Genomic DNA, 278,770 nt, shown 5'->3' on the forward strand with positions numbered 1-278,770 from the left:
CCCAGCCCTGAAAGCTCTTGCTGCTCTTCACGGTGCCTTGGCGCCCTATCTATAGGCACAACAGCAGTGGGGATCTGTGCTTTCCCAGAGACGCAACATCTCATGGCGCTCGGCCGTGGCAGAGCCTCTTGCCTAAAAGGCAAATGTCCGGCTCCTTGTCCCACAAGGAAGGGCCCAGCCCTGAAAGCTCTTGCTGCTCTTCACGGTGCCTTGACGCCCTATTTACAGGCACAACAGCACTGGGGATCTGTGCTTTCCCAGAGACGCAACATCTCATGGCGCTCGGCCGCGGCAGAGCCTCTTGCCTAAAAGGCAAACGTCCAGCTCCTTCTCCCACAAGGAAGGGCCCAGCCCTGAAAGCTCTTGCTGCTCTTCACGGTGCCTTGGCACCCTATCTACAGGCAGAAGAGCACTGAAGATCTGTGCTTTCCCAGAGACGCAACATGTCATGGGGTTCGGACGCGCCAGAGCCTCTTGCCAAAAAGGCAAATGTCCGGCTCCTTGTCCCACAAGGAAGGGCCCAGCCCTCAAAGCTGTTGCTGCTCTTCACGGTGCCTTGACGCCCTATCTACAGGCACAACAGCAGTGGGGATGTGTGCTTTCCCAGAGACGCAACATCTCATGGCGCTCGGACGCGGCAGAGCCTCTTGCCTAAAAGGCAAACGTCCAGCTCCTTCTCCCACAAGGAAGGGCCCAGCCCTGAAAGCTCTTGCTGCTCTTCACGGTGCCTTGGCACCCTATCTACAGGCAGAAGAGCACTGAAGATCTGTGCTTTCCCAGAGACGCAACATCTCATGGTGCTCGGACGTGGCAGAGCCTCTTGCCGAAAAGGCAAACGTCCGGCTCGTTGTCCCACAAGGAAGGGCCCAGCCCTGAAAGCTGTTGCTGCTCTTCACGGTGCCTTGGCGCCCTATCTAGAGGCACAACAGCACTGGGAATCTGTGCTTTCCTGGAGACAGAACATCTCATGGTGCTCGGCCGCGGCAGAGCCTCGTGCCGAAAAGGCAAACGTCCGGCTCCTCTTCCCACAAGGAAGGGCCCAGCCCTGAAAGCTCTTGCTGCTCTTCACCTATGCTTGGAGCCCTATCTACAGGCACAACAGCACTGGGGATCTGTGCTTTCCCAGAGACGCAACATCTCATGACGCTCGGCCGCGGCAGAGCCTCTTGCCGAAAAGGCAAACGTCCGGCTCCTTGTCCCACAAGGAAGGGCCCAGCCCTGAAAGCTCTTGCTGCTCTTCATGGTGCCTTGGCGCCCTATCTATAGGCACAACAGCAGTGGGGATCTGTGCTTTCCCAGGGACGCAACATCTCATGGCGCTTGGCCGCGGCAGAGCCTCTTGCCGAAAAGGCAAACGTCCGGCTCCTTGTCCCACAAGGAAGGGCCCAGCCCTGAAAGCTCTTGCTGCTCTTCATGGTGCCTTGGCGCCCTATCTATAGGCACAACAGCAGTGGGGATCTGTGCTTTCCCAGAGACGCAACATCTCATGGCGCTCGGCCGCGGCAGAGCCTCTTGCCTAAAAGGCAAATGTGCGGCTCCTTGTCCCACAAGGAAGGGCCCAGCCCTCAAAGCTCTTGCTGCTCTTCACGGTGCCTTGACGCCCTATTTACAGGCACAACAGCAGTGGGGATGTGTGCTTTCCCAGAGACGGAACATCTCATGGTGCTCGTCCGCGGCAGAGCCTCGTGCCGAAAAGGCAAACGTCCGGCTCCTCTTCCCACAAGGAAGGGCCCAGCCCTGAAAGCTCTTGCTGCTCTTCACCTATGCTTGGCGCCCTATCTACAGGCACAACAGCAGTGTGGATCTGTGCTTTCCCAGAGACGCAACATCTCATGGCGCTCGGCCGCGGCAGAGCCTCTTGCCGAAAAGGCAAACGTCTGGCTCCTTGTCCCACAAGGAAGGGCCCAGCCATGAAAGCTCTTGCTGCACTTCATGGTGCCTTGGCGCCCTATCTATAGGCACAACAGCAGTGGGGATCTGTGCTTTCCCAGGGACGCAACATCTCATGGCGCTCGGCCGCGGCAGAGCCTCTTGCTGATAAGGCAAACGTCCGGCTCCTTGTCCCACAAGGAAGGGCCCAGCCCTCAAAGCTGTTGCTGCTCTTCACGGTCCCTTGGCACCATATCTACAGGCACAACAGCACTGGGGATCTGTGCTTTCCCAGAGACGCAACATCTCATGGGTTTCAGCCGCGGCAGAGCCTCTTGCCGAAAAGGCAAACGTCCGGCTCCTTGTCCCACAAGGAAGGGCCCAGCCCTGAAAGATGTTGCTGCTCTTCACCTATGCTTGGCGCCCTATTTACAGGCACAACAGCACTGGGGATCTGTGCTTTCCCAGAGACGCAACATCTCATGGGTCTCAGCCGGAGTCTCTTGCCGAAAAGGCAAACGTCCGGCTCCTTCTCCCACAAGGAAGGGCCCAGCCCTCAAAGCTCTTGCTGCTCTTCACCTATGCTTGGCGCCCTATTTACAGGCACAACAGCACTGGGGATCTGTGCTTTCCCGGAGACGCAACATCTCATGGCGCTCGGCCGCGGCAGAGCCTCTTGCCGAAAAGGCAAACATCCGGCTCCTTGTCCCACAAGGAAGGGCCCAGCCCTGAAAGCTCTTGCTGCTCTTCACGGTGCCTTGGCGCCCTATCTATAGGCACAACAGCAGTGGGGATCTGTGCTTTCCCAGAGACGCAACATCTCATGGCGCTCGGCCGCGGCAGAGCCTCTTGCCTAAAAGGCAAACGTCCAGCTCCTTCTCCCACAAGGAAGGGCCCAGCCCTGAAAGCTCTTGCTGCTCTTCACGGTGCCTTGGCACCCTATCTACAGGCAGAAGAGCACTGAAGATCTGTGCTTTCCCAGAGACGCAACATGTCATGGGGTTCGGACGCGCCAGAGCCTCTTGCCAAAAAGGCAAATGTCCGGCTCCTTGTCCCACAAGGAAGGGCCCAGCCCTCAAAGCTGTTGCTGCTCTTCACGGTGCCTTGACGCCCTATCTACAGGCACAACAGCACTGGGGATCTGTGCTTTCCCAGAGACGCAACATCTCATGGCGCTCGGCAGCGGCAGAGCCCCTTGACGAAAAGGCAAACGTCCGGCTCCTTCTCCCACAAGGAAGGGCCCAGCCCTCAAAGCTGTTACTGCTCTTCACGGTGCCTTGGCACCCTATCTACAGGCACAAGAGCACTGAAGATCTGTGCTTTCCCAGAGACGCAACATCTCATGGTGCTCGGACGTGGCAGAGCCTCTTGCCGAAAAGGAAAACGTCCGGCTCGTTGTCCCACAAGGAAGGGCCCAGCCCTGAAAGCTGTTGCTGCTCTTCACGGTGCCTTGGCGCCCTATCTAGAGGCACAACAGCACTGGGAATCTGTGCTTTCCTGGAGACAGAACATCTCATGGTGCTCGGCCGCGGCAGAGCCTCGTGCCGAAAAGGCAAACGTCCGGCTCCTCTTCCCACAAGGAAGGGCCCAGCCCTGAAAGCTCTTGCTGCTCTTCACCTATGCTTGGATCCCTATCTACAGGCACAACAGCACTGGGGATCTGTGCTTTCCCAGAGACGCAACATCTCATGACGCTCGGCCGCGGCAGAGCCTCTTGCCGAAAAGGCAAACGTCCGGCTCCTTGTCCCACAAGGAAGGGCCCAGCCCTGAAAGCTCTTGCTGCTCTTCATGGTGCCTTGGCGCCCTATCTATAGGCACAACAGCAGTGGGGATCTGTGCTTTCCCAGGGACGCAACATCTCATGGTGCTTGGCCGCGGCAGAGCCTCTTGCCGAAAAGGCAAACGTCCGGCTCCTTGTCCCACAAGGAAGGGCCCAGCCCTGAAAGCTCTTGCTGCTCTTCATGGTGCCTTGGCGCCCTATCTATAGGCACAACAGCAGTGGGGATCTGTGCTTTCCCAGGGACGCAACATCTCATGGCGCTTGGCCGCGGCAGAGCCTCTTGCCGAAAAGGCAAACGTCCGGCTCCTTGTCCCACAAGGAAGGGCCCAGCCCTGAAAGCTCTTGCTGCTCTTCACCTATGCTTGGCGCCCTATCTATAGGCACAACAGCAGTGGGGATCTGTGCTTTCCCAGAGACGCAACATCTCATGGCGCTCGGCCGCGGCAGAGCCTCTTGCCTAAAAGGCAAATGTGCGGCTCCTTGTCCCACAAGGAAGGGCCCAGCCCTCAAAGCTGTTGCTGCTCTTCACGGTGCCTTGACGCCCTATTTACAGGCACAACAGCAGTGGGGATGTGTGCTTTCCCAGAGACGGAACATCTCATGGTGCTCGTCCGCGGCAGAGCCTCGTGCCGAAAAGGCAAACGTCCGGCTCCTCTTCCCACAAGGAAGGGCCCAGCCCTCAAAGCTCTTGCTGCTCTTCACCTATGCTTGGCGCCCTATCTACAGGCACAACAGCAGTGTGGATCTGTGCTTTCCCAGAGACGCAACATCTCATGGCGCTCGGCCGCGGCAGAGCCTCTTGCCGAAAAGGCAAACGTCTGGCTCCTTGTCCCACAAGGAAGGGCCCAGCCCTGAAAGCTCTTGCTGCACTTCATGGTGCCTTGGCGCCCTATCTATAGGCACAACAGCAGTGGGGATCTGTGCTTTCCCAGGGACGCAACATCTCATGGCGCTCGGCCGCGGCAGAGCCTCTTGCTGATAAGGCAAACGTCCGGCTCCTTCTCCCACAAGGAAGGGCCCAGCCCTCAAAGCTGTTGCTGCTCTTCACGGTCCCTTGGCACCATATCTACAGGCACAACAGCACTGGGGATCTGTGCTTTCCCAGAGACGCAACATCTCATGGGTTTCAGCCGCGGCAGAGCCTCTTGCCGAAAAGGCAAACGTCCGGCTCCTTGTCCCACAAGGAAGGGCCCAGCCCTGAAAGATGTTGCTGCTCTTCACCTATGCTTGGCGCCCTATTTACAGGCACAACAGCACTGGGGATCTGTGCTTTCCCAGAGACGCAACATCTCATGGGTCTCAGCCGGAGTCTCTTGCCGAAAAGGCAAACGTCCGGCTCCTTCTCCCACAAGGAAGGGCCCAGCCCTCAAAGCTCTTGCTGCTCTTCACCTATGCTTGGCGCCCTATTTACAGGCACAACAGCACTGGGGATCTGTGCTTTCCTGGAGACGCAACATCTCATGGCGCTCGGCCGCGGCAGTGCCTCTTGCCGAAAAGGCAAACATCCGGCTCCTCTTCCCACAAGGAAGGGCCCAGCCCTGAAAGCTCTTGCTGCTCTTCACGGTGCCTTGGCGCCCTATCTATAGGCACAACAGCAGTGGGGATCTGTGCTTTCCCAGTGACGCAACATCTCATGGCGCTCGGCCGCGGCAGAGCCTCTTGCCTAAAAGGCAAACGTCCGGCTCCTTCTCCCACAAGGAAGGGCCCAGCCCTCAAAGCTGTTACTGCTCTTCACGGTGCCTTGGCACCCTATCTACAGGCACAAGAGCACTGAAGATCTGTGCTTTCCCAGAGACGCAACATCTCATGGTGCTCGGACGTGGCAGAGCCTCTTGCCGAAAAGGCAAACGTCCGGCTCGTTGTCCCACAAGGAAGGGCCCAGCCCTGAAAGCTCTTGCTGCTCTTCACGGTGCCTTGGCGCCCTATCTAGAGGCACAACAGCACTGGGAATCTGTGCTTTCCTGGAGACAGAACATCTCATGGTGCTCGGCCGCGGCAGAGCCTCGTGCCGAAAAGGCAAACGTCCGGCTCCTCTTCCCACAAGGAAGGGCCCAGCCCTGAAAGCTCTTGCTGCTCTTCACCTATGCTTGGAGCCCTATCTACAGGCACAACAGCACTGGGGATCTGTGCTTTCCCAGAGACGCAACATCTCATGACGCTCGGCCGCGGCAGAGCCTCTTGCCGAAAAGGCAAACGTCCGGCTCCTTGTCCCACAAGGAAGGGCCCAGCCCTGAAAGCTCTTGCTGCTCTTCATGGTGCCTTGGCGCCCTATCTATAGGCACAACAGCAGTGGGGATCTGTGCTTTCCCAGGGACGCAACATCTCATGGTGCTTGGCCGCGGCAGAGCCTCTTGCCGAAAAGGCAAACGTCCGGCTCCTTGTCCCACAAGGAAGGGCCCAGCTCTGAAAGCTCTTGCTGCTCTTCACCTACGCATGGCGCCCTATCTACAGGCACAACAGCACTGGGGATCTGTGCTTTCCCAGAGACGCAACATCTCATGACGCTCGGCCGCGGCAGAGCCTCTTGCCGAAAAGGCAAACGTCCGGCTCCTTCTCCCACAAGGAAGGGCCCAGCCCTCAAAGCTGTTGCTGCTCTTCACCTATGCTTGGAGCCCTATCTACAGGCACAACAGCAGTATGGATCTGTGCTTTCCCAGGGACGCAACATCGCATGGCGCTCGGCAGCGGCAGAGCCTCTTGCCGAAAAGGCAAATGTCCGGCTCCTTCTCCCACAAGGAAGGGCCCAGCCCTGAAAGATGTTGTTGCTCTTCACGGTCCCTTGGCACCATATCTACAGGCACAACAGCACTGGGGATCTGTGCATTCACAGAGACGCAACATCTCATGGGTCTCAGCCGCGGCAGAGCCTCTTGCCGAAAAGGCAAATGTCCGGCTCCTTGTCCCACAAGGAAGGGCCCAGCCCTCAAAGCTGTTGCTGCTCTTCACCTATGCTTGGCGCCCTATCTACAGGCACAGCAGCAGTGGGGATCTGTGCTTTCCCAGAGACGCAACATCTCATGGCGCAAGGCTGCGGCAGAGCCTCTTGCCGAAAAGGCAAACGTCCGGCTCCTTGTCCCACAAGGAAGGGCCCAGCCCTGAAAGCTCTTGCTGCTCTTCATGGTGCCTTGGCGCCCTATCTATAGGCACAACAGCAGTGGGGATCTGTGCTTTCCCAGGGACGCAACATCTCATGGCGCTCGGCCGCGGCAGAGCCTCTTGCCGAAAAGGCAAACGTCCGGCTCCTCTTCCCACAAGGAAGGGCCCAGCTCTGAAAGCTCTTGCTGCTCTTCACCTACGCATGGCGCCCTATCTACAGGCAAAACAGCAGTGTGGATCTGTGCTTTCCCAGAGACGCAACATCTCATGGCGCTCGGCCGCGGCAGAGCCTCTTGCTGATAAGGCAAACGTCCGGCTCCTTGTCCCACAAGGAAGGGCCCAGCCCTCAAAGCTGTTGCTGTTCTTCACGGTCCCTTGGCACCATATCTACAGGCACAACAGCAGTGGGGATCTGTGCTTTCCCAGAGACGCAACATCGCCTGGCGCTCGGCCGCGGCAGAGCCTCTTGCCGAAAAGGCAAATGTCCGGCTCCTTGTCCCACAAGGAAGGGCCCAGCCCTCAAAGCTGTTGCTGCTCTTCACCTATGCTTGGCGCTCTATTTACAGGCACAACAGCACTGGGGATCTGTGCTTTCCCAGAGACGCAACATCTCATGGGTTTCAGCCGCGGCAGAGCCTCTTGCCGAAAAGGCAAACGTCCGGCTCCTTGTCCCACAAGGAAGGGCCCAGCCCTGAAAGATGTTGCTGCTCTTCACCTATGCTTGGCGCCCTATTTACAGGCACAACAGCACTGGGGATCTGTGTTTTCCCAGAGACGCAACATCTCATGGGTCTCAGCCGCGGCAGAGTCTCTTGCCGAAAAGGCAAACGTCCGGCTCCTTCTCCCACAAGGAAGGGCCCAGCCCTCAAAGCTCTTGCTGCTCTTCACCTATGCTTGGCGCCCTATTTACAGGCACAACAGCACTGGGAATCTGTGCTTTCCCGGAGACGCAACATCTCATGGCGCTCGGCCGCGGCAGAGCCTCTTGCCGAAAAGGCAAACATCCGGCTCCTTGTCCCACAAGGAAGGGCCCAGCCCTGAAAGCTCTTGCTGCTCTTCACGGTGCCTTTGCGCCCTATCTATAGGCACAACAGCAGTGGGGATCTGTGCTTTCCCAGAGACGCAACATCTCATGGCGCTCGGCCGTGGCAGAGCCTCTTGCCTAAAAGGCAAATGTCCGGCTCCTTGTCCCACAAGGAAGGGCCCAGCCCTGAAAGCTCTTGCTGCTCTTCACGGTGCCTTGACGCCCTATTTACAGGCACAACAGCAGTGGGGATGTGTGCTTTCCCAGAGACGGAACATCTCATGGTGCTCGTCCGCGGCAGAGCCTCGTGCCGAAAAGGCAAACGTCCGGCTCCTCTTCCCACAAGGAAGGGCCCAGCCCTGAAAGCTCTTGCTGCTCTTCACCTATGCTTGGCGCCCTATCTACAGGCACAACAGCACTGGGGATCTGTTCTTTCCCAGAGACGCAACATCTCATGGGTCTCAGCCGCGGCAGAGCCTCTTGCCGAAAAGACAAACGTCCAGCTCCTTCTCCCACAAGGAAGGGCCCAGCCCTGAAAGATGTTGCTGCTCTTCACGGTGCCTTGGCACCCTATCTACAGGCAGAAGAGCACTGAAGATCTGTGCTTTCCCAGAGACGCAACATGTCATGGGGTTCGGACGCGGCAGAGCCTCTTGCCAAAAAGGGAAATGTCCGGCTCCTTGTCCCACAAGGAAGGGCCCAGCCCTCAAAGCTGTTGCTGCTCTTCACGGTGCCTTGACGCCCTATCTACAGGCACAACAGCACTGGGGATCTGTGCTTTCCCAGAGACGCAACATCTCATGGCGCTCGGCAGCGGCAGAGCCTCTTGCCGAAAAGGCAAACGTCCGGCTCCTTGTCCCACAAGGAAGGGCCCAGCCCTCAAAGCTGTTGCTGCTCTTCACGGTGCCTTGGCACCCTATCTACAGGCACAAGAGCACTGAAGATCTGTGCTTTCCCAGAGACGCAACATCTCATGGTGCTCGGACGTGGCAGAGCCTCTTGCCGAAAAGGCAAACGTCCGGCTCGTTGTCCCACAAGGAAGGGCCCAGCCCTGAAAGCTGTTGCTGCTCTTCACGGTCCCTTGGCACCATACCTACAGGCACAACAGCTGTGTGGATCTGTGCTTTCCCAGAGACGCAACATCTCATGGGTCTCAGCCGCGGCAGAGCCTCTTGCCGAAAAGGCAAACGTCCGGCTCCTTGTCCCACAAGGAAGGGCCCAGCCCTGAAAGATGTTGCTGCTCTTCACCTATGCTTGGCGACCTATTTACAGGCACAACAGCAGTGGGGATCTGTGCTTTCCCAGAGACGCAACATGTCATGGGTCTCAGCCGCGGCAGTGTCTCTTGCCAAAAAGGCAAACGTCCGGCTCCTTGTCCCACAAGGAAGGGCCCAGCCCTGAAAGCTCTTGCTGCTCTTCACCTGTGCTTGGCACCCTATTTACAGGCACAACAGCACTGGGGATCTGTGCTTTCCCAGAGACGCAACATCTCATGGCGCTCGGCCGCGGCAGAGCCTCTTGCCGAAAAGGCAAACGTCCGGCTCCTTCTCCCACAAGGAAGGGCCCAGCCCTGAAAGCTCTTGCTGCTCTTCACGGTGCATTGGCGCCCTATCTATAGGCACAACAGCACTGGGGATCTGTGCTTTCCCAGGGACGCAACATCTCATGGCGCTCGGCCGCGGCAGAGCCTCTTGCCAAAAAGGCAAACGTCCGGCTCCTTGTCCCACAAGGAAGGGCCCAGCCCTGAAAGCTCTTGCTGCTCTTCACCTATGCTTGGCGCCCTATCTACAGGCACAACAGCAGTGTGGATCTGTGCTTTCCCAGAGACGCAACATCTCATGGCGCAAGGCTGCGGCAGAGTCTCTTGCCGAAAAGGCAAACGTCCGGCTCCTTGTCCCACAAGGAAGGGCCCAGCCCTCAAAGCTGTTGCTACTCTTCACGGTGCCTTGGCACCCTATGTACAGGCACAAGAGCACTGAAGATCTGTGCTTTCCCAGAGACGCAACATCTCATGGCGCTCGGCCGCGGCAGAGCCTCTTGCCGAAAAGGCAAACGTCCGGCTCCTTGACCCACAAGGAAGGGCCCAGCCCTGAAAGCTGTTGCTGCTCTTCACGGTGCCTTGGCGCCCTATCTACAGGCACAACAGCACTGGGAATCTGTGCTTTCCTGGAGACGGAACATCTCATGGTGCTCGGCCGCGGCAGAGCCTCGTGCCGAAAAGGCAAATGTCCGGCTCCTCTTCCCACAAGGAAGGGCCCAGCCCTCAAAGCTGTTGCTGCTCTTCACGGTGCCTTGGCGCCCTATCTACAGGCACAACAGCACTGGGGATCTGTGCTTTCCCAGGGACGCAACATCGCATGGCGCTCGGCCGCGGCAGAGTCTCTTGCCGAAAAGGCAAACGTCCGGCTCCTTCTCCCACAAGGAAGGGCCCAGCCCTCAAAGCTGTTGCTGCTCTTCACCTATGCTTGGAGCCCTATCTACAGGCACAACAGCAGTATGGATCTGTGCTTTCCCAGAGACGCAACATTTTATGGCGCTCGGCAGCGGCAGAGCCTCTTGCCGAAAATGCAAATGTCCGGCTCCTTCTCCCACAAGGAAGGGCCCAGCCCTCAAAGCTGTTGCTGCTCTTCACGGTGCCTTGGCACCATATCTACAGGCACAACAGCACTGGGGATCTCTGCATTCACAGAGACGCAACATCTCATGGGTCTCAGCCGCGGCAGAGCCTCTTGCCGAAAAGGCAAATGTCCGGCTCCTTCTACCACAAGGAAGGGCCCAGCCCTGAAAGATGTTGCTGCTCTTCACGGTCCCTTGGCACCATATCTACGGGCACAACAGCACTGGGGATCTGTGCATTCACAGGGACGCAACATCTCATGGGTCTCAGCCGCGGCAGAGCCTCTTGCCGAAAAGGCAAACGTTTGGCTCCTTGTCCCACAAGGAAGGGCCCAGCCCTCAAAGCTCTTGCTGCTCTTCATGGTGCCTTGGCGCCCTATCTATAGGCACAACAGCAGTGGGGATCTGTGCTTTCCCAGGGACGCAACATCTCATGGCGCTTGGCTGCGGCAGAGCCTCTTGCCGAAAAGGCAAACGTCCGGCTCCTTCTCCCACAAGGAAGGGCCCAGCCCTCAAAGCTGTTGCTGCTCTTCACCTACGCATGGAGCCCTATCTACAGGCACAACAGCACTGGGGATCTGTGCTTTCCCAGAGACGCAACATCTCATGACGCTCGGCCGCGGCAGAGCCTCTTGCCGAAAAGGCAAACGTCCGGCTCCTTGTCCCACAAGGAAGGGCCCAGCCCTCAAAGCTATTGCTGCTCTTCACCTATGCTTGGAGCCCTATCTACAGGCACAACAGCAGTATGGATCTGTGCTTTCCCAGAGACGCAACATTTCATGGCGCTCGGCAGCGGCAGAGCCTCTTGCCGAAAAGGCAAATGTCCGGCTCCTTCTCCCACAAGGAAGGGCCCAGCCCTGAAAGATGTTGTTGCTCTTCACGGTCCCTTGGCACCATATCTACAGGCACAACAGCACTGGGGATCTGTGCATTCACAGAGACGCAACATCTCATGGGTCTCAGCCGCGGCAGAGCCTCTTGCCGAAAAGGCAAACGTCCGGCTCCTTCTCCCACAAGGAAGGGCCCAGCCCTCAAAGCTCTTGCTGCTCTTCACCTATGCTTGGCGCCCTATTTACAGGCACAACAGCACTGGGAATCTGTGCTTTCCCGGAGACGCAACATCTCATGGCGCTCGGCCGCGGCAGAGCCTCTTGCCGAAAAGGCAAACATCCGGCTCCTTGTCCCACAAGGAAGGGCCCAGCCCTGAAAGCTCTTGCTGCTCTTCACGGTGCCTTTGCGCCCTATCTATAGGCACAACAGCAGTGGGGATCTGTGCTTTCCCAGAGACGCAACATCTCATGGCGCTCGGCCGTGGCAGAGCCTCTTGCCTAAAAGGCAAATGTCCGGCTCCTTGTCCCACAAGGAAGGGCCCAGCCCTGAAAGCTCTTGCTGCTCTTCACGGTGCCTTGACGCCCTATTTACAGGCACAACAGCAGTGGGGATGTGTGCTTTCCCAGAGACGGAACATCTCATGGTGCTCGTCCGCGGCAGAGCCTCGTGCCGAAAAGGCAAACGTCCGGCTCCTCTTCCCACAAGGAAGGGCCCAGCCCTGAAAGCTCTTGCTGCTCTTCACCTATGCTTGGCGCCCTATCTACAGGCACAACAGCACTGGGGATCTGTTCTTTCCCAGAGACGCAACATCTCATGGGTCTCAGCCGCGGCAGAGCCTCTTGCCGAAAAGACAAACGTCCAGCTCCTTCTCCCACAAGGAAGGGCCCAGCCCTGAAAGATGTTGCTGCTCTTCACGGTGCCTTGGCACCCTATCTACAGGCAGAAGAGCACTGAAGATCTGTGCTTTCCCAGAGACGCAACATGTCATGGGGTTCGGACGCGGCAGAGCCTCTTGCCAAAAAGGGAAATGTCCGGCTCCTTGTCCCACAAGGAAGGGCCCAGCCCTCAAAGCTGTTGCTGCTCTTCACGGTGCCTTGACGCCCTATCTACAGGCACAACAGCACTGGGGATCTGTGCTTTCCCAGAGACGCAACATCTCATGGCGCTCGGCAGCGGCAGAGCCTCTTGCCGAAAAGGCAAACGTCCGGCTCCTTCTCCCACAAGGAAGGGCCCAGCCCTCAAAGCTGTTGCTGCTCTTCACGGTGCCTTGGCACCCTATCTACAGGCACAAGAGCACTGAAGATCTGTGCTTTCCCAGAGACGCAACATCTCATGGTGCTCGGACGTGGCAGAGCCTCTTGCCGAAAAGGCAAACGTCCGGCTCGTTGTCCCACAAGGAAGGGCCCAGCCCTGAAAGCTGTTGCTGCTCTTCACGGTCCCTTGGCACCATACCTACAGGCACAACAGCTGTGTGGATCTGTGCTTTCCCAGAGACGCAACATCTCATGGGTCTCAGCCGCGGCAGAGCCTCTTGCCGAAAAGGCAAACGTCCGGCTCCTTGTCCCACAAGGAAGGGCCCAGCCCTGAAAGATGTTGCTGCTCTTCACCTATGCTTGGCGACCTATTTACAGGCACAACAGCAGTGGGGATCTGTGCTTTCCCAGAGACGCAACATGTCATGGGTCTCAGCCGCGGCAGTGTCTCTTGCCAAAAAGGCAAACGTCCGGCTCCTTGTCCCACAAGGAAGGGCCCAGCCCTGAAAGCTCTTGCTGCTCTTCACCTGTGCTTGGCACCCTATTTACAGGCACAACAGCACTGGGGATCTGTGCTTTCCCAGAGACGCAACATCTCATGGCGCTCGGCCGCGGCAGAGCCTCTTGCCGAAAAGGCAAACGTCCGGCTCCTTCTCCCACAAGGAAGGGCCCAGCCCTGAAAGCTCTTGCTGCTCTTCACGGTGCATTGGCGCCCTATCTATAGGCACAACAGCACTGGGGATCTGTGCTTTCCCAGGGACGCAACATCTCATGGCGCTCGGCCGCGGCAGAGCCTCTTGCCAAAAAGGCAAACGTCCGGCTCCTTGTCCCACAAGGAAGGGCCCAGCCCTGAAAGCTCTTGCTGCTCTTCACCTATGCTTGGCGCCCTATCTACAGGCACAACAGCAGTGTGGATCTGTGCTTTCCCAGAGACGCAACATCTCATGGCGCAAGGCTGCGGCAGAGTCTCTTGCCGAAAAGGCAAACGTCCGGCTCCTTGTCCCACAAGGAAGGGCCCAGCCCTCAAAGCTGTTGCTACTCTTCACGGTGCCTTGGCACCCTATGTACAGGCACAAGAGCACTGAAGATCTGTGCTTTCCCAGAGACGCAACATCTCATGGCGCTCGGCCGCGGCAGAGCCTCTTGCCGAAAAGGCAAACGTCCGGCTCCTTGACCCACAAGGAAGGGCCCAGCCCTGAAAGCTGTTGCTGCTCTTCACGGTGCCTTGGCGCCCTATCTACAGGCACAACAGCACTGGGAATCTGTGCTTTCCTGGAGACGGAACATCTCATGGTGCTCGGCCGCGGCAGAGCCTCGTGCCGAAAAGGCAAATGTCCGGCTCCTCTTCCCACAAGGAAGGGCCCAGCCCTCAAAGCTGTTGCTGCTCTTCACGGTGCCTTGGCGCCCTATCTACAGGCACAAGAGCACTGGGGATCTGTGCTTTCCCAGGGACGCAACATCGCATGGCGCTCGGCCGCGGCAGAGTCTCTTGCCGAAAAGGCAAACGTCCGGCTCCTTCTCCCACAAGGAAGGGCCCAGCCCTCAAAGCTGTTGCTGCTCTTCACCTATGCTTGGAGCCCTATCTACAGGCACAACAGCAGTATGGATCTGTGCTTTCCCAGAGACGCAACATTTTATGGCGCTCGGCAGCGGCAGAGCCTCTTGCCGAAAATGCAAATGTCCGGCTCCTTCTCCCACAAGGAAGGGCCCAGCCCTCAAAGCTGTTGCTGCTCTTCACGGTGCCTTGGCACCATATCTACAGGCACAACAGCACTGGGGATCTCTGCATTCACAGAGACGCAACATCTCATGGGTCTCAGCCGCGGCAGAGCCTCTTGCCGAAAAGGCAAATGTCCGGCTCCTTCTACCACAAGGAAGGGCCCAGCCCTGAAAGATGTTGCTGCTCTTCACGGTCCCTTGGCACCATATCTACGGGCACAACAGCACTGGGGATCTGTGCATTCACAGAGACGCAACATCTCATGGGTCTCAGCCGCGGCAGAGCCTCTTGCCGAAAAGGCAAACGTTTGGCTCCTTGTCCCACAAGGAAGGGCCCAGCCCTCAAAGCTCTTGCTGCTCTTCATGGTGCCTTGGCGCCCTATCTATAGGCACAACAGCAGTGGGGATCTGTGCTTTCCCAGGGACGCAACATCTCATGGCGCTTGGCTGCGGCAGAGCCTCTTGCCGAAAAGGCAAACGTCCGGCTCCTTGTCCCACAAGGAAGGGCCCAGCTCTGAAAGCTCTTGCTGCTCTTCACCTACGCATGGAGCCCTATCTACAGGCACAACAGCACTGGGGATCTGTGCTTTCCCAGAGACGCAACATCTCATGACGCTCGGCCGCGGCAGAGCCTCTTGCCGAAAAGGCAAACGTCCGGCTCCTTGTCCCACAAGGAAGGGCCCAGCCCTCAAAGCTATTGCTGCTCTTCACCTATGCTTGGAGCCCTATCTACAGGCACAACAGCAGTATGGATCTGTGCTTTCCCAGAGACGCAACATTTCATGGCGCTCGGCAGCGGCAGAGCCTCTTGCCGAAAAGGCAAATGTCCGGCTCCTTCTCCCACAAGGAAGGGCCCAGCCCTGAAAGATGTTGTTGCTCTTCACGGTCCCTTGGCACCATATCTACAGGCACAACAGCACTGGGGATCTGTGCATTCACAGAGACGCAACATCTCATGGGTCTCAGCCGCGGCAGAGCCTCTTGCCGAAAAGGCAAACGTCCGGCTCCTTGTCCCACAAGGAAGGGCCCAGCCCTGAAAGCTGTTGCTGCTCTTCACCTATGCTTGGCGCCCTATCTACAGGCACAGCAGCAGTGGGGATCTGTGCTTTCCCAGAGACGCAACATCTCATGGCGCTCGGCTGCGGCAGAGCCTCTTGCCGAAAAGGCAAACGTCCGGCTCCTTGTCCCACAAGGAAGGGCCCAGCCCTCAAAGCTGTTGCTACTCTTCACGGTGCCTTGGCACCCTATCTACAGGCACAAGAGCACTGAAGATCTGTGCTTTCCCAGAGACGCAACATGTCATGGAGCTCGGACGCGGCAGAGCCTCTTGCCGAAAAGGCAAACGTCCGGCTCCTTGTCCCACAAGGAAGGGCCCAGCCCTGAAAGCTCTTGCTGCTCTTCACGGTGCCTTGGCGCCCTATCTACAGGCACAACAGCAGTGGGGATCTGTGCTTTCCCAGAGACGCAACATCGCATGGCGCTCGGCCGCGGCAGAGCCTCTTGCCGAAAAGGCAAACGTCCGGCTCCTTCTCCCACAAGGAAGGGCCCAGCCCTGAAAGCTCTTGCAGCTCTTCACGGTGCCTTGGTGCCCTATCTACAGGCACAGCAGCAGTGGGGATCTGTGCTTTCCCAGAGACGCAACATCTCATGGCGCTCGGCCGCGGCAGAGCCTCTTGCTGATAAGGCAAACGTCCGGCTCCTTCTCCCACAAGGAAGGGCCCAGCCCTCAAAGCTGTTGCTGCTCTTCACCTATGCTTGGCGACCTATTTACAGGCACAACAGCAGTGGGGATCTGTGCTTTCCCAGAGACGCAACATGTCATGGGTCTCAGCCGCGGCAGTGTCTCTTGCCAAAAAGGCAAACGTCCGGCTCCTTGTCCCACAAGGAAGGGCCCAGCCCTGAAAGCTCTTGCTGCTCTTCACCTGTGCTTGGCACCCTATTTACAGGCACAACAGCACTGGGGATCTGTGCTTTCCCAGAGACGCAACATCTCATGGCGCTCGGCCGCGGCAGAGCCTCTTGCCGAAAAGGCAAACGTCCGGCTCCTTGTCCCACAAGGAAGGGCCCAGCCCTGAAAGCTGTTGCTGCTCTTCACGGTGCATTGGCGCCCTATCTATAGGCACAACAGCACTGGGGATCTGTGCTTTCCCAGGGACGCAACATCTCATGGCGCTCGGCCGCGGCAGAGCCTCTTGCCAAAAAGGCAAACGTCCGGCTCCTTGTCCCACAAGGAAGGGCCCAGCCCTCAAAGCTCTTGCTGCTCTTCACGGTGCCTTGGCGCCCTATCTATAGGCACAACAGCAGTGGGGATCTGTGCTTTCCCAGAGACGCAACATCTCATGGCGCTCGGCCGCGGCAGAGCCTCTTGCCGAAAAGGCAAACGTCCGGCTCCTCTTCGCACAAGGATGGCCCCAGCCCTGAAAGCTGTTGCTGCTCTTCACGGTGCCTTGACGCCCTATTTACAGGCACAACAGCAGTGGGGATGTGTGCTTTCCCAGAGACGCAACATCTCATGGCGCTCGGCAGCGGCAGAGCCTCTTGCCGAAAAGGCAAACGTCCGGCTCCTTCTCCCACAAGGAAGGGCCCAGCCCGCAAAGCTGTTGCTGCTCTTCACGGTGCCTTGGCGCCCTATCTACAGGCACAACAGCACTGGGAATCTGTGCTTTCCTGGAGACGGAACATCTCATGGCGCTCGGCCGCGGCAGAGCCTCGTGCCGAAAAGGCAAACATCCGGCTCCTCTTCCCACAAGGAAGGGCCCAGCTCTGAAAGCTCTTGCAGCTCTTCACGGTGCCTTGGCGCCCTATCTGCAGGCACAAGAGCAGTGGGGATGTGTGCTTTCCCAGAGACGGAACATCTCATGGTGCTCGTCCGCGGCAGAGCCTCGTGCCGAAAAGGCAAACGTCCGGCCCCTCTTCCCACAAGGAAGGGCCCAGCCCTGAAAGCTCTTGCTGCTCTTCACCTATGCTTGGCGCCCTATCTACAGGCACAACAGCACTGGGGATCTGTTCTTTCCCAGAGACGCAACATCTCATGGGTCTCAGCCGCGGCAGAGCCTCTTGCCGAAAAGACAAACGTCCAGCTCCTTCTCCCACAAGGAAGGGCCCAGCCCTGAAAGCTGTTGCTGCTCTTCACGGTGCCTTGGCACCCTATCTACAGGCAGAAGAGCACTGAAGATCTGTGCTTTCCCAGAGACGCAACATGTCATGGGGTTCGGACGCGCCAGAGCCTCTTGCCAAAAAGGCAAATGTCCGGCTCCTTCTCCCACAAGGAAGGGCCCAGCCCTCAAAGCTGTTGCTGCTCTTCACGGTGCCTTGACGCCCTATCTACAGGCACAACAGCACTGGGGATCTGTGCTTTCCCAGAGACGCAACATCTCATGGCGCTCGGCAGCGGCAGAGCCTCTTGCCGAAAAGGCAAACGTCCGGCTCCTTCTCCCACAAGGAAGGGCCCAGCCCTCAAAGCTGTTGCTGCTCTTCACGGTGCCTTGGCACCCTATCTACAGGCACAAGAGCACTGAAGATCTGTGCTTTCCCAGAGACGCAACATCTCATGGTGCTCGGACGTGGCAGAGCCTCTTGCCGAAAAGGCAAACGTCCGGCTCGTTGTCCCACAAGGAAGGGCCCAGCCCTGAAAGCTGTTGCTGCTCTTCACGGTGCCTTGGCGCCCTATCTAGAGGCACAACAGCACTGGGAATCTGTGCTTTCCTGGAGACAGAACATCTCATGGTGCTCGGCCGCGGCAGAGCCTCTTGCCGAAAAGGCAAACGTCCGGCTCCTTGTCCCACAAGGAAGGGCCCAGCCCTCAAAGCTCTTGCTGCTCTTCATGGTGCCTTGGCGCCCTATCTATAGGCACAACAGCAGTGGGAATCTGTGCTTTCCCAGAGACGCAACATCTCATGGGTCTCAGCCGCGGCAGAGCCTCTTGCCGAAAAGGCAAACGTCCGGCTCCTTGTCCCACAAGGAAGGGCCCAGCCCTGAAAGATGTTGCTGCTCTTCACCTATGCTTGGCGACCTATTTACAGGCACAACAGCAGTGGGGATCTGTGCTTTCCCAGAGACGCAACATCTCATGACGCTTGGCCGCGGCAGAGCCTCTTGCCGAAAAGGCAAACGTCCGGCTCCTTGTCCCACAAGGAAGGGCCCAGCCCTCAAAGCTGTTGCTGCTCTTCACCTATGCTTGGAGCCCTATCTACAGGCAGAACAGCAGGATGGATCTGTACTTTCCCAGAGACGCAAGATCTCATGGCGCTCGGCAGCGGCAGAGCCTCTTGCCGAAAAGGCAAATGTCCGGCTCCTTCTCCCACAAGGAAGGGCCCAGCCCTGAAAGATGTTGCTGCTCTTCACGGTCCCTTGGCACCATATCTACGGGCACAACAGCACTGGGGATCTGTGCATTCACAGAGACGCAACATCTCATGGGTCTCAGCCGCGGCAGAGCCTCTTGCCGAAAAGGCAAATGTCCGGCTCCTTCTACCACAAGGAAGGGCCCAGCCCTGAAAGATGTTGCTGCTCTTCACGGTCCCTTGGCACCATATCTACGGGCACAACAGCACTGGGGATCTGTGCTTTCCTAGGGACGCAACATCTCATGGCGCTCGGCCGCGGCAGAGCCTCTTGCCGAAAAGGCAAACGTCCGGCTCCTTGTCCCACAAGGAAGGGCCCAGCCCTGAAAGCTCTTGCTGCTCTTCACGGTGCATTGGCGCCCTATCTATAGGCACAACAGCACTGGGGATCTGTGCTTTCCCAGGGACGCAACATCTCATGGCGCTCGGCCGCGGCAGAGCCTCTTTCCAAAAAGGCAAACGTCCGGCTCCTTGTCCCACAAGGAAGGGCCCAGCCCTGAAAGCTGTTGCTGCTCTTCACGGTGCCTTGGCGCCCTATCTACAGGCACAACAGCACTGGGAATCTGTGCTTTCCTGGAGACGGAACATCTCATGGTGCTCGGCCGCGGCAGAGCCTCGTGCCGAAAAGGCAAATGTCCGGCTCCTCTTCCCACAAGAAAGGGCCCAGCCCTCAAAGCTGTTGCTGCTCTTCACGGTGCCTTGGCGCCCTATCTACAGGCACAAGAGCACTGGGGATCTGTGCTTTCCCAGGGACGCAACATCGCATGGCGCTCGGCCGCGGCAGAGTCTCTTGCCGAAAAGGCAAACGTCCGGCTCCTTCTCCCACAAGGAAGGGCCAAGCCCTCAAAGCTCTTGCTGCTCTTCACCTATGCTTGGCGCCCTATTTACAGGCACAACAGCACTGGGGATCTGTGCTTTCCCAGAGACGCAACATCTCATGGCGCTCGGCCGCGGCAGAGCCTCTTGCCGAAAAGGCAAACATCCGGCTTCTTGTCCCACAAGGAAGGGCCCAGCCCTGAAAGCTCTTGCTGCTCTTCACGGTGCCTTGGCGCCCTATCTATAGGCACAACAGCAGTGGGGATCTGTGCTTTCCCGGAGACGCAACATCTCATGGCGATCGTCCGCGGCAGAGCCTCTTGCCGAAAAGGCAAACGTCCGGCTCCTTGTCCCACAAGGAAGGGCCCAGCCCTGAAAGCTCTTGCTGCTCTTCACCTATGCTTGGCGCCCTATTTACAGGCACAACAGCACTGGGGATCTGTGCTTTCCCAGAGACGCAACATCTCATGGCGCTCGGCCGCGGCAGAGCCTCTTGCCAAAAAGGCAAACGTCCGGCTCCTTGTCCCACAAGGAAGGGCCCAGCCCTCAAAGCTCTTGCTGCTCTTCACGGTGCCTTGGCGCCCTATCTATAGGCACAACAGCAGTGGGGATCTGTGCTTTCCCAGAGACGCAACATCTCATGGCGCTCGGCCGCCGCATAGCCTCTTGCCGAAAAGGCAAACGTCCGGCTCCTCTTCGCACAAGGAAGGCCCCAGCCCTGAAAGCTGTTGCTGCTCTTCACGGTGCCTTGACGCCCTATTTACAGGCACAACAGAAGTGGGGATGTGTGCTTTCCCAGAGACGCAACATCTCATGGCGCTCGGCAGCGGCAGAGCCTCTTGCCGAAAAGGCAAACGTTTGGCTCCTTGTCCCACAAGGAAGGGCCCAGCCCTCAAAGCTCTTGCTGCTCTTCACGGTGCATTGGCGCCCTATCTATAGGCACAACAGCAGTGGGGATCTGTGCTTTCCCAGGGACGCAACATCTCATGGCGCTTGGCTGCGGCAGAGCCTCTTGCCGAAAAGGCAAACGTCCGGCTCCTTGTCCCACAAGGAAGGGCCCAGCTCTGAAAGCTCTTGCTGCTCTTCACCTACGCATGGAGCCCTATCTACAGGCACAACAGCACTGGGGATCTGTGCTTTCCCAGAGACGCAACATCTCATGACGCTCGGCCGCGGCAGAGCCTCTTGCCGAAAAGGCAAACGTCCGGCTCCTTCTCCCACAAGGAAGGGCCCAGCCCTCAAAGCTATTGCTGCTCTTCACCTATGCTTGGAGCCCTATCTACAGGCACAACAGCAGTATGGATCTGTGCTTTCCCAGAGACGCAACATTTCATGGCGCTCGGCAGCGGAAGAGCCTCTTGCCGAAAAGGCAAATGTCCGGCTCCTTCTCCCACAAGGAAGGGCCCAGCCCTGAAAGATGTTGTGGCTCTTCACGGTCCCTTGGCACCATATCTACAGGCACAACAGCACTGGGGATCTGTGCATTCACAGAGACGCAACATCTCATGGAGCTCGGACGCGGCAGAGCCTCTTGCCGAAAAGGCAAACGTCCGGCTCCTTGTCCCACAAGGAAGGGCCCAGCCCTCAAAGCTGTTGCTGCTCTTCACGGTGCCTTGGCGCCCTATCTACAGGCACAAGAGCACTGGGGATCTGTGCTTTCCCAGAGACGCAACATCTCATGGCGCTCGGCCGCGGCAGAGCCTCTTGCCGAAAAGGCAAACGTCCGGCTCCTTCTCCCACAAGGAAGGGCCCAGCCCTCAAAGCTCTTGCAGCTCTTCACGGTGCCTTGGCGCCCTATCTACAGGCACAGCAGCAGTGGGGATCTGTGCTTTCCCAGAGACGCAACATCTCATGGCGCTCGGCCGCGGCAGAGCCTCTTGCTGATAAGGCAAACGTCCGGCTCCTTCTCCCACAAGGAAGGGCCCAGCCCTCAAAGCTGTTGCTGCTCTTCACGGTCCCTTGGCACCATACCTACAGGCAAAACAGCTGTGTGGATCTGTGCTTTCCCAGAGACGCAACATCTCATGGCGCTCGGCCGCGGCAGAGCCTCTTGCCGAAAAGGCAAACGTCCGGCTCCTTGTCCCACAAGGAAGGGCCCAGCCCTGAAAGCTCTTGCTGCTCTTCACGGTGCATTGGCGCCCTATCTATAGGCACAACAGCACTGGGGATCTGTGCTTTCCCAGGGACGCAACATCTCATGGCGCTCGGCCGCGGCAGAGCCTCTTGCCAAAAAGGCAAACGTCCGGCTCCTTGTCCCACAAGGAAGGGCCCAGCCCTCAAAGCTGTTGCTGCTCTTCACGGTGCCTTGGCGCCCTATCTACAGGCACAACAGCACTGGGAATCTGTGCTTTCCTGGAGACGGAACATCTCATGGTGCTCGGCCGCGGCAGAGCCTCGTGCCGAAAAGGCAAATGTCCGGCTCCTCTTCCCACAAGGAAGGGCCCAGCCCTCAAAGCTGTTGCTGCTCTTCACGGTGCCTTGGCACCCTATCTACAGGCACAAGAGCACTGGGGATCTGTGCTTTCCCAGGGACGCAACATCGCATGGCGCTCGGCCGCGGCAGAGTCTCTTGCCGAAAAGGCAAACGTCCGGCTCCTTCTCCCACAAGGAAGGGCCCAGCCCTCAAAGCTCTTGCTGCTCTTCACCTATGCTTGGCGCCCTATATACAGGCACAACAGCACTGGGGATCTGTGCTTTCCCAGAGACGCAACATCTCATGGCGCTCGGCCGCGGCAGAGCCTCTTGCCGAAAAGGCAAACGTCCGGCTCCTCTTCGCACAAGGAAGGCCCCAGCCCTCAGAGCTCTTGCTGCTCTTCACGGTGCCTTGGCGCCCTATCTATAGGCACAACAGCAGTGGGGATCTGTGCTTTCCCGGAGACGCAACATCTCATGGCGATCGTCCGCGGCAGAGCCTCTTGCCGAAAAGGCAAACGTCCGGCTCCTTGTCCCACAAGGAAGGGCCCAGCCCTGAAAGCTCTTGCTGCTCTTCACCTATGCTTGGCGCCCTATTTACAGGCACAACAGCAGTGGGGATCTGTGCTTTCCCAGGGACGCAACATCGCATGGCGCTCGGCCGCGGCAGAGCCTCTTGCCAAAAAGGCAAACGTCCGGCTCCTTGTCCCACAAGGAAGGGCCCAGCCCTCAAAGCTGTTGCTGCTCTTCACGGTGCCTTGGCGCCCTATCTATAGGCACAACAGCAGTGGGGATCTGTGCTTTCCCAGAGACGCAACATCTCATGGCGCTCGGCCGCGGCATAGCCTCTTGCCGAAAAGGCAAACGTCCGGCTCCTCTTCGCACAAGGAAGGCCCCAGCCCTGAAAGCTGTTGCTGCTCTTCACGGTGCCTTGACGCCCTATTTACAGGCACAACAGAAGTGGGGATGTGTGCTTTCCCAGAGACGCAACATCTCATGGCGCTCTGCAGCGGCAGAGCCTCTTGCCGAAAAGGCAAACGTCCGGCTCCTTCTCCCACAAGGAAGGGCCCAGCCCGCAAAGCTGTTGCTGCTCTTCACGGTGCCTTGGCGCCCTATCTATAGGCACAACAGCACTGGGAATCTGTGCTTTCCTGGAGACGGAACATCTCATGGCGCTCGGCCGCGGCAGAGCCTCGTGCCGAAAAGGCAAACGTCAGGCTCCTCTTCCCACAAGGAAGGGCCCAGCTCTGAAAGCTCTTGCAGCTCTTCACGGTGCCTTGGCGCCCTATCTGCAGGCACAAGAGCAGTGGGGATGTGTGCTTTCCCAGAGACGGAACATCTCATGGTGCTCGTCCGCGGCAGAGCCTCGTGCCGAAAAGGCAAACGTCCGGCTCCTCTTCCCACAAGGAAGGGCCCAGCCCTGAAAGCTCTTGCTGCTCTTCACCTATGCTTGGCGCCCTATCTACAGGCACAACAGCACTGGGGATCTGTTCTTTCCAGGAGACGCAACATCTCATGGGTCTCAGCCGCGGCAGAGCCTCTTGCCGAAAAGACAAACGTCCAGCTCCTTCTCCCACAAGGAAGGGCCCAGCCCTGAAAGCTGTTGCTGCTCTTCACGGTGCCTTGGCACCCTATCTACAGGCAGAAGAGCACTGAAGATCTGTGCTTTCCCAGAGACACAACATGTCATGGGGTTCGGACGCGCCAGAGCCTCTTGCCAAAAAGGCAAATGTCCGGCTCCTCTTCCCACAAGGAAGGGCCCAGCCCTCAAAGCTGTTGCTGCTCTTCACGGTGCCTTGGCGCCCTATCTGCAGGCACAAGAGCAGTGGGGATGTGTGCTTTCCCAGAGACGGAACATCTCATGGTGCTCGTCCGCGGCAGAGCCTCGTGCCGAAAAGGCAAACGTCCGGCTCCTCTTCCCACAAGGAAGGGCCCAGCCCTCAAAGCTCTTGCAGCTCTTCACGGTGCCTTGGCGCCCTATCTACAGGCACAGCAGCAGTGGGGATCTGTGCTTTCCCAGAGACGCAACATCTCATGGCGCTCGGCCGCGGCAGAGCCTCTTGCTGATAAGGCAAACGTCCGGCTCCTTCTCCCACAAGGAAGGGCCCAGCCCTCAAAGCTGTTGCTGCTCTTCACGGTCCCTTGGCACCATACCTACAGGCACAACAGCTGTGTGGATCTGTGCTTTCCCAGAGACGCAACATCTCATGGGTCTCAGCCGCGGCAGAGCCTCTTGCCGAAAAGGCAAACGTCCGGCTCCTTGTCCCACAAGGAAGGGCCCAGCCCTGAAAGATGTTGCTGCTCTTCACCTATGCTTGGCGACCTATTTACAGGCACAACAGCAGTGGGGATCTGTGCTTTCCCAGAGACGCAACATGTCATGGGTCTCAGCCGCGGCAGTGTCTCTTGCCAAAAAGGCAAACGTCCGGCTCCTTGTCCCACAAGGAAGGGCCCAGCCCTGAAAGCTCTTGCTGCTCTTCACCTGTGCTTGGCACCCTATTTACAGGCACAACAGCACTGGGGATCTGTGCTTTCCCAGAGACGCAACATCTCATGGCGCTCGGCCGCGGCAGAGCCTCTTGCCGAAAAGGCAAACGTCCGGCTCCTTGTCCCACAAGGAAGGGCCCAGCCCTGAAAGCTCTTGCTGCTCTTCACGGTGCATTGGCGCCCTATCTATAGGCACAACAGCACTGGGGATCTGTGCTTTCCCAGGGACGCAACATCTCATGGCGCTCGGCCGCGGCAGAGCCTCTTGCCAAAAAGGCAAACGTCCGGCTCCTTGTCCCACAAGGAAGGGCCCAGCCCTGAAAGCTGTTGCTGCTCTTCACGGTGCCTTGGCGCCCTATCTACAGGCACAACAGCACTGGGAATCTGTGCTTTCCTGGAGACGGAACATCTCATGGTGCTCGGCCGCGGCAGAGCCTCGTGCCGAAAAGGCAAATGTCCGGCTCCTCTTCCCACAAGGAAGGGCCCAGCCCTCAAAGCTGTTGCTGCTCTTCACGGTGCCTTGGCGCCCTATCTACAGGCACAAGAGCAGTGGGGATCTGTGCTTTCCCAGGGACGCAACATCGCATGGCGCTCGGCCGCGGCAGAGTCTCTTGCCGAAAAGGCAAACGTCCGGCTCCTTCTCCCACAAGGAAGGGCCCAGCCCTCAAAGCTCTTGCTGCTCTTCACCTATGCTTGGCGCCCTATATACAGGCACAACAGCACTGGGGATCTGTGCTTTCCCAGAGACGCAACATCTCATGGCGCTCGGCCGCGGCAGAGCCTCTTGCCGAAAAGGCAAACGTCCGGCTCCTCTTCGCACAAGGAAGGCCCCAGCCCTCAGAGCTCTTGCTGCTCTTCACGGTGCCTTGGCGCCCTATCTATAGGCACAACAGCAGTGGGGATCTGTGCTTTCCCGGAGACGCAACATCTCATGGCGATCGTCCGCGGCAGAGCCTCTTGCCGAAAAGGCAAACGTCCGGCTCCTTGTCCCACAAGGAAGGGCCCAGCCCTGAAAGCTCTTGCTGCTCTTCACCTATGCTTGGCGCCCTATTTACAGGCACAACAGCACTGGGGATCTGTGCTTTCCCAGGGACGCAACATCGCATGGCGCTCGGCCGCGGCAGAGCCTCTTGCCAAAAAGGCAAACGTCCGGCTCCTTGTCCCACAAGGAAGGGCCCAGCCCTCAAAGCTCTTGCTGCTCTTCACGGTGCCTTGGCGCCCTATCTATAGGCACAACAGCAGTGGGGATCTGTGCTTTCCCAGAGACGCAACATCTCATGGCGCTCGGCCGCGGCATAGCCTCTTGCCGAAAAGGCAAACGTCCGGCTCCTCTTCGCACAAGGAAGGCCCCAGCCCTGAAAGCTGTTGCTGCTCTTCACGGTGCCTTGACGCCCTATTTACAGGCACAACAGAAGTGGGGATGTGTGCTTTCCCAGAGACGCAACATCTCATGGCGCTCGGCAGCGGCAGAGCCTCTTGCCGAAAAGGCAAACGTCCGGCTCCTTCTCCCACAAGGAAGGGCCCAGCCCGCAAAGCTGTTGCTGCTCTTCACGGTGCCTTGGCGCCCTATCTATAGGCACAACAGCACTGGGAATCTGTGCTTTCCTGGAGACGGAACATCTCATGGCGCTCGGCCGCGGCAGAGCCTCGTGCCGAAAAGGCAAACGTCCGGCTCCTCTTCCCACAAGGAAGGGCCCAGCTCTGAAAGCTCTTGCAGCTCTTCACGGTGCCTTGGCGCCCTATCTGCAGGCACAGCAGCAGTGGGGATCTGTGCTTTCCCAGAGACGCAACATCTCATGGTGCTCGTCCGCGGCAGAGCCTCGTGCCGAAAAGGCAAACGTCCGGCTCCTCTTCCCACAAGGAAGGGCCCAGCCCTGAAAGCTCTTGCTGCTCTTCACCTATGCTTGGCGCCCTATCTACAGGCACAACAGCACTGGGGATCTGTTCTTTCCAGGAGACGCAACATCTCATGGGTCTCAGCCGCGGCAGAGCCTCTTGCCGAAAAGACAAACGTCCAGCTCCTTCTCCCACAAGGAAGGGCCCAGCCCTGAAAGCTGTTGCTGCTCTTCACGGTGCCTTGGCACCCTATCTACAGGCAGAAGAGCACTGAAGATCTGTGCTTTCCCAGAGACACAACATGTCATGGGGTTCGGACGCGCCAGAGCCTCTTGCCAAAAAGGCAAATGTCCGGCTCCTTCTCCCACAAGGAAGGGCCCAGCCCTGAAAGATGTTGTTGCTCTTCACGGTCCCTTGGCACCATATCTACAGGCACAACAGCACTGGGGATCTGTGCATTCACAGAGACGCAACATCTCATGGGTCTCAGCCGCGGCAGAGCCTCTTGCCGAAAAGGCAAACGTCCGGCTCCTTGTCCCACAAGGAAGGGCCCAGCCCTGAAAGCTGTTGCTGCTCTTCACCTATGCTTGGCGCCCTATCTACAGGCACAGCAGCAGTGGGGATCTGTGCTTTCCCAGAGACGCAACATCTCATGGCGCTCGGCTGCGGCAGAGCCTCTTGCCGAAAAGGCAAACGTCCGGCTCCTTGTCCCACAAGGAAGGGCCCAGCCCTCAAAGCTGCTGCTACTCTTCACGGTGCCTTGGCACCCTATCTACAGGCACAAGAGCACTGAAGATCTGTGCTTTCCCAGAGACGCAACATGTCATGGAGCTCGGACGCGGCAGAGCCTCTTGCCGAAAAGGCAAACGTCAGGCTCCTTGTCCCACAAGGAAGGGCCCAGCCCTGAAAGCTGTTGCTGCTCTTCACGGTGCCTTGGCGCCCTATCTACAGGCACAAGAGCACTGGGGATCTGTGCTTTCCCAGAGACGCAACATCGCATGGCGCTCGGCCGCGGCAGAGCCTCTTGCCGAAAAGGCAAACGTCCGGCTCCTTCTCCCACAAGGAAGGGCCCAGCCCTGAAAGCTCTTGCAGCTCTTCACGGTGCCTTGGCGCCCTATCTACAGGCACAGCAGCAGTGGGGATCTGTGCTTTCCCAGAGACGCAACATCTCATGGCGCTTGGCCGCGGCAGAGCCTCTTGCCGAATAGTCAAACGTCCGGCTCCTTCTCCCACAAGGAAGGGCCCAGCCCTCAAAGCTGTTGCTGCTCTTCACCTACACTTGGCGCCCTATCTACAGGCACAAAAGCACTGGGGATCTGTGCTTTCCCAGAGACACAACATCTCATGACTCTCGGCCGCGGCAGAGCCTCTTGCCGAAAAGGCAAACGTCCGGCTCCTTGTCCCACAAGGAAGGGCCCAGCCCTGAAAGATGTTGCTGCTCTTCACCTATGCTTGGCGACCTATTTACAGGCACAACAGCAGTGGGGATCTGTGCTTTCCCAGAGACGCAACATGTCATGGGTCTCAGCCGCGGCAGTGTCTCTTGCCAAAAAGGCAAACGTCCGGCTCCTTGTCCCACAAGGAAGGGCCCAGCCCTGAAAGCTCTTGCTGCTCTTCACCTGTGCTTGGCACCCTATTTACAGGCACAACAGCACTGGGGATCTGTGCTTTCCCAGAGACGCAACATCTCATGGCGCTCGGCCGCGGCAGAGCCTCTTGCCGAAAAGGCAAACGTCCGGCTCCTTGTCCCACAAGGAAGGGCCCAGCCCTGAAAGCTCTTGCTGCTCTTCACGGTGCATTGGCGCCCTATCTACAGGCACAACAGCACTGGGGATCTGTGCTTTCCCAGGGACGCAACATCTCATGGCGCTCGGCCGCGGCAGAGCCTCTTGCCAAAAAGGCAAACGTCCGGCTCCTTGTCCCACAAGGAAGGGCCCAGCCCTGAAAGCTGTTGCTGCTCTTCACGGTGCCTTGGCGCCCTATCTACAGGCACAACAGCACTGGGAATCTGTGCTTTCCTGGAGACGGATCATCTCATGGTGCTCGGCCGCGGCAGAGCCTCGTGCCGAAAAGGCAAATGTCCGGCTCCTCTTCCCACAAGGAAGGGCCCAGCCCTCAAAGCTGTTGCTGCTCTTCACGGTGCCTTGGCGCCCTATCTACAGGCACAAGAGCACTGGGGATCTGTGCTTTCCCAGGGACGCAACATCGCATGGCACTCGGCCGCGGCAGAGTCTCTTGCCGAAAAGGCAAACGTCCGGCTCCTTCTCCCACAAGGAAGGGCCCAGCCCTCAAAGCTCTTGCTGCTCTTCACCTATGCTTGGCGCCCTATTTACAGGCACAACAGCACTGGGGATCTGTGCTTTCCCAGAGACGCAACATCTCATGGCGCTCGGCCGCGGCAGAGCCTCTTGCCGAAAGGGCAAACATCCGGCTTCTTGTCCCACAAGGAAGGGCCCAGCCCTGAAAGCTCTTGCTGCTCTTCACGGTGCCTTGGCGCCCTATCTATAGGCACAACAGCAGTGGGGATCTGTGCTTTCCCGGAGACGCAACATCTCATGGCGATCGTCCGCGGCAGAGCCTCTTGCCGAAAAGGCAAACGTCCGGCTCCTTGTCCCACAAGGAAGGGCCCAGCCCTGAAAGCTCTTGCTGCTCTTCACCTATGCTTGGCGCCCTATTTACAGGCACAACAGCACTGGGGATCTGTGCTTTCCCAGAGACGCAACATCTCATGGCGCTCGGCCGCGGCAGAGCCTCTTGCCAAAAAGGCAAACGTCCGGCTCCTTGTCCCACAAGGAAGGGCCCAGCCCTCAAAGCTCTTGCTGCTCTTCACGGTGCCTTGGCGCCCTATCTATAGGCACAACAGCAGTGGGGATGTGTGCTTTCCCAGAGACGCAACATCTCATGGCGCTCGGCCGCGGCATAGCCTCTTGCCGAAAAGGCAAACGTCCGGCTCCTCTTCGCACAAGGAAGGCCCCAGCCCTGAAAGCTGTTGCTGCTCTTCACGGTGCCTTGACGCCCTATTTACAGGCACAACAGAAGTGGGGATGTGTGCTTTCCCAGAGACGCAACATCTCATGGCGCTCGGCAGCGGCAGAGCCTCTTGCCGAAAAGGCAAACGTCCGGCTCCTTCTCCCACAAGGAAGGGCCCAGCCCGCAAAGCTGTTGCTGCTCTTCACGGTGCCTTGGCGCCCTATCTATAGGCACAACAGCACTGGGAATCTGTGCTTTCCTGGAGACGGAACATCTCATGGCGCTCGGCCGCGGCAGAGCCTCGTGCCGAAAAGGCAAACGTCCGGCTCCTCTTCCCACAAGGAAGGGCCCAGCTCTGAAAGCTCTTGCAGCTCTTCACGGTGCCTTGGCGCCCTATCTGCAGGCACAAGAGCAGTGGGGATGTGTGCTTTCCCAGAGACGGAACATCTCATGGTGCTCATCCGCGGCAGAGCCTTGTGCCGAAAAGGCAAACGTCCGGCTCCTCTTCCCACAAGGAAGGGCCCAGCCCTGAAAGCTCTTGCTGCTCTTCACGGTGCCTTGGCACCCTATCTACAGGCAGAAGAGCACTGAAGATCTGTGCTTTCCCAGAGACACAACATGTCATGGGGTTCGGACGCGCCAGAGCCTCTTGCCAAAAAGGCAAATGTCCGGCTCCTTCTCCCACAAGGAAGGGCCCAGCCCTCAAAGCTGTTGCTGCTCTTCACGGTGCCTTGACGTCCTATCTACAGGCACAACAGCACTGGGGATCTGTACTTTCCCAGAGACGCAACATCTCATGGCGCTCGGCAGCGGCAGAGCCTCTTGCCGAAAAGGCAAACGTCCGGCTCCTTGTCCCACAAGGAAGGGCCCAGCCCTCAAAGCTGTTGCTGCTCTTCACGGTGCCTTGGCACCCTATCTACAGGCACAAGAGCACTGAAGATCTGTGCTTTCCCAGAGACGCAACATCTCATGGTGCTCGGACGTGGCAGAGCCTCTTGCCGAAAAGGCAAACGTCCGGCTCGTTGTCCCACAAGGAAGGGCCCAGCCCTGAAAGCTGTTGCTGCTCTTCACGGTGCCTTGGCGCCCTATCTAGAGGCACAACAGCACTGGGAATCTGTGCTTTCCTGGAGACAGAACATCTCATGGTGCTCGGCCGCGGCAGAGCCTCGTGCCGAAAAGGCAAACGTCCGGCTCCTCTTCCCACATGGAAGGGCCCAGCCCTGAAAGCTCTTGCTGCTCTTCACCTATGCTTGGAGCCCTATCTACAGGCACAACAGCACTGGGGATCTGTGCTTTCCCAGAGACGCAACATCTCATGACGCTCGGCCGCGGCAGAGCCTCTTGCCGAAAAGGCAAACGTCCGGCTCCTTGTCCCACAAGGAAGGGCCCAGCCCTCAAAGCTCTTGCTGCTCTTCATGGTGCCTTGGCGCCCTATCTATAGGCACAACAGCAGTGGGAATCTGTGCTTTCCCAGAGACGCAACATCTCATGGCGCTTGGCCGCGGCAGAGCCTCTTGCCGAAAAGGCAAACGTCCGGCTCCTTGTCCCACAAGGAAGGGCCCAGCTCTGAAAGCTCTTGCTGCTCTTCACCTACGCATCGCGCCCTATCTACAGGCACAACAGCAGTGGGGATCTGTGCTTTCCCAGAGACGCAACATCTCATGACGCTCGGCCGCGGCAGAGCCTCTTGCCGAAAAGGCAAACGTCCGGCTCCTTGTCCCACAAGGAAGGGCCCAGCCCTCAAAGCTGTTGCTGCTCTTCACCTATGCTTGGAGCCCTATCTACAGGCACAACAGCAGTATGGATCTGTGCTTTCCCAGAGACGCAACATTTTATGGCGCTCGGCAGCGGCAGAGCCTCTTGCCGAAAATGCAAATGTCCGGCTGCTTCTCCCACAAGGAAGGGCCCAGACCTGAAAGATGTTGTTGCTCTTCACGGTCCCTTGGCACCATATCTACAGGCACAACAGCACTGGGGATCTCTGCATTCACAGAGACGCAACATCTCATGGGTCTCAGCCGCGGCAGAGCCTCTTGCCGAAAAGGCAAACGTCCGGCTCCTTGTCCCACAAGGAAGGGCCCAGCCCTGAAAGCTCTTGCTGCTCTTCATGGTGCCTTGGCGCCCTATCTATAGGCACAACAGCAGTGGGGATGTGTGCTTTCCCAGAGACGCAACATCTCATGGCGCTCGACCGCGGCAGAGCCTCTTGCCGAAAAGGCAAACGTCCGGCACCTCTTCCCACAAGGAAGGGCCCAGCTCTGAAAGCTCTTGCTGCTCTTCACCTACGCATGGCGCCCTATCTACAGGCACAACAGCACTGGGGATCTGTGCTTTCCCAGAGACGCAACATCTCATGACGCTTGGCCGCGGCAGAGCCTCTTGCCGAAAAGGCAAACGTCCGGCTCCTTGTCCCACAAGGAAGGGCCCAGCCCTGAAAGCTGTTGCTGCTCTTCACCTATGCTTGGAGCCCTATCTACAGGCAGAACAGCAGGATGGATCTGTGCTTTCCCAGAGACGCAAGATCTCATGGCGCTCGGCCGCGGCAGAGCCTCTTGCCGAAAAGGCAAATGTCCGGCTCCTTCTCCCACAAGGAAGGGCCCAGCCCTGAAAGATGTTGCTGCTCTTCACGGTCCCTTGGCACCATATCTACGGGCACAACAGCACTGGGGATCTGTGCATTCACAGAGACGCAACATCTCATGGGTCTCAGCCGCGGCAGAGCCTCTTGCCAAAAAGGCAAATGTCCGGCTCCTTCTACCACAAGGAAGGGCCCAGCCCTGAAAGATGTTGCTGCTCTTCACCTATGCTTGGCGCCCTATCTACAGGCACAGCAGCAGTGGGGATCTGTGCTTTCCCAGAGACGCAACATCTCATGGCGCTCGGCTGCGGCAGAGTCTCTTGCCGAAAAGGCAAACGTCCGGCTCCTTGTCCCACAAGGAAGGGCCCAGCCCTCAAAGCTGTTGCTACTCTTCACGGTGCCTTGGCACCCTATCTACAGGCACAAGAGCACTGAAGATCTGTGCTTTCCCAGAGACGCAACATGTCATGGAGCTCGGACGCGGCAGAGCCTCTTGCCGAAAAGGCAAACGTCTGGCTCCTTGTCCCACAAGGAAGGGCCCAGCCCTGAAAGCTGTTGCTGCTCTTCACGGTGCCTTGGCGCCCTATCTAGAGGCACAACAGCACTGGGAATCTGTGCTTTCCTGGAGACGGAACATCTCATAGTGCTCGGCCGCGGCAGAGCCTCGTGCCGAAAAGGCAAACGTCCGGCTCCTTCTCCCACAAGGAAGGGCCCAGCCCTCAAAGCTGTTGCTGCTCTTCACGGTGCCTTGGCGCCCTATCTACAGGCACAACAGCACTGGGGATCTGTGCTTTCCCAGAGACGCAACATCGCATGGCGCTCGGCCGCGGCAGAGCCTCTTGCCGAAAAGGCAAACGTCCGGCTCCTTCTCCCACAAGGAAGGGCCCTGCCCTGAAAGGTCTTGCAGCTCTTCACGGTGCCTTGGCGCCCTATCTACAGGCACAGCAGCAGTGGGGATCTGTGCTTTCCCAGAGACGCAACATCTCATGGCGCTCGGCCGCGGCAGAGCCTCTTGCTGATAAGGCAAACTTCCAGCTCCTTCTCCCACAAGGAAGGGCCCAGCCCTCAAAGCTCTTGCTGCTCTTCACGGTCCCTTGGCACCATATCTACAGGTACAACAGCAGTGTGGATCTGTGCTTTCACAGAGACGCAACATCTCATGGGTCTCAGCCGCGGCAGAGCCTCTTGCCGAAAAGGCAAACGTCCGGCTCCTTGTCCCACAAGGAAGGGCCCAGCCCTGAAAGATGTTGCTGCTCTTCACCTATGCTTGGCGACCTATTTACAGGCACAACAGCAGTGGGGATCTGTGCTTTCCCAGAGACGCAACATGTCATGGGTCTCAGCCGCGGCAGTGTCTCTTGCCGAAAAGGCAAACGTCCGGCTCCTTGTCCCACAAGGAAGGGCCCAGCCCTCAAAGCTCTTGCTGCTCTTCACCTGTGCTTGGCACCCTATTTACAGGCACAACAGCACTGGGGATCTGTGCTTTCCCAGAGACGCAACATCTCATGGCGCTCGGCCGCGGCAGAGCCTCTTGCCGAAAAGGCAAACGTCCGGCTCCTTGTCCCACAAGGAAGGGCCCAGCCCTGAAAGCTCTTGCTGCTCTTCACGGTGCATTGGCGCCCTATCTATAGGCACAACAGCACTGGGGATCTGTGCTTTCCCAGGGACGCAACATCTCATGGCGCTCGGCCGCGGCAGAGCCTCTTGCCAAAAAGGCAAACGTCCGGCTCCTTCTCCCACAAGGAAGGGCCCAGCCCTGAAAGCTCTTGCTGCTCTTCACCTATGCTTGGCGCCCTATCTACAGGCACAACAGCAGTGGGGATCTGTGCTTTCCCAGAGACGCAACAACTCATGGCGCAAGGCTGCGGCAGAGTCTCTTGCCGAAAAGGCAAACGTCCGGCTCCTTGTCCCACAAGGAAGGGCCCAGCCCTGAAACCTCTTGCTGCTCTTCACGGTGCCTTGGCGCCCTATCTATAGGCACAACAGCAGTGGGGATCTGTGCTTTCCCAGAGACGCAACATCTCATGGCGATCGTCCGCGGCAGAGCCTCTTGCCGAAAAGGCAAACGTCCGGCTCCTTGTCCCACAAGGAAGGGCCCAGCCCTGAAAGGTGTTGCTGCTCTTCACCTATGCTTGGCGCCCTATTTACAGGCACAACAGCACTGGGGATCTGTGCTTTCCCAGAGACGCAACATCTCATGGCGCTCGGCTGCGGCAGAGCCTCTTGCCGAAAAGGCAAACGTCCGGCTCCTTGTCCCACAAGGAAGGGCCCAGCCCTCAGAAACGTTGCTGCTCTTCACCTGTGCTTGGTGCCCTATCTACAGGCACAACAGCACTGGGGATCTGTGCTTTCCCGGAGACGCAACATCTCATGGCGCTCGGCCGCGGCATAGCCTCTTGCCGAAAAGGCAAACGTCCGGCTCCTTCTCCCACAAGGAAGGGCCCAGCCCTCAAAGCTCTTGCTGCTCTTCACGGTGCCTTGGCGCCCTATCTATAGGCACAACAGCAGTGGGGATGTGTGCTTTCCCAGAGACGCAACATCTCATGGCGCTCGGCCGCGGCATAGCCTCTTGCCGAAAAGGCAAACGTCCGGCTCCTCTTCGCACAAGGAAGGCCCCAGCCCTGAAAGCTGTTGCTGCTCTTCACGGTGCCTTGACGCCCTATTTACAGGCACAACAGAAGTGGGGATGTGTGCTTTCCCAGAGACGCAACATCTCATGGCGCTCGGCAGCGGCAGAGCCTCTTGCCGAAAAGGCAAACGTCCGGCTCCTTCTCCCACAAGGAAGGGCCCAGCCCGCAAAGCTGTTGCTGCTCTTCACGGTGCCTTGGCGCCCTATCTATAGGCACAACAGCACTGGGAATCTGTGCTTTCCTGGAGACGGAACATCTCATGGCGCTCGGCCGCGGCAGAGCCTCGTGCCGAAAAGGCAAACGTCCGGCTCCTCTTCCCACAAGGAAGGGCCCAGCTCTGAAAGCTCTTGCAGCTCTTCACGGTGCCTTGGCGCCCTATCTGCAGGCACAAGAGCAGTGGGGATGTGTGCTTTCCCAGAGACGGAACATCTCATGGTGCTCATCCGCGGCAGAGCCTTGTGCCGAAAAGGCAAACGTCCGGCTCCTCTTCCCACAAGGAAGGGCCCAGCCCTGAAAGCTCTTGCTGCTCTTCACGGTGCCTTGGCACCCTATCTACAGGCAGAAGAGCACTGAAGATCTGTGCTTTCCCAGAGACACAACATGTCATGGGGTTCGGACGCGCCAGAGCCTCTTGCCAAAAAGGCAAATGTCCGGCTCCTTCTCCCACAAGGAAGGGCCCAGCCCTCAAAGCTGTTGCTGCTCTTCACGGTGCCTTGACGTCCTATCTACAGGCACAACAGCACTGGGGATCTGTGCTTTCCCAGAGACGCAACATCTCATGGCGCTCGGCAGCGGCAGAGCCTCTTGCCGAAAAGGCAAACGTCCGGCTCCTTGTCCCACAAGGAAGGGCCCAGCCCTCAAAGCTCTTGCTGCTCTTCACGGTGCCTTGGCACCCTATCTACAGGCACAAGAGCACTGAAGATCTGTGCTTTCCCAGAGACGCAACATCTCATGGTGCTCGGACGTGGCAGAGCCTCTTGCCGAAAAGGCAAACGTCCGGCTCGTTGTCCCACAAGGAAGGGCCCAGCCCTGAAAGCTGTTGCTGCTCTTCACGGTGCCTTGGCGCCCTATCTAGAGGCACAACAGCACTGGGAATCTGTGCTTTCCTGGAGACAGAACATCTCATGGTGCTCGGCCGCGGCAGAGCCTCTTGCCGAAAAGGCAAACGTCCGGCTCCTCTTCCCACATGGAAGGGCCCAGCCCTGAAAGCTCTTGCTGCTCTTCACCTATGCTTGGAGCCCTATCTACAGGCACAACAGCACTGGGGATCTGTGCTTTCCCAGAGACGCAACATCTCATGACGCTCGGCCGCGGCAGAGCCTCTTGCCGAAAAGGCAAACGTCCGGCTCCTTGTCCCACAAGGAAGGGCCCAGCCCTCAAAGCTCTTGCTGCTCTTCATGGTGCCTTGGCGCCCTATCTATAGGCACAACAGCAGTGGGAATCTGTGCTTTCCCAGAGACGCAACATCTCATGGCGCTTGGCCGCGGCAGAGCCTCTTGCCGAAAAGGCAAACGTCCGGCTCCTTGTCCCACAAGGAAGGGCCCAGCTCTGAAAGCTCTTGCTGCTCTTCACCTACGCATCGCGCCCTATCTACAGGCACAACAGCAGTGGGGATCTGTGCTTTCCCAGAGACGCAACATCTCATGACGCTCGGCCGCGGCAGAGCCTCTTGCCGAAAAGGCAAACGTCCGGCTCCTTGTCCCACAAGGAAGGGCCCAGCCCTCAAAGCTGTTGCTGCTCTTCACCTATGCTTGGAGCCCTATCTACAGGCACAACAGCAGTATGGATCTGTGCTTTCCCAGAGACGCAACATTTTATGGCGCTCGGCAGCGGCAGAGCCTCTTGCCGAAAATGCAAATGTCCGGCTCCTTGTCCCACAAGGAAGGGCCCAGCCCTGAAAGCTGTTGCTGCTCTTCACCTATGCTTGGAGCCCTATCTACAGGCAGAACAGCAGGATGGATCTGTGCTTTCCCAGAGACGCAAGATCTCATGGCGCTCGGCCGCGGCAGAGCCTCTTGCCGAAAAGGCAAATGTCCGGCTCCTTCTCCCACAAGGAAGGGCCCAGCCCTGAAAGATGTTGCTGCTCTTCACGGTCCCTTGGCACCATATCTACGGGCACAACAGCACTGGGGATCTGTGCATTCACAGAGACGCAACATCTCATGGGTCTCAGCCGCGGCAGAGCCTCTTGCCAAAAAGGCAAATGTCCGGCTCCTTCTACCACAAGGAAGGGCCCAGCCCTGAAAGATGTTGCTGCTCTTCACCTATGCTTGGCGCCCTATCTACAGGCACAGCAGCAGTGGGGATCTGTGCTTTCCCAGAGACGCAACATCTCATGGCGCTCGGCTGCGGCAGAGTCTCTTGCCGAAAAGGCAAACGTCCGGCTCCTTGTCCCACAAGGAAGGGCCCAGCCCTCAAAGCTGTTGCTACTCTTCACGGTGCCTTGGCACCCTATCTACAGGCACAAGAGCACTGAAGATCTGTGCTTTCCCAGAGACGCAACATGTCATGGAGCTCGGACGCGGCAGAGCCTCTTGCCGAAAAGGCAAACGTCCGGCTCCTTGTCCCACAAGGAAGGGCCCAGCCCTGAAAGCTGTTGCTGCTCTTCACGGTGCCTTGGCGCCCTATCTAGAGGCACAACAGCACTGGGAATCTGTGCTTTCCTGGAGACGGAACATCTCATAGTGCTCGGCCGCGGCAGAGCCTCGTGCCGAAAAGGCAAACGTCCGGCTCCTTCTCCCACAAGGAAGGGCCCAGCCCTCAAAGCTGTTGCTGCTCTTCACGGTGCCTTGGCGCCCTATCTACAGGCACAACAGCACTGGGGATCTGTGCTTTCCCAGAGACGCAACATCGCATGGCGCTCGGCCGCGGCAGAGCCTCTTGCCGAAAAGGCAAACGTCCGGCTCCTTCTCCCACAAGGAAGGGCCCTGCCCTGAAAGGTCTTGCAGCTCTTCACGGTGCCTTGGCGCCCTATCTACAGGCACAGCAGCAGTGGGGATCTGTGCTTTCCCAGAGACGCAACATCTCATGGCGCTCGGCCGCGGCAGAGCCTCTTGCTGATAAGGCAAACTTCCAGCTCCTTCTCCCACAAGGAAGGGCCCAGCCCTCAAAGCTCTTGCTGCTCTTCACGGTCCCTTGGCACCATATCTACAGGCACAACAGCAGTGTGGATCTGTGCTTTCACAGAGACGCAACATCTCATGGGTCTCAGCCGCGGCAGAGCCTCTTGCCGAAAAGGCAAACGTCCGGCTCCTTGTCCCACAAGGAAGGGCCCAGCCCTGAAAGATGTTGCTGCTCTTCACCTATGCTTGGCGACCTATTTACAGGCACAACAGCAGTGGGGATCTGTGCTTTCCCAGAGACGCAACATGTCATGGGTCTCAGCCGCGGCAGTGTCTCTTGCCGAAAAGGCAAACGTCCGGCTCCTTGTCCCACAAGGAAGGGCCCAGCCCTCAAAGCTCTTGCTGCTCTTCACCTGTGCTTGGCACCCTATTTACAGGCACAACAGCACTGGGGATCTGTGCTTTCCCAGAGACGCAACATCTCATGGCGCTCGGCCGCGGCAGAGCCTCTTGCCGAAAAGGCAAACGTCCGGCTCCTTGTCCCACAAGGAAGGGCCCAGCCCTGAAAGCTCTTGCTGCTCTTCACGGTGCATTGGCGCCCTATCTATAGGCACAACAGCACTGGGGATCTGTGCTTTCCCAGGGACGCAACATCTCATGGCGCTCGGCCGCGGCAGAGCCTCTTGCCAAAAAGGCAAACGTCCGGCTCCTTCTCCCACAAGGAAGGGCCCAGCCCTGAAAGCTCTTGCTGCTCTTCACCTATGCTTGGCGCCCTATCTACAGGCACAACAGCAGTGGGGATCTGTGCTTTCCCAGAGACGCAACAACTCATGGCGCAAGGCTGCGGCAGAGTCTCTTGCCGAAAAGGCAAACGTCCGGCTCCTTGTCCCACAAGGAAGGGCCCAGCCCTGAAACCTCTTGCTGCTCTTCACGGTGCCTTGGCGCCCTATCTATAGGCACAACAGCAGTGGGGATCTGTGCTTTCCCAGAGACGCAACATCTCATGGCGATCGTCCGCGGCAGAGCCTCTTGCCGAAAAGGCAAACGTCCGGCTCCTTGTCCCACAAGGAAGGGCCCAGCCCTGAAAGGTGTTGCTGCTCTTCACCTATGCTTGGCGCCCTATTTACAGGCACAACAGCACTGGGGATCTGTGCTTTCCCAGAGACGCAACATCTCATGGCGCTCGGCTGCGGCAGAGCCTCTTGCCGAAAAGGCAAACGTCCGGCTCCTTGTCCCACAAGGAAGGGCCCAGCCCTCAGAAACGTTGCTGCTCTTCACCTGTGCTTGGTGCCCTATCTACAGGCACAACAGCACTGGGGATCTGTGCTTTCCCGGAGACGCAACATCTCATGGCGCTCGGCCGCGGCATAGCCTCTTGCCGAAAAGGCAAACGTCCGGCTCCTTCTCCCACAAGGAAGGGCCCAGCCCTCAAGGCTGTTGCTGCTCTTCACAGTGCCTTGGTGCCCTATCTACAGGCACAACAACACTGGGGATCTGTGCTTTCCCAGAGACGCAACATCTCATGGGTCTCAGCCGCGGCAGAGCCTCTTGCCGAAAAGGCAAACGTCCGGCTCCTTCTCCCACAAGGAAGGGCCCAGCCCTCAAGGCTGTTGCTGCTCTTCACAGTGCCTTGGTGCCCTATCTACAGGCACAACAACACTGGGGATCTGTGCTTTCCCAGAGACGCAACATCTCATGGCGCTCGGCCGCGGCAGAGCCTCTTGCCGAAAAGGCAAATGTCCGGCTCCTTGTCCCACAAGGAAGGGCCCAGCCCTCAAAGCTCTTGCTGCTCTTCACGGTGCCTTGGCGCCCTATCTACAGGCACAACAGCACTGGGAATCTGTGCTTTCCTGGAGACGGAACATCTCATGGCGCTCGCCCGCGGCAGAGCCTCGTGCCGAAAAGGCAAACGTCCGGCTCGTCTTCCCACAAGGAAGGGCCCAGCCCTGAAAGCTCTTGCTCCTCTTCACCTATGCTTGGAGCCCTATCTACAGGCACAACAGCACTGGGGATCTGTGCTTTCCCAGAGACGCAACATCTCATGGCGCTCGGCCGCGGCAGAGCCTCTTGCCGAAAAGGCAAACGTCCGGCTCGTTGTCCCACAAGGAAGGGCCCAGCCCTGAAAGCTCTTGCAGCTCTTCACGGTGCCTTGGCGCCCTATCTGCAGGCACAAGAGCAGTGGGGATCTGTGCTTTCCCAGAGACGCAACATCTCATGGCGCTCGGCCGCGGCAGAGTCTCTTGCTGATAAGGCAAACGTCCGGCTCCTTCTCCCACAAGGAAGGGCCCAGCCCTCAAAGCTGTTGCTGCTCTTCACGGTGCCTTGGCACCCTATCTACAGGCACAAGAGCACTGAAGATCTGTGCTTTCCCAGAGATGCAACATGTCATGGAGCTCGGACGCGGCAGAGCCTCTTGCCGAAAAGGCAAACGTCCGGCTCCTTGTCCCACAAGGAAGGGCCCAGCCCTGAAAGCTGTTGCTGCTCTTCACGGTGCCTTGGCGCCCTATCTACAGGCACAACAGCACTGGGAATCTGTGCTTTCCTGGAGACGGAACATCTCATGGTGCTCGGCCGCGGCAGAGCCTCTTGCCGAAAAGGCAAACGTCCGGCTCCTTCTCCCACAAGGAAGGGCCCAGCCCTCAAAGCTGTTGCTGCTCTTCACGGTGCCTTGGCGCCCTATCTACAGGCACAACAGCACTGGGGATCTGTGCTTTCCCAGAGACGCAACATCGCATGGCGCTCGGCCGCGGCAGAGCCTCTTGCCGACAAGGCAAACGTCCGGCTCCTTCTCCCACAAGGAAGGGCCCTGCCCTGAAAGGTCTTGCAGCTCTTCACGGTGCCTTGGCGCCCTATCTACAGGCACAACAGCAGTGGGGATCTGTGCTTTCCCAGAGACGCAACATCTCATGGCGCTCGGCCGCGGCAGAGCCTCTTGCTGATAAGGCAAACGTCCGGCTCCTTCTCCCACAAGGAAGGGCCCAGCCCTGAAAGATGTTGCTGCTCTTCACCTATGCTTGGCGACCTATTTACAGGCACAACAGCAGTGGGGATCTGTGCTTTCCCAGAGACGCAACATCTCATGGCGCTCGGCCGCGGCAGAGCCTCTTGCCGAAAAGGCAAACGTCCGGCTCCTTGTCCCACAAGGAAGGGCCCAGCCCTGAAAGCTCTTGCTGCTCTTCACGGTGCCTTGGCACCATATCTACAGGCACAACAGCACTGGGGATCTGTGCTTTCCCAGAGACGCAACATCTCATGGGTCTCAGCCGCGGCAGAGCCTCTTGCCAAAAAGGCAAACGTCCGGCTCCTTGTCCCACAAGGAAGGGCCCAGCCCTGAAAGATGTTGCTGCTCTTCACCTATGCTTGGCGCCCTATTTACAGGCACAACAGCACTGGGGATCTGTGTTTTACCAGAGACGCAACATCTCATGGGTCTCAGCCGCGGCAGAGTCTCTTGCCGAAAAGGCAAACGTCCGGCTCCTTCTCCCACAAGGAAGGGCCCAGCCCTGAAAGCTCTTGCTGCTCTTCACCTATGCTTGACGCCCTATTTACAGGCACAACAGCACTGGGGATCTGTGCTTTTCTGGAGACGCAACATCTCATGGCGCTCGGCCGCGGCAGAGCCTCTTGCCGAAAAGTCAAACGTCCTGCTCCTCTTCCAACAAGGAAGGGCCCAGCCCTGAAAGATGTTGCTGCTCTTCACCTATGCTTGGCGCCCTATCTACAGGCACAACAGCAGTGTGGATCTGTGCTTTCCCAGAGACGCAACATCTCATGGCGCTCGGCCGCGGCAGAGCCTCTTGCCGAAAAGGCAAACGTCCGGCTCGTTGTCCCACAAGGAAGGGCCCAGCCCTGAAAGCTCTTGCAGCTCTTCACGGTGCCTTGGCGCCCTATCTGCAGGCACAAGAGCAGTGGGGATCTGTGCTTTCCCAGAGACGCAACATCTCATGGCGCTCGGCCGCGGCAGAGTCTCTTGCTGATGAGGCAAACGTCCGGCTCCTTCTCCCACAAGGAAGGGCCCAGCCCTCAAAGCTGTTGCTGCTCTTCACGGTGCCTTGGCACCCTATCTACAGGCACAAGAGCACTGAAGATCTGTGCTTTCCCAGAGACGCAACATGTCATGGAGCTCGGACGCGGCAGAGCCTCTTGCCGAAAAGGCAAACGTCCGGCTCCTTGTCCCACAAGGAAGGGCCCAGCCCTGAAAGCTGTTGCTGCTCTTCACGGTGCCTTGGCGCCCTATCTACAGGCACAACAGCACTGGGAATCTGTGCTTTCCTGGAGACGGAACATCTCATGGTGCTCGGCCGCGGCAGAGCCTCTTGCCGAAAAGGCAAACGTCCGGCTCCTTCTCCCACAAGGAAGGGCCCAGCCCTCAAAGCTGTTGCTGCTCTTCACGGTGCCTTGGCGCCCTATCTACAGGCACAACAGCACTGGGGATCTGTGCTTTCCCAGAGACGCAACATCGCATGGCGCTCGGCCGCGGCAGAGCCTCTTGCCGACAAGGCAAACGTCCGGCTCCTTCTCCCACAAGGAAGGGCCCTGCCCTGAAAGGTCTTGCAGCTCTTCACGGTGCCTTGGCGCCCTATCTACAGGCACAACAGCAGTGGGGATCTGTGCTTTCCCAGAGACGCAACATCTCATGGCGCTCGGCCGCGGCAGAGCCTCTTGCTGATAAGGCAAACGTCCGGCTCCTTCTCCCACAAGGAAGGGCCCAGCCCTGAAAGATGTTGCTGCTCTTCACCTATGCTTGGCGACCTATTTACAGGCACAACAGCAGTGGGGATCTGTGCTTTCCCAGAGACGCAACATCTCATGGGTCTCAGCCGCGGCAGAGCCTCTTGCCGAAAAGGCAAACGTCCGGCTCCTTGTCCCACAAGGAAGGGCCCAGCCCTGAAAGATGTTGCTGCTCTTCACCTATGCTTGGCGCCCTATTTACAGGCACAACAGCACTGGGGATCTGTGTTTTACCAGAGACGCAACATCTCATGGGTCTCAGCCGCGGCAGAGTCTCTTGCCGAAAAGGCAAACGTCCGGCTCCTTGTCCCACAAGGAAGGGCCCAGCCCTGAAAGCTCTTGCTGCTCTTCACCTATGCTTGACGCCCTATTTACAGGCACAACAGCACTGGGGATCTGTGCTTTTCCGGAGACGCAACATCTCATGGCGCTCGGCCGCGGCAGAGCCTCTTGCCGAAAAGTCAAACGTCCTGCTCCTCTTCCAACAAGGAAGGGCCCAGCCCTGAAAGATGTTGCTGCTCTTCACCTATGCTTGGCGCCCTATCTACAGGCACAACAGCAGTGTGGATCTGTGCTTTCCCAGAGACGCAACATCTCATGGCGCTCGGCCGCGGCAGAGCCTCTTGCTGATAAGGCAAACGTCCGGCTCCTTCTCCCACAAGGAAGGGCCCAGCCCTGAAAGATTTTGCTGCTCTTCACGGTCCCTTGGCACCATATCAACAGGCACAACAGCAGTGGGGATCTGTGCATTCCCAGAGACGCAACATCTCATGGGTCTCAGCCGCGGCAGAGTCTCTTGCCGAAAAGGCAAACGTCCGGCTCCTTCTACCACAAGGAAGGGCCCAGCCCTGAAAGCTCTTGCTGCTCTTCACCTATGCTTGGAGCCCTATCTACAGGCACAACAGCACTGGGGATCTGTGCTTTCCCAGAGACGCAACATCTCATGGCGCTCGGCCGCGGCAGAGCCTCTTGCCGAAAAGGCAAACGTCCGGCTCCTTGTCCCACAAGGAAGGGCCCAGCCCTCAGAAACGTTGCTGCTCTTCACCTGTGCTTGGTGCCCTATCTACAGGCACAACAGCACTGGGGATCTGTGCTTTCCCGGAGACGCAACATCTCATGGCGCTCGGCCGCGGCATAGCCTCTTGCCGAAAAGGCAAACGTCCGGCTCCTTCTCCCACAAGGAAGGGCCCAGCCCTCAAGGCTGTTGCTGCTCTTCACAGTGCCTTGGTGCCCTATCTACAGGCGCAACAACACTGGGGATCTGTGCTTTCCCAGAGACGCAACATCTCATGGGTCTCAGCCGCGGCAGAGCCTCTTGCCGAAAAGGCAAACGTCCGGCTCCTTCTCCCACAAGGAAGGGCCCAGCCCTCAAGGCTGTTGCTGCTCTTCACAGTGCCTTGGTGCCCTATCTACAGGCACAACAACACTGGGGATCTGTGCTTTCCCAGAGACGCAACATCTCATGGCGCTCGGCCGCGGCAGAGCCTCTTGCCGAAAAGGCAAATGTCCGGCTCCTTGTCCCACAAGGAAGGGCCCAGCCCTCAAAGCTCTTGCTGCTCTTCACGGTGCCTTGGCGCCCTATCTACAGGCACAACAGCACTGGGAATCTGTGCTTTCCTGGAGACGGAACATCTCATGGCGCTCGCCCGCGGCAGAGCCTCGTGCCGAAAAGGCAAACGTCCGGCTCCTCTTCCCACAAGGAAGGGCCCAGCCCTGAAAGCTCTTGCTGCTCTTCACCTATGCTTGGAGCCCTATCTACAGGCACAACAGCACTGGGGATCTGTGCTTTCCCAGAGACGCAACATCTCATGGCGCTCGGCCGCGGCAGAGCCTCTTGCCGAAAAGGCAAACGTCCGGCTCGTTGTCCCACAAGGAAGGGCCCAGCCCTGAAAGCTCTTGCAGCTCTTCACGGTGCCTTGGCGCCCTATCTGCAGGCACAAGAGCAGTGGGGATCTGTGCTTTCCCAGAGACGCAACATCTCATGGCGCTCGGCCGCGGCAGAGTCTCTTGCTGATAAGGCAAACGTCCGGCTCCTTCTCCCACAAGGAAGGGCCCAGCCCTCAAAGCTGTTGCTGCTCTTCACGGTCCCTTGGCACCATATCTACAGGCACAACAGCAGTGGGGATCTGTGCTTTCCCGGAGACGCAACATCTCATGGCGCTCGGCCGCGGCATAGCCTCTTGCCGAAAAGGTAAACGTCCGGCTCCTTCTCCCACGAGGAAGGGCCCAGCCCTCAAGGCTGTTGCTGCTCTTCACAGTGCCTTGGTGCCCTATCTACAGGCACAAGAACACTGGGGATCTGTGCTTTCCCAGAGACGCAACATCTCATGGGTCTTAGCCGCGGCAGAGCCTCTTGCCGAAACGGCAAACGTTTGGCTCCTTCTCCCACAAGGAAGGGCGCAGTCCGGAAAGCTCTTGCTGCTGTTCACCTACGCTTGGCACCCTATCTACAGGCACAACAGCAGTGGGGATCTGTGCTTTCCCAGAGACGCAACATCTCATGGCGCTCGGCCGCGGCAGAGCCTCTTGCCGAAAAGTCAAACGTCCTGCTCCTCTTCCAACAAGGAAGGGCCCAGCCCTGAAAGATGTTGCTGCTCTTCACCTATGCTTGGCGCCCTATCTACAGGCACAACAGCAGTGTGGATCTGTGCTTTCCCAGAGACGCAACATGTTATGGCGCTCGGCCGCGGCAGAGCCTCTTGCTGATAAGGCAAACGTCCGGCTCCTTCTCACACAAGGAAGGGCCCAGCCCTGAAAGATGTTTCTGCTCTTCACGGTCCCTTGGCACCATATCTACAGGCACAACAGCAGTGTGGATCTGTGCTTTCCCAGAGACGCAACATCTCATGGCGCTCGGCCGCGGCAGAGCCTCTTGCTGATAAGGCAAACGTCCGGCTCCTTCTCCCACAAGGAAGGGCCCAGCCCTGAAAGATGTTGCTGCTCTTCACGGTCCCTTGGCACCATATCTACAGGCACAACAGCACTGGGGATCTGTGCATTCCCAGAGACGCAACATCTCATGGGTCTCAGCCGCGGCAGAGCCTCTTGCCGAAAAGGCAAACGTCCGGCTCCTTCTCCCACAAGGAAGGGCCCAGCCCTCAAAGCTGTTGCTGCTCTTCACCTATGCTTGGCGCCCTATCTACAGGCACAGCAGCAGTGGGGATCTGTGCTTTCCCAGAGACGCAACATCTCATGGCGCTCAGCAGCGGCAGAGCCTCTTGCCGAAAAGGCAAACGTCCGGCTCCTTGTCCCACAAGGAAGGGCCCAGCCCTCAAAGCTGTTGCTGCTCTTCACGGTGCCTTGGCACCATATCTACAGGCACAACAGCACTGGGGATCTGTGCTTTCCCAGAGACGCAACATCTCATGGGTCTCAGCCGCGGCAGAGCCTCTTGCCGAAAAGGCAAACGTCCGGCTCCTTCTCCCACAAGGAAGGGCCCAGCCCTGAAAGCTGTTGCTGCTCTTCACGGTGCCTTGGCGCCCTATCTATAGGCACAACAGCAGTGGGGATCTGTGCTTTCCCAGAGACGCAACATCTCATGGCGCTCGGCCGCGGCAGAGCCTCTTGCCGAAAAGGCAAACGTCCGGCTCCTTCTCCCACAAGGAAGGGCCCAGCCCTGAAAGCTGTTGCTGCTCTTCACGGTGCCTTGACGCCCTATTTACAGGCACAACAGCAGTGGGGATGTGTGCTTTCCCAGAGACGCAACATCTCATGGCGCTCGGCAGCGGCAGAGCCTCTTGCCGAAAAGGCAAACGTCCGGCTCCTTGTCCCACAAGGAAGGGCCCAGCCCTCAAAGCTGTTGCTGCTCTTCACAGTGCCTTGGCACCCTATCTACAGGCACAATAGCAGTGGGGATCTGTTCTTTCCCAGAGACGCAACATCTCATGGCGCTCGGCCGCGGCAGAGCCTCTTGCCGAAAAGACAAACGTCCGGCTCCTTGTCCCACAAGGAAGGGCCCAGCCCTGAAAGCTCTTGCTGCTCTTCACCTATGCTTGGCGCCCTATCTACAGGCACAGCAGCAGTGGGGATCTGTGCTTTCCCAGAGACGCAACATCTCATGGCGCTCGGCCGCGGCAGAGCCTCTTGCTGATAAGGCAAACGTCCGGCTCCTTCTCCCACAAGGAAGGGCCCAGCCCTCAAAGCTGTTGCTGCTCTTCACGGTCCCTTGGCACCATATCTACAGGCACAACAGCAGTGGGGATCTGTGCTTTCCCAGAGACGCAACATCTCATGGGTCTCAGCCGCGGCAGAGCCTCTTGCCGAAAAGGCAAACGTCCGGCTCCTTGTCCCACAAGGAAGGGCCCAGCCCTGAAAGATGTTGCTGCTCTTCACCTATGCTTGGCGCCCTATTTACAGGCACAACAGCACTGGGGATCTGTGCTTTCCCGGAGACGCAACATCTCATGGCGCTCGGCCGCGGCAGAGCCTCTTGCCGAAAAGGCAAACGTCCGGCTCCTTGTCCCACAAGGAAGGGCCCAGCCCTGAAAGCTCTTGCTGCTCTTCACGGTGCCTTGGCGCCCTATCTATAGGCACATCAGCACTGGGGATGTGTGCTTTCCCAGAGACGCAACATCTCATGGCGCTCGGCCCGCGGCAGAGCCTCTTGCCGAAAAGGCAAACGTCCGGCTCCTTGTCCCACAAGGAAGGGCCCAGCCCTCAAAGCTGTTGCTGCTCTTCACGGTGCCTTGACACCCTATTTACAGGCACAACAGCAGTGGGGATGTGTGCTTTCCCAGAGACGCAACATCTCATGGTGCTCGTCCACGGCAGAGCCTCGTGCCGAAAATGCAAATGTCCGGCTCCTCTTCCCACAAGGAAGGGCCCAGCCCTGAAAGCTCTTGCTGCTCTTCACGTTTGCTTGGCGCCCTATCTACAGGCACAAGAGCAGTGGGGATCTGTTCTTTCCCAGAGACGCAACATCTCATGGCGCTCGGCCGCGGCAGAGCCTCTTGCCGAAAAGACAAACGTCCAGCTCCTTCTCCCACAAGGAAGGGCCCAGCCCTGAAAGCTCTTGCTGCTCTTCACGGTGCCTTGGCGCACTATCTATAGGCACATCAGCACTGGGGATGTGTGCTTTCTCAGAGACGCAACATCTCATGGTTCTCGTCCGCGGCAGAGCCTCGTGCCGAAAAGGCAAACGTCCGGCTCCTCTTCCCACAAGGAAGGGCCCAGCCCTGAAAGCTCTTGCTGCTCTTCACCTATGCTTGGCGCCCTATCTACAGGCACAACAGCAGTGGGGATCTGTGCTTTCCCAGAGACGCAACATCTCATGGCGCTCGGCCGCGGCAGAGCCTCTTGCCGAAAAGAGAAACGTCCAGCTCCTTCTCCCACAAGGAAGGGCCCAGCCCTGAAAGCTCTTGCTGCTCTTCACGGTGCCTTGGCGCCCTATCTATAGGCACATCAGCACTGGGGATGTGTGCTTTCCCAGAGACGCAACATCTCATGGCGATCGTCCGCGGCAGAGCCTCTTGCCGAAAAGGCAAACGTCCGGCTCCTTGTCCCACAAGGAAGGGCCCAGCCCTGAAAGGTGTTGCTGCTCTTCACCTGTGCTTGGTGCCCTATCTACAGGCACAACAGCACTGGGGATCTGTGCTTTCCCGGAGACGCAACATCTCATGGCGCTCGGCCGCGGCATAGCCTCTTGCCGAAAAGGCAAACGTCCGGCTCCTTCTCCCACAAGGAAGGGCCCAGCCCTCAAGGCTGTTGCTGCTCTTCACCTATGCTTGGCGCCCTATTTACAGGCACAACAACACTGGGGATCTATGCTTTCCCAGAGACGCAACATCTCATGGGTCTCAGCCGCTGCAGAGCCTCTTGCCGAAAAGGCAAACGTTTGGCTCCTTCTCCCACAAGGAAGGGCGCAGTCCGGAAATCTCTTGCTGCTCTTCACGGTGCCTTGGCACCCTATCTACAGGCACAACAGCAGTGGGGATCTGTGCTTTCCCAGAGACGCAACATCTCATGGGTCTCAGCCGCGGCAGAGTCTCTTGCCGAAAAGGCAAACGTCCGGCTACTTGTCCCACAAGGAAGGGCCCAGCCCTGAAAGCTGTTGCTGCTCTTCACGGTGCCTTGGCGCCCTATCTATAGGCACAACAGCAGTGGGGATCTGTGCTTTCCCAGAGACGCAACATCTCATGGCGCTCGGCCGCGGCAGAGCCTCTTGCCGAAAAGGCAAATGTCCGGCTCCTTGTCCCACAAGGAAGGGCCCAGCCCTGAAAGCTGTTGCTGCTATTCACGGTGCCTTGACGCCCTATTTACAGGCACAACAGCAGTGGGGATGTGTGCTTTCCCAGAGACGCAACATCTCATGGCGCTCGGCCGCGGCAGAGCCTCATGCCGAAAAGGCAAACGTCCGGCTCCTTCTCCCACAAGGAAGGGCCCAGCCCTCAAGGCTGTTGCTGCTCTTCACAGTGCCTTGGTGCCCTATCTACAGGCACAACAACACTGGGGATCTGTGCTTTCCCAGAGACGCAACATCTCATGGGTCTCAGCCGCGGCAGAGCCTCTTGCCGAAAAGGCAAACGTTTGGCTCCTTCTCCCACAAGGAAGGGCGCAGTCTGGAAAGCTCTTGCTGCTGTTCACCTACGCTTGGCACCCTATCTACAGGCACAACAGCAGTGGGGATCTGTGCTTTCCCAGAGACGCAACATCTCATGGCGCTCGGCCGCGGCATAGCCTCTTGCCGAAAAGGCAAACGTCCGGCTCCTTCTCCCACAATGAAGGGCCCAGCCCTCAAGGCTGTTGCTGCTCTTCACAGTGCCTTGGTGCCCTATCTACAGGCACAACAACACTGGGGATCTGTGCTTTCCCAGAGACGCAAGATCTCATGGGTCTCAGCCGCGTCAGAGCCTCTTGCCGAAAAGGCAAACGTTTGGCTCCTTCTCCCACAAGGAAGGGCGCAGTCCGGAAAGCTCTTGCTGCTGTTCACCTACGCTTGGCACCCTATCTACAGGCACAACAGCAGTGGGGATCTGTGCTTTCCCAGAGACGCAAGATCTCCTGGCGCTCGGCCGCGGCAGAGCCTCTTGCCGAAAAGACAAACGTCCGGCTCCTTGTCCCACAAGGAAGGGCCCAGCCCTCAAAGCTCTTGCTGCTCTTCACCTATGCTTGGCGCCCTATTTACAGGCACAACAGCACTGGGGATCTGTGCTTTCCCGGAGACGCAACATCTCATGGCGCTCGGCCGCGGCAGAGCCTCTTGCCGAAAAGGCAAACATCCGGCTCCTTCTCCCACAAGGAAGGGCCCAGCCCTGAAATCTGTTGCTGCTCTTCACGGTGCCTTGGCGCCCTATCTATAGGCACAACAGCAGTGGGGATCTGTGCTTTCCCAGAGACGCAACATCTCATGGTGCTCGTCCACGGCAGAGCCTCGTGCCGAAAAGGCAAACGTCCGGCTCCTCTTCCCACAAGGAAGGGCCCAGCCCTGAAAGCTCTTGCTGCTCTTCACGTTTGCTTGGCGCCCTATCTACAGGCACAAGAGCAGTGGGGATCTGTTCTTTCCCAGAGACGCAACATCTCATGGCGCTCGGCCGCGGCAGAGCCTCTTGCCGAAAAGACAAACGTCCAGCTCCTTCTCCCACAAGGAAGGGCCCAGCCCTGAAAGCTCTTGCTGCTCTTCACGGTGCCTTGGCGCACTATCTATAGGCACATCAGCACTGGGGATGTGTGCTTTCCCAGAGACGCAACATCTCATGGTGCTCGGCCGCGGCAGAGCCTCGTGCCGAAAAGGCAAACGTCCGGCTCCTCTTCCCACAAGGAAGGGCCCAGCCCTGAAAGCTCTTGCTGCTCTTCATGTATGCTTGGCGCCCTATCTACAGGCACAAGAGCAGTGGGGATCTGTTCTTTCCCAGAGACGCAACATCTCATGGTGCTCGGCCGCGGCAGAGCCTCTTGCCGAAAAGGCAAACGTCCGGCTCCTTCTCCCACAAGGAAGGGCCCAGCCCTGAAAGCTCTTGCTGCTCTTCACGGTGCCTTGGCGCCCTATCTATAGGCACATCAGCACTGGGGATGTGTGCTTTCCCAGAGACGCAACATCTCATGGCGATCGTCCGCGGCAGAGCCTCTTGCCGAAAAGGCAAACGTCCGGCTCCTTGTCCCACAAGGAAGGGCCCAGCCCTGAAAGGTGTTGCTGCTCTTCACCTGTGCTTGGTGCCCTATCTACAGGCACAACAGCACTGGGGATCTGTGCTTTCCCGGAGACGCAACATCTCATGGCGCTCGGCCGCGGCAGAGCCTCTTGCCGAAAAGGCAAACGTCCGGCTCCTTCTCCCACAAGGAAGGGCCCAGCCCTCAAGGCTGTTGCTGCTCTTCACCTATGCTTGGCGCCCTATCTACAGGCACAACAACACTGGGGATCTGTGCTTTCCCAGAGACGCAACATCTCATGGGTCTCAGCCGGTGCAGAGCCTCTTGCCGAAAAGGCAAATGTCCGGCTCCTTGTCCCACAAGGAAGGGCCCAGCCCTGAAAGCTGTTGCTGCTCTTCACGGTGCCTTGACGCCCTATTTACAGGCACAACAGCAGTGGGGATGTGTGCTTTCCCAGAGACGCAACATCTCATGGCGCTCGGCCGCGGCAGAGCCTCATGCCGAAAAGGCAAACGTCCGGCTCCTTCTCCCACAAGGAAGGGCCCAGCCCTCAAGGCTGTTGCTGCTCTTCACAGTGCCTTGGTGCCCTATCTACAGGCACAACAACACTGGGGATCTGTGCTTTCCCAGAGACGCAACATCTCATGGGTCTCAGCCGCGGCAGAGCCTCTTGCCGAAAAGGCAAACGTTTGGCTCCTTCTCCCACAAGGAAGGGCGCAGTCTGGAAAGCTCTTGCTGCTGTTCACCTACGCTTGGCACCCTATCTACAGGCACAACAGCAGTGGGGATCTGTGCTTTCCCAGAGACGCAACATCTCATGGCGCTCGGCCGCGGCATAGCCTCTTGCCGAAAAGGCAAACGTCCGGCTCCTTCTCCCACAAGGAAGGGCCCAGCCCTCAAGGCTGTTGCTGCTCTTCACAGTGCCTTGGTGCCCTATCTACAGGCACAACAACACTGGGGATCTGTGCTTTCCCAGAGACGCAAGATCTCATGGGTCTCAGCCGCGTCAGAGCCTCTTGCCGAAAAGGCAAACGTTTGGCTCCTTCTCCCACAAGGAAGGGCGCAGTCCGGAAAGCTCTTGCTGCTGTTCACCTACGCTTGGCACCCTATCTACAGGCACAACAGCAGTGGGGATCTGTGCTTTCCCAGAGACGCAAGATCTCCTGGCGCTCGGCCGCGGCAGAGCCTCGTGCCGAAAAGACAAACGTCCGGCTCCTTGTCCCACAAGGAAGGGCCCAGCCCTCAAAGCTCTTGCTGCTCTTCACCTATGATTGGCGCCCTATTTACAGGCACAACAGCACTGGGGATCTGTGCTTTCCCGGAGACGCAACATCTCATGGCGCTCGGCCGCGGCAGAGCCTCTTGCCGAAAAGGCAAACGTCCGGCTCCTTCTCCCACAAGGAAGGGCCCAGCCCTCAAAGCTCTTGCTGCTCTTCACGGTGCCTTGACGCCCTATTTACAGGCACAACAGCAATGGGGATCTGTGCTTTCCCAGAGACGCAACATCTCATGGCGCTCGGCCGCGGCAGAGCCTCTTGCCGAAAAGGCAAATGTCCGGCTCCTTGTCCCACAAGGAAGGGCCCAGCCCTCAAAGCTGTTGCTGCTCTTCACGGTGCCTTGACGCCCTATTCACAGGCACAACAGCAGTGGGGATGTGTGCTTTCCCAGAGACGCAACATCTCATGGCGCTCGGCCGCGGCAGAGCCTCATGCCGAAAAGGCAAACGTCCGGCTCCTTCTCCCACAAGGAAGGGCCCAGCCCTCAAGGCTGTTGCTGCTCTTCACAGTGCCTTGGTGCCCTATCTACAGGCACAACAACACTGGGGATCTGTGCTTTCCCAGAGACGCAACATCTCATGGGTCTCAGCCGCGGCAGAGCCTCTTGCCGAAAAGGCAAACGTTTGGCTCCTTCTCCCACAAGGAAGGGCGCAGTCTGGAAAGCTCTTGCTGCTGTTCACCTACGCTTGGCACCCTATCTACAGGCACAACAGCAGTGGGGATCTGTGCTTTCCCAGAGACGCAACATCTCATGGCGCTCGGCCGCGGCATAGCCTCTTGCCGAAAAGGCAAACGTCCGGCTCCTTCTCCCACAGTGAAGGGCCCAGCCCTCAAGGCTGTTGCTGCTCTTCACAGTGCCTTGGTGCCCTATCTACAGGCACAACAACACTGGGGATCTGTGCTTTCCCAGAGACGCAACATCTCATGGGTCTCAGCCGCGTCAGAGCCTCTTGCCGAAAAGGCAAACGTTTGGCTCCTTCTCCCACAAGGAAGGGCGCAGTCCGGAAAGCTCTTGCTGCTGTTCACCTACGCTTGGCACCCTATCTACAGGCACAAAAGCAGTGGGGATCTGTGCTTTCCCAGAGACGCAAGATCTCCTGGCGCTCGGCCGCGGCAGAGCCTCTTGCCGAAAAGACAAACGTCCGGCTCCTTGTCCCACAAGGAAGGGCCCAGCCCTCAAAGCTCTTGCTGCTCTTCACCTATGCTTGGCGCCCTATTTACAGGCACAACAGCACTGGGGATCTGTGCTTTCCCGGAGACGCAACATCTCATGGCGCTCGGCCGCGGCAGAGCCTCTTGCCGAAAAGGCAAACGTTTGGCTCCTTCTCCCACAAGGAAGGGCCCAGCCCTGAAAGCTGTTGCTGCTCTTCACGGTGCCTTGGCGCCCTATCTATAGGCACAACCGCAGTGGGGATCTGTGCTTTCCCAGAGACGCAACATCTCATGGTGCTCGTCCACGGCAGAGCCTCGTGCCGAAAAGGCAAACGTCCGGCTCCTCTTCCCACAAGGAAGGGCCCAGCCCTGAAAGCTCTTGCTGCTCTTCACGTTTGCTTGGCGCCCTATCTACAGGCACAAGAGCAGTGGGGATCTGTTCTTTCCCAGAGACGCAACATCTCATGGCGCTCGGCCGCGGCAGAGCCTCTTGCCGAAAAGACAAACGTCCAGCTCCTTCTCCCACAAGGAAGGGCCCAGCCCTGAAAGCTCTTGCTGCTCTTCACGGTGCCTTGGCGCACTATCTATAGGCACATCAGCACTGGGGATGTGTGCTTTCCCAGAGACGCAACATCTCATGGCGCTCGGCCGCGGCAGAGCCTCTTGCCGAAAAGGCAAACGTCCGGCTCCTTCTCCCACAAGGAAGGGCCCAGCCCTGAAAGCTCTTGCTGCTCTTCACGGTGCCTTGGCGCCCTATCTACAGGCACAACAGCACTGGGGATGTGTGCTTTCCCAGAGACGCAACATCTCATGGCGATCGTCCGCGGCAGAGCCTCTTGCCGAAAAGGCAAACGTCCGGCTCCTTGTCCCACAAGGAAGGGCCCAGCCCTGAAAGGTGTTGCTGCTCTTCACCTGTGCTTGGTGCCCTATCTACAGGCACAACAGCACTGGGGATCTGTGCTTTCCCGGAGACGCAACATCTCATGGCTCTCGGCCGCGGCAGAGCCTCTTGCCGAAAAGGCAAACGTCCGGCTCCTTCTCCCACAAGGAAGGGCCCAGCCCTCAAGGCTGTTGCTGCTCTTCACCTATGCTTGGCGCCCTATCTACAGGCACAACAACACTGGGGATCTGTGCTTTCCCAGAGTCGCAACATCTCATGGGTCTCAGCCGCTGCAGAGCCTCTTGCCGAAAAGGCAAATGTCCGGCTCCTTGTCCCACAAGGAAGGGCCCAGCCCTGAAAGCTGTTGCTGCTCTTCACGGTGCCTTGACGCCCTATTTACAGGCACAACAGCAGTGGGGATGTGTGCTTTCCCAGAGACGCAACATCTCATGGCGCTCGGCCGCGGCAGAGCCTCATGCCGAAAAGGCAAACGTCCGGCTCCTTCTCCCACAAGGAAGGGCCCAGCCCTCAAGGCTGTTGCTGCTCTTCACAGTGCCTTGGTGCCCTATCTACAGGCACAACAACACTGGGGATCTGTGCTTTCCCAGAGACGCAACATCTCATGGGTCTCAGCCGCGGCAGAGCCTCTTGCCGAAAAGGCAAACATTTGGCTCCTTCTCCCACAAGGAAGGGCGCAGTCTGGAAAGCTCTTGCTGCTGTTCACCTACGCTTTGCACCCTATCTACAGGCACAACAGCAGTGGGGATCTGTGCTTTCCCAGAGACGCAACATCTCATGGCGCTCGGCCGCGGCATAGCCTCTTGCCGAAAAGGCAAACGTCCGGCTCCTTCTCCCACAAGGAAGGGCCCAGCCCTCAAGGCTGTTGCTGCTCTTCACAGTGCCTTGGTGCCCTATCTACAGGCACAACAACACTGGGGATCTGTGCTTTCCCAGAGACGCAAGATCTCATGGGTCTCAGCCGCGTCAGAGCCTCTTGCCGAAAAGGCAAACGTTTGGCTCCTTCTCCCACAAGGAAGGGCGCAGTCCGGAAAGCTCTTGCTGCTGTTCACCTACGCTTGGCACCCTATCTACAGGCACAACAGCAGTGGGGATCCGTGCTTTCCCAGAGACGCAAGATCTCCTGGCGCTCGGCCGCGGCAGAGCCTCTTGCCGAAAAGACAAACGTCCGGCTCCTTGTCCCACAAGGAAGGGCCCAGCCCTCAAAGCTCTTGCTGCTCTTCACCTATGCTTGGCGCCCTATTTACAGGCACAACAGCACTGGGGATCTGTGCTTTCCCGGAGACGCAACATCTCATGGCGCTCGGCCGCGGCAGAGCCTCTTGCCGAAAAGGCAAACGTCCGGCTCCTTCTCCCACAAGGAAGGGCCCAGCCCTCAAAGCTCTTGCTGCTCTTCACGGTGCCTTGGCGCCCTATCTATAGGCACAACAGCAGTGGGGATCTGTGCTTTCCCAGAGACGCAACATCTCATGGTGCTCGTCCACGGCAGAGCCTCGTGCCGAAAAGGCAAACGTCCGGCTCCTCTTCCCACAAGGAAGGGCCCAGCCCTGAAAGCTCTTGCTGCTCTTCACGTTTGCTTGGCGCCCTATCTACAGGCACAAGAGCAGTGGGGATCTGTTCTTTCCCAGAGACGCAACATCTCATGGCGCTCGGCCGCGGCAGAGCCTCTTGCCGAAAAGACAAACGTCCAGCTCCTTCTCCCACAAGGAAGGGCCCAGCCCTGAAAGCTCTTGCTGCTCTTCACGGTGCCTTGGCGCACTATCTATAGGCACATCAGCACTGGGGATGTGTGCTTTCCCAGAGACGCAACATCTCATGGTGCTCGGCCGCGGCAGAGCCTCGTGCCGAAAAGGCAAACGTCCGGCTGCTCTTCCCACAAGGAAGGGCCCAGCCCTGAAAGCTCTTGCTGCTCTTCACGTATGCTTGGCGCCCTATCTACAGGCACAAGAGCAGTGGGGATCTGTTCTTTCCCAGAGACGCAACATCTCATGGCGCTCGGCCGCGGCAGAGCCTCTTGCCGAAAAGAGAAACGTCCAGCTCCTTCTCCCACAAGGAAGGGCCCAGCCCTGAAAGCTCTTTCTGCTCTTCACGGTGCCTTGGCGCCCTATCTATAGGCACATCAGCACTGGGGATGTGTGCTTTCCCAGAGACGCAACATCTCATGGCGATCGTCCGCGGCAGAGCCTCTTGCCGAAAAGGCAAACGTCCGGCTCCTTGTCCCACAAGGAAGGGCCCAGCCCTGAAAGGTGTTGCTGCTCTTCACCTGTGCTTGGTGCCCTATCTACAGGCACAACAGCACTGGGGATCTGTGCTTTCCCGGAGACGCAACATCTCATGGCGCTCGGCCGCGGCAGAGCCTCTTGCCGAAAAGGCAAACGTCCGGCTCCTTCTCCCACAAGGAAGGGCCCAGCCCTCAAAGCTGTTGCTGCTCTTCACGGTCCCTTGGCACCATATCTACAGGCACAAGAGCAGTGGGGATCTGTTCTTTCCCAGAGACGCAACATCTCATGGCGCTCGGCCGCGGCAGAGCCTCTTGCCGAAAAGACAAACGTCCAGCTCCTTCTCCCACAAGGAAGGGTCCAGCCCTGAAAGCTCTTGCTGCTCTTCACGGTGCCTTGGCGCACTATCTATAGGCACATCAGCACTGGGGATGTGTGCTTTCCCAGAGACGCAACATCTCATGGTGCTCGGCCGCGGCAGAGCCTCGTGCCGAAAAGGCAAACGTCCGGCTCCTCTTCCCACAAGGAAGGGCCCAGCCCTGAAAGCTCTTGCTGCTCTTCACGTATGCTTGGCGCCCTATCTACAGGCACAAGAGCAGTGGGGATCTGTTCTTTCCCAGAGACGCAACATCTCATGGCGCTCGGCCGCGGCAGAGCCTCTTGCCGAAAAGAGAAACGTCCAGCTCCTTCTCCCACAAGGAAGGGCCCAGCCCTGAAAGCTCTTGCTGCTCTTCACGGTGCCTTGGCGCCCTATCTATAGGCACATCAGCACTGGGGATGTGTGCTTTCCCAGAGACGCAACATCTCATGGCGATCGTCCGCGGCAGAGCCTCTTGCCGAAAAGGCAAACGTCCGGCTCCTTGTCCCACAAGGAAGGGCCCAGCCCTGAAAGGTGTTGCTGCTCTTCACCTGTGCTTGGTGCCCTATCTACAGGCACAACAGCACTGGGGATCTGTGCTTTCCCGGAGACGCAACATCTCATGGCGCTCGGCCGCGGCAGAGCCTCTTGCCGAAAAGGCAAACGTCCGGCTCCTTCTCCCACAAGGAAGGGCCCAGCCCTCAAGGCTGTTGCTGCTCTTCACCTATGCTTGGCGCCCTATCTACAGGCACAACAACACTGGGGATCTGTGCTTTCCCAGAGACGCAGCATCTCATGGGTCTCAGCCGCTGCAGAGCCTCTTGCCGAAAAGGCAAACGTTTGGCTCCTTCTCCCACAAGGAAGGGCGCAGTCCGGAAAGCTCTTGCTGCTGTTCACCTACGCTTGGCACCCTATCTACAGGCACAACAGCAGTGGGGATCTGTGCTTTCCCAGAGACGCAACATCTCATGGCGCTCGGCCGCGGCAGAGCCTCTTGCCGAAAAGGCAAACGTCCGGCTACTTGTCCCACAAGGAACGGCCCAGCCCTGAAAGCTCTTGCTGCTCTTCACGGTGCCTTGGTGCCCTATCTATAGGCACAACAGCACTGGGGATCTGTGCTTTCCCAGAGACGCAACATCTCATGGCGCTCGGCCGCGGCAGAGCCTCTTGCCGAAAAGGCAAATGTCCGGCTCCTTGTCCCACAAGGAAGGGCCCAGCCCTGAAAGCTGTTGCTGCTCTTCACGGTGCCTTGACGCCCTATTTACAGGCACAACAGCAGTGGGGATGTGTGCTTTCCCAGAGACGCAACATCTCATGGCGCTCGGCCGCGGCAGAGCCTCTTGCCGAAAAGGCAAACGTCCGGCTCCTTCTCCCACAAGGAAGGGCCCAGCCCTCAAGGCTGTTGCTGCTCTTCACAGTGCCTTGGTGCCCTATCTACAGGCACAACAACACTGGGGATCTGTGCTTTCCCAGAGACGCAAGATCTCATGGGTCTCAGCCGCGTCAGAGCCTCTTGCCGAAAAGGCAAACGTTTGGCTCCTTCTCCCACAAGGAAGGGCGCAGTCCGGAAAGCTCTTGCTGCTGTTCACCTACGCTTGGCACCCTATCTACAGGCACAACAGCAGTGGGGATCTGTGCTTTCCCAGAGACGCAAGATCTCCTGGCGCTCGGCCGCGGCAGAGCCTCTTGCCGAAAAGACAAACGTCCGGCTCCTTGTCCCACAAGGAAGGGCCCAGCCCTCAAAGCTCTTGCTGCTCTTCACCTATGCTTGGCGCCCTATTTACAGGCACAACAGCACTGGGGATCTGTGCTTTCCCGGAGACGCAACATCTCATGGCGCTCGGCCGCGGCAGAGCCTCTTGCCGAAAAGGCAAACGTCCGGCTCCTTCTCCCACAAGGAAGGGCCCAGCCCTGAAAGCTGTTGCTGCTCTTCACGGTGCCTTGGCGCCCTATCTATAGGCACAACAGCAGTGGGGATCTGTGCTTTCCCAGAGACGCAACATCTCATGGCGCTCGGCCGCGGCAGAGCCTCTTGCCGAAAAGGCAAATGTCCGGCTCCTTGTCCCACAAGGAAGGGCCCAGCCCTGAAAGCTGTTGCTGCTCTTCACGGTGCCTTGACGCCCTATTTACAGGCACAACAGCAGTGGGGATCTGTGCTTTCCCAGAGACGCAACATCTCATGGCGCTCGGCCGCGGCAGAGCCTCTTGCCGAAAAGGCAAACGTACGGCTCCTTCTCCCACAAGGAAGGGCCCAGCCCTCAAGGCTGTTGCTGCTCTTCACAGTGACTTGGTGCCCTATCTACAGGCACAACAACACTGGGGATCTGTGCTTTTCCAGAGACGCAACATCTCATGGGTCTCAGCCGCGGCAGAGCCTCTTGCCGAAAAGGCAAACGTTTTGCTCCTTCTCCCACAAGGAAGGGCGCAGTCTGGAAAGCTTTTGCTGCTGTTCACCTACGCTTGGCACCCTATCTACAGGCACAACAGCAGTGGGGATCTGTGCTTTCCCAGAGACGCAACATCTCATGGCGCTCGGCCGCGGCAGAGCCTCTTGCCGAAAAGTCAAACGTCCTGCTCCTCTTCCAACAAGGAAGGGCCCAGCCCTGAAAGATGTTGCTGCTCTTCACCTATGCTTGGCGCCCTATCTACAGGCACAACAGCAGTGTGGATCTGTGCTTTCCCAGAGACGCAACATGTCATGGCGCTCGGCCGCGGCAGAGCCTCTTGCTGATAAGGCAAACGTCCGGCTCCTTCTCCCACAAGGAAGGGCCCAGCCCTGAAAGATGTTGCTGCTCTTCACTGTCCCTTGGCACCATATCTACAGGCACAACAGCAGTGGGGATCTGTGCATTCCCAGAGACGCAACATCTCATGGGTCTCAGCCGCGGCAGAGCCTCTTGCCGAAAAGGCAAACGTCCGGCTCCTTCTCCCACAAGGAAGGGCCCAGCCCTCAAAGCTCTTGCTGCTCTTCACCTATGCTTGGCGCCCTATTTACAGGCACAACAGCACTGGGGATCTGTGCTTTCCCGGAGACGCAACATCTCATGGCGCTCGGCCGCGGCAGAGCCTCTTGCCGAAAAGGCAAACGTCCGGCTCCTTGTCCCACAAGGAAGGGCCCAGCCCTGAAAGCTCTTGCTGCTCTTCACGGTGCCTTGGCGCCCTATCTATAGGCACAACAGCAGTGGGGATCTGTGCTTTCCCAGAGACGCAACATCTCATGGCGCTCGGCTGCGGCAGAGCCTCTTGCCGAAAAGGCAAACATCCGGCTCCTTCTCCCACAAGGAAGGGCCCAGCCCTGAAAGCTCTTGCTGCTCTTCACGGTGCCTTGACGCCCTATTTACAGGCACAACAGCAGTGGGGATGTGTGCTTTCCCAGAGACGCAACATCTCATGGCGCTCGGCAGCGGCAGAGCCTCTTGCCGAAAAGGCAAACGTCCGGCTCCTTGTCCCACAAGGAAGGGCCCAGCCCTCAAAGCTGTTGCTGCTCTTCACGGTGCCTTGGCACCCTATCTACAGGCACAATAGCAGTGGGGATCTGTTCTTTCCCAGAGACGCAACATCTCATGGCGCTCGGCCGCGGCAGAGCCTCTTGCCGAAAAGGCAAACGTCCGGCTCCTTCTCCCACAAGGAAGAGCCCAGCCCTGAAAGCTCTTGCTGCTCTTCACCTATGATTGGCGCCCTATCTACAGGCACAGCAGCAGTGGGGATCTGTGCTTTCCCAGAGACGCAACATCTCATGGCGCTCGGCCGCGGCAGAGCCTCTTGCTGATAAGGCAAACGTCCGGCTCCTTCTCCCACAAGGAAGGGCCCAGCCCTCAAAGCTGTTGCTGCTCTTCACCTATGCTTGGCGCCCTATTTACAGGCACAACAGCAGTGGGGAGCTGTGCTTTCCCAGAGACGCAACATCTCATGGGTCTCAGCCGCGGCAGAGCCTCTTGCCGAAAAGGCAAACGTCCGGCTCCTTGTCCCACAAGGAAGGGCCCAGCCCTGAAAGATGTTGCTGCTCTTCACCTATGCTTGGCGCCCTATTTACAGGCACAACAGCACTGGGGATCTGTGCTTTCCCAGAGACGCAACATCTCATGGGTCTCAGCCGCGGCAGAGTCTCTTGCCGAAAAGGCAAACGTCCGGCTCCTTCTCCCACAAGGAAGGGCCCAGCCCTCAAAGCTCTTGCTGCTCTTCACCTATGCTTGGCGCCCTATTTACAGGCACAACAGCACTGGGGATCTGTGCTTTCCCGGAGACGCAACATCTCATGGCGCTCGGCCGCGGCAGAGCCTCTTGCCGAAAAGGCAAACGTCCGGCGCCTTGTCCCACAAGGAAGGGCCCAGCCCTGAAAGCTCTGGCTGCTCTTCACGGTGCCTTGGCGCCCTATCTATAGGCACAACAGCAGTGGGGATCTGTGCTTTCCCAGAGACGCAACATCTCATGGCGCTCGGCCGCGGCAGAGCCTCTTGCCGAAAAGGCAAATGTCCGGCTCCTTGTCCCACAAGGAAGGGCCCAGGCCTGAAAGCTGTTGCTGCTCTTCACGGTGCCTTGACGCCCTATTTACAGGCACAACAGCAGTGGGGATGTGTGCTTTCCCAGAGACGGAACATCTCATGGTGCTCGTCCGCGGCAGAGCCTCGTGCCGAAAAGGCAAACGTCCGGCTCCTCTTCCCACAAGGAAGGGCCCAGCCCTGAAAGCTCTTGCTGCTCTTCACGTATGCTTGGCGCCCTATCTACAGGCACAAGAGCAGTGGGGATCTGTTCTTTCCCAGAGACGCAACATCTCATGGCGCTCGGCCGCGGCAGAGCCTCTTGCCGAAAAGACAAACGTCCAGCTCCTTCTCCCACAAGGAAGGGCCCAGCCCTGAAAGCTCTTGCTGCTCTTCACGGTGCCTTGGCGCCCTATCTATAGGCACATCAGCACTGGGGATGTGTGCTTTCCCAGAGACGCAACATCTCATGGTGCTCGTCCGCGGCAGAGCCTCTTGCCGAAAAGGCAAACGTCCGGCTCCTCTTCCCACAAGGAAGGGCCCAGCCCTGAAAGCTCTTGCTGCTCTTCACCTATGCTTGGCGCCCTACTTACAGGCACAACAGCAGTGGGGATCTGTGCTTTCCCAGAGACGCAACATCTCATGGCGCTCGGCCGCGGCATAGCCTCTTGCCGAAAAGGCAAACGTCAGGCTCCTTGTCCCACAAGGAAGGGCCCAGCCCTCAAGGCTGTTGCTGCTCTTCACAGTGCCTTGGTGCCCTATCTACAGGCACAACAGCAGTGGGGATCTGTGCTTTCCCAGAGACGCAACATCTCATGGCGCTCGGCCGCGGCAGAGCCTCTTGCCTAAAAGGCAAACATCCAGCTCCTTCTCCCACAAGGAAGGGCCCAGCCCTGAAAGCTCTTGCTGCTCTTCACGGTGCCTTGGCACCCTATCTACAGGCAGAAGAGCACTGAAGATCTGTGCTTTCCCAGAGACGCAATATGTCATGGGGTTCGGACGCGCCAGAGCCTCTTGCCAAAAAGGCAAATGTCCGGCTCCTTGTCCCACAAGGAAGGGCCCAGCCCTCAAAGCTGTTGCTGCTCTTCACGGTGCCTTGACGCCCTATCTACAGGCACAACAGCACTGGGGATCTGTGCTTTCCCAGAGACGCAACATCTCATGGCGCTCGGCAGCGGCAGAGCCCCTTGCCGAAAAGGCAAACGTCCGGCTCCTTCTCCCACAAGGAAGGGCCCAGCCCTCAAAGCTGTTGCTGCTCTTCACGGTGCCTTGGCACCCTATCTACAGGCACAAGAGCACTGAAGATCTGTGCTTTCCCAGAGACGCAACATCTCATGGTGCTCGGACGTGGCAGAGCCTCTTGCCGAAAAGGCAAACGTCCGGCTCGTTGTCCCACAAGGAAGGGCCCAGCCCTGAAAGCTGTTGCTGCTCTTCACGGTGCCTTGGCGCCCTATCTAGAGGCACAACAGCACTGGGAATCTGTGCTTTCCTGGAGACAGAACATCTCATGGTGCTCGGCCGCGGCAGAGCCTCTTGCCGAAAAGGCAAACGTCCGTCTCCTTCTCCCACAAGGAAGGGCCCAGCCCTGAAAGCTGTTGCTGCTCTTCACCTATGCTTGGCGCCCTATCTACAGGCACAGCAGCAGTGGGGATCTGTGCTTTCCCAGAGACGCAACATCTCATGGCGCTCGGCCGCGGCAGAGCCTCTTGCTGATAAGGCAAACGTCCGGCTCCTTCTCCCACAAGGAAGGGCCCAGCCCTGAAAGATGTTGCTGCTCTTCACGGTCCCTTGGCACCATATCTACAGGCACAACAGCAGTGGGGATCTGTGCATTCCCAGAGACGCAACATCTCATGGGTCTCAGCCGCGGCAGAGCCTCTTGCTGAAAAGGCAAACGTCCGGCTCCTTCTCCCACAAGGAAGGGCCCAGCCCTCAAAGCTCTTGCTGCTCTTCACCTATGTTTGGCGCCCTATTTACAGGCACAACAGCACTGGGGATCTGTGCTTTCCCAGAGACGCAACATCTCATGGCGCTCGGCCGCGGCAGAGCCTCTTGCCGAAAAGGCAAACGTCCGGCTCCTTGTCCCACAAGGAAGGGCCTAGCCCTGAAAGCTCTTGCTGCTCTTCACGGTGCCTTGGCGCCCTATCTATAGGCACAACAGCAGTGGGGATCTGTGCTTTCCCAGAGACGCAACATCTCATGGCGCTCGGCCGCGGCAGAGCCTCTTGCCGAAAAGGCAAATGTCCGGCTCCTTATCCCACAAGGAAGGGCCCAGCCCTGAAAGCTGTTGCTGCTCTTCACCTATGCTTGGCGCTCTATTTACAGGCACAACAGCACTGGGGATCTGTGCTTTCCCAGAGACGCAACATCTCATGGCGCTCTGCAGCGGCAGAGCCTCTTGCCGAAAAGGCAAACGTCCGGCTCCTTGTCCCACAAGGAAGGGCCCAGCCCTCAAAGCTGTTGCTGTTCTTCACGGTGCCTTGGCACCCTATGTACAGGCACAATAGCAGTGGGGATCTGTTCTTTCCCAGAGACGCAACATCTCATGGCGCTCGGCAGCGGCAGAGCCTCTTGCCGAAAAGACAAACGTCCGTCTCCTTCTCCCACAAGGAAGGGCCCAGCCCTGAAAGCTCTTGCTGCTCTTCACCTATGCTTGGCGCCCTATCTACAGGCACAGCAGCAGTGGGGATGTGTGCTTTCCCAGAGACGCAACATCTCATGGCGCTCGGCCGCGGCAGAGCCTCTTGCTGATAAGGCAAACGTCCGGCTCCTTCTCCCACAAGGAAGGGCCCAGCCCTGAAAGATGTTGCTGCTCTTCACCTATGCTTGGCGCCCTATTTACAGGCACAACAGCACTGGGGATCTGTGCTTTCCCAGAGACGCAACATCTCATGGGTCTCAGCCGCGGCAGAGTCTCTTGCCGAAAAGGCAAACGTCCGGCTCCTTCTCCCACAAGGAAGGGCCCAGCCCTCAAAGCTCTTGCTGCTCTTCACCTATGCTTGGCGCCCTATTTACAGGCACAACAGCACTGGGGATCTGTGCTTTCCCGGAGACGCAACATCTCATGGCGCTCGGCCGCGGCAGAGCCTCTTGCCGAAAAGGCAAACATCCGGCTCCTTGTCCCACAAGGAAGGGCCCAGCCCTGAAAGCTCTTGCTGCTCTTCACGGTGCCTTGGCGCCCTATCTATAGGCAGAACAGCAGTGGGGATCTGTGCTTTCCCAGAGACGCAACATCTCATGGCGCTCGGCCGCGGCAGAGCCTCTTGCCTAAAAGGCAAATGTCCGGCTCCTTGTCCCACAAGGAAGGGCCCAGCCCTCAAAGCTGTTGCTGCTCTTCACCTATGCTTGACGCCCTATTTACAGGCACAACAGCAGTGGGGATGTGTGCTTTCCCAGAGACGCAACATCTCATGGTGCTCGTCCGCGGCAGAGCCTCGTGCCGAAAAGGCAAACGTCCGGCTCCTCTTCCCACAAGGAAGGGCCCAGCCCTGAAAGCTCTTGCTGCTCTTCACCTATGCTTGGCGCCCTATCTACAGGCACAACAGCACTGGGGATCTGTGCTTTCCCAGAGACGCAACATCTCATGACGCTCGGCCGCGGCAGAGCCTCTTGCCGAAAAGGCAAACGTCCGGCTCCTTGTCCCACAAGGAAGGGCCCAGCCCTGAAAGCTCTTGCTGCACTTCATGGTGCCTTGGCGCCCTATCTATAGGCACAACAGCAGTGGGGATCTGTGCTTTCCCAGGGACGCAACATCTCATGGCGCTCGGCCGCGGCAGAGCCTCTTGCTGATAAGGCAAACGTCCGGCTCCTTCTCCCACAAGGAAGGGCCCAGCCCTCAAAGCTGTTGCTGCTCTTCACGGTCCCTTGGCACCATATCTACAGGCACAACAGCACTGGGGATCTGTGCTTTCCCAGAGACGCAACATCTCATGGGTTTCAGCCGCGGCAGAGCCTCTTGCCGAAAAGGCAAACGTCCGGCTCCTTGTCCCACAAGGAAGGGCCCAGCCCTGAAAGATGTTGCTGCTCTTCACCTATGCTTGGCGCCCTATTTACAGGCACAACAGCACTGGGGATCTGTGCTTTCCCAGAGACGCAACATCTCATGGGTCTCAGCCGGAGTCTCTTGCCGAAAAGGCAAACGTCCGGCTCCTTCTCCCACAAGGAAGGGCCCAGCCCTCAAAGCTCTTGCTGCTCTTCACCTATGCTTGGCGCCCTATTTACAGGCACAACAGCACTGGGGATCTGTGCTTTCCTGGAGACGCAACATCTCATGGCGCTCGGCCGCGGCAGAGTCTCTTGCCGAAAAGGCAAACATCCGGCTCCTTTTCCCACAAGGAAGGGCCCAGCCCTGAAAGCTCTTTCTGCTCTTCACGGTTCCTTGGCGCCCTATCTATAGGCACAACAGCAGTGGGGATCTGTGCTTTCCCAGAGACGCAACATCTCATGGCGCTCGGCCGCGGCAGAGCCTCTTGCCTAAAAGGCAAACGTCCAGCTCCTTCTCCCACAAGGAAGGGCCCAGCCCTGAAAGCTCTTGCTGCTCTTCACGGTGCCTTGGCACCCTATCTACAGGCAGAAGAGCACTGAAGATCTGTGCTTTCCCAGAGACGCAATATGTCATGGGGTTCGGACGCGCCAGAGCCTCTTGCCAAAAAGGCAAATGTCCGGCTCCTTGTCCCACAAGGAAGGGCCCAGCCCTCAAAGCTGTTGCTGCTCTTCACGGTGCCTTGACGCCCTATCTACAGGCACAACAGCACTGGGGATCTGTGCTTTCCCAGAGACGCAACATCTCATGGCGCTCGGCAGCGGCAGAGCCCCTTGCCGAAAAGGCAAACGTCCGGCTCCTTCTCCCACAAGGAAGGGCCCAGCCCTCAAAGCTGTTGCTGCTCTTCACGGTGCCTTGGCACCCTATCTACAGGCACAAGAGCACTGAAGATCTGTGCTTTCCCAGAGACGCAACATCTCATGGTGCTCGGACGTGGCAGAGCCTCTTGCCGAAAAGGCAAACGTCCGGCTCGTTGTCCCACAAGGAAGGGCCCAGCCCTGAAAGCTGTTGCTGCTCTTCACGGTGCCTTGGCGCCCTATCTAGAGGCACAACAGCACTGGGAATCTGTGCTTTCCTGGAGACAGAACATCTCATGGTGCTCGGCCGCGGCAGAGCCTCTTGCCGAAAAGGCAAACGTCCGGCTCCTTGTCCCACAAGGAAGGGCCCAGCCCTGAAAGCTCTTGCTGCTCTTCACGGTGCCTTGGCACCCTATCTACAGGCAGAAGAGCACTGAAGATCTGTGCTTTCCCAGAGACGCAACATGTCATGGGGTTCGGACGCGCCAGAGCCTCTTGCCAAAAAGGCAAATGTCCGGCTCCTTGTCCCACAAGGAAGGGCCCAGCCCTCAAAGCTGTTGCTGCTCTTCACGGTGCCTTGACGCCCTATCTACAGGCACAACAGCACTGGGAATCTGTGCTTTCCCAGAGACGCAACATCTCATGGCGCTCGGCAGCGGCAGAGCCCCTTGCCGAAAAGGCAAACGTCCGGCTCCTTCTCCCACAAGGAAGGGCCCAGCCCTCAAAGCTGTTGCTGCTCTTCACGGTGCCTTGGCACCCTATCTACAGGCACAAGAGCACTGAAGATCTGTGCTTTCCCAGAGACGCAACATCTCATGGTGCTCGGACGTGGCAGAGCCTCTTGCCGAAAAGGCAAACGTCCGGCTCGTTGTCCCACAAGGAAGGGCCCAGCCCTGAAAGCTGTTGCTGCTCTTCACGGTGCCTTGGCGCCCTATCTAGAGGCACAACAGCACTGGGAATCTGTGCTTTCCTGGAGACAGAACATCTCATGGTGCTCGGCCGCGGCAGAGCCTCGTGCCGAAAAGGCAAACGTCCGGCTCCTCTTCCCACAAGGAAGGGCCCAGCCCTGAAAGCTCTTGCTGCTCTTCACCTATGCTTGGAGCCCTATCTACAGGCACAACAGCACTGGGGATCTGTGCTTTCCCAGAGACGCAACATCTCATGACGCTCGGCCGCGGCAGAGCCTCTTGCCGAAAAGGCAAACGTCCGGCTCCTTGTCCCACAAGGAAGGGCCCAGCCCTGAAAGCTCTTGCTGCTCTTCATGGTGCCTTGGCGCCCTATCTATAGGCACAACAGCAGTGGGGATCTGTGCTTTCCCAGGGACGCAACATCTCATGGTGCTTGGCCGCGGCAGAGCCTCTTGCCAAAAAGGCAAACGTCCGGCTCCTTGTCCCACAAGGAAGGGCCCAGCTCTGAAAGCTCTTGCTGCTCTTCACCTACGCATGGCGCCCTATATACAGGCACAACAGCACTGGGGATCTGTGCTTTCCCAGAGACGCAACATCTCATGACGCTCGGCCGCGGCAGAGCCTCTTGCCGAAAAGGCAAACGTCCGGCTCCTTCTCCCACAAGGAAGGGCCCAGCCCTCAAAGCTGTTGCTGCTCTTCACCTATGCTTGGAGCCCTATCTACAGGCACAACAGCAGTATGGATCTGTGCTTTCCCAGAGACGCAACATTTCATGGCGCTCGGCAGCGGCAGAGCCTCTTGCCGAAAAGGCAAATGTCCGGCTCCTTCTCCCACAAGGAAGGGCCCAGCCCTGAAAGATGTTGTTGCTCTTCACGGTCCCTTGGCACCATATCTACAGGCACAACAGCACTGGGGATCTGTGCATTCACAGAGACGCAACATCTCATGGGTCTCAGCCGCGGCAGAGCCTCTTGCCGAAAAGGCAAATGTCCGGCTCCTTGTCCCACAAGGAAGGGCCCAGCCCTCAAAGCTGTTGCTGTTCTTCACCTATGCTTGGCGCCCTATCTACAGGCACAGCAGCAGTGGGGATCTGTGCTTTCCCAGAGACGCAACATCTCATGGCGCTCGGCTGCGGCAGAGTCTATTGCCGAAAAGGCAAACGTCCGGCTCCTTGTCCCACAAGGAAGGGCCCAGCCCTGAAAGCTCTTGCTGCTCTTCATGGTGCCTTGGCGCCCTATCTATAGGCACAACAGCAGTGGGGATCTGTGCTTTCCCAGGGACGCAACATCTCATGGCGCTCGGCCGCGGCAGAGCCTCTTGCCGAAAAGGCAAACGTCCGGCTCCTCTTCCCACAAGGAAGGGCCCAGCTCTGAAAGCTCTTGCTGCTCTTCACCTACGCATGGCGCCCTATCTACAGGCACAACAGCACTGGGGATCTGTGCTTTCCCAGAGACGCAACATCTCATGACGCTTGGCCGCGGCAGAGCCTCTTGCCGAAAAGGCAAACGTCCGGCTCCTTGTCCCACAAGGAAGGGCCCAGCCCTGAAAGGTGTTGCTGCTCTTCACCTGTGCTTGGTGCCCTATCTACAGGCACAACAGCACTGGGGATCTGTGCTTTCCCGGAGACGCAACATCTCATGGCGCTCGGCCGCGGCATAGCCTCTTGCCGAAAAGGCAAACGTCAGGCTCCTTGTCCCACAAGGAAGGGCCCAGCCCTCAAGGCTGTTGCTGCTCTTCACAGTGCCTTGGTGCCCTATCTAGAGGCACAACAACACTGGGGATCTGTGCTTTCCCAGAGACGCAACATCTCATGGGTCTGAGCCGCGGCAGAACCTCTTGCCGAAAAGGCAAACGTTTGGCTCCTTCTCCCACAAGGAAGGGCGCAGTCCGGAAAGCTCTTGCTGCTGTTCACCTACGCTTGGCACCCTATCTAAAGGCACAACAGCAGTGGGGATCTGTGCTTTCCCAGAGACGCAACATCTCATGGCGCTCGGCCGCAACAGAGCCTCTTGCCGAAAAGTCAAACGTCCTGCTCCTCTTCCAACAAGGAAGGGCCCAGCCCTGAAAGATGTTGCTGCTCTTCACCTATGCTTGGCGCCCTATCTACAGGCACAACAGCAGTGTGGATCTGTGCTTTCCCAGAGACGCAACATCTCATGGCGCTCGGCCGCGGCAGAGCCTCTTGCTGATAAGGCAAACGTCCGGCTCCTTGTCCCACAAGGAAGGGCCCAGCCCTCAAAGCTGTTGCTGTTCTTCACGGTCCCTTGGCACCATATCTACAGGCACAACAGCAGTGGGGATCTGTGCATTCACAGAGACGCAACATCTCATGGGTCTCAGCCGCGGCAGAGCCTCTTGCCGAAAAGGCAAACGTCCGGCTCCTTCTCCCACAAGGAAGGGCCCAGCCCTCAAAGCTCTTGCTGCTCTTCACCTATGCTTGGCGCCCTATTTACAGGCACAACAGCACTGGGGATCTGTGCTTTCCCAGAGACGCAACATCTCATGGCGCTCGGCCGCGGCGGAGCCTCTTGCTGAAAAGGCAAACGTCCGGCTCCTTGTCCCACAAGGAAGGGCCCAGCCCTGAAAGCTCTTGCTGCTCTTCACGGTGCCTTGGCGCCCTATCTATAGGCACAACAGCAGTGGGGATCTGTGCTTTCCCAGAGACGCAACATCGCCTGGCGCTCGGCCGCGGCAGAGCCTCTTGCCGAAAAGGCAAATGTCCGGCTCCTTGTCCCACAAGGAAGGGCCCAGCCCTGAAAGCTCTTGCTGCTCTTCACCTATGCTTGGCGCTCTATTTACAGGCACAACAGCACTGGGGATCTGTGCTTTCCCAGAGACGCAACATCTCATGGCGCTCTGCAGGGGCAGAGCCTCTTGCCGAAAAGGCAAACGTCCGGCTCTTTGTCCCACAAGGAAGGGCCCAGCCCTCAAGGCTGTTGCTGCTCTTCACGGTGCCTTGGCACCCTATCTACAGGCACAATAGCAGTGGGGATCTGTTCTTTCCCAGAGACGCAACATCTCATGGCGCTCGGCAGCGGCAGAGCCTCTTGCCGAAAAGGCAAACGTCCGTCTCCTTCTCCCACAAGGAAGGGCCCAGCCCTGAAAGCTCTTGCTGCTCTTCACCTATGCTTGGCGCCCTATTTACAGGCACAACAGCACTGGGGATCTGTGCTTTCCCGGAGACGCAACATCTCATGGCGCTCGGCCGCGGCAGAGCCTCTTGCCGAAAAGGCAAACATCCGGCTCCTTGTCCCACAAGGAAGGGCCCAGCCCTGAAAGCTCTTGCTGCTCTTCACGGTGCCTTGGCGCCCTATCTATAGGCAGAACAGCAGTGGGGATCTGTGCTTTCCCAGAGACGCAACATCTCATGGCGCTCGGCCGCGGCAGAGCCTCTTGCCTAAAAGGCAAATGTCCGGCTCCTTGTCCCACAAGGAAGGGCCCAGCCCTCAAAGCTGTTGCTGCTCTTCACCTATGCTTGACGCCCTATTTACAGGCACAACAGCAGTGGGGATGTGTGCTTTCCCAGAGACGGAACATCTCATGGTGCTCGTCCGCGGCAGAGCCTCGTGCCGAAAAGGCAAACGTCCGGCTCCTCTTCCCACAAGGAAGGGCCCAGCCCTGAAAGCTCTTGCTGCTCTTCACCTATGCTTGGCGCCCTATCTACAGGCACAACAGCACTGGGGATCTGTGCTTTCCCAGAGACGCAACATCTCATGACGCTCGGCCGCGGCAGAGCCTCTTGCCGAAAAGGCAAACGTCCGGCTCCTTGTCCCACAAGGAAGGGCCCAGCCCTGAAAGCTCTTGCTGCACTTCATGGTGCCTTGGCGCCCTATCTATAGGCACAACAGCAGTGGGGATCTGTGCTTTCCCAGGGACACAACATCTCATGGCGCTCGGCCGCGGCAGAGCCTCTTGCTGATAAGGCAAACGTCCGGCTCCTTCTCCCACAAGGAAGGGCCCAGCCCTCAAAGCTGTTGCTGCTCTTCACGGTCCCTTGGCACCATATCTACAGGCACAACAGCACTGGGGATCTGTACTTTCCCAGAGACGCAACATCTCATGGGTTTCAGCCGCGGCAGAGCCTCTTGCCGAAAAGGCAAACGTCCGGCTCCTTGTCCCACAAGGAAGGGCCCAGCCCTGAAAGATGTTGCTGCTCTTCACCTATGCTTGGCGCCCTATTTACAGGCACAACAGCACTGGGGATCTGTGCTTTCCCAGAGACGCAACATCTCATGGGTCTCAGCCGGAGTCTCTTGCCGAAAAGGCAAACGTCCGGCTCCTTCTCCCACAAGGAAGGGCCCAGCCCTCAAAGCTCTTGCTGCTCTTCACCTATGCTTGGCGCCCTATTTACAGGCACAACAGCACTGGGGATCTGTGCTTTCCTGGAGACGCAACATCTCATGGCGCTCGGCCGCGGCAGAGCCTCTTGCCTAAAAGGCAAACGTCCAGCTCCTTCTCCCACAAGGAAGGGCCCAGCCCTGAAAGCTCTTGCTGCTCTTCACGGTGCCTTGGCACCCTATCTACAGGCAGAAGAGCACTGAAGATCTGTGCTTTCCCAGAGACGCAATATGTCATGGGGTTCGGACGCGCCAGAGCCTCTTGCCAAAAAGGCAAATGTCCGGCTCCTTGTCCCACAAGGAAGGGCCCAGCCCTCAAAGCTGTTGCTGCTCTTCACGGTGCCTTGACGCCCTATCTACAGGCACAACAGCACTGGGGATCTGTGCTTTCCCAGAGACGCAACATCTCATGGCGCTCGGCAGCGGCAGAGCCCCTTGCCGAAAAGGCAAACGTCAGGCTCCTTCTCCCACAAGGAAGGGCCCAGCCCTCAAAGCTGTTGCTGCTCTTCACGGTGCCTTGGCACCCTATCTACAGGCACAAGAGCACTGAAGATCTGTGCTTTCCCAGAGACGCAACATCTCATGGTGCTCGGACGTGGCAGAGCCTCTTGCCGAAAAGGCAAACGTCCGGCTCGTTGTCCCACAAGGAAGGGCCCAGCCCTGAAAGCTGTTGCTGCTCTTCACGGTGCCTTGGCGCCCTATCTAGAGGCACAACAGCACTGGGAATCTGTGCTTTCCTGGAGACAGAACATCTCATGGTGCTCGGCCGCGGCAGAGCCTCTTGCCGAAAAGGCAAACGTCCGGCTCCTTGTCCCACAAGGAAGGGCCCAGCCCTGAAAGCTCTTGCTGCTCTTCACGGTGCCTTGGCACCCTATCTACAGGCAGAAGAGCACTGAAGATCTGTGCTTTCCCAGAGACGCAACATGTCATGGGGTTCGGACGCGCCAGAGCCTCTTGCCAAAAAGGCAAATGTCCGGCTCCTTGTCCCACAAGGAAGGGCCCAGCCCTCAAAGCTGTTGCTGCTCTTCACGGTGCCTTGACGCCCTATCTACAGGCACAACAGCACTGGGAATCTGTGCTTTCCCAGAGACGCAACATCTCATGGCGCTCGGCAGCGGCAGAGCCCCTTGCCGAAAAGGCAAACGTCCGGCTCCTTCTCCCACAAGGAAGGGCCCAGCCCTCAAAGCTGTTGCTGCTCTTCACGGTGCCTTGGCACCCTATCTACAGGCACAAGAGCACTGAAGATCTGTGCTTTCCCAGAGACGCAACATCTCATGGTGCTTGGACGTGGCAGAGCCTCTTGCCGAAAAGGCAAACGTCCGGCTCGTTGTCCCACAAGGAAGGGCCCAGCCCTGAAAGCTGTTGCTGCTCTTCACGGTGCCTTGGCGCCCTATCTAGAGGCACAACAGCACTGGGAATCTGTGCTTTCCTGGAGACAGAACATCTCATGGTGCTCGGCCGCGGCAGAGCCTCGTGCCGAAAAGGCAAACGTCCGGCTCCTCTTCCCACAAGGAAGGGCCCAGCCCTGAAAGCTCTTGCTGCTCTTCACCTATGCTTGGATCCCTATCTACAGGCACAACAGCACTGGGGATCTGTGCTTTCCCAGAGACGCAACATCTCATGACGCTCGGCCGCGGCAGAGCCTCTTGCCGAAAAGGCAAACGTCCGGCTCCTTGTCCCACAAGGAAGGGCCCAGCCCTGAAAGCTCTTGCTGCTCTTCATGGTGCCTTGGCGCCCTATCTATAGGCACAACATCAGTGGGGATCTGTGCTTTCCCAGGGACGCAACATCTCATGGTGCTTGGCCGCGGCAGAGCCTCTTGCCGAAAAGGCAAACGTCCGGCTCCTTGTCCCACAAGGAAGGGCCCAGCTCTGAAAGCTCTTGCTGCTCTTCACCTACGCATGGCGCCCTATATACAGGCACAACAGCACTGGGGATCTGTGCTTTCCCAGAGACGCAACATCTCATGACGCTCGGCCCGCGGCAGAGCCTCTTGCCGAAAAGGCAAACGTCCGGCTCCTTGTCCCACAAGGAAGGGCCCAGCCCTCAAAGCTGTTGCTGCTCTTCACCTATGCTTGGAGCCCTATCTACAGGCACAAGAGCAGTGGGGATGTGTGCTTTCCCAGAGACGCAACATTTCATGGCGCTCGGCAGCGGCAGAGCCTCTTGCCGAAAAGGCAAATGTCCGGCTCCTTCTCCCACAAGGAAGGGCCCAGCCCTGAAAGATGTTGTTGCTCTTCACGGTCCCTTGGCACCATATCTACAGGCACAACAGCACTGGGGATCTGTGCATTCACAGAGACGCAACATCTCATGGGTCTCAGCCGCGGCAGAGCCTCTTGCCGAAAAGGCAAATGTCCGGCTCCTTGTCCCACAAGGAAGGGCCCAGCCCTCAAAGCTGTTGCTGTTCTTCACCTATGCTTGGCGCCCTATCTACAGGCACAGCAGCAGTGGGGATCTGTGCTTTCCCAGAGACGCAACATCTCATGGCGCTCGGCTGCGGCAGAGTCTATTGCCGAAAAGGCAAACGTCCGGCTCCTTGTCCCACAAGGAAGGGCCCAGCCCTGAAAGCTCTTGCTGCTCTTCATGGTGCCTTGGCGCCCTATCTATAGGCACAACAGCAGTGGGGATCTGTGCTTTCCCAGGGACGCAACATCTCATGGCGCTCGGCCGCGGCAGAGCCTCTTGCCGAAAAGGCAAACGTCCGGCTCCTCTTCCCACAAGGAAGGGCCCAGCTCTGAAAGCTCTTGCTGCTCTTCACCTACGCATGGCGCCCTATCTACAGGCACAACAGCACTGGGGATCTGTGCTTTCCCAGAGACGCAACATCTCATGACGCTTCGCCGCGGCAGAGCCTCTTGCCGAAAAGGCAAACGTCCGGCTCCTTGTCCCACAAGGAAGGGCCCAGCCCTGAAAGGTGTTGCTGCTCTTCACCTGTGCTTGGTGCCCTATCTACAGGCACAACAGCACTGGGGATCTGTGCTTTCCCGGAGACGCAACATCTCATGGCGCTCGGCCGCGGCAGAGCCTCTTGCCGAAAAGGCAAACGTCAGGCTCCTTGTCCCACAAGGAAGGGCCCAGCCCTCAAGGCTGTTGCTGCTCTTCACAGTGCCTTGGTGCCCTATCTAGAGGCACAACAACACTGGGGATCTGTGCTTTCCCAGAGACGCAACATCTCATGGGTCTGAGCCGCGGCAGAACCTCTTGCCGAAAAGGCAAACGTTTGGCTCCTTCTCCCACAAGGAAGGGCGCAGTCCGGAAAGCTCTTGCTGCTGTTCACCTACGCTTGGCACCCTATCTACAGGCACAACAGCAGTGGGGATCTGTGCTTTCCCAGAGACGCAACATCTCATGGCGCTCGGCCGCAACAGAGCCTCTTGCCGAAAAGTCAAACGTCCTGCTCCTCTTCCAACAAGGAAGGGCCCAGCCCTGAAAGATGTTGCTGCTCTTCACCTATGCTTGGCGCCCTATCTACAGGCACAACAGCAGTGTGGATCTGTGCTTTCCCAGAGACGCAACATCTCATGGCGCTCGGCCGCGGCAGAGCCTCTTGCTGATAAGGCAAACGTCCGGCTCCTTGTCCCACAAGGAAGGGCCCAGCCCTCAAAGCTGTTGCTGTTCTTCACGGTCCCTTGGCACCATATCTACAGGCACAACAGCAGTGGGGATCTGTGCATTCACAGAGACGCAACATCTCATGGGTCTCAGCCGCGGCAGAGCCTCTTGCCGAAAAGGCAAACGTCCGGCTCCTTCTCCCACAAGGAAGGGCCCAGCCCTCAAAGCTCTTGCTGCTCTTCACCTATGCTTGGCGCCCTATTTACAGGCACAACAGCACTGGGGATCTGTGCTTTCCCAGAGACGCAACATCTCATGGCGCTCGGCCGCGGCGGAGCCTCTTGCTGAAAAGGCAAACGTCCGGCTCCTTGTCCCACAAGGAAGGGCCCAGCCCTGAAAGCTCTTGCTGCTCTTCACGGTGCCTTGGCGCCCTATCTATAGGCACAACAGCAGTGGGGATCTGTGCTTTCCCAGAGACGCAACATCGCCTGGCGCTCGGCCGCGGCAGAGCCTCTTGCCGAAAAGGCAAATGTCCGGCTCCTTGTCCCACAAGGAAGGGCCCAGCCCTGAAAGCTCTTGCTGCTCTTCACCTATGCTTGGCGCTCTATTTACAGGCACAACAGCACTGGGGATCTGTGCTTTCCCAGAGACGCAACATCTCATGGCGCTCTGCAGGGGCAGAGCCTCTTGCCGAAAAGGCAAACGTCCGGCTCTTTGTCCCACAAGGAAGGGCCCAGCCCTCAAAGCTGTTGCTGCTCTTCACGGTGCCTTGGCACCCTATCTACAGGCACAATAGCAGTGGGGATCTGTTCTTTCCCAGAGACGCAACATCTCATGGCGCTCGGCAGCGGCAGAGCCTCTTGCCGAAAAGACAAACGTCCGTCTCCTTCTCCCACAAGGAAGGGCCCAGCCCTGAAAGCTGTTGCTGCTCTTCACCTATGCTTGGCGCCCTATCTACAGGCACAGCAGCAGTGGGGATCTGTGGTTTCCCAGAGACGCAACATCTCATGGCGCTCGGCCGCGGCAGAGCCTCTTGCTGATAAGGCAAACGTCCGGCTCCTTCTCCCACAAGGAAGGGCCCAGCCCTGAAAGCTCTTGCAGCTCTTCACGGTGCCTTGGCGCCCTATCTGCAGGCACAAGAGCAGTGGGGATCTGTGCTTTCCCAGAGACGCAACATCTCATGGCGCTCGGCCGCGGCAGAGCCTCTTGCCGAAAAGGCAAACGTCCGGCTCCTTGTCCCACAAGGAAGGGCCCAGCCCTGAAAGATGTTGCTGCTCTTCACCTATGCTTGGCGCCCTATTTACAGGCACAACAGCACTGGGGATCTGTGCTTTCCCAGAGACGCAACATCTCATGGGTCTCAGCCGCGGCAGAGTCTCTTGCCGAAAAGGCAAACGTCCGGCTCCTTCTCCCACAAGGAAGGGCCCAGCCCTCAAAGCTCTTGCTGCTCTTCACCTATGCTTGGCGCCCTATTTACAGGCACAACAGCACTGGGGATCTGTGCTTTCCTGGAGACGCAACATCTCATGGCGCTCGGCCGCGGCAGAGCCTCTTGCCGAAAAGGCAAACATCCGGCTCCTTGTCCCACAAGGAAGGGCCCAGCCCTGAAAGCTCTTGCTGCTCTTCACGGTGCCTTGGCGCCCTATCTATAGGCACAACAGCAGTGGGGATCTGTGCTTTCCCAGAGACGCAACATCTCATGGCGCTCGGCCGTGGCAGAGCCTCTTGCCTAAAAGGCAAATGTCCGGCTCCTTGTCCCACAAGGAAGGGCCCAGCCCTGAAAGCTCTTGCTGCTCTTCACGGTGCCTTGACGCCCTATTTACAGGCACAACAGCAGTGGGGATGTGTGCTTTCCCAGAGACGGAACATCTCATGGTGCTCGTCCGCGGCAGAGCCTCGTGCCGAAAAGGCAAACGTCCGGCTCCTCTTCCCACAAGGAAGGGCCCAGCCCTCAAAGCTCTTGCTGCTCTTCACCTATGCTTGGCGCCCTATCTACAGGCACAACAGCACTGGGGATCTGTTCTTTCCCAGAGACGCAACATCTCATGGGTCTCAGCCGCGGCAGAGCCTCTTGCCGAAAAGACAAACGTCCAGCTCCTTCTCCCACAAGGAAGGGCCCAGCCCTGAAAGCTCTTGCTGCTCTTCACCTATGCTTGGAGCCCTATCTACAGGCACAACAGCACTGGGGATCTGTGCTTTCCTGGAGACAGAACATCTCATGGTGCTCGGCCGCGGCAGAGCCTCGTGCCGAAAAGGCAAACGTCCGGCTCCTCTTCCCACAAGGAAGGGCCCAGCCCTGAAAGCTCTTGCTGCTCTTCACCTATGCTTGGAGCCCTATCTACAGGCACAACAGCACTGGGGATCTGTGCTTTCCCAGAGACGCAACATCTCATGGCGCTCGGCCGCGGCAGAGCCTCTTGCCGAAAAGGCAAACGTCCGGCTCCTTGTCCCACAAGGAAGGGCCCAGCCCTCAAAGCTCTTGCTGCTCTTCATGGTGCCTTGGCGCCCTATCTATAGGCACAACAGCAGTGGGGATCTGTGCTTTCCCAGGGACGCAACATCTCATGGCGCTTGTCCGCGGCAGAGCCTCTTGCCGAAAAGGCAAATGTCCGGCTCCTTCCCCACAAGGAAGGGCCCAGCCCTGAAAGATGTTGTTGCTCTTCACGGTCCCTTGGCACCATATCTACAGGCACAACAGCACTGGGGATCTGTGCATTCACAGAGACGCAACATCTCATGGGTCTCAGCCGCGGCAGAGCCTCTTGCCGAAAAGGCAAACGTCCGGCTCCTTGTCCCACAAGGAAGGGCCCAGCCCTGAAAGCTGTTGCTGCTCTTCACCTATGCTTGGCGCCCTATCTACAGGCACAGCAGCAGTGGGGATCTGTGCTTTCCCAGAGACGCAACATCTCATGGCGCTCGGCCGCGGCAGAGCCTCTTGCTGATAAGTCAAACGTCCGGCTCCTTCTCCCACAAGGAAGGGCCCAGCCCTGAAAGATGTTGCTGCTCTTCACGGTCCCTTGGCACCATATCTACAGGCACAACAGCACTGGGGATCTGTGCTTTCCCAGAGACGCAACATCTCATGGGTTTCAGCCGCGGCAGAGCCTCTTGCCGAAAAGGCAAACGTCCGGCTCCTTGTCCACAAGGAAGGGCCCAGCCCTGAAAGATGTTGCTGCTCTTCACCTATGCTTGGCGCCCTATTTACAGGCACAACAGCACTGGGGATCTGTGCTTTCCCAGAGACGCAACATCTCATGGGTCTCAGCCGCGGCAGAGTCTCTTGCCGAAAAGGCAAACGTCCGGCTCCTTCTCCCACAAGGAAGGGCCCAGCCCTCAAAGCTCTTGCTGCTCTTCACCTATGCTTGGCGCCCTATTTACAGGCACAACAGCACTGGGGATCTGTGCTTTCCTGGAGACGCAACATCTCATGGCGCTCGGCCGCGGCAGAGCCTCTTGCCGAAAAGGCAAACGTCCGGCTCCTTCTCCCACAAGGAAGGGCCCAGCCCTGAAAGCTCTTGCTGCTCTTCACGGTGCCTTGGCGCTCTATCTATAGGCACAACAGCAGTGGGGATCTGTGCTTTCCCAGAGACGCAACATCTCATGGCGCTCGGCCGTGGCAGAGCCTCTTGCCTAAAAGGCAAATGTCCGGCTCCTTGTCCCACAAGGAAGGGCCCAGCCCTGAAAGCTCTTGCTGCTCTTCACGGTGCCTTGACGCCCTATTTACAGGCACAACAGCAGTGGGGATGTGTGCTTTCCCAGAGACGCAACATCTCATGGCGCTCGGCCGCGGCAGAGCCTCTTGCCTAAAAGGCAAACGTCCAGCTCCTTCTCCCACAAGGAAGGGCCCAGCCCTGAAAGCTCTTGCTGCTCTTCACGGTGCCTTGGCACCCTATCTACAGGCAGAAGAGCACTGAAGATCTGTGCTTTCCCAGAGACGCAACATGTCATGGGTTTCGTACGCGCCAGAGCCTCTTGCCAAAAAGGCAAATGTCCGGCTCCTTGTCCCACAAGGAAGGTCCCAGCCTTCAAAGCTGTTGCTGCTCTTCACGGTGCCTTGACGCCCTATCTACAGGCACAACAGCACTGGGGATCTGTGCTTTCCCAGAGACGCAACATCTCATGGCGCTCGGCAGCGGCAGAGCCCCTTGCCGAAAAGGCAAACGTCCGGCTCCTTCTCCCACAAGGAAGGGCCCAGCCCTCAAAGCTGTTGCTGCTCTTCACGGTGCCTTGGCACCCTATCTACAGGCACAAGAGCACTGAAGATCTGTGCTTTCCCAGAGACGCAACATCTCATGGTGCTCGGACGTGGCAGAGCCTCTTGCCGAAAAGGCAAACGTCCGGCTCGTTGTCCCACAAGGAAGGGCCCAGCCCTGAAAGCTGTTGCTGCTCTTCACGGTGCCTTGGCGCCCTATCTAGAGGCACAACAGCACTGGGAATCTGTGCTTTCCTGGAGACAGAACATCTCATGGTGCTCGGCCGCGGCAGAGCCTCGTGCCGAAAAGGCAAACGTCCGGCTCCTCTTCCCACAAGGAAGGGCCCAGCCCTGAAAGCTCTTGCTGCTCTTCACCTATGCTTGGAGCCCTATCTACAGGCACAACAGCACTGGGGATCTGTGCTTTCCCAGAGACGCAACATCTCATGACGCTCGGCCGCGGCAGAGCCTGTTGCCGAAAAGGCAAACGTCCGGCTCCTTGTCCCACAAGGAAGGGCCCAGCCCTGAAAGCTCTTGCTGCTCTTCATGGTGCCTTGGCGCCCTATCTATAGGCACAACAGCAGTGGGTTTCTGTGCTTTCCCAGGGACGCAACATCTCATGGCGCTTGGCCGCGGCAGAGCCTCTTGCCGAAAAGGCAAACGTCCGGCTCCTTGTCCCACAAGGAAGGGCCCAGCTCTGAAAGCTCTTGCTGCTCTTCACCTACGCATGGCGCCCTATCTACAGGCACAACAGCACTGGGGATCTGTGCTTTCCCAGAGACGCAACATCTCATGGCGCTCGGCCGCGGCAGAGCCTCTTGCCGAAAAGGCAAATGTCCGGCTCCTTGTCCCACAAGGAAGGGCCCAGCCCTCAAAGCTGTTACTGCTCTTCACGGTGCCTTGACGCCCTATCTACAGGCACAACAGCACTGGGGATCTGTGCTTTCCCAGAGACGCAACATCTCATGGCGCTCGGCAGCGGCAGAGCCTCTTGCCGAAAAGGCAAACGTCCGGCTCCTTCTCCCACAAGGAAGGGCCCAGCCCTCAAAGCTGTTGCTGCTCTTTACGGTGCCTTGGCACCCTATCTACAGGCACAACAGCACTGGGGATCTGTGCTTTCCCAGAGACGCAACATCTCATGGCGCTCGGCCGCGGCAGAGCCTCTTGGCGAAAAGGCAAACGTCCGGCTCCTTGTCCCACAAGGAAGGGCCCAGCCCTCAAAGCTCTTGCTGCTCTTCATGGTGCCTTGGCGCCCTATCTATAGGCACAACAGCAGTGGGGATCTGTGCTTTCCCAGGGACGCAACATCTCATGGCGCTTGGCCGCGGCAGAGCCTCTTGCCGAAAAGGCAAATGTCCGGCTCCTTCTCCCACAAGGAAGGGCCCAGCCCTGAAAGATGTTGTTGCTCTTCACGGTCCCTTGGCACCATATCTACAGGCACAACAGCACTGGGGATCTGTGCATTCACAGAGACGCAACATCTCATGGGTCTCAGCCGCGGCAGAGCCTCTTGCCGAAAAGGCAAACGTCCGGCTCCTTGTCCCACAAGGAAGGGCCCAGCCCTGAAAGCTGTTGCTGCTCTTCACCTATGCTTGGCGCCCTATCTACAGGAACAGCAGCAGTGGGGATCTGTGCTTTCCCAGAGACGCAACATCTCATGGCGCTCGGCCGCGGCAGAGCCTCTTGCTGATAAGGCAAACGTCCGGCTCCTTCTCCCACAAGGAAGGGCCCAGCCCTGAAAGATGTTGCTGCTCTTCACGGTCCCTTGGCACCATATCTACAGGCACAGCAGCACTGGGGATCTGTGCTTTCCCAGAGACGCAACATCTCATGGGTCTCAGCCGCGGCAGAGTCTCTTGCCGAAAAGGCAAACGTCCGGCTCCTTCTCCCACAAGGAAGGGCCCAGCCCTCAAAGCTCTTGCTGCTCTTCACCTATGCTTGGCGCCCTATTTACAGGCACAACAGCACTGGGGATCTGTGCTTTCCTGGAGACGCAACATCTCATGGCGCTCGGCCGCGGCAGAGCCTCTTGCCGAAAAGGCAAACGTCCGGCTCCTTCTCCCACAAGGAAGGGCCCAGCCCTGAAAGCTCTTGCTGCTCTTCACGGTGCCTTGGCGCCCTATCTATAGGCACAAGAGCAGTGGGGATCTGTGCTTTCCCAGAGACGCAACATCTCATGGCGCTCGGCCGCGGCAGAGCCTCTTGCCTAAAAGGCAAATGTCCGGCTCCTTGTCCCACAAGGAAGGGCCCAGCCCTGAAAGCTCTTGCTGCTCTTCACGGTGCCTTGACGCCCTATTTACAGGCACAACAGCAGTGGGGATGTGTGCTTTCCCAGAGACGCAACATCTCATGGCGCTCGGCCGCGGCAGAGCCTCTTGCCTAAAAGGCAAACGTCCAGCTCCTTCTCCCACAAGGAAGGGCCCAGCCCTGAAAGCTCTTGCTGCTCTTCACGGTGCCTTGGCACCCTATCTACAGGCAGAAGAGCACTGAAGATCTGTGCTTTCCCAGAGACGCAACATGTCATGGGTTTCGGACGCGCCAGAGCCTCTTGCCAAAAAGGCAAATGTCCGGCTCCTTGTCCCACAAGGAAGGGCCCAGCCCTCAAAGCTGTTGCTGCTCTTCACGGTGCCTTGACGCCCTATCTACAGGCACAACAGCACTGGGGATCTGTGCTTTCCCAGAGACGCAACATCTCATGGCGCTCGGCAGCGGCAGAGCCCCTTGCCGAAAAGGCAAACGTCCGGCTCCTTCTCCCACAAGGAAGGGCCCAGCCCTCAAAGCTGTTGCTGCTCTTCACGGTGCCTTGGCACCCTATCTAAAGGCACAAGAGCACTGAAGATCTGTGCTTTCCCAGAGACGCAACATCTCATGGTGCTCGGACGTGGCAGAGCCTCTTGCCGAAAAGGCAAACGTCCGGCTCGTTGTCCCACAAGGAAGGGCCCAGCCCTGAAAGCTGTTGCTGCTCTTCACGGTGCCTTGGCGCCCTATCTAGAGGCACAACAGCACTGGGAATCTGTGTTTCCTGGAGACAGAACATCTCATGGTGCTCGGCCGCGGCAGAGCCTCGTGCCGAAAAGGCAAACGTCGGGCTCCTCTTCCCACAAGGAAGGGCCCAGCCCTGAAAGCTCTTGCTGCTCTTCACCTATGCTTGGAGCCCTATCTACAGGCACAACAGCACTGGGGATCTGTGCTTTCCCAGAGACGCAACATCTCATGACGCTCGGCCGCGGCAGAGCCTCTTGCCGAAAAGGCAAACGTCCGGCTCCTTGTCCCACAAGGAAGGGCCCAGCCCTGAAAGCTCTTGCTGCTCTTCATGGTGCCTTGGCGCCCTATCTATAGGCACAACAGCAGTGGGGATCTGTGCTTTCCCAGGGACGCAACATCTCATGGCGCTTGGCCGCGGCAGAGCCTCTTGCCGAAAAGGCAAACGTCCGGCTCCTTCTCCCACAAGGAAGGGCCCAGCTCTGAAAGCTCTTGCTGCTCTTCACCTACGCATGGCGCCCTATCTACAGGCACAACAGCACTGGGGATCTGTGCTTTCCCAGAGACGCAACATCTCATGGCGCTCGGCCGCGGCAGAGCCTCTTGCCGAAAAGGCAAACGTCCGGCTCATTCTCCCACAAGGAAGGGCCCAGCCCTCAAAGCTCTTGCTGCTCTTCACCTATGCTTGGCGCCCTATCTACAGGCACAACAGCACTGGGGATCTGTGCTTTCCCAGAGACGCAACATCTCATGACGCTCGGCCGCGGCAGAGCCTCTTGCCGAAAAGGCAAACATCCGGCTCCTTGTCCCACAAGGAAGGGCCCAGCCCTGAAAGCTCTTGCTGCTCTTCACGGTGCCTTGGCGCCCTATCTATAGGCAGAACAGCAGTGGGGATCTGTGCTTTCCCAGAGACGCAACATCTCATGGCGCTCGGCCGCGGCAGAGCCTCTTGCCTAAAAGGCAAATGTGCGGCTCCTTGTCCCACAAGGAAGGGCCCAGCCCTCAAAGCTGTTGCTGCTCTTCACGGTGCCTTGACGCCCTATTTACAGGCACAACAGCAGTGGGGATGTGTGCTTTCCCAGAGACGGAACATCTCATGGTGCTCGTCCGCGGCAGAGCCTCGTGCTGAAAAGGCAAACGTCCGGCTCCTCTTCCCACAAGGAAGGGCCCAGCCCTGAAAGCTCTTGCTGCTCTTCACCTATGCTTGGCGCCCTATCTACAGGCACAACAGCACTGGGGATCTGTGCTTTCCCAGAGACGCAACATCTCATGACGCTCGGCCGCGGCAGAGCCTCTTGCCGAAAAGGCAAACGTCCGGCTCCTTGTCCCACAAGGAAGGGCCCAGCCCTGAAAGCTCTTGCTGCACTTCATTGTGCCTTGGCGCCCTATCTATAGGCACAACAGCAGTGGGGATCTGTGCTTTCCCAGGGACGCAACATCTCATGGCGCTCGGCCGCGGCAGAGCCTCTTGCTGATAAGGCAAACGTCCGGCTCCTTCTCCCACAAGGAAGGGCCCAGCCCTCAAAGCTGTTGCTGCTCTTCACGGTCCCTTGGCACCATATCTACAGGCACAACAGCACCGGGGATCTGTGCTTTCCCAGAGACGCAACATCTCATGGGTTTCAGCCGCGGCAGAGCCTCTTGCCGAAAAGGCAAACGTCCGGCTCCTTGTCCCACAAGGAAGGGCCCAGCCCTGAAAGATGTTGCTGCTCTTCACCTATGCTTGGCGCCCTATTTACAGGCACAACAGCACTGAAGATCTGTGCTTTCCCAGAGACGCAACATCTCATGGTGCTCGGACGTGGCAGAGCCTCTTGCCGAAAAGGCAAACGTCCGGCTCCTTCTCCCACAAGGAAGGGCCCAGCCCTCAAAGCTGTTGCTGCTCTTCACGGTGCCTTGGCGCCCTATCTAGAGGCACAACAGCACTGGGAATCTGTGCTTTCCTGGAGACAGAACATCTCATGGCGCTCGGACCGCGGCAGAGCCTCGTGCCGAAAAGGCAAACGTCCGGCTCCTCTTCCCACAAGGAAGGGCCCAGCCCTGAAAGCTCTTGCTGCTCTTCACCTATGCTTGGAGCCCTATCTACAGGCACAACAGCACTGGGGATCTGTGCTTTCCCAGAGACACAACATCTCATGACGCTCGGCCGCGGCAGAGCCTCTTGCCGAAAAGGCAAACGTCTGGCTCCTTCTCCCACAAGGAAGGGCCCAGCCCTGAAAGCTCTTGCTGCTCTTCATGGTGCCTTGGCGCCCTATCCATAGGCACAACAGCAGTGGGGATCTGTGCTTTCCCAGGGACGCAACATCTCATGGCGCTTGGCCGCGGCAGAGCCTCTTGCCGAAAAGGCAAACGTCCGGCTCCTTGTCCCACAAGGAAGGGCCCAGCTCTGAAAGCTCTTGCTGCTCTTCACCTACGCATGGCGCCCTATCTACAGGCACAACAGCACTGGGGATCTGTGCTTTCCCAGAGACGCAACATCTCATGGCGCTCGGCCGCGGCAGAGCCTCTTGCCGAAAAGGCAAACGTCCGGCTCATTCTCCCACAAGGAAGGGCCCAGCCCTCAAAGCTCTTGCTGCTCTTCACCTATGCTTGGCGCCCTATCTACAGGCACAACAGCACTGGGGATCTGTGCTTTCCCAGAGACGCAACATCTCATGACGCTCGGCCGCGGCAGAGCCTCTTGCCGAAAAGGCAAACATCCGGCTCCTTGTCCCACAAGGAAGGGCCCAGCCCTGAAAGCTCTTGCTGCTCTTCACGGTGCCTTGGCGCCCTATCTATAGGCAGAACAGCAGTGGGGATCTGTGCTTTCCCAGAGACGCAACATCTCATGGCGCTCGGCCGCGGCAGAGCCTCTTGCCTAAAAGGCAAATGTGCGGCTCCTTGTCCCACAAGGAAGGGCCCAGCCCTCAAAGCTGTTGCTGCTCTTCACGGTGCCTTGACGCCCTATTTACAGGCACAACAGCAGTGGGGATGTGTGCTTTCCCAGAGACGCAACATCTCATGGCGCTCGGCCGCGGCAGAGCCTCTTGGAGAAAAGGCAAACGTCCGGCTCCTTCTCCCACAAGGAAGGGCCCAGCCCTGAAAGCTCTTGCTGCTCTTCACGGTGCCTTGGCGCCCTATCTACAGGCACAGCAGCAGTGGGGATGTGTGCTTTCCCAGAGACGCAACATCTCATGGCGCTCGGCCGCGGCAGAGCCTCTTGACGAAAAGGCAAACGTCCGGCTCCTTCTCCCACAAGGAAGGGCCCAGCCCTGAAAGCTCTTGCTGCTCTTCACGGTGCCTTGGCGCCCTATCTACAGGCACAACAGCAGTGGGGATCTGTGCTTTCCAAGAGACGCAAGACCTCATGGCGCTCGGCCGCGGCAGAGCCTCTTGCCGAAAAGGCAAACGTCCGGCTCCTTCTTCCACAAGGAAGAGCTCAGCCCTGAAAGCTGTTGCTGCTCTTCACGGTGCCTTGGCGCCCTATCTGCAGGCACAAGAGCAGTGGGGATGTGTGCTTTCCCAGAGACGCAACATCTCATGGCGCTCGGCCGCGGCAGAGCCTCTTGCTGAAAAGGCAAACGTCCGGCTCCTTCTCCCACAAGGAAGGGCCCAGCCCTGAAAGCTCTTGCTGCTCTTCACGGTGCCTTGGCACCCTATCTACAGGCAGAAGAGCACTGAAGATCTGTGCTTTCCCAGAGACGCAACATGTCATGGGGTTCGGACGCGGCAGAGCCTCTTGCCAAAAAGGCAAATGTCCGGCTCCTTGTCCCACAAGGAAGGGCCCAGCCCTCAAAGCTGTTGCTGCTCTTCACGGTGCCTTGACGCCCTATCTACAGGCACAACAGCACTGGGGATCTGTGCTTTCCCAGAGACGCAACATCTCATGGCGCTCGGCAGCGGCAGAGCCCCTTGCCGAAAAGGCAAACGTCCGGCTCCTTCTCCCACAAGGAAGGGCCCAGCCCTCAAAGCTGTTGCTGCTCTTCACGGTGCCTTGGCACCCTATCTACAGCCACAAGAGCACTGAAGATCTGTGCTTTCCCAGAGACGCAACATCTCATGGTGCTCGGACGTGGCAGAGCCTCTTGCCGAAAAGGCAAACGTCCGGCTCGTTGTCCCACAAGGAAGGGCCCAGCCCTGAAAGCTGTTGCTGCTTTTCACGGTGCCTTGGCGCCCTATCTAGAGGCACAACAGTACTGGGAATCTGTCCTTTCCTGGAGACAGAACATCTCATGGTGCTCGGCCGCGGCAGAGCCTCGTGCCGAAAAGGAAAACGTCCGGCTCCTCTTCCCACAAGGAAGGGCCCAGCCCTGAAAGCTCTTGCTGCTCTTCACCTATGCTTGGATCCCTATCTACAGGCACAACAGCACTGGGGATCTGTGCTTTCCCAGAGACGCAACATCTCATGACGCTCGGCCGCGGCAGAGCCTCTTGCCGAAAAGGCAAACGTCCGGCTCCTTGTCCCACAAGGAAGGGCCCAGCCCTGAAAGCTCTTGCTGCTCTTCATGGTGCCTTGGCGCCCTATCTATAGGCACAACAGCAGTGGGGATCTGTGCTTTCCCAGGGACGCAACATCTCATGGTGCTTGGCCGCGGCAGAGCCTCTTGCCGAAAAGGCAAACGTCCGGCTCCTTGTCCCACAAGGAAGGGCCCAGCTCTGAAAGCTCTTGCTGCTCTTCACCTACGCATGGCGCCCTATCTACAGGCACAACAGCACTGGGGATCTGTGCTTTCCCAGAGACGCAACATCTCATGACGCTCGGCCGCGGCAGAGCCTCTTGCCGAAAAGGCAAACGTCCGGCTGCTTCTCCCACAAGGAAGGGCCCAGCCCTCAAAGCTGTTGCTGCTCTTCACCTATGCTTGGAGCCCTATCTACAGGCACAACAGCAGTATGGATCTGTGCTTTCCCAGAGACGCAACATTTCATGGCGCTCGGCAGCGGCAGAGCCTCTTGCCGAAAAGGCAAATGTCCGGCTCCTTCTCCCACAAGGAAGGGCCCAGCCCTGAAAGATGTTGTTGCTCTTCACGGTCCCTTGGCACCATATCTACAGGCACAACAGCACTGGGGATCTGTGCATTCACAGAGACGCAACATCTCATGGGTCTCAGCCGCGGCAGAGCCTCTTGCCGAAAAGGCAAATGTCCGGCTCCTTGTCCCACAAGGAAGGGCCCAGCCCTCAAAGCTGTTGCTGCTCTTCACCTATGCTTGGCGCCCTATCTACAGGCACAGCAGCAGTGGGGATCTGTGCTTTCCCAGAGACGCAACATCTCATGGCGCTCGGCTGCGGCAGAGTCTATTGCCGAAAAGGCAAACGTCCGGCTCCTTGTCCCACAAGGAAGGGCCCAGCCCTGAAAGCTCTTGCTGCTCTTCATGGTGCCTTGGCGCCCTATCTATAGGCACAACAGCAGTGGGGATCTGTGCTTTCCCAGGGACGCAACATCTCATGGCGCTCGGCCGCGGCAGAGCCTCTTGCCGAAAAGGCAAACGTCCGGCTCCTCTTCCCACAAGGAAGGGCCCAGCTCTGAAAGCTCTTGCTGCTCTTCACCTACGCATGGCGCCCTATCTACAGGCACAACAGCAGTGGGGATCTGTGCTTTCCCAGAGACGCAACATCTCATGACGCTTGGCCGCGGCAGAGCCTCTTGCCGAAAAGGCAAACGTCCGGCTCCTTGTCCCACAAGGAAGGGCCCAGCCCTCAAAGCTGTTGCTGCTCTTCACCTATGCTTGGCGCCCTATTTACAGGCACAACAGCAGTGGGGATGTGTGCTTTCCCAGAGACGGAACATCTCATGGTGCTCGTCCGCGGCAGAGCCTCGTGCTGAAAAGGCAAACGTCCGGCTCCTCTTCCCACAAGGAAGGGCCCAGCCCTGAAAGCTCTTGCTGCTCTTCACCTATGCTTGGCGCCCTATCTACAGGCACAACAGCACTGGGGATCTGTGCTTTCCCAGAGACGCAACATCTCATGACGCTCGGCCGCGGCAGAGCCTCTTGCCGAAAAGGCAAACGTCCGGCTCCTTGTCCCACAAGGAAGGGCCCAGCCCTGAAAGCTCTTGCTGCACTTCATTGTGCCTTGGCGCCCTATCTATAGGCACAACAGCAGTGGGGATCTGTGCTTTCCCAGGGACGCAACATCTCATGGCGCTCGGCCGCGGCAGAGCCTCTTGCTGATAAGGCAAACGTCCGGCTCCTTCTCCCACAAGGAAGGGCCCAGCCCTCAAAGCTGTTGCTGCTCTTCACGGTCCCTTGGCACCATATCTACAGGCACAACAGCACTGGGGATCTGTGCTTTCCCAGAGACGCAACATCTCATGGGTTTCAGCCGCGGCAGAACCTCTTGCCGAAAAGGCAAACGTCCGGCTCCTTGTCCCACAAGGAAGGGCCCAGCCCTGAAAGATGTTGCTGCTCTTCACCTATGCTTGGCGCCCTATTTACAGGCACAACAGCACTGGGGATCTGTGCTTTCCCAGAGACGCAACATCTCATGGGTCTCAGCCGGAGTCTCTTGCCGAAAAGGCAAACGTCCGGCTCCTTCTCCCACAAGGAAGGGCCCAGCCCTCAAAGCTCTTGCTGCTCTTCACCTATGCTTGGCGCCCTATTTACAGGCACAACAGCACTGGGGATCTGTGCTTTCCCGGAGACGCAACATCTCATGGAGCTCGGCCGCGGCAGAGCCTCTTGCCGAAAAGGCAAACATCCGGCTCCTTGTCCCACAAGGAAGGGCCCAGCCCTGAAAGATCTTGCTGCTCTTCACGGTGCCTTGGCGCCCTATCTATAGGCACGACAGCAGTGGGGATCTGTGCTTTCCCAGAGACGCAACATCTCATGGCGCTCGGCCGCGGCAGAGCCTCTTGCCGAAAAGGTAAACGTCCAGCTCCTTCTCCCACAAGGAAGGGCCCAGCCCTGAAAGCTCTTGCTGCTCTTCACGGTGCCTTGGCACCCTATCTACAGGCAGAAGAGCACTGAAGATCTGTGCTTTCCCAGAGACGCAACATGTCATGGGGTTCGGACGCGCCAGAGCCTCTTGCCAAAAAGGCAAATGTCCGGCTCCTTGTCCCACAAGGAAGGGCCCAGCCCTCAAAGCTGTTGCTGCTCTTCACGGTGCCTTGACGCCCTATCTACAGGCACAACAGCACTGGGGATCTGTGCTTTCCCAGAGACGCAACATCTCATGGCGCTCGGCAGCGGCAGAGCCCCTTGCCGAAAAGGCAAACGTCCGGCTCCTTCTCCCACAAGGAAGGGCCCAGCCCTCAAAGCTGTTGCTGCTCTTCACGGTGCCTTGGCACCCTATCTACAGGCACAAGAGCACTGAAGATCTGTGCTTTCCCAGAGACGCAACATCTCATGGTGCTCGGACGTGGCAGAGCCTCTTGCCGAAAAGGCAAACGTCCGGCTCGTTGTCCCACAAGGAAGGGCCCAGCCCTGAAAGCTGTTGCTGCTCTTCACGGTGCCTTGGCGCCCTATCTAGAGGCACAACAGTACTGGGAATCTGTGCTTTCCTGGAGACAGAACATCTCATGGTGCTCGGCCGCGGCAGAGCCTCGTGCCGAAAAGGCAAACGTCCGGCTCCTCTTCCCACAAGGAAGGGCCCAGCCCTGAAAGCTCTTGCTGCTCTTCACCTATGCTTGGATCCCTATCTACAGGCACAACAGCACTGGGGATCTGTGCTTTCCCAGAGACGCAACATCTCATGACGCTCGGCCGCGGCAGAGCCTCTTGCCGAAAAGGCAAACGTCCGGCTCCTTGTCCCACAAGGAAGGGCCCAGCCCTGAAAGCTCTTGCTGCTCTTCATGGTGCCTTGGCGCCCTATCTATAGGCACAACAGCAGTGGGGATCTGTGCTTTCCCAGGGACGCAACATCTCATGGTGCTTGGCCGCGGCAGAGCCTCTTGCCGAAAAGGCAAACGTCCGGCTCCTTGTCCCACAAGGAAGGGCCCAGCTCTGAAAGCTCTTGCTGCTCTTCACCTACGCATGGCGCCCTATCTACAGGCACAACAGCACTGGGGATCTGTGCTTTCCCAGAGACGCAACATCTCATGACGCTCGGCCGCGGCAGAGCCTCTTGCCGAAAAGGCAAACGTCCGGCTGCTTCTCCCACAAGGAAGGGCCCAGCCCTCAAAGCTGTTGCTGCTCTTCACCTATGCTTGGAGCCCTATCTACAGGCACAACAGCAGTATGGATCTGTGCTTTCCCAGAGACGCAACATTTCATGGCGCTCGGCAGCGGCAGAGCCTCTTGCCGAAAAGGCAAATGTCCGGCTCCTTCTCCCACAAGGAAGGGCCCAGCCCTGAAAGATGTTGTTGCTCTTCACGGTCCCTTGGCACCATATCTACAGGCACAACAGCACTGGGGATCTGTGCATTCACAGAGACGCAACATCTCATGGGTCTCAGCCGCGGCAGAGCCTCTTGCCGAAAAGGCAAATGTCCGGCTCCTTGTCCCACAAGGAAGGGCCCAGCCCTGAAAGCTGTTGCTGCTCTTCACCTATGCTTGGCGCCCTATCTACAGGCACAGCAGCAGTGGGGATCTGTGCTTTCCCAGAGACGCAACATCTCATGGCGCTCGGCTGTGGCAGAGTCTATTGCCGAAAAGGCAAACGTCCGGCTCCTTGTCCCACAAGGAAGGGCCCAGCCCTGAAAGCTCTTGCTGCTCTTCATGGTGCCTTGGCGCCCTATCTATAGGCACAACAGCAGTGGGGATCTGTGCTTTCCCAGGGACGCAACATCTCATGGCGCTCGGCCGCGGCAGAGCCTCTTGCCGAAAAGGCAAACGTCCGGCTCCTCTTCCCACAAGGAAGGGCCCAGCTCTGAAAGCTCTTGCTGCTCTTCACCTACGCATGGCGCCCTATCTACAGGCACAACAGCACTGGGGATCTGTGCTTTCCCAGAGACGCAACATCTCATGACGCTTGGCCGCGGCAGAGCCTCTTGCCGAAAAGGCAAACGTCCGGCTCCTTGTCCCACAAGGAAGGGCCCAGCCCTCAAAGCTGTTGCTGCTCTTCACCTATGCTTGGCGCCCTATTTACAGGCACAACAGCAGTGGGGATCTGTGCTTTCCCAGAGACGCAACATCTCATGGCGCTCGGCCGCGGCAGAGCCTCTTGCCGAAAAGGCAAACGTCCGGCTCCTTGTCCTACAAGGAAGGGCCCAGCCCTGAAAGGTGTTGCTGCTCTTCACCTGTGCTTGGTGCCCTATCTACAGGCACAACAGCACTGGGGATCTGTGCTTTCCCGGAGACGCAACATCTCATGGCGCTCGGCCGCGGCATAGCCTCTTGCCGAAAAGGCAAACGTCAGGCTCCTTGTCCCACAAGGAAGGGCCCAGCCCTCAAGGCTGTTGCTGCTCTTCACAGTGCCTTGGTGCCCTATCTAGAGGCACAACAACACTGGGGATCTGTGCTTTCCCAGAGACGCAACATCTCATGGGTCTGAGCCGCGGCAGAGCCTCTTGCCGAAAAGGCAAATGTTTGGCTCCTTCTCCCACAAGGAAGGGCGCAGTCCGGAAAGCTCTTGCTGCTGTTCACCTACGCTTGGCACCCTATCTACAGGCACAACAGCAGTGGGGATCTGTGCTTTCCCAGAGACGCAACATCTCATGGCGCTCGGCCGCGGCAGAGCCTCTTGCTGATAAGGCAAACGTCCGGCTCCTTGTCCCACAAGGAAGGGCCCAGCCCTGAAAGCTGTTGCTGTTCTTCACGGTCCCTTGGCACCATATCTACAGGCACAACAGCAGTGGGGATCTGTGCATTCACAGAGACGCAACATCTCATGGGTCTCAGCCGCGGCAGAGCCTCTTGCCGAAAAGGCAAACGTCCGGCTCCTTGTCCCACAAGGAAGGGCCCAGCCCTGAAAGCTGTTGCTGCTCTTCACCTATGCTTGGCGCCCTATTTACAGGCACAACAGCACTGGGGATGTGTGGTTTCCCAGAGACGCAAGATCTCATGGCGCTCGGCCGCGGCAGAGCCTCTTGCTGAAAAGGCAAACGTCCGGCTCCTTGTCCCACAAGGAAGGGCCCAGCCCTGAAAGCTCTTGCTGCTCTTCACGGTGCCTTGGCGCCCTATCTATAGGCACAACAGCAGTGGGGATCTGTGCTTTCCCAGAGACGCAACATCGCCTGGCGCTCGGCCGCGGCAGAGCCTCTTGCCGAAAAGGCAAATGTCCGGCTCCTTGTCCCACAGGGAAGGGCCCAGCCCTGAAAGCTCTTGCTGCTCTTCACCTATGCTTGGCGCTCTATTTACAGGCACAACAGCACTGGGGATCTGTGCTTTCCCAGAGACGCAACATCTCATGGCGCTCTGCAGGGGCAGAGCCTCTTGCCGAAAAGGCAAACGTCCGGCTCCTTGTCCCACAAGGAAGGGCCCAGCCCTCAAAGCTGTTGCTGCTCTTCACGGTGCCTTGGCACCCTATCTACAGGCACAATAGCAGTGGGGATCTGTTCTTTCCCAGAGACGCAACATCTCATGGCGCTCGGCAGCGGCAGAGCCTCTTGCCGAAAAGACAAACGTTTGGCTCCTTCTCCCACAAGGAAGGGCCCAGCCCTGAAAGCTGTTGCTGCTCTTCACCTATGCTTGGCGCCCTATCTACAGGCACAGCAGCAGTGGGGATCTGTGGTTTCCCAGAGACGCAACATCTCATGGCGCTCGGCCGCGGCAGAGCCTCTTGCCGAAAAGGCAAACGTCCGGCTCCTTCTCCCACAAGGAAGGGCCCAGCCCTGAAAGATGTTGCTGCTCTTCACGGTCCCTTGGCACCATATCTACAGGCACAACAGCACTGGGGATCTGTGCTTTCCCAGAGACGCAACATCTCATGGGTTTCAGCCGCGGCAGAGCCTCTTGCCGAAAAGGCAAACGTCCGGCTCCTTGTCCCACAAGGAAGGGCCCAGCCCTGAAAGATGTTGCTGCTCTTCACCTATGCTTGGCGCCCTATTTACAGGCACAACAGCACTGGGGATCTGTGATTTCCCAGAGACGCAACATCTCATGGGTCTCAGCCGCGGCAGAGTCTCTTGCCGAAAAGGCAAACGTCCGGCTCCTTCTCCCACAAGGAAGGGCCCAGCCCTCAAAGCTCTTGCTGCTCTTCACCTATGCTTGGCGCCCTATTTACAGGCACAACAGCACTGGGGATCTGTGCTTTCCTGGAGACGCAACATCTCATGGCGCTCGGCCGCGGCAGAGCCTCTTGCCGAAAAGGCAAACATCCGGCTCCTTGTCCCACAAGGAAGGGCCCAGCCCTGAAAGCTCTTGCTGCTCTTCACGGTGCCTTGGCGCCCTATCTATAGGCACAACAGCAGTGGGGATCTGTGCTTTCCCAGAGACGCAACATCTCATGGCGCTCGGCCGTGGCAGAGCCTCTTGCCTAAAAGGCAAATGTCCGGCTCCTTGTCCCACAAGGAAGGGCCCAGCCCTCAAAGCTCTTGCTGCTCTTCACCTATGCTTGGCGCCCTATTTACAGGCACAACAGCAGTGGGGATGTGTGGTTTCCCAGAGACGGAACATTTCATGGTGCTCGTCCGCGGCAGAGCCTCGTGCCGAAAAGGCAAACGTCCGGCTCCTCTTCCCACAAGGAAGGGCCCAGCCCTGAAAGCTCTTGCTGCTCTTCACCTATGCTTGGCGCCCTATCTAAAGGCACAACAGCACTGGGGATCTGTTCTTTCCCAGAGACGCAACATCTCATGGGTCTCAGCAGCGACAGAGCCTCTTGCCGAAAAGACAAACGTCCAGCTCCTTCTCCCACAAGGAAGGGCCCAGCCCTGAAAGCTGTTGCTGCTCTTCACGGTGCCTTGGCACCCTATCTACAGGCAGAAGAGCACTGAAGATCTGTGCTTTCCCAGAGACGCAACATCTCATGGTGCTCGGACGTGGCAGAGCCTCTTGCCGAAAAGGCAAACGTCCGGCTCGTTGTCCCACAAGGAAGGGCCCAGCCCTGAAAGCTGTTGCTGCTCTTCACGGTGCCTTGGCGCCCTATCTAGAGGCACAACAGCACTGGGAATCTGTGCTTTCCTGGAGACAGAACATCTCATGGTGCTCGGCCGCGGCAGAGCCTCGTGCCGAAAAGGCAAACGTCCGGCTCCTCTTCCCACAAGGAAGGGCCCAGCCCTGAAAGCTCTTGCTGCTCTTCACCTATGCTTGGAGCCCTATCTACAGGCACAACAGCAGTGGGGATCTGTGCTTTCCCAGAGACGCAACATCTCATGGCGTTTGGCCGCGGCAGAGCCTCTTGCCGAAAAGGCAAACGTCCGGCTCCTTCTCCCACAAGGAAGGGCCCAGCTCTGAAAGCTCTTGCTGCTCTTCACCTACGCATGGAGCCCTATCTACAGGCACAACAGCACTGGGGATCTGTGCTTTCCCAGAGACGCAACATCTCATGACGCTCGGCCGCGGCAGAGCCTCTTGCCGAAAAGGCAAACGTCCGGCTCCTTCTCCCACAAGGAAGGGCCCAGCCCTCAAAGCTATTGCTGCTCTTCACCTATGCTTGGAGCCCTATCTACAGGCACAACAGCAGTATGGATCTGTGCTTTCCCAGAGACGCAACATTTCATGGTGCTCGGCAGCGGCAGAGCCTCTTGCCGAAAAGGCAAATGTCCGGCTCCTTCTCCCACAAGGAAGGGCCCAGCCCTGAAAGATGTTGTTGCTCTTCACGGTGCCTTGGCACCATATCTACAGGCACAACAGCACTGGGGATCTGTGCATTCCCAGAGACGCAACATCTCATGGGTCTCAGCCGCGGCAGAGCCTCTTGCCGAAAAGGCAAACGTCCGGCTCCTTGTCCCACAAGGAAGGGCCCAGCCCTGAAAGCTGTTGCTGCTCTTCACCTATGCTTGGCACCCTATCTACAGGCACAGCAGCAGTGGGGATCTGTGCTTTCCCAGAGACGCAACATCTCATGGCGCTCGGCCGCGGCAGAGCCTCTTGCTGATAAGGCAAACGTCCGGCTCCTTCTCCCACAAGGAAGGGCCCAGCCCTGAAAGATGTTGCTGCTCTTCACGGTCCCTTGGCACCATATCTACAGGCACAACAGCACTGGGGATCTGTGCTTTCCCAGAGACGCAACATCTCATGGGTTTCAGCCGCGGCAGAGCCTCTTGCCGAAAAGGCAAACGTCCGGCTCCTTGTCCCACAAGGAAGGGCCCAGCCCTGAAAGATGTTGCTGCTCTTCACCTATGCTTGGCGCCCTATTTACAGGCACAACAGCACTGGGGATCTGTGCTTTCCCAGAGACGCAACATCTCATGGGTCTCAGCCGCGGCAGAGTCTCATGCCGAAAAGGCAAACGTCCGGCTCCTTCTCCCACAAGGAAGGGCCCAGCCCTCAAAGCTCTTGCTGCTCTTCACCTATGCTTGGCGCCCTATTTACAGGCACAACAGCACTGGGGATCTGTGCTTTCCTGGAGACGCAACATCTCATGGCGCTCGGCCGCGGCAGAGCCTCTTGCCGAAAAGGCAAACATCCGGCTCCTTGTCCCACAAGGAAGGGCCCAGCTCTGAAAGCTCTTGCTGCTCTTCACGGTGCCTTGGCGCCCTATCTATAGGCACAACAGCAGTGGGGATCTGTGCTTTCCCAGAGACGCAACATCTCATGGCGCTCGGCCGTGGCAGAGCCTCTTGCCTAAAAGGCAAATGTCCGGCTCCTTGTCCCACAAGGAAGGGCCCAGCCCTGAAAGCTCTTGCTGCTCTTCACGGTGCCTTGACGCCCTATTTACAGGCACAACAGCAGTGGGGATGTGTGCTTTCCCAGAGACGGAACATCTCATGGTGCTCGTCCGCGGCAGAGCCTCGTGCCGAAAAGGCAAACGTCCGGCTCCTCTTCCCACAAGGAAGGGCCCAGCCCTGAAAGCTCTTGCTGCTCTTCACCTATGCTTGGCGCCCTATCTACAGGCACAACAGCACTGGGGATCTGTTCTTTCCCAGAGACGCAACATCTCATGGGTCTCAGCCGTGACAGAGCCTCTTGCCGAAAAGACAAACGTCCAGCTCCTTCTCCCACAAGGAAGGGCCCAGCCCTGAAAGCTGTTGCTGCTCTTCACGGTGCCTTGGCACCCTATCTACAGGCAGAAGAGCACTGAAGATCTGTGCTTTCCCAGAGACGCAACATCTCATGGTGCTCGGACGTGGCAGAGCCTCTTGCCGAAAAGGCAAACGTCCGGCTCGTTGTCCCACAAGGAAGGGCCCAGCCCTGAAAGCTGTTGCTGCTCTTCACGGTGCCTTGGCGCCCTATCTAGAGGCACAACAGCACTGGGAATCTGTGCTTTCCTGGAGACAGAACATCTCATGGTGCTCGGCCGCGGCAGAGCCTCGTGCCGAAAAGGCAAACGTCCGGCTCCTCTTCCCACAAGGAAGGGCCCAGCCCTGAAAGCTCTTGCTGCTCTTCACCTATGCTTGGAGCCCTATCTACAGGCACAACAGCAGTGGGGATCTGTGCTTTCCCAGAGACGCAACATGTCATGGCGCTCGGCCGCGGCAGAGCCTCTTGCCGAAAAGGCAAACGTCCGGCTCCTTGTCCCACAAGGAAGGGCCCAGCCCTCAAAGCTCTTGCTGCTCTTCATGGTGCCTTGGCGCCCTATCTATAGGCACAACAGCAGTGGGTATCTGTGCTTTCCCAGGGACGCAACATCTCATGGCGCTTGGCCGCGGCAGAGCCTCTTGCCGAAAAGGCAAACGTCCGGCTCCTTGTCCCACAAGGAAGGGCCCAGCTCTGAAAGCTCTTGCTGCTCTTCACCTACGCATGGAGCCCTATCTACAGGCACAACAGCAGTGTGGATCTGTGCTTTCCCAGAGACGCAACATCTCATGACGCTCGGCCGCGGCAGAGCCTCTTGCCGAAAAGGCAAACGTCCGGCTCCTTCTCCCACAAGGAAGGGCCCAGCCCTCAAAGCTATTGCTGCTCTTCACCTATGCTTGGAGCCCTATCTACAGGCACAACAGCAGTATGGATCTGTGCTTTCCCAGAGACGCAACATTTCATGGTGCTCGGCAGCGGCAGAGCCTCTTGCCGAAAAGGCAAATGTCCGGCTCCTTCTCCCACAAGGAAGGGCCCAGCCCTGAAAGATGTTGTTGCTCTTCACGGTGCCTTGGCACCATATCTACAGGCACAACAGCACTGGGGATCTGTGCATTCCCAGAGACGCAACATCTCATGGGTCTCAGCCGCGGCAGAGCCTCTTGCCGAAAAGGCAAACGTCCGGCTCCTTGTCCCACAAGGAAGGGCCCAGCCCTGAAAGCTGTTGCTGCTCTTCACCTATGCTTGGCACCCTATCTACAGGCACAGCAGCAGTGGGGATCTGTGCTTTCCCAGAGACGCAACATCTCATGGCGCTCGGCCGCGGCAGAGCCTCTTGCTGATAAGGCAAACGTCCGGCTCCTTCTCCCACAAGGAAGGGCCCAGCCCTGAAAGATGTTGCTGCTCTTCACGGTCCCTTGGCACCATATCTACAGGCACAACAGCACTGGGGATCTGTGCTTTCCCAGAGACGCAACATCTCATGGGTTTCAGCCGCGGCAGAGCCTCTTGCCGAAAAGGCAAACGTCCGGCTCCTTGTCCCACAAGGAAGGGCCCAGCCCTGAAAGATGTTGCTGCTCTTCACCTATGCTTGGCGCCCTATTTACAGGCACAACAGCACTGGGGATCTGTGCTTTCCCAGAGACGCAACATCTCATGGGTCTCAGCCGCGGCAGAGTCTCTTGCCGAAAAGGCAAACGTCCGGCTCCTTCTCCCACAAGGAAGGGCCCAGCCCTCAAAGCTCTTGCTGCTCTTCACCTATGCTTGGCGCCCTATTTACAGGCACAACAGCACTGGGGATCTGTGCTTTCCTGGAGACGCAACATCTCATGGCGCTCGGCCGCGGCAGAGCCTCTTGCCGAAAAGGCAAACATCCGGCTCCTTGTCCCACAAGGAAGGGCCCAGCCCTGAAAGCTCTTGCTGCTCTTCACGGTGCCTTGGCGCCCTATCTATAGGCACAACAGCAGTGGGGATCTGTGCTTTCCCAGAGACGCAACATCTCATGGCGCTCGGCCGTGGCAGAGCCTCTTGCCTAAAAGGCAAATGTCCGGCTCCTTGTCCCACAAGGAAGGGCCCAGCCCTGAAAGCTCTTGCTGCTCTTCACGGTGCCTTGACGCCCTATTTACAGGCACAACAGCAGTGGGGATGTGTGCTTTCCCAGAGACGGAACATCTCATGGTGCTCGTCCGCGGCAGAGCCTCGTGCCGAAAAGGCAAACGTCCGGCTCCTCTTCCCACAAGGAAGGGCCCAGCCCTGAAAGCTCTTGCTGCTCTTCACCTATGCTTGGCGCCCTATCTACAGGCACAACAGCACTGGGGATCTGTTCTTTCCCAGAGACGCAACATCTCATGGGTCTCAGCCGCGGCAGAGCCTCTTGCCGAAAAGACAAACGTCCAGCTCCTTCTCCCACAAGGAAGGGCCCAGCCCTCAAAGCTGTTGCTGCTCTTCACGGTGCCTTGGCACCCTATCTACAGGCAGAAGAGCACTGAAGATCTGTGCTTTCCCAGAGGCGCAACATGTCATGGGGTTCGGACGCGTCAGAGCCTCTTGCCGAAAAGGCAAACGTCCGGCTCCTTGTCCCACAAGGAAGGGCCCAGCCCTCAAAGCTCTTGCTGCTCTTCATGGTGCCTTGGCGCCCTATCTATAGGCACAACAGCAGTGGGGATCTGTGCTTTCCCAGGGACGCAACATCTCATGGCGCTTGGCCGCGGCAGAGCCTCTTGCCGAAAAGGCAAACGTCCGGCTCCTTGTCCCACAAGGAAGGGCCCAGCTCTGAAAGCTCTTGCTGCTCTTCACCTACGCATGGAGCCCTATCTACAGGCACAACAGCACTGGGGATCTGTGCTTTCCCAGAGACGCAACATCTCATGACGCTCGGCCGCGGCAGAGCCTCTTGCCGAAAAGGCAAACGTCCGGCTCCTTCTCCCACAAGGAAGGGCCCAGCCCTCAAAGCTATTGCTGCTCTTCACCTATGCTTGGAGCCCTATCTACAGGCACAACAGCAGTATGGATCTGTGCTTTCCCAGAGACGCAACATTTCATGGCGCTCGGCAGCGGCAGAGCCTCTTGCCGAAAAGGCAAATGTCCGGCTCCTTCTCCCACAAGGAAGGGCCCAGCCCTGAAAGATGTTGTTGCTCTTCACGGTCCCTTGGCACCATATCTACAGGCACAACAGCACTGGGGATCTGTGCATTCACAGAGACGCAACATCTCATGGGTCTCAGCCGCGGCAGAGCCTCTTGCCGAAAAGGCAAACGTCCGGCTCCTTGTCCCACAAGGAAGGGCCCAGCCCTGAAAGCTGTTGCTGCTCTTCACCTATGCTTGGCACCCTATCTACAGGCACAGCAGCAGTGGGGATCTGTGCTTTCCCAGAGACGCAACATCTCATGGGTTTCAGCCGCGGCAGAGCCTCTTGCCGAAAAGGCAAACGTCCGGCTCCTTGTCCCACAAGGAAGGGCCCAGCCCTGAAAGATGTTGCTGCTCTTCACCTATGCTTGGCGCCCTATTTACAGGCACAACAGCACTGGGGATCTGTGCTTTCCCAGAGACGCAACACCTCATGGGTCTCAGCCGCGGCAGAGTCTCTTGCCGAAAAGGCAAACGTCCGGCTCCTTCTCCCACAAGGAAGGGCCCAGCCCTCAAAGCTCTTGCTGCTCTTCACCTATGCTTGGCGCCCTATTTACAGGCACAACAGCACTGGGGATCTGTGCTTTCCTGGAGACGCAACATCTCATGGCGCTCGGCCGCGGCAGAGCCTCTTGCCGAAAAGGCAAACATCCGGCTCCTTGTCTCACAAGGAAGGGCCCAGCCCTGAAAGCTCTTGCTGCTCTTCACCTATGCTTGGCGCCCTATCTACAGGCACAACAGCACTGGGGATCTGTTCTTTCCCAGAGACGCAACATGTCATGGGTCTCAGCCGCGGCAGAGCCTCTTGCCGAAAAGACAAACGTCCAGCTCCTTCTCCCACAAGGAAGGGCCCAGCCCTGAAAGCTGTTGCTGCTCTTCACGGTGCCTTGGCACCCTATCTACAGGCAGAAGAGCACTGAAGATCTGTGCTTTCCCAGAGACGCAACATGTCATGGGGTTCGGACGCGGCAGAGCCTCTTGCCAAAAAGGCAAATGTCCGGCTCCTTGTCCCACAAGGAAGGGCCCAGCCCTCAAAGCTGTTGCTGCTCTTCACGGTGCCTTGACGCCCTATCTACAGGCACAACAGCACTGGGGATCTGTGCTTTCCCGGAGACGCAACATCTCATGGCGCTCGGCCGCGGCAGAGCCTCTTGCCGAAAAGGCAAACGTCCGGGTCCTTGTCCCACAAGGAAGGGCCCAGCCCTCAAAGCTGTTGCTGCTCTTCACGGTGCCTTGGCACCCTATCTACAGGCACAAGAGCACTGAAGATCTGTGCTTTCCCAGAGACGCAACATCTCATGGTGCTCGGACGTGGCAGAGCCTCTTGCCGAAAAGGCAAACGTCCGGCTCCTTCTCCCACAAGGAAGGGCCCAGCCCTCAAAGCTATTGCTACTCTTCACCTATGCTTGGAGCCCTATCTACAGGCACAACAGCAGTATGGATCTGTGCTTTCCCAGAGACGCAACATTTCATGGCGCTCGGCAGCGGCAGAGCCTCTTGCCGAAAAGGCAAACGTCCGGCTCCTTGTCCCACAAGGAAGGGCCCAGCCCTGAAAGCTCTTGCTGCTCTTCATGGTGCCTTGGCGCCCTATCTATAGGCACAACAGCAGTGGGGATCTGTGCTTTCCCAGGGACGCAACATCTCATGGCGCTTGGCCGCGGCAGAGCCTCTTGCCGAAAAGGCAAACGTCCGGCTCCTTGTCCCACAAGGAAGGGCCCAGCCCTGAAAGCTCTTGCTGCTCTTCACCTACGCATGGAGCCCTATCTACAGGCACAACAGCACTGGGGATCTGTGCTTTCCCAGAGACGCAACATCTCATGACGCTCGGCCGCGGCAGAGCCTCTTGCCGAAAAGGCAAACGTCCGGCTCCTTCTCCCACAAGGAAGGGCCCAGCCCTCAAAGCTATTGCTACTCTTCACCTATGCTTGGAGCCCTATCTACAGGCACAACAGCAGTATGGATCTGTGCTTTCCCAGAGACGCAACATTTCATGGCGCTCGGCAGCGGCAGAGCCTCTTGCCGAAAAGGCAAATGTCCGGCTCCTTCTCCCACAAGGAAGGGCCCAGCCCTGAAAGATGTTGTTGCTCTTCACGGTCCCTTGGCACCATATCTACAGGCACAACAGCAGTGGGGATCTGTGCATTCACAGAGACGCAACATCTCATGGGTCTCAGCCGCGGCAGAGCCTCTTGCCGAAAAGGCAAACGTCCGGCTCCTTGTCCCACAAGGAAGGGCCCAGCCCTCAAAGCTGTTGCTACTCTTCACGGTGCCTTGGCACCCTATCTACAGGCACAAGAGCACTGAAGATCTGTGCTTTCCCAGAGACGCAACATGTCATGGAGCTCGGACGCGGCAGAGCCTCTTGCCGAAAAGGCAAACGTCCGGCTCCTTGTCCCACAAGGAAGGGCCCAGCCCTGAAAGCTGTTGCTGCTCTTCACGGTGCCTTGGCGCCCTATCTACAGGCACAACAGCACTGGGAATCTGTGCTTTCCCAGAGACGCAACATCTCATGGTGCTCGGCCGCGGCAGAGCCTCGTGCCAAAAAGGCAAACGTCCGGCTCCTTGTCCCACAAGGAAGGGCCCAGCCCTCAAAGCTGTTGCTGCTCTTCACGGTGCCTTGGCGCCCTATCTACAGGCACAAGAGCACTGGGGATCTGTGCTTTCCCAGAGACGCAACATCGCATGGCGCTCGGCCGCGGCAGAGCCTCTTGCCGAAAAGGCAAACGTCCGGCTCCTTCTCCCACAAGGAAGGGCCCAGCCCTGAAAGCTCTTGCAGCTCTTCACGGTGCCTTGGTGCCCTATCTACAGGCACAGCAGCAGTAGGGATCTGTGCTTTCCCAGAGACGCAACATCTCATGGCGCTCGGCCGCGGCAGAGCCTCTTGCTGATAAGGCAAACGTCCGGCTCCTTCTCCCACAAGGAAGGGCCCAGCCCTCAAAGCTGTTGCTGCTCTTCACGGTCCCTTGGCACCATATCTACAGGCACAACAGCTGTGTGGATCTGTGCTTTCCCAGAGACGCAACATCTCATGGGTCTCAGCCGCGGCAGAGCCTCTTGCCGAAAAGGCAAACGTCCGGCTCCTTGTCCCACAAGGAAGGGCCCAGCCCTGAAAGCTCTTGCTGCTCTTCACGGTGCATTGGCGCCCTATCTATAGGCACAACAGCACTGGGGATCTGTGCTTTCCCAGGGACGCAACATCTCATGGCGCTCGGCCGCGGCAGAGCCTCTTGCCAAAAAGGCAAACGTCCGGCTCCTTCTCCCACAAGGAAGGGCCCAGCCCTGAAAGCTCTTGCTGCTCTTCACCTATGCTTGGCGCCCTATCTACAGGCACAACAGCAGTGTGGATCTGTGCTTTCCCAGAGACGCAACATCTCATGGCGCAAGGCTGCGGCAGAGTCTCTTGCCGAAAAGGCAAACGTCCGGCTCCTTGTCCCACAAGGAAGGGACCAGCCCTCAAAGCTGTTGCTACTCTTCACGGTGCCTTGGCACCCTATCTACAGGCACAAGAGCACTGAAGATCTGTGCTTTCCCAGAGACGCAACATCTCATGGCGCTCGGCCGCGGCAGAGCCTCTTGCCGAAAAGGCAAACGTCCAGCTCCTTGTCCCACAAGGAAGGGCCCAGGCCTGAAAGCTGTTGCTGCTCTTCACGGTGCCTTGGCGCCCTATCTACAGGCACAACAGCACTGGGAATCTGTGCTTTCCTGGAGACGGAACATCTCATGGTGCTCGGCCGCGGCAGAGCCTCGTGCCGAAAAGGCAAATGTCCGGCTCCTCTTCCCACAAGGAAGGGCCCAGCCCTCAAAGCTGTTGCTGCTCTTCACGGTGCCTTGGCGCCCTATCTACAGGCACAAGAGCACTGGGGATCTGTGCTTTCCCAGGGACGCAACATCGCATGGCGCTCGGCCGCGGCAGAGTCTCTTGCCGAAAAGGCAAACGTCCGGCTCCTTCTCCCACAAGGAAGGGCCCAGCCCTCAAAGCTATTGCTGCTCTTCACCTATGCTTGGAGCCCTATCTACAGGCACAACAGCAGTATGGATCTGTGCTTTCCCAGAGACGCAACATTTCATGGCGCTCGGCAGCGGCAGAGCCTCTTGCCGAAAAGGCAAATGTCCGGCTCCTTCTCCCACAAGAAAGGGCCCAGCCCTGAAAGATGTTGTTGCTCTTCACGGTCCCTTGGCACCATATCTACAGGCACAACAGCACTGGGGATCTCTGCATTCACAGAGACGCAACATCTCATGGGTCTCAGCCGCGGCAGAGCCTCTTGCCGAAAAGGCAAACGTCCGGCTCCTTGTCCCACAAGGAAGGGCCCAGCCCTGAAAGCTGTTGCTGCTCTTCACCTATGCTTGGCACCCTATCTACAGGCACAGCAGCAGTGGGGATCTGTGCTTTCCCAGAGACGCAACATCTCATGGCGCTCGGCCGCGGCAGAGCCTCTTGCTGATAAGGCAAACGTCCGGCTCCTTCTCCCACAAGGAAGGGCCCAGCCCTGAAAGATGTTGCTGCTCTTCACGGTCCCTTGGCACCATATCTACAGGCACAACAGCAGTGGGGATCTGTGCTTTCCCAGAGACGCAACATCTCATGGGTTTCAGCCGCGGCAGAGCCTCTTGCCGAAAAGGCAAACGTCCGGCTCCTTGTCCCACAAGGAAGGGCCCAGCCCTGAAAGATGTTGCTGCTCTTCACCTATGCTTGGCGCCCTATTTACAGGCACAACAGCACTGGGGATCTGTGCTTTCCCAGAGACGCAACATCTCATGGGTCTCAGCCGCGGCAGAGTCTCTTGCCGAAAAGGCAAACGTCCGGCTCCTTCTCCCACAAGGAAGGGCCCAGCCCTCAAAGCTCTTGCTGCTCTTCACCTATGCTTGGCGCCCTATTTACAGGCACAACAGCACTGGGGATCTGTGCTTTCCTGGAGACGCAACATCTCATGGCGCTCGGCCGCGGCAGAGCCTCTTGCCGAAAAGGCAAACATCCGGCTCCTTGTCCCACAAGGAAGGGCCCAGCCCTGAAAGCTCTTGCTGCTCTTCACGGTGCCTTGGCGCCCTATCTATAGGCACAACAGCACTGGGGATCTGTGCTTTCCCAGAGACGCAACATCTCATGGCGCTCGGCCGTGGCAGAGCCTCTTGCCTAAAAGGCAAATGTCCGGCTCCTTGTCCCACAAGGAAGGGCCCAGCCCTGAAAGCTCTTGCTGCTCTTCACGGTGCCTTGACGCCCTATTTACAGGCACAACAGCAGTGGGGATGTGTGCTTTCCCAGAGACGCAACATCTCATGGTGCTCGTCCGCGGCAGAGCCTCGTGCCGAAAAGGCAAACGTCCGGCTCCTCTTCCCACAAGGAAGGGCCCAGCCCTGAAAGCTCTTGCTGCTCTTCACCTATGCTTGGCGCCCTATCTTCAGGCACAACAGCACTGGGGATCTGTTCTTTCCCAGAGACGCAACATCTCATGGGTCTCAGCCGTGGCAGAGCCTCTTGCCGAAAAGACAAACGTCCAGCTCCTTCTCCCACAAGGAAGGGCCCAGCCCTGAAAGATGTTGCTGCTCTTCACGGTGCCTTGGCACCCTATCTACAGGCAGAAGAGCACTGAAGATCTGTGCTTTCCCAGAGACGCAACATGTCATGGGGTTCGGACGCGGCAGAGCCTCTTGCCAAAAAGGCAAATGTCCGGCTCCTTGTCCCACAAGGAAGGGCCCAGCCCTGAAAGCTGTTGCTGCTCTTCACGGTGCCTTGACGCCCTATCTACAGGCACAACAGCACTGGGGATCTGTGCTTTCCCAGAGACGCAACATCTCATGGCGCTCGGCCGCGGCAGAGCCTCTTGCCGAAAAGGCAAACGTCCGGCTCCTTCTCCCACAAGGAAGGGCCCAGCCCTCAAAGCTGTTGCTGCTCTTCACGGTGCCTTGGCACCCTATCTACAGGCACAAGAGCACTGAAGATCTGTGCTTTCCCAGAGACGCAACATCTCATAGTGCTCGGACGTGGCAGAGCCTCTTGCCGAAAAGGCAAACGTCCGGCTCGTTGTCCCACAAGGAAGGGCCCAGCCCTGAAAGCTGTTGCTGCTCTTCACGGTGCCTTGGCGCCCTATCTAGAGGCACAACAGCACTGGGAATCTGTGCTTTCCTGGAGACAGAACATCTCATGGTGCTCGGCCGCGGCAGAGCCTCGTGCCGAAAAGGCAAACGTCCGGCTCCTCTTCCCACAAGGAAGGGCCCAGCCCTGAAAGCTATTGCTGCTCTTCACCTATGCTTGGAGCCCTATCTACAGGCACAACAGCACTGGGGATCTGTGCTTTCCCAGAGACGCAACATCTCATGGCGCTCGGCCGCGGCAGAGCCTCGTGCCTAAAAGGCAAATGTCCGGCTCCTCTTCCCACAAGGAAGGGCCCAGCCCTCAAAGCTGTTGCTGCTCTTCACGGTGCCTTGGCGCCCTATCTACAGGCACAAGAGCACTGGGGATCTGTGCTTTCCCAGGGACGCAACATCGCATGGCGCTCGGCCGCGGCAGAGTCTCTTGCCGAAAAGGCAAACGTCCGGCTCCTTCTCCCACAAGGAAGGGCCCAGCCCTCAAAGCTCTTGCTGCTCTTCACCCATGCTTGGCGCCCTATTTACAGGCACAACAGCACTGGGGATCTGTGCTTTCCCAGAGACGCAACATCTCATGGCGCTCGGCCGCGGCAGAGCCTCTTGCCGAAAGGGCAAACATCCGGCTTCTTGTCCCACAAGGAAGGGCCCAGCCCTGAAAGCTCTTGCTGCTCTTCACGGTGCCTTGGCGCCCTATCTATAGGCACAACAGCAGTGGGGATCTGTGCTTTCCCGGAGACGCAACATCTCATGGCGATCGTCCGCGGCAGAGCCTCTTGCCGAAAAGGCAAACGTCCGGCTCCTTGTCCCACAAGGAAGGGCCCAGCCCTCAAAGATCTTGCTGCTCTTCACCTATGCTTGGCGCCCTATTTACAGGCACAACAGCACTGGGGATCTGTGCTTTCCCAGAGACGCAACATCTCATGGCGCTCGGCCGCGGCAGAGCCTCTTGCCAAAAAGGCAAACGTCCGGCTCCTTGTCCCACAAGGAAGGGCCCAGCCCTGAAAGCTCTTGCTGCTCTTCACGGTGCCTTGGCGCTCTATCTATAGGCACAAAAGCAGTGGGGATCTGTGCTTTCCCAGAGACGCAACATCTCATGGCGCTCGGCCGCGGCATAGCCTCTTGCCGAAAAGGCAAACGTCCGGCTCCTCTTCGCACAAGGAAGGGCCCAGCCCTGAAAGCTGTTGCTGCTCTTCACGGTGCCTTGACGCCCTATTTACAGGCACAACAGCAGTGGGGATGTGTGCTTTCCCAGAGACGCAACATCTCATGGCGCTCGGCAGCGGCAGAGCCTCTTGCCGAAAAGGCAAACGTCCGGCTCCTTCTCCCACAAGGAAGGGCCCAGCCCGCAAAGCTGTTGCTGCTCTTCACGGTGCCTTGGCGCCCTATCTATAGGCACAACAGCACTGGGAATCTGTGCTTTCCTGGAGACGGATAATCTCATGGCGCTCGGCCGCGGCAGAGCCTCGTGCCGAAAAGGCAAACGTCCGGCTCCTCTTCCCACAAGGAAGGGCCCAGCTCTGAAAGCTCTTGCAGCTCTTCACGGTGCCTTGGCGCCCTATCTGCAGGCACAAGAGCAGTGGGGATGTGTGCTTTCCCAGAGACGGAACATCTCATGGTGCTCGTCCGCGGCAGAGCCTCGTGCCGAAAAGGCAAACGTCCGGCCCCTCTTCCCACAAGGAAGGGCCCAGCCCTGAAAGCTCTTGCTGCTCTTCACCTATGCTTGGCGCCCTATCTACAGGCACAACAGCACTGGGGATCTGTTCTTTCCCAGAGACGCAACATCTCATGGGTCTCAGCCGCGGCAGAGCCTCTTGCCGAAAAGACAAACGTCCAGCTCCTTCTCCCACAAGGAAGGGCCCAGCCCTGAAAGCTGTTGCTGCTCTTCACGGTGCCTTGGCACCCTATCTACAGGCAGAAGAGCACTGAAGATCTGTGCTTTCCCAGAGACGCAACATGTCATGGGGTTCGGACGCGGCAGAGCCTCTTGCCAAAAAGGCAAATGTCCGGCTCCTTGTCCCACAAGGAAGGGCCCAGCCCTCAAAGCTGTTGCTGCTCTTCACGGTGCCTTGACGCCCTATCTACAGGCACAACAGCACTGGGGATCTGTGCTTTCCCAGAGACGCAACATCTCATGGCGCTCGGCAGCGGCAGAGCCTCTTGCCGAAAAGGCAAACGTCCGGCTCCTTCTCCCACAAGGAAGGGCCCAGCCCTCAAAGCTGTTGCTGCTCTTCACGGTGCCTTGGCACCCTATCTACAGGCACAAGAGCACTGAAGATCTGTGCTTTCCCAGAGACGCAACATCTCATGGTGCTCGGACGTGGCAGAGCCTCTTGCCGAAAAGGCAAACGTCCGGCTCGTTGTCCCACAAGGAAGGGCCCAGCCCTGAAAGCTGTTGCTGCTCTTCACGGTGCCTTGGCGCCCTATCTAGAGGCACAACAGCACTGGGAATCTGTGCTTTCCTGGAGACAGAACATCTCATGGCGCTCGGCCGCGGCAGAGCCTCTTGCCGAAAAGGCAAACGTCCGGTACCTCTTCCCACAAGGAAGGGCCCAGCTCTGAAAGCTCTTGCTGCTCTTCACCTACGCATGGCGCCCTATCTACAGGCACAACAGCACTGGGGATCTGTGCTTTCCCAGAGACGCAACATCTCATGACGCTTGGCCGCGGCAGAGCCTCTTGCCGAAAAGGCAAACGTCCGGCTCCTTGTCCCACAAGGAAGGGCCCAGCCCTGAAAGCTGTTGCTGCTCTTCACCTATGCTTGGAGCCCTATCTACAGGCAGAACAGCAGGATGGATCTGTGCTTTCCCAGAGACGCAAGATCTCATGGCCCTCGGCAGCGGCAGAGCCTCTTGCCGAAAAGGCAAATGTCCGGCTCCTTCTCCCACAAGGAAGGGCCCAGTCCTGAAAGATGTTGCTGCTCTTCACCTATGCTTGGCGCCCTATCTACAGGCACAACAGCAGTGTGGATCTGTGCTTTCCCAGAGACGCAACATCTCATGGTGCTCGGCCGCGGCAGAGCCTCTTGCTGATAAGGCAAACGTCCGGCTCCTTCTCCCACAAGGAAGGGCCCAGCCCTGAAAGATGTTGCTGCTCTTCACGGTCCCTTGGCACCATATCTACAGGCACAACAGCACTGGGGATCTGTGCATTCACAGAGACGCAACATCTCATGGGTCTCAGCCGCGGCAGTGTCTCTTGCCAAAAAGGCAAACGTTTGGCTCCTTGTCCCACAAGGAAGGGCCCAGCCCTGAAAGCTGTTGCTGCTCTTCACCTATGCTTGGCGCCCTATCTACAGGCACAGCAGCAGTGGGGATCTGTGCTTTCCCAGAGACGCAACATCTCATGGCGCTCGGCTGCGGCAGAGTCTGTTGCCGAAAAGGCAAACGTCCGGCTCCTTCTCCCACAAGGAAGGGCCCAGCCCTCAAAGCTGTTGCTACTCTTCACGGTGCCTTGGCACCCTATCTACAGGCACAAGAGCACTGAAGATCTGTGCTTTCCCAGAGACGCAACATGTCATGGAGCTCGGACGCGGCAGAGCCTCTTGCCGAAAAGGCAAACGTCCGGCTCCTTGTCCCACAAGGAAGGGCCCAGCCCTGAAAGCTGTTGCTGCTCTTCACGGTGCCTTGGCGCCCTATCTACAGGCACAACAGCACTGGGAATCTGTGCTTTCCTGGAGGCGGAACATCTCATGGTGCTCGGCCGCGGCAGAGCCTCGTGCCGAAAAGGCAAACGTCCGGCTCATTCTCCCACAAGGAAGGGCCCAGCCCTCAAAGCTGTTGCTGCTCTTCACGGTGCCTTGGCGCCCTATCTACAGGCACAACAGCACTGGGGATCTGTGCTTTCCCAGAGACGCAACATCGCATGGCGCTCGGCCGCGGCAGAGCCTCTTGCCGAAAAGGCAAACGTCCGGCTCCTTCTCCCACAAGGAAGGGCCCTGCCCTGAAAGGTCTTGCAGCTCTTCACGGTGCCTTGGCGCCCTATCTACAGGCACAGCAGCAGTGGGGATCTGTGCTTTCCCAGAGACGCAACATCTCATGGCGCTCGGCCGCGGCAGAGCCTCTTGCTGATAAGGCAAACGTCCGGCTCCTTCTCCCACAAGGAAGGGCCCAGCCCTCAAAGCTGTTGCTGCTCTTCACGGTGCCTTGGCGCCCTATCTACAGGCACAAGAGCAGTGTGGATCTGTGCTTTCCCAGAGACGCAACATCTCATGGGTCTCAGCCGCGGCAGAGCCTCTTGCCGAAAAGGCAAACGTCCGGCTCCTTGTCCCACAAGGAAGGGCCCAGCCCTGAAAGATGTTGCTGCTCTTCACCTATGCTTGGCGACCTATTTACAGGCACAACAGCAGTGGGGATCTGTGCTTTCCCAGAGACGCAACATGTCATGCGTCTCAGCCGCGGCAGTGTCTCTTGCCGAAAAGGCAAACGTCCGGCTCCTTGTCCCACAAGGAAGGGCCCAGCCCTCAAAGCTCTTGCTGCTCTTCACCTGTGCTTGGCACCCTATTTACAGGCACAACAGCACTGGGGATCTGTGCTTTCCCAGAGACGCAACATCTCATGGCGCTCGGCCGCGGCAGAGCCTCTTGCCGAAAAGGCAAACGTCCGGCTCCTTCTCCCACAAGGAAGGGCCCAGCCCTGAAAGCTCTTGCTGCTCTTCACCTATGCTTGGCGCCCTATTTACAGGCACAACAGCACTGGGGATCTGTGCTTTCCCAGAGACGCAACATCTCATGGCGCTCGGCTGCGGCAGAGCCTCTTGCCGAAAAGGCAAACGTCCGGCTCCTTGTCCCACAAGGAAGGGCCCAGCCCTCAAAGCTGTTGCTGCTCTTCACGGTGCCTTGACGCCCTATTTACAGGCACAACAGCACTGGGGATCTGTGCTTTCCCAGAGACGCAACCTCTCATGGCGCTCGGCCGCGGCAGTGTCTCTTGCCGAAAAGGCAAACGTCCGGCTCCTTGTCCCACAAGGAAGGGCCCAGCCCTGAAAGCTCTTGCTGCTCTTCACCTATGCTTGGAGCCCTATCTACAGGCACAACAGCACTGGGGATGTGTGCTTTCCCAGAGACGCAACATCTCATGGCGCTCGGCCGCGGCAGAGCCTCTTGCCGAAAAGGCAAACGTCCGGCTCCTTGTCCCACAAGGAAGGGCCCAGCCCTCAGAAACGTTGCTGCTCTTCACCTGTGCTTGGTGCCCTATCTACAGGCACAACAGCACTGGGGATCTGTGCTTTCCCGGAGACGCAACATCTCATGGCGCTCGGCCGCGGCATAGCCTCTTGCCGAAAAGGCAAACGTCCGGCTCCTTCTCCCACAAGGAAGGGCCCAGCCCTCAAGGCTGTTGCTGCTCTTCACAGTGCCTTGGTGCCCTATCTACAGGCACAACAACACTGGGGATCTGTGCTTTCCCAGAGACGCAACATCTCATGGGTCTCAGCCGCGGCAGAGCCTCTTGCCGAAAAGGCAAACGTCCGGCTCCTTCTCCCACAAGGAAGGGCCCAGCCCTCAAGGCTGTTGCTGCTCTTCACAGTGCCTTGGTGCCCTATCTACAGGCACAACAACACTGGGGATCTGTGCTTTCCCAGAGACGCAACATCTCATGGCGCTCGGCCGCGGCAGAGCCTCTTGCCGAAAAGGCAAATGTCCGGCTCCTTGTCCCACAAGGAAGGGCCCAGCCCTCAAAGCTCTTGCTGCTCTTCACGGTGCCTTGGCGCCCTATCTACAGGCACAACAGCACTGGGAATCTGTGCTTTCCTGGAGACGGAACATCTCATGGCGCTCGCCCGCGGCAGAGCCTCGTGCCGAAAAGGCAAACGTCCGGCTCCTCTTCCCACAAGGAAGGGCCCAGCCCTGAAAGCTCTTGCTGCTCTTCACCTATGCTTGGAGCCCTATCTACAGGCACAGCAGCAGTGGGGATCTGTGCTTTCCCAGAGACGCAACATCTCATGGCGCTCGGCCGCGGCAGAGCCTCTTGCCGAAAAGGCAAACGTCCGGCTCCTTCTCCCACAAGGAAGGGCCCAGCCCTGAAAGCTCTTGCAGCTCTTCACGGTGCCTTGGCGCCCTATCTGCAGGCACAAGAGCAGTGGGGATCTGTGCTTTCCCAGAGACGCAACATCTCATGGCGCTCGGCCGCGGCAGAGCCTCTTGCTGATAAGGCAAACGTCCGGCTCCTTCTCCCACAAGGAAGGGCCCAGCCCTCAAAGCTGTTGCTGCTCTTCACGGTCCCTTGGCACCATATCTACAGGCACAACAGCACTGGGGACCTCTGCTTTCCCAGAGATGCAACATCTCATGGCGCTCGGCCGCGGCATAGCCTCTTGCCGAAAAGGCAAACGTCCGGCTCCTTCTCCCACAAGGAAGGGCCCAGCCCTCAAGGCTGTTGCTGCTCTTCACAGTGCCTTGGCGCGCTATTTACAGGCACAGCAGCACTGGGGATCTGTGCTTTCCCAGAGACGCAACATCTCATGGCGCTCGGCCGCGGCAGAGCCTCTTGCCGAAAAGGCAAACATCCGGCTCCTTCTCCCACAAGGAAGGGCCCAGCCCTGAAAGCTGTTGCTGCTCTTCACCTATGCTTGGCGCCCTATCTACAGGCACAGCAGCAGTGGGGATCTGTGCTTTCCCAGAGACGCAACATCTCATGGCGCTCTGCAGCGGCAGAGCTTCTTGCCGAAAAGGCAAACGTCCGGCTCCTTGTCCCACAAGGAAGGGCCCAGCCCTCAAAGCTGTTGCTGCTCTTCACGGTGCCTTGGCAACATATCTACAGGCACAACAGCACTGGGGATCTGTGCTTTCCCAGAGACGCAACATCTCATGAGTCTCAGCCGCGGCAGAGCCTCTTGCCGAAAAGGCAAACGTCCGGCTCCTTCTCCCACAAGGAAGGGCCCAGCCCTGAAAGCTGTTGCTGCTCTTCACGGTGCCTTGGCGCCCTATCTATAGGCACAACAGCAGTGGGGATCTGTGCTTTCCCAGAGACGCAACATCTCATGGCGCTCGGCTGCGGCAGAGCCTCTTGCCGAAAAGGCAAACGTCCGGCTCCTTCTCCCACAAGGAAGGGCCCAGCCCTGAAAGCTCTTGCTGCTCTTCACGGTGCCTTGACGCCCTATTTACAGGCACAACAGCAGTGGGGATGTGTGCTTTCCCAGAGACGCAACATCTCATGGCGCTCGGCAGCGGCAGAGCCTCTTGCCGAAAAGGCAAACGTCCGGCTCCTTGTCCCACAAGGAAGGGCCCAGCCCTCAAAGCTGTTGCTGCTCTTCACAGTGCCTTGGCACCCTATCTACAGGCACAATAGCAGTGGGGATCTGTTCTTTACCAGAGACGCAACATCTCATGGCGCTCGGCCGCGGCAGAGCCTCTTGCCGAAAAGAGAAACGTCCAGCTCCTTCTCCCACAAGGAAGGGCCCAGCCCTGAAAGCTCTTGCTGCTCTTCACGGTGCCTTGGCGCCCTATCTATAGGCACATCAGCACTGGGGATTTGTGCTTTCCCAGAGACGCAACATCTCATGGCGATCGTCCGCGGCAGAGCCTCTTGCCGAAAAGGCAAACGTCCGGCTCCTTGTCCCACAAGGAAGGGCCCAGCCCTGAAAGGTGTTGCTGCTCTTCACCTGTGCTTGGTGCCCTATCTACAGGCACAACAGCACTGGGGATCTGTGCTTTCCCGGAGACGCAACATCTCATGGCGCTCGGCCGCGGCTTAGCCTCTTGCCGAAAAGGCAAACGTCCGGCTCCTTCTCCCACAAGGAAGGGCCCAGCCCTCAAGGCTGTTGCTGCTCTTCACCTATGCTTGGCGCCCTATCTACAGGCACAACAACACTGGGGATCTGTGCTTTCCCAGAGACGCAACATCTCATGGGTCTCAGCCGCTGCAGAGCCTCTTGCCGAAAAGGCAAACGTTTGGCTCCTTCTCCCACAAGGAAGGGCGCAGTCCGGAAAGCTCTTGCTGCTCTTCACCTACGCTTGGCACCCTATCTACAGGCACAACAGCAGTGGGGATCTGTGCTTTCCCAGAGACGCAACATCTCATGGGTCTCAGCCGCGGCAGAGCCTCTTGCCGAAAAGGCAAACGTCCGGCTCCTTCTCCCACAAGGAAGGGCCCAGCCCTCAAGGCTGTTGCTGCTCTTCACAGTGCCTTGGTGCCCTATCTACAGGCACAACAACACTGGGGATCTGTGCTTTCCCAGAGACGCAACATCTCATGGCGCTCGGCCGCGGCAGAGCCTCTTGCCGAAAAGGCAAATGTCCGGCTTTTTGTCCCACAAGGAAGGGCCCAGCCCTCAAAGCTCTTGCTGCTCTTCACGGTGCCTTGGCGCCCTATCTACAGGCACAACAGCACTGGGAATCTGTGCTTTCCTGGAGACGGAACATCTCATGGCGCTCGCCCGCGGCAGAGCCTCGTGCCGAAAAGGCAAACGTCCGGCTCCTCTTCCCACAAGGAAGGGCCCAGCCCTGAAAGCTCTTGCTGCTCTTCACCTATGCTTGGAGCCCTATCTACAGGCACAGCAGCAGTGGGGATCTGTGCTTTCCCAGAGACGCAACATCTCATGGCGCTCGGCCGCGGCAGAGCCTCTTGCCGAAAAGGCAAACGTCCGGCTCCTTGTCCCACAAGGAAGGGCCCAGCCCTGAAAGCTCTTGCAGCTCTTCACGGTGCCTTGGCGCCCTATCTGCAGGCACAAGAGCAGTGGGGATCTGTGCTTTCCCAGAGACGCAACATCTCATGGCGCTCGGCCGCGGCAGAGCCTCTTGCTGATAAGGCAAACGTCCGGCTCCTTCTCCCACAAGGAAGGGCCCAGCCCTCAAAGCTGTTGCTGCTCTTCACGGTCCCTTGGCACCATATCTACAGGCACAACAGCACTGGGGATCTCTGCTTTCCCGGAGATGCAACATCTCATGGCGCTCGGCCGCGGCATAGCCTCTTGCCGAAAAGGCAAACGTCCGGCTCCTTCTCCCACAAGGAAGGGCCCAGCCCTCAAGGCTGTTGCTGCTCTTCACAGTGCCTTGGCGCCCTATTTACAGGCACAGCAGCACTGGGGATCTGTGCTTTCCCAGAGACGCAACATCTCATGGCGCTCGGCCGCGGCAGAGCCTCTTGCCGAAAAGGCAAACATCCGGCTCCTTCTCCCACAAGGAAGGGCCCAGCCCTGAAAGCTCTTGCTGCTCTTCACCTATGCTTGGCGCCCTATCTACAGGCACAGCAGCAGTGGGGATCTGTGCTTTCCCAGAGACGCAACATCTCATGGCGCTCTGCAGCGGCAGAGCCTCTTGCCGAAAAGGCAAACGTCCGGCTCCTTGTCCCACAAGGAAGGGCCCAGCCCTCAAAGCTGTTGCTGCTCTTCACGGTGCCTTGGCACCCTATCTACTGGCACAAGAGCACTGGGGATCTGTGCTTTCCCGGAGACGCAACATCTCATGGCGCTCGGCCGCGGCAGAGCCTCTTGCCGAAAAGGCAAACGTCCGGCTCCTTGTCCCACAAGGAAGGGCTCAGCCCTGAAAGCTCTTGCTGCTCTTCACCTATGATTGGCGCCCTATTTACAGGCACAACAGCACTGGGGATCTGTGCTTTCCCGGAGACGCAACATCTCATGGCGCTCGGCCGCGGCAGAGCCTCTTGCCGAAAAGGCAAATGTCCGGCTCCTTGTCCCACAAGGAAGGGCCCAGCCCTGAAAGGTCTTGCTGCTCTTCACGGTGCCTTGGCGCCCTATCTACAGGCACAACAGCACTGGGAATCTGTGCTTTCCTGGAGACGGAACATCTCATGGCGCTCGGCCGCGGCAGAGCCTCGTGCCGAAAAGGCAAACGTCCGGCTCCTCTTCCCACAAGGAAGGGCCCAGCCCTGAAAGCTCTTGCTGCTCTTCACCTATGCTTGGAGCCATATCTACAGGCACAACAGCACTGGGGATCTGTGCTTTCCCAGAGACGCAACATCTCATGGCACTCGGCCGCGGCAGAGCCTCTTGCCGAAAATGCAAACGTCCGGCTCCTTCTCCCACAAGGAAGGGCCCAGCCCTGAAAGCTGTTGCTGCTCTTCACGGTGCCTTGACGCCCTATTCACAGGCACAACAGCAGTGGGGATGTGTGCTTTCCCAGAGACGCAACATCTCATGGCGCTCGGCAGCGGCAGAGACTCTTGCCGAAAAGGCAAACGTCCGGCTCCTTGTCCCACAAGGAAGGGCCCAGCCCTCAAAGCTGTTGCTGCTCTTCACGGTGACTTGGCACCCTATCTACAGGCAGAATAGCAGTGGGGATCTGTTCTTTCCCAGAGACGCAACATCTCATGGCGCTCGGCCGCGGCAGAGCCTCTTGCCGAAAAGACAAACGTCCGGCTCCTTCTCCCACAAGGAAGGGCCCAGCCCTCAAGGCTCTTGCTGCTCTTCACAGTGCCTTGGTGCCCTATCTACAGGCACAACAACACTGGGGATCTGTGCTTTCCCAGAGACGCAACATCTCATGGGTCTCAGCCGCGGCAGAGCCTCTTGCCGAAAAGGCAAACGTTTGGCTCCTTCTCCCACAAGGAAGGGCGCAGTCCGGAAAGCTCTTGCTGCTGTTCACCTACGCTTGGCACCCTATCTACAGGCACAACAGCACTGGGGATCTGTGCTTTCCCAGAGACGCAACATCTCATGGCGCTCGGCCGCGGCAGAGCCTCTTGCCGAAAAGGCAAACGTCTGGCTCCTTGTCCCACAAGGAGGGGCCCAGCCCTCAAGCTCTTGCTGCTCTTCACCTATGCTTGGCGCCCTATTTACAGGCACAACAGCAGTGGGGATCTGTGCTTTCCCGGAGACGCAACATCTCATGGCGCTCGGCCGCGGCAGAGCCTCTTGCCGAAAAGGCAAACGTCCGGCTCCTTCTCCCACAAGGAAGGGCCCAGCCCTGAAAGCTCTTGCTGCTCTTCACGGTGCCTTGGCGCCCTATCTATAGGCACAACAGCATGGGGATCTGTGTTTTCCCAGAGACGCAACATCTCATGGCGCTCGGACGCAGCAGAGCCTCTTGCCGAAAAGGCAAACGTCCAGCTCCTTCTCCCACAAGGAAAGGCCCAGCCCTCAAGCTGTTGCTGCTCCTCACCTATGCTTGTCGCCCTATTTACAGGCACAACAGCACTGAGGATCTGTGATTTCCCGGAGACACAACATCTCATGGCGCTCGGTCGCGGCAGAACCTCTTGCCGAAAAGGCAAACATCCGGCTCCTTCTCCCACAAGGAAGGGCCCAGCCCTCAAAGCTCTTGCTGCTCTTCACGGTGCCTTGGCACCCTATCTACAGGCACAAGAGCAGTGGGGATCTGTGCTTTCCCAGAGACGCAACATCTCATGGTGCTCGGACGCGGCAGAGCCTCTTGCCGAAAAGGCAAATGTCCGGCTCCTTGTCCCACAAGGAAGGGCCCAGCCGTAAAAGCTCTTGCTGCTCTTCACGGTGCCTTGGCGCCCTATCTACAGGCACAACAGCAGTGGGAATCTGTGCTTTCCCAGAGACGCAACATCTCATGGCGCTCGGCCGCGGCAGAGCCTCTTGCAGAAAAGGCAAACGTCCGGCTCCTTCTCCCACAAGGAAGGGCCCAGCCCTGAAAGCTCTTGCTGCTCTTCACGGTGCCTTGGCGCCCTATCTACAGGCACAAGAGCAGTGGGGATCTGTGCTTTCCCAGAGACGCAACATCTCATGGCGCTCGGCCGCGGCAGAGCCTCTTGCCGAAAAGGCAAACGTCCGGCTCCTTCTCCCACAAGGAAGGGCCCAGCCCTGAAAGCTCTTGCTGCTCTTCACGGTGCGTTGGCGCCCTATCTACAGGCACAGCAGCAGTGGGGATGTGTGCTTTCCCAGAGACGCAACATCTCATGGCGCTCGGCCGCGGCAGAGCCTCTTGCCGAAAAGGCAAACGTCCGGCTCCTTGTCCCACAAGGAAGGGCCCAGCCCTGAAAGCTGTTGCTGCTCTTCACGGTGCCTTGGCGCCCTATCTACAGGCACAACAGCAGTGGGGATATGTGCTTTCCCAGAGACGCAACATCTCATGGCGCTCGACCGCGGCAGAGCCTCTCGCCAAAACGGCAAACGTCCGGTTCCTCTTCCAACAAGGAAGGGCCCAGCCCTGAAAGGTCTTGCTGCTCTTCACGGTGCCTTGGCGCCCTATCTGCAGGTACAAGAGCAGTGGGGATGTGTGCTTTCCCAGAGACGCAACATCTCATGGCGCTCGGCCGCTGCAGAGCCTCTTGCCGAAAAGGCAAACTTCCGGCTCCTTCTCCCACAAGGAAGAGCCCAGCCCTCAAGCTGTTGCTGCTCTTCACCTATGCTTGTCGCCCTATTTACAGGCACAACAGCACTGAGGATCTGTGCTTTCCCGGAGACGCAACATCTCATGGCGCTCGGCCGCGGCAGAACCTCTCGCCGAAAAGGCAAACGTCCGGCTCCTTCTCCCACAAGGATGGGCCCAGCCCTCAAAGCTGTTGCTGCTCTTCACGGTGCCTTGGCACCCTATCTACAGGCACAACAGCACTGAAGATCTGTGCTTTCCCAGAGACGCAACATCTCATGGTGCTCGGACGCGGCAGAGCCTCTTGCCGAAAAGGCAAATGTCCAGCTCCTTGTCCCACAAGGAAGGGCCCAGCCCTCAAAGCTGTTGCTGCTCTTCACGGTGCCTTGGCGCCCTATCTACAGGCACAACAGCAGTGGGGATCTGTGCTTTCCCAGAGACGCAACATCTCATGGCGCTCGGCCGCGGCAGAGCCTCTTGCCGAAAAGGCAAACGTCCGGCTCCTTGTCCCACAAGGAAGGGCCCAGCCCTCAAAGCTCTTGCTGCTCTTCACCTATGATTGGCGCCCTATTTACAGGCACAACAGCACTGGGGATCTGTGCTTTCCCGGAGACGCAACATCTCATGGCGCTCGGCCGCGGCAGAGCCTCTTGCCGAAAAGGCAAACGTCCGGCTCCTTGTCCCACAAGGAAGGGCCCAGCCCTCAAAGCTCTTGCTGCTCTTCACCTATGATTGGCGCCCTATTTACAGGCACAACAGCACTGGGGATCTGTGCTTTCCCGGAGACGCAACATCTCATGGCGCTCGGCCGCGGCAGAGCCTCTTGCCGAAAAGGCAAACGTCCGGCTCCTTGTCCCACAAGGAAGGGCCCAGCCCTCAAAGCTCTTGCTGCTCTTCACGGTGCCTTGGCGCCCTATCTACAGGCACAACAGCACTGGGAATCTGTGCTTTCCTGGAGACGGAACATCTCATGGCGCTCGGCCGCGGCAGAGCCTCGTGCCGAAAAGGCAAACGTCCGGCTCCTCTTCCCACAAGGAAGGGCCCAGCCCTGAAAGCTCTTGCTGCTCTTCACCTATGCTTGGAGCCATATCTACAGGCACAACAGCACTGGGGATCTGTGCTTTCCCAGAGACGCAACATCTCATGGCACTCGGCCGAGGCAGAGCCTCTTGCCGAAAAGGCAAACGTCCGGCTCCTTGTCCCACAAGGAAGGGCCCAGCCCTGAAAGCTGTTGCTGCTCTTCACGGTGCCTTGACGCCCTATTCACAGGCACAACAGCAGTGGGGATGTGTGCTTTCCCAGAGACGCAACATCTCATGGCGCTCGGCAGCGGCAGAGACTCTTGCCGAAAAGGCAAACGTCCGGCTCCTTGTCCCACAAGGAAGGGCCCAGCCCTCAAAGCTGTTGCTGCTCTTCACGGTGCCTTGGCACCCTATCTACAGGCAGAATAGCAGTGGGGATCTGTTCTTTCCCAGAGACGCAACATCTCATGGCGCTCGGCCGCGGCAGAGCCTCTTGCCGAAAAGACAAACGTCCGGCTCCTTCTCCCACAAGGAAGGGCCCAACCCTCAAGGCTGTTGCTGCTCTTCACAGTGCCTTGGTGCCCTATCTACAGGCACAACAACACTGGGGATCTGTGCTTTCCCAGAGACGCAACATCTCATGGGTCTCAGCCGCGGCAGAGCCTCTTGCCGAAAAGGCAAACGTTTGGCTCCTTCTCCCACAAGGAAGGGCGCAGTCCGGAAAGCTCTTGCTGCTGTTCACCTACGCTTGGCACCCTATCTACAGTCACAACAGCACTGGGGATCTGTGCTTTCCCAGAGACGCAACATCTCATGGCGCTCGGCCGCGGCAGAGCCTCTTGCCGAAAAGGCAAACGTCTGGCTCCTTGTCCCACAAGGAGGGGCCCAGCCTTCAAAGCTCTTGCTGCTCTTCACCTATGCTTGGCACCCTATTTACAGGCACAACAGCAGTGGGGATCTGTGCTTTCCCGGAGACGCAACATCTCATGGCGCTCGGCCGTGGCAGAGCCTCTTGCCGAAAAGGCAAACATCCGGCTCCTTCTCCCACAAGGAAGGGCCCAGCCCTGAAAGCTCTTGCTGCTCTTCACGGTGCCTTGGCGCCCTATCTATAGGCACAACAGCATGGGGATCTGTGTTCTCCCAGAGACGCAACATCTCATGGCGCTCGGACGCAGCAGAGCCTCTTGCCGAAAAGGCAAACGTCCGGCTCCTTCTCCCACAAGGAAAGGCCCAGCCCTCAAGCTGTTGCTGCTCCTCACCTATGCTTGTCGCCCTATTTACAGGCACAACAGCACTGAGGATCTGTGATTTCCCGGAGACACAACATCTCATGGCGCTCGGTCGCGGCAGAACCTCTTGCCGAAAAGGCAAACATCCGGCTCCTTCTCCCACAAGGAAGGGCCCAGCCCTCAAAGCTCTTGCTGCTCTTCACGGTGCCTTGGCACCCTATCTACAGGCACAAGAGCAGTGGGGATATGTGCTTTCCCAGAGACGCAACATCTCATGGCGCTCGACCGCGGCAGAGCGTCTCGCCAAAACGGCAAACGTCCGGTTCCTCTTTCAACAAGGAAGGGCCCAGCCCTGAAAGGTCTTGCTGATCTTCACGGTGCCTTGGCGCCCTATCTGCAGGTACAAGAGCAGTGGGGATGTGTGCTTTCCCAGAGACGCAACATCTCATGGCGCTCGGCCGCGGCAGAGCCTCTTGCCGAAAAGGCAAACTTCCGGCTCCTTCTCCCACAAGGAAGAGCCCAGCCCTCAAGCTGTTGCTGCTCTTCACCTATGCTTGTCGCCCTATTTACAGGCACAACAGCACTGAGGATCTGTGCTTTCCCGGAGACGCAACATCTCATGGCGCTCGGCCGCGGCAGAACCTCTCGCCGAAAAGGCAAACGTCCGGCTCCTTGTCACACAAGGAAGGGCCCAGCCCTCAAAGCTGTTGCTGCTCTTCACGGTGCCTTGGCACCCTATCTACAGGCACAACAGCACTGAAGATCTGTGCTTTCCCAGAGACGCAACATCTCATGGTGCTCGGACGCGGCAGAGCCTCTTGCCGAAAAGGCAAATGTCCAGCTGCTTGTCCCACAAGGAAGGGCCCAGCCCTCAAAGCTGTTGCTGCTCTTCACGGTGCCTTGGCGCCCTATCTACAGGCACAACAGCAGTGGGGATCTGTGCTTTCCCAGAGACGCAAGATCTCATGGCGCTCGGCCGCGGCAGAGCCTCTTGCCGAAAAGGCAAACGTCCGGCTCCTTCTCCCACAAGGAAGGGCCCAGCCCTGAAAGCTGTTGCTGCTCTTCACGGTGCCTTGGCGCCCTATCTACAGGCACAAGAGCAGTGGGGATCTGTGCTTTCCCAGAGACGCAAGATCTCATGGCGCTCGGCCGCGGCAGAGCCTCTTGCCGAAAAAGCAAACGTCCGGCTCCTTCTCCCACAAGGAAGGGCCCAGCCCTGAAAGCTCTTGCTGCTCTTCACGGTGCCTTGGCGCCCTATCTACAGGCAAAACAGCAGTGGGAATGTGTGCTTTCCCAGAGACGCAACATCTCATGGCGCTCGGCCGCGGCAGAGCCTCTTGCCGAAAAGGCAAACGTCCGGCTCCTTCTCCCACAAGGAAGGGCCCAGCCCTGAAAGCTCTTGCTGCTCTTCACGGTGCCTTGGCGCACTATCTATCTGCAGGCACAAGAGCAGTGGGCATCTGTGCTTTCCCAGAGACGCAACATCTCATGGCGCTCGACCGCGGCAGAGCCTCTCGCCGAAAAGGCAAACATCCGGCTCCTTCTCCCACAAGGAAAGGCCCAGCCCTGAAAGCTCTTGCTGCTCTTCACGGTGCCTTGGCGCCCTATCTACAGGCACAAGAGCAGTGGGGATGTGTGCTTTCCCAGAGACGCAACATCTCATGGCGCTCGGCCGCGGCAGAGCCTCTTGCCGAAAAGGCAAACGTCCGGATCCTTCTGCCACAAGGAAGGGCCCAGCTCTGAAAGCTCTTGCTGCTCTTCACGGTGCCTTGGCGCCCTATCTGCAGGTAGAAGAGCAGTGGGGATGTGTGCTTTCCCAGAGACGCAACATCTCATGGCGCTCGGACGCAGCAGAGCCTCTTGCCGAAAAGGCAAACGTCCGGCTCCTTCTCCCACAAGGAAAGGCCCAGCCCTCAAGCTGTTGCTGCTCCTCACCTATGCTTGTCGCCCTATTTACAGGCACAACAGCACTGAGGATCTGTGCTTTCCCGGAGACACAACATCTCATGGCGCTCGGTCGCGGCAGAACCTCTTGCTGAAAAGGCAAACATCCGGCTCCTTCTCCCACAAGGAAGGGCCCAGCCCTCAAAGCTCTTGCTGCTCTTCACGGTGCCTTGGCACCCTATCTACAGGCACAAGAGCAGTGGGGATCTGTGCTTTCCCAGAGACGCAACATCTCATGGTGCTCGGACGCGGCAGAGCCTCTTGCCGAAAAGGCAAATGTCCGGCTCCTTGTCCCACAAGGAAGGGCCCAGCCGTAAAAGCTCTTGCTGCTCTTCACGGTGCCTTGGCGCCCTATCTACAGGCACAACAGCAGTGGGGATCTGTGCTTTCCCAGAGACGCAACATCTCATGGCGCTCGGCCGCGGCAGAGCCTCTTGCCGAAAAGGCAAACGTCCGGCTCCTTCTCCCACAAGGAAGGGCCCAGCCCTGAAAGCTCTTGCTGCTCTTCACGGTGCCTTGGCGCCCTATCTACAGGCACAGCAGCAGTGGGGATCTGTGCTTTCCCAGAGACGCAACATCTCATGGCGCTCAGCAGCGGCAGAGCCTCTCGCCGAAAAGGCAAACGTCCGGCTCCTTCTCCCACAAGGAAGGGCCCAGCCCTGAAAGCTCTTGCTGCTCTTCACGGTGCCTTGGCGCCCTATCTACAGGCACAAGAGCAGTGGGGATCTGTGCTTTCCCAGAGACGCAACATCTCATGGCGCTCGGCCGCGGCAGAGCCTCTTGCCGAAAAGGCAAACGTCCGGCTCCTTGTCCCACAAGGAAGGGCCCAGCCCTGAAAGCTCTTGCTGCTCTTCACGGTGCCTTGGCGCCCTATCTACCGGCACAGCAGCAGTGGGGATGTGTGCTTTCCCAGAGACGCAACATCTCATGGCGCTCGGCCGCGGCAGAGCCTCTTGCCGAAAAGGCAAACGTCCGGCTCCTTGTCCCACAAGGAAGGGCCCAGCCCTGAAAGCTCTTGCTGCTCTTCACGGTGCCTTGGCGCCCTATCTACAGGCACAAGAGCAGTGGGGATCTGTGCTTTCCCAGAGACGCAACATCTCATGGCGCTCGACCGCGGCAGAGCCTCTCGCCAAAACGGCAAACGTCCGGTTCCTCTTCCAACAAGGAAGGGCCCAGCCCTGAAAGGTCTTGCTGCTCTTCACGGTGCCTTGGCGCCCTATCTGCAGGTACAAGAGCAGTGGGGATGTGTGCTTTCCCAGAGACGCAACATCTCATGGCGCTCGGCCGCGGCAGAGCCTCTTGCCGAAAAGGCAAACTTCCGGCTCCTTCTCCCACAAGGAAGAGCCCAGCCCTCAAGCTGTTGCTGCTCTTCACCTATGCTTGTCGCCCTATTTACAGGCACAACAGCACTGAGGATCTGTGCTTTCCCGGAGACGCAACGTCTCATGGTGCTCGGCCGCGGCAGAACCTCTCGCCGAAAAGGCAAACGTCCGGCTCCTTGTCCCACAAGGAAGGGCCCAGCCCTGAAAGCTGTTGCTGCTCTTCACGGTGCCTTGGCGCCCTATCTACAGGCACAACAGCAGTGGGGATCTGTGCTTTCCCAGAGACGCAACATCTCATGGCGCTCGGCCGCGGCAAAGCCTCTCGCCGAAAAGTCAAACATCCGGCTCCTTCTCCCACAAGGAAAGGCCCAGCCCTGAAAGCTCTTGCTGCTCTTCACGGTGCCTTGGCGCCCTATCTACAGGCACAAGAGCAGTGGGGATCTGTGCTTTCCCAGAGACGCAAGATCTCATGGCGCTCGGCCGCGGCAGAGCCTCTTGCCGAAAAGGCAAACGTCCGGCTCCTTCTCCCACAAGGAAGGGCCCAGCCCTGAAAGCTCTTGCTGCTCTTCACGGTGCCTTGGCGCCCTATCTACAGGCAAAACAGCAGTGGGGATGTGTGCTTTCCCAGAGACGCAACATCTCATGGCGCTCGGCCGCGGCAGAGCCTCTTGCCGAAAAGGCAAACGTCCGGCTCCTTCTCCCACAAGGAAGGGCCCAGCCCTGAAAGCTCTTGCTGCTCTTCACGGTGCCTTGGCGCCCTATCTACAGGCACAGCAGCAGTGGGGATGTGTGCTTTCCCAGAGACGCAACATCTCATGGCGCTCGGCCGCGGCAGAGCCTCTTGCCGAAAAGGCAAACGTCCGGATCCTTCTGCCACAAGGAAGGGCCCAGCTCTGAAAGCTCTTGCTGCTCTTCACGGTTCCTTGGCGCCCTATCTGCAGGTAGAAGAGCAGTGGGGATGTGTGCTTTCCCAGAGACGCAACATCTCATGGCGCTCGGCCGCGGCAGAGCCTCTTGCCGAAAAGGCAAACGTCCGGCTCCTTCTCCCACAAGGAAGGGCCCAGCCCTGAAAGCTCTTGCTGCTCTTCACGGTGCCTTGCCGCCCTATCTGCAGGCACAAGAGCAGTGGGGATCTGTGCTTTCCCAGAGACGCAAGATCTCATGGCGCTCGGCCGCGGCAGAGCCTCTTGCCGAAAAGGCAAACGTCCGGCTCCTTCTCCCACAAGGAAGGGCCCAGCCCTGAAAGCTCTTGCTGCTGTTCACCTACGCTTGGCACCCTATCTACAGGCACAACAGCACTGGGGATCTGTGCTTTCCCAGAGACGCAACATCTCATGGCGCTCGGCCGCGGCAGAGCCTCTTGCCGAAAAGGCAAACGTCTGGCTCCCTGTCCCACAAGGAGGGGCCCAGCCTTCAAAGCTCTTGCTGCTCTTCACCTATGCTTGGCACCCTATTTACAGGCACAACAGCAGTGGGGATCTGTGCTTTCCCGGAGACGCAACATCTCATGGCGCTCGGCCGTGGCAGAGCCTCTTGCCGAAAAGGCAAACATCCGGCTCCTTCTCCCACAAGGAAGGGCCCAGCCCTGAAAGCTCTTGCTGCTCTTCACGGTGCCTTGGCGCCCTATCTATAGGCACAACAGCATGGGGATCTGTGTTCTCCCAGAGACGCAACATCTCATGGCGCTCGGACGCAGCAGAGCCTCTTGCCGAAAAGGCAAACGTCCGGCTCCTTCTCCCACAAGGAAAGGCCCAGCCCTCAAGCTGTTGCTGCTCCTCACCTATGCTTGTCTCCCTATTTACAGGCACAACAGCACTGAGGATCTGTGATTTCCCGGAGACACAACATCTCATGGCGCTCGGTCGCGGCAGAACCTCTTGCCGAAAAGGCAAACATCCGGCTCCTTCTCCCACAAGGAAGGGCCCAGCCCTCAAAGCTCTTGCTGCTCTTCACGGTGCCTTGGCACCCTATCTACAGGCACAAGAGCAGTGGGGATCTGTGCTTTCCCAGAGACGCAACATCTCATGGTGCTCGGACGCGGCAGAGCCTCTTGCCGAAAAGGCAAATGTCCGGCTCCTTGTCCCACAAGGAAGGGCCCAGCCGTAAAAGCTCTTGCTGCTCTTCACGGTGCCTTGGCGCCCTATCTACAGGCACAACAGCAGTGGGAATCTGTGCTTTCCCAGAGACGCAACATCTCATGGCGCTCGGCCGCGGCAGAGCCTCTTGCCGAAAAGGCAAACGTCCGGCTCCTTCTCCCACAAGGAAGGGCCCAGCCCTGAAAGGTCTTGCTGCTCTTCACGGTGCCTTGGCGCCCTATCTACAGGCACAACAGCAGTGGGGATCTGTGCTTTCCCAGAGACGCAACATCTCATGGCGCTCGACCGCGGCAGAGCCTCTCGCCGAAAAGGCAAACGTCCGGCTCCTTCTCCCACAAGGAAGGGCCCAGCCCTGAAAGCTCTTGCTGCTCTTCACGGTGCCTTGGCGCCCTATCTACAGGCACAAGAGCAGTGGGGATCTGTGCTTTCCCAGAGACGCAACATCTCATGGCGCTCGGCCGCGGCAGAGCCTCTTGCCGAAAAGGCAAACGTCCGGCTCCTTCTCCCACAAGGAAGGGCCCAGCCCTGAAAGCTCTTGCTGCTCTTCACGGTGCGTTGGCGCCCTATCTACAGGCACAACAGCAGTGGGGATATGTGCTTTCCCAGAGACGCAACATCTCATGGCGCTCGACCGCGGCAGAGCGTCTCGCCAAAACGGCAAACGTCCGGTTCCTCTTTCAACAAGGAAGGGCCCAGCCCTGAAAGGTCTTGCTGATCTTCACGGTGCCTTGGCGCCCTATCTGCAGGTACAAGAGCAGTGGGGATGTGTGCTTTCCCAGAGACGCAACATCTCATGGCGCTCGGCCGCGGCAGAGCCTCTTGCCGAAAAGGCAAACGTCCGGCTCCTTCTCCCACAAGGAAGAGCCCAGCCCTCAAGCTGTTGCTGCTCTTCACCTATGCTTGTCGCCCTATTTACAGGCACAACAGCACTGAGGATCTGTGCTTTCCCAGAGACGCAACATCTCATGGCGCTCGGCCGCGGCAGAACCTCTCGCCGAAAAGGCAAACGTCCGGCTCCTTGTCACACAAGGAAGGGCCCAGCCCTCAAAGCTGTTGCTGCTCTTCACGGTGCCTTGGCACCCTATCTACAGGCACAACAGCACTGAAGATCTGTGCTTTCCCAGAGACGCAACATCTCATGGTGCTCGGACGCGGCAGAGCCTCTTGCCGAAAAGGCAAATGTCCAGCTGCTTGTCCCACAAGGAAGGGCCCAGCCCTCAAAGCTGTTGCTGCTCTTCACGGTGCCTTGGCGCCCTATCTACAGGCACAACAGCAGTGGGGATCTGTGCTTTCCCAGAGACGCAACATCTCATGGCGCTCGGCCGCGGCAGAGCCTCTTGCCGAAAAGGCAAACGTCCGGCTCCTTCTCCCACAAGGAAGGGCCCAGCCCTGAAAGCTGTTGCTGCTCTTCACGGTGCCTTGGCGCCCTATCTACAGGCACAAGAGCAGTGGGGATCTGTGCTTTCCCAGAGACGCAAGATCTCATGGCGCTCGGCCGCGGCAGAGCCTCTTGCCGAAAAAGCAAACGTCCGGCTCCTTCTCCCACAAGGAAGGGCCCAGCCCTCAAAGCTCTTGCTGCTCTTCACGGTGCCTTGGCGCCCTATCTACAGGCAAAACAGCAGTGGGGATGTGTGCTTTCCCAGAGACGCAACATCTCATGGCGCTCCGCCGCGGCAGAGCCTCTTGCCGAAAAGGCAAACGTCCGGCTCCTTCTCCCACAAGGAAGGGCCCAGCCCTGAAAGCTCTTGCTGCTCTTCACGGTGCCTTGGCGCACTATCTATCTGCAGGCACAAGAGCAGTGGGCATCTGTGCTTTCCCAGAGACGCAACATCTCATGGCGCTCGACCGCGGCAGAGCCTCTCGCCGAAAAGGCAAACATCCGGCTCCTTCTCCCACAAGGAAAGGCCCAGCCCTGAAAGCTCTTGCTGCTCTTCACGGTGCCTTGGCGCCCTATCTACAGGCACAAGAGCAGTGGGGATGTGTGCTTTCCCAGAGACGCAACATCTCATGGCGCTCGGCCGCGGCAGAGCCTCTTGCCGAAAAGGCAAACGTCCGGATCCTTCTGCCACAAGGAAGGGCCCAGCTCTGAAAGCTCTTGCTGCTCTTCACGGTGCCTTGGCGCCCTATCTGCAGGTAGAAGAGCAGTGGGGATGTGTGCTTTCCCAGAGACGCAACATCTCATGGCGCTCGGACGCAGCAGAGCCTCTTGCCGAAAAGGCAAACGTCCGGCTCCTTCTCCCACAAGGAAAGGCCCAGCCCTCAAGCTGTTGCTGCTCCTCACCTATGCTTGTCGCCCTATTTACAGGCACAACAGCACTGAGGATCTGTGCTTTCCCGGAGACACAACATCTCATGGCGCTCGGTCGCGGCAGAACCTCTTGCTGAAAAGGCAAACATCCGGCTCCTTCTCCCACAAGGAAGGGCCCAGCCCTCAAAGCTCTTGCTGCTCTTCACGGTGCCTTGGCACCCTATCTACAGGCACAAGAGCAGTGGGGATCTGTGCTTTCCCAGAGACGCAACATCTCATGGTGCTCGGACGCGGCAGAGCCTCTTGCCGAAAAGGCAAATGTCCGGCTCCTTGTCCCACAAGGAAGGGCCCAGCCGTAAAAGCTCTTGCTGCTCTTCACGGTGCCTTGGCGCCCTATCTACAGGCACAACAGCAGTGGGGATCTGTGCTTTCCCAGAGACGCAACATCTCATGGCGCTCGGCCGCGGCAGAGCCTCTTGCCGAAAAGGCAAACGTCCGGCTCCTTCTCCCACAAGGAAGGGCCCAGCCCTGAAAGCTCTTGCTGCTCTTCACGGTGCCTTGGCGCCCTATCTACAGGCACAGCAGCAGTGGGGATCTGTGCTTTCCCAGAGACGCAACATCTCATGGCGCTCAGCAGCGGCAGAGCCTCTCGCCGAAAAGGCAAACGTCCGGCTCCTTCTCCCACAAGGAAGGGCCCAGCCCTGAAAGCTCTTGCTGCTCTTCACGGTGCCTTGGCGCCCTATCTACAGGCACAAGAGCAGTGGGGATCTGTGCTTTCCCAGAGACGCAACATCTCATGGCGCTCGGAAGCGGCAGAGCCTCTTGCCGAAAAGGCAAACGTCCGGCTCCTTGTCCCACAAGGAAGGGCCCAGCCCTGAAAGCTCTTGCTGCTCTTCACGGTGCCTTGGCGCCCTATCTACCGGCACAGCAGCAGTGGGGATGTGTGCTTTCCCAGAGACGCAACATCTCATGGCGCTCGGCCGCGGCAGAGCCTCTTGCCGAAAAGGCAAACGTCCGGCTCCTTGTCCCACAAGGAAGGGCCCAGCCCTGAAAGCTCTTGCTGCTCTTCACGGTGCCTTGGCGCCCTATCTACAGGCACAAGAGCAGTGGGGATCTGTGCTTTCCCAGAGACGCAACATCTCATGGCGCTCGACCGCGGCAGAGCCTCTCGCCAAAACGGCAAACGTCCGGTTCCTCTTCCAACAAGGAAGGGCCCAGCCCTGAAAGGTCTTGCTGCTCTTCACGGTGCCTTGGCGCCCTATCTGCAGGTACAAGAGCAGTGGGGATGTGTGCTTTCCCAGAGACGCAACATCTCATGGCGCTCGGCCGCGGCAGAGCCTCTTGCCGAAAAGGCAAACTTCCGGCTCCTTCTCCCACAAGGAAGAGCCCAGCCCTCAAGCTGTTGCTGCTCTTCACCTATGCTTGTCGCCCTATTTACAGGCACAACAGCACTGAGGATCTGTGCTTTCCCGGAGACGCAACGTCTCATGGCGCTCGGCCGCGGCAGAACCTCTCGCCGAAAAGGCAAACGTCCGGCTCCTTGTCCCACAAGGAAGGGCCCAGCCCTGAAAGCTGTTGCTGCTCTTCACGGTGCCTTGGCGCCCTATCTACAGGCACAACAGCAGTGGGGATCTGTGCTTTCCCAGAGACGCAACATCTCATGGCGCTCGGCCGCGGCAAAGCCTCTCGCCGAAAAGTCAAACATCCGGCTCCTTCTCCCACAAGGAAAGGCCCAGCCCTGAAAGCTCTTGCTGCTCTTCACGGTGCCTTGGCGCCCTATCTACAGGCACAAGAGCAGTGGGGATCTGTGCTTTCCCAGAGACGCAAGATCTCATGGCGCTCGGCCGCGGCAGAGCCTCTTGCCGAAAAGGCAAACGTCCGGCTCCTTCTCCCACAAGGAAGGGCCCAGCCCTGAAAGCTCTTGCTGCTCTTCACGGTGCCTTGGCACCCTATCTACAGGCAAAACAGCAGTGGGGATGTGTGCTTTCCCAGAGACGCAACATCTCATGGCGCTCGGCCGCGGCAGAGCCTCTTGCCGAAAAGGCAAACGTCCGGCTCCTTCTCCCACAAGGAAGGGCCCAGCCCTGAAAGCTCTTGCTGCTCTTCACGGTGCCTTGGCGCCCTATCTACAGGCACAGCAGCAGTGGGGATGTGTGCTTTCCCAGAGACGCAACATCTCATGGCGCTCGGCCGCGGCAGAGCCTCTTGCCGAAAAGGCAAACGTCCGGATCCTTCTGCCACAAGGAAGGGCCCAGCTCTGAAAGCTCTTGCTGCTCTTCACGGTTCCTTGGCGCCCTATCTGCAGGTAGAAGAGCAGTGGGGATGTGTGCTTTCCCAGAGACGCAACATCTCATGGCGCTCGGCCGCGGCAGAGCCTCTTGCCGAAAAGGCAAACGTCCGGCTCCTTCTCCCACAAGGAAGGGCCCAGCCCTGAAAGCTCTTGCTGCTCTTCACGGTGCCTTGCCGCCCTATCTGCAGGCACAAGAGCAGTGGGGATCTGTGCTTTCCCAGAGACGCAAGATCTCATGGCGCTCGGCCGCGGCAGAGCCTCTTGCCGAAAAGGCAAACGTCCGGCTCCTTCTCCCACAAGGAAGGGCCCAGCCCTGAAAGCTCTTGCTGCTCTTCACGGTGCCTTGGCGCCCTATCTACAGGCAAAACAGCAGTGGGGATCTATGCTTTCCCAGAGACGCAAGATCTCATGGCGCTCGGCCGCGGCAGAGCCTCTTGCCGAAAAGGCAAACGTCCGGCTCCTTCTCCCACAAGGAAGGGCCCAGCCCTGAAAGCTCTTGCTGCTCTTCACGGTGCCTTGGCGCCCTATCTACAGGCACAAGAACAGTGGGGATGTGTGCTTTCCCAGAGACGCAACATCTCATGGCGCTCGGCCGCGGCAGAGCCTCTTGCCGAAAAGGCAAACGTCCGGCTCCTTCTCCCACAAGGAAGGGCCCAGCCCTGAAAGCTCTTGCTGCTCTTCACGGTGCCTTGGCGCCCTATCTGCAGGCACAAGAGCAGTGGGGATGTGTGCTTTCCCAGAGACGCATCATCTCATGGCGCTCGGAAGCGGCAGAGCCTCTTGCCGAAAAGGCAAACGTCCGGCTCCTTCTCCCACAAGGAAGGGCCCAGCCCTGAAAGCTCTTGCTGCTCTTCACGGTGCCTTGGCGCCCTATCTACAGGCACAGCAGCAGTGGGGATCTGTGCTTTCCCAGAGACGCAACATCTCATGGCGCTCGGCCGCGGCAGAGCCTCTTGCCGAAAAGGCAAACGTCCGGCTCCTTGTCCCACAAGGAAGGGCCCAGCCCTGAAAGCTGTTGCTGCTCTTCACGGTGCCTTGGCTCCCTATCTACAGGCACAACAGCACTGAGGATCTGTGCTTTCCCAGAGACGCAACATCTCATGGCGCTCGACCGCGGCAGAGCCTCTCGCCAAAAAGGCAAACATCCGGCTCCTTCTTCCACAAGGAAAGGCCCAGCCCTGAAAGCTCTTGCTGCTCTTCACGGTGACTTGGCGCCCTATCTACAGGCACAAGAGCAGTGGGGATGTGTGCTTTCCCAGAGACGCAACATCTCATGGCGCTCGGCCGCGGCAGAGCCTCTTGCCGAAAAGGCAAACGTCCGGATCCTTCTGCCACAAGGAAGGGCCCAGCCCTCAAAGCTCTTGCTGCTCTTCACGGTGCCTTGGCGCCCTATCTGCAGGTAGAAGAGCAGTGGGGATGTGTGCTTTCCCAGAGACGCAACATCTCATGGCGCTCGGCCGCGGCAGAGACTTTTGCCGAAAAGGCAAACGTCCGGCTCCTTCTCCCACAAGGAAGGGCCCAGCCCTCAAAGCTCTTGCTGCTCTTCACGGTGCCTTGGCGCCCTATCTGCAGGCACAAGAGCAGTGGGGATCTGTGCTTTCCCAGAGACGCAACATCTCATGGCGCTCGACCGCGGCAGAGCCTCTTGCCGAAAAGGCAAACGTCCGGCTCCTTGTCCCACAAGGAAGGGCCCAGCCCTGAAAGCTCTTGCTGCTCTTCACGGTGCCTTGGCGCCCTATCTACAGGCACAACAGCAGTGGGGATCTGTGCTTTCCCAGAGACGCAACATCTCATGGCGCTCGGCCGCGGCAGAGCCTCTTGCCGAAAAGGCAAACGTCCGGCTCCTTGTCCCACAAGGAAGGGCCCAGCCCTGAAAGCTCTTGCTGCTCTTCACGGTGCCTTGGCGCCCTATCTACAGGCACAACAGCAGTGGGGATCTGTGCTTTCCCAGAGACGCAACATCTCATGGCGCTCGACCGCAGCAGAGCCTCTTGCCGAAAAGGCAAACGTCCGGCTCCTTCTCCCACAAGGAAGGGCCCTGCCCTGAAAGCTCTTGCTGCTCTTCACGGTGCCTTGGCGCCCTATCTACAGGCACAACAGCAGTGGGGATCTGTGCTTTCCCAGAGACGCAACATCTCATGGCGCTCGGCCGCGGCAGAGCCTCTTGCCGAAAAGGCAAACGTCCGGCTCCTTCTCCCACAAGGAAGGGCCCAGCCCTGAAAGCTCTTGCTGCTCTTCACGGTGCCTTGGCGCCCTATCTACAGGCACAAGAGCAGTGGGGATCTATGCTTTCCCAGAGACGCATCATCTCATGGCGCTCGGCCGCGGCAGAGCCTCTTGCCGAAAAGGCAAACGTCCGGCTCCTTGTCCCACAAGGAAGGGCCCAGCCCTGAAAGCTCTTGCTGCTCTTCACGGTGCCTTGGCGCCCTATCTACAGGCACAGCAGCAGTGGGGATCTGTGCTTTCCCAGAGACGCAACATCTCATGGCGCTCGGCCGCGGCAGAGCCTCTTGCCGAAAAGGCAAACGTCCGGCTCCTTCTCCCACAAGGAAGGGCCCAGCCCTGAAAGCTCTTGCTGCTCTTCACGGTGCCTTGGCGCCCTATCTACAGGCACAGCAGCAGTGGGGATCTGTGCTTTCCCAGAGACGCAACATCTCATGGCGCTCGGCCGCGGCAGAGCCTCTTGCCGAAAAGGCAAACGTCCGGCTCCTTCTCCCACAAGGAAGGGCCCAGCCCTGAAAGCTCTTGCTGCTCTTCACGGTGCCTTGGCGCCCTATCTACAGGCACAGCAGCAGTGGGGATGTGTGCTTTCCCAGAGACGCAACATCTCATGGCGCTCGGCCGCGGCAGAGCCTCTTGCCGAAAAGGCAAACGTCCGGCTCCTTGTCCCACAAGGAAGGGCCCAGCCCTGAAAGCTCTTGCTGCTCTTCACGGTGCCTTGGCGCCCTATCTACAGGCACAAGAGCAGTGGGGATCTGTGCTTTCCCAGAGACGCAACATCTCATGGCGCTCGACCGCGGCAGAGCCTCTCGCCAAAACGGCAAACGTCCGGTTCCTCTTCCAACAAGGAAGGGCCCAGCCCTGAAAGGTCTTGCTGCTCTTCACGGTGCCTTGGCGCCCTATCTGCAGGTACAAGAGCAGTGGGGATGTGTGCTTTCCCAGAGACGCAACATCTCATGGCGCTCGGCCGCGGCAGAGCCTCTTGCCGAAAAGGCAAACTTCCGGCTCCTTCTCCCACAAGGAAGAGCCCAGCCCTCAAGCTGTTGCTGCTCTTCACCTATGCTTGTCGCCCTATTTACAGGCACAACAGCACTGAGGATCTGTGCTTTCCCAGAGACGCAACGTCTCATGGCGCTCGGCCGCGGCAGAACCTCTCGCCGAAAAGGCAAACGTCCGGCTCCTTGTCCCACAAGGAAGGGCCCAGCCCTGAAAGCTGTTGCTGCTCTTCACGGTGCCTTGGCGCCCTATCTACAGGCACAACAGCAGTGGGGATCTGTGCTTTCCCAGAGACGCAACATCTCATGGCGCTCGGCCGCGGCAGAGCCTCTTGCCGAAAAGGCAAACGTCCGGATCCTTCTGCCACAAGGAAGGGCCCAGCTCTGAAAGCTCTTGCTGCTCTTCACGGTTCCTTGGCGCCCTATCTGCAGGTAGAAGAGCAGTGGGGATGTGTGCTTTCCCAGAGACGCAACATCTCATGGCGCTCGGCCGCGGCAGAGCCTCTTGCCGAAAAGGCAAACGTCCGGCTCCTTCTCCCACAAGGAAGGGCCCAGCCCTGAAAGCTCTTGCTGCTCTTCACGGTGCCTTGCCGCCCTATCTGCAGGCACAAGAGCAGTGGGGATCTGTGCTTTCCCAGAGACGCAACATCTCATGGCGCTCGGCCGCGGCAGAGCCTCTTGCCGAAAAGGCAAACGTCCGGCTCCTTCTCCCACAAGGAAGGGCCCAGCCCTGAAAGCTCTTGCTGCTCTTCACGGTGCCTTGGCGCCCTATCTACAGGCAAAACAGCAGTGGGGATCTATGCTTTCCAGAGACGCAAGATCTCATGGCGCTCGGCCGCGGCAGAGCCTCTTGCCGAAAAGGCAAACGTCCGGCTCCTTCTCCCACAAGGAAGGGCCCAGCGCTGAAAGCTCTTGCTGCTCTTCACGGTGCCTTGGCGCCCTATCTACAGGCACAAGAACAGTGGGGATGTGTGCTTTCCCAGAGACGCAACATCTCATGGCGCTCGGCCGCGGCAGAGCCTCTTGCCGAAAAGGCAAACGTCCGGCTCCTTCTCCCACAAGGAAGGGCCCAGCCCTGAAAGCTCTTGCTGCTCTTCACGGTGCCTTGGCGCCCTATCTGCAGGCACAAGAGCAGTGGGGATGTGTGCTTTCCCAGAGACGCATCATCTCATGGCGCTCGGAAGCGGCAGAGCCTCTTGCCGAAAAGGCAAACGTCCGGCTCCTTCTGCCACAAGGAAGGGCCCAGCCCTCAAAGCTCTTGCTGCTCTTCACGGTGCCTTGGCGCCCTATCTGCAGGCACAAGAGCAGTGGGGATGTGTGCTTTCCCAGAGACGCAACATCTCATGGCGCTCGGCCGCGGCAGAGCCTCTTGCCGAAAAGGCAAACGTCCGGATCCTTCTGCCACAAGGAAGGGCCCAGCCCTCAAAGCTCTTGCTGCTCTTCACGGTGCCTTGGCGCCCTATCTGCAGGTAGAAGAGCAGTGGGGATGTGTGCTTTCCCAGAGACGCAACATCTCATGGCGCTCGGCCGCGGCAGAGACTTTTGCCGAAAAGGCAAACGTCCGGCTCCTTCTCCCACAAGGAAGGGCCCAGCCCTCAAAGCTCTTGCTGCTCTTCACGGTGCCTTGGCGCCCTATCTGCAGGCACAAGAGCAGTGGGGATCTGTGCTTTCCCAGAGACGCAACATCTCATGGCGCTCGACCGCGGCAGAGCCTCTTGCCGAAAAGGCAAACGTCCGGCTCCTTGTCCCACAAGGAAGGGCCCAGCCCTGAAAGCTCTTGCTGCTCTTCACGGTGCCTTGGCGCCCTATCTACAGGCACAAGAGCAGTGGGGATCTGTGCTTTCCCAGAGACGCAACATCTCATGGCGCTCGGCCGCGGCAGAGCCTCTTGCCGAAAAGGCAAACGTCCGGCTCCTTGTCCCACAAGGAAGGGCCCAGCCCTGAAAGCTCTTGCTGCTCTTCACGGTGCCTTGGCGCCCTATCTACAGGCACAACAGCAGTGGGGATCTGTGCTTTCCCAGAGACGCAACATCTCATGGCGCTCGACCGCAGCAGAGCCTCTTGCCGAAAAGGCAAACGTCCGGCTCCTTCTCCCACAAGGAAGGGCCCTGCCCTGAAAGCTCTTGCTGCTCTTCACGGTGCCTTGGCGCCCTATCTACAGGCACAACAGCAGTGGGGATCTGTGCTTTCCCAGAGACGCAACATCTCATGGCGCTCGGCCGCGGCAGAGCCTCTTGCCGAAAAGGCAAACGTCCGGCTCCTTCTCCCACAAGGAAGGGCCCAGCCCTGAAAGCTCTTGCTGCTCTTCACGGTGCCTTGGCGCCCTATCTACAGGCACAAGAGCAGTGGGGATCTATGCTTTCCCAGACACGCATCATCTCATGGCGCTCGGCCGCGGCAGAGCCTCTTGCCGAAAAGGCAAACGTCCGGCTCCTTGTCCCACAAGGAAGGGCCCAGCCCTGAAAGCTCTTGCTGCTCTTCACGGTGCCTTGGCGCCCTATCTACAGGCACAGCAGCAGTGGGGATCTGTGCTTTCCCAGAGACGCAACATCTCATGGCGCTCGGCCGCGGCAGAGCCTCTTGCCGAAAAGGCAAACGTCCGGCTCCTTCTCCCACAAGGAAGGGCCCAGCCCTGAAAGCTCTTGCTGCTCTTCACGGTGCCTTGGCGCCCTATCTACAGGCACAGCAGCAGTGGGGATCTGTGCTTTCCCAGAGACGCAACATCTCATGGCGCTCGGCCGCGGCAGAGCCTCTTGCCGAAAAGGCAAACGTCCGGCTCCTTCTCCCACAAGGAAGGGCCCAGCCCTGAAAGCTCTTGCTGCTCTTCACGGTGCCTTGGCGCCCTATCTACAGGCACAAGAGCAGTGGGGATCTGTGCTTTCCCAGAGACGCAACATCTCATGGCGCTCGGCCGCGGCAGAGCCTCTTGCCGAAAAGGCAAACGTCCGGCTCCTTGTCCCACAAGGAAGGGCCCAGCCCTGAAAGCTCTTGCTGCTCTTCACGGTGCCTTGGCGCCCTATCTACAGGCACAGCAGCAGTGGGGATCTGTGCTTTCCCAGAGACGCAACATCTCATGGCGCTCGGCCGCGGCAGAGCCTCTTGCCGAAAAGGCAAACGTCCGGCTCCTTGTCCCACAAGGAAGGGCCCAGCCCTCAAAGCTTTTGCTGCTCTTCACCTATTCTTGGCGCCCTATTTACAGGCACAACAGCACTGAGGATTTGTGCTTTCCCGGAGACGCAACATCTCATGGCGCTCGGCCGCGGCAGAGTCTCTTGCCGAAAAGGCAAACGTCCGGCTCCTTGTCCCACAAGGAAGGGCCCAGCCCTCAAAGCTGTTGCTGCTATTCACGGTGCCTTGGCACCCTATCTACAGGCACAACAGCACTGAAGATCTGTGCTTTCCCAGAGACGCAACATGTCAAGGTGCTCGGACGCGGCAGAGCCTCTTGCCGAAAAGGCAAATGTCCGGCTCCTTGTCCCACAGGGAAGGGCCCAGCCCTGAAAGCTGTTGCTGCTCTTCACGGTGCCTTGGCGTCCTATCTATAGGCATAACAGCACTTGGGATCTGTGCTTTCCCAGAGACGCAACATTTCATGGCGCTCGGCCGCGGCAGAGCCTCTTGCCGAAAAGGCAAACGTCCGGCTCCTTGTCCCACAAGGAAGGGCCCAGCCCTCAAAGTTCTTGCTGCTCTTGACCTACGCTTGGCGCCCTATCTACAGGCACAACAGCACTGGGGATCTGTGCTTTCCCAGAGACGCAACATCTCATGGCGCTTGGCCGCGGCAGAGCCTCTTGCTGAAAATGCAAACGTCCGGTCCTTGTCCCACAAGGACCGGCCCAGCCCTCTAAGCTGTTGCTGCTCTTCACCTACGCTAGGTGCCCTATCTACAGACACAACAGCACTGGGGATCTGTGCTTTCCCAGAGACGCAACATCTCATGGCGCTCGGCCGCGGCAGAGCCTCTTGCCGAAAAGGCAAACGTCCGGCTCCTTCTCCCACAAGGAAGGGCCCAGCCCTGAAAGCTCTTGCTGCTCTTCACGGTGCCTTGGCGGCCTATCTGCAGGCACAAGAGCAGTGGGGATCTGTGCTTTCCCAGAGACGCAACATCTCATGGCGCTCGACCGCGGCAGAGCCTCTCGCCGAAAAGGCAAACATCCGGCTCCTTCTCCCACAAGGAAAGGCCGAGCCCTGAAAGCTCTTGCTGCTCTTCACGGTGCCTTGGCGCCCTATCTGCAGGCACAAGAGCAGTGGGGATCTGTGCTTTCCCAGAGACGCAACATCTCATGGCGCTCGGCCGCGGCAGAGCCTCTTGCCGAAAAAGAAAAACGTCCGGCTCCTTCTCCCACAAGGAAGGGCCCAGCCCTGAAAGCTCTTGCTGCTCTTCACGGTGCCTTGGCGCCCTATCTACAGGCACAAGAGCAGTGGGGATCTGTGCTTTCCCAGAGACGCAACATCTCATGGCGCTCGGCCGCGGCAGAGCCTCTTACCGAAAAGGCAAACGTCCGGCTCCTTCTCCCACAAGGAAGGGCCCAGCCCTGAAAGCTCTTGCTGCTCTTCACGGTGCCTTGGCGCCCTATCTACAGGCACAAGAGCAGTGGGGATCTATGCTTTCCCAGAGACGCAAGATCTCATGGCGCTCGGCCGCGGCAGAGCCTCTTGCCGAAAAGGCAAACATCCGGCTCCTTCTCCCACAAGGAAGGGCCCAGCGCTGAAAGCTCTTGCTGCTCTTCACGGTGCCTTGGCGCCCTATCTACAGGCACAAGAGCAGTGGGGATCTGTGCTTTCCCAGAGACGCAACATCTCATGGCGCTCGGCCGCGGCAGAGCCTCTTGCCGAAAAGGGAAACGTCCGGCTCCTTCTCCCACAAGGAAGGGCCCAGCCCTGAAAGCTCTTGCTGCTCTTCACGGTGCCTTGGCGCCCTATCTGCAGGCACAAGAGCAGTGGGGATATGTGCTTTCCCAGAGACGCATCATCTCATGGCGCTCGGCCGCGGCAGAGCCTCTTGCCGAAAAGGCAAACGTCCGGCTCCTTGTCCCACAAGGAAGGGCCCAGCCCTGAAAGCTCTTGCTGCTCTTCACGGTGCCTTGGCGCCCTATCTACAGGCACAGCAGCAGTGGGGATCTGTGCTTTCCCAGAGACGCAACATCTCATGGCGCTCGGCCGCGGCAGAGCCTCTTGCCGAAAAGGCAAACGTCCGGCTCCTTCTCCCACAAGGAAGGGCCCAGCCCTGAAAGCTCTTGCTGCTCTTCACGGTGCCTTGGCGCCCTATCTACAGGCACAGCAGCAGTGGGGATCTGTGCTTTCCCAGAGACGCAACATGTCAAGGTGCTCGGACGCGGCAGAGCCTCTTGCCGAAAAGGCAAATGTCCGGCTCCTTGTCCCACAGGGAAGGGCCCAGCCCTGAAAGCTGTTGCTGCTCTTCACGGTGCCTTGGCGTCCTATCTATAGGCATAACAGCACTTGGGATCTGTGCTTTCCCAGAGACGCAACATTTCATGGCGCTCGGCCGCGGCAGAGCCTCTTGCCGAAAAGGCAAACGTCCGGCTCCTTCTGCCACAAGGAAGGGCCCAGCCCTCAAAGTTCTTGCTGCTCTTGACCTACGCTTGGCGCCCTATCTACAGGCACAACAGCACTGGGGATCTGTGCTTTCCCAGAGACGCAACATCTCATGGCGCTCGGCCGCGGCAGAGCCTCTTGCTGAAAATGCAAACGTCCGGTCCTTGTCCCACAAGGACCGGCCCAGCCCTCAAAGCTGTTGCTGCTCTTCACCTACGCTAGGTGCCCTATCTACAGGCACAACAGCACTGGGGATCTGTGCTTTCCCAGAGACGCAACATCTCATGGCGCTCGGCCGCGGCAGAGCCTCTTGCCGAAAAGGCAAACGTCCGGCTCCTTCTCCCACAAGGAAGGGCCCAGCCCTGAAAGCTCTTGCTGCTCTTCACGGTGCCTTGGCGCCCTATCTACAGGCACAAGAGCAGTGGGGATCTGTGCTTTCCCAGAGACGCAACATCTCATGGCGCTCGGCCGCGGCAGAGCCTCTTGCCGAAAAGGCAAACGTCCGGCTCCTTGTCCCACAAGGAAGGGCCCAGCCCTGAAAGCTCTTGCTGCTCTTCACGGTGCCTTGGCGCCCTATCTACAGGCACAGCAGCAGTGGGGATCTGTGCTTTCCCAGAGACGCAACATCTCATGGCGCTCGGCCGCGGCAGAGCCTCTTGCCGAAAAGGCAAACGTCCGGCTCCTTGTCCCACAAGGAAGGGCCCAGCCCTCAAAGCTTTTGCTGCTCTTCACCTATTCTTGGCGCCCTATTTACAGGCACAACAGCACTGAGGATTTGTGCTTTCCCGGAGACGCAACATCTCATGGCGCTCGGCCGCGGCAGAGTCTCTTGCCGAAAAGGCAAACGTCCGGCTCCTTGTCCCACAAGGAAGGGCCCAGCCCTCAAAGCTGTTGCTGCTATTCACGGTGCCTTGGCACCCTATCTACAGGCACAACAGCACTGAAGATCTGTGCTTTCCCAGAGACGCAACATGTCAAGGTGCTCGGACGCGGCAGAGCCTCTTGCCGAAAAGGCAAATGTCCGGCTCCTTGTCCCACAGGGAAGGGCCCAGCCCTGAAAGCTGTTGCTGCTCTTCACGGTGCCTTGGCGTCCTATCTATAGGCATAACAGCACTTGGGATCTGTGCTTTCCCAGAGACGCAACATTTCATGGCGCTCGGCCGCGGCAGAGCCTCTTGCCGAAAAGGCAAACGTCCGGCTCCTTGTCCCACAAGGAAGGGCCCAGCCCTCAAAGTTCTTGCTGCTCTTGACCTACGCTTGGCGCCCTATCTACAGGCACAACAGCACTGGGGATCTGTGCTTTCCCAGAGACGCAACATCTCATGGCGCTTGGCCGCGGCAGAGCCTCTTGCTGAAAATGCAAACGTCCGGTCCTTGTCCCACAAGGACCGGCCCAGCCCTCTAAGCTGTTGCTGCTCTTCACCTACGCTAGGTGCCCTATCTACAGACACAACAGCACTGGGGATCTGTGCTTTCCCAGAGACGCAACATCTCATGGCGCTCGGCCGCGGCAGAGCCTCTTGCCGAAAAGGCAAACGTCCGGCTCCTTCTCCCACAAGGAAGGGCCCAGCCCTGAAAGCTCTTGCTGCTCTTCACGGTGCCTTGGCGGCCTATCTGCAGGCACAAGAGCAGTGGGGATCTGTGCTTTCCCAGAGACGCAACATCTCATGGCGCTCGACCGCGGCAGAGCCTCTCGCCGAAAAGGCAAACATCCGGCTCCTTCTCCCACAAGGAAAGGCCGAGCCCTGAAAGCTCTTGCTGCTCTTCACGGTGCCTTGGCGCCCTATCTGCAGGCACAAGAGCAGTGGGGATCTGTGCTTTCCCAGAGACGCAACATCTCATGGCGCTCGGCCGCGGCAGAGCCTCTTGCCGAAAAAGAAAAACGTCCGGCTCCTTCTCCCACAAGGAAGGGCCCAGCCCTGAAAGCTCTTGCTGCTCTTCACGGTGCCTTGGCGCCCTATCTACAGGCACAAGAGCAGTGGGGATCTGTGCTTTCCCAGAGACGCAACATCTCATGGCGCTCGGCCGCGGCAGAGCCTCTTACCGAAAAGGCAAACGTCCGGCTCCTTCTCCCACAAGGAAGGGCCCAGCGCTGAAAGCTCTTGCTGCTCTTCACGGTGCCTTGGCGCCCTATCTACAGGCACAAGAGCAGTGGGGATCTATGCTTTCCCAGAGACGCAAGATCTCATGGCGCTCGGCCGCGGCAGAGCCTCTTGCCGAAAAGGCAAACATCCGGCTCCTTCTCCCACAAGGAAGGGCCCAGCGCTGAAAGCTCTTGCTGCTCTTCACGGTGCCTTGGCGCCCTATCTACAGGCACAAGAGCAGTGGGGATCTGTGCTTTCCCAGAGACGCAACATCTCATGGCGCTCGGCCGCGGCAGAGCCTCTTGCCGAAAAGGGAAACGTCCGGCTCCTTCTCCCACAAGGAAGGGCCCAGCCCTGAAAGCTCTTGCTGCTCTTCACGGTGCCTTGGCGCCCTATCTGCAGGCACAAGAGCAGTGGGGATATGTGCTTTCCCAGAGACGCATCATCTCATGGCGCTCGGCCGCGGCAGAGCCTCTTGCCGAAAAGGCAAACGTCCGGCTCCTTGTCCCACAAGGAAGGGCCCAGCCCTGAAAGCTCTTGCTGCTCTTCACGGTGCCTTGGCGCCCTATCTACAGGCACAGCAGCAGTGGGGATCTGTGCTTTCCCAGAGACGCAACATCTCATGGCGCTCGGCCGCGGCAGAGCCTCTTGCCGAAAAGGCAAACGTCCGGCTCCTTCTCCCACAAGGAAGGGCCCAGCCCTGAAAGCTCTTGCTGCTCTTCACGGTGCCTTGGCGCCCTATCTACAGGCACAGCAGCAGTGGGGATCTGTGCTTTCCCAGAGACGCAACATGTCAAGGTGCTCGGACGCGGCAGAGCCTCTTGCCGAAAAGGCAAATGTCCGGCTCCTTGTCCCACAGGGAAGGGCCCAGCCCTGAAAGCTGTTGCTGCTCTTCACGGTGCCTTGGCGTCCTATCTATAGGCATAACAGCACTTGGGATCTGTGCTTTCCCAGAGACGCAACATTTCATGGCGCTCGGCCGCGGCAGAGCCTCTTGCCGAAAAGGCAAACGTCCGGCTCCTTCTGCCACAAGGAAGGGCCCAGCCCTCAAAGTTCTTGCTGCTCTTGACCTACGCTTGGCGCCCTATCTACAGGCACAACAGCACTGGGGATCTGTGCTTTCCCAGAGACGCAACATCTCATGGCGCTCGGCCGCGGCAGAGCCTCTTGCTGAAAATGCAAACGTCCGGTCCTTGTCCCACAAGGACCGGCCCAGCCCTCAAAGCTGTTGCTGCTCTTCACCTACGCTAGGTGCCCTATCTACAGGCACAACAGCACTGGGGATCTGTGCTTTCCCAGAGACGCAACATCTCATGGCGCTCGGCCGCGGCAGAGCCTCTTGCCGAAAAGGCAAACGTCCGGCTCCTTCTCCCACAAGGAAGGGCCCAGCCCTGAAAGCTCTTGCTGCTCTTCACGGTGCCTTGGCGGCCTATCTGCAGGCACAAGAGCAGTGGGGATCTGTGCTTTCCCAGAGACGCAACATCTCATGGCGCTCGACCGCGGCAGAGCCTCTCGCCGAAAAGGCAAACATCCGGCTCCTTCTCCCACAAGGAAAGGCCCAGCCCTGAAAGCTCTTGCTGCTCTTCACGGTGCCTTGGCGCCCTATCTACAGGCACAAGAGCAGTGGGGATGTGTGCTTTCCCAGAGACGCAACATCTCATGGCGCTCGGCCGCGGCAGAGCCTCTTGCCGAAAAGGCAAACGTCCGGATCCTTCTGCCACAAGGAAGGGCCCAGCTCTGAAAGCTCTTGCTGCTCTTCACGGTTCCTTGGCGCCCTATCTGCAGGTAGAAGAGCAGTGGGGATGTGTGCTTTCCCAGAGACGCAACATCTCATGGCGCTCGGCCGCGGCAGAGCCTCTTGCCGAAAAGGCAAACGTCCGGCTCCTTCTCCCACAAGGAAGGGCCCAGCCCTGAAAGATCTTGCTGCTCTTCACGGTGCCTTGCCGCCCTATCTGCAGGCACAAGAGCAGTGGGGATCTGTGCTTTCCCAGAGACGGAAGATCTCATGGCGCTCGGCCGCGGCAGAGCCTCTTGCCGAAAAGGCAAACGTCTGGCTCCTTCTCCCACAAGGAAGGGCCCAGCCCTGAAAGCTCTTGCTGCTCTTCACGGTGCCTTGGCGCCCTATCTACAGGCAAAACAGCAGTGGGGATCTATGCTTTCCCAGAGACGCAAGATCTCATGGCGCTCGGCCGCGGCAGAGCCTCTTGCCGAAAAGGCAAACGTCCGGCTCCTTCTCCCACAAGGAAGGGCCCAGCGCTGAAAGCTCTTGCTGCTCTTCACGGTGCCTTGGCGCCCTATCTACAGGCACAACAGCACTGGGGATCTGTGCTTTCCCAGAGACGCAACATCTCATGGCGCTCGGCCGCGGCAGAGCCTCTTGCCGAAAAGGCAAACGTCCGGCTCCTTCTCCCACAAGGAAGGGCCCAGCCCTCAAAGCTCTTGCTGCTCTTCACGGTGCCTTGGCGCCCTATCTGCAGGCACAGCAGCAGTGGGGATCTGTGCTTTCCCAGAGACGCAACATCTCATGGCGCTCTGCCGCGGTAGAGCCTCTTGCCGAAAAGGCAAACGTCCGGCTCCTTCTCCCACAAGGAAGGGCCCAGCCCTGAAAGCTCTTGCTGCTCTTCACGGTGCCTTGGCGCCCTATCTACAGGCACAGCAGCAGTGGGGATCTGTGCTTTCCCAGAGACGCAACATCTCATGGCGCTCGGCCGCGGCAGAGCCTCTTGCCGAAAAGGCAAACGTCCGGCTCCTTGTCCCACAAGGAAGGGCCCAGCCCTGAAAGCTGTTGCTGCTCTTCACGGTGCCTTGGCGCCCTATCTACAGGCACAACAGCAGTGGGGATCTGTGCTTTCCCAGAGACGCAACATCTCATGGCGCTCGGCCGCGGCAGAGCCTCTCGCCGAAAAGGCAAACATCCGGCTCCTTCTCCCACAAGGAAGGGCCCAGCCCTGAAAGCTCTTGCTGCTCTTCACGGTGCCTTGGCGCCCTATCTACAGGCACAAGAGCAGTGGGGATCTGTGCTTTCCCAGAGACGCAAGATCTCATGGCGCTCGGCCGCGGCAGAGCCTCTTGCCGAAAAGGGAAACGTCCGGCTCCTTCTCCCACAAGGAAGGGCCCAGCCCTCAAAGCTCTTGCTGCTCTTCACGGTGCCTTGGCGCCCTATCTACAGGCACAAGAGCAGTGGGGATCTGTGCTTTCCCAGAGACGCAACATCTCATGGCGCTCGACCGCGGCAGAACCTCTCGCCAAAAAGGCAAACATCCGGCTCCTTCTTCCACAAGGAAAGGCCCAGCCCTGAAAGCTCTTGCTGCTCTTCACGGTGCCTTGGCGCCCTATCTACAGGCACAAGAGCAGTGGGGATGTGTGCTTTCCCAGAGACGCAACATCTCATGGCGCTCGGCCGCGGCATAGCCTCTTGCCGAAAAGGCAAACGTCCGGATCCTTCTGCCACAAGGAAGGGCCCAGCCCTCAAAGCTCTTGCTGCTCTTCACGGTGCCTTGGCGCCCTATCTGCAGGTAGAAGAGCAGTGGGGATGTGTGCTTTCCCAGAGACGCAACATCTCATGGCGCTCGGCCGCGGCAGAGCCTCTTGCCGAAAAGGCAAACGTCCGGCTCCTTCTCCCACAAGGAAGGGCCCAGCCCTCAAAGCTCTTGCTGCTCTTCACGGTGCCTTGGCGCCCTATCTGCAGGCACAAGAGCAGTGGGGATCTGTGCTTTCCCAGAGACGCAAGATCTCATGGCGCTCGGCGGCGCCAGAGCCTCTTGCCGAGAAGGAAAACGTCCGGCTCCTTGTCCCACAAGGAAGGGCCCAGCCCTGAAAGCTCTTGCTGCTCTTCACGGTGCCTTGGCGCCCTATCTACAGGCACAAGAGCAGTGGGGATCTGTGCTTTCCCAGAGACGCAACATCTCATGGCGCTCGACCGCAGCAGAGCCTCTTGCCGAAAAGGCAAACGTCCGGCTCCTTCTCCCACAAGGAAGGGCCCAGCCCTGAAAGCTCTTGCTGCTCTTCACGGTGCCTTGGCGCCCTATCTGCAGGCACAAGAGCAGTGGGGATCTGTGCTTTCCCAGAGACGCAACATCTCATGGCGCTCGACCGTGGCAGAGCCTCTCGCCGAAAAGGCAAACGTCTGGCTCCTTCTCCCACAAGGAAGGGCCCAGCCCTGAAAGCTCTTGCTGCTCTTCACGGTGCCTTGGCGCCCTATCTACAGGCACAAGAGCAGTGGGGATCTGTGCTTTCCCAGAGACGCAACATCTCATGGCGCTCGGCCGCGGCAGAGCCTCTTGCCGAAAAGGCAAACGTCCGGCTCCTTGTCCCACAAGGAAGGGCCCAGCCCTGAAAGCTCTTGCTGCTCTTCACGGTGCCTTGGCGCCCTATCTACAGGCACAGCAGCAGTGGGGATCTGTGCTTTCCCAGAGACGCAAGATCTCATGGCGCTCGGCCGCGGCAGAGCCTCTCGCCGAAAAGGCAAACGTCCGGCTCCTTCTCCCACAAGGAAGGGCCCAGCGCTGAAAGCTCTTGCTGCTCTTCACGGTGCCTTGGCGCCCTATCTACAGGCACAAGAGCAGTGGGGATCTGTGCTTTCCCAGAGATGCAACATCTCATGGCGCTCGGCCGCGGCAGAGCCTCTTGCCGAAAAGGCAAACGTCCGGCTCCTTCTCCCACAAGGAAGGGCCCAGCCCTGAAAGCTCTTGCTGCTCTTCACGGTGCCTTGGCGCCCTATCTGCAGGCACAAGAGCAGTGGGGATCTATGCTTTCCCAGAGACGCAAGATCTCATGGCGCTCGGCCGCGGCAGAGCCTCTTGCCGAAAAGGCAAACATCCGGCTCCTTCTCCCACAAGGAAGGGCCCAGCGCTGAAAGCTCTTGCTGCTCTTCACGGTGCCTTGGCGCCCTATCTACAGGCACAAGAGCAGTGGGGATCTGTGCTTTCCCAGAGACGCAACATCTCATGGCGCTCGGCCGCGGCAGAGCCTCTTGCCGAAAAGGGAAACGTCCGGCTCCTTCTCCCACAAGGAAGGGCCCAGCCCTGAAAGCTCTTGCTGCTCTTCACGGTGCCTTGGCGCCCTATCTGCAGGCACAAGAGCAGTGGGGATATGTGCTTTCCCAGAGACGCATCATCTCATGGCGCTCGGCCGCGGCAGAGCCTCTTGCCGAAAAGGCAAACGTCCGGCTCCTTGTCCCACAAGGAAGGGCCCAGCCCTGAAAGCTCTTGCTGCTCTTCACGGTGCCTTGGCGCCCTATCTACAGGCACAGCAGCAGTGGGGATCTGTGCTTTCCCAGAGACGCAACATCTCATGGCGCTCGGCCGCGGCAGAGCCTCTTGCCGAAAAGGCAAACGTCCGGCTCCTTCTCCCACAAGGAAGGGCCCAGCGCTGAAAGCTCTTGCTGCTCTTCACGGTGCCTTGGTGCCCTATCTACAGGCACAACAGCAGTGGGGATCTGTGCTTTCCCAGAGACGCAACATCTCATGGCGCTCGGCCGCGGCAGAGCCTCTTGCCGAAAAGGCAAACGTCCGGCTCCTTCTCCCACAAGGAAGGGCCCAGCCCTGAAAGCTCTTCCTGCTCTTCACGGTGCCTTGGCGCCCTATCTACAGGCACAAGAGCAGTGGGGATCTGTGCGTTCCCAGAGACGCAACATCTCATGGCGCTCGGCCGCGGCAGAGCCTCTTGCCGAAAAGGCAAACGTCCGGCTCCTTGTCCCACAAGGAAGGGCCCAGCCCTGAAAGCTCTTGCTGCTCTTCACGGTGCCTTGGCGCCCTATCTACAGGCACAGCAGCAGTGGGGATGTGTGCTTTCCCAGAGACGCAAGATCTCATGGCGCTCAGCCGCGGCAGAGCCTCTTGCCGAAAAGGCAAACGTCCGGCTCCTTCTCCCACAAGGAAGGGCCCAGCCCTCAAAGCTGTTGCTGCTCTTCACCTATTCTTGGCGCCCTATTTACAGGCACAACAGCACTGAGGATTTGTGCTTTCCCGGAGACGCAACATCTCATGGCGCTCGGCCGCGGCAGAGTCTCTTGCCGAAAAGGCAAACGTCCGGCTCCTTGTCCCACAAGGAAGGGCCCAGCCCTCAAAGCTCTTGCTGCTCTTCACGGTGCCTTGGTGACCTATCTACAGGCACAGCAGCAGTGGGGATCTGTGCTTTCCCAGAGACGCAATATCTCATGGGTCTCAGCCGCGGCAGAGCCTCTTGCCGAAAGGGCAAACGTCCGGCTCCTTCTCCCACAAGGAAGGGCCCAGCCCTGAAAGCTGTTGCTGCTCTTCACGGTGCCATGGCGCCCTATCTACAGGCAAAACAGCAGTGGGGATCTGTGCTTTCCCAGAGACGCAACATCTCATGGTACTCGGCCGCGGCAGAGCCTCTTGCTGAAAAGGCAAACGTCCGGCTCCTTCTCCCACAAGGAAGGGCCCAGCCCTCAAAGCTGTTGCTGCTCTTCACGGTCCCTTGGCACCATATCTACAGGCACAACAGCAGTGGGGATCTGTGCTTTCCCAGAGACGCAACATCTCATGGCTCTCAGCCGCGGCAGAGCCTCTTGCCGAAAAGGCAAACGTCCAGCTCCTTGTCCCACAAGGAAGGGCCCAGCCCTGAAAGATGTTGCTGCTCTTCACCTATGCTTGGCGCTCTATTTACAGGCACAACAGCACTGGGGATCTGTGCTTTCCCAGAGACGCAACATCTCATGGCGCTCGGCCGCGGCAGAGCCTCTTGCAGAAAAGGCAAACGTCCGGCTCCTTGTCCCACAAGGAAGGGCACAGCCCTCAAAGCTCTTGCTGCTCTTCAAGGTGCCATGGCGCCCTATCTATAGGCACAAGAGCAGTGGGGATGTGTGCTTTCCCAGAGACGCAACATCTCATGGCGCTCGGCCGCGGCAGAGCCTCTTGCCGAAAAGGCAAACGTCCGGCTCCTTCTCCCACAAGGAAGGGCCCAGCCCTGAAAGCTCTTGCTGCTCTTCACCTATGCTTGGTGCCCTATCTACAGGCACAACAGGACTGAAGATCTGTGCTTTCCCAGAGACGCAACATCTCATGGGTCTCAGCCGCGGCAGAGCCTCTTGCCGAAAAGGCAAACGTCCGGCTCCTCTTCCAACAAGGAAGGGCCCAGCCCTGAAAGGTGTTGCTGCTGTTCACCTATGCTTGGCGCCCTATCTACAGGCACAAGAGCAGTGGGGATCTGTGCTTTCCCAGAGACGCAACATCTCATGGCGCTCGGCCGCGGCAGAGCCTCTTGCCGAAAAGGCAAACGTCCGGCTCCTTCTCCCACAAGGAAGGGCCCAGCCCTGAAAGCTCTTGCTGCTCTTCACGGTGCCTTGGCGCCCTATCTATAGGCACAACAGCAGTGGGGATCTGTGCTTTCCCAGAGACGCAACATCTCATGGCGCTCGGCCGCGGCAGAGCCTCTTGCCGAAAAGGCAAACGTCCGGCTCCTTGTCCCACAAGGAAGGGCCCAGCCCTCAAAGCTGTTGCTGCTCTTCACCTATGCTTGGCGCCCTATCTACAGGCACAACAGCAGTGGGGATCTGTGCTTTCCCAGAGACGCAACATCTCATGGCGCTTGACTGCGGCAGAGCCTCTTGCCGAAAAGGCAAACGTCCGGCTCCTTCTCCCACAAGGAAGGTCCCAGCCGTCAAAGCTCTTGCTGCTCTTCACGGTGCCTTGGCGCCCTATCTACAGGCACAACAGCACTGGGGATGCGTGCTTTCCCAGAGACGCAACATCGCATGGCGCTCGGCCGCGGCAGAGCCTCTTGCCGAAAAGGCAAACGTCCGGCTCCTTCTCCCACAAGGAAGGGCCCAGCCCTCAAGCTGTTGCTGCTCTTCACCTATTCTTGGCGCCCTATTTACAGGCACAACAGCGCTGAGGATCTGTGCTTTCCCAGAGACGCAACATCTCATGGCGCTCGGCCGCGGCAGAGTCTCTTGCCGAAAAGGTAAACGTCCGGCTCCTTGTCCCACAAGGAAGGGCCCAGCCCTCAAAGCTGTTGCTGCTCTTCACGGTGCCTTGGCACCCTATCTACAGGCACAAGAGCAGTGGGGATCTGTGCTTTCCCAGAGACGCAACATCTCATGGTGCTCGGACGCGGCAGAGCCTCTTGCCGAAAAGGCAAATGTCCGGCTCCTTGTCCCACAAGGAAGGGCCCAGCCGTAAAAGCTCTTGCTGCTCTTCACGGTGCCTTGGCGCCCTATCTACAGGCACAACAGCAGTGGGGATGTGTGCTTTCCCAGAGACGCAACATCTCATGGCGCTCGGCCGCGGCAGAGCCTCTTGCCGAAAAGGCAAACGTCCGGCTCCTTCTCCCACAAGGAAGGGCCCAGCCCTGAAAGGTCTTGCTGCTCTTCACGGTGCCTTGGCGCCCTATCTACAGGCACAACAGCAGTGGGGATCTGTGCTTTCCCAGAGACGCAACATCTCATGGCGCTCGACCGAGGCAGAGCCTCTCGCCGAAAAGGCAAACGTCCGGCTCCTTCTCCCACAAGGAAGGGCCCAGCCCTGAAAGCTCTTGCTGCTCTTCACGGTGCCTTGGCGCCCTATCTACAGGCACAAGAGCAGTGGGGATCTGTGCTTTCCCAGAGACGCAACATCTCATGGCGCTCGGCCGCGGCAGAGCCTCTTGCCGAAAAGGCAAACGTCCGGCTCCTTCTCCCACAAGGAAGGGCCCAGCCCTGAAAGCTCTTGCTGCTCTTCACGGTGCCTTGGCGCCCTATCTACAGGCACAGCAGCAGTGGGGATGTGTGTTTTCCCAGAGACGCAACATCTCATGGCGCTCGGCCGCGGCAGAGCCTCTTGCCGAAAAGGCAAACGTCCGGCTCCTTGTTCTACAAGGAAGGGCCCAGCCCTGAAAGCTGTTGCTGCTCTTCACGGTGCCTTGGCGCCCTATCTACAGGCACAACAGCAGTGGGGATATGTGCTTTCCCAGAGACGCAACATCTCATGGCGCTCGACCGCGGCAGAGCCTCTCGCCAAAACGGCAAACGTCCGGTTCCTCTTCCAACAAGGAAGGGCCCAGCCCTGAAAGGTCTTGCTGCTCTTCACGGTGCCTTGGCGCCCTATCTGCAGGTACAAGAGCAGTGGGGATGTGTGCTTTCCCAGAGACGCAACATCTCATGGCGCTCGGCCGCGGCAGAGCCTCTTGCCGAAAAGGCAAACTTCCGGCTCCTTCTCCCACAAGGAAGAGCCCAGCCCTCAAGCTGTTGCTGCTCTTCACCTATGCTTGTCGCCCTATTTACAGGCACAACAGCACTGAGGATCTGTGCTTTCCCGGAGACGCAACATCTCATGGCGCTCGGCCGCGGCAGAACCTCTCGCCGAAAAGGCAAACGTCCGGCTCCTTGTCCCACAAGGAAGGGCCCAGCCCTCAAAGATGTTGCTGCTCTTCACGGTGCCTTGGCACCCTATCTACAGGCACAACAGCACTGAAGATCTGTGCTTTCCCAGAGACGCAACATCTCATGGTGCTCGGACGCGGCAGAGCCTCTTGCCGAAAAGGCAAATGTCCAGCTCCTTGTCCCACAAGGAAGGGCCCAGCCCTCAAAGCTGTTGCTGCTCTTCACGGTGCCTTGGCGCCCTATCTACAGGCACAACAGCAGTGGGGATCTGTGCTTTCCCAGAGACGCAACATCTCATGGCGCTCGGCCGCGGCAGAGCCTCTTGCCGAAAAGGCAAACGTCCGGCTCCTTCTCCCACAAGGAAGGGCCCAGCCCTGAAAGGTCTTGCTGCTCTTCACGGTGCCTTGGCGCCCTATCTACAGGCACAACAGCAGTGGGGATCTGTGCTTTCCCAGAGACGCAACATCTCATGGCGCTCGACCGAGGCAGAGCCTCTCGCCGAAAAGGCAAACGTCCGGCTCCTTCTCCCACAAGGAAGGGCCCAGCCCTGAAAGCTCTTGCTGCTCTTCACGGTGCCTTGGCGCCCTATCTACAGGCACAAGAGCAGTGGGGATCTGTGCTTTCCCAGAGACGCAACATCTCATGGCGCTCGACCGAGGCAGAGCCTCTTGCCGAAAAGGCAAACGTCCGGCTCCTTCTCCCACAAGGAAGGGCCCAGCCCTGAAAGCTCTTGCTGCTCTTCACGGTGCCTTGGCGCCCTATCTACAGGCACAGCAGCAGTGGGGATGTGTGCTTTCCCAGAGACGCAACATCTCATGGCGCTCGGCCGCGGCAGAGCCTCTTGCCGAAAAGGCAAACGTCCGGCTCCTTGTCCCACAAGGAAGGGCCCAGCCCTGAAAGCTGTTGCTGCTCTTCACGGTGCCTTGGCGCCCTATCTACAGGCACAACAGCAGTGGGGATATGTGCTTTCCCAGAGACGCAACATCTCATGGCGCTCGGCCGCGGCAGAGCCTCTCGCCAAAACGGCAAACGTCCGGTTCCTCTTCCAACAAGGAAGGGCCCAGCCCTGAAAGCTCTTGCTGCTCTTCACTGTGCCTTGGCGCCCTATCTGCAGGTACAAGAGCAGTGGGGATGTGTGCTTTCCCAGAGACGCAACATCTCATGGCGCTCGGCCGCGGCAGAGCCTCTTGCCGAAAAGGCAAACTTCCGGCTCCTTCTCCCACAAGGAAGAGCCCAGCCCTCAAGCTGTTGCTGCTCTTCACCTATGCTTGTCGCCCTATTTACAGGCACAACAACACTGAGGATCTGTGCTTTCCCGGAGACGCAACATCTCATGGCGCTCGGCCGCGGCAGAACCTCTCGCCGAAAAGGCAAACGTCCGGCTCCTTCTCCCACAAGGAAGGGCCCAGCCCTCAAAGCTCTTGCTGCTCTTCACGGTGCCTTGGCGCCCTATCTACAGGCACAACAGCACTGAAGATCTGTGCTTTCCCAGAGACGCAACATCTCATGGTGCTCGGACGCGGCAGAGCCTCTCGCCGAAAAGGCAAACGTCCGGCTCCTTCTCCCACAAGGAAGGGCCCAGCCCTGAAAGCTCTTGCTGCTCTTCACGGTGCCTTGGCGCCCTATCTATAGGCACAACAGCACTGGGGATCTGTGCTTTCTCAGAGACACAACATGACATGACGCTCGGCCGCGGCAGAGCCTCTTGCCGAAAAGGCAAACGTCCGGCTCCTCTTCGCACAAGGAAGGCCCCAGCCCTGAAAGTTCTTGGTGCTCTTAACCTATGCTTGGCGCCCTATTTAGAGGCACAACAGCACTGGGGATCTTTGCTTTCCCAGAGACGCAACATCTCATGGCGCTCGGCTGCGACAGAGCCTCTTGCCGAAAAGGCAAACGTCCGGCTCCTTCTCCCACAAGGAAGGGCCCAGCCCTGAAAGCTCTTGCTGCTCTTCACGGTGCCTTGGCGCCCTATCTACAGGCACAACAGCAGTGGGGATCTGTGCTTTCCCAGAGACGCAACATCTCATGGCGCTCGGCCGCGGCAGAGCCTCTTGCCGAAAAGGCAAACGTCCGGCTCCTTGTCCCACAAGGAAGGGCCCAGCCCTGAAAGCTGTTGCTGCTCTTCACGGTGCCTTGGCGCCCTATCTACAGGCACAACAGCAGTGGGGATCTGTGCTTTCCCAGAGACGCAACATCTCATGGCGCTCGGCCGCGGGACAGCTTCTTGCCGAAAAGGCAAACGTCCGGCTCCTTCTCCCACAAGGAAGGGCCCAGCCCTGAAAGCTCTTGCTGCTCTTCACGGTGCCTTGGCGGCCTATCTGCAGGCACAAGAGCAGTGGGGATCTGTGCTTTCCCAGAGACGCAACATCTCATGGCGCTCGACCGCGGCAGAGCCTCTCGCCGAAAAGGCAAACATCCGGCTCCTTCTCCCACAAGGAAAGGCCCAGCCCTGAAAGCTCTTGCTGCTCTTCACGGTGCCTTGGCGCCCTATCTACAGGCACAAGAGCAGTGGGGATGTGTGCTTTCCCAGAGACGCAACATCTCATGGCGCTCGGCCGCGGCAGAGCCTCTTGCCGAAAAGGCAAACGTCCGGCTCCTTCTCCCACAAGGAAGGGCCCAGCTCTGAAAGCTCTTGCTGCTCTTCACGGTGCCTTGGCGCCCTATCTGCAGGTAGAAGAGCAGTGGGGATGTGTGCTTTCCCAGAGACGCAACATCTCATGGCGCTCGGCCGCGGCAGAGCCTCTTGCCGAAAAGGCAAACGTCCGGCTCCTTCTCCCACAAGGAAGGGCCCAGCCCTGAAAGCTCTTGCTGCTCTTCACGGTGCCTTGGCGCCCTATCTGCAGGCACAAGAGCAGTGGGGATCTGTGCTTTCCCAGAGACGCAAGATCTCATGGCGCTCGGCCGCGGCAGAGCCTCTTGCCGAAAAGGCAAACGTCCGGCTCCTTCTCCCACAAGGAAGGGCCCAGCCCTGAAAGCTCTTGCTGCTCTTCACGGTGCCTTGGCGCCCTATCTACAGGCACAAGAGCAGTGGGGATCTATGCTTTCCCAGAGACGCAAGATCTCATGGCGCTCGGCCGCGGCAGAGCCTCTTGCCGAAAAGGCAAACGTCCGGCTCCTTCTCCCACAAGGAAGGGCCCAGCCCTGAAAGCTCTTGCTGCTCTTCACGGTGCCTTGGCGCCCTATCTACAGGCACAAGAGCAGTGGGGATCTGTGCTTTCCCAGAGACGCAACATCTCATGGCGCTCGGCCGCGGCAGAGCCTCTTGCCGAAAAGGCAAACGTCCGGCTCCTTCTCCCACAAGGAAGGGCCCAGCCCTGAAAGCTCTTGCTGCTCTTCACGGTGCCTTGGCGCCCTATCTGCAGGCACAAGAGCAGTGGGGATCTGTGCTTTCCCAGAGACGCATCATCTCATGGCGCTCGGCCGCGGCAGAGCCTCTTGCCGAAAAGGCAAACGTCCGGCTCCTTCTCCCACAAGGAAGGGCCCAGCCCTGAAAGCTCTTGCTGCTCTTCACGGTGCCTTGGCGCCCTATCTACAGGCACAGCAGCAGTGGGGATCTGTGCTTTCCCAGAGACGCAACATCTCATGGCGCTCGGCCGCGGCAGAGCCTCTTGCCGAAAAGGCAAACGTCCGGCTCCTTCTCCCACAAGGAAGGGCCCAGCCCTCAAAGCTCTTGCTGCTCTTCACGGTGCCTTGGCGCCCTATCTACAGGCACAACAGCAGTGGGGATCTGTGCTTTCCCAGAGACGCAACATCTCATGGCGCTCGGCCGCGGCAGAGCCTCTTGCCGAAAAGGCAAACTTCCGGCTCCTTCTCCCACAAGGAAGAGCCCAGCCCTCAAGCTGTTGCTGCTCTTCACCTATGCTTGTCGCCCTATTTACAGGCACAACAGCACTGAGGATCTGTGCTTTCCCGGAGACGCAACATCTCATGGCGCTCGGCCGCGGCAGAACCTCTCGCCGAAAAGGCAAACGTCCGGCTCCTTGTCCCACAAGGAAGGGCCCAGCCCTCAAAGCTGTTGCTGCTCTTCACGGTGCCTTGGCACCCTATCTACAGGCACAACAGCACTGAAGATCTGTGCTTTCCCAGAGACGCAACATCTCATGGTGCTCGGACGCGGCAGAGCCTCTTGCCGAAAAGGCAAATGTCCAGCTCCTTGTCCCACAAGGAAGGGCCCAGCCCTCAAAGCTGTTGCTGCTCTTCACGGTACCTTGGCGCCCTCTCTACAGGCACAACAGCAGTGGGGATCTGTGCTTTCCCAGAGACGCAACATCTCATGGCGCTCGGCCGCGGCAGAGCCTCTTGCCGAAAAGGCAAACGTCCGGCTCCTTGTCCCACAAGGAAGGGCCCAGCCCTGAAAGCTGTTGCTGCTCTTCACGGTGCCTTGGCGCCCTATCTACAGGCACAACAGCAGTGGGGATCTGTGCTTTCCCAGAGACGCAACATCTCATGGCGCTCGGCCGCGGCAAAGCCTCTCGCCGAAAAGGCAAACATCCGGCTCCTTCTCCCACAAGGAAAGGCCCAGCCCTGAAAGCTCTTGCTGCTCTTCACGGTGCCTTGGCGCCCTATCTACAGGCACAAGAGCAGTGGGGATCTGTGCTTTCCCAGAGACGCAACATCTCATGGCGCTCGGCCGCGGCAGAGCCTCTTGCCGAAAAGGCAAACGTCCGGCTCCTTCTCCCACAAGGAAGGGCCCAGCCCTCAAAGCTCTTGCTGCTCTTCACGGTGCCTTGGCGCCCTATCTACAGGCAAAACAGCAGTGGGGATGTGTGCTTTCCCAGAGACGCAAGATCTGATGGCGCTCGGCCGCGGGACAGCTTCTTGCCGAAAAGGCAAACGTCCGGCTCCTTCTCCCACAAGGAAGGGCCCAGCCCTGAAAGCTCTTGCTGCTCTTCACGGTGCCTTGGCGGCCTATCTGCAGGCACAAGAGCAGTGGGGATCTGTGCTTTCCCAGAGACGCAACATCTCATGGCGCTCGACCGCGGCAGAGCCTCTCGCCGAAAAGGCAAACATCCGGCTCCTTCTCCCACAAGGAAAGGCCCAGCCCTGAAAGCTCTTGCTGCTCTTCACGGTCCCTTGGCGCCCTATCTACAGGCACAAGAGCAGTGGGGATGTGTGCTTTCCCAGAGACGCAACATCTCATGGCGCTCGGCCGCGGCAGAGCCTCTTGCCGAAAAGGCAAACGTCCGGCTCCTTCTCCCACAAGGAAGGGCCCAGCTCTGAAAGCTCTTGCTGCTCTTCACGGTGCCTTGGCGCCCTATCTACAGGCACAAGAGCAGTGGGGATGTGTGCTTTCCCAGAGACGCAACATCTCATGGCGCTCGGCCGCGGCAGAGCCTCTTGCCGAAAAGGCAAACGTCCGGCTCCTTCTCCCACAAGGAAGGGCCCAGCCCTGAAAGCTCTTGCTGCTCTTCACGGTGCCTTGGCGCCCTATCTGCAGGCACAAGAGCAGTGGGGATCTGTGCTTTCCCAGAGACGCAAGATCTCATGGCGCTCGGCCGCGGCAGAGCCTCTTGCCGAAAAGGCAAACGTCCGGCTCCTTGTCCCACAAGGAAGGGCCCAGCCCTGAAAGCTCTTGCTGCTCTTCACGGTGCCTTGGCGCCCTATCTACAGGCACAAGAGCAGTGGGGATCTATGCTTTCCCAGAGACGCAAGATCTCATGGCGCTCGGCCGCGGCAGAGCCTCTTGCCGAAAAGGCAAACGTCCGGCTCCTTCTCCCACAAGGAAGGGCCCAGCCCTGAAAGCTCTTGCTGCTCTTCACGGTGCCTTGGCGCCCTATCTACAGGCACAAGAGCAGTGGGGATCTGTGCTTTCCCAGAGACGCAACATCTCATGGCGCTCGGCCGCGGCAGAGCCTCTTGCCGAAAAGGCAAACGTCCGGCTCCTTCTCCCACAAGGAAGGGCCCAGCCCTGAAAGCTCTTGCTGCTCTTCACGGTGCCTTGGCGCCCTATCTGCAGGCACAAGAGCAGTGGGGATCTGTGCTTTCCCAGAGACGCATCATCTCATGGCGCTCGGCCGCGGCAGAGCCTCTTGCCGAAAAGGCAAACGTCCGGCTCCTTCTCCCACAAGGAAGGGCCCAGCCCTGAAAGCTCTTGCTGCTCTTCACGGTGCCTTGGCGCCCTATCTACAGGCACAGCAGCAGTGGGGATCTGTGCTTTCCCAGAGACGCAACATCTCATGGCGCTCGGCCGCGGCAGAGCCTCTTGCCGAAAAGGCAAACGTCCGGCTCCTTCTCCCACAAGGAAGGGCCCAGCCCTCAAGGCTGTTGCTGCTCTTCACAGTGCCTTGGCGCCCTATTTAGAGGCACAACAGCACTGGGGATCTTTGCTTTCCCAGAGACGCAACATCTCATGGCGCTCGGCTGCAACAGAGCCTCTTGCCGAAAAGGCAAACGTCCGGCTCCTTGTCCCACAAGGAAGGGCCCAGCCCTCAAAGCTCTTGCTGCTCTTCACGGTGCCTTGGCGCCCTATCTACAGGCACAACAGCAGTGGGGATCTGTGCTTTCCCAGAGACGCAACATCTCATGGCGCTCGACCGTGGCAGAGCCTCTCGCCGAAAAGGCAAACGTCCGGCTCCTTCTCCCACAAGGAAGGGCCCAGCCCTCAAAGCTGTTGCTGCTCTTCACGGTGCCTTGGCGCCCTATCTACAGGCACAACAGCAGTGGGGATCTGTGCTTTCCCAGAGACGCAAGATCTCATGGCGCTCGGCCGCGGCAGAGCCTCTTGCCGAAAAGGCAAACGTCCGGCTCCTTCTCCCACAAGGAAGGGCCCAGCCCTCAAAGCTGTTGCTGCTCTTCACGGTGCCTTGGCGCCCTATCTACAGGCACAACAGCAGTGGGGATCTGTGCTTTCCCAGAGACGCAACATCTCATGGCGCTCGGCCGCGGCAGAGCCTCTCGCCGAAAAGGCAAACGTCCGGCTCCTTCTCCCACAAGGAAGGGCCCAGCCCTGAAAGCTCTTGCTGCTCTTCACGGTGCCTTGGCGCCCTATCTACAGGCACAACAGCAGTGGGGATCTGTGCTTTCCCAGAGACGCAACATCTCATGGCACTCGGCCGCGGCAGAGCCTCTTGCCGAAAAGGCAAACGTCCGGCTCCTTCTCCCACAAGGAAGGGCCCAGCCCTGAAAGCTCTTGCTGCTCTTCACGGTGCCTTGGCGCCCTATCTACAGGCACAGCAGCAGTGGGGATGTGTGCTTTCCCAGAGACGCAACATCTCATGGCGCTCGGCCGCGGCAGAGCCTCTTGCCGAAAAGGCAAACGTCCGGCTCCTTCTCCCACAAGGAAGGGCCCAGCCCTGAAAGCTCTTGCTGCTCTTCACGGTGCCTTGGCGCCCTATCTACAGGCACAACAGCAGTGGGGATATGTGCTTTCCCAGAGACGCAACATCTCATGGCGCTGGACCGCGGCAGAGCCTCTCGCCAAAACGGCAAACGTCCGGTTCCTCTTCCAACAAGGAAGGGCCCAGCCCTGAAAGGTCTTGCTGCTCTTCACGGTGCCTTGGCGCCCTATCTGCAGGTACAAGAGCAGTGGGGATGTGTGCTTTCCCAGAGACGCAACATCTCATGGCGCTCGGCCGCGGCAGAGCCTCTTGCCGAAAAGGCAAACTTCCGGCTCCTTCTCCCACAAGGAAGAGCCCAGCCCTCAAGCTGTTGCTGCTCTTCACCTATGCTTGTCGCCCTATTTACAGGCACAACAGCACTGAGGATCTGTGCTTTCCCGGAGACGCAACATCTCATGGCGCTCGGCCGCGGCAGAACCTCTCGCCGAAAAGGCAAACGTCCGGCTCCTTGTCCCACAAGGAAGGGCCCAGCCCTCAAAGATGTTGCTGCTCTTCACGGTGCCTTGGCACCCTATCTACAGGCACAACAGCACTGAAGATCTGTGCTTTCCCAGAGACGCAACATCTCATGGTGCTCGGACGCGGCAGAGCCTCTTGCCGAAAAGGCAAATGTCCAGCTCCTTGTCCCACAAGGAAGGGCCCAGCCCTCAAAGCTGTTGCTGCTCTTCACGGTGCCTTGGCGCCCTATCTACAGGCACAACAGCAGTGGGGATCTGTGCTTTCCCAGAGACGCAACATCTCATGGCGCTCGGCCGCGGCAAAGCCTGTCGCCGAAAAGGAAAACATCCGGCTCCTTCTCCCACAAGGAAAGGCCCAGCCCTGAAAGCTCTTGCTGCTCTTCACGGTGCCTTGGCGCCCTATCTACAGGCACAAGAGCAGTGGGGATCTGTGCTTTCCCAGAGACGCAAGATCTCATGGCGCTCGGCCGCGGCAGAGCCTCTTGCCGAAAAGGCAAACGTCCGGCTCCTTCTCCCACAAGGAAGGGCCCAGCCCTCAAAGCTCTTGCTGCTCTTCACGGTGCCTTGGCGCCCTATCTACAGGCAAAACAGCAGTGGGGATGTGTGCTTTCCCAGAGACGCAACATCTCATGGCGCTCGGCCGCGGGACAGCTTCTCGCCGAAAAGGCAAACGTCCGGCTCCTTCTCCCACAAGGAAGGGCCCAGCCCTGAAAGCTCTTGCTGCTCTTCACGGTGCCTTGGCGCCCTATCTGCAGGCACAAGAGCAGTGGGATCTGTGCTTTCCCAGAGACGCAACATCTCATGGCGCTCGGCCGCGGCAGAGCCTCTTGCCGAAAAGGCAAACGTCCGGCTCCTTCTCCCACAAGGAAGGGCCCAGCCCTGAAAGCTCTTCCTGCTCTTCACGGTGCCTTGGCGCCCTATCTGCAGGCACAAGAGCAGTGGGGATCTGTGCTTTCCCAGAGACGCAAGATCTCATGGCGCTCGGCAGCGGCAGAGCCTCTTGCCGAAAAGGCAAACGTCCGGCTCCTTCTCCCACAAGGAAGGGCCCAGCCCTGAAAGCTCTTGCTGCTCTTCACGGTGCCTTGGCGCCCTATCTACAGGCACAACAGCAGTGGGGATCTGTGCTTTCCCAGAGACGCAACATCTCATGGCGCTCGGCCGCGGCAGTGCCTCTTGCCGAAAAGGCAAACTTCCGGCTCCTTCTCCCACAAGGAAGAGCCCAGCCCTCAAGCTGTTGCTGCTCTTCACCTATGCTTGTCGCCCTATTTACAGGCACAACAGCACTGAGGATCTGTGCTTTCCCGGAGACGCAACATCTCATGGCGCTCGGCCGCGGCAGAACCTCTCGCCGAAAAGGCAAACGTCCGGCTCCTTGTCCCACAAGGAAGGGCCCAGCCCTCAAAGCTGTTGCTGCTCTTCACGGTGCCTTGGCACCCTATCTACAGGCACAACAGCACTGAAGATCTGTGCTTTCCCAGAGACGCAACATCTCATGGTGCTCGGACGCGGCAGAGCCTCTTGCCGAAAAGGCAAATGTCCAGCTCCTTGTCCCACAAGGAAGGGCCCAGCCCTCAAAGCTGTTGCTGCTCTTCACGGTGCCTTGGCGCCCTATCTACAGGCACAACAGCAGTGGGGATCTGTGCTTTCCCAGAGACGCAACATCTCATGGCGCTCGGCCGCGGCAGAGCCTCTTGCCGAAAAGGCAAACGTCCGGCTCCTTGTCCCACAAGGAAGGGCCCAGCCCTGAAAGCTCTTGCTGCTCTTCACGGTGCCTTGGCGCCCTATCTACAGGCACAACAGCAGTGGGGATCTGTGCTTTCCCAGAGACGCAACATCTCATGGCGCTCGGCCGCGGCAAAGCCTCTCGCCGAAAAGGCAAACATCCGGCTCCTTCTCCCACAAGGAAAGGCCCAGCCCTGAAAGCTCTTGCTGCTCTTCACGGTGCCTTGGCGCCCTATCTACAGGCACAAGAGCAGTGGGGATCTGTGCTTTCCCAGAGACGCAAGATCTCATGGCGCTCGGCCGCGGGACAGCTTCTTGCCGAAAAGGCAAACGTCCGGCTCCTTCTCCCACAAGGAAGGGCCCAGCCCTGAAAGCTCTTGCTGCTCTTCACGGTGCCTTGGCGGCCTATCTGCAGGCACAAGAGCAGTGGGGATCTGTGCTTTCCCAGAGACGCAACATCTCATGGCGCTCGACCGCGGCAGAGCCTCTCGCCGAAAAGGCAAACATCCGGCTCCTTCTCCCACAAGGAAAGGCCCAGCCCTGAAAGCTCTTGCTGCTCTTCACGGTGCCTTGGCGCCCTATCTACAGGCACAAGAGCAGTGGGGATGTGTGCTTTCCCAGAGACGCAACATCTCATGGCGCTCGGCCGCGGCAGAGCCTCTTGCCGAAAAGGCAAACGTCCGGCTCCTTCTCCCACAAGGAAGGGCCCAGCTCTGAAAGCTCTTGCTGCTCTTCACGGTGCCTTGGCGCCCTATCTGCAGGTAGAAGAGCAGTGGGGATGTGTGCTTTCCCAGAGACGCAACATCTCATGGCGCTCGGCCACGGCAGAGCCTCTTGCCGAAAAGGCAAACGTCCGGCTCCTTCTCCCACAAGGAAGGGCCCAGCCCTGAAAGCTCTTGCTGCTCTTCACGGTGCCTTGGCGCCCTATCTGCAGGCACAAGAGCAGTGGGGATCTGTGCTTTCCCAGAGACGCAAGATCTCATGGCGCTCGGCCGCGGCAGAGCCTCTTGCCGAAAAGGCAAACGTCCGGCTCCTTCTCCCACAAGGAAGGGCCCAGCCCTGAAAGCTCTTGCTGCTCTTCACGGTGCCTTGGCGCCCTATCTACAGGCACAAGAGCAGTGGGGATCTATGCTTTCCCAGAGACGCAAGATCTCATGGCGCTCGGCCGCGGCAGAGCCTCTCGCCGAAAAGGCAAACGTCCGGCTCCTTCTCCCACAAGGAAGGGCCCAGCCCTGAAAGCTCTTGCTGCTCTTCACGGTGCCTTGGCGCCCTATCTGCAGGCACAACAGCAGTGGGGATCTGTGCTTTCCCAGAGACGCAACATCTCATGGCGCTCGGCCGCGGCAGAGCCTCTTGCCGAAAAGGCAAACGTCCGGCTCCTTCTCCCACAAGGAAGGGCCCAGCCCTGAAAGCTCTTGCTGCTCTTCACGGTGCCTTGGCGCCCTATCTGCAGGCACAAGAGCAGTGGGGATCTGTGCTTTCCCAGAGACGCATCATCTCATGGCGCTCGGCCGCGGCAGAGCCTCTTGCCGAAAAGGCAAACGTCTGGCTCCTTCTCCCACAAGGAAGGGCCCAGCCCTCAAGGCTGTTGCTGCTCTTCACAGTGCCTTGGCGCCCTATCTACAGGCACAGCAGCAGTGGGGATGTGTGCTTTCCCAGAGACGCAAGATCTCATGGCGCTCGGCCGCGGCAGAGCCTCTTGCCGAAAAGGCAAACGTCCGGCTCCTTGTCCCACAAGGAAGGGCCCAGCCCTGAAAGCTCTTGCTGCTCTTCACGGTGCCTTGGCGCCCTATCTACAGGCACAACAGCAGTGGGGATCTGTGCTTTCCCAGAGACGCAACATCTCATGGCGCTCGACCGTGGCAGAGCCTCTCGCCGAAAAGGCAAACGTCCGGCTCCTTCTCCCACAAGGAAGGGCCCAGCCCTCAAAGCTCTTGCTGCTCTTCACGGTGCCTTGGCGCCCTATCTGCAGGCACAGCAGCAGTGGGGATGTGTGCTTTCCCAGAGACGCAACATCTCATGGCGCTCGACCGCGGCAGAGCCTCTCGCCGAAAAGGCAAACATACGGCTCCTTCTCCCACAAGGAAAGGCCCAGCCCTGAAAGCTCTTGCTGCTCTTCACGGTGCCTTGGCGCCCTATCTACAGGCACAAGAGCAGTGGGGATGTGTGCTTTCCCAGAGACGCAACATCTCATGGCGCTCGGCCGCGGCAGAGCCTCTTGCCGAAAAGGCAAAAGTCCGGATCCTTCTGCCACAAGGATAGGCCCAGCTCTGAAAGCTCTTGCTGCTCTTCACGGTGCCTTGGCGCCCTATCTGCAGGTAGAAGAGCAGTGGGGATGTGTGCTTTCCCAGAGACGCAACATCTCATGGCGCTCGGCCGCGGCAGAGCCTCTTGCCGAAAAGGCAAACGTCCGGCTCCTTCTCCCACAAGGAAGGGCCCAGCCCTGAAAGCTCTTGCTGCTCTTCACGGTGCCTTGGCGCCCTATCTGCAGGCACAACAGCAGTGGGGATCTGTGCTTTCCCAGAGACGCAAGATCTCATGGCGCTCGGCCGCGGCAGAGCCTCTTGCCGAAAAGGCAAACGTCCGGCTCCTTCTCCCACAAGGAAGGGCCCAGCCCTGAAAGCTCTTGCTGCTCTTCACGGTGCCTTGGCGCCCTATCTACAGGCACAACAGCAGTGGGGATCTGTGCTTTCCCAGAGACGCAACATCTCATGGCGCTCGGCCGCGGCAGAGCCTCTTGCCGAAAAGGCAAACGTCCGGCTCCTTGTCCCACAAGGAAGGGCCCAGCCCTCAAAGCTCTTGCTGCTCTTCACGGTGCCTTGGCGCCCTATCTGCAGGCACAAGAGCAGTGGGGATGTGTGCTTTCCCAGAGACGCATCATCTCATGGCGCTCGGCCGCGGCAGAGCCTCTTGCCGAAAAGGCAAACGTCCGGCTCCTTCTCCCACAAGAAAGGGCCCAGCCCTGAAAGCTCTTGCTGCTCTTCACGGTGCCTTGGCGCCCTATCTGCAGGCACAAAAGCAGTGGGGATGTGTGCTTTCCCAGAGACGCATCATCTCATGGCGCTCGGCCGCGGCAAAGCCTCTTGCCGAAAAGGCAAACGTCCGGCTCCTTCTCCCACAAGAAAGGGCCCAGCCCTGAAAGCTCTTGCTGCTCTTCACGGTGCCTTGGCGCCCTATCTACAGGCACAGCAGCAGTGGGGATGTGTGCTTTCCCAGAGACGCAACATCTCATGGCGCTCGGCCGCGGCAGAGCCTCTTGCCGAAAAGGCAAACGTCCGGCTCCTTCTCCCACAAGGAAGGGCCCAGCCCTGAAAGCTCTTGCTGCTCTTCACGGTGCCTTGGCGCCCTATCTGCAGGCACAAGAGCAGTGGGGATCTGTGCTTTCCCAGAGACGCAAGATCTCATGGCGCTCGGCCGCGGCAGAGCCTCTTGCCGAAAAGGCAAACGTCCGGCTCCTTGTCCCACAAGGAAGGGCCCAGCCCTGAAAGCTCTTGCTGCTCTTCACGGTGCCTTGGCGCCCTATCTACAGGCACAACAGCAGTGGGGATCTGTGCTTTCCCAGAGACGCAAGATCTCATGGCGCTCGGCCGCGGCAGAGCCTCTTGCCGAAAAGGCAAACGTCCGGCTCCTTCTCCCACAAGGAAGGGCCCAGCCCTGAAAGCTCTTGCTGCTCTTCACGGTGCCTTGGCGCCCTATCTACAGGCACAACAGCAGTGGGGATCTGTGCTTTCCCAGAGACGCAACATCTCATGGCGCTCGGCCGCGGCAGAGCCTCTTGCCGAAAAGGCAAACGTCCGGCTCCTTCTCCCACAAGGAAGGGCCCAGCCCTGAAAGCTCTTGCTGCTCTTCACGGTGCCTTGGCGCCCTATCTGCAGGCACAAGAGCAGTGGGGATGTGTGCTTTCCCAGAGACGCATCATCTCATGGCGCTCGGCCGCGGCAGAGCCTCTTGCCGAAAAGGCAAACGTCCGGCTCCTTCTCCCACAAGAAAGGGCCCAGCCCTGAAAGCTCTTGCTGCTCTTCACGGTGCCTTGGCGCCCTATCTGCAGGCACAAGAGCAGTGGGGATGTGTGCTTTCCCAGAGACGCATCATCTCATGGCGCTCGGCCGCGGCAGAGCCTCTTGCCGAAAAGGCAAACGTCCGGCTCCTTCTCCCACAAGAAAGGGCCCAGCCCTGAAAGCTCTTGCTGCTCTTCACGGTGCCTTGGCGCCCTATCTACAGGCACAGCAGCAGTGGGGATGTGTGCTTTCCCAGAGACGCAACATCTCATGGCGCTCGGCCGCGGCAGAGCCTCTTGCCGAAAAGGCAAACGTCCGGCTCCTTCTCCCACAAGGAAGGGCCCAGCCCTGAAAGCTCTTGCTGCTCTTCACGGTGCCTTGGCGCCCTATCTACAGGCACAGCAGCAGTGGGGATGTGTGCTTTCCCAGAGACGCAACATCTCATGGCGCTCGACCGTGTCAGAGCCTCTCGCCGAAAAGGCAAACGTCCGGCTCCTTCTCCCACAAGGAAGGGCCCAGCCCTGAAAGCTCTTGCTGCTCTTCACGGTGCCTTGGCGCCCTATCTACAGGCACAAGAGCAGTGGGGATCTGTGCTTTCCCAGAGACGCAACATCTCATGGCGCTCGGCCGCGGCAGAGCCTCTTGCCGAAAAGGCAAACGTCCGGCTCCTTGTCCCACAAGGAAGGGCCCAGCCCTCAAAGCTCTTGCTGCTCTTCACGGTGCCTTGGCGCCCTATCTACAGGCACAGCAGCAGTGGGGATGTGTGCTTTCCCAGAGACGCAAGATCTCATGGCGCTCGGCCGCGGCAGAGCCTCTTGCCGAAAAGGCAAACGTCCGGCTCCTTCTCCCACAAGGAAGGGCCCAGCCCTCAAAGCTGTTGCTGCTCTTCACGGTGCCTTGGCGCCCTATCTACAGGCACAACAGCAGTGGGGATCTGTGCTTTCCCAGAGACGCAACATCTCATGGCGCTCGGCCGCGGCAGAGCCTCTTGCCGAAAAGGCAAACGTCCGGCTCCTTCTCCCACAAGGAAGGGCCCAGCCCTGAAAGGTCTTGCTGCTCTTCACGGTGCCTTGGCGCCCTATCTACAGGCACAACAGCAGTGGGGATCTGTGCTTTCCCAGAGACGCAACATCTCATGGCGCTCGACCGCGGCAGAGCCTCTCGCCGAAAAGGCAAACATCCGGCTCCTTCTCCCACAAGGAAAGGCCCAGCCCTGAAAGCTCTTGCTGCTCTTCACGGTGCCTTGGCGCCCTATCTACAGGCACAAGAGCAGTGGGGATCTGTGCTTTCCCAGAGACGCAAGATCTCATGGCGCTCGACCGCGGCAGAGCCTCTCGCCGAAAAGGCAAACATCCGGCTCCTTCTCCCACAAGGAAAGGCCCAGCCCTGAAAGCTCTTGCTGCTCTTCACGGTGCCTTGGCGCCCTATCTACAGGCACAAGAGCAGTGGGGATGTGTGCTTTCCCAGAGACGCAACATCTCATGGCGCTCGGCCGCGGCAGAGCCTCTTGCCGAAAAGGCAAACGTCCGGATCCTTCTGCCACAAGGAAGGGCCCAGCTCTGAAAGCTCTTGCTGCTCTTCACGGTGCCTTGGCGCCCTATCTGCAGGCACAAGAGCAGTGGGGATCTGTGCTTTCCCAGAGACGCATCATCTCATGGCGCTCGGCCGCGGCAGAGCCTCTTGCCGAAAAGGCAAACGTCTGGCTCCTTCTCCCACAAGGAAGGGCCCAGCCCTCAAGGCTGTTGCTGCTCTTCACAGTGCCTTGGCGCCCTATCTACAGGCACAGCAGCAGTGGGGATGTGTGCTTTCCCAGAGACGCAAGATCTCATGGCGCTCGGCCGCGGCAGAGCCTCTTGCCGAAAAGGCAAACGTCCGGCTCCTTGTCCCACAAGGAAGGGCCCAGCCCTGAAAGCTCTTGCTGCTCTTCACGGTGCCTTGGCGCCCTATCTACAGGCACAACAGCAGTGGGGATCTGTGCTTTCCCAGAGACGCAACATCTCATGGCGCTCGACCGTGGCAGAGCCTCTCGCCGAAAAGGCAAACGTCCGGCTCCTTCTCCCACAAGGAAGGGCCCAGCCCTCAAAGCTCTTGCTGCTCTTCACGGTGCCTTGGCGCCCTATCTGCAGGCACAGCAGCAGTGGGGATGTGTGCTTTCCCAGAGACGCAACATCTCATGGCGCTCGACCGCGGCAGAGCCTCTCGCCGAAAAGGCAAACATACGACTCCTTCTCCCACAAGGAAAGGCCCAGCCCTGAAAGCTCTTGCTGCTCTTCACGGTGCCTTGGCGCCCTATCTACAGGCACAAGAGCAGTGGGGATGTGTGCTTTCCCAGAGACGCAACATCTCATGGCGCTCGGCCGCGGCAGAGCCTCTTGCCGAAAAGGCAAAAGTCCGGATCCTTCTGCCACAAGGATAGGCCCAGCTCTGAAAGCTCTTGCTGCTCTTCACGGTGCCTTGGCGCCCTATCTGCAGGTAGAAGAGCAGTGGGGATGTGTGCTTTCCCAGAGACGCAACATCTCATGGCGCTCGGCCGCGGCAGAGCCTCTTGCCGAAAAGGCAAACGTCCGGCTCCTTCTCCCACAAGGAAGGGCCCAGCCCTGAAAGCTCTTGCTGCTCTTCACGGTGCCTTGGCGCCCTATCTGCAGGCACAAGAGCAGTGGGGATCTGTGCTTTCCCAGAGACGCAAGATCTCATGGCGCTCGGCCGCGGCAGAGCCTCTTGCCGAAAAGGCAAACGTCCGGCTCCTTGTCCCACAAGGAAGGGCCCAGCCCTGAAAGCTCTTGCTGCTCTCCACGGTGCCTTGGCGCCCTATCTACAGGCACAACAGCAGTGGGGATCTGTGCTTTCCCAGAGACGCAAGATCTCATGGCGCTCGGCCGCGGCAGAGCCTCTTGCCGAAAAGGCAAACGTCCGGCTCCTTCTCCCACAAGGAAGGGCCCAGCCCTGAAAGCTCTTGCTGCTCTTCACGGTGCCTTGGCGCCCTATCTACAGGCACAACAGCAGTGGGGATCTGTGCTTTCCCAGAGACGCAACATCTCATGGCGCTCGGCCGCGGCAGAGCCTCTTGCCGAAAAGGCAAACGTCCGGCTCCTTCTCCCACAAGGAAGGGCCCAGCCCTCAAAGCTCTTGCTGCTCTTCACGGTGCCTTGGCGCCCTATCTGTAGGCACAAGAGCAGTGGGGATGTGTGCTTTCCCAGAGACGCATCATCTCATGGCGCTCGGCCGCGGCAGAGCCTCTTGCCGAAAAGGCAAACGTCCGGCTCCTTCTCCCACAAGAAAGGGCCCAGCCCTGAAAGCTCTTGCTGCTCTTCACGGTGCCTTGGCGCCCTATCTGCAGGCACAAGAGCAGTGGGGATGTGTGCTTTCCCAGAGACGCATCATCTCATGGCGCTCGGCCGCGGCAAAGCCTCTTGCCGAAAAGGCAAACGTCCGGCTCCTTCTCCCACAAGAAAGGGCCCAGCCCTGAAAGCTCTTGCTGCTCTTCACGGTGCCTTGGCGCCCTATCTACAGGCACAGCAGCAGTGGGGATGTGTGCTTTCCCAGAGACGCAACATCTCATGGCGCTCGGCCGCGGCAGAGCCTCTTGCCGAAAAGGCAAACGTCCGGCTCCTTCTCCCACAAGGAAGGGCCCAGCCCTGAAAGCTCTTGCTGCTCTTCACGGTGCCTTGGCGCCCTATCTGCAGGCACAAGAGCAGTGGGGATCTGTGCTTTCCCAGAGACGCAAGATCTCATGGCGCTCGGCCGCGGCAGAGCCTCTTGCCGAAAAGGCAAACGTCCGGCTCCTTGTCCCACAAGGAAGGGCCCAGCCCTGAAAGCTCTTGCTGCTCTTCACGGTGCCTTGGCGCCCTATCTACAGGCACAACAGCAGTGGGGATCTGTGCTTTCCCAGAGACGCAAGATCTCATGGCGCTCGGCCGCGGCAGAGCCTCTTGCCGAAAAGGCAAACGTCCGGCTCCTTCTCCCACAAGGAAGGGCCCAGCCCTGAAAGCTCTTGCTGCTCTTCACGGTGCCTTGGCGCCCTATCTACAGGCACAACAGCAGTGGGGATCTGTGCTTTCCCAGAGACGCAACATCTCATGGCGCTCGGCCGCGGCAGAGCCTCTTGCCGAAAAGGCAAACGTCCGGCTCCTTCTCCCACAAGGAAGGGCCCAGCCCTGAAAGCTCTTGCTGCTCTTCACGGTGCCTTGGCGCCCTATCTGCAGGCACAAGAGCAGTGGGGATGTGTGCTTTCCCAGAGACGCATCATCTCATGGCGCTCGGCCGCGGCAGAGCCTCTTGCCGAAAAGGCAAACGTCCGGCTCCTTCTCCCACAAGAAAGGGCCCAGCCCTGAAAGCTCTTGCTGCTCTTCACGGTGCCTTGGCGCCCTATCTGCAGGCACAGCAGCAGTGGGGATGTGTGCTTTCCCAGAGACGCATCATCTCATGGCGCTCGGCCGCGGCAGAGCCTCTTGCCGAAAAGGCAAACGTCCGGCTCCTTCTCCCACAAGAAAGGGCCCAGCCCTGAAAGCTCTTGCTGCTCTTCACGGTGCCTTGGCGCCCTATCTACAGGCACAGCAGCAGTGGGGATGTGTGCTTTCCCAGAGACGCAACATCTCATGGCGCTCGGCCGCGGCAGAGCCTCTTGCCGAAAAGGCAAACGTCCGGCTCCTTCTCCCACAAGGAAGGGCCCAGCCCTCAAAGCTCTTGCTGCTCTTCACGGTGCCTTGGCGCCCTATCTACAGGCACAGCAGCAGTGGGGATGTGTGCTTTCCCAGAGACGCAACATCTCATGGCGCTCGACCGTGTCAGAGCCTCTCGCCGAAAAGGCAAACGTCCGGCTCCTTCTCCCACAAGGAAGGGCCCAGCCCTGAAAGCTCTTGCTGCTCTTCACGGTGCCTTGGCGCCCTATCTACAGGCACAAGAGCAGTGGGGATCTGTGCTTTCCCAGAGACGCAACATCTCATGGCGCTCGGCCGCGGCAGAGCCTCTTGCCGAAAAGGCAAACGTCCGGCTCCTTGTCCCACAAGGAAGGGCCCAGCCCTGAAAGCTCTTGCTGCTCTTCACGGTGCCTTGGCGCCCTATCTACAGGCACAACAGCAGTGGGGATCTGTGCTTTCCCAGAGACGCAACATCTCATGGCGCTCGACCGTGGCAGAGCCTCTCGCCGAAAAGGCAAACGTCCGGCTCCTTCTCCCACAAGGAAGGGCCCAGCCCTCAAAGCTCTTGCTGCTCTTCACGGTGCCTTGGCGCCCTATCTGCAGGCACAGCAGCAGTGGGGATGTGTGCTTTCCCAGAGACGCAACATCTCATGGCGCTCGACCGCGGCAGAGCCTCTCGCCGAAAAGGCAAACATACGACTCCTTCTCCCACAAGGAAAGGCCCAGCCCTGAAAGCTCTTGCTGCTCTTCACGGTGCCTTGGCGCCCTATCTACAGGCACAAGAGCAGTGGGGATGTGTGCTTTCCCAGAGACGCAACATCTCATGGCGCTCGGCCGCGGCAGAGCCTCTTGCCGAAAAGGCAAAAGTCCGGATCCTTCTGCCACAAGGATAGGCCCAGCTCTGAAAGCTCTTGCTGCTCTTCACGGTGCCTTGGCGCCCTATCTGCAGGTAGAAGAGCAGTGGGGATGTGTGCTTTCCCAGAGACGCAACATCTCATGGCGCTCGGCCGCGGCAGAGCCTCTTGCCGAAAAGGCAAACGTCCGGCTCCTTCTCCCACAAGGAAGGGCCCAGCCCTGAAAGCTCTTGCTGCTCTTCACGGTGCCTTGGCGCCCTATCTGCAGGCACAAGAGCAGTGGGGATCTGTGCTTTCCCAGAGACGCAAGATCTCATGGCGCTCGGCCGCGGCAGAGCCTCTTGCCGAAAAGGCAAACGTCCGGCTCCTTGTCCCACAAGGAAGGGCCCAGCCCTGAAAGCTCTTGCTGCTCTTCACGGTGCCTTGGCGCCCTATCTACAGGCACAACAGCAGTGGGGATCTGTGCTTTCCCAGAGACGCAAGATCTCATGGCGCTCGGCCGCGGCAGAGCCTCTTGCCGAAAAGGCAAACGTCCGGCTCCTTCTCCCACAAGGAAGGGCCCAGCCCTGAAAGCTCTTGCTGCTCTTCACGGTGCCTTGGCGCCCTATCTACAGGCACAACAGCAGTGGGGATCTGTGCTTTCCCAGAGACGCAACATCTCATGGCGCTCGGCCGCGGCAGAGCCTCTTGCCGAAAAGGCAAACGTCCGGCTCCTTCTCCCACAAGGAAGGGCCCAGCCCTCAAAGCTCTTGCTGCTCTTCACGGTGCCTTGGCGCCCTATCTGCAGGCACAAGAGCAGTGGGGATGTGTGCTTTCCCAGAGACGCATCATCTCATGGCGCTCGGCCGCGGCAGAGCCTCTTGCCGAAAAGGCAAACGTCCGGCTCCTTCTCCCACAAGAAAGGGCCCAGCCCTGAAAGCTCTTGCTGCTCTTCACGGTGCCTTGGCGCCCTATCTGCAGGCACAAGAGCAGTGGGGATGTGTGCTTTCCCAGAGACGCATCATCTCATGGCGCTCGGCCGCGGCAAAGCCTCTTGCCGAAAAGGCAAACGTCCGGCTCCTTCTCCCACAAGAAAGGGCCCAGCCCTGAAAGCTCTTGCTGCTCTTCACGGTGCCTTGGCGCCCTATCTACAGGCACAGCAGCAGTGGGGATGTGTGCTTTCCCAGAGACGCAACATCTCATGGCGCTCGGCCGCGGCAGAGCCTCTTGCCGAAAAGGCAAACGTCCGGCTCCTTCTCCCACAAGGAAGGGCCCAGCCCTGAAAGCTCTTGCTGCTCTTCACGGTGCCTTGGCGCCCTATCTGCAGGCACAAGAGCAGTGGGGATCTGTGCTTTCCCAGAGACGCAAGATCTCATGGCGCTCGGCCGCGGCAGAGCCTCTTGCCGAAAAGGCAAACGTCCGGCTCCTTGTCCCACAAGGAAGGGCCCAGCCCTGAAAGCTCTTGCTGCTCTTCACGGTGCCTTGGCGCCCTATCTACAGGCACAACAGCAGTGGGGATCTGTGCTTTCCCAGAGACGCAAGATCTCATGGCGCTCGGCCGCGGCAGAGCCTCTTGCCGAAAAGGCAAACGTCCGGCTCCTTCTCCCACAAGGAAGGGCCCAGCCCTGAAAGCTCTTGCTGCTCTTCACGGTGCCTTGGCGCCCTATCTACAGGCACAACAGCAGTGGGGATCTGTGCTTTCCCAGAGACGCAACATCTCATGGCGCTCGGCCGCGGCAGAGCCTCTTGCCGAAAAGGCAAACGTCCGGCTCCTTCTCCCACAAGGAAGGGCCCAGCCCTGAAAGCTCTTGCTGCTCTTCACGGTGCCTTGGCGCCCTATCTGCAGGCACAAGAGCAGTGGGGATGTGTGCTTTCCCAGAGACGCATCATCTCATGGCGCTCGGCCGCGGCAGAGCCTCTTGCCGAAAAGGCAAACGTCCGGCTCCTTCTCCCACAAGAAAGGGCCCAGCCCTGAAAGCTCTTGCTGCTCTTCACGGTGCCTTGGCGCCCTATCTGCAGGCACAGCAGCAGTGGGGATGTGTGCTTTCCCAGAGACGCATCATCTCATGGCGCTCGGCCGCGGCAGAGCCTCTTGCCGAAAAGGCAAACGTCCGGCTCCTTCTCCCACAAGAAAGGGCCCAGCCCTGAAAGCTCTTGCTGCTCTTCACGGTGCCTTGGCGCCCTATCTACAGGCACAGCAGCAGTGGGGATGTGTGCTTTCCCAGAGACGCAACATCTCATGGCGCTCGGCCGCGGCAGAGCCTCTTGCCGAAAAGGCAAACGTCCGGCTCCTTCTCCCACAAGGAAGGGCCCAGCCCTGAAAGCTCTTGCTGCTCTTCACGGTGCCTTGGCGCCCTATCTACAGGCACAGCAGCAGTGGGGATGTGTGCTTTCCCAGAGACGCAACATCTCATGGCGCTCGACCGTGTCAGAGCCTCTCGCCGAAAAGGCAAACGTCCGGCTCCTTCTCCCACAAGGAAGGGCCCAGCCCTGAAAGCTCTTGCTGCTCTTCACGGTGCCTTGGCGCCCTATCTACAGGCACAAGAGCAGTGGGGATCTGTGCTTTCCCAGAGACGCAACATCTCATGGCGCTCGGCCGCGGCAGAGCCTCTTGCCGAAAAGGCAAACGTCCGGCTCCTTGTCCCACAAGGAAGGGCCCAGCCCTGAAAGCTCTTGCTGCTCTTCACGGTGCCTTGGCGCCCTATCTACAGGCACAGCAGCAGTGGGGATCTGTGCTTTCCCAGAGACGCAAGATCTCATGGCGCTCGGCCGCGGCAGAGCCTCTTGCCGAAAAGGCAAACGTCCGGCTCCTTCTCCCACAAGGAAGGGCCCAGCCCTCAAAGCTGTTGCTGCTCTTCACGGTGCCTTGGCGCCCTATCTACAGGCACAACAGCAGTGGGGATCTGTGCTTTCCCAGAGACGCAACATCTCATGGCGCTCGGCCGCGGCAGAGCCTCTTGCCGAAAAGGCAAACGTCCGGCTCCTTGTCCCACAAGGAAGGGCCCAGCCCTGAAAGCTCTTGCTGCTCTTCACGGTGCCTTGGCGCCCTATCTACAGGCACAACAGCAGTGGGGATCTGTGCTTTCCCAGAGACGCAACATCTCATGGCGCTCGACCGCGGCAGAGCCTCTCGCCGAAAAGGCAAACATCCGGCTCCTTCTCCCACAAGGAAAGGCCCAGCCCTGAAAGCTCTTGCTGCTCTTCACGGTGCCTTGGCGCCCTATCTACAGGCACAAGAGCAGTGGGGATCTGTGCTTTCCCAGAGACGCAAGATCTCATGGCGCTCGACCGCGGCAGAGCCTCTCGCCGAAAAGGCAAACATCCGGCTCCTTCTCCCACAAGGAAAGGCCCAGCCCTGAAAGCTCTTGCTGCTCTTCACGGTGCCTTGGCGCCCTATCTACAGGCACAAGAGCAGTGGGGATGTGTGCTTTCCCAGAGACGCAACATCTCATGGCGCTCGGCCGCGGCAGAGCCTCTTGCCGAAAAGGCAAACGTCCGGATCCTTCTGCCACAAGGAAGGGCCCAGCTCTGAAAGCTCTTGCTGCTCTTCACGGTGCCTTGGCGCCCTATCTGCAGGTAGAAGAGCAGTGGGGATGTGTGCTTTCCCAGAGACGCAACATCTCATGGTGCTCGGCCGCGGCAGAGCCTCTTGCCGAAAAGGCAAACGTCCGGCTCCTTCTCCCACAAGGAAGGGCCCAGCCCTCAAAGCTCTTGCTGCTCTTCACGGTGCCTTGGCGCCCTATCTGCAGGCACAATAGCAGTGGGGATCTGTGCTTTCCCAGAGACGCAAGATCTCATGGCGCTCGGCCGCGGCAGAGCCTCTTGCCGAAAAGGCAAACGTCCGGCTCCTTCTCCCACAAGGAAGGGCCCAGCCCTGAAAGCTCTTGCTGCTCTTCACGGTGCCTTGGCGCCCTATCTACAGGCACAACAGCAGTGGGGATCTGTGCTTTCCCAGAGACGCAACATCTCATGGCGCTCGACCGTGGCAGAGCCTCTCGCCGAAAAGGCAAACGTCCGGCTCCTTCTCCCACAAGGAAGGGCCCAGCCCTGAAAGCTCTTGCTGCTCTTCACGGTGCCTTGGCACCCTATCTACAGGCACAAGAGCAGTGGGGATCTGTGCTTTCCCAGAGACGCAAGATCTCATGGCGCTCGGCCGCGGCAGAGCCTCTTGCCGAAAAGGCAAACGTCCGGCTCCTTGTCCCACAAGGAAGGGCCCAGCCCTGAAAGCTCTTGCTGCTCTTCACGGTGCCTTGGCGCCCTATCTACAGGCAGAGCAGCAGTGGGGATGTGTGCTTTCCCAGAGACGCAACATCTCATGGCGCTCGACCGCGGCAGAGCCTCTTGCCGAAAAGGCAAACGTCCGGCTCCTTCTCCCACAAGGAAGGGCCCAGCCCTGAAAGCTCTTGCTGCTCTTCACGGTGCCTTGGCGCCCTATCTACAGGCACAAGAACAGTGGGGATGTGTGCTTTCCCAGAGACGCAACATCTCATGGCGCTCGGCTGCGGCAGAGCCTCTTGCCGAAAAGGCAAACGTCCGGCTCCTTCTCCCACAAGGAAGGGCCCAGCCCTGAAAGCTCTTGCTGCTCTTCACGGTGCCTTGGCGCCCTATCTACAGGCACAACAGCACTGGGAAATCTGTGCTTTCCCACAGACGCAAGATCTCATGGCGCTCGGCCGCGGCAGAGCCTCTTGCCTAAAAGGCAAACGTCCGGCTCCTTGTCCCACAAGGAAGGGCCCAGCGCTGAAAGCTCTTGCTGCTCTTCACGGTGCCTTGGCGCCCTATCTACAGGCACAAGAGCAGTGGGGATCTGTGCTTTCCCAGAGACGCAACATCTCATGGCGCTCGGCCGCGGCAGAGCCTCTTGCCGAAAAGGCAAACGTCCGGCTCCTTCTCCCACAAGGAAGGGCCCAGCCCTGAAAGCTCTTGCTGCTCTTCACGGTGCCTTGGCGCCCTATCTACAGGCACAAGAGCAGTGGGGATGTGTGCTTTCCCAGAGACGCAACATCTCATGGCGCTCGGCCGCGGCAGAGCCTCTTGCCGAAAAGGCAAACGTCCAGCTCCTTCTCCCACAAGGAAGGGCCCAGCCCTGAAAGCTCTTGCTGCTCTTCACGGTGCCTTGGCGCCCTATCTGCAGGCACAAGAGCAGTGGGGATGTATGCTTTCCCAGAGACGCATCATCTCATGGCGCTCGGCCGCGGCAGAGCCTCTTGCCAAAAAGGCAAACGTCCGGCTCCTTCTCCCACAAGGAAGGGCCCAGCCCTGAAAGCTCTTGCTGCTCTTCACGGTGCCTTGGCGCCCTATCTACAGGCAGAGCAGCAGTGGGGATCTGTGCTTTCCCAGAGACGCAACATCTCATGGCGCTCGGCCGCGGCAGAGCCTCTTGCCGAAAAGGCAAACGTCCGGCTCCTTCTCCCACAAGGAAGGGCCCAGCCCTCAAGGCTGTTGCTGCTCTTCACAGTGCCTTGCCACCCTATCTACAGGCACAGCAGCAGTGGGGATGTGTGCTTTCCCAGAGACGCAACATCTCATGGCGCTCGGCCGTGGCAGAGCCTCTTGCCGAAAAGGCAAACGTCCGGCTCCTTCTCCCACAAGGAAGGGCCCAGCCCTGAAAGCTCTTGCTGCTCTTCACGGTGCCTTGGCGCCCTATCTACAGGCACAACAGCAGTGGGGATCTGTGCTTTCCCAGAGACGCAACATCTCATGGCGCTCGACCGTGGCAGAGCCTCTCGCCGAAAAGGCAAACGTCCGGCTCCTTCTCCCACAAGGAAGGGCCCAGCCCTGAAAGCTCTTGCTGCTCTTCACGGTGCCTTGGCGCCCTATCTACAGGCACAGCAGCAGTGGGAAATCTGTGCTTTCCCACAGACGCAAGATCTCATGGCGCTCGGCCGCGGCAGAGCCTCTTGCCGAAAAGGCAAACGTCCGGCTCCTTGTCCCACAAGGAAGGGCCCAGCCCTGAAAGCTCTTGCTGCTCTTCACGGTGCCTTGGCGCCCTATCTACAGGCACAAGAGCAGTGGGGATCTGTGCTTTCCCAGAGACGCAACATCTCATGGCGCTCGGCCGCGGCAGAGCCTCTTGCCGAAAAGGCAAACGTCCGGCTCCTTCTCCCACAAGGAAGGGCCCAGCCCTGAAAGCTCTTGCTGCTCTTCACGGTGCCTTGGCGCCCTATCTACAGGCACAAGAGCAGTGGGGATGTGTGCTTTCCCAGAGACGCAACATCTCATGGCGCTCGGCCGCGGCAGAGCCTCTTGCCGAAAAGGCAAACGTCCAGCTCCTTCTCCCACAAGGAAGGGCCCAGCCCTGAAAGCTCTTGCTGCTCTTCACGGTGCCTTGGCGCCCTATCTGCAGGCACAAGAGCAGTGGGGATGTATGCTTTCCCAGAGACGCATCATCTCATGGCGCTCGGCCGCGGCAGAGCCTCTTGCCAAAAAGGCAAACGTCCGGCTCCTTCTCCCACAAGGAAGGGCCCAGCCCTGAAAGCTCTTGCTGCTCTTCACGGTGCCTTGGCGCCCTATCTACAGGCAGAGCAGCAGTGGGGATCTGTGCTTTCCCAGAGACGCAACATCTCATGGCGCTCGGCCGCGGCAGAGCCTCTTGCCAAAAAGGCAAACGTCCGGCTCCTTCTCCCACAAGGAAGGGCCCAGCCCTCAAGGCTGTTGCTGCTCTTCACAGTGCCTTGCCACCCTATCTACAGGCACAGCAGCAGTGGGGATGTGTGCTTTCCCAGAGACGCAACATCTCATGGCGCTCGGCCGTGGCAGAGCCTCTTGCCGAAAAGGCAAACGTCCGGCTCCTTCTCCCACAAGGAAGGGCCCAGCCCTGAAAGCTCTTGCTGCTCTTCACGGTGCCTTGGCGCCCTATCTACAGGCACAACAGCAGTGGGGATCTGTGCTTTCCCAGAGACGCAACATCTCATGGCGCTCGACCGTGGCAGAGCCTCTCGCCGAAAAGGCAAACGTCCGGCTCCTTCTCCCACAAGGAAGGGCCCAGCCCTGAAAGCTCTTGCTGCTCTTCACGGTGCCTTGGCGCCCTATCTACAGGCACAACAGCAGTGGGGATCTGTGCTTTCCCAGAGACGCAACATCTCATGGCGCTCGGCCGCGGCAGAGCCTCTTGCCGAAAAGGCAAACGTCCGGCTCCTTCTGCCACAAGGAAGGGCCCAGCCCTGAAAGCTCTTGCTGCTCTTCACGGTGCCTTGGCGCCCTATCTACAGGCACAGCAGCAGTGGGGATCTGTGCTTTCCCAGAGACGCAACATCTCATGGCGCTCGGCCGCGGCAGAGCCTCTTGCCGAAAAGGCAAACGTCCGGCTCCTTCTCCCACAAGGAAGGGCCCAGCCCTGAAAGCTCTTGCTGCTCTTCACGGTGCCTTGGTGCCCTATCTACAGGCACAACAGCAGTGGGGATCTGTGCTTTCCCAGAGACGCAACATCTCATGGCGCTCGGCCGCGGCAGAGCCTCTTGCCGAAAAGGCAAACGTCCGGCTCCTTGTCCCACAAGGAAGGGCCCAGCCCTGAAAGCTCTTGCTGCTCTTCACGGTGCCTTGGCGCCCTATCTACAGGCACAACAGCAGTGGGGATCTGTGCTTTCCCAGAGACGCAACATCTCATGGCGCTCGACCGCGGCAGAGCCTCTCGCCGAAAAGGCAAACATCCGGCTCCTTCTCCCACAAGGAAAGGCCCAGCCCTGAAAGCTCTTGCTGCTCTTCACGGTGCCTTGGCGCCCTATCTACAGGCACAAGAGCAGTGGGGATCTGTGCTTTCCCAGAGACGCAAGATCTCATGGCGCTCGGCCGCGGCAGAGCCTCTTGCCGAAAAGGCAAACGTCCGGCTCCTTCTCCCACAAGGAAGGGCCCAGCCCTCAAAGCTGTTGCTGCTCTTCACGGTGCCTTGGCGCCCTATCTACAGGCACAAGAGCAGTGGGGATGTGTGCTTTCCCAGAGACGCAACATCTCATGGCGCTCGGCCGCGGCAGAGCCTCTTGCCGAAAAGGCAAACGTCCGGCTCCTTCTCCCACAAGGAAGGGCCCAGCCCTGAAAGCTCTTGCTGCTCTTCACGGTGCCTTGGCGCCCTATCTGCAGGCACAAGAGCAGTGGGGATGTGTGCTTTCCCAGAGACGCAACATCTCATGGCGCTCGACCGTGGCAGAGCCTCTCGCCGAAAAGGCAAACGTCCGGCTCCTTCTCCCACAAGGAAGGGCCCAGCCCTGAAAGCTCTTGCTGCTCTTCACGGTGCCTTGGCACCCTATCTACAGGCACAAGAGCAGTGGGGATCTGTGCTTTCCCAGAGACGCAAGATCTCATGGCGCTCGGCCGCGGCAGAGCCTCTTGCCAAAAAGGCAAACGTCCGGCTCCTTGTCCCACAAGGAAGGGCCCAGCCCTGAAAGCTCTTGCTGCTCTTCACGGTGCCTTGGCGCCCTATCTACAGGCACAGCAGCAGTGGGGATCTGTGCTTTCCCAGAGACGCAACATCTCATGGCGCTCGGCCGCGGCAGAGCCTCTTGCCGAAAAGGCAAACGTCCGGCTCCTTCTCCCACAAGGAAGGGCCCAGCCCTGAAAGCTCTTGCTGCTCTTCACGGTGCCTTGGCGCCCTATCTACAGGCACAAGAGCAGTGGGGATGTGTGCTTTCCCAGAGACGCAACATCTCATGGCGCTCGGCCGCGGCAGAGCCTCTTGCCGAAAAGGCAAACGTCCGGCTCCTTCTCCCACAAGGAAGGGCCCAGCCCTGAAAGCTGTTGCTGCTCTTCACGGTGCCTTGGCGCCCTATCTACAGGCACAACAGCAGTGGGAATCTGTGCTTTCCCAGAGACGCAAGATCTCATGGCGCTCGGCCGCGGCAGAGCCTCTTGCCTAAAAGGCAAACGTCCGGCTCCTTGTCCCACAAGGAAGGGCCCAGCGCTGAAAGATCTTGCTGCTCTTCACGGTGCCTTGGCGCCCTATCTACAGGAACAGCAGCAGTGGGGATGTGTGCTTTCCCAGAGACGCAACATCTCATGGCGCTCGGCCGCGGCAGAGCCTCTTGCCGAAAAGGCAAACGTCCGGCTCCTTCTCCCACAAGGAAGGGCCCAGCCCTGAAAGCTCTTGCTGCTCTTCACGGTGCCTTGGCGCCCTATCTACAGGCACAAGAACAGTGGGGATGTGTGCTTTCCCAGAGACGCAACATCTCATGGCGCTCGGCCGCGGCAGAGCCTCTTGCCGAAAAGGCAAACGTCCGGCTCCTTCTCCCACAAGGAAGGGCCCAGCCCTGAAAGCTGTTGCTGCTCTTCACGGTGCCTTGGCGCCCTATCTACAGGCACAACAGCAGTGGGAATCTGTGCTTTCCCAGAGACGCAAGATCTCATGGCGCTCGGCCGCGGCAGAGCCTCTTGCCTAAAAGGCAAACGTCCGGCTCCTTGTCCCACAAGGAAGGGCCCAGCGCTGAAAGATCTTGCTGCTCTTCACGGTGCCTTGGCGCCCTATCTACAGGAACAGCAGCAGTGGGGATGTGTGCTTTCCCAGAGACGCAACATCTCATGGCGCTCGGCCGTGGCAGAGCCTCTTGCCGAAAAGGCAAACGTCCGGCTCCTTCTCCCACAAGGAAGGGCCCAGCCCTGAAAGCTCTTGCTGCTCTTCACGGTGCCTTGGCGCCCTATCTACAGGCAGAGCAGCAGTGGGGATCTGTGCTTTCCCAGAGACGCAACATCTCATGGCGCTCGGCCGCGGCAGAGCCTCTTGCCGAAAAGGCAAACGTCCGGCTCCTTCTCCCACAAGGAAGGGCCCAGCCCTCAAGGCTGTTGCTGCTCTTCACAGTGCCTTGCCACCCTATCTACAGGCACAGCAGCAGTGGGGATGTGTGCTTTCCCAGAGACGCAACATCTCATGGCGCTCGGCCGCGGCAGAGCCTCTTGCCGAAAAGGCAAACGTCCGGCTCCTTCTGCCACAAGGAAGGGCCCAGCCCTGAAAGCTCTTGCTGCTCTTCACGGTGCCTTGGCGCCCTATCTACAGGCACAAGAGCAGTGGGGATCTGTGCTTTCCCAGAGACGCAACATCTCATGGCGCTCGACCGTGGCAGAGCCTCTCGCCGAAAAGGCAAACGTCCGGCTCCTTCTCCCACAAGGAAGGGCCCAGCCCTGAAAGCTCTTGCTGCTCTTCACGGTGCCTTGGCGCCCTATCTACAGGCACAAGAGCAGTGGGGATCTGTGCTTTCCCAGAGACGCAACATCTCATGGCGCTCGGCCGCGGCAGAGCCTCTTGCCGAAAAGGCAAACGTCCGGCTCCTTGTCCCACAAGGAAGGGCCCAGCCCTGAAAGCTCTTGCTGCTCTTCACGGTGCCTTGGCGCCCTATCTACAGGTACAGCAGCAGTGGGGATGTGTGCTTTCCCAGAGACGCAAGATCTCATGGCGCTCGGCCGCGGCAGAGCCTCTTGCCGAAAAGGCAAACGTCCGGCTCCTTCTCCCACAAGGAAGGGCCCAGCCCTGAAAGCTCTTGCTGCTCTTCACGGTGCCTTGGCGCCCTATCTACAGGCACAAGAGCAGTGGGGATCTGTGCTTTCCCAGAGACGCAACATCTCATGGCGCTCGGCCGCGGCAGAGCCTCTAGCCGAAAAGGCAAACGTCCGGCTCCTTGTCCCACAAGGAAGGGCCCAGCCCTGAAAGCTCTTGCTGCTCTTCACGGTGCCTTGACACCCTATCTACAGGCACAGCAGCAGTGGGGATCTGTGCTTTCCCAGAGACGCAACATCTCATGGCGCTCGGCCGCGGCAGAGCCTCTTGCCGAAAAGGCAAACGTCCGGCTCCTTCTCCCACAAGGAAGGGCCCAGCCCTGAAAGCTCTTGCTGCTCTTCACGGTGCCTTGGCGCCCTATCTGCAGGCACAAGAGCAGTGGGGATGTGTGCTTTCCCAGAGACGCATCATCTCATGGCGCTCGGCCGCGGCAGAGCCTCTTGCCGAAAAGGCAAACGTCCGGCTCCTTCTGCCACAAGGAAGGGCCCAGCCCTGAAAGCTCTTGCTGCTCTTCACGGTGCCTTGGCGCCCTATCTACAGGCACAGCAGCAGTGGGGATCTGTGCTTTCCCAGAGACGCAACATCTCATGGCGCTCGGCCGCGGCAGAGCCTCTTGCCGAAAAGGCAAACGTCCGGCTCCTTCTCCCACAAGGAAGGGCCCAGCCCTCAAGGCTGTTGCTGCTCTTCACAGTGCCTTGCCACCCTATCTACAGGCACAGCAGCAGTGGGGATGTGTGCTTTCCCAGAGACGCAAGATCTCATGGCGCTCGGCCGCGGCAGAGCCTCTTGCCGAAAAGGCAAACGTCCGGCTCCTTCTCCCACAAGGAAGGGCCCAGCCCTGAAAGCTCTTGCTGCTCTCCACGGTGCCTTGGCGCCCTATCTACAGGAACAGCAGCAGTGGGGATCTGTGCTTTCCCAGAGACGCAACATCTCATGGCGCTCGGCCGCGGCAGAGCATCTTGCCGAAAGGCAAACGTCCGGCTCCTTGTCCCACAAGGAAGGGCCCAGCCCTGAAAGGTCTTGCTGCTCTTCACGGTGCCTTGGCGCCCTATCTGCAGGCACAAGAGCAGTGGGGATCTGTGCTTTCCCAGAGACGCAACATCTCATGGCGCTCGGCCGCGGCAGAGCCTCTTGCCGACAAGGCAAACGTCTGGCTCCTTCTCCCACAAGGAAGGGCCCAGCCCTCAAAGCTCTTGCTGCTCTTCACGGTGCCTTGGCGCCCTATCTACAGGCACAACAGCACTGGGGATCTGTGCTTTCCCAGAGACGCAACATCTCATGGCGCTCGGCCGCGGCAGAGCCTCTTGCCGAAAAGGCAAACGTCCGGCTCCTTGTCCCACAAGGAAGGGCCCAGCCCTGAAAGCTCTTGCTGCTCTTCACGGTGCCTTGGCGCCCTATCTACAGGCACAGCAGCAGTGGGGATCTGTGCTTTCCCAGAGACGCAACATCTCATGGCGCTCGGCCGCGGCAGAGCCTCTTGCCGAAAAGGCAAACGTCCGGCTCCTTCTCCCACAAGGAAGGGCCCAGCCCTGAAAGCTCTTGCTGCTCTTCACGGTGCCTTGGCGCCCTATCTACAGGCACAAGAACAGTGGGGATGTGTGCTTTCCCAGAGACGCAACATCTCATGGCGCTCGGCCGCGGCAGAGCCTCTTGCCGAAAAGGCAAACGTCCGGCTCCTTCTCCCACAAGGAAGGGCCCAGCCCTGAAAGCTCTTGCTGCTCTCCACGGTGCCTTGGCGCCCTATCTACAGGCACAGCAGCAGTGGGGATGTGTGCTTTCCCAGAGACGCAACATCTCATGGCGCTCGACCGCGGCAGAGCCTCTTGCCGAAAAGGCAAACGTCCGGCTCCTTGTCCCACAAGGAAGGGCCCAGCCCTCAAAGCTCTTGCTGCTCTTCACGGTGCCTTGGCGCCCTATCTACAGGCACAAGAACAGTGGGGATCTGTGCTTTCCCAGAGACGCAACATCTCATGGCGCTCGGCCGCGGCAGAGCCTCTTGCCGAAAAGGCAAACGTCCGGCTCCTTGTCCCACAAGGAAGGGCCCAGCCCTGAAAGCTCTTGCTGCTCTTCACGGTGCCTTGGCGCCCTATCTGCAGGCACAAGAGCAGTGGGGATGTGTGCTTTCCCAGAGACGCAACATCTCATGGCGCTCGGCCGCGGCAGAGCCTCTTGCCGAAAAGGCAAACGTCCGGATCCTTCTGCCACAAGGAAGGGCCCAGCTCTGAAAGCTCTTGCTGCTCTTCACGGTGCCTTGGCGCCCTATCTACAGGCACAACAGCAGTGGGGATCTGTGCTTTCCCAGAGACGCAACATCTCATGGCGCTCGGCCGCGGCAGAGCCTCTTGCCGAAAAGGCAAACGTCCGGCTCCTTCTCCCACAAGGAAGGGCCCAACCCTGAAAGCTCTTGCTGCTCTTCACGGTGCCTTGGCGCCCTATCTACAGGCACAGCAGCAGTGGGGATGTGTTCTCTCCCAGAGACGCAACATCTCATGGCGCTCGGCCGCGGCAGAGCCTCTTGCCGAAAAGGCAAACGTCCGGCTCCTTCTCCCACAAGGAAGGGCCCAGCCCTGAAAGCTCTTGCTGCTCTTCACAGTGCCTTGGCGCCCTATCTGCAGGCACAAGAGCAGTGGGGATGTGTGCTTTCCCAGAGACGCATCATCTCATGGCGCTCGGCCGCGGCAGAGCCTCTTGCCGAAAAGGCAAACGTCCGGCTCCTTCTCCCACAAGGAAGGGCCCAGCCCTGAAAGCTCTTGCTGCTCTTCACGGTGCCTTGGCGCCCTATCTACAGGCACAGCAGCAGTGGGGATCTGTGCTTTCCCAGAGACGCAAGATCTCATGGCGCTCGGCCGCGGCAGAGCCTCTTGCCGAAAAGGCAAACGTCCGGCTCCTTCTCCCACAAGGAAGGGCCCAGCCCTCAAGGCTGTTGCTGCTCTTCACAGTGCCTTGCCACCCTATCTACAGGCACAGCAGCAGTGGGGATGTGTGCTTTCCCAGAGACGCAAGATCTCATGGCGCTCGGCCGCGGCAGAGCCTCTTGCCGAAAAGGCAAACGTCCGGCTCCTTCTCCCACAAGGAAGGGCCCAGCCCTGAAAGCTCTTGCTGCTCTCCACGGTGCCTTGACACCCTATCTACAGGAACAGCAGCAGTGGGGATCTGTGCTTTCCCAGAGACGCAACATCTCATGGTGCTCGGTTGCGGCAGAGCCTCTTGCCGAAAAGGCAAACGTCCGGCTCCTTCTCCCACAAGGAAGGGCCCAGCCCTGAAAGCTCTTGCTGCTCTTCACGGTGCCTTGGCGCCCTATCTACAGGCACAAGAGCAGTGGGGATCTGTGCTTTCCCAGAGACGCAACATCTCATGGCGCTCGGCCGCGGCAGAGCCTCTTGCCGACAAGGCAAACGTCTGGCTCCTTCTCCCACAAGGAAGGGCCCAGCCCTGAAAGGTCTTGCTGCTCTTCACGGTGCCTTGGCGCCCTATCTACAGGCACAGCAGCAGTGGGGATGTGTGCTTTCCCAGAGACGCAACATCTCATGGCGCTCGGCCGCGGCAGAGCCTCTTGCCGACAAGGCAAACGTCCGGCTCCTTGTCCCACAAGGAAGGGCCCAGCCCTGAAAGCTCTTGCTGCTCTTCACGGTGCCTTGGCGCCCTATCTACAGGCACAAGAGCAGTGGGGATGTGTGCTTTCCCAGAGACGCAACATCTCATGGCGCTCGACCGCGGCAGAGCCTCTTGCCGAGAAGGCAAACGTCCGGCTCCTTCTCCCACAAGGAAGGGCCCAGCCCTGAAAGCTCTTGCTGCTCTCCACGGTGCCTTGGCGCCCTATCTACAGGCACAAGAGCAGTGGGGATCTGTGCTTTCCCAGAGACGCAACATCTCATGGCGCTCGGCCGCGGCAGAGCCTCTTGCCGAAAAGGCGAAACGTCCGGCTCCTTCTCCCACAAGGAAGGGCCCAGCGCTGAAAGCTCTTGCTGCTCTTCACGGTTCCTTGGCGCCCTATCTACAGGCACAAGAGCAGTGGGGATCTGTGCTTTCCCAGAGACGCAACATCTCATGGCGCTCGGCCGCGGCAGAGCCTCTTGCCGAAAAGGCAAACGTCCGGCTCCTTCTCCCACAAGAAAGGGCCCAGCCCTCAAGGCTGTTGCTGCTCTTCACAGTGGCTTGCCACCCTATCTACAGGCACAGCAGCAGTGAGGATGTGTGCTTTCCCAGAGACGCAAGATCTCATGGCGCTCGGCCGCGGCAGAGCCTCTTGCCGAAAAGGCAAACGTCCGGCTCCTTCTCCCACAAGGAAGGGCCCAGCCCTGAAAGCTCTTGCTGCTCTCCACGGTGCCTTGGCGCCCTATCTGCAGGCACAAGAGCAGTGGGGATGTGTGCTTTCCCAGAGACGCAACATCTCATGGCGCTCGACCGCGGCAGAGCCTCTTGGAGAAAAGGCAAACGTCCGGCTCCTTCTCCCACAAGGAAGGGCCCAGCCCTGAAAGCTCTTGCTGCTCTTCACGGTGCCTTGGCACCCTATCTACAGGCACAAGAGCAGTGGGGATCTGTGCTTTCCCAGAGACGCAACATCTCATGGCGGTCGGCCGCGGCAGAGCCTCTTGCCGACAAGGCAAACGTCTGGCTCCTTCTCCCACAAGGAAGGGCCCAGACCTCAAAGCTCTTGCTGCTCTTCACGGTGCCTTGGCGCCCTATCTACAGGCACAGCAGCAGTGGGGATCTGTGCTTTCCCAGAGACGCAACATCTCATGGCGCTCGGCCGCGGCAGAGCCTCTTGCCGAAAAGGCGAAACGTCCGGCTCCTTCTCCCACAAGGAAGGGCCCAGCGCTGAAAGCTCTTGCTGCTCTTCACGGTTCCTTGGCGTCCTATCTACAGGCACAAGAGCAGTGGGGATCTGTGCTTTCCCAGAGACGCAACATCTCATGGCGCTCGACCGCGGCAGAGCATCTTGCCGAAAAGGCAAACGTCCGGCTCCTTCTCCCACAAGGAAGGGCCCAGCCCTGAAAGCTCTTGCTGCTCTTCACGGTGCCTTGGCACCCTATCTACAGGCACAAGAGCAGTGGGGATCTGTGCTTTCCCAGAGACGCAACATCTCATGGCGGTTGGCCGCGGTAGAGCCTCTTGCCGACAAGGCAAACGTCTGGCTCCTTCTCCCACAAGGAAGGGCCCAGACCTCAAAGCTCTTGCTGCTCTTCACGGTGCCTTGGCGCCCTATCTACAGGCACAGCAGCAGTGGGGATCTGTGCTTTCCCAGAGACGCAACATCTCATGGCGCTCGGCCGCGGCAGAGCCTCTTGCCGAAAAGGCGAAACGTCCGGCTCCTTCTCCCACAAGGAAGGGCCCAGCGCTGAAAGCTCTTGCTGCTCTTCACGGTTCCTTGGCGTCCTATCTACAGGCACAACAGCAGTGGGGATCTGTGCTTTCCCAGAGACACAACATCTCATGGCGCTCGGCCGCGGCAGAGCCTCTTGCCGAAAAGGCAAACGTCCGGCTCCTTCTCCCACAAGGAAGGGCCCAGCCCTGAAAGCTCTTGCTGCTCTTCACGGTGCCTTGGCGCCCTATCTGCAGGCACAAGAGCAGTGGGGATGTGTGCTTTCCCAGAGACGCAACATCTCATGGCGCTCGGCCGCGGCAGAGCCTCTTGCCGAAAAGGCAAACGTCCGGCTCCTTCTCCCACAAGGAAGGGCCCAGCCCTGAAAGCTCTTGCTGCTCTTCACGGTGCCTTGGCGCCCTATCTACAGGCACAGCAGCAGTGGGGATCTGTGCTTTCCCAGAGACGCAACATCTCATGGCGCTCGGGCCGCGGCAGAGCCTCTTGCCGAAAAGGCAAACGTCCGGCTCCTTCTCCCACAAGGAAGGGCCCAGCCCTCAAGGCTGTTGCTGCTCTTCACAGTGCCTTGCCACCCTATCTACAGGCACAGCAGCAGTGAGGATGTGTGCTTTCCCAGAGACGCAAGATCTCATGGCGCTCGGCCGCGGCAGAGCCTCTTGCCGAAAAGGCAAACGTCCGGCTCCTTCTCCCACAAGGAAGGGCCCAGCCCTGAAAGCTCTTGCTGCTCTCCACGGTGCCTTGGCGCCCTATCTGCAGGCACAAGAGCAGTGGGGATCTGTGCTTTCCCAGAGACGCAACATCTCATGGCGCTCGACCGCGGCAGAGCATCTTGCCGAAAAGGCAAACGTCCGGCTCCTTCTCCCACAAGGAAGGGCCCAGCCCTGAAAGCTCTTGCTGCTCTTCACGGTGCCTTGGCACCCTATCTACAGGCACAAGAGCAGTGGGGATCTGTGCTTTCCCAGAGACGCAACATCTCATGGCGCTCGGCCGCGGCAGAGCCTCTTGCCGACAAGGCAAACGTCTGGCTCCTTCTCCCACAAGGAAGGGCCCAGACCTCAAAGCTCTTGCTGCTCTTCACGGTGCCTTAGCGCCCTATCTACAGGCACAAGAGCAGTGGGGATGTGTGCTTTCCCAGAGACGCAACATCTCATGGCGCTCGGCCGCGGCAGAGCCTCTTGCCGAAAAGGCAAACGTCCGGCTCCTTGTCCCACAAGGAAGGGCCCAGCCCTGAAAGCTCTTGCTGCTCTTCACGGTGCCTTGGCACCCTATCTACAGGCACAGCAGCAGTGGGGATGTGTGCTTTCCCAGAGACGCAAGATCTCATGGCGCTCGGCCGCGGCAGAGCCTCTTGCCGAAAAGGCAAACGTCCGGCTCCTTCTCCCACAAGGAAGGGCCCAGCCCTGAAAGCTCTTGCTGCTCTCCACGGTGCCTTGGCGCCCTATCTACAGGCACAGCAGCAGTGGGGATCTGTGCTTTCCCAGAGACGCAACATCTCATGGCGCTGGGCCGCGGCAGAGCCTATTGCCGAAAAGGCAAACGTCCGGCTCCTTCTCCCACAAGGAAGGGCCCAGCCCTGAAAGCTCTTGCTGCTCTCCACGGTGCCTTGGCGCCCTATCTACAGGCACAAGAGCAGTGGGGATCTGTGCTTTCCCAGAGACGCAACATCTCATGGCGCTCGGCCGCGGCAGAGCCTCTTGGAGAAAAGGCAAACGTCCGGCTCCTTCTCCCACAAGGAAGGGCCCAGCCCTGAAAGCTCTTGCTGCTCTTCACGGTGCCTTGGCGCCCTATCTACAGGCACAGCAGCAGTGGGGATGTGTGCTTTCCCAGAGACGCAACATCTCATGGCGCTCGGCCGCGGCAGAGCCTCTTGACGAAAAGGCAAACGTCCGGCTCCTTCTCCCACAAGGAAGGGCCCAGCCCTGAAAGCTCTTGCTGCTCTTCACGGTGCCTTGGCGCCCTATCTACAGGCACAACAGCAGTGGGGATCTGTGCTTTCCAAGAGACGCAAGACCTCATGGCGCTCGGCCGCGGCAGAGCCTCTTGCCGAAAAGGCAAACGTCCGGCTCCTTCTTCCACAAGGAAGAGCTCAGCCCTGAAAGCTGTTGCTGCTCTTCACGGTGCCTTGGCGCCCTATCTGCAGGCACAAGAGCAGTGGGGATGTGTGCTTTCCCAGAGACGCAACATCTCATGGCGCTCGGCCGCGGCAGAGCCTCTTGCTGAAAAGGCAAACGTCCGGCTCCTTCTCCCACAAGGAAGGGCCCAGCCCTGAAAGCTCTTGCTGCTCTTCACGGTGCCTTGGCGCCCTATCTACAGGCACAACAGCAGTGGGGATGTGTGCTTTCCCAGAGACGCAAGATCTCATGGCGCTCGGACGCGGCAGAGCCTCTTGCCGAAAAGGCAAACGTCTGGCTCCTTCTCCCACAAGGAAGGGCCCAGCCCTGAAAGCTCTTGCTGCTCTCCACGGTGCCTTGGCGCCCTATCTACAGGAACAGCAGCAGTGGGGATCTGTGCTTTCCCAGAGACGCAACATCTCATGGCGCTCGGCCCCGGCAGAGCCTCTTGCCGACAAGGCAAACGTCTGGCTCCTTCTCCCACAAGGAAGGGCCCAGCCCTGAAAGCTCTTGCTGCTCTCCACGGTGCCTTGGCGCCCTATCTACAGGCACAACAGCAGTGGGGATCTGTGCTTTCCCAGAGACGCAACATCTCATGGCGCTCGGCCGCGGCAGAGCCTCTTGCCGAAAAGGCAAACGTCCGGCTCCTTCTCCCACAAGGAAGGGCCCAGCCCTGAAAGCTCTTGCTGCTCTTCACGGTGCCTTGGCGCCCTATCTACAGGCACAAGAGCAGTGGGGATCTGTGCTTTCCCAGAGACGCAATATCTCATGGCGCTCGGCCGCGGCAGAGCCTCTTGCCGAAAAGGCAAACGTCCGGCTCCTTCTCCCACAAGGAAGGGCCCAGCCCTGAAAGCTCTTGCTGCTCTTCACGGTACCTTGGCGCCCTAACTACAGGCACAAGAGCAGTGGGGATCTGTGCTTTCCCAGAGACGCAATATCTCATGGCGCTCGGCCGCGGCAGAGCCTCTTGCCGAAAAGGCAAACGTCCGGCTCCTTCTGCCACAAGGAAGGGCCCAGCCCTGAAAGCTCTTGCTGCTCTTCACGGTGCCTTGGCGCCCTATCTACAGGCACAACAGCATGGGGATCTGTGTTTTCCCAGAGACGCAACATCTCATGGCGCTCGGACGCGGCAGAGCCTCTTGCCGAAAAGGCAAACGTCCGGCTCCTTGTTCTACAAGGAAGGGCCCAGCCCTGAAAGCTCTTGCTGCTCTTCACGGTGCCTTGGCGCCCTATCTAGAGGCACAACAGCACTGGGGATCTGTGCTTTCCCAGAGACGCAACATCTCATGGCGCTCGGCCGCGGCAGAGCCTCTTGCCGAAAAGGCAAACGTCCGGCTCCTTCTCCCACAAGGAAGGGCCCAGCCCTCAAAGCTCTTGCTGCTCTTCACGGAGCCTTGGCGCCCTAACTACAGGCACAAGAGCAGTGGAGATCTGTGTTTTCCCAGAGACGCAAGATCTCATGGCGCTCGGCCGCGGCAGAGCCTCTTGCCGAAAAGGCAAACGTCCGGCTCCTTCTCCCACAAGGAAGGGCCCAGCCCTGAAAGCTCTTGCTGCTCTTCACGGTGCCTTGGCGCCCTATCTACAGGCACAAGAGCAGTGGGGATGTGTGCTTTCCCAGAGACGCAAGATCTCATGGCGCTCGGCCGCGGCAGAGCCTCTTGCTGAAAAGGCAAACGTCCGGCTCCTTCTCCCACAAGGAAGGGCCCAGCCCTCAAAGCTCTTGCTGCTCTTCACGGTGCCTTGGCGCCCTATCTACAGGCACAAGAGCAGTGGGGATCTGTGCTTTCCCAGAGACGCAACATCTCATGGCGCTCGGCCGCGGCAGAGCCTCTTGCCGAAAAGACAAACGTCCGGCTCCTTGTCCCACAAGGAAGGGCCCAGCCCTGAAAGCTCTTGCTGCTCTTCACGGTGCCTTGGCGCCCTATCTACAGGAACAGCAGCAGTGGGGATGTGTGCTTTCCCAGAGACGCAACATCTCATGGCGCTCGGCCGCGGCAGAGCCTCTTGCCGAAAAGGCAAACGTCCGGCTCCTTCTCCCACAAGGAAGGGCCCAGCCCTGAAAGCTCTTGCTGCTCTTCACGGTGCCTTGGCGCCCTATCTGCAGGCACAAGAGCAGTGGGGATGTGTGCTTTCCCAGAGACGCATCATCTCATGGCGCTCGGCCGCGGCAGAGCCTCTTGCCGAAAAGGCAAACGTCCGGCTCCTTCTCCCACAAGGAAGGGCCCAGCCCTGAAAGCTCTTGCTGCTCTTCACGGTGCCTTGGCGCCCTATCTACAGGCACAGCAGCAGTGGGGATCTGTGCTTTCCCAGAGACGCAACATCTCATGGCGCTCGGCCGCGGCAGAGCCTCTTGCCGAAAAGGCAAACGTCCGGCTCCTTCTCCCACAAGGAAGGGCCCAGCCCTGAAAGCTCTTGCTGCTCTTCACGGTGCCTTGGCGCCCTATCTACAGGCACAGCAGCAGTGGGGATCTGTGCTTTCCCAGAGACGCAACATCTCATGGCGCTCGACCGCGGCAGAGCATCTTGCCAAAAAGGCAAACGTCCGGCTCCTTCTCCCACAAGGAAGGGCCCAGCCCTGAAAGGTCTTGCTGCTCTTCACGGTGCCTTGGCGCCCTATCTACAGGCACAGCAGCAGTGGGGATGTGTGCTTTCCCAGAGACGCAACATCTCATGGCGCTCGGCCCGCGGCAGAGCCTCTTGCCGAAAAGGCAAACGTCCGGCTCCTTCTCCCACAAGGAAGGGCCCAGCCCTGAAAGCTCTTGCTGCTCTTCACGGTGCCTAGGCGCCCTATCTGCAGGCACAAGAACAGCGGGGATCTGTACTTTCCCAGAGACGCAACATCTCATGGCACTCGGCCGCGGCAGAGCCTCTTGCCGAAAAGGCAAACGTCCGGCTCCTTCTCCCACAAGGAAGGGCCCAGCCCTGAAAGCTCTTGCTGCTCTTCACGGTGCCTTGGCGCCCTATCTACAGGCACAAGAGCAGTGGGGATGTGTGCTTTCCCAGAGACGCAACATCTCATGGCGCTCGGCCGCGGCAGAGCCTCTTGCCGAAAAGGCAAACGTCCGGCTCCTTCTCCCACAAGGAAGGGCCCAGCCCTGAAAGCTCTTGCTGCTCTTCACGGAGCCTTGGCGCCCTAACTACAGGCACAAGAGCAGTGGAGATCTGTGTTTTCCCAGAGACGCAACATCTCATGGCGCTCGGCCGCGGCAGAGCCTCTTGCCGAAAAGGCAAACGTCCGGCTCCTTGTCCCACAAGGAAGGGCCCAGCCCTGAAAGCTCTTGCTGCTCTTCACGGTGCCTTGGCGCCCTATCTACAGGCACAGCAGCAGTGGGGATGTGTGCTTTCCCAGAGACGCAACATCTCATGGCGCTCGGCCGCGGCAGAGCCTCTTGCCGAAAAGGCAAACGTCCGGCTCCTTCTCCCACAAGGAAGGGCCCAGCCCTGAAAGCTCTTGCTGCTCTTCACGGTGCCTTGGCGCCCTATCTGCAGGCACAAGAGCAGTGGGGATGTGTGCTTTCCCAGAGACGCATCATCTCATGGCGCTCGGCCGCGGCAGAGCCTCTTGCCGAAAAGGCAAACGTCCGGCTCCTTCTCCCACAAGGAAAGGCCCAGCCCTGAAAGCTCTTGCTGCTCTTCACGGTGCCTTGGCGCCCTATCTACAGGCACAGCAGCAGTGGGGATGTGTGCTTTCCCAGAGACGCAACATCTCATGGCGCTCGGCCGCGGCAGAGCCTCTTGCCGAAAAGACAAACGTCCGGCTCCTTCTCCCACAAGGAAGGGCCCAGCCCTCAAGGCTGTTGCTGCTCTTCACGGTGCCTTGGCGCCCTATCTGCAGGCACAAGAGCAGTGGGGATCTGTGCTTTCCCAGAGACGCAACATCTCATGGCGCTCGGCCGCGGCAGAGCCTCTTGCCGAAAAGGCAAACGTCCGGCTCCTTCTCCCACAAGGAAGGGCCCAGCCCTGAAAGCTCTTGCTGCTCTTCACGGTGCCTTGGCGCCCTATCTAGAGACACAAGAGCAGTGGGGATGTGTGCTTTCCCAGAGACGCAACATCTCATGGCGCTCGGCCGCGGCAGAGCCTCTTGCCGAAAAGGCAAACGTCCGGCTCCTTCTCCCACAAGGAAGGGCCCAGCCCTGAAAGCTCTTGCTGCTCTTCACGGTGCCTTGGCGCCCTATCTACAGGCACAGCAGCAGTGGGGATGTGTGCTTTCCCAGAGACGCAACATCTCATGGCGCTCGGCCGCGGCAGAGCCTCTTGCCGAAAAGGCAAACGTCCGGCTCCTTCTCCCACAAGGAAGGGCCCAGCCCTGAAAGCTCTTGCTGCTCTTCACGGTGCCTTGGCGCCCTATCTGCAGGCACAAGAGCAGTGGGGATGTGTGCTTTCCCAGAGACGCATCATCTCATGGCGCTCGGCCGCGGCAGAGCCTCTTGACGAAAAGGCAAACGTCCGGCTCCTTCTCCCACAAGGAAAGGCCCAGCCCTGAAAGCTCTTGCTGCTCTTCACGGTGCCTTGGCGCCCTATCTACAGGCACAGCAGCAGTGGGGATGTGTGCTTTCCCAGAGACGCAACATCTCATGGCGCTCGGCCGCGGCAGAGCCTCTTGCCGAAAAGACAAACGTCCGTCTCCTTGTCCCACAAGGAAGGGCCCAGCCCTCAAGGCTGTTGCTGCTCTTCACGGTGCCTTGGCGCCCTATCTGCAGGCACAAGAGCAGTGGGGATCTGTGCTTTCCCAGAGACGCAACATCTCATGGCGCTCGGCCGCGGCAGAGCCTCTTGCCGAAAAGGCAAACGTCCGGCTCCTTCTCCCACAAGGAAGGGCCCAGCCCTGAAAGCTCTTGCTGCTCTTCACGGTCACTGAGCACCCTATCTACAGGCACAACAGTACTGGGGATCTGTGTTTTCCCAGAGACGCAACATCTCATGGCGCTCGGCCGCGGCAGAGCCTCTTGCCGAAAAGACAAACGTCCGGCTCCTTCTCCCACAAGGAAGGGCCCAGCCCTGAAAGCTCTTGCTGCTCTTCACGGTGCCTTGGCGCCCTATCTAAAGGCACAGCAGCAGTGGGATATGTGCTTTCCCAGAGACGCAAGATCTCATGGCGCTCGGCCGCGGCAGAGCCTCTTGCCGAAAAGGCAAACGTCCGGCTCCTTCTCCCACAAGGAAGGGCCCAGCCCTGAAAGCTCTTGCTGCTCTTCACGGTGCCTTGGCGCCCTATCTGCAGGCACAAGAGCAGTGGGGATGTGTGCTTTCCCAGAGACGCATCATCTCATGGCGCTCGGCCGCGGCAGAGCCTCTTGCCGAAAAGGCAAACGTCCGGCTCCTTCTCCCACAAGGAAGGGCCCAGCCCTGAAAGCTCTTGCTGCTCTTCACGGTGCCTTGGCGCCCTATCTACAGGCACAGCAGCAGTGGGGATCTGTGCTTTCCCAGAGACGCAAGATCTCATGGCGCTCGGCCGCGGCAGAGCCTCTTGCCGAAAAGGCAAACGTCCGGCTCCTTCTCCCACAAGGAAGGGCCCAGCCCTCAAGGCTGTTGCTGCTCTTCACAGTGCCTTGCCACCCTATCTACAGGCACAAGAGCAGTGGGGATGTGTGCTTTCCCAGAGACGCAAGATCTCATGGCGCTCGGCCGCGGCAGAGCCTCTTGCCGAAAAGACAAACGTCCGGCTCCTTCTCCCACAAGGAAGGGCCCAGCCCTCAAGGCTGTTGCTGCTCTTCACGGTGCCTTGGTGCCCTATCTACAGGAACAGCAGCAGTGGGGATGTGTGCTTTCCCACAGACGCAACATCTCATGGCGCTCGGCCGCGGCAGAGCCTCTTGCCGAAAAGGCAAACGTCCGGCTCCTTCTCCCACAAGAAAGGGCCCAGCCCTGAAAGCTCTTGCTGCTCTTCACGGTGCCTTGGCGCCCTATCTGCAGGCACAAGAGCAGTGGGGATGTGTGCTTTCCCAGAGACGCATCATCTCATGGCGCTCGGCCGCGGCAGAGCCTCTTGCCGAAAAGGCAAACGTCCGGCCCTTCTCCCACAAGGAAGGGCCCAGCCCTGAAAGCTCTTGCTGCTCTTCACGGTGCCTTGGCGCCCTATCTACAGGCACAGCATCAGTGGGGATGTGTGCTTTCCCAGAGACGCAACATCTCATGGCGCTCGACCGCGGCAGAGCCTCTTGCCGAAAAGGCAAACGTCCGGCTCCTTCTCCCACAAGGAAGGGCCCAGCCCTGAAAGCTCTTGCTGCTCTTCACGGTGCCTTGGCGCCCTATCTACAGGCACAGCAGCAGTGGGGATCTGTGCTTTCCCAGAGACGCAAGATCTCATGGCGCTCGGCCGCGGCAGAGCCTCTTGCCGAAAAGGCAAACGTCCGGCTCCTTCTCCCACAAGGAAGGGCCCAGCCCTCAAAGCTCTTGCTGCTCTTCACGGTGCCTTGGCGCCCTATCTACAGGCACAAGAGCAGTGGGGATCTGTGCTTTCCCAGAGACGCAACATCTCATGGCGCTCGGCCGCGGCAGAGCCTCTTGCCGAAAAGGCAAACGTCCGGCTCCTTCTCCCACAAGGAAGGGCCCAGCCCTGAAAGCTCTTGCTGCTCTTCACGGTGCCTTGGCGCCCTATCTACAGGCACAGCAGCAGTGGGGATCTGTGCTTTCCCAGAGACGCAACATCTCATGGTGCTCGTCCGCGGCAGAGCCTCTTGCCGAAAAGGCAAACGTCCGGCTCCTTGTCCCACAAGGAAGGGCCCAGCCCTGAAAGCTCTTGCTGCTCTTCACGGTGCCTTGGCGCCCTATCTGCAGGCACAAGAGCAGTGGGGATGTGTGCTTTCCCAGAGACGCATCATCTCATGGCGCTCGGCCGCGGCAGAGCCTCTTGCCGAAAAGGCAAACGTCCGGCTCCTTCTCCCACAAGGAAAGGCCCAGCCCTGAAAGCTCTTGCTGCTCTTCACGGTGCCTTGGCGCCCTATCTACAGGCACAGCAGCAGTGGGGATGTGTGCTTTCCCAGAGACGCAACATCTCATGGCGCTCGGCCGCGGCAGAGCCTCTTGCCGAAAAGACAAACGTCCGGCTCCTTCTCCCACAAGGAAGGGCCCAGCCCTCAAGGCTGTTGCTGCTCTTCACGGTGCCTTGGCGCCCTATCTGCAGGCACAAGAGCAGTGGGGATCTGTGCTTTCCCAGAGACGCAACATCTCATGGCGCTCGGCCGCGGCAGAGCCTCTTGCCGAAAAGGCAAACGTCCGGCTCCTTCTCCCACAAGGAAGGGCCCAGCCCTGAAAGCTCTTGCTGCTCTTCACGGTGCCTTGGCGCCCTATCTACAGGCACAAGAGCAGTGGGGATCTGTGCTTTCCCAGAGACGCAACATCTCATGGCGCTCGGCCGCGGCAGAGCCTCTTGCCGAAAAGACAAACGTCCGGCTCCTTCTCCCACAAGGAAGGGCCCAGCCCTGAAAGCTCTTGCTGCTCTTCACGGTGCCTTGGCGCCCTATCTACAGGCACAGCAGCAGTGGGATGTGTGCTTTCCCAGAGACGCAAGATCTCATGGCGCTCGGCCGTGGCAGAGCCTCTTGCCGAAAAGGCAAACATCCGGCTCCTTCTCCCACAAGGAAGGGCCCAGCCCTGAAAGCTCTTGCTGCTCTTCACGGTGCCTTGGCGCCCTATCTGCAGGCACAAGAGCAGTGGGGATGTGTGCTTTCCCAGAGACGCATCATCTCATGGCGCTCGGCCGCGGCAGAGCCTCTTGCCGAAAAGGCAAACGTCCGGCTCCTTCTCCCACAAGGAAGGGCCCAGCCCTGAAAGCTCTTGCTGCTCTTCACGGTGCCTTGGCGCCCTATCTACAGGCACAGCAGCAGTGGGGATCTGTGCTTTCCCAGAGACGCAACATCTCATGGCGCTCGGCCGCGGCAGAGCCTCTTGCCGAAAAGGCAAACGTCCGGCTCCTACTCCCACAAGGAAGGGCCCAGCGCTGAAAGCTCTTGCTGCTCTTCACGGTGCCTTGCCACCCTATCTACAGGCACAAGAGCAGTGGGGATGTGTGCTTTCCCAGAGACGCAAGATCTCATGGCGCTCGGCCGCGGCAGAGCCTCTTGCCGAAAAGACAAACGTCCGGCTCCTTCTCCCACAAGGAAGGGCCCAGCCCTCAAGGCTGTTGCTGCTCTTCACGGTGCCTTGGCGCCCTATCTACAGGAACAGCAGCAGTGGGGATGTGTGCTTTCCCACAGACGCAACATCTCATGGCGCTCGGCCGCGGCAGAGCCTCTTGCCGAAAAGGCAAACGTCCGGCTCCTTCTCCCACAAGAAAGGGCCCAGCCCTGAAAGCTCTTGCTGCTCTTCACGGTGCCTTGGCGCCCTATCTGCAGGCACAAGAGCAGTGGGGATGTGTGCTTTCCCAGAGACGCATCATCTCATGGCGCTCGGCCGCGGCAGAGCCTCTTGCCGAAAAGGCAAACGTCCGGCCCTTCTCCCACAAGGAAGGGCCCAGCCCTGAAAGCTCTTGCTGCTCTTCACGGTGCCTTGGCGCCCTATCTACAGGCACAGCATCAGTGGGGATGTGTGCTTTCCCAGAGACGCAACATCTCATGGCGCTCGGCCGCGGCAGAGCCTCTTGCCGAAAAGGCAAACGTCCGGCTCCTTGTCCCACAAGGAAGGGCCCAGCCCTCAAGGCTGTTGCTGCTCTTCACAGTGCCTTGCCACCCTATCTACAGGCACAGCAGCAGTGGGGATGTGTGCTTTCCCAGAGACGCAAGATCTCATGGCGCTTGGCCGCGGCAGAGCCTCTTGCCGAAAAGGCAAACGTCCGGCTCCTTCTCCCACAAGGAAGGGCCCAGCCCTGAAAGCTCTTGCTGCTCTCCACGGTGCCTTGGCGCCCTATCTACAGGAACAGCAGCAGTGGGGATCTGTGCTTTCCCAGAGACGCAACATCTCATGGCGCTCGACCGCGGCAGAGCCTCTTGCCGAAAAGGCAAACGTCCGGCTCCTTCTCCCACAAGGAAGGGCCCAGCCCTGAAAGCTCTTGCTGCTCTTCACGGTGCCTTGGCGCCCTATCTACAGGCACAAGAGCAGTGGGGATCTGTGCTTTCCCAGAGACGCAACATCTCATGGCGCTCGGCCGCGGCAGAGCCTCTTGCCGACAAGGCAAACGTCTGGCTCCTTCTCCCACAAGGAAGGGCCCAGCCCTCAAAGCTCTTGCTGCTCTTCACGGTGCCTTGGCGCCCTATCTACAGGCACAGCAGCAGTGGGGATGTGTGCTTTCCCAGAGACGCAACATCTCATGGCGCTCGGCCGCGGCAGAGCCTCTTGCCGAAAAGGCAAACGTCCGGCTCCTTGTCCCACAAGGAAGGGCCCAGCCCTGAAAGCTCTTGCTGCTCTTCACGGTGCCTTGGCGCCCTATCTACAGGCACAAGAGCAGTGGGGATCTATGCTTTCCCAGAGACGCAAGATCTCATGGCGCTCGGCCGCGGCAGAGCCTCTTGCCGAAAAGGCAAACGTCCGGCTCCTTCTCCCACAAGGAAGGGCCCAGCCCTGAAAGCTCTTGCTGCTCTCCACGGTGCCTTGGCGCCCTATCTACAGGCACAACAGCAGTGGGGATGTGTGCTTTCCCAGAGACGCAACATCTCATGGCGCTCGGCCGCGGCAGAGCCTCTTGCCGAAAAGGCGAAACGTCCGGCTCCTTCTCCCACAAGGAAGGGCCCAGCGCTGAAAGCTCTTGCTGCTCTTCACGGTTCCTTGGCGTCCTATCTACAGGCACAAGAGCAGTGGGGATCTGTGCTTTCCCAGAGACGCAACATCTCATGGCGCTCGGCCGCGGCAGAGCCTCTTGCCGAAAAGGCAAATGTCTGGCTCCTTCTCCCACAAGGAAGGGCCCAGCCCTGAAAGCTCTTGCTGCTCTTCACGGTGCCTTGGCGCCCTATCTGCAGGCACAAGAGCAGTGGGGATGTGTGCTTTCCCAGAGACGCATCATCTCATGGCGCTCGGCCGCGGCAGAGCCTCTTGCCGAAAAGGCAAACGTCCGGCTCCTTCTCCCACAAGGAAGGGCCCAGCCCTCAAGGCTGTTGCTGCTCTTCACAGTGCCTTGCCACCCTATCTACAGGCACAGCAGCAGTGGGGATGTGTGCTTTCCCAGAGACGCAAGATCTCATGGCGCTCGGCCGCGGCAGAGCCTCTTGCCGAAAAGACAAACGTCCGGCTCCTTCTCCCACAAGGAAGGGCCCAGCCCTCAAGGCTGTTGCTGCTCTTCACGGTGCCTTGGCGCCCTATCTACAGGCACAAGAGCAGTGGGGATGTGTGCTTTCCCACAGACGCAACATCTCATGGCGCTCGGCCGCGGCAGAGCCTCTTGCCGAAAAGGCAAACGTCTGGCTCCTTCTCCCACAAGGAAGGGCCCAGCCCTCAAAGCTCTTGCTGCTCTTCACGGTGCCTTGGCGCCCTATCTACAGGCACAAGAGCAGTGGGGATCTGTGTTTTCCCAGAGACGCAACATCTCATGGAGCTCGGCCGCGGCAGAGCCTCTTGCCGAAAAGACAAACGTCCGTCTCCTTCTCCCACAAGGAAGGGCCCAGCCCTGAAAGCTCTTGCTGCTCTTCACGGTGCCTTGGCGCCCTATCTACAGGCACAGCAGCAGTGGGGATGTGTGCTTTCCCAGAGACGCAACATCTCATGGCGCTCGGCCGCGGCAGAGCCTCTTGCCGAAAAGGCAAACGTCCGGCTCCTTCTCCCACAAGGAAGGGCCCAGCCCTGAAAGCTCTTGCTGCTCTTCACGGTGCCTTGGCGCCCTATCTGCAGGCACAAGAGCAGTGGGGATGTGTGCTTTCCCAGAGACGCATCATCTCATGGCGCTCGGCCGCGGCAGAGCCTCTTGCCGAAAAGGCAAACGTCCGGCTCCTTCTCCCACAAGGAAGGGCCCAGCCCTGAAAGCTCTTGCTGCTCTTCACGGTGCCTTGGCGCCCTATCTACAGGCACAGCATCAGTGGGGATGTGTGCTTTCCCAGAGACGCAACATCTCATGGCACTCGGCCGCGGCAGAGCCTCTTGCCGAAAAGGCAAACGTCCGGCTCCTTCTCCCACAAGGAAGGGCCCAGCCCTGAAAGCTCTTGCTGCTCTTCACGGTGCCTTGGCGCCCTATCTACAGGCACAAGAGCAGTGGGGATGTGTGCTTTCCCAGAGACGCAACATCTCATGGCGCTCGGCCGCGGCAGAGCCTCTTGCTGACAAGGCAAACGTCTGGCTCCTTCCCCCACAAGGAAGGGCCCAGCCCTCAAAGCTCTTGCTGCTATTCACGGTGCCTTGGCGCCCTATCTACAGGCACAGCAGCAGTGGGGATCTGTGCTTTCCCGGAGACGCAATATCTCATGGCGCTCGGCCGCGGCAGAGCCTCTTGCCGAAAAGGCAAACGTCCGGCTCCTTGTCCCACAAGGAAGGGCCCAGCCCTGAAAGCTCTTGCTGCTCTTCACGGTGCCTTGGCGCCCTATCTACAGGCACAAGAGCAGTGGGGATCTATGCTTTCCCAGAGACGCAACATCTCATGGCGCTCGGCCGCGGCAGAGCCTCTTGCCGAAAAGGCAAACGTCCGGCTCCTTCTCCCACAAGGAAGGGCCCAGCCCTGAAAGCTCTTGCTGCTCTTCACGGTGCCTTGGCGCCCTATCTACAGGCACAAGAGCAGTGGGGATGTGTGCTTTCCCAGAGACGCAACATCTCATGGCGCTCGACCGCGGCAGAGCCTCTTGCCGAGAAGGAAAACGTCCGGCTCCTTCTCCCACAAGGAAGGGCCCAGCCCTGAAAGCTCTTGCTGCTCTCCACGGTGCCTTGGCGCCCTATCTACAGGCACAAGAGCAGTGGGGATCTGTGCTTTCCCAGAGACGCAACATCTCATGGCGCTCGGCCGCGGCAGAGCCTCTTGCCGAAAAGGCGAAATGTCCGGCTCCTTCTCCCACAAGGAAGGGCCCAGCGCTGAAAGCTCTTGCTGCTCTTCACGGTTCCTTGGCGTCCTATCTACAGGCACAAGAGCAGTGGGTATCTGTGCTTTCCCAGAGACACAACATCTCATGGCGCTCGGCCGCGGCAGAGCCTCTTGCCGAAAAGGCAAACGTCTGGCTCCTTCTCCCACAAGGAAGGGCCCAGCCCTGAAAGCTCTTGCTGCTCTTCACGGTGCCTTGGCGCCCTATCTGCAGGCACAAGAGCAGTGGGGATGTGTGCTTTCCCAGAGACGCATCATCTCATGGCGCTCGGCCGCGGCAGAGCCTCTTGCCGAAAAGGCAAACGTCCGGCTCCTTCTCCCACAAGGAAGGGCCCAGCCCTGAAAGCTCTTGCTGCTCTTCACGGTGCCTTGGCGCCCTATCTACAGGCACAGCAGCAGTGGGGATCTGTGCTTTCCCAGAGACGCAACATCTCATGGCGCTCGGCCGCGGCAGAGCCTCTTGCCGAAAAGGCAAACGTCCGGCTCCTTCTCCCACAAGGAAGGGCCCAGCCCTCAAGCTGTTGCTGCTCTTCACAGTCCCTTGCCACCCTATCTACAGGCACAGCAGCAGTGGGGATGTGTGCTTTCCCAGAGACGCAAGATCTCATGGCGCTCGGCCGCGGCAGAGCCTCTTGCCGAAAAGGCAAAGTCCGGCTCCTTCTCCCACAAGGAAGGGCCCAGCCCTCAAAGCTCTTGCTGCTCTCCACGGTGCCTTGGCGCCCTATCTGCAGGCACAACAGCACTGGGGATCTGTGCTTTCCCAGAGACGCAACATCTCATGGCGCTCGACCGCGGCAGAGCATCTTGCCGAAAAGGCAAACGTCCGGCTCCTTCTCCCACAAGGAAGGGCCCAGCCCTGAAAGCTCTTGCTGCTCTTCACGGTGCCTTGGCGCCCTATCTACAGGCACAAGAGCAGTGGGGATCTGTGCTTTCCCAGAGACGCAACATCTCATGGCGCTCGGCCGCGGCAGAGCCTCTTGCCGACAAGGCAAACGTCTGGCTCCTTCTCCCACAAGGAAGGGCCCAGCCCTCAAAGCTCTTGCTGCTCTTCACGGTGCCTTGGTGCCCTATCTACAGGCACAACAGCAGTGGGGATCTGTGCTTTCCCAGAGACGCAACATCTCATGGCGCTCGGCCGCGGCAGAGCCTCTTGCCGAAAAGGCAAACGTCCGGCTCCTTCTCCCATAAGGAAGGGCCCAGCCCTGAAAGCTCTTGCTGCTCTTCACGGTGCCTTGGCACCCTATCTACAGGCACAGCAGCAGTGGGGATGTGTGCTTTCCCAGAGACGCAAGATCTCATGGCGCTCGGCCGCGGCAGAGCCTCTTGCCGAAAAGGCAAACGTCCGGCTCCTTCTCCCACAAGGAAGGGCCCAGCCCTGAAAGCTCTTGCTGCTCTTCACGGTGCCTTGGCGCCCTATCTACAGGCACAGCAGCAGTGGGGATGTGTGCTTTCCCAGAGACGCAACATCTCATGGCGCTGGGCCGCGGCAGAGCCTCTTGCCGAAAAGGCAAACGTCCGGCTCCTTCTCCCACAAGGAAGAGCTCAGCCCTGAAAGCTCTTGCTGCTCTTCACGGTGCCTTGGCGCCCTATCTACAGGCACAAGAGCAGTGGGGATCTGTGCTTTCCCAGAGACGCAACATCTCATGGCGCTCGGCCGCGGCAGAGCCTCTTGCCGAAAAGACAAACGTCCGGCTCCTTCTCCCACAAGGAAGGGCCCAGCCCTGAAAGCTCTTGCTGCTCTTCACGGTGCCTTGGTGCCCTATCTACAGGCACAGCAGCAGTGGGGATGTGTGCTTTCCCAGAGACGCAACATCTCATGGCGCTCGGCCGCGGCAGAGCCTCTTGCCGAAAAGGCAAACGTCCGGCTACTTTTCCCACAAGGAAGGGCCCAGCCCTGAAAGCTCTTGCTGCTCTCCACGGTGCCTTGGCGCCCTATCTACAGGAACAGCAGCAGTGGGGATCTGTGCTTTCCCAGAGACGCAACATCTCATGGCGCTCGACCGCGGCAGAGCATCTTGCCGAAAAGGCAAACGTCCGGCTCCTTCTCCCACAAGGAAGGGCCCAGCCCTGAAAGCTCTTGCTGCTCTTCACGGTGCCTTGGCGCCCTATCTACAGGCACAAGAGCAGTGGGGATCTGTGCTTTCCCAGAGACGCAACATCTCATGGCGCTCGGCCGCGGCAGAGCCTCTTGCCGACAAGGCAAACGTCTGGCTCCTTCTCCCACAAGGAAGGGCCCAGCCCTGAAAGCTCTTGCTGCTCTTCACGGTGCCTTGGCGCCCTATCTACAGGCACAGCAGCAGTGGGGATGTGTGCTTTCCCAGAGACGCAACATCTCATGACGCTCAGCCGCGGCAGAGCCTCTTGCCGAAAAGGCAAACGTCCGGCTCCTTGTCCCACAAGGAAGGGCCCAGCCCTGAAAGCTCTTGCTGCTCTTCACGGTGCCTTGGCGCCCTATCTACAGGCACAAGAGCAGTGGGGATCTATGCTTTCCCAGAGACGCAAGATCTCATGGCGCTCGGCCGCGGCAGAGCCTCTTGCCGAAAAGGCAAACGTCCGGCTCCTTGTCCCACAAGGAAGGGCCCAGCCCTGAAAGCTCTTGCTGCTCTTCACGGTGCCTTGGCGCCCCTATCTACAGGCACAAGAGCAGTGGGGATGTGTGCTTTCCCAGAGACGCAACATCTCATGGCGCTCGACCGCGGCAGAGCCTCTTGCCGAGAAGGAAAACATCCGGCTCCTTCTCCCACAAGGAAGGGCCCAGCCCTGAAAGCTCTTGCTGCTCTCCACGGTGCCTTGGCGCCCTATCTACAGGCACAAGAGCAGTGGGGATCTGTGCTTTCCCAGAGACGCAACATCTCATGGCGCTCGGCCGCGGCAGAGCCTCTTGCCGACAAGGCAAACGTCCTGGCTCCTTATCCCACAAGGAAGGGCCCAGCCCTGAAAGCTCTTGCTGCTCTTCACGGTGCCTTGGCGCCCTATCTACAGGCACAGCAGCAGTGGGGATGTGTGCTTTCCCAGAGACGCAAGATCTCATGGCGCTCGGCCGCGGCAGAGCCTCTTGCCGACAAGGCAAACGTATGGCTCCTTCTCCCATAAGGAAGGGCCCAGCCCTGAAAGCTCTTGCTGCTCTTCACGGTGCCTTGGTGCCCTATCTACAGGCACAACAGCAGTGGGGATCTGTGCTTTCCCAGAGACGCAACATCTCATGGCGCTCGGCCGCGGCAGAGCCTCTTGCCGAAAAGGCAAACGTCCGGCTCCTTCTCCCATAAGGAAGGGCCCAGCCCTGAAAGCTCTTGCTGCTCTTCACGGTGCCTTGGCACCCTATCTACAGGCACAGCAGCAGTGGGGATGTGTGCTTTCCCAGAGACGCAAGATCTCATGGCGCTCGGCCGCGGCAGAGCCTCTTGCCGAAAAGGCAAACGTCCGGCTCCTTCTCCCACAAGGAAGGGCCCAGCCCTGAAAGCTCTTGCTGCTCTTCACGGTGCCTTGGCGCCCTATCTACAGGCACAAGAGCAGTGGGGATCTGTGCTTTCCCAGAGACGCAACATCTCATGGCGCTCGGCCGCGGCAGAGCCTCTTGCCGACAAGGCAAACGTCTGGCTCCTTCTCCCACAAGGAAGGGCCCAGCCCTCAAAGCTCTTGCTGCTCTTCACGGTGCCTTGGCGCCCTATCTACAGGCACAGCAGCAGTGGGGATGTGTGCTTTCCCAGAGACGCAACATCTCATGGCGCTCGGCCGCGGCAGAGCCTCTTGCCGAAAAGGCAAACGTCCGGCTCCTTGTCCCACAAGGAAGGGCCCAGCCCTGAAAGCTCTTGCTGCTCTTCACGGTGCCTTGGCGCCCTATCTACAGGCACAAGAGCAGTGGGGATCTATGCTTTCCCAGAGACGCAAGATCTCATGGCGCTCGGCCGCGGCAGAGCCTCTTGCCGAAAAGGCAAACGTCCGGCTCCTTCTCCCACAAGGAAGGGCCCAGCCCTGAAAGCTCTTGCTGCTCTTCACGGTGCCTTGGCGCCCTATCTACAGGCACAAGAGCAGTGGGGATGTGTGCTTTCCCAGAGACGCAACATCTCATGGCGCTCGACCGCGGCAGAGCCTCTTGCCGAGAAGGAAAACGTCCGGCTCCTTCTCCCACAAGGAAGGGCCCAGCCCTGAAAGCTCTTGCTGCTCTCCACGGTGCCTTGGCGCCCTATCTACAGGCACAACAGCAGTGGGGATGTGTGCTTTCCCAGAGACGCAACATCTCATGGCGCTCGGCCGCGGCAGAGCCTCTTGCCGAAAAGGCGAAACGTCCGGCTCCTTCTCCCACAAGGAAGGGCCCAGCGCTGAAAGCTCTTGCTGCTCTTCACGGTTCCTTGGCGTCCTATCTACAGGCACAAGAGCAGTGGGGATCTGTGCTTTCCCAGAGACGCAACATCTCATGGCGCTCGGCCGCGGCAGAGCCTCTTGCCGAAAAGGCAAACGTCTGGCTCCTTCTCCCACAAGGAAGGGCCCAGCCCTGAAAGCTCTTGCTGCTCTTCACGGTGCCTTGGCGCCCTATCTGCAGGCACAAGAGCAGTGGGGATGTGTGCTTTCCCAGAGACGCATCATCTCATGGCGCTCGGCCGTGGCAGAGCCTCTTGCCGAAAAGGCAAACGTCCGGCTCCTTCTCCCACAAGGAAGGGCCCAGCCCTCAAGGCTGTTGCTGCTCTTCACAGTGCCTTGCCACCCTATCTACAGGCACAGCAGCAGTGGGGATGTGTGCTTTCCCAGAGACGCAAGATCTCATGGCGCTCGGCCGCGGCAGAGCCTCTTGCCGAAAAGACAAACGTCCGGCTCCTTCTCCCACAAGGAAGGGCCCAGCCCTCAAGGCTGTTGCTGCTCTTCACGGTGCCTTGGCGCCCTATCTACAGGCACAAGAGCAGTGGGGATGTGTGCTTTCCCACAGACGCAACATCTCATGGCGCTCGGCCGCGGCAGAGCCTCTTGCCGAAAAGGCAAACGTCTGGCTCCTTCTCCCACAAGGAAGGGCCCAGCCCTCAAAGCTCTTGCTGCTCTTCACGGTGCCTTGGCGCCCTATCTACAGGCACAAGAGCAGTGGGGATCTGTGTTTTCCCAGAGACGCAACATCTCATGGAGCTCGGCCGCGGCAGAGCCTCTTGCCGAAAAGACAAACGTCCGTCTCCTTCTCCCACAAGGAAGGGCCCAGCCCTGAAAGCTCTTGCTGCTCTTCACGGTGCCTTGGCGCCCTATCTACAGGCACAGCAGCAGTGGGGATGTGTGCTTTCCCAGAGACGCAACATCTCATGGCGCTCGGCCGCGGCAGAGCCTCTTGCCGAAAAGGCAAACGTCCGGCTCCTTCTCCCACAAGGAAGGGCCCAGCCCTGAAAGCTCTTGCTGCTCTTCACGGTGCCTTGGCGCCCTATCTGCAGGCACAAGAGCAGTGGGGATGTGTGCTTTCCCAGAGACGCATCATCTCATGGCGCTCGGCCGCGGCAGAGCCTCTTGCCGAAAAGGCAAACGTCCGGCTCCTTCTCCCACAAGGAAGGGCCCAGCCCTGAAAGCTCTTGCTGCTCTTCACGGTGCCTTGGCGCCCTATCTACAGGCACAGCATCAGTGGGGATGTGTGCTTTCCCAGAGACGCAACATCTCATGGCACTCGGCCGCGGCAGAGCCTCTTGCCGAAAAGGCAAACGTCCGGCTCCTTCTCCCACAAGGAAGGGCCCAGCCCTGAAAGCTCTTGCTGCTCTTCACGGTGCCTTGGCGCCCTATCTACAGGCACAAGAGCAGTGGGGATGTGTGCTTTCCCAGAGACGCAACATCTCATGGCGCTCGGCCGCGGCAGAGCCTCTTGCTGACAAGGCAAACGTCTGGCTCCTTCCCCCACAAGGAAGGGCCCAGCCCTCAAAGCTCTTGCTGCTATTCACGGTGCCTTGGCGCCCTATCTACAGGCACAGCAGCAGTGGGGATCTGTGCTTTCCCGGAGACGCAATATCTCATGGCGCTCGGCCGCGGCAGAGCCTCTTGCCGAAAAGGCAAACGTCCGGCTCCTTGTCCCACAAGGAAGGGCCCAGCCCTGAAAGCTCTTGCTGCTCTTCACGGTGCCTTGGCGCCCTATCTACAGGCACAAGAGCAGTGGGGATCTATGCTTTCCCAGAGACGCAACATCTCATGGCGCTCGGCCGCGGCAGAGCCTCTTGCCGAAAAGGCAAACGTCCGGCTCCTTCTCCCACAAGGAAGGGCCCAGCCCTGAAAGCTCTTGCTGCTCTTCACGGTGCCTTGGCGCCCTATCTACAGGCACAAGAGCAGTGGGGATGTGTGCTTTCCCAGAGACGCAACATCTCATGGCGCTCGACCGCGGCAGAGCCTCTTGCCGAGAAGGAAAACGTCCGGCTCCTTCTCCCACAAGGAAGGGCCCAGCCCTGAAAGCTCTTGCTGCTCTCCACGGTGCCTTGGCGCCCTATCTACAGGCACAAGAGCAGTGGGGATCTGTGCTTTCCCAGAGACGCAACATCTCATGGCGCTCGGCCGCGGCAGAGCCTCTTGCCGAAAAGGCGAAATGTCCGGCTCCTTCTCCCACAAGGAAGGGCCCAGCGCTGAAAGCTCTTGCTGCTCTTCACGGTTCCTTGGCGTCCTATCTACAGGCACAAGAGCAGTGGGTATCTGTGCTTTCCCAGAGACACAACATCTCATGGCGCTCGGCCGCGGCAGAGCCTCTTGCCGAAAAGGCAAACGTCTGGCTCCTTCTCCCACAAGGAAGGGCCCAGCCCTGAAAGCTCTTGCTGCTCTTCACGGTGCCTTGGCGCCCTATCTGCAGGCACAAGAGCAGTGGGGATGTGTGCTTTCCCAGAGACGCATCATCTCATGGCGCTCGGCCGCGGCAGAGCCTCTTGCCGAAAAGGCAAACGTCCGGCTCCTTCTCCCACAAGGAAGGGCCCAGCCCTGAAAGCTCTTGCTGCTCTTCACGGTGCCTTGGCGCCCTATCTACAGGCACAGCAGCAGTGGGGATCTGTGCTTTCCCAGAGACGCAACATCTCATGGCGCTCGGCCGCGGCAGAGCCTCTTGCCGAAAAGGCAAACGTCCGGCTCCTTCTCCCACAAGGAAGGGCCCAGCCCTCAAGGCTGTTGCTGCTCTTCACAGTCCCTTGCCACCCTATCTACAGGCACAGCAGCAGTGGGGATGTGTGCTTTCCCAGAGACGCAAGATCTCATGGCGCTCGGCCGCGGCAGAGCCTCTTGCCGAAAAGGCAAAAGTCCGGCTCCTTCTCCCACAAGGAAGGGCCCAGCCCTCAAAGCTCTTGCTGCTCTCCACGGTGCCTTGGCGCCCTATCTGCAGGCACAACAGCACTGGGGATCTGTGCTTTCCCAGAGACGCAACATCTCATGGCGCTCGACCGCGGCAGAGCATCTTGCCGAAAAGGCAAACGTCCGGCTCCTTCTCCCACAAGGAAGGGCCCAGCCCTGAAAGCTCTTGCTGCTCTTCACGGTGCCTTGGCGCCCTATCTACAGGCACAAGAGCAGTGGGGATCTGTGCTTTCCCAGAGACGCAACATCTCATGGCGCTCGGCCGCGGCAGAGCCTCTTGCCGACAAGGCAAACGTCTGGCTCCTTCTCCCACAAGGAAGGGCCCAGCCCTCAAAGCTCTTGCTGCTCTTCACGGTGCCTTGGTGCCCTATCTACAGGCACAACAGCAGTGGGGATCTGTGCTTTCCCAGAGACGCAACATCTCATGGCGCTCGGCCGCGGCAGAGCCTCTTGCCGAAAAGGCAAACGTCCGGCTCCTTCTCCCATAAGGAAGGGCCCAGCCCTGAAAGCTCTTGCTGCTCTTCACGGTGCCTTGGCACCCTATCTACAGGCACAGCAGCAGTGGGGATGTGTGCTTTCCCAGAGACGCAAGATCTCATGGCGCTCGGCCGCGGCAGAGCCTCTTGCCGAAAAGGCAAACGTCCGGCTCCTTCTCCCACAAGGAAGGGCCCAGCCCTGAAAGCTCTTGCTGCTCTTCACGGTGCCTTGGCGCCCTATCTACAGGCACAGCAGCAGTGGGGATGTGTGCTTTCCCAGAGACGCAACATCTCATGGCGCTGGGCCGCGGCAGAGCCTCTTGCCGAAAAGGCAAACGTCCGGCTCCTTCTCCCACAAGGAAGAGCTCAGCCCTGAAAGCTCTTGCTGCTCTTCACGGTGCCTTGGCGCCCTATCTACAGGCACAAGAGCAGTGGGGATCTGTGCTTTCCCAGAGACGCAACATCTCATGGCGCTCGGCCGCGGCAGAGCCTCTTGCCGAAAAGACAAACGTCCGGCTCCTTCTCCCACAAGGAAGGGCCCAGCCCTGAAAGCTCTTGCTGCTCTTCACGGTGCCTTGGTGCCCTATCTACAGGCACAGCAGCAGTGGGGATGTGTGCTTTCCCAGAGACGCAACATCTCATGGCGCTCGGCCGCGGCAGAGCCTCTTGCCGAAAAGGCAAACGTCCGGCTACTTTTCCCACAAGGAAGGGCCCAGCCCTGAAAGCTCTTGCTGCTCTCCACGGTGCCTTGGCGCCCTATCTACAGGAACAGCAGCAGTGGGGATCTGTGCTTTCCCAGAGACGCAACATCTCATGGCGCTCGACCGCGGCAGAGCATCTTGCCGAAAAGGCAAACGTCCGGCTCCTTCTCCCACAAGGAAGGGCCCAGCCCTGAAAGCTCTTGCTGCTCTTCACGGTGCCTTGGCGCCCTATCTACAGGCACAAGAGCAGTGGGGATCTGTGCTTTCCCAGAGACGCAACATCTCATGGCGCTCGGCCGCGGCAGAGCCTCTTGCCGACAAGGCAAACGTCTGGCTCCTTCTCCCACAAGGAAGGGCCCAGCCCTGAAAGCTCTTGCTGCTCTTCACGGTGCCTTGGCGCCCTATCTACAGGCACAGCAGCAGTGGGGATGTGTGCTTTCCCAGAGACGCAACATCTCATGACGCTCGGCCGCGGCAGAGCCTCTTGCCGAAAAGGCAAACGTCCGGCTCCTTGTCCCACAAGGAAGGGCCCAGCCCTGAAAGCTCTTGCTGCTCTTCACGGTGCCTTGGCGCCCTATCTACAGGCACAAGAGCAGTGGGGATCTATGCTTTCCCAGAGACGCAAGATCTCATGGCGCTCGGCCGCGGCAGAGCCTCTTGCCGAAAAGGCAAACGTCCGGCTCCTTGTCCCACAAGGAAGGGCCCAGCCCTGAAAGCTCTTGCTGCTCTTCACGGTTCCTTGGCGCCCTATCTACAGGCACAAGAGCAGTGGGGATGTGTGCTTTCCCAGAGACGCAACATCTCATGGCGCTCGACCGCGGCAGAGCCTCTTGCCGAGAAGGAAAACATCCGGCTCCTTCTCCCACAAGGAAGGGCCCAGCCCTGAAAGCTCTTGCTGCTCTCCACGGTGCCTTGGCGCCCTATCTACAGGCACAAGAGCAGTGGGGATCTGTGCTTTCCCAGAGACGCAACATCTCATGGCGCTCGGCCGCGGCAGAGCCTCTTGCCGACAAGGCAAACGTCTGGCTCCTTATCCCACAAGGAAGGGCCCAGCCCTGAAAGCTCTTGCTGCTCTTCACGGTGCCTTGGCGCCCTATCTACAGGCACAGCAGCAGTGGGGATGTGTGCTTTCCCAGAGACGCAAGATCTCATGGCGCTCGGCCGCGGCAGAGCCTCTTGCCGACAAGGCAAACGTATGGCTCCTTCTCCCATAAGGAAGGGCCCAGCCCTGAAAGCTCTTGCTGCTCTTCACGGTGCCTTGGTGCCCTATCTACAGGCACAACAGCAGTGGGGATCTGTGCTTTCCCAGAGACGCAACATCTCATGGCGCTCGGCCGCGGCAGAGCCTCTTGCCGAAAAGGCAAACGTCCGGCTCCTTCTCCCATAAGGAAGGGCCCAGCCCTGAAAGCTCTTGCTGCTCTTCACGGTGCCTTGGCACCCTATCTACAGGCACAGCAGCAGTGGGGATGTGTGCTTTCCCAGAGACGCAAGATCTCATGGCGCTCGGCCGCGGCAGAGCCTCTTGCCGAAAAGGCAAACGTCCGGCTCCTTCTCCCACAAGGAAGGGCCCAGCCCTGAAAGCTCTTGCTGCTCTTCACGGTGCCTTGGCGCCCTATCTACAGGCACAGCAGCAGTGGGGATCTGTGCTTTCCCAGAGACGCAACATCTCATGGCGCTGGGCCGCGGCAGAGCCTCTTGCCGAAAAGGCAAACGTCCGGCTCCTTCTCCCACAAGGAAGAGCTCAGCCCTGAAAGCTCTTGCTGCTCTTCACGGTGCCTTGGCGCCCTATCTACAGGCACAAGAGCAGTGGGGATCTGTGCTTTCCCAGAGACGCAACATCTCATGGCGCTCGGCCGCGGCAGAGCCTCTTGCCGAAAAGACAAACGTCCGGCTCCTTCTCCCACAAGGAAGGGCCCAGCCCTGAAAGCTCTTGCTGCTCTTCACGGTGCCTTGGTGCCCTATCTACAGGCACAGCAGCAGTGGGGATGTGTGCTTTCCCAGAGACGCAACATCTCATGGCGCTCGGCCGCGGCAGAGCCTCTTGCCGAAAAGGCAAACGTCCGGCTCCTTCTCCCACAAGGAAGGGCCCAGCCCTGAAAGCTCTTGCTGCTCTCCACGGTGCCTTGGCGCCCTATCTACAGGAACAGCAGCAGTGGGGATCTGTGCTTTCCCAGAGACGCAACATCTCATGGCGCTCGACCGCGGCAGAGCATCTTGCCGAAAAGGCAAACGTCCGGCTCCTTCTCCCACAAGGAAGGGCCCAGCCCTCAAAGCTCTTGCTGCTCTTCACGGTGCCTTGGCGCCCTATCTACAGGCACAAGAGCAGTGGGGATCTGTGCTTTCCCAGAGACGCAACATCTCATGGCGCTCGGCCGCGGCAGAGCCTCTTGCCGACAAGGCAAACGTCTGGCTCCTTCTCCCACAAGGAAGGGCCCAGCCCTGAAAGCTCTTGCTGCTCTTCACGGTGCCTTGGCGCCCTATCTACAGGCACAGCAGCAGTGGGGATGTGTGCTTTCCCAGAGACGCAAGATCTCATGGCGCTCGGCCGCGGCAGAGCCTCTTGCCGAAAAGGCAAACGTCTGGCTCCTTCTCCCACAAGGAAGGGCCCAGCCCTGAAAGCTCTTGCTGCTCTTCACGGTGCCTTGGCGCCCTATCTACAGGCACAAGAGCAGTGGGGATCTATGCTTTCCCAGAGACGCAAGATCTCATGGCGCTCGGCCGCGGCAGAGCCTCTTGCCAAAAAGGCAAACGTCCGGCTCCTTGTCCCACAAGGAAGGGCCCAGCCCTGAAAGCTCTTGCTGCTCTTCACGGTGCCTTGGCGCCCTATCTACAGGCACAAGAGCAGTGGGGATGTGTGCTTTCCCAGAGACGCAACATCTCATGGCGCTCGACCGCGGCAGAGCCTCTTGCCGAGAAGGAAAACGTCCGGCTCCTTCTCCCACAAGGAAGGGCCCAGCCCTGAAAGCTCTTGCTGCTCTCCACGGTGCCTTGGCGCCCTATCTACAGGCACAAGAGCAGTGGGGATCTGTGCTTTCCCAGAGACGCAACATCTCATGGCGCTCGGCCGCGGCAGAGCCTCTTGCCGAAAAGGCGAAACGTCCGGCTCCTTCTCCCACAAGGAAGGGCCCAGCGCTGAAAGCTCTTGCTGCTCTTCACGGTTCCTTGGCGTCCTATCTACAGGCACAAGAGCAGTGGGGATCTGTGCTTTCCCAGAGACGCAACATCTCATGGCGCTCGGCCGCGGCAGAGCCTCTTGCCGAAAAGGCAAACGTCTGGCTCCTTCTCCCACAAGGAAGGGCCCAGCCCTGAAAGCTCTTGCTGCTCTTCACGGTGCCTTGGCGCCCTATCTGCAGGCACAAGAGCAGTGGGGATGTGTGCTTTCCCAGAGACGCATCATCTCATGGCGCTCGGCCGCGGCAGAGCCTCTTGCCGAAAAGGCAAACGTCCGGCTCCTTCTCCCACAAGGAAGGGCCCAGCCCTGAAAGCTCTTGCTGCTCTTCACGGTGCCTTGGCGCCCTATCTACAGGCACAGCAGCAGTGGGGATCTGTGCTTTCCCAGAGACGCAACATCTCATGGCGCTCGGCCGCGGCAGAGCCTCTTGCCGAAAAGGCAAACGTCCGGCTCCTTCTCCCACAAGGAAGGGCCCAGCCCTCAAGGCTGTTGCTGCTCTTCACAGTGCCTCGCCACCCTATCTACAGGCACAGCAGCAGTGGGGATGTGTGCTTTCCCAGAGACGCAAGATCTCATGGCGCTCGGCCGCGGCAGAGCCTCTTGCCGAAAAGGCAAACGTCCGGCTCCTTCTCCCACAAGGAAGGGCCCAGCCCTGAAAGCTCTTGCTGCTCTCCACGGTGCCTTGGCGCCCTATCTGCAGGCACAACAGCACTGGGGATCTGTGCTTTCCCAGAGACGCAACATCTCATGGCGCTCGGCCGCGGCAGAGCCTCTTGCCGACAAGGCAAACGTCTGGCTCCTTCTTCCACAAGGAAGGGCCCAGCCCTGACAGCTCTTGCTGCTCTTCACGGTGCCTTGGCGCCCTATCTACAGGCACAAGAGCAGTGGGGATCTATGCTTTCCCAGAGAAGCAAGATCTCATGGCGCTCGGCCGCGGCAGAGCCTCTTGCCGAAAAGGCAAACGTCCGGCTCCTTCTCCCACAAGGAAGGGCCCAGCCCTGAAAGCTCTTGCTGCTCTCCACGGTGCCTTGGCGCCCTATCTACAGGCACAAGAGCAGTGGGGATCTGTGCTTTCCCAGAGTCGCAACATCTCATGGCGCTCGGCCGCGGCAGAGCCTCTTGCCGAAAAGGCGAAACGTCCGGCTCCTTCTCCCACAAGGAAGGGCCCAGCCCTGAAAGCTCTTGCTGCTCTTCACGGTGCCTTGGCGCCCTATCTACAGGCACAGCAGCAGTGGGGATCTGTGCTTTCCCAGAGACGCAACATCTCATGGCGCTCGGCCGCGGCAGAGCCTCTTGCCGAAAAGGCAAACGTCCGGCTCCTTCTCCCACAAGGAAGGGCCCAGCCCTCAAGGCTGTTGCTGCTCTTCACAGTGCCTTGCCACCCTATCTACAGGCACAGCAGCAGTGGGGATCTGTGCTTTCCCAGAGACGCAAGATCTCATGGCGCTCGGCTGCGGCAGAGCCTCTTGCCGAAAAGGCAAACGTCCGGCTCCTTCTCCCACAAGGAAGGGCCCAGCCCTGAAAGCTCTTGCTGCTCTTCACGGTGCCTTGGCGCCCTATCTGCAGGCACAACAGCACTGGGGATCTGTGCTTTCCCAGAGACGCAACATCTCATGGCGCTCGACCGCGGCAGAGCATCTTGCCGAAAAGGCAAACGTCCGGCTCCTTCTCCCACAAGGAAGGGCCCAGCCCTGAAAGCTCTTGCTGCTCTTCACGGTGCCTTGGCGCCCTATCTACAGGCACAAGAGCAGTGGGGATCTGTGCTTTCCCAGAGACGCAACATCTCATGGCGCTCGGCCGCGGCAGAGCCTCTTGCCGACAAGGCAAACGTCCGGCTCCTTCTCCCACAAGGAAGGGCCCAGCCCTCAAAGCTCTTGCTGCTCTTCACGGTGCCTTGGTGCCCTATCTACAGGCACAACAGCAGTGGGGATCTGTGCTTTCCCAGAGACGCAACATCTCATGGCGCTCGGCCGCGGCAGAGCCTCTTGCCGACAAGGCAAACGTCCGGCTCCTTCTGCCACAAGGAAGGGCCCAGCCCTGAAAGCTCTTGCTGCTCTTCACGGTGCCTTGGCGCCCTATCTACAGGCACAGCAGCAGTGGGGATGTGTGCTTTCCCAGAGACGCAACATCTCATGGCGCTGGGCCGCGGCAGAGCCTCTTGCCGAAAAGGCAAACGTCCGGCTCCTTCTCCCACAAGGAAGGGCCCAGCCCTGAAAGCTCTTGCTGCTCTCCACGGTGCCTTGGCGCCCTATCTACAGGAACAAGAGCAGTGGGGATCTGTGCTTTCCCAGAGACGCAACATCTCATGGCGCTCGGCCGCGGCAGAGCCTCTTGCTGAAAAGGCAAACGTCCGGCTCCTTCTCCCACAAGGAAGGGCCCAGCCCTGAAAGCTCTTGCTGCTCTTCACGGTGCCTTGGCGCCCTATCTACAGGCACAGCAGCAGTGGGGATCTGTGCTTTCCCAGAGACGCAACATCTCATGGCGCTCGGCCGCGGCAGAGCCTCTTGCCGAAAAGGCAAACGTCCGGCTCCTTCTCCCACAAGGAAGGGCCCAGCCCTGAAAGCTCTTGCTGCTCTTCACGGTGCCTTGGCGCCCTATCTACAGGCACAGCAGCAGTGGGGATGTGTGCTTTCCCAGAGACGCAACATCTCATGGCGCTCGGCCGCGGCAGAGCCTCTTGCCGAAAAGGCAAATGTCCGGCTCCTTCTCCCACAAGGAAGGGCCCAGCCCTGAAAGCTCTTGCTGCTCTCCACGGTGCCTTGGCGCCCTATCTACAGGAACAGCAGCAGTGGGGATCTGTGCTTTCCCAGAGACGCAACATCTCATGGCGCTCGACCGCGGCAGAGCATCTTGCCGAAAAGGCAAACGTCCGGCTCCTTCTCCCACAAGGAAGGGCCCAGCCCTGAAAGCTCTTGCTGCTCTTCACGGTGCCTTGGCGCCCTATCTACAGGCACAAGAGCAGTGGGGATCTGTGCTTTCCCAGAGACACAACATCTCATGGCGCTCGGCCGCGGCAGAGCCTCTTGCTGACAAGGCAAACGTCTGGCTCCTTCTCCCACAAGGAAGGGCCCAGCCCTCAAAGCTCTTGCTGCTCTTCACGGTGCCTTGGCACCCTATCTACAGGCACAGCAGCAGTGGGGATGTGTGCTTTCCCAGAGACGCAACATCTCAGGGCGCTCGGCCGCGGCAGAGCCTCTTGCCGAAAAGGCAAACGTCCGGCTCCTTCTCCCACAAGGAAGGGCCCAGCCCTGAAAGCTCTTGCTGCTCTTCACGGTGCCTTGGCGCCCTATCTGCAGGCACAAGAGCAGTGGGGATGTGTGCTTTCCCAGAGACGCAACATCTCATGGCGCTCGACCGCGGCAGAGCCTCTTGCCGAGAAGGAAAACGTCCGGCTCCTTCTCCCACAAGGAAGGGCCCAGCGCTGAAAGCTCTTGCTGCTCTTCACGGTTCCTTGGCGTCCTATCTACAGGCACAAGAGCAGTGGGGATCTGTGCTTTCCCAGAGACGCAACATCTCATGGCGCTCGGCCGCGGCAGAGCCTCTTGCCGAAAAGGCAAACGTCTGGCTCCTTCTCCCACAAGGAAGGGCCCAGCCCTGAAAGCTCTTGCTGCTCTTCACGGTGCCTTGGCGCCCTATCTGCAGGCACAAGAGCAGTGGGGATGTGTGCTTTCCCAGAGACGCATCATCTCATGGCGCTCGGCCGCGGCAGAGCCTCTTGCCGAAAAGGCAAACGTCCGGCTCCTTGTCCCACAAGGAAGGGCCCAGCCCTGAAAGCTCTTGCTGCTCTTCACGGTGCCTTGGCGCCCTATCTACAGGCACAGCAGCAGTGGGGATCTGTGCTTTCCCAGAGACGCAACATCTCATGGTGCTCGGCCGCGGCAGAGCCTCTTGCCGAAAAGGCAAACGTCCGGCTCCTTCTCCCACAAGGAAGGGCCCAGCCCTCAAGGCTGTTGCTGCTCTTCACAGTGCCTTGCCACCCTATCTACAGGCACAGCAGCAGTGGGGATGTGTGCTTTCCCAGAGACGCAAGATCTCATGGCGCTCGGCCGCGGCAGAGCCTCTTGCCGAAAAGGCAAACGTCCGGCTCCTTCTCCCACAAGGAAGGGCCCAGCCCTCAAAGCTCTTGCTGCTCTCCACGGTGCCTTGGCGCCCTATCTGCAGGCACAACAGCACTGGGGATCTGTGCTTTCCCAGAGACGCAACATCTCATGGCGCTCGACCGCGGCAGAGCATCTTGCCGAAAAGGCAAACGTCCGGCTCCTTCTCCCACAAGGAAGGGCCCAGCCCTGAAAGCTCTTGCTGCTCTTCACGGTGCCTTGGCGCCCTATCTACAGGCACAAGAGCAGTGGGGATCTGTGCTTTCCCAGAGACGCAACATCTCATGGCGCTCGGCCGCGGCAGAGCCTCTTGCCGAAAAGGCAAACGTCCGGCTCCTTCTCCCACAAGGAAGGGCGCAGCCCTCAAGGCTGTTGCTGCTCTTCACAGTGCCTTGCCACCCTATCTACAGGCACAAGAGCAGTGGGGATGTGTGCTTTCCCAGAGACGCAACATCTCATGGCGCTCGGCCGCGGCAGAGCCTCTTGCCGAAAAGACAAACGTCCGGCTCCTTCTCCCACAAGGAAGGGCCCAGACCTCAAAGCTCTTGCTGCTCTTCACGGTGCCTTGGCGGCCTATCTACAGGCACAGCAGTAGTGGGGATCTGTGCTTTCCCAGAGACGCAACATCTCATGGCGCTCGGCCGCGGCAGAGCCTCTTGCCGAAAAGACAAACGTCCGGCTCCTTCTCCCACAAGGAAGGGCCCAGCCCTGAAAGCTCTTGCTGTTCTTCACGGTGCCTTGGCGCCCTATCTGCAGGCACAAGAGCAGTGGGGATCTGTGCTTTCCCAGAGACGCATCATCTCATGGCGCTCGGCCGCGGCAGAGCCTCTTGCCGAAAAGGCAAACGTCCGGCTCCTTCTCCCACAAGGAAGGGCCCAGCCCTCAAAGCTCTTGCTGCTCTTCACGGTGCCTTGGCGCCCTATCTACAGGCACAAGAGCAGTGGGGATCTGTGCTTTCCCAGAGACGCAACATCTCATGGCGCTCGGCCGCGGCAGAGCCTCTTGCTGAAAAGGCAAACGTCCGGCTACTTCTCCCACAAGGAAGGTCCCAGCCCTGAAAGCTCTTGCTGCTCTTCACAGTGCCTTGCCACCCTATCTACAGGCACAGCAGCAGTGGGGATGTGTGCTTTCCCAGAGACGCAAGATCTCATGGCGCTCGGCCGCGGCAGAGCCTCTTGCCGAAAAGGCAAACGTCCGGCTCCTTCTCCCACAAGGAAGGGCCCAGCCCTGAAAGCTCTTGCTGCTCTTCACGGTGCCTTGGCGCCCTATCTGCAGGCACAAGAGCAGTGGGGATGTGTGCTTTCCCAGAGACGCATCATCTCATGGCGCTCGGCCGCGGCAGAGCCTCTTGCCGAAAAGGCAAACGTCTGGCTCCTTCTCCCACAAGGAAGGGCCCAGCCCTGAAAGCTCTTGCTGCTCTTCACGGTGCCTTGGCGCCCTATCTACAGGCACAGCATCAGTGGGGATGTGTGCTTTCCCAGAGACGCAACATCTCATGGCGCTCGGCCGCGGCAGAGCCTCTTGCCGAAAAGGCAAACGTCCGGCTCCTTCTCCCACAAGGAAGGGCCCAGCCCTCAAGGCTGTTGCTGCTCTTCACAGTGCCTTGCCACCCTATCTACAGGCACAGCAGCAGTGGGGATGTGTGCTTTCCCAGAGACGCAAGATCTCATGGCGCTCGGCCGCGGCAGAGCCTCTTGCCGACAAGGCAAACGTCCGGCTCCTTCTCCCACAAGGAAGGGCCCAGCCCTGAAAGCTCTTGCTGCTCTCCACGGTGCCTTGGCGCCCTATCTACAGGAACAGCAGCAGTGGGGATCTGTGCTTTCCCAGAGACGCAACATCTCATGGCGCTCGACCGCGGCAGAGCCTCTTGCCGAAAAGGCAAACGTCCGGCTCCTTCTCCCACAAGGAAGGGCCCAGCCCTGAAAGCTCTTGCTGCTCTTCACGGTGCCTTGGCGCCCTATCTACAGGCACAAGAGCAGTGGGGATCTGTGCTTTCCCAGAGACGCAACATCTCATGGCGCTCGGCCGCGGCAGAGCCTCTTGCCGACAAGGCAAACGTCTGGCTCCTTCTCCCACAAGGAAGGGCCCAGCCCTCAAAGCTCTTGCTGCTCTTCACGGTGCCTTGGCGCCCTATCTACAGGCACAGCAGCAGTGGGGATGTGTGCTTTCCCAGAGACGCAACATCTCATGGCGCTCGGCCGCGGCAGAGCCTCTTGCCGAAAAGGCAAACGTCCGGCTCCTTCTCCCACAAGGAAGGGCCCAGCCCTCAAGGCTGTTGCTGCTCTTCACAGTGCCTTGCCACCCTATCTACAGGCACAGCAGCAGTGGGGATGTGTGCTTTCCCAGAGACGCAACATCTCATGGCGCTCGGCCGCGGCAGAGCCTCTTGCCGAAAAGGCAAACGTCCGGCTCCTTCTCCCACAAGGAAGGGCCCAGCCCTGAAAGCTCTTGCTGCTCTCCACGGTGCCTTGGCGCCCTATCTACAGGAACAGCAGCAGTGGGGATCTGTGCTTTCCCAGAGACGCAACATCTCATGGCGCTCGACCGCGGCAGAGCCTCTTGCCGAAAAGGCAAACGTCCGGCTCCTTCTCCCACAAGGAAGGGCCCAGCCCTGAAAGCTCTTGCTGCTCTTCACGGTGCCTTGGCGCCCTATCTACAGGCACAGCAGCAGTGGGGATCTGTGCTTTCCCAGAGACGCAACATCTCATGGCGCTCGGCCGCGGCAGAGCCTCTTGCCGACAAGGCAAACGTCCGGCTCCTTCTCCCACAAGGAAGGGCCCAGCCCTCAAAGCTCTTGCTGCTCTTCACGGTGCCTTGGCGCCCTATCTACAGGCACAGCAGCAGTGGGGATGTGTGCTTTCCCAGAGACGCAACATCTCATGGCGCTCGGCCGCGGCAGAGCCTCTTGCCGAAAAGGCAAACGTCCGGCTCCTTGTCCCACAAGGAAGGGCCCAGCCCTGAAAGCTGTTGCTGCTCTTCACGGTGCCTTGGCGCCCTATCTACAGGCACAAGAGCAGTGGGGATCTATGCTCTCCCAGAGACGCAAGATCTCATGGCGCTCGGCCGCGGCAGAGCCTCTTGCCGAAAAGGCAAACGTCCGGCTCCTTCTCCCACAAGGAAGGGCCCAGCCCTGAAAGCTCTTGCTGCTCTTCACGGTGCCTTGGCGCCCTATCTACAGGCACAAGAGCAGTGGGGATGTGTGCTTTCCCAGAGACGCAACATCTCATGGCGCTCGACCGCGGCAGAGCCTCTTGCCGAGAAGGAAAACGTCCGGCTCCTTCTCCCACAAGGAAGGGCCCAGCCCTGAAAGCTCTTGCTGCTCTCCACGGTGCCTTGGCGCCCTATCTACAGGCACAAGAGCAGTGGGGATCTGTGCTTTCCCAGAGACGCAACATCTCATGGCGCTCGGCCGCGGCAGAGCCTCTTGCCGAAAAGGCAAACGTCCGGCTCCTTCTCCCACAAGGAAGGGCCCAGCCCTGAAAGCTCTTGCTGCTCTTCACGGTGCCTTGGCACCCTATCTACAGGCACAGCAGCAGTGGGGATGTGTGCTTTCCCAGAGACGCAACATCTCACGGCGCTCGGCCGCGGCAGAGCCTCTTGCCGAAAAGGCAAACGTCCGGCTCCTTCTCCCACAAGGAAGGGCCCAGCCCTGAAAGTTCTTGCTGCTCTTCACGGTGCCTTGGCGCCCTATCTACAGGCACAGCAGCAGTGGGGATCTGTGCTTTCCCAGAGACGCAACATCTCATGGCGCTGGGCCACGGCAGAGCCTCTTGCCGAAAAGGCAAACGTCCGGCTCCTTCTCCCACAAGGAAGGGCCCAGCCCTGAAAGCTCTTGCTGCTCTCCACGGTGCCTTGGCGCCCTATCTACAGGAACAAGAGCAGTGGGGATCTGTGCTTTCCCAGAGACGCAACATCTCATGGCGCTCGGCCGCGGCAGAGCCTCTTGGAGAAAAGGCAAACGTCTGGCTCCTTCTCCCACAAGGAAGGGCCCAGCCCTGAAAGCTCTTGCTGCTCTTCACGGTGTCTTGGCGCCCTATCTACAGGCACAGCAGCAGTGGGGATGTGTGCTTTCCCAGAGACGCAACATCTCATGGCGCTCGGCCGCGGCAGAGCCTCTTGCCGAAAAGGCAAACGTCCGGCTCCTTCTCCCACAAGGAACAGCTCAGCCCTGAAAGCTCTTGCTGCTCTTCACGGTGCCTTGGCACCCTATCTACAGGCACAAGAGCAGTGGGGATCTGTGCTTTCCCAGAGACGCAACATCTCATGGCGCTCGGCCGCGGCAGAGCCTCTTGCCGAAAAGACAAACGTCCGGCTCCTTGTCCCACAAGGAAGGGCCCAGCCCTGAAAGCTCTTGCTGCTCTTCACGGTGCCTTGGCGCCCTATCTACAGGCACAGCAGCAGTGGGGATGTGTGCTTTCCCAGAGACGCAACATCTCATGGCGCTCGGCCGCGGCAGAGCCTCTTGCCGAAAAGGCAAACGTCCGGCTCCTTCTCCCACAAGGAAGGGCCCAGCCCTGAAAGCTCTTGCTGCTCTCCACGGTGCCTTGGCGCCCTATCTACAGGCACAAGAGCAGTGGGGATCTGTGCTTTCCCAGAGACGCAACATCTCATGGCGCTCGACCGCAGCAGAGCATCTTGCCGAAAAGGCAAACGTCCGGCTCCTTCTCCCACAAGGAAGGGCCCAGCTCTGAAAGCTCTTGCTGCTCTTCACGGTGCCTTGGCGCCCTATCTACAGGCACAAGAGCAGTGGGGATCTGTGCTTTCCCAGAGACGCAACATCTCATGGCGCTCGGCCGCGGCAGAGCCTCTTGCCGAAAAGGCAAACGTCCGGCTCCTTCTCCCACAAGGAAGGGCCCAGCCCTCAAGGCTGTTGCTGCTCTTCACAGTGCCTTGCCACCCTATCTACAGGCACAGCAGCAGTGGGGATGTGTGCTTTCCCAGAGACGCAACATCTCATGGCGCTCGGCCGCGGCAGAGCCTCTTGCCGAAAAGGCAAACGTCCGGCTCCTTCTCCCACAAGGAAGGGCCCAGCCCTGAAAGCTCTTGCTGCTCTCCACGGTGCCTTGGCGCCCTATCTACAGGAACAGCAGCAGTGGGGATCTGTGCTTTCCCAGAGACGCAACATCTCATGGCGCTCGGCCGCGGCAGAGCCTCTTGCCGAAAAGGCAAACGTCCGGCTCCTTCTCCCACAAGGAAGGGCCCAGCCCTCAAAGCTCTTGCTGCTCTTCACGGTGCCTTGGCGCCCTATCTACAGGAACAAGAGCAGTGGGGATCTGTGCTTTCCCAGAGACGCAACATCTCATGGCGCTCGGCCGCGGCAGAGCCTCTTGCCGACAAGGCAAACGTCCGGCTCCTTCTCCCACAAGGAAGGGCCCAGCCCTCAAAGCTCTTGCTGCTCTTCACGGTGCCTTGGCGCCCTATCTACAGGCACTAGCAGCAGTGGGGATGTGTGCTTTCCCAGAGACGCAACATCTCATGGCGCTCGGCCGCGGCAGAGCCTCTTGCCGAAAAGGCAAACGTCCGGCTCCTTGTCCCACAAGGAAGGGCCCAGCCCTGAAAGCTCTTGCTGCTCTTCACGGTGCCTTGGCGCCCTATCTACAGGCACAAGAGCAGTGGGGATCTATGCTCTCCCAGAGACGCAAGATCTCATGGCGCTCGGCCGCGGCAGAGCCTCTTGCCGAAAAGGCAAACGTCCGGCTCCTTCTCCCACAAGGAAGGGCCCAGCCCTGAAAGCTCTTGCTGCTCTTCACGGTGCCTTGGCGCCCTATGTACAGGCACAAGAGCAGTGGGGATGTGTGCTTTCCCAGAGACGCAACATCTCATGGCGCTCGACCGCGGCAGAGCCTCTTGCCGAGAAGGAAAACGTCCGGCTCCTTCTCCCACAAGGAAGGGCCCAGCCCTGAAAGCTCTTGCTGCTCTCCACGGTGCCTTGGCGCCCTATCTACAGGCACAAGAGCAGTGGGGATCTGTGCTTTCCCAGAGACGCAACATCTCATGGCGCTCGGCCGCGGCAGAGCCTCTTGCCGAAAAGGCGAAACGTCCGGCTCCTTGTCCCACAAGGAAGGGCCCAGCCCTCAAGGCTGTTGCTGCTCTTCACAGTGCCTTGCCACCCTATCTACAGGCACAGCAGCAGTGGGGATGTGTGCTTTCCCAGAGACGCAAGATCTCATGGCGCTCGGCCGCGGCAGAGCCTCTTGCCGAAAAAGCAAACGTCCGGCTCCTTGTCCCACAAGGAAGGGCCCAGCCCTGAAAGCTCTTGCTGCTCTTCACGGTGCCTTGGCGCCCTATCTACAGGCACAAGAGCAGTGGGGATCTATGCTTTCCCAGAGACGCAAGATCTCATGGCGCTCGGCCGCGGCAGAGCCTCTTGCCGAAAAGGCAAACGTCCGGCTCCTTCTCCCACAAGGAAGGGCCCAGCCCTGAAAGCTCTTGCTGCTCTTCACGGTGCCTTGGCGCCCTATCTGCAGGCACAAGAGCAGTGGGGATGTGTGCTTTCCCAGAGACGCAACATCTCATGGCGCTCGACCGCGGCAGAGCCTCTTGCCGAGAAGGAAAACGTCCGGCTCCTTCTCCCACAAGGAAGGGCCCAGCCCTGAAAGCTCTTGCTGCTCTCCACGGTGCCTTGGCGCCCCATCTACAGGCACAAGAGCAGTGGGGATCTGTGCTTTCCCAGAGACGCAACATCTCATGGCGCTCGGCCGCGGCAGAGCCTCTTGCCGAAAAGGCGAAACGTCCGGCTCCTTCTCCCACAAGGAAGGGCCCAGCGCTGAAAGCTCTTGCTGCTCTTCACGGTTCCTTGGCGTCCTATCTACAGGCACAAGAGCAGTGGGGATGTGTGCTTTCCCAGAGACGCAACATCTCATGGCGCTCGGCCGCGGCAGAGCCTCTTGCCGAAAAGGCAAACGTCTGGCTCCTTCTCCCACAAGGAAGGGCCCAGCCCTGAAAGCTCTTGCTGCTCTTCACGGTGCCTTGGCGCCCTATCTGCAGGCACAAGAGCAGTGGGGATGTGTGCTTTCCCAGAGACGCATCATCTCATGGCGCTCGGCCGCGGCAGAGCCTCTTGCCAAAAAGGCAAACGTCCGGCTCCTTCTCCCACAAGGAAGGGCCCAGCCCTGAAAGCTCTTGCTGCTCTTCACGGTGCCTTGGCGCCCTATCTACAGGCACAAGAGCAGTGGGGATCTGTGCTTTCCCAGAGACGCAACATCTCATGGCGCTCGGCCGCGGCAGAACCTCTTGCCGAAAAGGCAAACGTCCGGCTCCTTCTCCCACAAGGAAGGGTCCAGCCCTCAAGGCTGTTGCTGCTCTTCACAGTGCCTTGCCACCCTATCTACAGGCACAGCAGCAGTGGGGATGTGTGCTTTCCCAGAGACGCAAGATCTCATGGCGCTCGGCCGCGGCAGAGCCTCTTGCCGAAAAGGCAAACGTCCGGCTCCTTCTCCCACAAGGAAGGGCCCAGCCCTGAAAGCTCTTGCTGCTCTCCACGGTGCCTTGGCGCCCTATCTGCAGGCACAACAGCACTGGGGATCTGTGCTTTCCCAGAGACGCAACATCTCATGGCGCTCGGCCGCGGCAGAGCCTCTTGCCGAAAAGGCAAACGTCTGGCTCCTTCTCCCACAAGGAAGGGCCCAGCCCTCAAAGCTCTTGCTGCTCTTCACGGTGCCTTGGCACCCTATCTACAGGCACAGCAGCAGTGGGGATGTGTGCTTTCCCAGAGACGCAAGATCTCATGGCGCTCGGCCGCGGCAGAGCCTCTTGCCGAAAAGGCAAACGTCCGGCTCCTTGTCCCACAAGGAAGGGCCCAGCCCTGAAAGCTCTTGCTGCTCTTCACAGTGCCTTGGCGCCCTATCTACAGGCACAAGAGCAGTGGGGATCTATGCTTTCCCAGAGACGCAAGATCTCATGGCGCTCGGCCGCGGCAGAGCCTCTTGCCGAAAAGGCAAACGTCCGGCTCCTTCTCCCACAAGGAAGGGCCCAGCCCTGAAAGCTCTTGCTGCTCTTCACGGTGCCTTGGCGCCCTATCTACAGGCACAAGAGCAGTGGGGATGTGTGCTTTCCCAGAGACGCAACATCTCATGGCGCTCGACCGCGGCAGAGCCTCTTGCCGAGAAGGAAAACGTCCGGCTCCTTCTCCCACAAGGAAGGGCCCAGCCCTGAAAGCTCTTGCTGCTCTCCACGGTGCCTTGGCGCCCTATCTACAGGCACAAGAGCAGTGGGGATCTGTGCTTTCCCAGAGACGCAACATCTCATGGCGCTCGGCCGCGGCAGAGCCTCTTGCCGAAAAGGCGAAACGTCCGGCTCCTTCTCCCACAAGGAAGGGCCCAGCCCTGAAAGCTCTTGCTGCTCTTCACGGTGCCTTGGCGCCCTATCTACAGGCACAGCAGCAGTGGGGATCTGTGCTTTCCCAGAGACGCAACATCTCATGGCGCTCGGCCGCGGCAGAGCCTCTTGCCGAAAAGGCAAACGTCCGGCTCCTTCTCCCACAAGGAAGGGCCCAGCCCTGAAAGCTCTTGCTGCTCTCCACGGTGCCTTGGCGCCCTATCTACAGGCACAGCAGCAGTGGGGATCTGTGCTTTCCCAGAGACGCAACATCTCATGGCGCTGGGCCGCGGCAGAGCCTCTTGCCGAAAAGGCAAACGTCCGGCTCCTTCTCCCACAAGGAAGGGCCCAGCCCTGAAAGCTCTTGCTGCTCTCCACGGTGCCTTGGCGCCCTATCTACAGGCACAAGAGCAGTGGGGATCTGTGCTTTCCCAGAGACGCAACATCTCATGGCGCTCGGCCGCGGCAGAGCCTCTTGCCGAAAAGACAAACGTCCGGCTCCTTCTCCCACAAGGAAGGGCCCAGCCCTGAAAGCTCTTGCTGCTCTTCACGGTGCCTTGGCGCCCTATCTACAGGCACAGCAGCAGTGGGGATGTGTGCTTTCCCAGAGACGCAACATCTCATGGCGCTCGGCCGCGGCAGAGCCTCTTGCCGAAAAGGCAAACGTCCGGCTCCTTCTCCCACAAGGAAGAGCTCAGCCCTGAAAGCTCTTGCTGCTCTTCACGGTGCCTTGGCGCCCTATCTACAGGCACAAGAGCAGTGGGGATCTGTGCTTTCCCAGAGACGCAACATCTCATGGCGCTCGGCCGCGGCAGAGCCTCTTGCCGAAAAGGCAAATGTCCGGCTCCTTCTCCCACAAGGAAGGGCCCAGCCCTGAAAGCTCTTGCTGCTCTTCACGGTGCCTTGGCACCCTATCTACAGGCACAGCAGCAGTGGGGATGTGTGCTTTCCCAGAGACGCAAGATCTCATGGCGCTCGGCCGCGGCAGAGCCTCTTGCCGAAAAGGCAAACGTCCGGCTCCTTCTCCCACAAGGAAGGGCCCAGCCCTGAAAGCTCTTGCTGCTCTTCACGGTGCCTTGGCGCCCTATCTACAGGAACAGCAGCAGTGGGGATCTGTGCTTTCCCAGAGACGCAACATCTCATGGCGCTCGACCGCGTCTGAGCATCTTGCCGAAAAGGCAAACGTCCGGCTCCTTCTCCCACAAGGAAGGGCCCAGCCCTGAAAGCTCTTGCTGCTCTTCACGGTGCCTTGGCGCCCTATCTACAGGCACAAGAGCAGTGGGGATCTGTGCTTTCCCAGAGACGCAACATCTCATGGCGCTCGGCCGCGGCAGAGCCTCTTGCCGACAAGGCAAACGTCTGGCTCCTTCTCCCACAAGGAAGGGCCCAGCCCTCAAAGCTCTTGCTGCTCTTCACGGTGCCTTGGCGCCCTATCTACAGGCACAGCAGCAGTGGGGATGTGTGCTTTCCCAGAGACGCAACATCTCATGGCGCTCGGCCGCGGCAGAGCCTCTTGCCGAAAAGGCAAACGTCCGGCTCCTTCTCCCACAAGGAAGGGCCCAGCCCTGAAAGCTCTTGCTGCTCTTCACGGTGCCTTGGCGCCCTATCTACAGGCACAAGAGCAGTGGGGATCTATGCTTTCCCAGAGACGCAAGATCTCATGGCGCTCGGCCGCGGCAGAGCCTCTTGCCGAAAAGGCAAACGTCCGGCTCCTTCTCCCACAAGGAAGGGCCCAGCCCTGAAAGCTCTTGCTGCTCTTCACGGTGCCTTGGCGCCCTATCTACAGGCACAAGAGCAGTGGGGATGTGTGCTTTCCCAGAGACGCAACATCTCATGGCGCTCGACCGCGGCAGAGCCTCTTGCCGAGAAGGAAAACGTCCGGCTCCTTCTCCCACAAGGAAGGGCCCAGCCCTGAAAGCTCTTGCTGCTCTCCACGGTGCCTTGGCGCCCTATCTGCAGGCACAACAGCAGTGGGGATCTGTGCTTTCCCAGAGACGCAACATCTCATGGCGCTCGGCCGCGGCAGAGCCTCTTGCCGAAAAGGCGAAACGTCCGGCTCCTTCTCCCACAAGGAAGGGCCCAGCGCTGAAAGCTCTTGCTGCTCTTCACGGTTCCTTGGCGTCCTATCTACAGGCACAAGAGCAGTGGGGATCTGTGCTTTCCCAGAGACGCAACATCTCATGGCGCTCGGCCGCGGCAGAGCCTCTTGCCGAAAAGGCAAACGTCCGGCTCCTTCTCCCACAAGGAAGGGCCCAGCCCTGAAAGCTGTTGCTGCTCTTCACGGTGCCTTGGCGCCCTATCTACAGGCACAGCAGCAGTGGGCATGTGTGCTTTCCCAGAGACGCAACATCTCATGGCGCTCGGCCGCGGCAGAGCCTCTTGCCGAAAAGGCAAATGTCCGGCTCCTTCTCCCACAAGGAAGGGCCCAGCCCTCAAGGCTGTTGCTGCTCTTCACAGTGCCTTGCCACCCTATCTACAGGCACAAGAGCAGTGGGGATCTGTGCTTTCCCAGAGACGCAAGATCTCATGGCGCTCGGCCGCGGCAGAGCCTCTTGCCGAAAAGGCAAACGTCCGGCTCCTTGTCCCACAAGGAAGGGCCCAGCCCTGAAAGCTCTTGCTGCTCTCCACGGTGCCTTGGCGCCCTATCTGCAGGCACAACAGCACTGGGGATCTGTGCTTTCCCAGAGACGCAACATCTCATGGCGCTCGACCGCGGCAGAGCATCTTGCCGAAAAGGCAAACGTCCGGCTCCTTCTCCCACAAGGAAAGGCCCAGCCCTGAAAGCTCTTGCTGCTCTTCACGGTGCCTTGGCGCCCTATCTACAGGCACAAGAGCAGTGGGGATCTGTGCTTTCCCAGAGACGCAACATCTCATGGCGCTCGGCCGCGGCAGAGCCTCTTGCCGACAAGGCAAACGTCTGGCTCCTTCTCCCACAAGGAAGGGCCCAGCCCTCAAAGCTCTTGCTGCTCTTCACGGTGCCTTGGTGCCCTATCTACAGGCACAACAGCAGTGGGGATCTGTGCTTTCCCAGAGACGCAACATCTCATGGCGCTCGGCCGCGGCAGAGCCTCTTGCCGAAAAGGCAAACGTCCGGCTCCTTGTCCCACAAGGAAGGGCCCAGCCCTGAAAGCTCTTGCTGCTCTTCACGGTGCCTTGGCACCCTATCTACAGGCACAGCAGCAGTGGGGATGTGTGCTTTCCCAGAGACGCAAGATCTCATGGCGCTCGGCCGCGGCAGAGCCTCTTGCCGAAAAGGCAAACGTCCGGCTCCTTCTCCCACAAGGAAGGGCCCAGCCCTGAAAGCTCTTGCTGCTCTTCACGGTGCCTTGGCGCCCTATCCACAGGCACAGCAGCAGTGGGGATCTGTGCTTTCCCAGAGACGCAACATCTCATGGCGCTCGGCCGCGGCAGAGCCTCTTGCCGAAAAGGCAAACGTCCGGCTCCTTCTCCCACAAGGAAGGGCCCAGCCCTGAAAGCTCTTGCTGCTCTCCACGGTGCCTTGGCGCCCTATCTACAGGAACAAGAGCAGTGGGGATCTGTGCTTTCCCAGAGACGCAACATCTCATGGCGCTCGGCCGCGGCAGAGCCTCTTGGAGAAAAGGCAAACGTCCGGCTCCTTCTCCCACAAGGAAGGGCCCAGCCCTGAAAGCTCTTGCTGCTCTTCACGGCGCCTTGGCGCACTATCTACAGGCACAGCAGCAGTGGGGATGTGTGCTTTCCCAGAGACGCAACATCTCATGGCGCTCGGCCGCGGCAGAGCCTCTTGCCGAAAAGGCAAACGTCCGGCTCCTTCTCCCACAAGGAAGGGCCCAGCCCTGAAAGCTCTTGCTGCTCTTCACGGTGCCTTGGCGCCCTATCTGCAGGCACAAGAGCAGTGGGGATGTGTGCTTTCCCAGAGACGCATCATCTCATGGCGCTCGGCCGCGGCAGAGCCTCTTGCCGAAAAGGCAAACGTCCGGCTCCTTCTCCCACAAGGAAGGGCCCAGCCCTGAAAGCTCTTGCTGCTCTTCACGGTGCCTTGGCGCCCTATCTACAGGCACAGCAGCAGTGGGGATCTGTGCTTTCCCAGAGACGCAACATCTCATGGCGCTCGGCCGCGGCAGAGCCTCTTGCCGAAAAGGCAAACGTCCGGCTCCTTCTCCCACAAGGAAGGGCCCAGCCCTCAAGGCTGTTGCTGCTCTTCACAGTGCCTTGCCACCCTATCTACAGGCACAGCAGCAGTGGGGATGTGTGCTTTCCCAGAGACGCAAGATCTCATGGCGCTCGGCCGCGGCAGAGCCTCTTGCCGAAAAGGCAAACGTCCGGCTCCTTCTCCCACAAGGAAGGGCCCAGCCCTGAAAGCTCTTGCTGCTCTCCACGGTGCCTTGGCGCCCTATCTACAGGAACAGCAGCAGTGGGGATGTGTGCTTTCCCAGAGACGCAACATCTCATGGCGCTCGGCCGCGGCAGAGCCTCTTGCCGAAAAGGCAAACGTCCGGCTCCTTCTCCCACAAGGAAGGGCCCAGCCCTGAAAGCTCTTGCTGCTCTTCACGGTGCCTTGGCGCCCTATCTACAGGCACAAGAGCAGTGGGGATGTGTGCTTTCCCAGAGACGCAACATCTCATGGCGCTCGACCGCGGCAGAGCCTCTTGCCGAGAAGGAAAACGTCCGGCTCCTTCTCCCACAAGGAAGGGCCCAGCCCTGAAAGCTCTTGCTGCTCTCCACGGTGCCTTGGCGCCCTATCTACAGGCACAAGAGCAGTGGGGATCTGTGCTTTCCCAGAGACGCAACATCTCATGGCGCTCGGCCGCGGCAGAGCCTCTTGCCGAAAAGGCGAAACGTCCGGCTCCTTCTCCCACAAGGAAGGGCCCAGCCCTGAAAGCTCTTGCTGCTCTTCACGGTGCCTTGGCGCCCTATCTACAGGCACAGCAGCAGTGGGGATCTGTGCTTTCCCAGAGACGCAACATCTCATGGCGCTCGGCCGCGGCAGAGCCTCTTGCCGAAAAGGCAAACGTCCGGCTCCTTCTCCCACAAGGAAGGGCCCAGCCCTGAAAGCTCTTGCTGCTCTCCACGGTGCCTTGGCGCCCTATCTACAGGCACAGCAGCAGTGGGGATCTGTGCTTTCCCAGAGACGCAACATCTCATGGCGCTGGGCCGCGGCAGAGCCTCTTGCCGAAAAGGCAAACGTCCGGCTCCTTCTCCCACAAGGAAGGGCCCAGCCCTGAAAGCTCTTGCTGCTCTCCACGGTGCCTTGGCGCCCTATCTACAGGCACAAGAGCAGTGGGGATCTGTGCTTTACCAGAGACGCAACATCTCATGGCGCTCGGCCGCGGCAGAGCCTCTTGGAGAAAAGGCAAACGTCCGGCTCCTTCTCCCACAAGGAAGGGCCCAGCCCTCAAAGCTCTTGCTGCTCTTCACGGTGCCTTGGCGCCCTATCTACAGGCACAGCAGCAGTGGGGATGTGTGCTTTCCCAGAGACGCAACATCTCATGGCGCTCGGCCGCGGCAGAGCCTCTTGCCGAAAAGGCAAACGTCCGGCTCCTTCTCCCACAAGGAAGAGCTCAGCCCTGAAAGCTCTTGCTGCTCTTCACGGTGCCTTGGCGCCCTATCTACAGGCACAAGAGCAGTGGGGATCTGTGCTTTCCCAGAGACGCAACATCTCATGGCGCTCGGCCGCGGCAGAGCCTCTTGCCGAAAAGGCAAACGTCCGGCTCCTTCTCCCACAAGGAAGGGCCCAGCCCTGAAAGCTCTTGCTGCTCTTCACGGTGCCTTGGCGCCCTATCTACAGGCACAGCAGCAGTGGGGATGTGTGCTTTCCCAGAGACGCAACATCTCATGGCGCTCGGCCGCGGCAGAGCCTCTTGCCGAAAAGGCAAACGTCCGGCTCCTTCTCCCACAAGGAAGGGCCCAGCCCTGAAAGCTCTTGCTGCTCTTCACGGTGCCTTGGCGCCCTATCTACAGGCACAAGAGCAGTGGGGATCTATGCTTTCCCAGAGACGCAAGATCTCATGGCGCTCGGCCGCGGCAGAGCCTCTTGCCGAAAAGGCGAAACGTCCGGCTCCTTCTCCCACAAGGAAGGGCCCAGCCCTGAAAGCTCTTGCTGCTCTTCACGGTGCCTTGGCGCCCTATCTACAGGCACAAGAGCAGTGGGGATCTGTGCTTTCCCAGAGACGCAACATCTCATGGCGCTCGACCGCGGCAGAGCCTCTTGCCGAGAAGGAAAACGTCCGGCTCCTTCTCCCACAAGGAAGGGCCCAGCCCTGAAAGCTCTTGCTGCTCTCCACGGTGCCTTGGCGCCCTATCTACAGGCACAAGAGCAGTGGGGATCTGTGCTTTCCCAGAGACGCAACATCTCATGGCGCTCGGCCGCGGCAGAGCCTCTTGCCGAAAAGGCGAAACGTCCGGCTCCTTCTCCCACAAGGAAGGGCCCAGCGCTGAAAGCTCTTGCTGCTCTTCACGGTTCCTTGGCGTCCTATCTACAGGCACAAGAGCAGTGGGGATCTGTGCTTTCCCAGAGACGCAACATCTCATGGCGCTCGGCCGCGGCAGAGCCTCTTGCCGAAAAGGCAAACGTCTGGCTCCTTCTCCCACAAGGAAGGGCCCAGCCCTCAAAGCTCTTGCTGCTCTTCACGGTGCCTTGGCGCCCTATCTGCAGGCACAAGAGCAGTGGGGATGTGTGCTTTCCCAGAGACGCATCATCTCATGGCGCTCGGCCGCGGCAGAGCCTCTTGCCGAAAAGGCAAACGTCCGGCTCCTTCTCCCACAAGGAAGGGCCCAGCCCTGAAAGCTGTTGCTGCTCTTCACGGTGCCTTGGCGCCCTATCTACAGGCACAGCAGCAGTGGGGATCTGTGCTTTCCCAGAGACGCAACATCTCATGGCGCTCGGCCGCGGCAGAGCCTCTTGCCGAAAAGGCAAATGTCCGGCTCCTTCTCCCACAAGGAAGGGCCCAGCCCTCAAGGCTGTTGCTGCTCTTCACAGTGCCTTGCCACCCTATCTACAGGCACAAGAGCAGTGGGGATCTGTGCTTTCCCAGAGACGCAAGATCTCATGGCGCTCGGCCGCGGCAGAGCCTCTTGCCGAAAAGGCAAACGTCCGGCTCCTTCTCCCACAAGGAAGGGCCCAGCCCTGAAAGCTCTTGCTGCTCTCCACGGTGCCTTGGCGCCCTATCTGCAGGCACAACAGCACTGGGGATCTGTGCTTTCCCAGAGACGCAACATCTCATGGCGCTCGACCGCGGCAGAGCCTCTTGCCGAAAAGGCAAACGTCCGGCTCCTTCTCCCACAAGGAAGGGCCCAGCCCTCAAGGCTGTTGCTGCTCTTCACAGTGCCTTGCCACCCTATCTACAGGCACAGCAGCAGTGGGGATGTGTGCTTTCCCAGAGACGCAAGATCTCATGGCGCTCGGCCGCGGCAGAGCCTCTTGCCGAAAAGGCAAACGTCCGGCTCCTTCTCCCACAAGGAAGGGCCCAGCCCTGAAAGCTCTTGCTGCTCTCCACGGTGCCTTGGCGCCCTATCTGCAGGCACAACAGCACTGGGGATCTGTGCTTTCCCAGAGACGCAACATCTCATGGCGCTCGGCCGCGGCAGAGCCTCTTGCCGAAAAGGCAAACGTCTGGCTCCTTCTCCCACAAGGAAGGGCCCAGCCCTCAAAGCTCTTGCTGCTCTTCACGGTGCCTTGGTGCCCTATCTACAGGCACAGCAGCAGTGGGGATGTGTGCTTTCCCAGAGACGCAACATCTCATGGCGCTCGGCCGCGGCAGAGCCTCTTGCCGAAAAGGCAAACGTCCGGCTCCTTCTCCCACAAGGAAGGGCCCAGCCCTGAAAGCTCTTGCTGCTCTCCACGGTGCCTTGGCGCCCTATCTACAGGCAAAGCAGCAGTGGGGATGTGTGCTTTCCCAGAGACGCAACATCTCATGGCGCTCGGCCGCGGCAGAGCCTCTTGCCGAAAAGGCAAACGTCCGGCTCCTTCTCCCACAAGGAAGGGCCCAGCCCTGAAAGCTCTTGCTGCTCTTCACGGTGCCTTGGCGCCCTATCTACAGGCACAAGAGCAGTGGGGATCTGTGCTTTCCCAGAGACGCAACATCTCATGGCGCTCGGCCGCGGCAGAGCCTCTTGCCGAAAAGGCAAACGTCTGGCTCCTTCTCCCACAAGGAAGGGCCCAGCCCTGAAAGCTCTTGCTGCTCTTCACGGTGCCTTGGCGCCCTATCTGCAGGCACAAGAGCAGTGGGGATGTGTGCTTTCCCAGAGACGCATCATCTCATGGCGCTCGGCCGCGGCAGAGCCTCTTGCCGAAAAGGCAAACGTCCGGCTCCTTCTCCCACAAGGAAGGGCCCAGCCCTGAAAGCTCTTGCTGCTCTTCACGGTGCCTTGGCGCCCTATCTACAGGCACAGCAGCAGTGGGGATGTGTGCTTTCCCAGAGACGCAAGATCTCATGGCGCTCGGCCGCGGCAGAGCCTCTTGCCGAAAAGGCAAACGTCCGGCTCCTTCTCCCACAAGGAAGGGCCCAGCCCTCAAGGCTGTTGCTGCTCTTCACAGTGCCTTGCCACCCTATCTACAGGCACAGCAGCAGTGGGGATGTGTGCTTTCCCAGAGACGCAAGATCTCATGGCGCTCGGCCGCGGCAGAGCCTCTTGCCGAAAAGGCAAACGTCCGGCTCCTTCTCCCACAAGGAAGGGCCCAGCCCTGAAAGCTCTTGCTGCTCTCCACGGTGCCTTGGCGCCCTATCTGCAGGCACAACAGCACTGGGGATCTGTGCTTTCCCAGAGACGCAACATCTCATGGCGCTCGGCCGCGGCAGAGCCTCTTGCCGAAAAGGCAAACGTCTGGCTCCTTCTCCCACAAGGAAGGGCCCAGTCCTCAAAGCTCTTGCTGCTCTTCACGGTGCCTTGGTGCCCTATCTACAGGCACAGCAGCAGTGGGGATGTGTGCTTTCCCAGAGACGCAACATCTCATGGCGCTCGGCCGCGGCAGAGCCTCTTGGAGAAAAGGCAAACGTCCGGCTCCTTCTCCCACAAGGAAGGGCCCAGCCCTGAAAGCTCTTGCTGCTCTTCACGGTGCCTTGGCGCCCTATCTACAGGCACAGCAGCAGTGGGGATGTGTGCTTTCCCAGAGACGCAACATCTCATGGCGCTCGGCCGCGGCAGAGCCTCTTGCCGAAAAGGCAAACGTCCGGCTCCTTCTCCCACAAGGAAGAGCTCAGCCCTGAAAGCTCTTGCTGCTCTTCACGGTGCCTTGGCGCCCTATCTACAGGCACAAGAGCAGTGGGGATCTGTGCTTTCCCAGAGACGCAACATCTCATGGCGCTCGGCCGCGGCAGAGCCTCTTGCCGAAAAGACAAACGTCCGGCTCCTTCTCCCACAAGGAAGGGCCCAGCCCTGAAAGCTCTTGCTGCTCTTCACGGTGCCTTGGCGCCCTATCTACAGGCACAGCAGCAGTGGGGATGTGTGCTTTCCCAGAGACGCAAGATCTCATGGCGCTCGGCCGCGGCAGAGCCTCTTGCCGAAAAGGCAAACGTCCGGCTCCTTCTCCCACAAGGAAGGGCCCAGCCCTGAAAGCTCTTGCTGCTCTCCACGGTGCCTTGGCGCCCTATCTACAGGAACAGCAGCAGTGGGGATCTGTGCTTTCCCAGAGACGCAACATCTCATGGCGCTCGACCGCGGCTGAGCCTCTTGCCGAAAAGGCAAACGTCCGGCTCCTTCTCCCACAAGGAAGGGCCCAGCCCTGAAAGCTCTTGCTGCTCTTCACGGTGCCTTGGCGCCCTATCTACAGGCACAAGAGCAGTGGGGATCTGTGCTTTCCCAGAGACGCAACATCTCATGGCGCTCGGCCGCGGCAGAGCCTCTTGCCGACAAGGCAAACGTCTGGCTCCTTCTCCCACAAGGAAGGGCCCAGCCCTCAAAGCTCTTGCTGCTCTTCACGGTGCCTTGGCGCCCTATCTACAGGCACAGCAGCAGTGGGGATGTGTGCTTTCCCAGAGACGCAACATCTCATGGCGCTCGGCCGCGGCAGAGCCTCTTGCCGAAAAGGCAAACGTCCGGCTCCTTCTCCCACAAGGAAGAGCTCAGCCCTGAAAGCTCTTGCTGCTCTTCACGGTGCCTTGGCGCCCTATCTACAGGCACAAGAGCAGTGGGGATCTGTGCTTTCCCAGAGACGCAACATCTCATGGCGCTCGGCCGCGGCAGAGCCTCTTGCCGAAAAGGCAAACGTCCGGCTCCTTCTCCCACAAGGAAGGGCCCAGCCCTGAAAGCTCTTGCTGCTCTTCACGGTGCCTTGGCGCCCTATCTACAGGCACAGCAGCAGTGGGGATGTGTGCTTTCCCAGAGACGCAACATCTCATGGCGCTCGGCCGCGGCAGAGCCTCTTGCCGAAAAGGCAAACGTCCGGCTCCTTCTCCCACAAGGAAGGGCCCAGCCCTGAAAGCTCTTGCTGCTCTCCACGGTGCCTTGGCGCCCTATCTACAGGAACAGCAGCAGTGGGGATCTGTGCTTTCCCAGAGACGCAACATCTCATGGCGCTCGACCGCGGCAGAGCCTCTTGCCGAAAAGGCAAACGTCCGGCTCCTTCTCCCACAAGGAAGGGCCCAGCCCTGAAAGCTCTTGCTGCTCTTCACGGTGCCTTGGCGCCCTATCTACAGGCACAAGAGCAGTGGGGATCTGTGCTTTCCCAGAGACGCAACATCTCATGGCGCTCGGCCGCGGCAGAGCCTCTTGCCGACAAGGCAAACGTCTGGCTCCTTCTCCCACAAGGAAGGGCCCAGCCCTCAAAGCTCTTGCTGCTCTTCACGGTGCCTTGGCGCCCTATCTACAGGCACAGCAGCAGTGGGGATGTGTGCTTTCCCAGAGACGCAACATCTCATGGCGCTCGGCCGCGGCAGAGCCTCTTGCCGAAAAGGCAAACGTCCGGCTCCTTCTCCCACAAGGAAGGGCCCAGCCCTGAAAGCTCTTGCTGCTCTTCACGGTGCCTTGGCGCCCTATCTACAGGCACAAGAGCAGTGGGGATCTATGCTTTCCCAGAGACGCAAGATCTCATGGCGCTCGGCCGCGGCAGAGCCTCTTGCCGAAAAGGCAAACGTCCGGCTCCTTCTCCCACAAGGAAGGGCCCAGCCCTGAAAGCTCTTGCTGCTCTTCACGGTGCCTTGGCGCCCTATCTACAGGCACAAGAGCAGTGGGGATGTGTGCTTTCCCAGAGACGCAACATCTCATGGCGCTCGACCGCGGCAGAGCCTCTTGCCGAGAAGGAAAACGTCCGGCTCCTTCTCCCACAAGGAAGGGCCCAGCCCTGAAAGCTCTTGCTGCTCTCCACGGTGCCTTGGCGCCCTATCTACAGGCACAAGAGCAGTGGGGATCTGTGCTTTCCCAGAGACGCAACATCTCATGGCGCTCGGCCGCGGCAGAGCCTCTTGCCGACAAGGCAAACGTCTGGCTCCTTCTCCCACAAGGAAGGGCCCAGCCCTCAAAGCTCTTGCTGCTCTTCACGGTGCCTTGGTGCCCTATCTACAGGCACAACAGCAGTGGGGATCTGTGCTTTCCCAGAGACGCAACATCTCATGGCGCTCGGCCGCGGCAGAGCCTCTTGCCGAAAAGGCAAATGTCCGGCTCCTTCTCCCACAAGGAAGGGCCCAGCCCTCAAGGCTGTTGCTGCTCTTCACAGTGCCTTGCCACCCTATCTACAGGCACAGCAGCAGTGGGGATGTGTGCTTTCCCAGAGACGCAAGATCTCATGGCGCTCGGCCGCGGCAGAGCCTCTTGCCGAAAAGGCAAACGTCCGGCTCCTTCTCCCACAAGGAAGGGCCCAGCCCTGAAAGCTCTTGCTGCTCTCCACGGTGCCTTGGCGCCCTATCTGCAGGCACAACAGCACTGGGGATCTGTGCTTTCCCAGAGACGCAACATCTCATGGCGCTCGACCGCGGCAGAGCATCTTGCCGAAAAGGCAAACGTCCGGCTCCTTCTCCCACAAGGAAATGCCCAGCCCTGAAAGCTCTTGCTGCTCTTCACGGTGCCTTGGCGCCCTATCTACAGGCACAAGAGCAGTGGGGATCTGTGCTTTCCCAGAGACGCAACATCTCATGGCGCTCGGCCGCGGCAGAGCCTCTTGCCGACAAGGCAAACGTCTGGCTCCTTCTCCCACAAGGAAGGGCCCAGCCCTCAAAGCTCTTGCTGCTCTTCACGGTGCCTTGGTGCCCTATCTACAGGCACAACAGCAGTGGGGATGTGTGCTTTCCCAGAGACGCAACATCTCATGGCGCTCGGCCGCGGCAGAGCCTCTTGCCGAAAAGGCAAACGTCCGTCTCCTTGTCCCACAAGGAAGGGCCCAGCCCTGAAAGCTCTTGCTGCTCTTCACGGTGCCTTGGCACCCTATCTACAGGCACAGCAGCAGTGGGGATGTGTGCTTTCCCAGAGACGCAAGATCTCATGGCGCTCGGCCGCGGCAGAGCCTCTTGCCGAAAAGGCAAACGTCCGGCTCCTTCTCCCACAAGGAAGGGCCCAGCCCTGAAAGCTCTTGCTGCTCTTCACGGTGCCTTGGCGCCCTATCCACAGGCACAGCAGCAGTGGGGATCTGTGCTTTCCCAGAGACGCAACATCTCATGGCGCTGGGCCGCGGCAGAGCCTCTTGCCGAAAAGGCAAACGTCCGGCTCCTTCTCCCACAAGGAAGGGCCCAGCCCTGAAAGCTCTTGCTGCTCTCCACGGTGCCTTGGCGCCCTATCTACAGGAACAAGAGCAGTGGGGATCTGTGCTTTCCCAGAGACGCAACATCTCATGGCGCTCGGCCGCGGCAGAGCCTCTTGCCGAAAAGGCAAACGTCCGGCTCCTTCTCCCACAAGGAAGGGCCCAGCCCTGAAAGCTCTTGCTGCTCTCCACGGTGCCTTGGCGCCCTATCTACAGGAACAGCAGCAGTGGGGATCTGTGCTTTCCCAGAGACGCAACATCTCATGGCGCTCGACCGCGGCTGAGCCTCTTGCCGAAAAGGCAAACGTCCGGCTCCTTCTCCCACAAGGAAGGGCCCAGCCCTGAAAGCTCTTGCTGCTCTTCACGGTGCCTTGGCGCCCTATCTACAGGCACAAGAGCAGTGGGGATCTGTGCTTTCCCAGAGACGCAACATCTCATGGCGCTCGGCCGCGGCAGAGCCTCTTGCCGACAAGGCAAACGTCTGGCTCCTTCTCCCACAAGGAAGGGCCCAGCCCTCAAAGCTCTTGCTGCTCTTCACGGTGCCTTGGCGCCCTATCTACAGGCACAGCAGCAGTGGGGATGTGTGCTTTCCCAGAGACGCAACATCTCATGGCGCTCGGCCGCGGCAGAGCCTCTTGCCGAAAAGGCAAACGTCCGGCTCCTTCTCCCACAAGGAAGGGCCCAGCCCTGAAAGCTCTTGCTGCTCTTCACGGTGCCTTGGCGCCCTATCTACAGGCACAAGAGCAGTGGGGATCTATGCTTTCCCAGAGACGCAAGATCTCATGGCGCTCGGCCGCGGCAGAGCCTCTTGCCGAAAAGGCAAACGTCCGGCTCCTTCTCCCACAAGGAAGGGCCCAGCCCTGAAAGCTCTTGCTGCTCTTCACGGTGCCTTGGCGCCCTATCTACAGGCACAAGAGCAGTGGGGATGTGTGCTTTCCCAGAGACGCAACATCTCATGGCGCTCGACCGCGGCAGAGCCTCTTGCCGAGAAGGAAAACGTCCGGCTCCTTCTCCCACAAGGAAGGGCCCAGCCCTGAAAGCTCTTGCTGCTCTCCACGGTGCCTTGGCGCCCTATCTACAGGCACAAGAGCAGTGGGGATCTGTGCTTTCCCAGAGACGCAACATCTCATGGCGCTCGGCCGCGGCAGAGCCTCTTGCCGACAAGGCAAACGTCTGGCTCCTTCTCCCACAAGGAAGGGCCCAGCCCTCAAAGCTCTTGCTGCTCTTCACGGTGCCTTGGTGCCCTATCTACAGGCACAGCAGCAGTGGGGATCTGTGCTTTCCCAGAGACGCAACATCTCATGGCGCTCGGCCGCGGCAGAGCCTCTTGCCGAAAAGGCAAATGTCCGGCTCCTTCTCCCACAAGGAAGGGCCCAGCCCTCAAGGCTGTTGCTGCTCTTCACAGTGCCTTGCCACCCTATCTACAGGCACAGCAGCAGTGGGGTTGTGTGCTATCCCAGAGACGCAAGATCTCATGGCGCTCGGCCGCGGGTGAGCCTCTTGCCGAAAAGGCAAACGTCCGGCTCCTTGTCCCACAAGGACGGGCCCAGCCCTGAAAGCTCTTGCTGCTCTCCACGGTGCCTTGGCGCCCTATCTGCAGGCACAACAGCACTGGGGATCTGTGCTTTCCCAGAGACGCAACATCTCATGGCGCTCGACCGCCGCAGAGCATCTTGCCGAAAAGGCAAACGTCCGGCTCCTTCTCCCACAAGGAAAGGCCCAGCCCTGAAAGCTCTTGCTGCTCTTCACGGTGCCTTGGCGCCCTATCTACAGGCACAAGAGCAGTGGGGATCTGTGCTTTCCCAGAGACGCAACATCTCATGGCGCTCGGCCGCGGCAGAGCCTCTTGCCGACAAGGCAAACGTCTGGCTCCTTCTCCCACAAGGAAGGGCCCAGCCCTCAAAGCTCTTGCTGCTCTTCACGGTGCCTTGGTGCCCTATCTACAGGCACAACAGCAGTGGGGATGTGTGCTTTCCCAGAGACGCAACATCTCATGGCGCTCGGCCGCGGCAGAGCCTCTTGCCGAAAAGGCAAACGTCCGTCTCCTTGTCCCACAAGGAAGGGCCCAGCCCTGAAAGCTCTTGCTGCTCTTCACGGTGCCTTGGCACCCTATCTACAGGCACAGCAGCAGTGGGGATGTGTGCTTTCCCAGAGACGCAAGATCTCATGGCGCTCGGCCGCGGCAGAGCCTCTTGGAGAAAAGGCAAACGTCCGGCTCCTTCTCCCACAAGGAAGGGCCCAGCCCTGAAAGCTCTTGCTGCTCTTCACGGTGCCTTGGCGCCCTATCCACAGGCACAGCAGCAGTGGGGATCTGTGCTTTCCCAGAGACGCAACATCTCATGGCGCTGGGCCGCGGCAGAGCCTCTTGCCGAAAAGGCAAACGTCCGGCTCCTTCTCCCACAAGGAAGGGCCCAGCCCTGAAAGCTCTTGCTGCTCTCCCATGGTGCCTTGGCGCCCTATCTACAGGAAACAAGAGCAGTGGGGATCTGTGCTTTCCCAGAGACGCAACATCTCATGGCGCTCGGCCCGCGGCAGAGCCTCTTGGAGAAAAGGCAAATCGTCCGGCTCCTTCTCCCACAAGGAAGGGCCCAGCCCTGAAAGCTCTTGCTGCTCTTCACGGTGCCTTGGCGCCCTATCTACAGGCACAGCAGCAGTGGGGATGTGTGCTTTCCCAGAGACACAACATCTCATGGCGCTCGGCCGCGGCAGAGCCTCTTGCCGAAAAGGCAAACGTCCGGCTCCTTCTCCCACAAGGAAGGGCCCAGCCCTCAAAGCTCTTGCTGCTCTTCACGGTGCCTTGGCGCCCTATCTGCAGGCACAAGAGCACTGGGGATCTGTGCTTTCCCAGAGACGCATCATCTCATGGCGCTCGGCCGCGGCAGAGCCTCTTGCCGAAAAGGCAAACGTCCGGCTCCTTCTCCCACAAGGAAGGGCCCAGCCCTGAAAGCTCTTGCCTGCTCTTCACGGTGCCTTGGCGCCCTATCTACAGGCACAGCAGCAGTGGGGATCTGTGCTTTCCCAGAGACGCAACATCTCATGGCGCTCGGCCGCGGCAGAGCCTCTTGCCGAAAAGGCAAACGTCTGGCTCCTTCTCCCACAAGGAAGGGCCCAGCCCTCAAGGCTGTTGCTGCTCTTCACAGTGCCTTGCCACCCTATCTACAGGCACAGCAGCAGTGGGGATGTGTGCTTTCCCAGAGACGCAAGATCTCATGGCGCTCGAGCCGCGGCAGAGCCTCTTGCCGAAAAGGCAAACGTCCGGCTCCTTCTCCCACAAGGAAGGGCCCAGCCCTGAAAGCTCTTGCTGCTCTCCACAGTGCCTTGGCGCCCTATCTACAGGAACAGCAGCAGTGGGGATGTGTGCTTTCCCAGAGACGCAACATCTCATGGCGCTCGGCCGCGGCAGAGCCTCTTGCCCGAAAAGGCAAACGTCCGGCTCCTTCTCCCACAAGGAAGGGCCCAGCCCTGAAAGCTCTTGCTGCTCTTCACGGTGCCTTGGCGCCCTATCTACAGGCACAAGAGCAGTGGGGATCTGTGCTTTCCCAGAGACGCAACATCTCATGGCGCTCGGCCCGCGGCAGAGCCTCTTGCCGAAAAGGCAAATGTCCGGCTCCTTCTCCCACAAGGAAGGGCCCAGCCCTCAAGGCTGTTGCTGCTCTTCACAGTGCCTTGCCACCCTATCTACAGGCACAGCAGCAGTGGGGATGTGTGCTTTCCCAGAGACGCAAGATCTCATGGCGCTCGGCCGCGGCAGAGCCTCTTGCCGAAAAGGCAAACGTCCGGGCTCCTTCTCCCACAAGGAAGGGCCCAGCCCTGAAAGCTCTTGCTGCTCTCCACGGTGCCTTGGCGCCCTATCTGCAGGCACAACAGCACTGGGGATCTGTGCTTTCCCAGAGACGCAACATCTCATGGCGCTCGACCGCAGGCAGAGCATCTTGCCGAAAAGGCAAACGTCCGGCTCCTTCTCCCACAAGGAAAGGCCCAGCCCTGAAAGCTCTTGCTGCTCTTCACGGTGCCTTGGCGCCCTATCTACAGGCACAAGAGCAGTGGGGATCTGTGCTTTCCCAGAGACGCAACATCTCATGGCGCTCGGCCCGCGGCAGAGCCTCTTGCCGACAAGGCAAACGTCTGGCTCCTTCTCCCACAAGGAAGGCCCAGCCCTCAAAGCTCTTGCTGCTCTTCACGGTGCCCTTGGTGCCCTATCTACAGGCACAACAGCAGTGGGGATGTGTGCTTTCCCAGAGACGCAACATCTCATGGCGCTCGGCCGCGGCAGAGCCTCTTGCCGAAAAGGCAAACGTCCGTCTCCTTGTCCCACAAGGAAGGGCCCAGCCCTGAAAGCTCTTGCTGCTCTTCACGGTGCCTTGGCACCCTATCTACAGGCACAGCAGCAGTGGGGATGTGTGCTTTCCCAGAGACGCAAGATCTCATGGCGCTCGGCCGCGGCAGAGCCTCTTGCCGAAAAGGCAAACGTCCGGCTCCTTCTCCCACAAGGAAGGGCCCAGCCCTGAAAGCTCTTGCTGCTCTTCACGGTGCCTTGGCGCCCTATCCACAGGCACAGCAGCAGTGGGGATCTGTGCTTTCCCAGAGACGCAACATCTCATGGCGCTGGGCCGCGGCAGAGCCTCTTGCCGAAAAGGCAAACGTCCGGCTCCTTCTCCCACAAGGAAGGGCCCAGCCCTGAAAGCTCTTGCTGCTCTCCACGGTGCCTTGGCGCCCTATCTACAGGAACAAGAGCAGTGGGGATCTGTGCTTTCCCAGAGACGCAACATCTCATGGCGCTCGGCCGCGGCAGAGCCTCTTGCCGAAAAGGCAAACGTCCGGCTCCTTCTCCCACAAGGAAGGCCCAGCCCTGAAAGCTCTTGCTGCTCTCCACGGTGCCTTGGCGCCCTATCTACAGGAACAGCAGCAGTGGGGATCTGTGCTTTCCCAGAGACGCAACATCTCATGGCGCTCGACCGCGGCTGAGCCTCTTGCCGAAAAGGCAAACGTCCGGCTCCTTCTCCCACAAGGAAGGGCCCAGCCCTGAAAGCTCTTGCTGCTCTTCACGGTGCCTTGGCGCCCTATCTACAGGCACAAGAGCAGTGGGGATCTGTGCTTTCCCAGAGACGCAACATCTCATGGCGCTCGGCCCCGCGGCAGAGCCTCTTGCCGACAAGGCAAACGTCTGGCTCCTTCTCCCACAAGGAAGGGCCCAGCCCTCAAAGCTCTTGCTGCTCTTCACGGTGCCTTGGCGCCCTATCTACCAGGAACAGCAGCAGTGGGGATGTGTGCTTTCCCAGAGACGCAACATCTCATGGCGCTCGGCCGCGGGCAGAGCTCTTGCCGAAAAGGCAAACGTCCGGCTCCTTCTCCCACAAGGAAGGGCCCAGCCCTGAAAGCTCTTGCTGCTCTTCACGGTGCCTTGGCGCCCTATCTACAGGCACAAGAGCAGTGGGGATCTATGCTTTCCCAGAGACGCAAGATCTCATGGCGCTCGGCCGCGGCAGAGCCTCTTGCCGAAAAGGCAAACGTCCGGCTCCTTCTCCCACAAGGAAGGGCCCAGCCCTGAAAGCTCTTGCTGCTCTTCACGGTGCCTTGGCGCCCTATCTACAGGCACAAGAGCAGTGGGGATGTGTGCTTTCCCAGAGACAGCAACATCTCATGGCGCTCGACCGCGGCAGAGCCTCTTGCCGAGAAGGAAAACGTCCGGCTCCTTCTCCCACAAGGAAGGGCCCAGCCCTGAAAGCTCTTGCTGCTCTCCACGGTGCCTTGGCGCCCTATCTACAGGCACAAGAGCAGTGGGGATCTGTGCTTTCCCAGAGACGCAACATCTCATGGCGCTCGCCCGCGGCAGAGCCTCTTGCCGACAAGGCAAACGTCTGGCTCCTTCTCCCACAAGGAAGGGCCCAGCCCTCAAAGCTCTTGCTGCTCTTCACGGTGCCTTGGTGCCCTATCTACAGGCACAGCAGCAGTGGGGATCTGTGCTTTCCCAGAGACGCAACATCTCATGGCGCTCGGCCGCGGCAGAGCCTCTTGCCGAAAAGGCAAATGTCCGGCTCCTTCTCCCACAAGGAAGGGCCCAGCCCTCAAGGCTGTTGCTGCTCTTCACAGTGCCTTGCCACCCTATCTACAGGCACAGCAGCAGTGGGGTTGTGTGCTATCCCAGAGACGCAAGATCTCAATGGCGCTCGGCCGCGGGTGAGCCTCTTGCCGAAAAGGCAAACGTCCGGCTCCTTGTCCCACAAGGACGGGCCCAGCCCTGAAAGCTCTTGCTGCTCTCCACGGTGCCTTGGCGCCTATCTGCAGGCACAACAGCACTGGGGATCTGTGCTTTCCCCAGAGACGCAACATCTCATGGCGCTCGACCGCGGCAGAGCATCTTGCCGAAAAGGCAAACGTCCGGCTCCTTCTCCCACAAGGAAAGGCCCAGCCCTGAAAGCTCTTGCTGCTCTTCACGGTGCCTTGGCGCCCTATCTACAGGCACAAGAGCAGTGGGGATCTGTGCTTTCCCAGAGACGCAACATCTCATGGCGCTCGGCCGCGGCAGAGCCTCTTGCCGACAAGGCAAACGTCTGGCTCCTTCTCCCACAAGGAAGGGCCCAGCCCTCAAAGCTCTTGCTGCTCTTCACGGTGCCTTGGTGCCCTATCTACAGGCACAACAGCAGTGGGGATGTGTGCTTTCCCAGAGACGCAACATCTCATGGCGCTCGGCCGCGGCAGAGCCTCTTGCCGAAAAGGCAAACGTCCGTCTCCTTGTCCCACAAGGAAGGGCCCAGCCCTGAAAGCTCTTGCTGCTCTTCACGGTGCCTTGGCACCCTATCTACAGGCACAGCAGCAGTGGGGATGTGTGCTTTCCCAGAGACGCAAGATCTCATGGCGCTCGGCCGCGGCAGAGCCTCTTGGAGAAAAGGCAAACGTCCGGCTCCTTCTCCCACAAGGAAGGGCCCAGCCCTGAAAGCTCTTGCTGCTCTTCACGGTGCCTTGGCGCCCTATCCACAGGCACAGCAGCAGTGGGGATCTGTGCTTTCCCAGAGACGCAACATCTCATGGCGCTGGGCCGCGGCAGAGCCTCTTGCCGAAAAGGCAAACGTCCGGCTCCTTCTCCCACAAGGAAGGGCCCAGCCCTGAAAGCTCTTGCTGCTCTCCATGGTGCCTTGGCGCCCTATCTACAGGAACAAGAGCAGTGGGGATCTGTGCTTTCCCAGAGACGCAACATCTCATGGCGCTCGGCCGCGGCAGAGCCTCTTGGAGAAAAGGCAAACGTCCGGCTCCTTCTCCCACAAGGAAGGGCCCAGCCCTGAAAGCTCTTGCTGCTCTTCACGGTGCCTTGGCGCCCTATCTACAGGCACAGCAGCAGTGGGGATGTGTGCTTTCCCAGAGACACAACATCTCATGGCGCTCGGCCGCGGCAGAGCCTCTTGCCGAAAAGGCAAACGTCCGGCTCCTTCTCCCACAAGGAAGGGCCCAGCCCTCAAAGCTCTTGCTGCTCTTCACGGTGCCTTGGCGTCCTATCTGCAGGCACAAGAGCACTGGGGATCTGTGCTTTCCCAGAGACGCATCATCTCATGGCGCTCGGCCGCGGCAGAGCCTCTTGCCGAAAAGGCAAACGTCCGGCTCCTTCTCCCACAAGGAAGGGCCCAGCCCTGAAAGCTCTTGCTGCTCTTCACGGTGCCTTGGCGCCCTATCTACAGGCACAGCAGCAGTGGGGATCTGTGCTTTCCCAGAGACGCAACATCTCATGGCGCTCGGCCGCGGCAGAGCCTCTTGCCGAAAAGGCAAACGTCTGGCTCCTTCTCCCACAAGGAAGGGCCCAGCCCTCAAGGCTGTTGCTGCTCTTCACAGTGCCTTGCCACCCTATCTACAGGCACAGCAGCAGTGGGGATGTGTGCTTTCCCAGAGACGCAAGATCTCATGGCGCTCGGCCGCGGCAGAGCCTCTTGCCGAAAAGGCAAACGTCCGGCTCCTTCTCCCACAAGGAAGGGCCCAGCCCTGAAAGCTCTTGCTGCTCTCCACAGTGCCTTGGCGCCCTATCTACAGGAACAGCAGCAGTGGGGATGTGTGCTTTCCCAGAGACGCAACATCTCATGGCGCTCGGCCGCGGCAGAGCCTCTTGCCGAAAAGGCAAACGTCCGGCTCCTTCTCCCACAAGGAAGGGCCCAGCCCTGAAAGCTCTTGCTGCTCTTCACGGTGCCTTGGCGCCCTATCTACAGGCACAAGAGCAGTGGGGATCTGTGCTTTCCCAGAGACGCAACATCTCATGGCGCTCGGCCGCGGCAGAGCCTCTTGGAGAAAAGGCAAAGGTCCGGCTCCTTCTCCCACAAGGAAGGGCCCAGCCCTGAAAGCTCTTGCTGCTCTTCACGGTGTCTTGGCGCCCTATCTACAGGCACAGCAGCAGTGGGGATGTGTGCTTTCCCAGAGACGCAACATCTCATGGCGCTCGGCCGCGGCAGAGCCTCTTGCCGAAAAGGCAAACGTCCGGCTCCTTCTCCCACAAGGAAAAGCTCAGCCCTGAAAGCTCTTGCTGCTCTTCACGGTGCCTTGGCGCCCTATCTACAGGCACAAGAGCAGTGGGGATCTGTGCTTTCCCAGAGACGCAACATCTCATGGCGCTCGGCCGCGGCAGAGCCTCTTGCCGAAAAGGCAAACGTCCGTCTCCTTGTCCCACAAGGAAGGGCCCAGCCCTGAAAGCTCTTGCTGCTCTTCACGGTGCCTTGGCGCCCTATCTACAGGAACAAGAGCAGTGGGGATCTGTGCTTTCCCAGAGACGCAACATCTCATGGCGCTCGGCCGCGGCAGAGCCTCTTGCCGACAAGGCAAACGTCCGGCTCCTTCTCCCACAAGGAAGGGCCCAGCCCTCAAAGCTCTTGCTGCTCTTCACGGTGCCTTGGCGCCCTATCTACAGGCACTAGCAGCAGTGGGGATGTGTGCTTTCCCAGAGACGCAACATCTCATGGCGCTCGGCCGCGGCAGAGCCTCTTGCCGAAAAGGCAAACGTCCGGCTCCTTGTCCCACAAGGAAGGGCCCAGCCCTGAAAGCTCTTGCTGCTCTTCACGGTGCCTTGGCGCCCTATCTACAGGCACAAGAGCAGTGGGGATCTATGCTCTCCCAGAGACGCAAGATCTCATGGCGCTCGGCCGCGGCAGAGCCTCTTGCCGAAAAGGCAAACGTCCGGCTCCTTCTCCCACAAGGAAGGGCCCAGCCCTGAAAGCTCTTGCTGCTCTTCACGGTGCCTTGGCGCCCTATCTACAGGCACAAGAGCAGTGGGGATGTGTGCTTTCCCAGAGACGCAACATCTCATGGCGCTCGACCGCGGCAGAGCCTCTTGCCGAGAAGGAAAACGTCCGGCTCCTTCTCCCACAAGGAAGGGCCCAGCCCTGAAAGCTCTTGCTGCTCTCCACGGTGCCTTGGCGCCCTATCTACAGGCACAAGAGCAGTGGGGATCTGTGCTTTCCCAGAGACGCAACATCTCATGGCGCTCGGCCGCGGCAGAGCCTCTTGCCGAAAAGGCGAAACGTCCGGCTCCTTGTCCCACAAGGAAGGGCCCAGCCCTCAAGGCTGTTGCTGCTCTTCACAGTGCCTTGCCACCCTATCTACAGGCACAGCAGCAGTGGGGATGTGTGCTTTCCCAGAGACGCAAGATCTCATGGCGCTCGGCCGCGGCAGAGCCTCTTGCCGAAAAGGCAAACGTCCGGCTCCTTCTCCCACAAGGAAGGGCCCAGCCCTGAAAGCTCTTGCTGCTCTTCACGGTGCCTTGGCGCCCTATCTACAGGCACAAGAGCAGTGGGGATCTATGCTTTCCCAGAGACGCAAGATCTCATGGCGCTCGGCCGCGGCAGAGCCTCTTGCCGAAAAGGCAAACGTCCGGCTCCTTCTCCCACGAGGAAGGGCCCAGCCCTGAAAGCTCTTGCTGCTCTTCACGGTGCCTTGGCGCCCTATCTACAGGCACAAGAGCAGTGGGGATGTGTGCTTTCCCAGAGACGCAACATCTCATGGCGCTCGACCGCGGCAGAGCCTCTTGCCGAGAAGGAAAACGTCCGGCTCCTTCTCCCACAAGGAAGGGCCCAGCCCTGAAAGCTCTTGCTGCTCTCCACGGTGCCTTGGCGCCCCATCTACAGGCACAAGAGCAGTGGGGATCTGTGCTTTCCCAGAGACGCAACATCTCATGGCGCTCGGCCGCGGCAGAGCCTCTTGCCGAAAAGGCGAAACGTCCGGCTCCTTCTCCCACAAGGAAGGGCCCAGCGCTGAAAGCTCTTGCTGCTCTTCACGGTTCCTTGGCGTCCTATCTACAGGCACAAGAGCAGTGGGGATCTGTGCTTTCCCAGAGACGCAACATCTCATGGCGCTCGGCCGCGGCAGAGCCTCTTGCCGAAAAGGCAAACGTCTGGCTCCTTCTCCCACAAGGAAGGGCCCAGCCCTGAAAGCTCTTGCTGCTCTTCACGGTGCCTTGGCGCCCTATCTGCAGGCACAAGAGCAGTGGGGATGTGTGCTTTCCCAGAGACGCATCATCTCATGGCGCTCGGCCGCGGCAGAGCCTCTTGCCAAAAAGGCAAACGTCCGGCTCCTTCTCCCACAAGGAAGGGCCCAGCCCTGAAAGCTCTTGCTGCTCTTCACGGTGCCTTGGCGCCCTATCTACAGGCACAGCAGCAGTGGGGATCTGTGCTTTCCCAGAGACGCAACATCTCATGGCGCTCGGCCGCGGCAGAGCCTCTTGCCGAAAAGGCAAACGTCCGGCTCCTTCTCCCACAAGGAAGGGTCCAGCCCTCAAGGCTGTTGCTGCTCTTCACAGTGCCTTGCCACCCTATCTACAGGCACAGCAGCAGTGGGGATGTGTGCTTTCCCAGAGACGCAAGATCTCATGGCGCTCGGCCGCGGCAGAGCCTCTTGCCGAAAAGGCAAACGTCCGGCTCCTTCTCCCACAAGGAAGGGCCCAGCCCTGAAAGCTCTTGCTGCTCTCCACGGTGCCTTGGCGCCCTATCTGCAGGCACAACAGCACTGGGGATCTGTGCTTTCCCAGAGACGCAACATCTCATGGCGCTCGGCCGCGGCAGAGCCTCTTGCCGAAAAGGCAAACGTCTGGCTCCTTCTCCCACAAGGAAGGGCCCAGCCCTCAAAGCTCTTGCTGCTCTTCACGGTGCCTTGGCGCCCTATCTACAGGCACAGCAGCAGTGGGGATGTGTGCTTTCCCAGAGACGCAAGATCTCATGGCGCTCGGCCGCGGCAGAGCCTCTTGCCGAAAAGGCAAACGTCCGGCTCCTTGTCCCACAAGGAAGGGCCCAGCCCTGAAAGCTCTTGCTGCTCTTCACAGTGCCTTGGCGCCCTATCTACAGGCACAAGAGCAGTGGGGATCTATGCTTTCCCAGAGACGCAAGATCTCATGGCGCTCGGCCGCGGCAGAGCCTCTTGCCGAAAAGGCAAACGTCCGGCTCCTTCTCCCACAAGGAAGGGCCCAGCCCTGAAAGCTCTTGCTGCTCTTCACGGTGCCTTGGCGCCCTATCTACAGGCACAAGAGCAGTGGGGATGTGTGCTTTCCCAGAGACGCAACATCTCATGGCGCTCGACCGCGGCAGAGCCTCTTGCCGAGAAGGAAAACGTCCGGCTCCTTCTCCCACAAGGAAGGGCCCAGCCCTGAAAGCTCTTGCTGCTCTCCACGGTGCCTTGGCGCCCTATCTACAGGCACAAGAGCAGTGGGGATCTGTGCTTTCCCAGAGACGCAACATCTCATGGCGCTCGGCCGCGGCAGAGCCTCTTGCCGAAAAGGCGAAACGTCCGGCTCCTTCTCCCACAAGGAAGGGCCCAGCCCTCAAAGCTCTTGCTGCTCTTCACGGTGCCTTGGCGCCCTATCTACAGGCACAGCAGCAGTGGGGATCTGTGCTTTCCCAGAGACGCAACATCTCATGGCGCTCGGCCGCGGCAGAGCCTCTTGCCGAAAAGGCAAACGTCCGGCTCCTTCTCCCACAAGGAAGGGCCCAGCCCTGAAAGCTCTTGCTGCTCTTCACGGTGCCTTGGCGCCCTATCTACAGGCACAGCAGCAGTGGGGATCTGTGCTTTCCCAGAGACGCAACATCTCATGGCGCTGGGCCGCGGCAGAGCCTCTTGCCGAAAAGGCAAACGTCCGGCTCCTTCTCCCACAAGGAAGGGCCCACCCTGAAAGCTCTTGCTGCTCTCCACGGTGCCTTGGCGCCCTATCTACAGGCACAAGAGCAGTGGGGATCTGTGCTTTCCCAGAGACGCAACATCTCATGGCGCTCGGCCGCGGCAGAGCCTCTTGCCGAAAAGACAAACGTCCGGCTCCTTCTCCCACAAGGAAGGGCCCAGCCCTGAAAGCTCTTGCTGCTCTTCACGGTGCCTTGGCGCCCTATCTACAGGCACAGCAGCAGTGGGGATGTGTGCTTTCCCAGAGACGCAAGATCTCATGGCGCTCGGCCGCGGCAGAGCCTCTTGCCGAAAAGGCAAACGTCCGGCTCCTTCTCCCACAAGGAAGAGCTCAGCCCTGAAAGCTCTTGCTGCTCTTCACGGTGCCTTGGCGCCCTATCTACAGGCACAAGAGCAGTGGGGATCTGTGCTTTCCCAGAGACGCAACATCTCATGGCGCTCGGCCGCGGCAGAGCCTCTTGCCGAAAAGGCAAACGTCCGGCTCCTTCTCCCACAAGGAAGGGCCCAGCCCTGAAAGCTCTTGCTGCTCTTCACGGTGCCTTGGCACCCTATCTACAGGCACAGCAGCAGTGGGGATGTGTGCTTTCCCAGAGACGCAAGATCTCATGGCGCTCGGCCGCGGCAGAGCCTCTTGCCGAAAAGGCAAACGTCCGGCTCCTTCTCCCACAAGGAAGGGCCCAGCCCTGAAAGCTCTTGCTGCTCTTCACGGTGCCTTGGCGCCCTATCTACAGGCACAAGAGCAGTGGGGATCTATGCTTTCCCAGAGACGCAAGATCTCATGGCGCTCGGCCGCGGCAGAGCCTCTTGCCGAAAAGGCAAACGTCCGGCTCCTTCTCCCACAAGGAAGGGCCCAGCCCTGAAAGCTCTTGCTGCTCTTCACGGTGCCTTGGCGCCCTATCTACAGGCACAAGAGCAGTGGGGATGTGTGCTTTCCCAGAGACGCAACATCTCATGGCGCTCGACCGCGGCAGAGCCTCTTGCCGAGAAGGAAAACGTCCGGCTCCTTCTCCCACAAGGAAGGGCCCAGCCCTGAAAGCTCTTGCTGCTCTCCACGGTGCCTTGGCGCCCCATCTACAGGCACAAGAGCAGTGGGGATCTGTGCTTTCCCAGAGACGCAACATCTCATGGCGCTCGGCCGCGGCAGAGCCTCTTGCCGAAAAGGCGAAACGTCCGGCTCCTTCTCCCACAAGGAAGGGCCCAGCGCTGAAAGCTCTTGCTGCTCTTCACGGTTCCTTGGCGTCCTATCTACAGGCACAAGAGCAGTGGGGATCTGTGCTTTCCCAGAGACGCATCATCTCATGGCGCTCGGCCGCGGCAGAGCCTCTTGCCAAAAAGGCAAACGTCCGGCTCCTTCTCCCACAAGGAAGGGCCCAGCCCTGAAAGCTCTTGCTGCTCTTCACGGTGCCTTGGCGCCCTATCTACAGGCACAGCAGCAGTGGGGATCTGTGCTTTCCCAGAGACGCAACATCTCATGGCGCTCGGCCGCGGCAGAGCCTCTTGCCGAAAAGGCAAACGTCCGGCTCCTTCTCCCACAAGGAAGGGCCCAGCCCTCAAGGCTGTTGCTGCTCTTCACAGTGCCTTGCCACCCTAACTACAGGCACAGCAGCAGTGGGGATGTGTGCTTTCCCAGAGACGCAAGATCTCATGGCGCTCGGCCGCGGCAGAGCCTCTTGCCGACAAGGCAAACGTCCGGCTCCTTCTCCCACAAGGAAGGGCCCAGCCCTGAAAGCTCTTGCTGCTCTCCACGGTGCCTTGGCGCCCTATCTGCAGGCACAACAGCACTGGGGATCTGTGCTTTCCCAGAGACGCAACATCTCATGGCGCTCGGCCGCGGCAGAGCCTCTTGCCGAAAAGGCAAACGTCTGGCTCCTTCTCCCACAAGGAAGGGCCCAGCCCTCAAAGCTCTTGCTGCTCTTCACGGTGCCTTGGCGCCCTATCTACAGGCACAGCAGCAGTGGGGATGTGTGCTTTCCCAGAGACGCAAGATCTCATGGCGCTCGGCCGCGGCAGAGCCTCTTGCCGAAAAGGCAAACGTCCGGCTCCTTGTCCCACAAGGAAGGGCCCAGCCCTGAAAGCTCTTGCTGCTCTTCACAGTGCCTTGGCGCCCTATCTACAGGCACAAGAGCAGTGGGGATCTATGCTTTCCCAGAGACGCAAGATCTCATGGCGCTCGGCCGCGGCAGAGCCTCTTGCCGAAAAGGCAAACGTCCGGCTCCTTCTCCCACAAGGAAGGGCCCAGCCCTCAAAGCTCTTGCTGCTCTTCACGGTGCCTTGGCGCCCTATCTACAGGCACAAGAGCAGTGGGGATGTGTGCTTTCCCAGAGACGCAACATCTCATGGCGCTCGACCGCGGCAGAGCCTCTTGCCGAGAAGGAAAACGTCCGGCTCCTTCTCCCACAAGGAAGGGCCCAGCCCTGAAAGCTCTTGCTGCTCTCCACGGTGCCTTGGCGCCCTATCTACAGGCACAAGAACAGTGGGGATCTGTGCTTTCCCAGAGACGCAACATCTCATGGCGCTCGGCCGCGGCAGAGCCTCTTGCCGAAAAGGCGAAACGTCCGGCTCCTTCTCCCACAAGGAAGGGCCCAGCCCTGAAAGCTCTTGCTGCTCTTCACGGTGCCTTGGCGCCCTATCTACAGGCACAGCAGCAGTGGGGATCTGTGCTTTCCCAGAGACGCAACATCTCATGGCGCTCGGCCGCGGCAGAGCCTCTTGCCGAAAAGGCAAACGTCCGGCTCCTTCTCCCACAAGGAAGGGCCCAGCCCTGAAAGCTCTTGCTGCTCTCCACGGTGCCTTGGCGCCCTATCTACAGGCACAGCAGCAGTGGGGATCTGTGCTTTCCCAGAGACGCAACATCTCATGGCGCTGGGCCGCGGCAGAGCCTCTTGCCGAAAAGGCAAACGTCCGGCTCCTTCTCCCACAAGGAAGGGCCCAGCCCTGAAAGCTCTTGCTGCTCTCCACGGTGCCTTGGCGCCCTATCTACAGGCACAAGAGCAGTGGGGATCTGTGCTTTCCCAGAGACGCAACATCTCATGGCGCTCGGCCGCGGCAGAGCCTCTTGCCGAAAAGACAAACGTCCGGCTCCTTCTCCCACAAGGAAGGGCCCAGCCCTGAAAGCTCTTGCTGCTCTTCACGGTGCCTTGGCGCCCTATCTACAGGCACAGCAGCAGTGGGGATGTGTGCTTTCCCAGAGACGCAACATCTCATGGCGCTCGGCCGCGGCAGAGCCTCTTGCCGAAAAGGCAAACGTCCGGCTCCTTCTCCCACAAGGAAGAGCTCAGCCCTGAAAGCTCTTGCTGCTCTTCACGGTGCCTTGGCGCCCTATCTACAGGCACAAGAGCAGTGGGGATCTGTGCTTTCCCAGAGACGCAACATCTCATGGCGCTCGGCCGCGGCAGAGCCTCTTGCCGAAAAGGCAAACGTCCGGCTCCTTCTCCCACAAGGAAGGGCCCAGCCCTGAAAGCTCTTGCTGCTCTTCACGGTGCCTTGGCACCCTATCTACAGGCACAGCAGCAGTGGGGATGTGTGCTTTCCCAGAGACGCAAGATCTCATGGCGCTCGGCCGCGGCAGAGCCTCTTGCCGAAAAGGCAAACGTCCGGCTCCTTCTCCCACAAGGAAGGGCCCAGCCCTGAAAGCTCTTGCTGCTCTCCACGGTGCCTTGGCGCCCTATCTACAGGAACAGCAGCAGTGGGGATCTGTGCTTTCCCAGAGACGCAACATCTCATGGCGCTCGACCGCGGCTGAGCATCTTGCCGAAAAGGCAAACGTCCGGCTCCTTCTCCCACAAGGAAGGGCCCAGCCCTGAAAGCTCTTGCTGCTCTTCACGGTGCCTTGGCGCCCTATCTACAGGCACAAGAGCAGTGGGGATCTGTGCTTTCCCAGAGACGCAACATCTCATGGCGCTCGGCCGCGGCAGAGCCTCTTGCCGACAAGGCAAACGTCTGGCTCCTTCTCCCACAAGGAAGGGCCCAGCCCTCAAAGCTCTTGCTGCTCTTCACGGTGCCTTGGCGCCCTATCTACAGGCACAGCAGCAGTGGGGATGTGTGCTTTCCCAGAGACGCAACATCTCATGGCGCTCGGCCGCGGCAGAGCCTCTTGCCGAAAAGGCAAACGTCCGGCTCCTTCTCCCACAAGGAAGGGCCCAGCCCTGAAAGCTCTTGCTGCTCTTCACGGTGCCTTGGCGCCCTATCTACAGGCACAAGAGCAGTGGGGATCTATGCTTTCCCAGAGACGCAAGATCTCATGGCGCTCGGCCGCGGCAGAGCCTCTTGCCGAAAAGGCAAACGTCCGGCTCCTTCTCCCACAAGGAAGGGCCCAGCCCTGAAAGCTCTTGCTGCTCTTCACGGTGCCTTGGCGCCCTATCTACAGGCACAAGAGCAGTGGGGATGTGTGCTTTCCCAGAGACGCAACATCTCATGGCGCTCGACCGCGGCAGAGCCTCTTGCCGAGAAGGAAAACGTCCGGCTCCTTCTCCCACAAGGAAGGGCCCAGCCCTGAAAGCTCTTGCTGCTCTCCACGGTGCCTTGGCGCCCTATCTACAGGCACAAGAGCAGTGGGGATCTGTGCTTTCCCAGAGACGCAACATCTCATGGCGCTCGTCCGCGGCAGAGCCTCTTGCCGAAAAGGCAAACGTCCGGCTCCTTCTCCCACAAGGAAGGGCCCAGCGCTGAAAGCTCTTGCTGCTCTTCACGGTTCCTTGGCGTCCTATCTACAGGCACAACAGCAGTGGGGATCTGTGCTTTCCCAGAGACGCAACATCTCATGGCGCTCGGCCGCGGCAGAGCCTCTTGCCGAAAAGTCAAACGTCCGGCTCCTTGTCCCACAAGGAAGGGCCCAGCCCTGAAAGCTCTTGCTGCTCTCCACGGTGCCTTGGCGCCCTATCTGCAGGCACAACAGCACTGGGGATCTGTGCTTTCCCAGAGACGCAACATCTCATGGCGCTCGACCGCGGCAGAGCATCTTGCCGAAAAGGCAAACGTCCGGCTCCTTCTCCCACAAGGAAGGGCCCAGCCCTCAAAGCTCTTGCTGCTCTTCACGGTGCCTTGGCGCCCTATCTGCAGGCACAAGAGCAGTGGGTATGTGTGCTTTCCCAGAGACGCATCATCTCATGGCGCTCGGCCGCGGCAGAGCCTCTTGGAGAAAAGGCAAACGTCCGGCTCCTTCTCCCACAAGGAAGGGCCCAGCCCTGAAAGCTGTTGCTGCTCTTCACGGTGCCTTGGCGCCCTATCTACAGGCACAGCAGCAGTGGGGATCTGTGCTTTCCCAGAGACGCAACATCTCATGGCGCTCGGCCGCGGCAGAGCCTCTTGCCGAAAAGGCAAATGTCCGGCTCCTTCTCCCACAAGGAAGGGCCCAGCCCTCAAGGCTGTTGCTGCTCTTCACAGTGCCTTGCCACCCTATCTACAGGCACAAGAGCAGTGGGGATCTGTGCTTTCCCAGAGACGCAAGATCTCATGGCGCTCGGCCGCGGCAGAGCCTCTTGCCGAAAAGGCAAACGTCCGGCTCCTTGTCCCACAAGGAAGGGCCCAGCCCTGAAAGCTCTTGCTGCTCTCCACGGTGCCTTGGCGCCCTATCTGCAGGCACAACAGCACTGGGGATCTGTGCTTTCCCAGAGACGCAACATCTCATGGCGCTCGACCGCGGCAGAGCATCTTGCCGAAAAGGCAAACGTCCGGCTCCTTCTCCCACAAGGAAAGGCCCAGCCCTGAAAGCTCTTGCTGCTCTTCACGGTGCCTTGGCGCCCTATCTACAGGCACAAGAGCAGTGGGGATCTGTGCTTTCCCAGAGACGCAACATCTCATGGCGCTCGGCCGCGGCAGAGCCTCTTGCCGACAAGGCAAACGTCTGGCTCCTTCTCCCACAAGGAAGGGCCCAGCCCTCAAAGCTCTTGCTGCTCTTCACGGTGCCTTGGTGCCCTATCTACAGGCACAACAGCAGTGGGGATCTGTGCTTTCCCAGAGACGCAACATCTCATGGCGCTCGGCCGCGGCAGAGCCTCTTGCCGAAAAGGCAAACGTCCGGCTCCTTGTCCCACAAGGAAGGGCCCAGCCCTGAAAGCTCTTGCTGCTCTTCACGGTGCCTTGGCACCCTATCTACAGGCACAGCAGCAGTGGGGATGTGTGCTTTCCCAGAGACGCAAGATCTCATGGCGCTCGGCCGCGGCAGAGCCTCTTGCCGAAAAGGCAAACGTCCGGCTCCTTCTCCCACAAGGAAGGGCCCAGCCCTGAAAGCTCTTGCTGCTCTTCACGGTGCCTTGGCGCCCTATCCACAGGCACAGCAGCAGTGGGGATCTGTGCTTTCCCAGAGACGCAACATCTCATGGCGCTGGGCCGCGGCAGAGCCTCTTGCCGAAAAGGCAAACGTCCGGCTCCTTCTCCCACAAGGAAGGGCCCAGCCCTGAAAGCTCTTGCTGCTCTCCACGGTGCCTTGGCGCCCTATCTACAGGAACAAGAGCAGTGGGGATCTGTGCTTTCCCAGAGACGCAACATCTCATGGCGCTCGGCCGCGGCAGAGCCTCTTGGAGAAAAGGCAAACGTCCGGCTCCTTCTCCCACAAGGAAGGGCCCAGCCCTGAAAGCTCTTGCTGCTCTTCACGGTGCCTTGGCGCCCTATCTACAGGCACAGCAGCAGTGGGGATGTGTGCTTTCCCAGAGACGCAACATCTCATGGCGCTCGGCCGCGGCAGAGCCTCTTGCCGAAAAGGCAAACGTCCGGCTCCTTCTCCCACAAGGAAGGGCCCAGCCCTGAAAGCTCTTGCTGCTCTTCACGGTGCCTTGGCGCCCTATCTGCAGGCACAAGAGCACTGGGGATCTGTGCTTTCCCAGAGACGCATCATCTCATGGCGCTCGGCCGCGGCAGAGCCTCTTGCCGAAAAGGCAAACGTCCGGCTCCTTCTCCCACAAGGAAGGGCCCAGCCCTCAAAGCTCTTGCTGCTCTTCACGGTGCCTTGGCGCCCTATCTACAGGCACAGCAGCAGTGGGGATCTGTGCTTTCCCAGAGACGCAACATCTCATGGCGCTCGGCCGCGGCAGAGCCTCTTGCCGAAAAGGCAAACGTCCGGCTCCTTCTCCCACAAGGAAGGGCCCAGCCCTCAAGGCTGTTGCTGCTCTTCACAGTGCCTTGCCACCCTATCTACAGGCACAGCAGCAGTGGGGATGTGTGCTTTCCCAGAGACGCAAGATCTCATGGCGCTCGGCCGCGGCAGAGCCTCTTGCCGAAAAGGCAAACGTCCGGCTCCTTCTCCCACAAGGAAGGGCCCAGCCCTGAAAGCTCTTGCTGCTCTCCACGGTGCCTTGGCGCCCTATCTACAGGAACAGCAGCAGTGGGGATGTGTGCTTTCCCAGAGACGCAACATCTCATGGCGCTCGGCCGCGGCAGAGCCTCTTGCCGAAAAGGCAAACGTCCGGCTCCTTCTCCCACAAGGAAGGGCCCAGCCCTGAAAGCTCTTGCTGCTCTTCACGGTGCCTTGGCGCCCTATCTACAGGCACAAGAGCAGTGGGGATGTGTGCTTTCCCAGAGACGCAACATCTCATGGCGCTCGACCGCGGCAGAGCCTCTTGCCGAGAAGGAAAACGTCCGGCTCCTTCTCCCACAAGGAAGGGCCCAGCCCTGAAAGCTCTTGCTGCTCTCCACGGTGCCTTGGCGCCCTATCTACAGGCACAAGAGCAGTGGGGATCTGTGCTTTCCCAGAGACGCAACATCTCATGGCGCTCGGCCGCGGCAGAGCCTCTTGCCGAAAAGGCGAAACGTCCGGCTCCTTCTCCCACAAGGAAGGGCCCAGCCCTGAAAGCTCTTGCTGCTCTTCACGGTGCCTTGGCGCCCTATCTACAGGCACAGCAGCAGTGGGGATCTGTGCTTTCCCAGAGACGCAACATCTCATGGCGCTCGGCCGCGGCAGAGCCTCTTGCCGAAAAGGCAAACGTCCGGCTCCTTCTCCCACAAGGAAGGGCCCAGCCCTGAAAGCTCTTGCTGCTCTCCACGGTGCCTTGGCGCCCTATCTACAGGCACAGCAGCAGTGGGGATCTGTGCTTTCCCAGAGACGCAACATCTCATGGCGCTGGGCCGCGGCAGAGCCTCTTGCCGAAAAGGCAAACGTCCGGCTCCTTCTCCCACAAGGAAGGGCCCAGCCCTGAAAGCTCTTGCTGCTCTCCACGGTGCCTTGGCGCCCTATCTACAGGCACAAGAGCAGTGGGGATCTGTGCTTTCCCAGAGACGCAACATCTCATGGCGCTCGGCCGCGGCAGAGCCTCTTGGAGAAAAGGCAAACGTCCGGCTCCTTCTCCCACAAGGAAGGGCCCAGCCCTCAAAGCTCTTGCTGCTCTTCACGGTGCCTTGGCGCCCTATCTACAGGCACAGCAGCAGTGGGGATGTGTGCTTTCCCAGAGACGCAACATCTCATGGCGCTCGGCCGCGGCAGAGCCTCTTGCCGAAAAGGCAAACGTCCGGCTCCTTCTCCCACAAGGAAGAGCTCAGCCCTGAAAGCTCTTGCTGCTCTTCACGGTGCCTTGGCGCCCTATCTACAGGCACAAGAGCAGTGGGGATCTGTGCTTTCCCAGAGACGCAAGATCTCATGGCGCTCGGCCGCGGCAGAGCCTCTTGCCGAAAAGGCAAACGTCCGGCTCCTTCTCCCACAAGGAAGGGCCCAGCCCTGAAAGCTCTTGCTGCTCTTCACGGTGCCTTGGCGCCCTATCTACAGGCACAGCAGCAGTGGGGATGTGTGCTTTCCCAGAGACGCAAGATCTCATGGCGCTCGGCCGCGGCAGAGCCTCTTGCCGAAAAGGCAAACGTCCGGCTCCTTCTCCCACAAGGAAGGGCCCAGCCCTGAAAGCTCTTGCTGCTCTCCACGGTGCCTTGGCGCCCTATCTACAGGAACAGCAGCAGTGGGGATCTGTGCTTTCCCAGAGACGCAACATCTCATGGCGCTCGACCGCGGCTGAGCATCTTGCCGAAAAGGCAAACGTCCGGCTCCTTCTCCCACAAGGAAGGGCCCAGCCCTGAAAGCTCTTGCTGCTCTTCACGGTGCCTTGGCGCCCTATCTACAGGCACAAGAGCAGTGGGGATGTGTGCTTTCCCAGAGACGCAACATCTCATGGCGCTCGGCCGCGGCAGAGCCTCTTGCCGACAAGGCAAACGTCTGGCTCCTTCTCCCACAAGGAAGGGCCCAGCCCTCAAAGCTCTTGCTGCTCTTCACGGTGCCTTGGCGCCCTATCTACAGGCACAGCAGCAGTGGGGATGTGTGCTTTCCCAGAGACGCAACATCTCATGGCGCTCGGCCGCGGCAGAGCCTCTTGCCGAAAAGGCAAACGTCCGGCTCCTTCTCCCACAAGGAAGGGCCCAGCCCTGAAAGCTCTTGCTGCTCTTCACGGTGCCTTGGCGCCCTATCTACAGGCACAAGAGCAGTGGGGATCTATGCTTTCCCAGAGACGCAAGATCTCATGGCGCTCGGCCGCGGCAGAGCCTCTTGCCGAAAAGGCGAAACGTCCGGCTCCTTCTCCCACAAGGAAGGGCCCAGCCCTGAAAGCTCTTGCTGCTCTTCACGGTGCCTTGGCGCCCTATCTACAGGCACAAGAGCAGTGGGGATGTGTGCTTTCCCAGAGACGCAACATCTCATGGCGCTCGACCGCGGCAGAGCCTCTTGCCGAGAAGGAAAACGTCCGGCTCCTTCTCCCACAAGGAAGGGCCCAGCCCTGAAAGCTCTTGCTGCTCTCCACGGTGCCTTGGCGCCCTATCTACAGGCACAAGAGCAGTGGGGATGTGTGCTTTCCCAGAGACGCAACATCTCATGGCGCTCGGCCGCGGCAGAGCCTCTTGCCGAAAAGGCGAAACGTCCGGCTCCTTCTCCCACAAGGAAGGGCCCAGCGCTGAAAGCTCTTGCTGCTCTTCACGGTTCCTTGGCGTCCTATCTACAGGCACAAGAGCAGTGGGGATCTGTGCTTTCCCAGAGACGCAACATCTCATGGCGCTCGGCCGCGGCAGAGCCTCTTGCCGAAAAGGCAAACGTCTGGCTCCTTCTCCCACAAGGAAGGGCCCAGCCCTCAAAGCTCTTGCTGCTCTTCACGGTGCCTTGGCGCCCTATCTGCAGGCACAAGAGCAGTGGGGATGTGTGCTTTCCCAGAGACGCATCATCTCATGGCGCTCGGCCGCGGCAGAGCCTCTTGCCGAAAAGGCAAACGTCCGGCTCCTTCTCCCACAAGGAAGGGCCCAGCCCTGAAAGCTCTTGCTGCTCTTCACGGTGCCTTGGCGCCCTATCTACAGGCACAAGAGCAGTGGGGATGTGTGCTTTCCCAGAGACGCAACATCTCATGGCGCTCGACCGCGGCAGAGCCTCTTGCCGAGAAGGAAAACGTCCGGCTCCTTCTCCCACAAGGAAGGGCCCAGCCCTGAAAGCTCTTGCTGCTCTCCACGGTGCCTTGGCGCCCTATCTACAGGCACAAGAGCAGTGGGGATGTGTGCTTTCCCAGAGACGCAACATCTCATGGCGCTCGGCCGCGGCAGAGCCTCTTGCCGAAAAGGCGAAACGTCCGGCTCCTTCTCCCACAAGGAAGGGCCCAGCGCTGAAAGCTCTTGCTGCTCTTCACGGTTCCTTGGCGTCCTATCTACAGGCACAAGAGCAGTGGGGATCTGTGCTTTCCCAGAGACGCAACATCTCATGGCGCTCGGCCGCGGCAGAGCCTCTTGCCGAAAAGGCAAACGTCTGGCTCCTTCTCCCACAAGGAAGGGCCCAGCCCTCAAAGCTCTTGCTGCTCTTCACGGTGCCTTGGCGCCCTATCTGCAGGCACAAGAGCAGTGGGGATGTGTGCTTTCCCAGAGACGCATCATCTCATGGCGCTCGGCCGCGGCAGAGCCTCTTGCCGAAAAGGCAAACGTCCGGCTCCTTCTCCCACAAGGAAGGGCCCAGCCCTGAAAGCTGTTGCTGCTCTTCACGGTGCCTTGGCGCCCTATCTACAGGCACAGCAGCAGTGGGGATCTGTGCTTTCCCAGAGACGCAACATCTCATGGCGCTCGGCCGCGGCAGAGCCTCTTGCCGAAAAGGCAAATGTCCGGCACCTTCTCCCACAAGGAAGGGCCCAGCCCTCAAGGCTGTTGCTGCTCTTCACAGTGCCTTGCCACCCTATCTACAGGCACAAGAGCAGTGGGGATCTGTGCTTTCCCAGAGACGCAAGATCTCATGGCGCTCGGCCGCGGCAGAGCCTCTTGCCGAAAAGGCAAACGTCCGGCTCCTTCTCCCACAAGGAAGGGCCCAGCCCTGAAAGCTCTTGCTGCTCTCCACGGTGCCTTGGCGCCCTATCTGCAGGCACAACAGCACTGGGGATCTGTGCTTTCCCAGAGACGCAACATCTCATGGCGCTCGACCGCGGCAGAGCATCTTGCCGAAAAGGCAAACGTCCGGCTCCTTCTCCCACAAGGAAAGGCCCAGCCCTGAAAGCTCTTGCTGCTCTTCACGGTGCCTTGGCGCCCTATCTACAGGCACAAGAGCAGTGGGGATCTGTGCTTTCCCAGAGACGCAACATCTCATGGCGCTCGGCTGCGGCAGAGCCTCTTGCCGACAAGGCAAACGTCTGGCTCCTTCTCCCACAAGGAAGGGCCCAGCCCTCAAAGCTCTTGCTGCTCTTCACGGTGCCTTGGTGCCCTATCTACAGGCACAACAGCAGTGGGGATCTGTGCTTTCCCAGAGACGCAACATCTCATGGCGCTCGGCCGCGGCAGAGCCTCTTGCCGAAAAGGCAAACGTCCGTCTCCTTGTCCCACAAGGAAGGGCCCAGCCCTGAAAGCTCTTGCTGCTCTTCACGGTGCCTTGGCACCCTATCTACAGGCACAGCAGCAGTGGGGATGTGTGCTTTCCCAGAGACGCAAGATCTCATGGCGCTCGGCCGCGGCAGAGCCTCTTGCCGAAAAGGCAACCGTCCGGCTCCTTCTCCCACAAGGAAGGGCCCAGCCCTGAAAGCTCTTGCTGCTCTTCACGGTGCCTTGGCGCCCTATCCACAGGCACAGCAGCAGTGGGGATCTGTGCTTTCCCAGAGACGCAACATCTCATGGCGCTGGGCCGCGGCAGAGCCTCTTGCCGAAAAGGCAAACGTCCGGCTCCTTCTCCCACAAGGAAGGGCCCAGCCCTGAAAGCTCTTGCTGCTCTCCACGGTGCCTTGGCGCCCTATCTACAGGAACAAGAGCAGTGGGGATCTGTGCTTTCCCAGAGACGCAACATCTCATGGCGCTCGGCCGCGGCAGAGCCTCTTGCCGAAAAGGCAAACGTCCGGCTCCTTCTCCCACAAGGAAGGGCCCAGCCCTGAAAGCTCTTGCTGCTCTCCACGGTGCCTTGGCGCCCTATCTACAGGAACAGCAGCAGTGGGGATCTGTGCTTTCCCAGAGACGCAACATCTCATGGCGCTCGACCGCGGCTGAGCATCTTGCCGAAAAGGCAAACGTCCGGCTCCTTCTCCCACAAGGAAGGGCCCAGCCCTGAAAGCTCTTGCTGCTCTTCACGGTGCCTTGGCGCCCTATCTACAGGCACAAGAGCAGTGGGGATGTGTGCTTTCCCAGAGACGCAAGATCTCATGGCGCTCGGCCGCGGCAGAGCCTCTTGCCGAAAAGGCAAACGTCTGGCTCCTTCTCCCACAAGGAAGGGCCCAGCCCTCAAAGCTCTTGCTGCTCTTCACGGTGCCTTGGCGCCCTATCTACAGGCACAGCAGCAGTGGGGATGTGTGCTTTCCCAGAGACGCAACATCTCATGGCGCTCGGCCGCGGCAGAGCCTCTTGCCGAAAAGGCAAACGTCCGGCTCCTTCTCCCACAAGGAAGGGCCCAGCCCTGAAAGCTCTTGCTGCTCTTCACGGTGCCTTGGCGCCCTATCTACAGGCACAAGAGCAGTGGGGATCTATGCTTTCCCAGAGACGCAAGATCTCATGGCGCTCGGCCGCGGCAGAGCCTCTTGCCGAAAAGGCGAAACGTCCGGCTCCTTCTCCCACAAGGAAGGGCCCAGCCCTGAAAGCTCTTGCTGCTCTTCACGGTGCCTTGGCGCCCTATCTACAGGCACAAGAGCAGTGGGGATGTGTGCTTTCCCAGAGACGCAACATCTCATGGCGCTCGACCGCGGCAGAGCCTCTTGCCGAGAAGGAAAACGTCCGGCTCCTTCTCCCACAAGGAAGGGCCCAGCCCTGAAAGCTCTTGCTGCTCTCCACGGTGCCTTGGCGCCCTATCTACAGGCACAAGAGCAGTGGGGATGTGTGCTTTCCCAGAGACGCAACATCTCATGGCGCTCGGCCGCGGCAGAGCCTCTTGCCGAAAAGGCGAAACGTCCGGCTCCTTCTCCCACAAGGAAGGGCCCAGCCCTGAAAGCTCTTGCTGCTCTTCACGGTTCCTTGGCGTCCTATCTACAGGCACAAGAGCAGTGGGGATCTGTGCTTTCCCAGAGACGCAACATCTCATGGCGCTCGGCCGCGGCAGAGCCTCTTGCCGAAAAGGCAAACGTCTGGCTCCTTCTCCCACAAGGAAGGGCCCAGCCCTCAAAGCTCTTGCTGCTCTTCACGGTGCCTTGGCGCCCTATCTGCAGGCACAAGAGCAGTGGGGATGTGTGCTTTCCCAGAGACGCATCATCTCATGGCGCTCGGCCGCGGCAGAGCCTCTTGCCGAAAAGGCAAACGTCCGGCTCCTTCTCCCACAAGGAAGGGCCCAGCCCTGAAAGCTGTTGCTGCTCTTCACGGTGCCTTGGCGCCCTATCTACAGGCACAGCAGCAGTGGGGATCTGTGCTTTCCCAGAGACGCAACATCTCATGGCGCTCGGCCGCGGCAGAGCCTCTTGCCGAAAAGGCAAATGTCCGGCACCTTCTCCCACAAGGAAGGGCCCAGCCCTCAAGGCTGTTGCTGCTCTTCACAGTGCCTTGCCACCCTATCTACAGGCACAAGAGCAGTGGGGATCTGTGCTTTCCCAGAGACGCAAGATCTCATGGCGCTCGGCCGCGGCAGAGCCTCTTGCCGAAAAGGCAAACGTCCGGCTCCTTCTCCCACAAGGAAGGGCCCAGCCCTGAAAGCTCTTGCTGCTCTCCACGGTGCCTTGGCGCCCTATCTGCAGGCACAACAGCACTGGGGATCTGTGCTTTCCCAGAGACGCAACATCTCATGGCGCTCGACCGCGGCAGAGCATCTTGCCGAAAAGGCAAACGTCCGGCTCCTTCTCCCACAAGGAAAGGCCCAGCCCTGAAAGCTCTTGCTGCTCTTCACGGTGCCTTGGCGCCCTATCTACAGGCACAAGAGCAGTGGGGATCTGTGCTTTCCCAGAGACGCAACATCTCATGGCGCTCGGCCGCGGCAGAGCCTCTTGCCGACAAGGCAAACGTCTGGCTCCTTCTCCCACAAGGAAGGGCCCAGCCCTCAAAGCTCTTGCTGCTCTTCACGGTGCCTTGGTGCCCTATCTACAGGCACAACAGCAGTGGGGATCTGTGCTTTCCCAGAGACGCAACATCTCATGGCGCTCGGCCGCGGCAGAGCCTCTTGCCGAAAAGGCAAACGTCCGTCTCCTTGTCCCACAAGGAAGGGCCCAGCCCTGAAAGCTCTTGCTGCTCTTCACGGTGCCTTGGCACCCTATCTACAGGCACAGCAGCAGTGGGGATGTGTGCTTTCCCAGAGACGCAAGATCTCATGGCGCTCGGCCGCGGCAGAGCCTCTTGCCGAAAAGGCAAACGTCCGGCTCCTTCTCCCACAAGGAAGGGCCCAGCCCTGAAAGCTCTTGCTGCTCTTCACGGTGCCTTGGCGCCCTATCCACAGGCACAGCAGCAGTGGGGATCTGTGCTTTCCCAGAGACGCAACATCTCATGGCGCTGGGCCGCGGCAGAGCCTCTTGCCGAAAAGGCAAACGTCCGGCTCCTTCTCCCACAAGGAAGGGCCCAGCCCTGAAAGCTCTTGCTGCTCTCCACGGTGCCTTGGCGCCCTATCTACAGGAACAAGAGCAGTGGGGATCTGTGCTTTCCCAGAGACGCAACATCTCATGGCGCTCGGCCGCGGCAGAGCCTCTTGGAGAAAAGGCAAACGTCCGGCTCCTTCTCCCACAAGGAAGGGCCCAGCCCTGAAAGCTCTTGCTGCTCTTCACGGTGCCTTGGCGCCCTATCTACAGGCACAGCAGCAGTGGGGATGTGTGCTTTCCCAGAGACGCAACATCTCATGGCGCTCTGCCGCGGCAGAGCCTCTTGCCGAAAAGGCAAACGTCCGGCTCCTTCTCCCACAAGGAAGGGCCCAGCCCTGAAAGCTCTTGCTGCTCTTCACGGTGCCTTGGCGCCCTATCTGCAGGCACAAGAGCACTGGGGATCTGTGCTTTCCCAGAGACGCATCATCTCATGGCGCTCGGCCGCGGCAGAGCCTCTTGCCGAAAAGGCAAACGTCCGGCTCCTTCTCCCACAAGGAAGGGCCCAGCCCTGAAAGCTCTTGCTGCTCTTCACGGTGCCTTGGCGCCCTATCTACAGGCACAGCAGCAGTGGGGATCTGTGCTTTCCCAGAGACGCAACATCTCATGGCGCTCGGCCGCGGCAGAGCCTCTTGCCGAAAAGGCAAACGTCCGGCTCCTTCTCCCACAAGGAAGGGCCCAGCCCTCAAGGCTGTTGCTGCTCTTCACAGTGCCTTGCCACCCTATCTACAGGCACAGCAGCAGTGGGGATGTGTGCTTTCCCAGAGACGCAAGATCTCATGGCGCTCGGCCGCGGCAGAGCCTCTTGCCGAAAAGGCAAACGTCCGGCTCCTTCTCCCACAAGGAAGGGCCCAGCCCTGAAAGCTCTTGCTGCTCTCCACGGTGCCTTGGCGCCCTATCTACAGGCACAGCAGCAGTGGGGATGTGTGCTTTCCCAGAGACGCAACATCTCATGGCGCTCGGCCGCGGCAGAGCCTCTTGCCGAAAAGGCAAACGTCCGGCTCCTTCTCCCACAAGGAAGGGCCCAGCCCTGAAAGCTCTTGCTGCTCTTCACGGTGCCTTGGCGCCCTATCTACAGGCACAAGAGCAGTGGGGATCTGTGCTTTCCCAGAGACGCAACATCTCATGGCGCTCGGCCGCGGCAGAGCCTCTTGCCGAAAAGGCAAACGTCTGGCTCCTTCTCCCACAAGGAAGGGCCCAGCCCTGAAAGCTCTTGCTGCTCTTCACGGTGCCTTGGCGCCCTATCTGCAGGCACAAGAGCAGTGGGGATCTGTGCTTTCCCAGAGACGCAAGATCTCATGGCGCTCGGCCGCGGCAGAGCCTCTTGCCGAAAAGGCAAACGTCCGGCTCCTTCTCCCACAAGGAAGGGCCCAGCCCTCAAGGCTGTTGCTGCTCTTCACAGTGCCTTGCCACCCTATCTACAGGCACAGCAGCAGTGGGGATGTGTGCTTTCCCAGAGACGCAAGATCTCATGGCGCTCGGCCGCGGCAGAGCCTCTTGCCGAAAAGGCAAACGTCCGGCTCCTTCTCCCACAAGGAAGGGCCCAGCCCTGAAAGCTCTTGCTGCTCTCCACGGTGCCTTGGCGCCCTATCTGCAGGCACAAGAGCAGTGGGGATCTGTGCTTTCCCAGAGACGCAACATCTCATGGCGCTCGGCCGTGGCAGAGCCTCTTGCCGAAAAGGCAAACGTCTGGCTCCTTCTCCCACAAGGAAGGGCCCAGCCCTCAAAGCTCTTGCTGCTCTTCACGGTGCCTTGGCGCCCTATCTACAGGCACAGCAGCAGTGGGGATGTGTGCTTTCCCAGAGACGCAACATCTCATGGCGCTCGGCCGCGGCAGAGCCTCTTGCCGAAAAGGCAAACGTCCGGCTCCTTGTCCCACAAGGAAGGGCCCAGCCCTGAAAGCTCTTGCTGCTCTTCACGGTGCCTTGGCGCCCTATCTACAGGCACAAGAGCAGTGGGGATCTATGCTTTCCCAGAGACGCAAGATCTCATGGCGCTCGGCCGCGGCAGAGCCTCTTGCCGAAAAGGCAAACGTCCGGCTCCTTCTCCCACAAGGAAGGGCCCAGCCCTGAAAGCTCTTGCTGCTCTTCATGGTGCCTTGGCGCCCTATCTACAGGCACAAGAGCAGTGGGGATGTGTGCTTTCCCAGAGACGCAACATCTCATGGCGCTCGACCGCGGCAGAGCCTCTTGCCGAGAAGGAAAACGTCCGGCTCCTTCTCCCACAAGGAAGGGCCCAGCCCTGAAAGCTCTTGCTGCTCTCCACGGTGCCTTGGCGCCCTATCTACAGGCACAAGAGCAGTGGGGATCTGTGCTTTCCCAGAGACGCAACATCTCATGGCGCTCGGCCGCGGCAGAGCCTCTTGCCGAAAAGGCGAAACGTCCGGCTCCTTCTCCCACAAGGAAGGGCCCAGCCCTGAAAGCTCTTGCTGCTCTTCACGGTGCCTTGGCGCCCTATCTACAGGCACAGCAGCAGTGGGGATCTGTGCTTTCCCAGAGACGCAAGATCTCATGGCGCTCGGCCGCGGCAGAGCCTCTTGCCGAAAAGGCAAACGTCCGGCTCCTTCTCCCACAAGGAAGGGCCCAGCCCTGAAAGCTCTTGCTGCTCTTCACGGTGCCTTGGCGCCCTATCTACAGGCACAGCAGAAGTGGGGATCTGTGCTTTCCCAGAGACGCAAGATCTCATGGCGCTCGGCCGCGGCAGAGCCTCTTGCCGAAAAGGCAAACGTCCGGCTCCTTCTCCCACAAGGAAGGGCCCAGCCCTCAAAGCTCTTGCTGCTCTCCACGGTGCCTTGGCACCCTATCTGCAGGCACAACAGCACTGGGGATCTGTGCTTTCCCAGAGACGCAACATCTCATGGCGCTCGACCGCGGCAGAGCATCTTGCCGAAAAGGCAAACGTCCGGCTCCTTCTCCCACAAGGAAGGGCCCAGCCCTGAAAGCTCTTGCTGCTCTTCACGGTGCCTTGGCGCCCTATCTACAGGCACAAGAGCAGTGGGGATGTGTGCTTTCCCAGAGACGCAACATCTCATGGCGCTGGGCCGCGGCAGAGCCTCTTGCCGAAAAGGCAAACGTCCGGCTCCTTCTCCCACAAGGAAGGGCCCAGCCCTGAAAGCTCTTGCTGCTCTCCACGGTGCCTTGGCGCCCTATCTACAGGAACAAGAGCAGTGGGGATCTGTGCTTTCCCAGAGACGCAACATCTCATGGCGCTCGGCCGCGGCAGAGCCTCTTGGAGAAAAGGCAAAGGTCCGGCTCCTTCTCCCACAAGGAAGGGCCCAGCCCTGAAAGCTCTTGCTGCTCTTCACGGTGCCTTGGCGCCCTATCTACAGGCACAGCAGCAGTGGGGATGTGTGCTTTCCCAGAGACGCAACATCTCATGGCGCTCGGCCGCGGCAGAGCCTCTTGCCGAAAAGGCAAACGTCCGGCTCCTTCTCCCACAAGGAAGAGCTCAGCCCTGAAAGCTCTTGCTGCTCTTCACGGTGCCTTGGCGCCCTATCTACAGGCACAAGAGCAGTGGGGATCTGTGCTTTCCCAGAGACGCAACATCTCATGGCGCTCGGCCGCGGCAGAGCCTCTTGCCGAAAAGACAAACGTCCGGCTCCTTCTCCCACAAGGAAGGGCCCAGCCCTGAAAGCTCTTGCTGCTCTTCACGGTGCCTTGGCGCCCTATCTACAGGCACAGCAGCAGTGGGGATGTGTGCTTTCCCAGAGACGCAAGATCTCATGGCGCTCGGCCGCGGCAGAGCCTCTTGCCGAAAAGGCAAACGTCCGGCTCCTTCTCCCACAAGGAAGGGCCCAGCCCTGAAAGCTCTTGCTGCTCTCCACGGTGCCTTGGCGCCCTATCTACAGGAACAGCAGCAGTGGGGATCTGTGCTTTCCCAGAGACGCAACATCTCATGGCGCTCGACCGCGGCTGAGCCTCTTGCCGAAAAGGCAAACGTCCGGCTCCTTGTCCCACAAGGAAGGGCCCAGCCCTGAAAGCTCTTGCTGCTCTTCACGGTGCCTTGGCGCCCTATCTACAGGCACAAGAGCAGTGGGGATCTGTGCTTTCCCAGAGACGCAACATCTCATGGCGCTCGGCCGCGGCAGAGCCTCTTGCCGACAAGGCAAACGTCTGGCTCCTTCTCCCACAAGGAAGGGCCCAGCCCTCAAAGCTCTTGCTGCTCTTCACGGTGCCTTGGCGCCCTATCTACAGGCACAGCAGCAGTGGGGATGTGTGCTTTCCCAGAGACGCAACATCTCATGGCGCTCGGCCGCGGCAGAGCCTCTTGCCGAAAAGGCAAACGTCCGGCTCCTTCTCCCACAAGGAAGAGCTCAGCCCTGAAAGCTCTTGCTGCTCTTCACGGTGCCTTGGCGCCCTATCTACAGGCACAAGAGCAGTGGGGATCTGTGCTTTCCCAGAGACGCAACATCTCATGGCGCTCGGCCGCGGCAGAGCCTCTTGCCGAAAAGGCAAACGTCCGGCTCCTTCTCCCACAAGGAAGGGCCCAGCCCTGAAAGCTCTTGCTGCTCTTCACGGTGCCTTGGCGCCCTATCTACAGGCACAGCAGCAGTGGGGATGTGTGCTTTCCCAGAGACGCAACATCTCATGGCGCTCGGCCGCGGCAGAGCCTCTTGCCGAAAAGGCAAACGTCCGGCTCCTTCTCCCACAAGGAAGGGCCCAGCCCTGAAAGCTCTTGCTGCTCTCCACGGTGCCTTGGCGCCCTATCTACAGGAACAGCAGCAGTGGGGATCTGTGCTTTCCCAGAGACGCAACATCTCATGGCGCTCGACCGCGGCTGAGCCTCTTGCCGAAAAGGCAAACGTCCGGCTCCTTCTCCCACAAGGAAGGGCCCAGCCCTGAAAGCTCTTGCTGCTCTTCACGGTGCCTTGGCGCCCTATCTACAGGCACAAGAGCAGTGGGGATCTGTGCTTTCCCAGAGACGCAACATCTCATGGCGCTCGGCCGCGGCAGAGCCTCTTGCCGACAAGGCAAACGTCTGGCTCCTTCTCCCACAAGGAAGGGCCCAGCCCTCAAAGCTCTTGCTGCTCTTCACGGTGCCTTGGCGCCCTATCTCCAGGCACAGCAGCAGTGGGGATGTGTGCTTTCCCAGAGACGCAACATCTCATGGCGCTCGGCCGCGGCAGAGCCTCTTGCCGAAAAGGCAAACGTCCGGCTCCTTCTCCCACAAGGAAGGGCCCAGCCCTGAAAGCTCTTGCTGCTCTTCACGGTGCCTTGGCGCCCTATCTACAGGAACAGCAGCAGTGGGGATCTGTGCTTTCCCAGAGACGCAAGATCTCATGGCGCTCGGCCGCGGCAGAGCCTCTTGCCGAAAAGGCAAACGTCCGGCTCCTTCTCCCACAAGGAAGGGCCCAGCCCTGAAAGCTCTTGCTGCTCTTCACGGTGCCTTGGCGCCCTATCTACAGGCACAAGAGCAGTGGGGATGTGTGCTTTCCCAGAGACGCAACATCTCATGGCGCTCGACCGCGGCAGAGCCTCTTGCCGAGAAGGAAAACGTCCGGCTCCTTCTCCCACAAGGAAGGGCCCAGCCCTGAAAGCTCTTGCTGCTCTCCACGGTGCCTTGGCGCCCTATCTACAGGCACAAGAGCAGTGGGGATCTGTGCTTTCCCAGAGACGCAACATCTCATGGCGCTCGGCCGCGGCAGAGCCTCTTGCCGACAAGGCAAACGTCCGGCTCCTTCTCCCACAAGGAAGGGCCCAGCCCTCAAAGCTCTTGCTGCTCTTCACGGTGCCTTGGTGCCCTATCTACAGGCACAACAGCAGTGGGGATCTGTGCTTTCCCAGAGACGCAACATCTCATGGCGCTCGGCCGCGGCAGAGCCTCTTGCCGAAAAGGCAAATGTCCGGCTCCTTCTCCCACAAGGAAGGGCCCAGCCCTCAAGGCTGTTGCTGCTCTTCACAGTGCCTTGCCACCCTATCTACAGGCACAGCAGCAGTGGGGATGTGTGCTATCCCAGAGACGCAAGATCTCATGGCGCTCGGCCGCGGCAGAGCCTCTTGCCGAAAAGGCAAACGTCCGGCTCCTTCTCCCACAAGGAAGGGCCCAGCCCTGAAAGCTCTTGCTGCTCTCCACGGTGCCTTGGCGCCCTATCTGCAGGCACAACAGCACTGGGGATCTGTGCTTTCCCAGAGACGCAACATCTCATGGCGCTCGACCGCGGCAGAGCATCTTGCCGAAAAGGCAAACGTCCGGCTCCTTCTCCCACAAGGAAAGGCCCAGCCCTCAAAGCTATTGCTACTCTTCACGGTGCCTTGGCGCCCTATCTACAGGCACAAGAGCAGTGGGGATCTGTGCTTTCCCAGAGACGCAACATCTCATGGCGCTCGGCCGCGGCAGAGCCTCTTGCCGACAAGGCAAACGTCTGGCTCCTTCTCCCACAAGGAATGGCCCAGCCCTCAAAGCTCTTGCTGCTCTTCACGGTGCCTTGGTGCCCTATCTACAGGCACAACAGCAGTGGGGATGTGTGCTTTCCCAGAGACGCAACATCTCATGGCGCTCGGCCGCGGCAGAGCCTCTTGCCGAAAAGGCAAACGTCCGGCTCCTTCTCCCACAAGGAAGGGCCCAGCCCTGAAAGCTCTTGCTGCTCTTCACGGTGCCTTGGCGCCCTATCTACAGGCACAGCAGCAGTGGGGATCTGTGCTTTCCCAGAGACGCAACATCTCATGGCGCTGGGCCGCGGCAGAGCCTCTTGCCGAAAAGGCAAACGTCCGGCTCCTTCTCCCACAAGGAAGGGCCCAGCCCTCAAAGCTCTTGCTGCTCTCCACGGTGCCTTGGCGCCCTTTCTACAGGCACAGCAGCAGTGGGGATCTGTGCTTTCCCAGAGACGCAACATCTCATGGCGCTCGGACCGCGGCAGAGCCTCTTGGAGAAAAGGCAAAGGTCCGGCTCCTTCTCCCACAAGGAAGGGCCCAGCCCTGAAAGCTCTTGCTGCTCTTCACGGTGCCTTGGCGCCCTATCTACAGGCACAGCAGCAGTGGGGATCTGTGCTTTCCCAGAGACGCAACATCTCATGGCGCTCGGCCGCGGCAGAGCCTCTTGCCGAAAAGGCAAACGTCCGGGTCCTTGTCCCACAAGGAAGGGCCCAGCCCTCAAGGCTGTTGCTGCTCTTCACAGTGCCTTGCCACCCTATCTACAGGCACAGCAGCAGTGGGGATGTGTGCTTTCCCAGAGACGCAAGATCTCATGGCGCTCGGCCGCGGCAGAGCCTCTTGCCGAAAAGGCAAACGTCCGGCTCCTTCTCCCACAAGGAAGGGCCCAGCCCTGAAAGTTCTTGCTGCTCTCCACGGTGCCTTGGCGCCCTATCTACAGGCACAGCAGCAGTGGGGATCTGTGCTTTCCCAGAGACGCAACATCTCATGGCGCTCGACCGCGGCAGAGCATCTTGCCAAAAAGGCAAACGTCCGGCTCCTTCTCCCACAAGGAAGGGCCCAGCCCTGAAAGCTCTTGCTGCTCTTCACGGTGCCTTGGCGCCCTATCTACAGGCACAAGAGCAGTGGGGATCCGTGCTTTCCCAGAGACGCAACATCTCATGGCGCTTGGCCGCGGCAGAGCCTCTTGCCGACAAGGCAAACGCCTGGCTCCTTCTCCCACAAGAAAGGGCCCAGCCCTCAAAGCTCTTGCTGCTCTTCACGGTGCCTTGGCGCCCTATCTACAGGCACAGCAGCAGTGGGGATGTGTGCTTTCCCAGAGACGCAAGATCTCATGGCGCTCGGCCGCGGGTGAGCCTCTTGCCGAAAAGGCAAACGTCCGGCTCCTTGTCCCACAAGGAAGGGCCCAGCCCTGAAAGCTCTTGCTGCTCTTCACGGTGCCTTGGCGCCCTATCTACAGGCAGAAGAGCAGTGGGGATCTATGCTTTCCCAGAGACGCAACATCTCATGGCGCTCGGCCGCGGCAGAGCCTCTTGCCGAAAAGGCGAAACGTCCGGCTTCTTCTCCCACAAGGAAGGGCCCAGCGCTGAAAGCTCTTGCTGCTCTTCACGGTTCCTTGGCGTCCTATCTACAGGCACAGCAGCAGTGGGGATCTGTGCTTTCCCAGAGACGCAACATCTCATGGCGCTGGGCCGCGGCAGAGCCTCGTGCCGAAAAGGCAAACGTCCGGCTCCTTCTCCCACAAGGAAGGGCCCAGCCCTGAAAGCTCTTGCTGCTCTCCACGGTGCCTTGGCGCCCTATCTACAGGAACAAGAGCAGTGGGGATCTGTGCTTTCCCAGAGACGCAACATCTCATGGCGCTCGGCCGCGGCAGAGCCTCTTGGAGAAAAGGCAAACGTCCGGCTCCTTCTCCCACAAGGAAGGGCCCAGCCCTGAAAGCTCTTGCTGCTCTTCACGGTGCCTTGGCGCCCTATCTACAGGCACAGCAGCAGTGGGGATGTGTGCTTTCCCAGAGACGCAACATCTCATGGCGCTCGGCCGCGGCAGAGCCTCTTGCCGAAAAGGCAAACGTCCGGCTCCTTCTCCCACAAGGAAGGGCCCAGCCCTCAAAGCTCTTGCTGCTCTTCACGGTGCCTTGGCGCCCTATCTGCAGGCACAAGAGCACTGGGGATCTGTGCTTTCCCAGAGACGCATCATCTCATGGCGCTCGGCCGCGGCAGAGCCTCTTGCCGAAAAGGCAAACGTCCGGCTCCTTCTCCCACAAGGAAGGGCCCAGCCCTCAAAGCTCTTGCTGCTCTTCACGGTGCCTTGGCGCCCTATCTACAGGCACAGCAGCAGTGGGGATCTGTGCTTTCCCCAGAGACGCAATATCTCATGGCGCTCGGCCGCGGCAGAGCCTCTTGCCGAAAAGGCAAACGTCCGGCTCCTTCTCCCCACAAGGAAGGGCCCAGCCCTCAAGGCTGTTGCTGCTCTTCACAGTGCCTTGCCACCCTATCTACAGGCACAGCAGCAGTGGGGATGTGTGCTTTCCCAGAGACGCAAGATCTCATGGCGCTCGGCCGCGGCAGAGCCTCTTGCCGAAAAGGCAAACGTCCGGCTCCTTCTCCCACAAGGAAGGGCCCAGCCCTGAAAGCTCTTGCTGCTCTCCACGGTGCCTTGGCGCCCTATCTACAGGAACAGCAGCAGTGGGGGATGTGTGCTTTCCCAGAGACGCAACATCTCATGGCGCTCGGCCGCGGCAGAGCCTCTTGCCGAAAAGGCAAACGTCCGGCTCCTTCTCCCACAAGGAAGGGCCCAGCCCTGAAAGCTCTTGCTGCTCTTCACGGTGCCTTGGCGCCCTATCTACAGGCACAAGAGCAGTGGGGATCTGTGCTTTCCCAGAGACGCAACATCTCATGGCGCTCGGCCGCGGCAGAGCCTCTTGGAGAAAAGGCAAAGGTCCGGCTCCTTCTCCCACAAGGAAGGGCCCAGCCCTGAAAGCTCTTGCTGCTCTTCACGGTGTCTTGGCGCCCTATCTACAGGCACAGCAGCAGTGGGGATGTGTGCTTCCCCCCCCCTCCCCCCCCCCCCCCCAGAGACGCAACATCTCATGGCGCTCGGCCGCGGCAGAGCCTCTTGCCGAGGCAAACGTCCGGCTCCTTCTCCCACAAGGAAAAGCTCAGCCCTGAAAGCTCTTGCTGCTCTTCACGGTGCCTTGGCGCCCTATCTACAGGCACAAGAGCAGTGGGGATCTGTGCTTTCCCCAGAGACGCAACATCTCATGGCGCTCGGCCGCGGCAGAGCCTCTTGCCGAAAAGACAAACGTCCGGCTCCTTCTCCCACAAGGAAGGGCCCAGCCCTGAAAGCTCTTGCTGCTCTTCACGGTGCCTTGGCGCCCCTATCTACAGGCACAGCAGCAGTGGGGATGTGTGCTTTCCCAGAGACGCAACATCTCATGGCGCTCGGGCCGCGGCAGAGCCTCTTGCCGAAAAGGGCAAACGTCCGGCTCCTTCTCCCACAAGGAAGGGCCCAGCCCTGAAAGCTCTTGCTGCTCTCCACGGTGCCTTGGCGCCCTATCTACAGGAACAGCAGCAGTGGGGATCTGTGCTTTCCCAGAGACGCAACATCTCATGGCGCTCGGCCGCGGCAGAGCCTCTTGCCGAAAAGGCGAAACGTCCGGCTCCTTCTCCCACAAGGAAGGGCCCAGCGCTGAAAGCTCTTGCTGCTCTTCACGGTTCCTTGGCGTCCTATCTACAGGCACAAGAGCAGTGGGGATCTGTGCTTTCCCAGAGACGCAACATCTCATGGCGCTCGGCCCGCGGCAGAGCCTCTTGCCGAAAAGGCAAACGTCTGGCTCCTTCTCCCACAAGGAAGGGCCCAGCCCTGAAAGCTCTTGCTGCTCTTCACGGTGCCTTGGCGCCCTATCTGCAGGCACAAGAGCAGTGGGGATGTGTGCTTTCCCAGAGACGCATCATCTCATGGCGCTCGGCCGCGGCAGAGCCTCTTGCCGAAAAGGCAAACGTCCAGCTCCTTCTCCCACAAGGAAGGGCCCAGCCCTGAAAGCTCTTGCTGCTCTTCACGGTGCCTTGGCGCCCTATCTACAGTCACAGCAGCAGTGGGGATCTGTGCTTTCCCAGAGACGCAACATCTCATGGCGCTCGGCCGCGGCAGAGCCTCTTGCCGAAAAGGCAAACGTCCGGCTCCTTCTCCCACAAGGAAGGGCCCAGCCCTCAAGGCTGTTGCTGCTCTTCACAGTGCCTTGCCACCCTATCTACAGGCACAGCAGCAGTGGGGATGTGTGCTTTCCCAGAGACGCAAGATCTCATGGCGCTCGGCCGCGGCAGAGCCTCTTGCCGAAAAGGCAAACGTCCGGCTCCTTCTCCCACAAGGAAGGGCCCAGCCCTGAAAGCTCTTGCTGCTCTCCACGGTGCCTTGGCGCCCTATCTGCAGGCACAACAGCACTGGGGATCTGTGCTTTCCCAGAGACGCAACATCTCATGGCGCTCGGCCGCGGCAGAGCCTCTTGCCGAAAAGGCAAACGTCTGGCTCCTTCTCCCACAAGGAAGGGCCCAGCCCTCAAAGCTCTTGCTGCTCTTCACGGTGCCTTGGCGCCCTATCTACAGGCACAGCAGCAGTGGGGATGTGTGCTTTCCCAGAGACGCAACATCTCATGGCGCTCGGCCGCGGCAGAGCCTCTTGCCGAAAAGGCAAACGTCCGGCTCCTTGTCCCACAAGGAAGGGCCCAGCCCTGAAAGCTCTTGCTGCTCTTCACGGTGCCTTGGCGCCCTATCTACAGGCACAAGAGCAGTGGGGATCTATGCTTTCCCAGAGACGCAAGATCTCATGGCGCTCGGCCGCGGCAGAGCCTCTTGCCGAAAAGGCAAACGTCCGGCTCCTTCTCCCACAAGGAAGGGCCCAGCCCTGAAAGCTCTTGCTGCTCTTCACGGTGCCTTGGCGCCCTATCTACAGGCACAAGAGCAGTGGGGATGTGTGCTTTCCCAGAGACGCAACATCTCATGGCGCTCGACCGCGGCAGAGCCTCTTGCCGAGAAGGAAAACGTCTGGCTCCTTCTCCCACAAGGAAGGGCCCAGCCCTCAAAGCTCTTGCTGCTCTCCACGGTGCCTTGGCGCCCTATCTACAGGCACAGCAGCAGTTGGGATGTGTGCTTTCCCAGAGACGCAAGATCTCATGGCGCTCGGCCGCGGCAGAGCCTCTTGCCGAAAAGGCAAACGTCCGGCTCCTTCTCCCACAAGGAAGGGCCCAGCCCTGAAAGCTCTTGCTGCTCTCCACGGTGCCTTGGCGCCCTATCTACAGGCACAGCAGCAGTGGGGATGTGTGCTTTCCCAGAGACGCAACATCTCATGGCGCTCGGCCGCGGCAGAGCCTCTTGCCGAAAAGGCAAACGTCCGGCTCCTTCTCCCACAAGGAAGGGCCCAGCCCTGAAAGCTCTTGCTGCTCTTCACGGTGCCTTGGCGCCCTATCTGCAGGCACAGCAGCAGTGGGGATCTGTGCTTTCCCAGAGACGCATCATCTCATGGCGCTCGGCCCGCGGCAGAGCCTCTTGCCGAAAAGGCAAACGTCCGGCTCCTTCTCCCACAAGGAAGGGCCCAGCCCTCAAAGCTCTTGCTGCTCTTCACGGTGCCTTGGCGCCCTATCTACAGGCACAGCAGCAGTGGGGATGTGTGCTTTCCCAGAGACGCAACATCTCATGGCGCTCGGCCGCGGCAGAGCCTCTTGCCGAAAAGGCAAACGTCCGGCTCCTTCTCCCACAAGGAAGGGCCCAGCCCTCAAGGCTGTTGCTGCTCTTCACAGTGCCTTGCCACCGTATCTACAGGCACAGCAGCAGTGGGGATGTGTGCTTTCCCAGAGACGCAAGATCTCATGGCGCTCGGCCGCGGCAGAGCCTCTTGCCGAAAAGGCAAACGTCCGGCTCCTTGTCCCACAAGGAAGGGCCCAGCCCTGAAAGTTCTTGCTGCTCTCCACGGTGCCTTGGCGCCCTATCTACAGGCACAGCAGCAGTGGGGATCTGTGCTTTCCCAGAGACGCAACATCTCATGGCGCTCGACCCGCGGCAGAGCATCTTGCCAAAAAGGCAAACGTCCGGCTCCTTCTCCCACAAGGAAGGGCCCAGCCCTGAAAGCTCTTGCTGCTCTTCACGGTGCCTTGGCGCCCTATCTACAGGCACAAGAGCAGTGGGGATCTGTGCTTTCCCAGAGACGCAACATCTCATGGCGCTTGGCCGCGGCAGAGCCTCTTGCCGAAAAGGCAAACGTCCGGCTCCTTCTCCCACAAGGAAGGGCCCAGCCCTCAAGGCTGTTGCTGCTCTTCACAGTGCCTTGCCACCCTATCTACAGGCACAGCAGCAGTGGGGATGTGTGCTTTCCCAGAGACGCAAGATCTCATGGCGCTCGGCCGCGGCAGAGCCTCTTGCCGAAAAGGCAAACGTCCGGCTCCTTGTTCCACAAGGAAGGGCCCAGCCCTGAAAGCTCTTGCTGCTCTTCACGGTGCCTTGGCGCCCTATCTACAGGCAGAAGAGCAGTGGGGATCTATGCTTTCCCAGAGACGCAACATCTCATGGCGCTCGGCCGCGGCAGAGCCTCTTGCCGAAAAGGCGAAACGTCCGGCTCCTTCTCCCACAAGGAAGGGCCCAGCGCTGAAAGCTCTTGCTGCTCTTCACGGTTCCTTGGCGTCCTATCTACAGGCACAAGAGCAGTGGGGATGTGTGCTTTCCCAGAGACGCAACATCTCATGGCGCTCGGCCGCGGCAGAGCCTCTTGCCGAAAAGGCAAACGTCCGGCTCCTTCTCCCACAAGGAAGGGCCCAGCCCTGAAAGCTCTTGCTGCTCTTCACGGTGCCTTGGCGCCCTATCTGCAGGCACAAGAGCAGTGGGGATGTGTGCTTTCGCAGAGACGCATCATCTCATGGCGCTCGGCCGCGGCAGAGCCTCTTGCCGAAAAGGCAAACGTCCGGCTCCTTCTCCCACAAGGAAGGGCCCAGCGCTGAAAGCTCTTGCTGCTCTTCACGGTGCCTTGGCGCCCTATCTACAGGCACAGCAGCAGTGGGGATGTGTGCTTTCCCAGAGACGCAACATCTCATGGCGCTCGGCCGCGGCAGAGCCTCTTGCCGAAAAGGCAAACGTCCGGCTCCTTCTCCCACAAGGAAGGGCCCAGCCCTGAAAGCTCTTGCTGCTCTTCATGGAGCCTTGGCGCCCTAACTACAGGCACAAGAGCAGTGGGGATCTGTGTTTTCCAAGAGACGCAACATCTCATGGCGCTCGGCCGCGGCAGAGCCTCTTGCCGAAAAGGCAAACGTCCGGCTCCTTCTCCCACAAGGAAGGGCCCAGCCCTGAAAGCTCTTGCTGCTCTTCACGGTGCCTTGGCGCCCTATCTACAGGCACAAGAGCAGTGGGGATGTGTGCTTTCCCAGAGACGCAAGATCTCATGGCGCTCGGACGCGGCAGAGCCTCTTGCCGAAAAGGCAAACGTCCGGCTCCTTCTCCCACAAGGAAGGGCCCAGCCCTGAAAGCTCTTGCTGCTCTTCACGGTGCCTTGGCGCCCTATCTACAGGCACAAGAGCAGTGGGGATCTGTGCTTTCCCAGAGACGCAACATCTCATGGCGCTCGGACGCGGCAGAGCCTCTTGCCGAAAAGACAAACGTCCGGCTCCTTCTCCCACAAGGAAGGGCCCAGCCCTGAAAGCTCTTGCTGCTCTTCACGGTGCCTTGGCGCCCTATCTGCAGGCACAAGAGCAGTGGGGATGTGTGCTTTCCCAGAGACGCAACATCTCATGGCGCTCGGCCACGGCAGAGCCTCTTGCCGAAAAGGCAAACGTCCGGCTCCTTCTCCCACAAGGAAGGGCCCAGCCCTGAAAGCTCTTGCTGCTCTTCACGGTGCCTTGGCGCCCTAACTACAGGAACAGCAGCAGTGGGGATCTGTGCTTTCCCAGAGACGCAACATCTCATGGCGCTCGACCGCGGCAGATCCTCTTGCCAAAAAGGCAAACGTCCGGCTCCTTCTCCCACAAGGAAGGGCCCAGCCCTGAAAGCTCTTGCTGCTCTTCACGGTGCCTTGGCGCCCTATCTACAGGCACAAGAGCAGTGGGGATCTGTGCTTTCCCAGAGACGCAACATCTCATGGCGCTTGGCCGCGGCAGAGCCTCTTGCCGACAAGGCAAACGTCTGGCTCCTTCTCCCACAAGAAAGGGCCCAGCCCTCAAAGCTCTTGCTGCTCTTCACGGTGCCTTGGCGCCCTATCTACAGGCACAGCAGCAGTGGGGATGTGTGCTTTCCCAGAGACGCAACATCTCATGGCGCTCGGCCGCGGCAGAGCCTCTTGCCGAAAAGGCAAACGTCCGGCTCCTTGTCCCACAAGGAAGGGCCCAGCCCTGAAAGCTCTTGCTGCTCTTCACGGTGCCTTGGCGCCCTATCTACAGGCACAAGAGCAGTGGGGATGTGTGCTTTCCCAGAGACGCAACATCTCATGGCGCTCGACCGCGGCAGAGCCTCTTGCCGAGAAGGAAAACGTCCGGCTCCTTCTCCCACAAGGAAGGGCCCAGCCCTGAAAGCTCTTGCTGCTCTCCACGGTGCCTTGGCGCCCTATCTACAGGCACAAGAGCAGTGGGGATCTGTGCTTTCCCAGAGACGCAACATCTCATGGCGCTCGGCCGCGGCAGAGCCTCTTGCCGAAAAGGCGAAACGTCCGGCTTCTTCTCCCACAAGGAAGGGCCCAGCCCTGAAAGCTCTTGCTGCTCTTCACGGTTCCTTGGCGTCCTATCTACAGGCAGAAGAGCAGTGCGGATCTATGCTTTCCCAGAGACGCAACATCTCATGGCGCTCGGCCGCGGCAGAGCCTCTTGCCGAAAAGGCGAAACGTCCGGCTTCTTCTCCCACAAGGAAGGGGCCCAGCGCTGAAAGCTCTTGCTGCTCTTCACGGTTCCTTGGCGTCCTATCTACAGGCACAAGAGCAGTGGGGATCTGTGCTTTCCCAGAGACGCAACATCTCATGGCGCTCGGCCGCGGCAGAGCCTCTTGCCGAAAAGGCAAACGTCCGGCTCCTTCTCCCACAAGGAAGGGCCCAGCCCTGAAAGCTCTTGCTGCTCTTCACGGTGCCTTGGCGCCCTATCTGCAGGCACAAGAGCAGTGGGGATGTGTGCTTTCGCAGAGACGCATCATCTCATGGCGCTCGGCCGCGGCAGAGCCTCTTGCCGAAAAGGCAAACGTCCGGCTCCTTCTCCCACAAGGAAGGGCCCAGCGTTGAAAGCTCTTGCTGCTCTTCACGGTGCCTTGGCGCCCTATCTACAGGCACAGCAGCAGTGGGGATCTGTGCTTTCCCAGAGACGCAAGATCTCATGGCGCTCGGCCGCGGCAGAGCCTCTTGCCGAAAAGGCAAACGTCCGGCTCCTTCTCCCACAAGGAAGGGCCCAGCCCTGAAAGCTCTTGCTGCTCTTCACAGTGCCTTTCCACCCTATCTACAGGCACAGCAGCAGTGGGGATGTGTGCTTTCCCAGAGACGCAAGATCTCATGGCGCTCGGCCGCGGCAGAGCCTCTTGCCGAAAAGGCAAACGTCCGGCTCCTTCTCCCACAAGGAAGAGCCCAGCCCTGAAAGCTCTTGCTGCTCTTCACGGTGCCTAGGCGCCCTATCTGCAGGCACAAGAGCAGTGGGGATGTGTGCTTTCCCAGAGACGCAACATCTCATGGCGCTCGGCCGCGGCAGAGCCTCTTGCCGAAAAGGCAAACGTCCGGCTCCTTCTCCCACAAGGAAGGGCCCAGCCCTGAAAGCTCTTGCTGCTCTTCACGGAGCCTTGGCGCCCTAACTACAGGCACAAGAGCAGTGGGGATCTGTGTTTTCCCAGAGACGCAACATCTCATGGCGCTCGGCCGCGGCAGAGCCTCTTGCCGAAAAGGCAAACGTCCGGCTCCTTCTCCCACAAGGAAGGGCCCAGCCCTGAAAGCTCTTGCTGCTCTTCACGGTGCCTTGGCGCCCTATCTACAGGCACAAGAGCAGTGGGGATCTGTGCTTTCCCAGAGACGCAACATCTCATGGCGCTCGGCCGCGGCAGAGCCTCTTGCCGAAAAGACAAACGTCCGGCTCCTTCTCCTACAAGGAAGGGCCCAGCCCTGAAAGCTCTTGCTGCTCTTCACGGTGCCTTGGCGCCCTATCTACAGGCACAGCAGCAGTGGGGATGTGTGCTTTCCCAGAGACGCAACATCTCATGGCGCTCGGCCGCGGCAGAGCCTCTTGCCGAAAAGGCAAACGTCCGGCTCCTTCTCCCACAAGGAAGGGCCCAGCCCTGAAAGCTCTTGCTGCTCTTCACGGTGCCTTGGCGCCCTATCTACAGGCACAAGAGCAGTGGGGATCTGTGCTTTCCCAGAGACGCAACATCTCATGGCGCTCGGCCGCGGCAGAGCCTCTTGCCGAAAAGACAAACGTCCGGCTCCTTCTCCCACAAGGAAGGGCCCAGCCCTGAAAGCTCTTGCTGCTCTTCACGGTGCCTTGGCGCCCTATCTACAGGCACAGCAGCAGTGGGGATGTGTGCTTTCCCAGAGACGCAACATCTCATGGCGCTCGGCCGCGGCAGAGCCTCTTGCCGAAAAGGCAAACGTCCGGCTCCTTCTCCCACAAGGAAGGGCCCAGCCCTGAAAGCTCTTGCTGCTCTTCACGGTGCCTTGGCGCCCTATCTGCAGGCACAGCAGCAGTGGGGATCTGTGCTTTCCCAGAGACGCATCATCTCATGGCGCTCGGCCGCGGCAGAGCCTCTTGCCGAAAAGGCAAACGTCCGGCTCCTTCTCCCACAAGGAAGGGCCCAGCCCTCAAAGCTCTTGATGCTCTTCACG

This window comes from Harpia harpyja, chromosome 19 (assembly GCF_026419915.1).
Source record: "Harpia harpyja isolate bHarHar1 chromosome 19, bHarHar1 primary haplotype, whole genome shotgun sequence".
Taxonomy (NCBI): Eukaryota; Metazoa; Chordata; class Aves; order Accipitriformes; family Accipitridae; genus Harpia; species Harpia harpyja.